Source organism: Oryzias latipes, chromosome 12 (genome assembly GCF_053564925.1).
Source record: "Oryzias latipes strain Hd-rR chromosome 12, Olatipes_Hd-rR_3.1".
NCBI classification, from domain to species: domain Eukaryota; kingdom Metazoa; phylum Chordata; class Actinopteri; order Beloniformes; family Adrianichthyidae; genus Oryzias; species Oryzias latipes.
In genome coordinates, this window is record NC_136248.1 from 29,065,767 (window position 1) to 29,279,385 (window position 213,619).

At 41.9% G+C, this 213,619-nt stretch overlaps 8 protein-coding genes and 4 long non-coding RNA genes across 30 annotated transcripts; 6 read left to right on the top strand and 6 right to left on the bottom strand.

The window, feature by feature from the left end:
- Positions 1-25,968: 25,968 nt before the first annotated feature.
- On the top strand, positions 25,969-28,276 carry LOC110016031 (uncharacterized). Its single transcript, XR_002291293.3, has 3 exons — positions 25,969-26,106; positions 27,949-28,044; positions 28,137-28,276. It is a non-coding gene; the product is annotated as an uncharacterized LOC110016031 (long non-coding RNA).
- A 547-nt stretch (positions 28,277-28,823) lies between these two features.
- Positions 28,824-66,108, bottom strand: c12h2orf42 (chromosome 12 C2orf42 homolog). 9 transcript variants are annotated; one of them, XM_078956022.1, is made up of 10 exons: positions 65,982-66,108; positions 64,603-65,706; positions 63,571-63,687; positions 63,404-63,496; positions 62,973-63,077; positions 61,611-61,718; positions 60,593-60,693; positions 60,318-60,480; positions 60,032-60,249; positions 28,824-29,034 (listed from the first exon to the last, which is right to left on the bottom strand). In XM_078956022.1, exons 2-9 carry the CDS (start codon positions 65,678-65,680, stop codon positions 60,053-60,055), a joined length of 1,962 nt encoding a protein of 653 aa, XP_078812148.1. In that variant the 5' UTR covers positions 65,681-65,706; positions 65,982-66,108; the 3' UTR covers positions 28,824-29,034; positions 60,032-60,052. The 9 variants fall into 9 exon arrangements, with proteins under 9 accessions (XP_078812148.1, XP_078812150.1, XP_078812149.1 ...); XM_078956023.1 differs by lacking the exon at positions 28,824-29,034 and adding an exon at positions 40,395-40,532; XM_023960988.2 differs by lacking the exon at positions 28,824-29,034 and adding an exon at positions 58,714-58,808.
- Positions 66,109-69,215: 3,107 nt separating this feature from the next.
- Positions 69,216-82,524, bottom strand: LOC101155125 (cytotoxic granule associated RNA binding protein TIA1). 5 transcript variants are annotated; one of them, XM_004074506.5, is made up of 12 exons: positions 82,282-82,524; positions 80,610-80,706; positions 80,331-80,429; positions 77,408-77,462; positions 76,818-76,905; positions 76,456-76,531; positions 74,997-75,102; positions 74,423-74,521; positions 74,253-74,337; positions 74,025-74,166; positions 73,782-73,930; positions 69,216-71,046 (listed from the first exon to the last, which is right to left on the bottom strand). In XM_004074506.5, exons 1-12 carry the CDS (start codon positions 82,305-82,307, stop codon positions 70,908-70,910), a joined length of 1,161 nt encoding a protein of 386 aa, XP_004074554.1. In that variant the 5' UTR covers positions 82,308-82,524; the 3' UTR covers positions 69,216-70,907. The 5 variants fall into 5 exon arrangements, with proteins under 5 accessions (XP_004074554.1, XP_011479770.1, XP_078812154.1 ...); XM_011481468.4 differs by having other exon boundaries at positions 73,782-73,927; positions 82,282-82,523; XM_078956028.1 differs by lacking the exon at positions 82,282-82,524 and adding an exon at positions 82,158-82,263 and having other exon boundaries at positions 73,782-73,927.
- Positions 82,525-83,706: 1,182 nt separating this feature from the next.
- LOC101154881 (DTW motif tRNA-uridine aminocarboxypropyltransferase 2) lies at positions 83,707-98,182 on the bottom strand. 5 transcript variants are annotated; one of them, XM_078956019.1, is made up of 7 exons: positions 97,936-98,128; positions 91,752-91,898; positions 91,460-91,550; positions 87,720-87,814; positions 87,113-87,338; positions 86,826-86,954; positions 83,707-84,586 (listed from the first exon to the last, which is right to left on the bottom strand). In XM_078956019.1, the coding sequence occupies exons 1-7, from the start codon at positions 98,064-98,066 to the stop codon at positions 84,407-84,409; spliced, it is 999 nt and encodes a 332-aa protein (XP_078812145.1). In that variant the 5' UTR covers positions 98,067-98,128; the 3' UTR covers positions 83,707-84,406. The 5 variants fall into 5 exon arrangements, with proteins under 5 accessions (XP_078812145.1, XP_078812146.1, XP_020563145.1 ...); XM_078956020.1 differs by having other exon boundaries at positions 87,113-87,311; positions 97,936-98,126; XM_020707486.2 differs by lacking the exon at positions 97,936-98,128 and adding an exon at positions 92,342-93,222 and having other exon boundaries at positions 87,113-87,311.
- Positions 93,056-93,340, bottom strand: LOC144996477 (uncharacterized). Its single transcript, XR_013659421.1, has 2 exons — positions 93,216-93,340; positions 93,056-93,111 (listed from the first exon to the last, which is right to left on the bottom strand). It is a non-coding gene; the product is annotated as an uncharacterized LOC144996477 (long non-coding RNA).
- A 5,929-nt stretch (positions 98,183-104,111) lies between the features above and the next one.
- Positions 104,112-120,730, top strand: homer1 (homer scaffold protein 1). Its single transcript, XM_004074649.5, has 9 exons — positions 104,112-105,220; positions 113,780-113,936; positions 114,721-114,852; positions 114,930-115,022; positions 116,800-116,942; positions 117,180-117,339; positions 117,414-117,524; positions 117,607-117,687; positions 119,581-120,730. The coding sequence occupies exons 1-9, from the start codon at positions 105,216-105,218 to the stop codon at positions 119,767-119,769; spliced, it is 1,071 nt and encodes a 356-aa protein (XP_004074697.1). The 5' UTR covers positions 104,112-105,215; the 3' UTR covers positions 119,770-120,730.
- Positions 120,731-121,795: 1,065 nt separating this feature from the next.
- jmy (junction mediating and regulatory protein, p53 cofactor) lies at positions 121,796-154,495 on the bottom strand. Of its 2 annotated transcripts, none has more exons than XM_078956032.1 (10): positions 152,001-154,495; positions 142,461-142,634; positions 127,602-127,752; positions 127,290-127,459; positions 125,221-125,386; positions 124,950-125,140; positions 124,803-124,871; positions 124,603-124,695; positions 124,030-124,486; positions 121,796-123,961 (listed from the first exon to the last, which is right to left on the bottom strand). In XM_078956032.1, exons 1-10 carry the CDS (start codon positions 152,772-152,774, stop codon positions 123,642-123,644), a joined length of 2,565 nt encoding a protein of 854 aa, XP_078812158.1. In that variant the 5' UTR covers positions 152,775-154,495; the 3' UTR covers positions 121,796-123,641. The 2 variants fall into 2 exon arrangements, with proteins under 2 accessions (XP_078812158.1, XP_011479766.1); XM_011481464.3 differs by having other exon boundaries at positions 124,603-124,698.
- A 1,074-nt stretch (positions 154,496-155,569) lies between these two features.
- bhmt (betaine-homocysteine methyltransferase) lies at positions 155,570-160,868 on the bottom strand. Its single transcript, XM_011481463.4, has 8 exons — positions 160,710-160,868; positions 160,503-160,635; positions 160,308-160,420; positions 160,038-160,229; positions 158,428-158,575; positions 157,461-157,643; positions 156,798-157,026; positions 155,570-156,011 (listed from the first exon to the last, which is right to left on the bottom strand). The coding sequence occupies exons 1-8, from the start codon at positions 160,731-160,733 to the stop codon at positions 155,831-155,833; spliced, it is 1,203 nt and encodes a 400-aa protein (XP_011479765.2). The 5' UTR covers positions 160,734-160,868; the 3' UTR covers positions 155,570-155,830.
- Positions 160,750-163,146, top strand: LOC144996481 (uncharacterized). Its single transcript, XR_013659424.1, has 2 exons — positions 160,750-160,876; positions 163,009-163,146. It is a non-coding gene; the product is annotated as an uncharacterized LOC144996481 (long non-coding RNA).
- Positions 163,147-166,420: 3,274 nt separating this feature from the next.
- Positions 166,421-191,361, top strand: dmgdh (dimethylglycine dehydrogenase). The gene is made up of 16 exons (XM_023960816.2): positions 166,421-166,698; positions 166,815-166,983; positions 168,205-168,303; positions 168,380-168,544; positions 169,198-169,402; positions 175,684-175,932; positions 176,016-176,214; positions 176,320-176,489; positions 176,579-176,732; positions 178,212-178,377; positions 178,459-178,589; positions 186,578-186,792; positions 189,018-189,175; positions 190,423-190,482; positions 190,558-190,692; positions 190,767-191,361. The coding sequence occupies exons 1-16, from the start codon at positions 166,433-166,435 to the stop codon at positions 190,977-190,979; spliced, it is 2,754 nt and encodes a 917-aa protein (XP_023816584.1). The 5' UTR covers positions 166,421-166,432; the 3' UTR covers positions 190,980-191,361.
- On the top strand, positions 179,454-184,084 carry LOC144996480 (uncharacterized). 2 transcript variants are annotated; one of them, XR_013659422.1, is made up of 7 exons: positions 179,454-179,587; positions 180,591-180,673; positions 180,977-181,053; positions 181,400-181,509; positions 183,064-183,091; positions 183,208-183,327; positions 183,944-184,084. It is a non-coding gene; the product is annotated as an uncharacterized LOC144996480 (long non-coding RNA). The 2 variants fall into 2 exon arrangements; XR_013659423.1 differs by having other exon boundaries at positions 183,228-183,327.
- A 502-nt stretch (positions 191,362-191,863) lies between the features above and the next one.
- Positions 191,864-213,373, top strand: arsb (arylsulfatase B). Its single transcript, XM_023961006.2, has 8 exons — positions 191,864-192,331; positions 196,098-196,284; positions 197,450-197,640; positions 198,770-198,977; positions 200,654-200,897; positions 202,548-202,618; positions 211,671-211,802; positions 212,531-213,373. The coding sequence occupies exons 1-8, from the start codon at positions 192,068-192,070 to the stop codon at positions 212,794-212,796; spliced, it is 1,563 nt and encodes a 520-aa protein (XP_023816774.1). The 5' UTR covers positions 191,864-192,067; the 3' UTR covers positions 212,797-213,373.
- Positions 213,374-213,619: the final 246 nt, after the last annotated feature.

Consider the following 213,619-nt stretch of genomic DNA (forward strand, 5'->3'; position numbering starts at 1 on the left):
ATTTTTTTTTTTTTTTTTTTTTTTTTTTTTTTAACTTGTCCTGTCCAACAGCTAGGCAGACAGATGAGAGCTGAGGGCCTCTTGGGTTGGACATATTTTACTTTAACAAGAGGGGTTATTAATCTTCAGACAAACCAAAGGTATGTCTGAATAAACCCCTTTTGTAATTGAGGCCAAACTTTATTAATTTCAAACATGTCTGAAAATCTTTGGTGTTGGACCGGACGGAAAAGGAAAGAGGGGAAGAAGAGAGAGGGACGTTAGAGAGAGGGGGGGTAGGGGGTGATAACAGGAGGGGAAGGGGGATAAGACCATGAAGCAGCATAAAGCAGCAAGTTTACTGGTTGTTAATCATTATGGTAAGGTTCAAATGTAAAAAAAAAAAAAAAAAAAAAAAAAAAAGGGCGGAGCCTGTCCACACACACACTCAAATGTTATAAACACACCTGTTAGTTGCAAAAATGTCCACCTGTCGACATGTACACAAAACAGATAGTGTTCACACGCATACTTATGCCTTAAAACCAACTAGTGTGAAATATTTCAGTCATTCAGTCTGTTGAGCTAACACCTGTGCCCAGGTGAGTGTTTATGTTCTTCTAAAATGGATGGTGGAACGTGAAAAGAAGGAGGGAGAGTGCCCAGCCATCCCCACCCCAAGACCCCCACCGCACCAGCAGCGGCAGCCGGAATCCCCCCAACGCCACACGGGAACCGGCAGGGAACAACCGCCGCCCGGGCGACCAAGCCCGCCACCCAGGCCAGGGCCAGCAGGGCCGCCGCAAGGCCCCCAGAGCCAGAGAGCAGGGAGGCACGGAGGGAAAGAGGGCGCCGCCCCAGCCCAACCAGGAGAGCAGCCCCCCCGCCGCGCCGGGAGAACCCAACGCAGGGCCCCACCGGAGAAGGACGCCCACAGCCCCAGACGAGCACCCCACCACCACCCAGGAGTTCCGGGCATCCCCCCGCCCCAACCCCAGGTACGAGCCAGGACCCCCCAAGGGAGACCCACTCCGCACTCCAGGCAGCCACCCGCCCGGCCCACGGTTGGTCCAGGGAGGAGCGAGGCAGGGGCCCGCCGCCCCCGCCCAGAAGGGGGGAACCCCGGGGAAAAAAGAGGGCCCACAAGGGGTGTTGTAAATATGGCCCGACCAGGCTCGGCCACAGTTGGAAATTTGGCGGGGCCCAGCACTCAGGAGCAAGGACCAGAACCCACCCCCCAGGGACACGAACACCCCCGGCTCAGATGTAATGTGAACCCCCCCACCGCGCGGAGAGAGCACCGCCGGGCCCAGGAAGCCGGCACCCCGGGGACACAGCCGCCGCTGCAAAGGGGCCCGTACCCCCCACCAGGGAAGAGGCAGGGGACAGATGGTCCTAGGTCCCACCTTCCTTGCAAAATGTGTGTGCGTGTATGTGTGTTTGAGAGAGTGTGTGTGTGCATGTGTGTGTGTTTATGTTGGGATGTATATATTGAGGGGGGAGGGGTGTGTGTACTAAGGGGGGTGCGGTTAAAATTGGCGGGTAGGGCACTAAGGGGACGTCTCCTGATTACTCACAGTGACGTCCCCTCACCCTCCCCACCAAGGGGCCCTAAATGTCTAAGGTGCGGTTAAAATTGGCGGGTAGGGTGCTAGGAGGACATCCGCTGCTTGCTGGCAGTGATGTCCAAGCACCCCCCCTACCAAGGGCCCTACATGTCTAAGGTGCAAATAAAACCGAAAGAGGGGGGGCCCACATTTCATTGATAAATTTTACCGTTTTATAAAACGTTGGTGCCAGTTGTTCCCAGAATTCCTTATAAAACTCTGCAGGATAACCGCAAATTTTCAACGCGTTGGCTTTCTCTGCGTCAGTCAGTTGATCGTGTAAATGGTGGTAAACTTATGGAATGTCAAAGATATACCCCTACAAGCAAATATTTAAGACACTAATTTATAGATTTTGGTCATGAATTGTGCTTTTTAATCCTTGTGCTATCTGGTGGGGTCGAGATGACCCCATCCTTACACTGACGTGTTCTCCCTACCATGACAAAGGTGGATAAAGGTGGAAAGATTTCATGTAATCCATGGACACCAGTGAAGATCACAAATCATTAAACAAAAAAGGTTCAGAGCACTGTCTAGTGGGTCTAGATGACCCAACTCCCATCGTTAACGGGCCTAGGATAGCACAAGGGATCCTCATATAAGGCATGGTCCAAAATGCTTTTCAGTCACTTCCACCCATGCACACACACACATTCATTCACTGATGGCGGCCCTGAAGGCTGACTAAAGCCCAGTTTATACTTCACAGCGATCGCCCATCGCGCAGCCTAGTGCCTACTACTGTAGGCTGGTTTTGCTTTCGGCTGTCCGCGATAACTCTCTTCTGATAATCTTATGCCTGCTATTGACCCCCCCCTGAGCTTATGTAGCTTCTGCATTTGGATCCAGCTTTCTGCCTGTTCTTGTGACACTGAAAGTGGTTTTAACCCAGAGTGGTCATTTTTCTACTCAAAGACCAGGTTTGTCTTTGCGTCTCTTAACAGCTTATTCCATAGAAATGTATTTTCCATCGAGATGCCCGTCAGTACCAGGTGAGCTCCTCGTCAACATGACTAATCAAAATGTTTTTGCTTCTTTAAAGCACACCCGTCGTGTTCACTTACAGGAGTCTCGCAAATATAGATCACGTGAAACTAAACTTCTGTGGCTCTTGAGGTGCAATGACCCTCAGGTCCAAACAAGGTTTGCTGTTCTCTTATATTCTTTTTTACTTTAATTCTGGAAAATGACGCTTAATTTTGCAGCTTTTTATACTACATGCACCCAGAAAACAATGTCCTTCACTGTTTTGGGTTGCAGATGCGATTTACTTACAGTTTTCTGTGGTGCGTGACAAAAAAGATACTTACAGCTCAGCTGCAATAACAACAAAAAAAAAATCTTACTGGAAACTGAGCAAATGAGCAGCATCAGCAGGTTTATTTTAGAATCATTAATTCCACGGTAGTTCACAATTTTATGCCAGTTTAATCAAATTTCCTCGGCTTAAAAAGCCAAACCCCAGACTTGATGTCTTGATCCACCATGCAGGAATGAGCTACCAGAAGGAAGCTTGATTCCATGACTAGCATCCACCGCGTTTCGTTCATTATTTCTATAAGGTCAGCCCTTAATAATCACTGAAATAACAAAACACTAGGGCAGCTCCTCCCTGACCCGCTCAGTTTGCGGCTCACTGTCAAGGCTTTGTGTCGGCCAAGAGGTCAGGGCGGGTCGAGAAGGAGCCGGCGCTTTGGAGACTCGCGGGGCGGCGGAGGAGAGCTGGAGGTCTGCGACTGACAGAACCCACACGGCGTGAGTGGATCAGTCAAACCTGCCAGTCGCCGCCGCCACAGAGAGACGGACAGGAAGAGCTGCGACCGCCGGCGAAGTATTACTGGAGTCTGAGCGGAAAATGTAAAACATTCCAGCATGACAGAAATAGTGCTATGAAAACAGTGGAGCAAGAGTCCATTACTTTGGTAAAAACACCAATGAAACTATAAAAATGAGTCCTTCAAAAACTGACCTAAAAACCGAATACAGAGCTTTTAGCAAGAGAACTGAAAACTTTCATTTTTGTAATTCTTCGCTAATAAAAACATTTTTTTAATGATTAGATTTCCCTTTTGTCAGTAAATTAAAACACACTGGATCTTTTTATGCTATAAGTGTCTTTGTCATTTAAATGTTTTAGACTGGTTTTGACCTTCATTACATGACAGTTTGATGCATTTGTTGTGGACCGTGATGGTTCTGACTAATCTCTCATCAAATTCAATCATGAAAAACCTCCAAAATGAGACATAAATTCATCAAATCGGATTTTCTATTGATGCCATTTCATTTATGTCCATGTCAGTCCTAAATATGAACTTTTTTTTTTAAAGCAACATCTGCTTTAGTTCAATTCAAAGTTCTGGTTGGATGAAAAACTCTTTTCATGGTGAAGCAAAAATGGTCTCTGAATGAAAAAGTGTAAAATACAGATATATTTGGGACTGAGCCATAGATTAAATTCAAGACCTTGTGAATTTAAATAAATTTGATTTGAAAATTTTAACATGAACACCCTAGAAACTAATATTATGATGTAGATACATTTATCCTCACGAAAAGCCCAATCATGTATTTTTGGGACTGTATGTCACACCAGGGCGGTCACCTCCAAAAACTGGAGTATAAGGGTGTATTCAGACTGGACACATTTGGTTTGCTTTAAAGTGAACCAGAGTTCGTTTTCTCCCAATAATCTGGAACTAATTTTCAGTCTGAATACACCTAAGTGTACTCTGATCAGGATTTGCTCTTAGAAGCATGAAACAAACATTGTTTCATTTTAAATGTAAAAGATTATAAATGTATGATATCATGTAAACAGACACGTTCACTCATCGACCGCTAGGGGAGCTTGAGCACCTGCCCTTTTTGCCTTGTAATAAAAAGTGCTCTCTGTTTTCTTTTTGTATTAACATCAATTCATTTCTGTTAGAGATATCAGAAACAAATGTGGCTACAAAATCCCCCGGTACTCTATCGCAGTGTTTTTCAACCAGTGTGCCGCGGCACACTAGTGTGCCGTGGGAGATGGTCAAGTGCGCCGTGGAGAAATTGCCCTCATTAACTGATCTAAAAACATTTTCCATCTCCAGGAAATCAGCTCTTTGTTCATCCAAACAGGCCCTGATAAAACACTGAGTAGTTAGGAATATAAACGATCATAAAATTACTTTTTCTTTGTGTTTATTTAATTCTATTAAAGAAATTTTGATAAGAATCACGGTACCACGATTTAGCTGCAGCTATAACTGTGTAAGGAAAAGTCCCGCCCCTTTAACTGTCTCCGCCAATCATTCTTGAAGACTTAATCACATGTCATCAGTCTGACCAATCAGAAGTGGTTAAAGTCTTCACTTCCTTGTTCTTAATTCTGCTGATAAAGTCGCTCAGTTCTAACAAAAATACCAGCTAAAGCTGGTGGTTCATCTCTTAGAAAAAAACAGCCGCAACTCCCTGCTTTTTCTGCCACAATTATCACAAAAATCCACGTGAGATTGCGCGCGGGGGATGGGGGGGTGGGGGGCTGTCGATCAATACAGACCATGAATTTCTGCTTTTTTTTTTTTTTTGGATGCTGGTGTGCCGCGGGATTTTTTTCAGGGTAAAAGTGTGCCGTGGCTCAAAAAAGGTTGAAGAACACTGGTCTATCGAACCCATTTTCTTGTAATACGGGGGTTCTGAGCAGCCGCCTCTGTCTTTGCTGCGCCAATCGGACTCAGAACCGCCAGAGAGAGTTGGGGACGGCCGGGGACGGCCGGGGACGGCCGGGTACGGCGAGAGAAGCTGCTGCCCCATGGAGACCTGAAGAGACGTGACAATGAAGCTACTTGACTGAGTTCTGGTCTAACCAGCCGCCGTCCACTGATTTAACGAGCTCAAATGTGGTTCATATTTCAGAAAAATGCTCTATATTAGTCAAGGGGTCACTTTTTACTTTAGCCAGACGTCTGAGCGGTGCATCAATACAACACAGGGCAGATGGTGCAGGGACAGGAAGCTGGTACTAACTCCAGAATAAAACATAACAGCTTCCTCACTACAGGTCTGACACGAAATGTATCTGTTTAACGTAATCGCCTTCTTTAAATTCTATATCATTCAGTTCACAATCTCTTGTATTAAAATCTTTCCAATCTCAACAAAAGGCTGTGTTTGGAGGATACGAGGCAAAAGAGAGTGTAGCTGTGAATCCCAATCTAGAGCTAGAGTCACATTGGGTGCAGCTGTCAGGAACTGGAGGTGTGGGAGTCAAAATGCAGGAAACAGCGCTTAGAGGCAGAAACATAAACATTTAATAAATGAACAAAAACCATGGAGAAACAAAAAGCAGATGACCAGACAAGAACTGAAAACCAGACCCCTCTACTCACTGAAGACAATGAACAGAAATGAAGACAGCTGTGGATGATTAACATGAACCTGGAGTGACTGACAAAAATAAAAATACTACTGAAAACTGAACTCGCCTGCAGAATCCTCACTGATACACTAGGATCACGTTAAATAGGAATAATTTCAGCATTCTGGGGATAAAAGTATGTGTGTAAACGTTTTTCATATTAATCATGCCTGCAGCACATTGTGCCTCCAGTGTGTTATTGCTTTCTATGTCGTCCATAAAGTGAACAAACTCAGGTTGACAGTAATTTGTTTACATAAAAGAAATGACAATTGTATCACTTTATCTACAGTAGCTGAGTAGTTAACTATTAGTACTTTATTTTAAAATTTCACTTTATAAACGTATTGTTTTCGCTGCCGTTTTCCCACTTTGTGCCCATCTAAAATCCTGTGCACATCTATGCTGCCAAATCAGGTTCGTGGTAAGGCGCTCCTCGAATGAATAAAACCTTTGATTATCATTCTTGTTGTAAAAACAAATACAGAAACTGAATTTAATTAAGTTCAATAAATAGTGTCCCCCCTGTGGCTCACCTTTTTAGAGCTTATTTTTTCAGTAAAATTTGACGTTTGTTGTTTTTACAGTGCGTTTGTTATTTCGTGGGGGTTTGTGCAGAGACGGGAGGCAGATGGTTCCAAAAAACAAGGGATTTTTAATATAACAAAAGCAGGGAAACCAGAAAACCAACTGACGGGCTACACGGAGAAACAGGGTGGAAGACAGCATGGACCAGCACTAGAGGAAGGTAGTGACCAGACATTTATACTCACAGGACCGACGAGACACAAGGGGAGGGATCAGGGGAGAATGGGACAATGGAAGGCAAACTCAAACTAAGACAGGCAGGAAGAAACCTTCAAAATAAGGCAGGAAGTTGAATACAACACAAACAGAACCCAAACCACAACAATATTGTGTTCGGCGTCCTGATTGGTTGTAGACCATTGTAATACTCCTGCATGCTGTGTCTCCATTACAGAATGTTTGACTTTTCTATGAAGGTTTGAACTTTGAGAGTTTAAACAAGAGAGAGAAAAAGTCCATAAAGTATGTATAGTGAGGAGTTTTGAAGATCAACAACAACAATAATTGTTGCAAAAAAATAAAGATGACGACTGCAAGGATTTCATTGCAGGTTATTTTTAAAACAAGACTTTATGTTTGTTTGTAGAAATAGTACACCCATTGTTTTACTATTGACCCTTATAGAAAATAGATTTTAGAGTAAAGTGTTCAAAAGTATCAAAGAGTAAAGTAGTAAAAAACGTTAAAAGTCCCTCAAAAACCTGCAGACTTCCACAGACAGAAAAACAACCAGATGGCCGGAGAGAAAAGGAGTACCCAGCCTGGCCAAAATAAGCTGTAGGAGATGTGTTTTCTGTGCACATGGAGTTTTGTGCACGTGAGACCATGAATGTGTTTCCCTGTGTGTGAGTGTGTGCGCTGCCAAGTGATTTATGGGGCCTGTCTTCCTCTGCCAGCAGTTTGTCTCTTCTAGCATGGAGGATGAATGGCCCACTGTCAGCCCTGCCTCAACCTCCTCTGCTCTCTCTCAAATTACCTTTCTTCTTCTTCGTCCTCCCCTCCTCGTTACGTCCGCGCTATCTTATCTCCCCACATGCTCTTCCTCAGCATGCAGCTTGTCATCCTCACTTCCTTCCACCTCGGCCCGTCCTCTCCCCTGCCCACTTAGCTGATTTGATCCTCCTCCCCGTCGTTGGGCGACCCTGCCTCTCCGCCGCTCCCCCTCATCTGTCAAAGCAAACAGGCGTCCCCGCGGATCCGGGATGTGATTTGACCAAATCCTGACCTCTAATCTGATCTCTGATTTCAGGGACACTTCATTCAGAAAGTGCTGCATCCATTTCAGTGAGTCTGCTCTTTCATATCGCATCTGATGCTTCACAGTCTGCTCCTCCAGTTTGCTTTGAGGAAAGCGACTCAGGAGGGAAGCAGCACATGTGGAGTTCACTGCAAATACATGCACTGAGGGAGGTGTACAATAAGGAATAGCAGTTATGGTATCTTAACAGAAGAAAGCAAAAGAAATTCATTCCAAAGTGTGTTTTTGTTGGGTTTTACATACAAATAGACTGCAGTTTTTCTTGTTTTATACTTTGTTTCTTCTAATTAAAGTTACACTCTCCATGAACTTTTCGTCTTCAGATACAAGAGTATTTTGAAAAATAGGATTAATCAGATTTTATTCTTTTTCTGCCTAACTAGTCCTGTCCAGGAGCTTAACAAACAGATGCAAGCTGAACGCCTCTTGTGTTGGACAGATTTTACTGTTACAATAGAGGGTTATGAACCATTGGACACACAAGGACTATATTTGTATAAACCCCTTTTGCATTTAAGACTTAACTTTATTTATAATAGATTCGCATAGATTCGCAAAGAGAGAAGAAACTTGGAATGGGATTCAAGAGATGGGGAGCAAAATGGGGTACAAAAAAATAGCAGGGAGGTCAAGAAGTTGGAGGATAATTAAATAATTACAAAAATAGGAGATGGTAAAATTACAAAAAGAGGCAACAAGTTGGTTAATTACCCTTCTGAAAATATGTTGTCTCTAGACATATTAGATGTTAGATTAGATAAGTCTTTGTTCAGGAATTCATTGTAGTTTCTGCGATAACTGAAGAAAATCAATTCTGGATATTTACTAATGGTGGGAACTAAAACAGTTTTCCACATAAAAATACATTCAGCTTAAACCAAGGATTCATGTACTAAATTTTCACAATATTTTGGTAACAATTGTGCGAGAAACAAGGAAACACCACTTTTAGAGCCCATCCCACTAACACTGTTCTAAATCTACAAACTTTAAAAAACAACCATTTCTTCCCACGTAGCTTCCCAATGATGCTCCCGGAGTTAGGAGGCGATAGATGGAAATCACTAGGAGTTGTTCAAATTTGTTGCTGGTACTAAAGGGGACTTTTTTCAAGATGGCGGCCTCTTCCTGATGTCAAAGGTCAATAAAAGCTCTGCAGTAGTTTTAGACCTAAGCTGGTGGAAAGTGTGTGAAATTTCATGAAATTCGCTTCAGCAAAAGTCTTTCTTCCCATATTGTAAAAGAAATATGGGAAATATGCCAAGATTCACACTTTACCACAAACGGCCGCCAAGCTGTAGATCCCATGGCCATCGCATATCAATTTTAAAACTTCCTTTGGATAACCCCACATGTGTGTTTGGCTTTGTTAGTGCATTTTGATGTTTTTTGAGCAGCTTAAGAGACTTTACCCTTGTTCATTTTTTTGACGTTTTTTCCCCCCGCTGTGATGTCATCTTTTTTACATATATTTTTCAGGTTATACACTATGTCCAGAATTCATTTTCTCCAGGTACTAGGTGAGTGCAACGTTTAGTGAGTATTTGAGTTTGTGGTGAGGGTGAAGATTTTGCTCATTAGCGCGGCAGAAAGAAAAATGACAAAAACAAAATGGTCCTTGCAGTGCAGAACTGCTGAGGGACAGAAATAACTTTTTTAGGAACTGATGTCAGCGTTGTGCATCATGATTTTAAAGAAAACACAGACTATAGAATTGAATAGGTGTGGCATTTCGCAAAACTTTCAGGTGGGTCAATGCGTACGAGGAGATGCAAGAGTTGGCTGTAGAGGGACCACCATGTCTTCTTTCTTGTCCTTTTCATATAACTTGACTTTAATGATCCCACACAGGTTATGTATGACCCATTGATCAAATGGTCACTCGATTAACAAATGGTTAATCCATGGTGAATTGATTGACCGGTTGCTGGTCAGAATTCATTGACCAACCCAAAGGGAGTAGCTTTTGGATTGGTCTGCGTCACTCCGTGGTTTGTCACAAAAAGCGCCATGTGTGAAAACTACACCAAACCAGGTGAAGGTGTGAATGTATTAGTCTTTTGCAGCTAAATGAGTTAAGGCTACAGAACTATCCTGATATTTAAAAGAAAAAACAGGTACTCTGGTTCTATAGAACCCCTGAAGACCAGTAGAGCATTGCTTTTATTCCAGACTGTGTCCTATGACTATATATGCTTACCAGAAACTGTCCTGGGTCTGCTAGCTTTTTGTTCAGCAAAAACTGGGGTTTTACACATATAACAGTATAAGTTACCCAAATTAAAGATACCCAAACACTGTCCAATACATCAGTTAAACACTAACACCATTAAAGTGGTTTATTCCAGTTTCTCTTAGCAGAGGTATCGTAAAATCTGGCCTTCAATTCTTAGAGGGATTAACTGAAAGAAAGCAGGGAGTTCAGGCGGACAGAAATCCACATTGTGCACTTTAAACAACATGAAGTCCCTGCACATCATCGACCCACTAACAGCTGAAGAATAATGTCTCCTGGTGCCATTAACTGCGCTGTCATAATTTAACATCCCGCTCTACCCTCTCTATCTTTATCACTGCCGATACAGTAGCCATTAATCAGACTTGGGGCAGAAGAGGGGGGGGGGGTGACCAGGCAGACAAATTAAATCAAAAAATGACCTCTCTATCAATCCCACTTTCAACACATTAGAAAGGAAACACTCTTTCTTCCACTCCGCTCTTCCCTTTAGCACTCAGCCGTCCTGTGCTAATGGTAGATATACAGTGACATGGTAATGATCCAGCCACGGCTGCAGAGCACAGGCGGTATTGATCCTCTTCTGATGTATTGCAGGTTACAGCTGATTATTGGGCCATTAATCAGTCTGGGATTACCCTATCAATAAAAGTGCTTACGTTTGTTTGTAAAGTGCTCGACGGGGCGTAGGAGAGGCCAGAGTACGACCCAGCTCCAGAAACAAACACTGCTCAACAACGAGCTGGGTTTAACAGAGAGTGTCATGTTTCCAAACCTACAAACCGACCAAATAGGCTCACATGACACTGAAAAAAACAATACGAGGTAATACATAACTAATAGAATGGATATAAAAGTTTAGTCTTTACAGTTTATGTTAAATGTGATGCCTAACCATTGCTTGTTTTATTTTTACAACACCATCACATCTGAGTTTGCCTCTTATATGAAACATCAAACCAAACAAATCCAAACAAAAGTTTGTAACTTAGCCTGGATCATTAATTTAAAAAGGACAAAATGTACTACATGACAGCATGGCTAAAGTAATTACATATTATTTGAACCAAAATTTGTTAACAGTCCCGTATCATGGTGGTATCGCTTCACCACTTCATAGTTGAAACTTTAGGTTATCCCTTGTGCTATCTTGTAAGGGTCCAGATGACCCCACTCCAAACGTTAACGTGCCTTCAAGGCACGTTAACGTTTGGAGTGGGGTCATCTGGACCCCACAAGACGGTGCGATTAACCTTTTTTCTACAACAATTTTTGATCTTCACTGGTGTCCATGGATTACATGAAATCTTTCCACCTTTATCCACCTTTGTCATTGTAGGGAGAACACGTCAATGTAAGGGTGGGGTCATCTGGACCCCACAAGATAGCACAAGGGTTAAAAAGCACAATTCATGGCCAAAATCTCAAACTATAACTTAGTGTCTTAAAAAAGTTGCTTGTTGCCAGGACCTTTACAATGGCATATAAACATTGGGTCTGAGAATAATAATTAAGATCCGTGAATTACCTTGATATTCTCCCTGGTAATTTCTTTGACAATGTAAATAATATTAAGCAAAGACACACGTGTTTGATAGTGAGCTTTAAAACACACTGTGTCCATTTCTGGAAGTAAACTTATGCCTATCAAAATAAACCAACGGCGAACCATCACCTTGTGGAATTTCCTAAGCTGTTTAGAGTCATACTCAAATGAATGGACCAAAACCTCTGAAAATGTTTGAAAAACACTTACCATAACTGTCCGTCTTGGGAGACTCGGTTTTGCTGCTTCACACTGATTCCAAATGATTTCGTGTTGAGCTCTGCAGAGTTGAGTTGGAGGAAGCGCCTGCAAAACAAATGGAAAAAAAAAGTCACACTTCTTAGACTTTTACACCACGTCTTACCATAACACTGCTGCTTTGCAGCGATAAGATTCAAACAATGTGTGGGATGGGTTAATAAGACAGAAAAGGATCTTAGTGTTTTGAAAATGTGGCAAAAACAAGTAGTTTTGTACTAAATCCCTTTTGTTTTGGGGCATTAAAGTCTAAGACACATAAGAGATAAATACCAGATTTGGCTGTTTTTGTGACACTGCAAACAGGGTGTCTTTATAAGTCGTATGGCCCAGTCTTTGTCCTCAAGATCTATTTGTTGTTGATTCCAGGTCATCGTTGTCTGTAAAATAATCTCAAAAAGTAAATCTGGGGTAGCAGCAGACGGGTGAGTTGGGTAGACTTACAATGACCAAGGGCTCAGCCATAGGCTATAGTGCATCAGTTGGTGGTTTTCCAGTACTAATCATAGAAATGTGTTTTTCTTGGTGATAAATACAACTATTTTGCCCAGATACTTTTAACAATGTTTGAGATGTGCCATCAGGGGTTGCCACAGCAAATCTGCTTTCAATGACCCACAAAATTGGTTTAGTAGAGATTTTATGCCCTTCCTGACATAATCCTGTAATTTATCCGGGCTGGGGACCGGACCAGATCTGGTCCCCCTTGTGGCCACATAGGTAGGCAATAGGGTGAAGGATCTTTCTCAAGGATCCACACTGGATTCAGCTAATTGTGTCCCTTTGGAAACAAACCCTGGTTTCCCATACACCAGTCCTGCACGCAGACAACTGAGCCATCCAGCGGCTCAAGATACTTGTAACAATGTGGTACAGAAATAAAAATGAAGTACAGGTGTCCAAATATGACTATTTATGTCAACCACCATCCACCTCCTGTGTGTGTTTTATGACAAATAAAGCCATCCAAAAGTGACAAGAAGCATGTTGTCAGAGCCACGCATAATTAGCATCCACTAAACTGCCATTTATTACCCTAAATGTCAAAGTCAAACCTGACATCCTGTTGGTTTTTAATAACACCCAGAATATCCAAATCCCAGCTATGCAAGTCTCAAGTTAGTCCCAATTCAGTCTCGTGGGTCGCTCACTCTTTACATTTGTCTCAGACTCCTCCCTCAGAGAAAAACAACCTGACAGCATCTTAAAAACACATCCAGAACGTTCACTTCTTCACAATTTGTGGAGAATTGGTGGAGCATATTTTTAAGGCTCCTATTGTACATGAGCAGTGAGTGTAACCGCCCCCTCACTCTTGTATGCAAAGTTTTCATTCAGAGTAACACAACACTTAACTAAAACCACAATACAAAGTGAAAACAAACAGACCAACAAAAACATAGCAAACACTCAAATAAATAATACAAACCCCCATAATGCACCTCAACCTCAACCGATTCCTTAGGTGTAAGCATGGACATTGCAATATTAAAATAGAAATATATTGGAAGTGACCAACACGGATCTCCCCCACTGCATAAAACAACTAAATGTACTTTTCCAAATGAATTCAGTCCAGCAGAAAAAGCCTTTCGAGTCCTGAAAACCCACCACTGTATGAAAGTAAGAGATTGCAGTTCCTGAATGGTACTTCTTCTGAAAAAGTATTAAGAAAACATTCAATTATTAATTATTTACAATCTGAGATACAAGGGCTGCACGGTGGCGCAGTGGTTAGCGCTCTTGCCTCACAGCAAGAAGGCCCCCGGTTCAAGTCCCCTGGCTGGGGGACCTGGAACAGAACATCAATGGGGGACCTTTCTGTGTGGAGTTTGCATGTTCTCCCCGTGCATGCGTGGGTTCTCTCTGGGATCTCCAGCTTCCCCCCACCATCCAAAAACATGCTTCATGGGTTAATTAGCAACTCTAAACTGTCCCTAGTTGTGAGAGTGAATGGGTGTGTGATTGTGGACATTCTACAGACTGGCGACCTGTCCAGGGCATCCCCTGCCTTCACCCATAAGTGGCCGGGATAGGCTCCGGCAGCCCCGTGACCCCGAAAGGGACAAAACGGTATAGAAAATGAATGAACAATCTGAGACACAAGCCCAGAAGAAATGGAAAAATAGTGGACTGACCCACTGAGTTTCTTTAAGGACAGAGTCCTTATTTTCACCATTTTGTCCAGGTATCTGAGGCCCCTCCCGTTTTTTTGTGTGGGTAATTTGAGACGAACAAGACCGACAGAGCAAAAAGTAATCAATAATAGATTATATAAATATTAAATTATGTAAAAATTAGTTTAAAGTATGGATATTTCTTAAAAATAAAGCTTTATTTTTTAATCCCAGAAAAAAATTGAGTGGGGGTGGTGGTGGGGGGGTGCATATATTTTCTTTTGATATTTTCAAGGGGATTTAAACTTTCACAACTTGCTCAAACTTTAAATCTAAAGAAAAACGCGAGGTGCAGCTGCTCGGGTTTATCAACTCCAAGGTGATCTGGACCTGATGAGTGGGGGGTGGGCGCTTTATTTGTTAATGGGCGGCCTGCCCACTGGTGCCCGGCATGCCTGAAACCATACTGTGTAATTATTATTCTGTTGATGAGCCAACTCAAAATGACTTCAGTAAATTTAACAGTAGGACTCAAGACTTGACTCTATTGACTTGGAACTTTTCTGCTTTGCCTTGGTGCCTGCTTTGACTTGGGACTTGGCTAGAGACTGACATTCTTTGACTTGGGACTTTACTCTGAACTTTTCTGCTTTGACTTGGGACTTTCATGCTTTGATTTAGGACTTGATACAGAACTTGCATGCTTAGACTTGAGACTTGACTCAGGACTTGCCTGGTTTGACTTGGGACTCAACTTGGGACCTGCCTGCTTTGACTTGGGACTTTCCTGCTTTGATTTAGGACTTTACTCAGAACTTGCCTGCTTTGACTTGGGACTCGACTTGGAACTTGCATGCTTTGACTTGAGACTTGACTCGGGACTTGCCTGGTTTGACTTGGGACTTTACTCTGAACTTTTTTGCTTTGACTTGGGACTTTCCTGATTTGATTTAGGACTTGATACAGAACTTGCATGCTTAGACTTGTAACTTGACTTGAAACTTGCCTGCTTTGACTTGGGACTCAACTTGGACCTTGCATGCTTTGACTTGAGATTTGACTCGGGACTTGCCTGGTTTGACTTGGGACTCAACTTGGGACCTGCCTGCTTTGACTTGGGGCTTTCCTGGTTTGATTTAGGACTTTACTCAGAACTTGCCTGCTTTGACTTGGGACTCAACTTGGACCTTGCATGCTTTGACTTGAGATTTGACTCGGGACTTGCCTGGTTTGACTTGGGACTCAACTTGGGACCTGCCTGCTTTGACTTGGGATTTGACTCTGGACTTTAGGACAAAGACCTGAGACTTACTTGGGACTTACAAAACAATGACTTGGTCCCACCTCTGGTTTCAAAAACCCTTTGTTTTCAATGACAAATATAAAAAACACTTCACAACCTTACCCCCCCCCCCTCCTTAAATTAACAGGCAGATAAAAAGATACTGCTGCTGTCGACCCGCCAACAGCTTTACAGTGCACCGTAAAACAGGAGGAGGAGACGGAGGGTTGCTGTTGCTTAAATCCCACCAGAACCTACAGCCTTAGCCTGGGACACACTTTTACAACAGCCAGCAAATTGAGAGTAGTGATTTTCCTATAAAAGCCTTCAAGAACAGGAGAGCCTGGAGCCTGGAGAGTTTAATGAGAAGGTTTGATGGCTGCCCCTGTCAAACAGACCGACTTCCCTGCCAAACACTGCTCCCCCCGTGTTTTATTTGTGAGTGTGTTCGAGTAACTGATTAAACATCCCAGGACCGCTTGGATGTGCTGCCAGTGGTCCCCTTGCTGCCTCCTGGTACCGCCGTTGTAAAACCTGACTTGACAGCGGCCTCGTAAAGCAGACATAATGCTGTCGTAAACATGTCACGACACCTGTCATAAACATTAATGACTGTTTATGAATGAAGATGATGAATCGGAGCGCCTGGGCTGCTCTGGAAGCGGTGTGGCAGCTTTGAGAGTCCACGCTGTGATCTGTTTTTTAGCTCCAAACAGCTCAGCTCTGCAGGGAAACATTCAGAACACCGAGCTCTTTGCCGGTTATTAAACCCTTTAATCCGCGAGGCTCTTAATAAAACACTAAACTCATTTTTCTAGCATGTAAAAACAATTTAGCATCTGGTTCTTTGGGCGAGCTGCAGCTCTGCAGCCCCTCTGCAGCTAATAGAAACGTGTTCTGCAGAATTGCAGGCTTGGCGCTGAACTCAGGAACAGTTAGCTTTAATCCTATTTTCCCTTCAGGTGGGCCAGTGGGCCTGCCTGCAGTTCTTGGAGATAAACATCAGCGTACACTCTGTATGACCCCGCACCCAACTACTGAGGCGCACACACATGCATGCAGGTGCCAGGACAGCAAAGACTGCTTTGTCAAAGTATGAATTATGGATCACGGCGTGACAGGCTGTATTTAAGTGATGTCAGCAGATCCAATAAGGCTATAAGGAACAGATGTATGTGAGCTTCATAAACTTTATGTGCTGCGCTGTCAGACATCCCTAAGGGGACAGTCTAAGACAAATGTGTTGGTAATTTAGAAGTGTGCTTAAACCCCCATTATTCTTTCCTCTGCACGCTCTCCGGAGATCTGCTGCACTCATTTATCATCAGCTGCGCGGCGGCATGCGCCCACAGAAAAGCAGGGAGAAAAATGAGGGGATGTCGCTTTGGAGATTCCATCAGACCGGAAGTTTTCAAGGATCGTTCCGATTCCTCCCGACTTTTGTGCCGCTTTGGAGGTTGTCGCCGTTACAGCAGCTGGTGGTGCAATTGTGGCGATGAGAAGCTACAAAAACTCACTCCAATATAAAATCATGTTTTGATTGTTTTTTTTTTGAAGATGGAGGACATTTTTTTTAAGAAATAACATCAATTCTGCATTTCTGAGTATTTATTTATTCAAAACATGGTTAATCTGGAGCAGATGAAAAACATGCAGTGGTACAAAGCCTGTAGCTATCACACAGGTGTTACAGTGGGCGGGACACAAGCTCCCTTCTGCGCTCCATTCTGATCCATCCACTTGCAGACTAATGGATCCATGTACAGTGAAGCAAAATGTGTTTAATCAGCCACCAATTGTGCAAGTTCTCCCACTGTTGTTGGTGTTTTGGCCCATTCTTCCATGCAGATCTCCTCTACAGCAGTGAGGTTTTGGGGCTGTTGCTGGCCAACATGGACCTTTAACTTCCTCTAAATATTTTCTATGGGTTTGAGATCTGGAGACTGGCTAGGCCACTCCAGTAACGTGAAAGGCTTCTTACAAAGCCACTCCTTCATAACCTGGGTTGTGTGTTTGGGATCGTTGTCATGTCATTGTTGTTGTCATCATCTTCAGTCCCCATGCTGATGGAAGGAGGTTTTCACTCGTTCATTCTTTCCTTTACACAGATCAGTCGTCCTGGTCGCTTAGCTGAAAACAGCCCCAAAGCATGATGTTTCCACCCCCATGCTTTACAGTAGGTATGGTGTACTTAGGATGCAACTCATCATTCTTACCAAAAAGTTCTATTTTGGTTTCATTTGACCATTGGACATTCAACCTATCCTTTTCTGGGTCATCCAAATGCTCTTCAGCAAACTTTAGAGGAAGCTGTAGTGGTGTCCTAAAGTGTTTTTTAAGGAGGAACTGTATTGACTTGGGGCTGCCAATCCCTCCACTGGTAAGGTGATCGGGGAGAAACGCATTTCTTCATGTTGGTGTGCTCTGAAGCACAGAAGTTCACATTTAAATGTAAGTGATGTCTTTTCTGTTTTTGCATGACTTTTTAAATTCATAAAATAGATCTTATGTATTTTCCAAGTGCTGGCAGCTACGCACTGACGTAGATGACCGGCGACCATTGATGACGTCAACAAGTGGTTGTAACGTCCACATTCAAAGACATTGTTTTCTTCCATATCTCTCTTCATTTGGAGGGATAAACATAGGGACAAAGAGAAGTCATAGGGGTGGGGGCCCTAGAAAATGACACAGGTTTTCTTAAAGTTGGCCATAAATGGCATAATCATATTTAAAAGACCACTAGGAATGCTTGAAGTGGGATTTGAAAGGGAAGGAAACATAACGCCAGGAGTTGAAACACACACGTGTGTTTCTTACCACTCATTTTATGATCCTAACTTAATTCTCAAAATTCTCATATCAACTGCGTCTTAAAGAAATCCCAGCAGCACTTGAGGTGACGTAAGGTCATATCAGAGAAGTTGGTGCCCCAAATTTGCGCTACAGAACCTGGATTTTAGTAAGGATTCAAGTGCAGATGACTTATCAGGAGAGCTATTCCAGTTTCAAGCGAACACCTTTAAAAACAGTGAAGAATGTCCTTTTGCTTCATCTGTCTTTTTCTAATTTTACAGCCTCGGCTGTCAGTCCCCCCCCAACTCCCTAACAAACATCCCTTGAGGTATTCAAAGCTCTTGAAACTCTGCACCAAGCAAAATGAAACGTGTTATGGTGTGAAAATGTAGCAGCACATAATCCTAGCGGGTGCATCTATCACGGCACGCAGACACTGAGGATGACACTGTTCATTGCAAGGTTACAGTAAATCATGCTGTGACGGTTTAATCCCGCCGATTGTTTACAGGAAGAGAGGGAATTCAATTTCCTAGCAGGCGCGGGTAAAGGTATGCAAATACCGTCCAGGCGAGGGCACGACGAGAGCCTGCACAGTCGCAGCGGGGAGGCGGAGGGGTTGTTTTCTCTGGGGTCTCGCACCTTTCATGCTGCTCGGAGAGATTACATTTCAGAAAAAACGCCACAGACGAGACGGACAGGATAATCAATCACGTGCGTTTAAAGCACACGCACGCAAACACACACACACGGAGGGACGTGTGCGGCGCTGTAATGTCTGCTGGCTGTGTCTGTTTGCCGGAGTCATAAATCAATGCTGAGCTGTCAGAGCATCCAACATGAGCCGGAGAGCAAAATAGAGCAGCGGTCCCGTCTGCTGCATGATCTGCTACACTCTCCTCAGTTTTGTACGGGGACAAGGCCAAGTGACCGAGCACAGAGGATGCTGATGATCCACTGGCTGTGTTTGTGTGTGTGTGTGTCCTGGCCACTGTGGCAGACAGCAACCTAATTAATGAAACAGCAGAACTGGCTCACAGGTGACCTCATTATTCTCCCCTCCAATCTTGCGGATAACAGGGTGTTGCCTCCGTCACCCACACCTGCCCTCTATCCCAGAGTGTCTGTCTCATGCTTTCACCGCCATGAATCAGCGCCGCAGACCAGCATCACACTGTTTTGATAGCAGCTCTCCTGTTTACCTCAGTAATTATAACACCCAGGCTCACATTGCTCCAGTAAATCTCCCAGAAAAAGTCCGCAACAGGAAAATACAAGTAAACAAGGGCTGGCGGGATGCAGATGCCGAGGAAAGAACATGAAGATTCTTGTTATGATTATTATTATGTCATCTCCCTGTGTTTGGAATTTCCCGATCAGTGCTGCCTCTGCCTTTGTTTATCCATGAACAGAACCAGCATGAAAGGGAACGAAGGGAAGGAATCAGGGGAACGACAAATATGTGGGATGCTGGAAACGTTGAGTCGGTAATGTTTTACCAAACAGGTGTCAAAACACCCCAAAGACAGGAATCCAGATTTAGATCCATGAGGGACTCCAAGTCAGATTTCAAGTCTTTGAAAAGGTTTTGCTTTGAAAATTTTGACAGAAGAAAAGTTTGAAAATGGAGCAAATCATCATATATCTTGTGCTACTTCGTCGTCACTTCTACAAACACGATATTTAGAACTTTTTATCTGTTAAGAAAACTAAATTTACACTAAAGAAACACTAAATACTTAAAAGCTTAATTTATTTCAGTTAGTTAGCGATTTAGTTTTTTTATAGGTGCAACCACTGAGTGAATTAATCACAAAAAGTGTTTCAAAAACTTTTAGGAAAACCAAAACTAGCTGTTTGAGCCCCCCAAGGCCACTCAGACACTGGATAAACGCCATACAAATTCCTGATTCTAAATCCTTCAGTTTAATGAAAAGAAAAAGAAAAATTCTAACTTTTAAGCTAAATATGTGGAAATAAGTCAATAAGAGAACACAAGTCCAATTCGCTAAAGTGGCTGAATAGTGTAGGACTGTCACATGGTTTGTCTTACAGGGGGCGCAATGAGGTTCATCCAGTGTAGGTCCTTGGGCAAGACCCTTCACACTACTGCCCAACTATAGCCACAAAGAAGCCCGGGTCTGGGTCAACCTGCGCCGGTCCCCAACCCGGATAAAACACAGGTTTGTATCAGGAAGTGCATCCGGCGTAGAACTCCCTGCCAAACCCCCTGTGCCATCAGTGAACGCTGATTCACTGTGGCGACCCCTGAAGGGCTTTGCCGAAAGGCGAACAACAAGGCCAATTCAATAGTTAGGTGTTTGAGTGTGAAGTTCATTTTAAGTTCACGTGCACACGCCCCCAACGACACGCGTTCAAGCGACTACTTTCAAAGAGAAGTATGAACGTGTGCGTAAATGTGAGTTTCCTGATCCTGCATTGAACACTCTTGCGTTAACGCGTCGCTTTGCAAGTTTCTACAACAGTCTTCGGACTCCACAAATAAAACACGGAACGTGGGTTGAAAGTTAAACCAGGCTGAACTTTGGTAGTGACGTGTGGATGGGGTCCATTTAAGCTTTTTTTGTAATTGTTCAAGTATTGACGTCATGTCTACTCTGTGCTGTTTGACATTGTTCCCAATGTCTACATGTTTCTTTTGTTTTTACGTGCCTTAGGCAACAGATGTAACTTAGCTATATCTGGCATATTTATGTTCTAGTTATGCTAAAACATTGATTAATGTGCATTGTCCTAATGCAAATTCATTTGATAATTCTAAGGAGAAAGAGGAGGCCAGATATGGACTTTAGCAAAGACAGTGTTGCACAGGACAACAAAGATTTGAAGAAAAATCCCTTTCGAGGAAAATACATGTGCATGACAAAAACGCAAAGTGCTCTGTAAAATTATAATTGTTTCAGGTTGCATTCAATGAGACAAATTGCATACAAATCTAGAGGAGCGAAAGCCGCGGCTTCAAGGCACTGAGGATGTCAAGGGTTTTTTTCTCATTTGAGCGAACTTGCTTTTGAATAGCAAAACAGACCTTTTATATGCAAAACCTCCAAGTGCAGGAGCTGTCTGGGTAAGTACATGTTTGGGCTGTCAGGGCTGAGATGTGCACAGCTGAGAGCTGCTGTAAGGAGATCTGCTGCTGCTGATGGTGGTGATGATAGTGCAGCTTATTGGCCTGTAACTCTGCTGCCTGCTGTAATAGCTGCACTGACAGATACAGACCACCCACTTTCTTCAGGCCACAAGGCATTCATCATACTCCCAAGATTTTTTCCCCTCCCGTCCAGCATGTCAACCCGAGGCAAGAAAAGCATATACAAAACACACAATCTGCACATTTTCCAAGCACGTAATGCTAGAAGTGCGCAGCCTGCCAGAATGACAAGCTATCATGATAGTAACTTTCTGGTTCCAGTTGAAGAGTCGACCACATTGGACGAGGCCAAAAGCGTGGGCTTCCCTCATTTATTCATTTTCTCATGCAGGATTTTTCCTTCCAATTCACACAAACAGCAATTTTACTGGAAGACAAAGAATCTGCAAAAATGTGTCCTTATAAAATAAGAAAAACAGGAAGTGAGGCAATGTTTAAATCAGCTTCCAGGTCAAGTTTTAACCACTGACTGTATATGAGAACTGGACCGAGTGAGTGTGACGTCACCCATACGGCCTCAACAAAGCAAAAAGCAATTCAGTCGCTTTTTTTTTTTTTTGAGTGCCACCATGTTGGATCCAGATGTCGCTGGTAAGCAACAAGTTGGTTTGAGTCAATGTTTCTATGGCAACCACTCTCAACAATCAGGTTTGAGCTTTCTGGAAGTCTACATCCAAAATATGTCAAACTTTAACTTTGGATGTGACGACCAGCAGCAGGCACCGCCTTCTTTTATTAAGGCATCTGATTGGACTTGAACTACAGAAAAAATATATCGTGAAATAGAACATGTGTTTAAAAAAAGAGGTATCAGACCAAGAATTGTTATTCTGACTGAGTAACAGCTGTTTGTTTCTCTATAGAAGCCTGTGGGATTCTGGCTTCTCTGAACCAGTGGGTACTTCCTGTTTGGAACGTAAGAGTCCGGTTTTCATATCCAGTCAAGGGTTTCATCACGCTGCCCACATTCCATATCCGTGACAAGTTTATCATTCCTGCCAACAGACTCCACTGTGCCAGCTGCTGTCAATCAGCCAGTCAATCAAGCAGTCTTTTTTTTTCTTTTATTACTTAAGCTTTGCCAGAACTACTGATACATAACAGCTGACAGCATACCACAAGGTTTATGCTATTTAAGAGCATCGGCTGTTTACTTTCATTAAACTCAACCCAACAGCAAATAGGCAAAGTTTGGCTCAGTTTGACCACAATCGAACATGTGCACAGGATAAAAAAAAATGAATATTATTCAAGCCAAAATAAAGAAAAACAACTATCATGGATAGAAATTTCATCCATGTGGATAGCACCTTACCTAGGACTTTTGTGTTTTTCTTCAAGGATAAAACATCTACAGACTCATCTTTTGCTTAGTTTTTCAAAAAAGAAGAGGCTATTTAAGATTTTAACAAAATGTATGTAAAAAAAAAAAATCTCCAAAAGTGTCCATGTGGCAGACCAACAAAGATCTAAAGAGCCATCATTAACTGCACATACTTCCAACTGAAGGCAAATTGTTAAATCTGTCCAAAGCTGTAAATATTTACAGTGGAGGAAAACCGTGTCTGCACATTTCTAAGGAAAGACATTTGTTTTATTGCTAGGAGTCGATCCTGTTTAGACAGCAGACCTGTGGCTTTTATTTTGAAGAAACAGGAAGGAAATATGAGGCCAACCCAAAAAGTAACCCTTTAAAACACCCCAAACTTTAAAATTGGCAAACTATTATCACTGTGAACTCTGTCCTTTGGAATATGTCTTCTGTCTTTAAATAGCTGCGACTGATGTCAGGACCTTCGGCGTCTCTACTGGTTACACTAATGTCTTCTATATGTAAAATCATCCGGAGGGTTTAACTATGAAGCAAATTTAACCTTAGACTAAAGAGTAATATTTAATTATTTCCCTAATACAATAGAAAAAAGTAGCTCCACTTTACTTCAATGGGACTTAAGGGAAAAGTTGCACATATTACAGTTATTCTGATCATTAGCTCCTCATGAATTTTCTTCTGCACAAGTTCGGTCCTGTTGGTGAGAAGATTAGTGTGATCAGTGTGTCAGAGGGGAACATTGTCAGTAACAGTGTAAGAGAACTGTTAGAAATGTAGAGATCGATTTCCAAAGACTTTGTTGTTTTTTTTACAAGTGGAAACTCTTCAGGATGTTCCAGCACATTTCCCATGAAGCCGTTCAGACTCTTCAACACTTGGTTAAAAAAAACAAAGAGAACATAATTGATTATATGAGCTGTTTACGAACCACAATCAGTTAAAGTCAACATTTTGAAGAGGAATGGGTTAAATTCTTCCACCCTGATGTGAAAAACAGAATCAAACAAAGGATCACTAGTACCTAAAGTGGATCTACAAATCTTTAAATCACTGGGGTATGAGTATGACCTTTGAATTTTATTGTTTTAATGTATAAAAATAGTTTTGTTAACCCTGGTGACAGCAAATAACACTTTGAACTACTGTAACTCTTCAACCATTAACACAATTATTGTTATTCCAATGGATTCTGATGCTGAAAAAAGCTGCCTTTTTCTGTTAGGTTAGTAAAGTTGCATTGTGGGTAAAGCTGCTCTTCTACACGTCAGTATTAGCTGGTTTATGTTAATTGCGTAAACACTTTCTACTATACAGTGTTTCATATGAGTGCAAAGCTGCTCTTCTCAGCGTTAGAATAACGTGAATCGTTGAAGAAATGAGGTCATTCAAAGCACGTCAAGACTGAAGTTCTGGTGTTAAAGGGTTAAAAATGTTTGACGTTTCTTTGCCAAAAGTTGAGTTAGGCAAACGCTAATATCCACAATGATCAGCTGCTGTTTTCTGCTTTTTTTCCTACAAAAAAAACTTAAACTGGGGTAGAGAAGAGAGGACCAATTATCATGCATGTGTTAAGAAATATTTTGCACCTTGTAACCAGCAGCACTGACAATTACTTTATTGTGTTTATGTGTATCACTCTTCTAATGCCCAATTTAGCGGGTTAACCCTTTGACACTGAAGATGTCACAGATGACAGCAAAATAACACTCAACCTTTGAACAACGGTCATCCTTAAAACGCTGCGCAAATAACATAACTAGAACTCATTCTGAGGCTGAGAAAAACGGCTTTGGAAGTATTGGATATCAGTCCAGAGCCACTTTTCTGCAGAATCAGCTGATTTAGTTTGATCGCATAAACACTACTACTGTAGTGTACACCCTAGACTAAGGGTGTCCAAACCATTTGTAACGAAGGCCAAAAGCTCCAATTCAATTCAATTCAGTTTTATTTATATAGCCCAATATTAAAAGCACAGCTGTTTCAGTCCAAAAACATGCTTCAAAGGTTCATTTTATTATTCTAAATTGTTTTTTTGGATGCGACTGTGTGAGTTTATGTGGTCCTGCCACGACAGGTAAATTATCTAGTGCAGGCATATCCAAAGAACGGCCCGTGGGCCAAATGCGGCCCTGCATTCAGATTTCCACCAACCCGAAGGCTACAGTCGTGAAATCAAAAACATGCAGCCCCCCCTCCACTTTCTGTAAACTAACTGTGTGCATAATTTCTTTATTGTGACTGGCTATATTCCATTATTAATCAATGTAAACCTGTAGCTACACTGTTGCACAACACTTCTGTCACACTTTCTAGCTCGTTTTATAAAACGTCAATTGTAAACAATAAAGAAAAGTTGACAGCGAGAGCCGCCACTCCAAACATTTACAGTAATTTTGGTAAAAATGTTTTTAGCTGCAGTTCTCAACTTTGTGAAAAAGTATCCAATTGCAACAAAGGTTTAATTTAACACTTCATTCACATGTAATGTTATTTTTAGGGTTCAAAGTATGCAGGCTGATTGGTTGGCGCTCACAAATGTTCACCTCGCTAAATCTGGCCCTTTTTGGACCCCTTTGGTCTAAGGTGTGCCCCGCTTCACTCATTAGTGGCTGGATTGGCTCCAGCTACCGTCTAACCCCAAGTTAGAGTTTTTGGGATGTCGCATGACTATGAAGTTTTCAGAAAACCCTAGGTGGAGTGCTGCAGCTGAGGCCAAATGCTAACTCCCTATAGTCACGTGTGGCCATATATTTTTATATGACCAGTTTCCATCTCAAAATGGTCCTTCTGGGATGATAAAATGTCAAAAGTTTGAATTTTGGCTGTAATTCAGTTTAAAACAATATGCTGCAGCAACATTTTGGCCTTGCAGCAAAGTGAATGTCAAAGCAACGTGTGATAAGAAGCCTTCTTCCCCTGTGGAATATTTTTATGGTCCATAACTTGGCTGTCTTTATGATATATTATGAGATATTCTGAGCCTTTGGGAGCTGCTGGACTGGCAGTAATTCAATGCACAATCCATACACCGCTCTGATTGTGATGCATTTCCCTCCCCTCCTCTCTGACCAGGTCGCCGGGCTCCTCTGACTCTAGGCACCTCCCTGTAGTCGAGCAGGATGTGACATCACAGACTTGCCCCGAGAACAAAGCGAAGGCCGCTGAATGGGCCAATTCATCTAAAAAGAGATTCCCGTCGTGTCTGCTGCGCGCCGGCTCTCACGTCTTTCATCCTCCATCTTTCTCCGTCATGACAGAGATTAATGACCCTCAGCTGTCGCGTGCTTCCTCCCTGACACTCCCATTCTTCTGCCGCTCCTCTCACAAGAAGAGAAAGAATGGAGCCAAAACTAGATTGATGCCACATGTTCTTAGATGGTGGAAAAGAAAAGTGGAGAAGGCCAGCACTAGTCACCGAGCCAGAAGAAAGGAATCATGGGCGGATTCAAACTGGAGTGTTTGCGAACCCCTCGTCCGTCCAGAGGACCAGAGGTCCTGACTTGTGTTCAGACTGTGTGAAGATCAGCAGGTCAGTTAGTCACCGATGCAGAATGACACACAGCATCAGGAGTCAGGAGAAAGTCACTGACAGAGAAACGCTTATTAAATACCGCTCAAATCAATGCCAACCTATCAGCAGGTTTTTATTAAAGCTTGTGCTATTTTGTGGGGTCCAGATGACCCCACCCTTACATTGACGTGTTCTCCCTAACATGAGAAAGGTGGATAAAGGTGGAGAGGATTTAATGTAATCCATGGAAACCAGTGAGGTTCACAAATCATTGAAGAATAAAGGTTCAGCGCACTGTCTAGTGGGGTCCAGATGACCCCACGTGCCTTGAAGGCACATTACCGTTGGAAGTGGGGTCATCTGGACCCCACAAGATAACCAACATTTTTATTTACTTCAGTTTGATTCAGTTTACTGTCCAAGTCAGAGCTCGTGATCAAAGTAACTGTTAGGTGCCTCAAATAAAAGTGATACATAATGCATAGTTGATAGAACAGGTTAAGATAACCTTTAATATATATTTATTTTTTTAATAATAAACAGTTAAACCTATAAAACCACTTGTATTTCTGACACCCCTGCCTCATTAATAGGATCCTACACAGTAGTATTTCCTATTTTTCACCTGTCCGCTACGACTTATACGACGCTACGACTTATAGCAATCCTGCATGTTTCCTCCAAATGACAAAAATGTACACCATAGGTTTAAATTTGTTTATTGCCTTCTTATGTCTCTCACCGCTTCTTTCTGTACCCAGATGACTAAATAGTGTCCAAAGGCACTATTTAGGAGGGTCGGGCATGAGGAATTAGAGAGGGAAGGGGTTTGGATTTGTTCATCAATGACTGAAGTTATTATTTTATCTGTTTATTCTTGATTACAGGAGCTTAAATGTATAGTTTCTGAGGAATCTGTACCTCTTTGTTGTCTGAATTTTATTGTTTAGTTCAAATGACTTTCTTCCTGGGCGGGGCCGGTCCATTAACTGGAGCCCATAAAAGGGAAAGGACCTCAGTGCGAACGGGGGCTGAAGAGGGAAAGAGCTGATGTGAGCTATGCAGGGTTTCCGGTCCAATAAAGATTTCTGTTCCTAAACTTTATGGACGTCTACCTCCTACGTGACACCAGGCCGCCCTTGTCACACCAAACCAGTTTTATAGAACCTGGTCTGTTTTCAGCCCTGTAGTTCATCCTCATTCCACTAGGGGCAAGAGAAGGGCTTTTCCTGCTCATTTTCTCAACTTTATGGTAAAAATAACTAATTTATTGTTCTTCATTTTATAAAACGGTGATTTGCTTTATTGAAATAATGCAACTTTTCATGATCATTAATTCTTGGTAATATACTTACACCATGTTAAAAATGTGTGGATCAAATTTGGGACATTGGGTTAAAAGGGTGTTTTTTCTTTTCCTGAACACTCATTTCAATATTTTTGTATCTTAAACTAACATTGTTGTGAAGAAAAGCTTAAATCATCATTGATACGATCTACAGTATATCTCACAAAAAAGGATTTTGCAGAATTTTTTTTATTTCATTGGGATTCCAGGAAATTTGAATTATCTGTAATTTTTTGTTGACATTGTGGGCTTTATGGGGTTAAAAGGACTAATAGGTATTACAGGAGAAAACCTATTATTGTTAATTTTTTATGACCATGATATAGGCCAGTGTTTTTCAACCAGTGTGCCGCGGCACACTATGGTCAAGTCTTCCTAAATAAAAAGGATAATGGGCAAAATGTAAATATCTTTGTATTCATTCGTTAGGGTTAATATGCAATATTTTGTCATGGTGCTCCAGGGAATTTACTCTTCTTTTTCCCCCTCCCTTCTCTGCTCTTCCTCTCCAGATTGGACCCAGCTGTTGGCACTCACCTCATCAGCACTCTTGCTTCTTAAGATGGACCTTCTCCAGTATTCATCGCCAGTTCGTTTGCCCCTACATGGTGCAGTTCTTGGTCTCATGTTATCTTGTAACCAGAAATTATCCCTAGATCCTCACTCTCTCATGTACTCCCGTCTACCTCCTTGTCAACAGGATCTATCACTACTAGTGCCGACCACCCATCTACTCCCTGTCTGGTAACGCCTGAGCTTTCAACCTCCTCGCCACAACTTCACACCACGCAGCCGCCACTATCATACTTCAAGACAAGTACCACCGGTCCGCTCCGAACGTGAACTATGCATCGCTACAGAAACGGGGATTGCTTCACTCACCGTCTTGGACCACGTCCAGTTTCCACTTCCTCCTCCACTGGGACTCACGCTGCACCATCATCCCAAGACATCTTCGCAGATTCCTCCACCGGCCACAGAACACTTCCCCGAGTAACAGTTTCCCCACCTGGACAATAAATTAATGACTACATCGAGCCTTGTGTCAGTGATCTTTCCGGGTTCCAGCATCTAGGTCTGTTTTCGTTTATCAAAAATATGACGTATTTAGGCTTTTGAATCACTTTAATACACAAACAAAGAAGCTGATTAGTGTAATTAGCTAGTTGTCCTTTAGTATAATTACTCAATGTGTTATTTTCTGAAATATCACAAACTCATTAGGTGTTAAGTATTAAGTAACTATACTCTGATTATCCTCCTAAGAGAGGCCAAACAGAAACCACATTTACGGGTAACAAGCCAGCTTTGACTTGTGTTTCACCTCCTCAATCACAGCTGATTGACAGCCGTCACTCTTACCTTCAGCGTCTTACACTTCTGCTCTCAAACCAGAGGCATCGGTTGGTCTTCAATGTCACGTCCTGAGTGTCCGTCTCTACTTTCTGCTGATGGGTCTGCCCACACCTGATCCCCAGGTGTCAGAGCCGAGCGGCGCCCTCACTCAGCGTCCTGACAGCTGGCAGACAGCCGAGGGCGGCCGGCTGTCACGGCTGATGCTTCCTTCTCTTTGTCTCCATCATTTCTTCTCCGTTTTCCTGTAAAGAGTGACAGAGCCATCGTGCTCCGTTTGAGCCCATCAAACATCTGATCTAAAGAAGAATTTCTTCAAATGTTTTATTGTAGAAAAAAAATCCCTTCTGAGGAGGATCTGAACTCAGTTGACGGTCCAAAGAACACGTCCATTTCACACCACATGAATGAATACACCTTTGGCCCATTCATAGAAATGTGGCAACAGCTTTATGAACATAGTGTTGTGCTTACACTAAACACAATGCCAGAAACAAATCCATTGATCAACACTCGTCTAAAAGTGTGTCCACTCCCACCACGCATGGGAAAATCTACTGTCAAACGCTTTTAGCCGCATCGCTACACGGAGGACACGGATGATGTCGAGAGATCAGGTTTATTCTTGAAGAGCTCTACGTAGGTGTTTGTAAACACGTCTCCATGTCTGGGTTCATGAGATCATTCACTATTATTTATTATTGTCTTGATACATATAAGAAAAGTATTATAAAGTTCAGGAGGAGAACAAACGCCAACGATCAGTTTCCCCTCCATGTTGGTTTCGGACTCCACCGCTGATAACATCATCAATACGTCACAGGCCAAAGCTGAGTTCGTCATTGTTTGACGTGACATGAATTCTTCGCTAAGGTTCAGCGATTTGAACTCTGGAAACATGGCGGCACGTCAGAATTTTCGCTGCTGCTGCTGCTGGAGAACTGTGCCACGCCCAAGGTTCAAGACGCATCACAGGACCTCTGATTGCGTCTGTACATTGACATAACCCTTAGTAGTCTGAGTTTGCCAATCACATCAGTGTTTACAGTGACATAGGAACAACACTGACCAACCATCAGTATAGTTTTTCGTCAAAATTTAACCTAAGGTTTTAAAAAAAATCAGCTTTTAGTTCTTTGGTTTACAACAAACAAAAGAGTTACAACACATTACTGTTAACTACTTGGAAAATATCCCTAGAACTTTGTATGTAGCTACGTGACGCTTAGACTGGTTTTGGGGGTCTTTTCTTTTTTGTTTTTTACATTGTTTTTACATTTTCTTTGCTTTATTTATGGATATTTACAGTATTATCTTGTCTCTGCATGTTTGATCTTTTTCATAAAATATAAAAACGGATCCTAATTTGTGTGATTTTTTAAGTTAAAAATGACGACATCTACAGCTCAAAGTTTAGTTTTTTAGAGAGTTTCAGGGTCTTTGTAAAAATTATTGTTTAATATAATGAAAATATCAGTAAAAATAAGCTGTTGTTATACTAAAAAGAAAATGATCTAAAAATAAATTACAAGAGCAGTTGGTAAAGTACTTAAAAACACTCAAAAAAAGGCCCAGTACTACTAAAGCTATGCTCTCACTGCCTTCGGCAACGCGTGTAAACGGCCACTTCCAGTAAAAAGTCTATGTAAGCGCATAAAAAATGCATGTTTCTGACTCTTGAGTTGACGTGTAGCTACGCAAGTTTTTGCGATCATTTTTGTGTGACCATTGAACGCACGTTCCAAGTTAAGCAGGTTGAACTTTGACCAATCAGGGATTCGGTGAAGTAGGGATTGGGTTTATCTGGTAAAAGCAGACACAGTGATGAGCATGATGATGTCTGCGTTTGTTTTATAGCTAAAGATTAACCAATAGACACTCTCCTGATATGATGGTGATCCATATCCACCATTGAAAGGACGCTAGCAACGAACAGAAATGTTTCCATTTTGTGCCCAAATTGTGAGATTTGCACCACCTGAACATTTTGCACCAAGCTTCTCCCAATTGTAGGTGGTGGACGTGTGCTAGTAAAGAAAAAGAAGAAGAAGCCCCTCCCTGTTTGTCCACTGTGAAAACCATGGGCTGAACATGCATTTAACGTGTTCTTGAACACGGGTCGCTTAAAGGTTAACACAAAACTGGGCGCCCCTGGCGGATCGTGTTCAATGTGAAGCATAAATTTTAATTCAAATAATGTCTTAAATAACCAGGGACAAATAGGTGAGTGGGCCGTATATCTTTTCCAAAATCAGTCCCCCATGTGTCATAAATGAGACCGAAGAGCGGAGGTTGCCTGCCGTTGAAAGAGCCAACTCCTGAATAAATTACAGAGATTAGGCAGCTGAAACAGACACGAGCTCTGACCTTGAGATTATCTCAGTTCACAAAACTCCCAATCACCAGGAGCTGTTTTCTGAAGAAATGAGTCCCGAGGAGATTAACCTCCACTCACCAGAGCGCGTATTCAAAGACAGCCTCACACTGTCAGCCTTTTATTTTCCCTTTTCAACAACTAAATGCTGAAGTCAGAACTGCCAGAACAGATCAAGATGTCCTCATTTGTTTCCTGCCCCCTCGCTGTTGTCTCCGTGACTCTTTACGTACTCTCAGCTGTTCAAACACAACACTTCCATTTATATGCATTAGCCTGAGAATACATTTACTCAGGTCCAGTGGAGCAGTCCGTCCCTGAAGAGCGTCGCTTTAGCCTGTCAAATTACTGTGTGACTGGCCTGCGCCGTCTGATAACGACAGATAATTGAGCTGCTGGCAGGTTGGCCCGCTTCCTTTAATGTGGAGATCTGAGTCCTCGGTTGGGTCTCTGGGGGTCACGCTGGTTTACTTTGAATGTGTGTCAGCAGGGTTCAGCTCCGTGTAATTTGGGCTTCCTCTGGGCTACTGTTAGCTTAAAGAGCTCTGTTTTCAGAGGATTGTGGAAAGAAAAAGTTTGTCTACAGACAAATTGGTCGTGTTTTTTTCCGCTAAGCAAAAAAGAGCTAACAATCATACAACATTATAGAATCTATCGAAGATAAAAATTGGTGAACATGCAATCGTAATATTGATGCACCATATCATAAATATGCTGTATTTGTTCCGGAACAGATTTGGAAACAATTTTAGCCATGAAAAGTATAAGCATAAGTACTAGCAGACTAGCTACAGGAAGTATACCACCTGACGTTTTGTGAAGTTATATTAAAAAAAAAGGAGTGGAAAATCCCAAAGTAGAAATGAGAGGGGAAAAAAATGGCAAACGTATGGGCTGTATCTTCGTATTTTATAAAAAAAAACTACAGTCACGATCGCATTCACCCACACACACACATTCATTCACACACATTCATTCACACACTGATGGCTGCCAAACACTGGTGCCAACCCTTTAACCACCAGGGACAATTTGGACTTCAGTGTCTTCCCCAAGGACAAATGGACACACATAACCCCTAGATAGTTATGTGCACCTGAAAAATATCAAAACTCTTCATTAAATACCATTAGACATTTGTTAAATACGTGCATTTGCAGAAACACCTGCTGGCAATATCAAAATCTCTGGACCAACCAAACAACTAAATCTTAGGGATCTTTTAGGCAGGTATTATCTTGCAGACTTGATTTATTTCAGAAAAAATGTTAATAAATGTCAAAATATTATTTGTTTTGGTTTTTTTTTCTCTTCAAGGACTGACTTACAGCACGCCATTACTTGGTGGCAAAGATAAAACAAATAATCTGGTTGTTGTGATCGCTCATGTGCCGTTCATGTGCAGGGATTACATTTTCTGGAGCGCCCAGGACGATGGTCCTCGGAGGACCAGAGCACTATTTTTGTGCTGAGAACACAAAACCTGACGGAGAATATCATGATGTCATTCACCAATGCTACAAGTTCTTTCCACATGCAAAACACAAAACAAGGAGACGAGTCGTGTTAGGACAACACCTTCTAAACATGAGTGCGACCTAGCTTGACTTTAGCTGAGGTTGAGTGTCTGCTAATTGAAACAAAACATTGTTTGACAAAATGCACCAAAACTAGCACATGTACTGCAAAATTTACTTCAAAGTAACTAGTATGCCGTTAAAAACCCCCAAAAGAACTTCATCCTGCTGATGTGCACAAGCAGTGACATGACTGACGGTTGACATAAGGAGCAAACACCGCCGTGTCCGTCTTGGCAGTGCACCGGCATGGATGGAGAAATGAGTTTTGAAGTGGAACCAGTGACGGTGATGACTTTACTCTTTGCTGCAGCATCGATACAGTGCAGAACAAATGCTGTGAACCCGGTTTAACGGCCAAGAACCTTCTGGCAGCGACATTCAATTGCAAGTAAATGAAAAGGGGGGGGGGGGATCTGCTGCTGTCCTTATATTTTTTTTTACTATCTGAACATAAACTTTTTTTGCTTTTTACCTAAAAAGAAAAAGTAAATGTTTAAAAAATGATGGCCAAAATAGCAGTGATAAAAAATGTATTATTCAACGATCAAAATTGTAGGTTGTGAACCTATAATATTTTATTCATAAATATTGTTCATCTCTTTTCTTGACATCAAAACAAATCACATAAGTGGACTGAATCAAACTGTTAAGATGATGTTTCGTTGTGTATGTCCCTCCAATTATCCATCTCCAAAACCTCAAGTTGGAGTTGTGGGGTTGCTGGAGCCTATCCCAGCTTCAATTAGACGAAGGGGGGTACACCCTGGACAAGTCACTGGTCTGTTGCTGGGGTGTTAGAAATCTGAGTCCAAAGAAAAGTCTGCAGAGCTGAGACTCAGACTACATAAACAGTAATAGGCACAGGTGTCGAGTTTAAAAGTAAAGGAGCAGTTCGAGTACCTGTTTGATGAGGCAGAAACAGGAGTTGAGACATTCGGTCAAAAACAAAAAATTCTGTTGCAGGGCCTCTGAAAGACTCTCTTTGTTAGCTGGCACTGAGGTTTCCTTCTTCTCAGTGAAAGACAAACCAAAGGCTGAAGTGTTTCATATCCTAAACCCAAGACATACAACACTGCTGAGCCAAAAACATGCAAAATGTCACTTCCAATGTGCTTAAAACCTTAGAAACGAGCCACAAACGTTTGAAACGTCTCAGTGGTGAAAGAAAACTGGACTTTTTTAGTCACAGAAATCAGGAGTAAATCCGGAGGAGAACTAGAGCATGGAGGTGGCTTTGTAAGGCTCCTGGGGTTAAGTCAGTCCCACTGCAACTAGAAAAGCCAACATGTGGAGGACAGGAAAGATTTAATCTGGAGTCAGATGTGCCGTTTCTAAGAAAAAGCTTGAGATTTGGACCAGGACATGTTCCCAAAATGCTACATTACCATAGCAACATGCGGTTCTGATTACCCTTGCCCTTTCTACACTGCAAAAAACTGTACCTTAAGTTAAAAAAAAAGACCTACAACACATATATGTTTCAAGGAAAATAGTATTTATTTATTTTTTGGTCTTACAAGAAAAATTAGCAAGAAAGTTTTTCAACAGCAAAAAAAAAAAAATTCAGTTGAAGAAAACCTGTAACTAGAATTTTTCTTCTCAAAATAAGAATTTTTGGTAGACTTTTTGAGAGGGACCTGGCTGCAGCCAAGATGGCACCCGACATCATCAACCAGAAGGGGAACTTATGCAATTTAGCCTAATCCCAACCCAAAAGTGTTCTGAATTGAAGGTTTTTTTTTAAGGCTTAAAACAGAAATAAACTGAACTGTTGGGGTCACCAGTTAAAAGGAGTCTGGTGGAGGACTTCTGGTCCTGGTCGTTAATGCCCTCAGCTGTTCTTTTTGGATTTCCCTTTTAAAGAACATTTTTCTCCTAGGGGGGTGTTGTTGCAGTGTAAGGTCAAATTCTGTATGAGACAAGTTAATGTGCTGCTATTAATTAGAATATTGTTACATCTAGCTGCCTTATTTGCAAAAAAGAAAATTCAAGACTTTTTCCATCAACTAATGAAGATTAACAGAGTAATACTCACTATTCTTTTAAAGTATTTTAAAGTATCCCAAATCTGCCAGCCAATCAGGACATGATTAGTGAATCTTTTTGCAGCTGGCATCAAATGATTTTTGTTCCAGGCTTTGTTTGTTACAAAAAAATAATAAAAAATGGTGAGGAGTGTCACGTTTGTCCACTATTTCACCCAAAGTTTCATTGGAATGAAACAATTCTGGATATGATCCTCATAGAACTTTTATTAGTATGCGAATATTAAAGGCGCATTTGAAAAAAACTCTAACATCAAAAATGAAATGTTATCATGCAATCAGTAATGTCCTTTGATGCCTACCTTTAACATTTATTTTTTATTTTGTTTCATTTTTTCAGCATTTCATCTTGATTTCTGCAAATTACATATGTTTTCTGAGATGTTTCATTTTTATCTCAACATTTTTGGGGGGATTTGTGTTTTTAACTTGTCGTTTTGATATTTAATGTTTTTGCGTTGAGTGTTTTGTTCTTGTTGCACTTTAGGGCAAATTGTTTGTAATTTGTGCGTGATATATGTATGTGTGGAAAGTACTTGATAAAGGTCATGAGGTGTGATTGTCAGAGTGATGCAGTAAACACGCAAGCGTTGCTGCATTATTTGCGACACCTGCTGTCGCTGTGCATTTTGCCCTAAAGAGTCAGCTCTCCACCAGCGAGGCCAACAAAGGCCAATTCATGATTAGTTTGCTCATAAATCCAGCGTAATTTAATTCATTGCCAAGAGCCTGCGAAAAAGTTTAATGAAGGTATAGAACAAAAGGAATTAGCCATACCGAAGGAAATTAGAGAGGCATTAGGATCTGGGACGCCCGGTCGCGGTGCTTAACGACTCCTCCGGCCTGAGAAAATGCGTTTTCCTAAGCAAGGCTGCTCTCAGCAGAATTATGGCCACTGTTAGCCTCCCCTTATTGCCTGCCCCCATTAAATGGGCTTTACCTGAGGAGGGAAACGATGGAATAACACCATCAATTCTGGCCAGACTAACAAGTTGCTCCCTGGAAATAAAAGGTTCCCATGCAGTAAAATAATTGCCCCGGTGGTTCCAGCGGGATGTTATTTTTCCACGTCTGCCGGGAGAACGCTGTCAGCGGGGATCTGTGGGGAGCGTCAGCTGCTCGGACCACCAATGAGGTCCCGGTTAGGATGTCTCATTAAATACAGGGTGGATCGTGTGCAGAATAAACCAGTTTCTTTAAAGCACAGCAGTGGAAAAAAAAACCAAATCCTGTTTCTTTTTGGAGAAAAGTCCACAGGTGCAGCCGCAAACATTTCAGAGATGCTGCTGCCCGTTGAAGCCTTTTTGACCCAAACTCAGGCCTTCATGTGTCATTTGATGGTCGCATCAATACTTAAGGCTTTCCTATAAACACTGGTATTGGGGTCTTTTCTTCTGTGGCTGGAATGAGACTACAAGGAATCACAATCAAATCCACGTCCAGATAAAGGCAGAGGGTTGTGTCAGGATGGGCATGGAGACAGATGATTGGCTGTGGCGCCCCCTAAAGGGAACAGCAGAAAGTCAAAGAAGAAGGCAACTGTAAACACCACTTTGGTTTTTGCCAAACCACAGACACACAACCCCTCACATTCACACCTAGGAGACAATTGAGTCACCAAATTACCCATCCGACTATTTTCTAAACCCCGGGGTTGCTGGAGCCTATATCCGAGCCGCTGCTGGGTGAAGGTGGGGCACACATTGGACAGGTTGCCAGTCCTTTGCAGGGCCACCAATCAACCTATGAAGCATGTTTTTGGACTGTGGGAGGAAACCGTAGTGTCTGGAGAAAATCCACTCATGCACAAGGAAAACATGCAAACTCCACACCACTACTCCACCAGGAAAAAAATAAACGCAAAGAAAGTATGGCATTTGTGTTTGTGTCACACTCTGCACCTGATCAGGTCCCGCATTTGGATGTCCTCTGCAGATCAAAGTTTGCCAGCTTGAGCTCATCAGCTCAAATCCACAAAGAGACAGTGGATTTGACAGCACCTGAGTGTTTTCGGAGGTCTTTGGCTTTTGATTCCACTTACTCAAACAGTAAATGCCACTTTGAGGTTGGACTTTCACAAACATTTTTTTGATGTTCTAAGAATTCTGGGTAAAGTTGAAATATCATCTTCAAAATCGTCACATCTGGTCCATTCAATAATGACACGAGGTCCTGTCAGGTACCTGAAAAGTGCTCCAGCTCCGTGTTTCAGGTACCTGACAGGACCTCTGCTGCTGCACAGACGAATGAAGGAAGTCCACAAAAAAAAAAAAAAAAACTACACTTGAGATGGAGGAACGGGAGGAGGAAAGAGAAGATGTGGTGGAAGAGGAGCAGAGGGGAGGAGGGGGGGGCAGAGGGGAAGGGCTCGTATTGATCATCCGCCAGGTGTGATGGATAGCGCAATAAGTGGCAGCGGCCAGCGGAGAAGAGGAGAGAGTGATTTCTGCTTTTCAAAGTCCTGATGAATGGGAGTGTCAGAGGGAGGCCGGCGTCCAGAGGCCAGCGCATGATGGACTGCTGTGTCAGGAGGAGAGAAATTGAAGGAGAAAGGAGAGGTGAGGGGAGTAGAGGCAAAACGAGAGCTCTCTCTTTGAGAGAAAAAAAAAAAAAACGGAGGGCAGACTGAGAGGACGGGGGAGAAATAGAGAGATGAGGGGAAGCAACGGGGGATTTTAAGAAGAGGGTCAATAAAGCAGAGAGAGGAAGGAGACGACGGTGAGACGCAGATAGAAAGATGAGAGCGGGAGGTGACAGCGGAGTGAGTTCATCTTTATTAATGGCCAAAGAGCAGAGAGGGAGTTATTAAAAAGGAAAAAGATGAATGAAAGAATGAGTGAGAACGAGGGGAGGGGTGAGGAACTGAGATGTGATATATGCTCCCTCCCAGCTCTCTGAAATCCAATAATAACGCTGAGGAATGGGCCAGCTGGTTCACTGAGGGGAGGAGAAGTGAGGAGGTGTTTTTCCAGAGAGCAGCTCAGGCAGGGGGCAGCAGAGAGGCTTCACAAAGGAACTAAACTCTCTGTATCCCCTTTTATCCATCTATCCTCTAGAACTTATTTTAGTTGACGAGGCATTCAAACGTAACAAGTTTCAGTATTACACGTATAAAACCTCAGAGGGCCGCGCCCAGTGGCCCCTCGAAGGTTTTACAGCGACTGATTCGTTGCATTTAAAGTTGAAAAGCAGATTGTCGTCAACAGCAAAATAGAACACGCTCCTTGATCTAAAGTAACTCTTTCAATGTTTACGCCAAGCATGTTCAAAGTCCGGCCCGCTGGCCAAATCCGGCCCACGTTCAAATTTCTGTCGACCCGCAGGTTCCTGTCATAAAATCAATAATATTCTGCCCCCACAATCTTTCTAAAAACTGTGAACGATTTCTTGATTTTGATTGACCAGAATTGTGTCGTAAACCTGTGGCAACCACCTCTGCCCAATGACCTTCAGAGCCTTAAGGGCCAAATGAGCAAAACAGATTCCTTTGTTTCAGCGAACAACACCACAGTGGTTCGCACTTCTGAATAATATATTTATTTGTGCTTTTTTTCCCTCTTCACCACCATTTAAATGTAAAAGTTAACAGTGAGCATTTACTTTTGCAAAACCTACTTTTCTCAAAAGGTCTATATCACGCTTTTTCTTGCAGAGTAAACTATAAAAAACTGTATTACCTTTAGCACACTAAAGAATCCTTTTTAATGAAATACGAGTTGTTTTCGCAGCTCTTTTCCCTACCCCTAAGCAAGACGACTCGATCTCTGAGGCTCCGTCTTTCGCTCCAGAAGAACTCTGGACAAAGAGCAGCTTAGTCCCACTGTGCAACTCTTTGTCACTTTTCATTATTAACGTAATGTGTTGCATACCCGTGCAAAGCTGCTTTTCTCTGTGCCAGAATCAACCGACAAACGGCCCGGGGGCTGTATGAGGCCCAATAAACTCTTTAATCTGGCCCGCCACACTGGAATAAATTATATTGATAATCCTCGTCAGTGTTTTATTTTCCCTGTAATTCTGGTTTTTACCCATAGATGGCGCACAATAAATAAAATGATATTTGTTTAGGTGCAGATAGTTATACTGCATTCATGAGGTGTTGACAGATTTGTTGTTTTTTTTGTGTGTTTTCCAAGTCGGAAAGTCCAACACCACACGAACGAAGCATTTCTCTAATTTTGCATTTTTCCTTGGGGGTTATTGGCACTAAAACGAGAGCAAAGGACGCAGTTCTGAAATAAAATTTGTCAAAATGTTGTGTTTGAAAGTTAACTTTTAATCAAAATAAAAGCATATTTTTGTACAGGTCCATGTTATTTCTTTCTCTTATGGGTGGATAACCAAAATACTAAACACATTGGCTCCTGGTCCAGCCCTTCTGTCAAATGCTAGAACCCTTTGTGGCCCACGAGTCAAAAAGTTTGCCCACTCCTGGGGTAAACACTCGAAGTGTTACGGTATGTCCAAGAGCATTTATTATTTAGGTGTCGCCGGTGACGTCTCCGGCGTTAAAGGGTTAAACAACTTGAATAGACACAATAATAGGAAGTTGATATTTCTGCAAAAACTCTTTATAAAAAGAGCTTTTATTTTGGAATCTGCCAGTGGCTTCCTGCAGATGAGAAATGAGAATGAACAAATGACAAGTCCCAGACCTTAAATCTCAGGTCTCTGCATGCTAGACTCAAGTCTCTGTCATAACGCGCCCCATCAACAAAAGAGGTCTTACAACGTCGGCTCACTGAAGACCCGAGCAGGACAGAAGACAGATACACTGAAAGATGGAAAAAACACAGCATCCTTTTCCTGAATTAGGTCTGGACCTCATGATGATTGATGGCAGCATATAAACAAATACAAATCAGGGCTGCTGCTGCTGCTAGTTGTTGGGTGTCAAATAAAAATTAAAAACAAGAACTAACATTTTGAAATACTTGACTTCCTACAGGTAGAGCATTTTAACAATTCAGTACTGGACATACTAAAACACGTCGAGTCCAAGCAAAATTGAAACTAAACAGGCCTCTAATGAACCTCCCTCGAGATGAGGAAATAACCAGCTTCGGTGCCAATTCAGTACTGGTGCTGATCCCAGCAAAGCTCACATTAGCTGCGTTTCCATTAACTAGGAAATTGCGATAAGTGGAATTGTCATCATAATGGAAACACGACTATTTTGATAAAACACATTTATCGAAATAACCTTTTTGCACTTTGTGGTGGACCGAGCAGTAGAAGGCAAGGACAGCAAACAATTTAATCAAAAATATTGAAATTTAATTTTCAAAATGTGTAAATGGGCAAAAATGGGCCCTTAAAAGAGGTCAAAGCAACAAAGTTAACTCAAGTTTTTAAATGTAACAGAGGACAACTGAACAGACAAAGCAACATAATTAAACTGACCTCCCTAATTGCAAACACAAGGGAACATATATAGTGGCTGATCAAACCAACTAGACACACAAGGGGGAACTTAAAGAGACTAAGAAAAACTACAGAGAACCAACTAAACTAATGCCCAACATGTGATAAATTAACATACACAATGAATGAAACTAAGGACCATCAAAATGGAAACTAAAGTAAAGAAACACAAAGAGTTCCTTGTCCACTGGGTGATGGGTCAGTCCAATTAGCTGCCTGCTGAATATAAGGCCTCTGCTGACTGGGATGCATTCTTGTGTCAGGCCTGACTTGATTGTTCCAGCAGCAGATGGCAGTAGCAGCAATGGTTCCCTTTAGCACTGGTAACTCAAACAAAACATCAAATTAATAAAGCAAATTATACTAAAGTAAACTGAAACATGTTAATACATTTTATGATCAAACAGGTGTTACTTTTGAAAAAGAAATCTAAAAGTATCTGCAAACAAATAAAGTGAACAGATATATGTAGGCTGTGGTGCAGGAGGTTACTGCCCTGATGGTGTGGCAGCGTAGGCAGCCATCACACACTTGAAGGAGGTGGTTTTGAGGCTTAATGAATGGAGTGAGTCACATGGTGCAGCGGTTGGGTGGTCAACCCATGATCGCAAGATTGCAGGTTCGATTCCCACCTTGCCTGCCCATGTCTCGAAGTGTCCTTTGGCACTGAACCCCCACCTTGCCTCTGGTGGAAGGTTGGCGCCAGTGTTCGGCAGCGGAGCCGCCACTAGTATGTGAATGTGTCTGTGAATTGGTGAATGGAACTGTGACGGTAAAGCTCTTTGGGCCTTCGAGGAAGGTAGAAAAGCGCTATATAAGTATACGCCATTTCCATGACCACAGGTAGTCAGTTTGTGGACAGCGATGGCAGTGTGCTTCTTGGTAGGAACTGGTTGCCTTGGGCACTGCACAGCGGGCGACACAGGAGGTCCCACTGCATCACACAGCTCATGAAAAGCTGAGCCTGTCATGTGGAATTGTTGGATTCACAGCTTCTCTGTAAAACCACCATTTTCCAAGATGGCGTCATCCGTAGCCCCTCCCACATGTAAGGAGCTCGCCACTCCATGGCCAGGCGTCTTCTTTGACAGATGATGATGAGCGCTGGAGCCGTGGCAGAAATTTGAAAGTATCTGCTGTCAATCAAAGTATTGTTCACATCCGTTACCACGTTTTTGAAAGACTTTTTGCGTGAGTTGGTTTGTGTTTATTTGCATAATTACGATTTAATGGAAACTGCGTAATTGCCAAATTGTGTTTGTTTTTTACAATTGTAGAATTGGGATAAAGTTTGGGGCATATGTGTAATGGAAATGGAGCAACTTATGTCTCTTCGTAAGTTTCCATGAGCTTAAGTTACAAAAACGTCCCTCAGCTGGCAGGTTTTTAAATCATTTTATGCTGACATTGTGCTATAGACTTTGTTAACATGGTTTGAAGCTTAAATAAATTCTATATTTGTGATCCATATGCTTAAATGTTTCAAACAAAAACTGTAAGTAAGCTTGAAATACTTTCTTTCCATCTATAAGACAGAGGTTTGTAAATATAGCTATACAAAGAAACAGTGTCATTTCATTAGAGTGGCATTAACTGCCCCCTCCAGCACTTGGTGCCCTACGTACAGCGGTGCTGATAGAAGGGCTTATCATAAATGAATTTAAAGTCGACTGAGCTCCTGAAACATAAACAGCAGGGCAGGATTAACAAGACTTTGTAGATGGATTGTTGAGTAATCAACAAGAAGAATGGCACACATTTACAGGCCTTCATGCACAGTTGATGGCTTTAATGGAGATAAATGCACCAATAAATATCAAAATGGTTCCAGGAAAAGCGATTTCAATCACCTGTCTTTTTTTTAAGCAGCTGTGTGGTGCCACAAACATTTCCTTGGGCGATTCAGACCTCGGAGTATATTAGTCGAGCCTTCTGCTGCATTCTCCCCCAACGCGATATGCGTGTCGGGGTGGCAGTCAGAGGTCCTGCATGGCAATTTGAGGGTGGGGTAGCGCATTTCGGGCATTGTGGCGTATCCAGGGTGCAAAATCTGGCAAAGAAGACGTCTCGCGTCACCCAATCAGGGATTCTGTGACGTTTTAATGACGTAATCGGCAGGTGGAGTTCAAAACCAACATGGAGGAGAAGCCGATTGTTGATGTTTTCTTTTATTCTATAAAAATAATAACAAAAAGTTCCTCTAATTGTTTTCTGATTTATATTCTTTCCCCCCTCTGACTAATGGGTGACAGCAAATCATCAAACTGAGTCCCAGAGAGACAGAAGTACCGTAGTCAATTCACAGTCAATGCTTCCATTAAAGATGAGGCTGAAAACTTTTGGCGGTAGCTCCTCCCACACGCGTCTGGAGTGTCAAGTTTATTTAATACGACTATGTGCGGAGGAAAAATAGGCAAACTTCAATGGAGGTCACCCACACAAAATATCAAGGTCCTGGACCTTGATATTGAGGTCATAGACCACTCAGTGAGCCCGCAGTGTGAAAGTATTTTTGCCAATTTATTCTATGGGCAAGTGACACTTCTACAACACACAAGGGTAAGTAAGGGCAAAGTAGGCAGCCTTACCATGAAAATGAGGAAATTAGAGAATCAGAGCGTATTTCAAAAGGGGCAGCCTACGGACATACAACGTGCAACTCCCCATTTTTTCGCGGGGTCAATGCAGAGCCAGTACATGCACCTTACTTACTACTAGAGTGCGCCATAAGGGCATAAAAACAGCATCAGCCATCATAAATGTTTGCAACTTACATTACCTATACGAATACTTCACAATACATTTACAACAGGCACGGCAATGGTACGTTCCATTTTCACCTGCATCCCTTAAGGTGGCAGTAAGAGCCTCAAGGGAAAAACAAGTCACACCTGTGTTCCCTTTAAGCTGCTCTCCTGTCTACGATCCTCCACGGGTCCAGACAACCCAAAAATTCACAGCACTCGTATGGGTCAACCCCAGTACAGGGTTCATATTTCTAAGGCTACACTACTGCTGCTGCTTCATAAATGGTTCCTGCCGAACTTAAGTGGCAGCAGAGTGTAACTTCCATCCCTGCCCTTTTACAACCAGCTTACCAAAAAAAACATGCTCAGATGGACCGAGCTGGAACCAGATGTTCCTCGAGAATTCATTAGAAAGATCTTTAAGCCTCAGAAAACCTGTTCAACTTCCCTTAAACCCACTCAGTTGTAACACGAGCTGTGTGAGTAGCGGGTTCTCCTTTGTGGCGATGCGTTTGTTCTCTGCATAGAGATCTTTACACAGCTGTAGAGGGTAAACACAACCTCAGAGTCAAAGTCCGTGTGGAGTTCACAAAAGTCTTCTGCTTTACACAATAATCCTCTCCTGTCACTCCACTTATGTTCAAACTGAATCCGGTAAACAAAGGTGTGTCCTGTCCAGGATTATTGGGTAAAGTCTGCTTTAGACAGGAGTAGTCCTGAAATATGGTGGCAAATACTAGGAACTGGATGCCTTAATTGGATCAAATGGGTTTAATTTGAAGGGGCTCTTTGTAGATAATGACCTTTGTTTGTAAAAAGAAAAAAAAAAAGCACAAACGTCTGCTAAAGTTCTCCTGTGGTACGAAGATTGTAGAAGCTGTTTCATTCTAGCATACAGCAGGTTGTAGTGAGGTTCCATATTTTGCTCGGGTTAAGTACAAACTTCATGTAGTTGTTTGGGATAAATTCAGTTTTCCATTACAAAAACTTGACGAGGTTTCCTAACTTCCTCACTGGTACCAGGGGGATATCCCGAGAACACATTTGAGGTTCTTACCACACAGCACACAGTGGAATATGAGTGACGTCAAGTGCATATGTGAGTCTAAGATGTAGCCATACAGTGTGCATATGAGATGTGACCCTTTAGTTTGTTCAAATCCACGGTTATCCTGATTTTGATAAAATATTACAATTCAAAAACGTTGTTGCCAATAATGACCCAACATATCGTTTGGTTTTGGAGACAATTGGGGCTCAGAATTGGACGATCAAACAAGCTACTAGTTTTAGGCAAAACCAATTTTTGATCAAAAAGTTTTAAAAAAAAATCACCAAAGTGCAAATATCTTGGGTATAAAATCCACCAAGAAATATTAAAAGGGCTGGTAATTTGGGCCATTTTTTTCTAAAGTGAATTAGACCAGTTTGATGTTGTAAAAAGCAGCCTGATGGTCATACATTATAAAGTGTAGGGAATTTACCAACTATTGCTCCACTATCCACCAATTACATTATTCAGGTGTGTTCAGTCGACCAGAACCTGCATCACTTGATCGACTTCATCAGCTGTAGGTGGAGCACAGATGGCTGCCAACAGGACTGTGTGGTGGATGCTGGAGATTATTGGTAGGTTCCAGACTAAAGTCTCAAACATTTGTTGACGTTGGCAGAAAAGTTGTAGTTATGCAAATCAACCAAAATTAAAAATTAGTTTGATCTTCCTCTCGTTTGTCATCACACACACAAAGTTGGGTTAAATCTTAACTTTAAACTTCAGTTTTAATGTTCTTTTAACCTCTATGTACAAAAAACACCCAATTTAAGCATTAAAAACCTTCACCATCTTCTAAGCAACATGATTGCCTCAACACCACAAAAAACAACTGACCTGGAAAAGCCACAGAAACCCCAAAATGTTCGTTTCCCCTGGCCTTTTCACTCCTAAAGCCCAAAATAATAATAATCATGAGGGTTTTCTGGTCCAAGCACTGACTGCATACAAGAACTGGACTGAGTGCCCCTCCCCCCTGGCTTTTCAAACAGGAAGTACCCGCTTGCTCCAAGAAGCCAAAGTCCCATAGATTTCCATAAAGAACTAAAGAGTTAGTTGTCAGAATAACCATTCTTGCTCTACTACCTTCTTTTTAACATGTTCTTGATAATCCAAATTTTTTTCATGATATTTTTCCTGTAGTGCAAGTTATTCAAGTAATAAACTGGCCAATCAGAAGCCTCAATAGAAGTCAAAACATTTGACAGATTTCGGACAGCCTGGTTTCAAGTTATAGGGGTTTTGACTTCCAACAAGCTCGTTCTTTTTTTGATGAGAGTGGTTGCCATAGAAACGTCGACTCACACCGACTCAGACCACTGGTGACGTATGGCTGCAACATGTCGTTGTCCATAGCACGGAAAAAATCCTGGGACGTGGAAAGACCAACTTTCTGAGTCTGGTTTGCTCTGCCATCGCATCTTCTAATCGCTCCAGATAATTACAGGTTAAATGGCGCAATATGCACGTAGTTGGACAACGTCAAATTCCAATCGCAGTAGATGGCATCAGCCACATTTAACAGATTTCCCTCCAATGGCCAATCAGGGACCAATCAGACCAGAAAGACTACAAACCACTACGAAGTCTACAGCGGGCCTTAAAGTCAACCAAACCCTATTTTCATGAGTCTCCTGAAGACCAGTCAAGTTAGCAGGGACAAAACTATCTACAATATTTACCTTCAATCCTTTGGAAAGGTTTTACTTTGCTTGCTTTACTTTGGAATTTACTCCTCCTTACATCCTAATAGGTTCCTTGAACCCGCAGATACCATCAACTTAACCTAAACAGTGTCAGAGGTGACTGACAGCAAAACAAGTGAAAGGAGAAGTGTTTCCGGACGCTTAACCGCAAGATTCAAACGGTCAGCTGAACAAGGAAGGAGTGGTGAGCAGGGAAAAAGGGAGAATGAAGGAGGAGGAGGAGGAGCTGGAGCCAGACAAGCTCATTAAGAGGGAGGACAGCAGTGTGACAGATGATGCTTGGAGCTGGCAGCATTGATCTCCCTGCTCAAACAGCGAGTTTCTGGGCAGAGAGATGCATGGAAAAGTGTGTGTGTGAGCAGGACTGAGAAATACTTGGGTACCACGGCTCTAATGGAGAGGCCAGGCCTGGCAGCCCGCTGATAGATGACTTGTCAGTGGGGGTAGAGGAGAAAATTGAAGAGAGGAAGGGAGAATAGCACAGCTAGTGATTAGATAGCTGTATTAATGCTTGACCTCTTCCTAACTAGCACACGTCCTTCACAAAGGAGACGAAGACGAGGATGGACACCGGGGGGAAAAAGGCAGGTAGGGGGGAACCGCAGGAGGCAGAGGACGGATGGATAAAAGAAGAAAGGAAGCGCGGCTTTTGGCAGTAAATCTGCACTGACTTTCTCTTAAAGTTTTCAACATAAATGGGTTTACATCCAATCTAATATCTAAATGATGAGCATTAATGCTCTTTGCTTGAGTGGTAATGCCATGTATTCATCACTATAAAAGCCAAGCAACTTTAAATGGACTCATTATTGTCTCAAAGTAAAGATCCAGAATTTAAAGCAAAATGTATGCATTTAAGAATGAACAATGACAGGACAAAGGAACACTATCTTTCAATTCTAGGCTTTTACTTTCAGGGACAACTTAACCCTTTAGCATCGGAGCTGTAGTCCTAATGCTCTTCGAACAAAAAAAACTCTTTGACCATCTCTGCAATCAAGTCCAACATGTTCTGAAGTGGAGTAAAGCAGCAATCATGCACCCACTACCGTGAAGTGTTGCATATCGTACATATCGTACATTTATCCTACTCAATACAATGTATTTCTAGCATCGGTTTTTATTTTAATTTTTTTTTCCACTATGATTTTACATGAATTTAGGCCAAAAGGCTTTGTATTTTCCATATCAAAGTCATGAATGACCCAGCAATGTTTTTGCACTTCAGGGCAGGAGCTGTCCTTGATAATTGGACATTCTATGTCTTTCAGCTCAAGGGGTTTGGTCATCATCCTCTCCCACACTCTAACTCATGGTGCAGAAAGAAATAAACATAATAGTTTAAATTACTTGTTAAAACAGAGTAAAACAGCTAGACAACAAAACACATAGACAAAAACTCACACTTAAACCAAAATCTGCCCACAGAAAAGGGTATCCCACAATTCCTTGCGCTGCCTTACTTTATGACGTCATGATGCATTGGCAGCTTCACACCAAAGTTACACCAACTTAATTGAATTAAGTTGATTGAAAGTAAAAAAAACGATGTCAGACAACTACAAGTTAAGTATAATGAACTAAAAAAATGATTTTTTTTTCACCAAACTTAATAATTAAGTTAGATCAATGTAAAAAAGTTCATCTTTCCAACTACAGCCCAAATACTCTTTTTATAGAGTGCATAATGTCCTTACCCAGCATTCTTGTCCTTAGTGAACTCTTTACAGACCACGGAAAAATGCTGCATGCAGGCGATGTGGACGTGATGCGTAAGTGCCTGTAAGATTGTCGTACGATATCCACACAACGACACCTCATTGTTTTTTAAATTTCCTTATTTCTTATGGGAAAAATTAAACATCTGTACAAAACCTTCATGTGTTTCGCTACAACCGGTGACCCCCAGCATGACCATAAAAAAAAGGCAATTTTTACTCAACGGGGTCTGAGTGATCTACCATATTAAAATTTGGTGCTGGCCATTTGCATATCATGTACAGGCGTGTCCATTTTTCACCCGCAGACAGTTTATATCCACCAGTAAGGGCAGTCGTGACTAAGGCAAATGCTGCTTTTGGTCTCTTCAAAATCCGTGGAATGACATTGATTTCAAAATTGGTCGAAGAGAGCCTGTGTTATTTCCAGTCCACCAGTGACAGCTCCGGTAATAAAGGGTTAAAGAAAACCGTCCAAGTCCTAAAATGAAGTAAAAACAACCTCAGCTGACATGTCCTTCTGGATAGCTGGCCATAGTGAATTACAAGGCAAAAAAACAGGACGTGTCTGAGTTGTGTTTTTCTCTTGGAAACGATCAGAATCACCTGAATGACCTAACTTATACCAGATAATCCATAAACAATCTATACCTGAGCAATAATACTATAGTTTTAGAAACAGCATACAGAAAGTAACTTTATTCACTCCTTTTGTTTGTTTTCATTCTTCAAAACGATTCCCAAATGGATGTCGGGTTTTTTTCTATAGTCTATTCTTTGCATTTTCATTGACTTAGGGGTTTTATTCTGAACTGGTTGGAGTCATTGATGGACAACAGTTTCTCGTATATTTAACAATTGTGAAATCATGCACAGGTACACTTAGCAGTCTCACCGAAAACCCAGTTCACCGAACCACGCTCTGGCCCAACTCTGCATGACGAATGCATGGTTTGCTTAAGTGTGCTGGAGCATAAACTGTTCTTTATGCTGAAACATACTCGGACATACTCGACGCGGTACAGATTACTGTCCAAAGTCACAGCACTGCTAAAATTGGATTCCCCGCCTTTATTTTTTTTTCTTTCATTTTCTGTCAAAGAAGAAAGGATGATTGTGTAGAATGTATCTACTTTTGTATTCTGCCGACATCCCAAATTCCCCCGCAATATGATCGAGTCAGTCAGAGCTACTAATAAGGAGACAGAGTCAAAGTCAGATGCTCACGAAGTTGATATTTTTGTCATTAATTGTAGTGACTGGCCTTGTAGCCCGGACAAATGGAACATAGAAGAATTTTAGCTGGGTTTAAGCTAGTTCCTGATAGATTCTGCAAACCAACAAGAAATAGTCAATTTTTGACTTTTAAAAACTGTTCCACCACAGAAAACAGCACGTCAGCCTGCAAAAGGGAAATGACTTTGAAAAAAGCAACATAGCGTCTGACATGAGAACCACAACAATAATGTAAGACTTCACGCTACAGACAAAAGCCTTAGTTTAAATGAAAGAAAGCTTCTGCTAGCACCAGTTATTTGAGGATGACGACATTTTGATAAAATGTCAAAAAGAAAAGTGCAAACATTTATTTGGTTCACCCAGAATTTTGTTGTTTCATACATTTTTACCGATGGGATGTAGAACAATGTTTTCTTGCTGCCCAGACTTATCTTCTGTCTCAAACATTCTTATCACCTTTAGTTGTACAGACTCTCCCTTCAGGTCAATCAACCTTTATAGGAAATACTTTTTTAAATAACCTTGGGGGAAAAAAGTGGTAGAAAAATGCATAAGATGAGCAGTTTGTAAACAAAAACCACTGACTTCAGTCACAAAAGAGCTCCAACTGAATGCAACTATTTACAGAGCATCAATAGAATAACTCCAGAAGAGGTAAAGATAAAAGGAAATGGCAAACAAAAAGAAAATGAGGGCTTGTTGCAATGCAGCCAAGCTCGCTCGGACTATCATTACCATACATCAGAACAATAAATGAGGCTTTCAGCAGGCGGTAATAAGAATTTGATAAATCATGAGCCGAGAATTAACTAGATGTCAAAACAATAAGAGCACCCTGATCGATGGAGAGAGGATGATGGCATCAATTAGTCAAAGCAGCAGAGACAGAGAGGGCTGAAGGGAGTCTTCAGGGTCAGGTGAGATCTAAGAGAGGAGTAAGGAGACACAAACTGCAGGAAAAAGGGCTAATGGAAGAAGAAGGGAGAGGTTACAAAGAGCAAAATCAGGATGTCCACAGCTAGGACAAAAACAAATGAGCAAACCAAAAGATATTACTGCACAATATAGAGCAACTTCATATATCTGCAAATGTTAGCTGTGTTTCACGTTCGCTAGATAAAATGCAGTTCAGTTTATTTATAAAATGCAAATTTACAACCAAGGTCATGTCAAGGTGCTATAGAGAAAATGCAAGAAAAATATCAAAACTGTTTCCCATGACAGTTAAAATCCAATTAATTACAGGATATTAAAAAATATTTTCTGTGCAATTTGGTCCAGATTGTTTGATTAGGACTTTCTTTAACTAAAGACCAACCAACAGATTAAAAACATGAAAGGTGTACGAATAAACTACGCAAAGAACACGTAAATCTAGTAGAACCCAAACCATGCGTGATGACTGAGCTGTATATGTGCAATTCATCAGTGATTTGTGCATCGTACACGTGATATACACGTGATATACAAGTTAAACATCGGTGGTAGAGGCGTGAAAAGTCTGTTAGACATACGTGGAATGTTCAATGAAAACCCAAAATTTGTGGATGCATCTCGCTAAAATCACACACAATTGTGTGGGATTTACATAATAATTGCGTATAAACTACGTAAAAATATGCATAATTGTTAACCGACCAAAAATTTTGAACTTTTAAAAACGGAATACAGGTTAGGACCTGTCGACCGAGACCCTTGACGGACATCTGCGCACATCGACGAATGACGAACACAAGAAACACTTATGAGTTACATATATCACGCATGGATCACAAAAGACCAACATTTCATACAAGGACAATGCGCAAAACAGATGTAGTGGCTGTGTGACGTGATCTTTAGAGGAAAAAAGGTGTCTGAATGAGGGAGGTGGCTGGTTAGTTGCCTGACCACGAAGACACAAACAATCTACCTTTGTGTTACAGCTGATCAGTACATGAAAGTACTGCAAAAGCAACAAGTAAGACCTTTTTTGTCTTTGCTCTCTGGCTGTTTTCTGTCTACATTTGGATGTTAGTGCCACCATGGTGCCATTACTCCTTTGAATCACACGATTTCATGAAAGTCTAATTTTCTGAACATTACATTAGAGCAAAGCTGCTGATGGCCACACAATAGCCATGTAAATGAGATGTGAGAGAGGCCCATCAGTCATCGTGCCAGATGCGTTTTCCCATTATTATTTATGGCCATAATTGGCTCGTGTTTCCTCAGGCAATGACTCTGCAATGACAGATCTCATGATGACTGATCAGCCCCGACTGACAGGAAGCAGCAGGAAGTTAGGCAGGAGCAAAAAGTTTGCATGCGAAGTGGTGGGGATCCAAGAATCATTGAATGATAAAGGCCAGAGCAGAGGAGCAGCTTCATCAAGATGAAAGAACATTAGAACCTAATGATCTTGAAGGACTTAACTAGTCTCCACCTTCTGTTCCTGAACCGTGAAGTTGGAATAGTGCAGCAAGGGACCAGAGGAGGCTGGTTTCAGAAAAAAGGAACTATTCATCGTCTCTCATGGTAAACAGTTTTGTTTCTAATTAAAGGTAAACTATTGTACAGCTTGATTTCACAAACGTCTTTGTCTGTCTGTTGCTCCTCTCCTCTAAATCCTTCTCAGTCATACCAACTAGGGCTTGGCGATTTAGAGTTTATAACATCACAATACACTTTTCTTCTTTCCGGGCGATAACAATATGAACCAAATAACTATATGTCAAATTTGAACACTCTACTCATTAGACAAATGTGGAATCATCAGCAGGTTGTTTGGATTTCAATATTTACTTCCTATCATACTTCAAATAACAGATGCACTGAAAGAACATTACGTTTGAAAAGAGAACATAACTAAAACAGAATGCTAAACCTTTTGATCAGCTCCATTTAAAAAAACCTTGATTCTGTTGCAGTCTCGTCCGGCCTTCGCAGATCCGGATGGTTTAGGACGTCCAAAAATGAAATGTGCAGTTTGGGAAACGAAAAGACACACAAGAGTCTGCATGAATTTTCAAACCTTTTGCAAAACGGGAAAGGTGGAAAAGCACGACCTGTTAGGCTTTGTGGCTGTCCGCTCTCTCTGTTCTCAAGGCAAAAAGGCTTTTATTATTGTTCAGTACGGGAAGATGAAAACATACAAAATACATCATTAGACTGATGTGTTTTTGTCTAGTCTGCATTGCAGGTGTCGTGGCTCCATAAACACTCCAGTACAGAAAGAAAACAGAGACCACAAGTCAAAAACAGGCCTACTGCTGACCTCGGCACATATTATCTGTTGCTGAAGGCAGGAATCAAGCATATTTCAATATATATGCCTTGCTTGGGTTTGTTTATCTCACGTGCAGATAAAAGAAATTCACAAACAGGAAAGCAAGTAAACATGACTACGTTTACGCAAACATTTACGGTACTCGCCATGCGGCGACTAACCCTCTGGTGTTCATTTCGGACCGTTCAAAATAAAAGTCTATCGCAATAGACTCATTCTTCTATCGAGAAAAAGTTTTATCACATTGTTTTATCGCCCAGCCCTAATACCAACCATCCTCATGTTCTCCTCTAGATCCATAAACCTCCTCTCTGGTATTCTTCAAGGCCTCTTTCCTGGTTGCTTCTTCGTATACCAACTTCATTGTCTTCCTCTCAACGTCTCCATTTGCTTCCCTACATTTGTGTCTAAAACATCTACAATGAGCCGTTTTCTCTGATTGCATTCATTCCTGATTCTAACCATTCTGGACAATCCCAAAAGGAACCTCAGCGCCATCACCTCTGCTCATTCACACACAGACATTCTTGCTGCAGGTGAAAATTCATTCCTCTCCCTTCCAAAGCAAACCTCCACCTCTCTAGATGTTCCTCCACCTTCTCTCACTATAGGTCACAATGTCATCTGCAAACATCAAGATCAAAAGAGATTCCTGTCTAACCTCATCTGTCAGTCTGTCCATCACCACAACAAAGAAGAAAAAATTCAAAGGTGATCCTTGGTCTCACCTCCACCTTTAACACCTTTCTTTCTCAGCTACAGAACATCTCACCACTGTCTCCCAGGTCTCATACAACATTAGTCTCTGTCACTCCAGACTTCCTGATCTAAACTACCGCTCCTCTCGTTTGAATTAGAAAATCTATAAAGCAACATCCATTCAAAATTAAAGTCCAGAATTTTGTGTTTCTGTTTGAGACATTAGTAATTAATTTTTTACATTTTTATTCATGGAAAAACTTGATTTTCTTTAACAGCTTATGCTAGGTTTTAAAAAAAAACTGGAAGTTATATATATATATATATATATTTTTGGGAGTTATATTTGACTAGAAGACTGGTTTTGGTTTGGTAAAACATGAAAAAAGCACCAACAACCCTTAATAAATCGCCAAAGTAAAATGAAAGCTATTGGAGAGAACAAAAGTCTAATACCAGTAGTACAAGTACTTCTTTACGGACAATAGTTCACTGTTGATCAAGAGATCTAATCATTTTCAGCTCCAATTTCAAAACATGGTCTCTAGAGAATTGCAAAATTGTGCTTCTTTTTTTATAGTGCAGCATGCATCAGTTAGGTAGTTGCAGGGAGCTAAGCTCCAACAGTTGTGTATTTTTGTCCATTTGTCATGCAAATCAGTTGGTTGTGGACACCATCGGCTCGCTCCGTGTCTCCATCCATCATTCTGGTTTAATGCTCTCGGTCCCTGAGCGTCCAGCACGTCAGAAGCAGAGAACCACAGACAGAGCTCATCTGGAGACCAACGGTGGATTTGGTTGGTTGAGTCAACGATTGACAAGACAGAGCTCAGAGGTCACTGAGGAGGTTCTCCTAAAGGATTTTTTTTTTGTGTGTGTGAGTGGAGTTTTATCCAAGCTGAGGAAATGTTGTGTGACAGTTTGTTGTTGGTCCTTGCGGGTGTGTTGACTGGTTCAGTGTGCCTGTTTTCACCTCCTTGTGTTGGCAGGTAGGACACTTGTTGGCAGCTCTGCTTCTCACTTCCTATTGTTGAATGTGTGGGGGTGCAGTTGGGGCAGTGAAGATGATGGATTCACTAAAATACCACCAATTTGTGATTTCCCAAAAGTTACTCCTTTTACACAGATTTGGAGGTCAAGTATGAAGTTACTGCATCCACATGGAAGTTTGAGTCGCATGATAACAGCCCTAAAGTCGGTGCAACAAGCAACCAGAGTGAGAATTGGCCTGTAATGTCCAGAAGTTGGGAGATAATCCAGATGTTCTTATCAAAAATTTCTCCTTCAAGTCTCCCACAGGTCCATTTTTGTCCAGAAGCGGCAGCTGAAGCATGAACCTTGACAAAATCCAGGCCTGCATTTCTTTCCATATTGTTCTGCTTTTATTCTTTACCTCCCCAATGAGTTCTGGTAGTGTTCTTGGATTTATTTACTTTTCGGTTCTCCACTTTGTTTCCAGTCTAAGGATAGTGGCTCACACTGTGGGGTCTCTGGAGTCTCAAAGCTGCAGGAATGTCTTAGTAACCTTTGCACGTCCATGCTGGTGCTGAATTTCTTTATACAATCATTCAACGGCTTCACTTGGTCAGAGAGCTTATGTTAAAACCATTTATTAACAAAAGATCTGGCTCTGCATCACACTGAAAACCTGCCCAGGGTGAACCCCTAGCCTTTGCCAAATAGTACCTTGGATAGGCTCCAGCAACCCCACAAGGGATTCTTTAGGTTTGGAACAAGGTTGGATGGATATAAAAGATCTCAAAAAACCTGTTGGTAATCCAACAACTTGTTTAAAATCACCTTAAACATTTTTATGTGTAGAATTAATAATCTGTAAAATAGGGTGCACAGTGGTGTAGTGGTTAGCACTCTTGCCTCACAGCGAAAGGCCTTTGTTTGAATCCCGGCTGGGTCCTTTGTGAGTGTGGAGTTTGCATGTTCTCTCCGGTTTCCTTCCACAGCCCAAAAACATGCTCTATAAGTTCATTGGTGATTCTAAATGAACCCTAGGGGTGAACGTGTGGTTGCGTGACCCTGGGATGGACTAGCAACCGGTTCAGGGTATACCCCACCATGGATGGAACAAAACGGAATCAGTAGCTTGTTTCTCCAAATTGATTAATGTTTCAAAAAGTACGTGTTTTTTATTTTAATACTGGTAATTTCTGAGTAATTATACCCTTTTCATGGCCTAAATTAATTTGGTCTGTGTGTGTGTTGGTTTAATTTCTGCATTGAACTTTTCTGGCTTGCTCTCTCCCCCTCCTCTCAGGCCAGCTCTGTGGGTTTCAGGGATGGAGGATGTCTCTTTGGCACAGCGCGCTTTCCAATCCTTCCGAGAGAGGATTGATTCGTCCTCCATCACTGTGACTGACAGGCTACATAAACAGATAAATGCGGGGCTCGGAGCTGTCTGGCAGCTGGGCCTCGTGTGCAGGCAGAGGCTGTACTTGAACTCATGTCCTGGGGGCCTGCGCGGGAAGACGAGACTTCGTCCTGGCACCGTTCTTCCACGCCTACATCCCAGATATCGATAAGTGCTATTCTGAGCAGCACGTGGATTGGGTGCCATGCTCTCATGGTATTAACTTGTAATCTTAATTAATTCGGGAACATTTGGACGACATTTTGGAAGACTGTTTTTGTCGTTTGTCAAACGGTTTGTTTGTGAGACGCAAAGTGAGTCGGAAAGCTATGGTGTCATTAAAGGGCATTCGTAACTCTAGAGGACAGGAAACATCAAAACACAAAACTTCCAATCTAATTTTTACATTTTTATTTGACTACAAATGTTTCTTTGTTATTTTCAACTAATATTAGTATTTATAAAACCATTTTTGTGCAATCTAATACATTAATTTGAAAGATTTTCCATTTTTCTGAATGTGGAAGGAACATTTTTACCTCCATTATCTTCTGACTTTGTAAACCTTTCTCTCACAAACCTGTTAACTGATTAGCAAGTATTTTCCAGAAAATAACAAATCCTATATTTCAATGTATTGCCGCTTGAGTTCATTCCAATAAAAAACGTTTAAGTTTGCTCTGTCAAAAAGAATATTATTACTTTCAATTACAAATCAATAAATCTTGTTTTTTTCCCGTCACAATTGTTAAAAAGGATCAACTGAATTAACATGACACTATCTCTTCTTGACTACTTTTTGCAGTTGTTTCCTAAATAAGTCCCCCCCTCCTTAACTATGGATGTCAAACTTTACCATCAACTTATATTTTTCTAAGTCTGTGGACCTGTCGACCGAGACCCTTTTGTCTGGTTCCAACTAAAATAAGGGAGTTTAAAATAATTTATATCTAAAAGTATATCTTTTATGTATCAAAAATGTTAGTCACTTTGCAGAATGTCACTTTTTAGGTTTCCTGAAGCTCCAGTTTGTGAAAAGAGAGCGTTTGCTTCCACCTGCTGGTGAATATAAACATCTATAAATGTTGAAAAAGCAAAATAACAAAAAAAGCTTTTCACCCTGGAGAACACAAAAACTACCGTATTTTCCGGACTATAAGTCGCTCCGGAGTATAAGTCGCACCAGCCCAAAAATGCATTATAAAGTAGAAAAAAACACAGATAAGTCGCACTGGACTATAAGTCGCATTTTGACGGGAAATTCATTTGACAAAATCTGAGACCAAGAACTTGCACATCCTCATATGACACAATCATAGCAGACTGTTTATCTCATAATTTCACAGTAATTCTTTCTCATACTTATTTATTTATTCCTTTCATGAAGCATCATTGGCCAACTAATACTCTGTTTTCATCCTGTATTTGTAGAAACAGTTGTCATTTTTATTGCATTTCAGAATCTATGAAATCATTGGAAAATAGAATATTATGTTGTTAGCCTTCAAGATCTTACTGTAAAAAAAAGTTTGCTGGTTCTCTGAGTCACTTAACATCCTCTTAACACTTAACATACCTCATACATCAAATTGACCCAGGAACATAAGTTCATAAGAACATATGTTCCTCACAAATGAACATAACAGGAGGGTTACCAATGTATTTATTTCAATTTAGTTCTAATATAAGTCGCTGCGGAGTATAAGTCGCACCCCTTGGCAAACTATGAAAAAAGGGCGAATTATAGTCCGGAAAATACGGTACTTTCTTTTGGGCTTTTAAAGTTTGACAATTTTGACAATTTTGTTTCCTGTTCATTTTGTGTAGAAGCAATTACCGGCAGCCAAAAAATAAAAAAGTAGGGGGAAAAATATACAGTAAATATATATATATTCAAAACTAGCCGGCAAATATGATCCTGTGCATGAGCTGCGTTAAAAGCTGGAGACACTCTTTTTTAATGCTAATGAAGAAAAAGGATTTGGTGCATTTGCAGTACAGAAAAAAAAACATTGAACAATAAATGTTAATTGTTGCAAACTTTCAGGTTGTTCAAAAGTCCCATAGATAGAAATAAAACATGTTTGTCCAATCAATTTGACCTGCAAACATTACTAGTTTAAATGTAGAAAATGAGACATAACTTGACATAAATAGGCCCAATTCTTTCTGTTTGTTTATAATTATGAAGAACAATTAGCTGATTAAATGCAGCAGTCGTTGTATTATACACTTTTCATAGTACATGTTAGCTAATAAATCTTTGCAATGCAGAAGAAGAAATGATGGTTGAGCTTTGTGGAACCATGTTGAAAATGAAATCCTGAACTAAACCCTTTCATCAAATGTGTGAAGTGCTGATTTGTTGGTTTTTAGTGACATCTAGTGGTAGACATGGCATTTTCTTCATGTGATCAGTGCAACTGGGATTAGAGTGGCTCAAAGTGCAAATATATTAACAGATTTGAGAGTTTTTCTGGGCATTAAATGAATCATTGATGTTTAAACTGAGTGGGGATGACTTTATGAACAGATCATGTGATTAAACAATATTGTCAGTAGAAGTCAACACACAGACTCACAAACAAAACTCCAAAGTGCTTTCAGATCTTCCTAACGGCTACAAATGAATGAATCAGCCCTCAGGGGGCTGTAACCAGTTGTGTCGCTCCTACAGACAGTCGTGACAATTTCCACAACACAAGCTCCGAAGCCGTGGTTGGAGAAATGAGTCGGTGAGAGTTTGATGCTTCCTACCAAGCATCGTTGCTGATTCCAATATTCTAGCTTGTAGTTTTTAATCGGGTACAGGTTATTGCAACAGGAAAAAGTAAGAATTCAAAGATGTTTTTTGTGCCGATATGACACGCATTGTTTGCAACATAGAATCAATATTAAGTACTTCTTGTGTCAATTGAGATAAACATCTTGGGTTGTAGTCACTGTGTTCCAAACGTCGGTCATAAGGGAGTCTTTAAAATGTCTCCAAATGTTGTTTTTTTAGTTCCTAAAACTTCACTGTAAATAAATAATCCCAATCGACACAAGGGACTCAAACTGTTCTGCATTTAGCGTGAGGCGTTGGAGATCTACGACCCGGAATTGTGACCGATTGGAGCCAAAAATGAGAATTTGTGAAAGGCCAACATTGATACGATTCTGAACTACTGATGGGTTTCAAGTCAAATGCGTTTAAAATGCTAACTAATTCGCTTCAATTCAAATCATATCATTGTCTTCCAACACCAAGTGGGAAATGATTCTGTTAACATTCACCAGGCCTGTAAGCACAGCATGCCAAACATGCGCTGGTGCACTTATCCAACCTTTTCTTGTGTCACGGTGTCCTTCAACAAATATTTTCCTCCCTTTCTATTGAAGAAAATGGACCGGGGCTCCAAGAGGTTGACAACCATATATGCGTATACACTAGATTTACAAATAAAGACCACAATGCATTCCGTAAAATTACACGCAACTGTATTTCTTTCAATAAACCATCAACTGTTTGGTCATGAGAAGACAGAGGATTCATGGTCGATGTAGAACAGATGGCATTTAACCGACGTCATAGCTAACATTGTAGCAGTTAGCTGAAGATGTTGCTAAGATTGTAGCATCTGCTCCTGCTCACCCCGGAATGAGGAGTCCAAGCGTTGCTCCAGTTGCATTGAGAAGAAAAAGGAAGAAGCATGAGAAGAAAGGTGAAAGCCACAGAAGTGTAACGTTTATTGTTAAAGGTGGAGGCGACACAGGAAGCTGGGAACCATCGTACTGAAGGACGTCGACGGCAGACAGAACTGGGTGGAATCAGAGATCCGGGTCAGGAGAAGAGTGGACCGGAATGGAGAAGCAGCTGATCCTCAGAACAGGAGCATCACCAGCGACAAACATCTATTTCTCTTACATTGTAGAAATGGCTTTTATTTCTATTGAACAGACTAAAAGTAAAAAGATCATAAATAAAGTTCAGGAAATTATCGCTAAATTTAAAAAAATGATGATACTGAGGAGGGAAAAAGTGAAATAGGAATAAAATCAGAGGACCTTTTTATTATTGTCTCGATACACATCAGAAAAGTTTGGACGGAGAACAAACCTCAACAATCTGTGTTGGTTTTGGACTCCGCCAACTGAACACTTCATACACGCTCCCAAAGCTGAGCTCTCCATTGGTTATTTGCACAATTATTTGCATCAATTCAAATATTTAAACTCTGGAAAAAAACGTGCCGAGTGGCGGGAAATTGCGACACGTGTCAGGATTTGTTGTGCTCCCCGTTGCGGAACCCGTTGGTGCGATGCCACGCGCCGCATGACCGTCATGGCGCCGCAAGACCGTCATGGCGCCACAGGACCGTCATGGGGCCTGTACATCCAGACTTAAAGTCCCCGGAACGTGATTCACATTCGGAGCGAACGTAGCTTTTTTTTTTTTTTTTTAAAACAGCCCGTCTGATGGAAATTCAAAGCATGAAAGAGGAGAATGAGGCTCTCAATTATTGAATCCATTACTTTTGGGACCAAACTATAAATGTTTGGTTTTTGTTTGACTAAAGAAAACTGTGTTTTTGGTTTTTCTAACATGTTCTGGGGGCATTTTTTTGGTGAGGGAAAACAATTTCTGAGTATTTCTTTGTTCAAATGGTTGGGAAAAGCCTGTAGTATTGCATGTGTTTTATCATTTACTTTTTTTTTTTCGTTTGGCTTCTAAAACTGGAAAATGTTTATATGTGAAGCATTTTGAGCTACATTCGTGGGAAAAGTGCTCCACAAAGAAAGCTTGCTTTGTCTTTTGCATTGAAGTAAGTTAGAACTGCTTCAACCCGGAGAGACACAACCACCCAAAAAAAATGTCTATGCTTCTATCGGTGTCTTTGGGAACATTTCAGTTTAGTCTCACGTCTCGTTTGACCTATAAGTTTATGTTTAGTGTTGATGTCGTAGAATCCAGGAATAAATGCGAGGCCAGAAGGAGAAAAACTCTTCTCGTAAATCTAAAAGGACCTTGTGTCAGGACTACCTGCGGGATCTCAACGGCCTTTTAGCCGTTAGCTTGGCTGCAGTCAGGCCTGCCGCCTCCCTTCTCCGCCGTCGCCTTTCTGTCGCTGTGATCCGGCTGGCCGCTCTGCTGGTGGCCGAACTCGAATTGGATCCTCAGCTCCCCCATCTGGCAGCGTGGCAGGACGTCCGGGATCCACTCGATCACAAACGGACGGGCCTCTTTCTGCTCGGCCGGCCCTGGCGGAGACGACGGCGTGAGCCTGGACGAGTGCTCGGCTCCGACGGGAAGAGGAGGAGACACTCACCCACTCTGAGGAAGGTGCGCAGCTCCACCGGCCGGATGGGCTGAGGCCCGTCTGCTCTGTATGTGTGGGCCGACTCCTGCTTGGGCTGCGTGTAGGGGCATCGAAAAGGCGAGAATGAGCCGTCGGCGTTCTTAACGAAACTCTGAGTGGTCTCCAACGGCAGCTGAAGGACAGGAGGGGGGGGGGGGGGGCGTTCAGTCCTGTCAGTTAGGGAGGCAAACGCTAAATAACAGAGACCCCTCACATGCTATCCTCCAGCACAAATGAGTTTTCACCTCTGGAGTGTCAAAGATGCGCTTGACCTGCAGCAGATTTGTGATGTGCCACGTGTATTTGGAGAAGGAGCCCACAGGAGCACCATCGGTTCTCACAACGGCTGAAATCCACAAACCCACAAGAGAAACAGTCAGAGTTTGGGTTGGTCGTCCCCCCACCCTTTGACGCTCTACTTAAAGAGTAAAAAAGTAAACATCTTAGGATATTTTAAAAAAAGGGAATTCAAGCAGAATCACTAAAGGCTTTTTTTCACTGATGTGAAATCTGAAATGTCTCCGCAAAAGTTCCAGACGGTTCGGTCGGGACGCTCCCAGGTCAGCTGTGGGACACAGTCCCTTCAGCACATCCAAGGTCTTCTCTCAGAAAACCTCTCCATCTGACAGAGATGATGGAGCCAACTCCAAGCTTCCTTATGGGCATAAAGCACCCCTGCAGAGGAAACTCCTCTGCGACCACATTCTGTCAATCAAGACCCAAAGCTCCAGACCGCAGAGGAGAGGAGGGCAAGAAAACATAGATGGACCAGTCAGTTCAGAGCAACTACTCGTGAACAAGGTACTCAAACTCCTCCAATAGGGGCAGGAGCTCTGCTCCCAACCAGAGAGGACAACCTCTCCACACCAAACGCTGAAGGTCCTGGTTTGATGAAACTATCAGGACAACATCATCTGCATAGAACAGAGATGAAACCCTCCAATCCCTAAACTGGACCGGACCAGACCGGACTCCCTCCGGATCCTGAATGCACCTACAAATTCACTTCATGTCGATTATGAACAGAACTGCTTACAAAGGACATCGCTGTTGAAGTCCAACATGTAGTGGAAACGGACGATGTTGTTTTGAGACTAGACTAGATGATCTGTTTGTTTGTTTTTAAAGGTGAAATATGTTTTGAAAGAGAAACGGAGACTTCATTTGAGTTTGCTGCTGTGTTGATCTGCAGTTTGGATCAAGCCACTAATTTCCTCCGTACTTCCTATGAAAGGCAGTGTTTTAGAATAATAACAGCTGAACCTGTTGTGAAGTTTGGCAGCCTCCGTTTCTTGGATCCCAGCGACAGTCGCTGCTGCAGAGCGTTGAAGAACTCCTGAGGGATGTGATAAACCAAAGGCTCCGCTTTTCCTGCGGGAAAAAGAATGGTTTTATTTGAGGTTCAAATACAGAAAACTCAAGAATTAAAGCTACAAGCCAGAAAAAAGCCCCTCACTCCCCCCTTCTGCCCCTGCCAGCCAGGTCAGAGGTGAACACGACAAATAAAAAACCAAAACAAATAACACTTTTTTCTCCAAAATGGAAGCTTTTCTGTTGTTTTTTTCTCCATAGCAACCATTTTATTTTTTGGTCGCCGGGGGGTGATGGACAGGTCTTTGTCACTTTTGGGAAAATTGGCAAAAGTACATTTCTGGATTTCCTTGGCAACGGATGTTTTTTTTTTTTTTAATAGCCACGCTCACATTCCAAATATGGTCATGTCGCATATCAAACTGTTTCGTTAGGCTTGAGCCAACCATTCATTTGTTACATTATTGAGGTTAAAAAAGTCCGAGCAACAGGGGGAACGACAGTTTGCGAGCTCGCCAAAATGACAAAATCTACAAACTTTAAATCCCACACTTTTTCAGCAAGTCACTTCCCAATAATGCTGGAGGAGTTAGGAGAAGGTGACAGATCAAAATCCCTAGGAGTTTTAATTTGTAGAAGGTACGAAGGGGGATTTACTTTTTCTCTTTTTAATTCAAGATGATGGTCTCTTCCTGAGGTCGAAGGTCAACGAAACTTCGGCTGTGGTTGTAGACTTGACCTGGCGGCATGTGTTTGAAATTTTGTGAAGATCGCTCAAACTGTTCTCTTATTCAGGGAAGAAGTAAAAATTGCTAAATTACCCACTTTGCAAACGCCTGCCAAGCCGTAGATCCTGTGGCCATCCCATAATAATCTCAAAACTTCCTTTCAATATCCCTGCCGTGTTTTAGTTTCGTTACTGGCTTTTGAAATATTTATTTTTGAGTCCCATAAGAGATTTTGGCCCCGTTCACTTTGTTGACGGTTTCTCCTGCTGTCATGTCACCTTTTTTGTTGTTTGTACGTGTGTTTGTGTGTTTGTGTGTGTGTATGTGGGGGGGGGGGGGGGTTAAGAATAATTGCGAAAACATTCTTGCATAGATAACTTGATATGTTATTAGTAATGTTTAGGTCGACCAAATGTGAGAAAGAGACGGCAAAGACGTGTCACCTGCCTCTTTGTGCTGCCCTCTTGTGGCCACATGAATAATTAACTAAGTCAATTATTAGAGGGGGCAAAAGAAAAGAACTAAACCCTCCATAAAAAACCCATAACACCAAGAGAAGTACTTTTCTGATACGTCCTGGCTTTACCGTCAAACTGGTAGTGCATGGTCTGGTGGATCCGCTCCGTCACGCCGGCCAGCCACTGCTGGAAGCTCATGGTCAGCGTGCGCTCATCCACAGCCTGAGGGCTCCCTGAGGAAACACGGGTCAGCAGGTCAGGCTTCAGTGGCCTTAGAGGAAGACTTTCACATCTATTCTAATTAAACTTTACTCAGAACTGACCTAAGGAAATCATAAATATGTTACTTTTTATAGAGAAAAAGCAGCTTTTTATGTATTCTGTTGTAAGAATTTTTCAAAATAAAAGTTTCACCCTTTTCTTTCAGATGTGATCATTTTCCCAAATTCTGGATAAAATCCAAATAAAATCAGGAGTCGTTTGTGAGCTAATGATTATTTATCAGAGATCAGGAGAACGTCAGGATTCCTTTAGCAGAATTTAACAGCAATAACGACACCTGCAGCCTTGACGCCGACGGCTTTCCTCCCAGCGGCCTTCCTCGGCCCGGAGGCCGACGCCCCCTCCTTCCACGCTGCAGGTGGAGCTCTGCCTGAAGCAAGGAGGTGCAAACACAAGTTGAGCAGGAGGGAAGGAGGTGCTTGGCGAGGCGCCGCGCACACCCACCGGAGGACGACTTGTCCCCACAGATCCTCATGGCTTTAGGGAGGGGGGGGCGGCTGTCCGGCTGCGGCACAGCTTTCTCGTCCGGGTTTACAGGGATGGAGGATGGAGGAGGAACACCTGAGAGGAGGAGAACAAAGAGGAGACGCACTTTAGCAAAGGAAACGCCAATGCAACAGCAAGTGTTTAGCATTTGCTACTTTCATATTTTAGTATTTTGTTCATAAATGTTTTGATTTATTTATGTGTCTTATTATTCATACAGGATGGTTCAATTATTAAAATCAGTGCTTATTTTTTGACAAAAAATTATAATTGGAGTCACAATTTCTTAAAGACAAAAGTGTTTTAATACATTTTTTAGAATAATTTCATTTTTTTATTTTTCCAATTTGACATTTTCATACTAATACAAATGTAGAAATATTCCTATCACTTGTTTTTAATTTAACATAGTTTAACTTTATGCTTTTGTTAGATTAAAATGTTTATTTTAGCAAATAAAATAATATTGTTTACTTTATTTCTTACTTACACATATAAAAGATTTATAAATAATTAAATCAAAAAGGTGTTTTTTTTAATAAAGTTGAGTTAATTTTTTTATATTTTCTAAAAAAATGCTTTTATTTGTTGTATTTAGTAGTTCGATGAGCTCATTAAAGACCCACTCCCATGAAAATTGTCTATTTAACATCTTTCTGAGACATTTTCCTAATTAAAATTTGGAAAACTAAACTCAAATTTAACATTTCTCAGTATTTATTTATTCAAATTATGAAAAACGGCGTTTGAAAATGACGTAGCAAAGACTTCCTGGGCTTCCTGTTTCAAGCTCTCAGTAATGGGGGAGGGAAGAGGGGGTGGAGTTGCTCCACACAACAAAAGTCCTGCCCACAACTCCTGCTGCTCTGCAGTGACTACGTCCCAGAAAACGACATGGGTTTTTGATTTAGCCTAGAATCAGAACCACCGGAAAACCGATCAAACGGGGATCGGATCGGGACTTTAACACAGCCGGGCGGGTCGCTGTACCACAGGAGGAGGAGCTGAGGAAGGCGGCAAACTGGGAGTCCAGCTTCTCGCTGCTGGCGAGGGCGCACACACAGGCGTAGTAGTGCAGGCACGGCTGTGGGGGGGTGAAGCTGGCGGGGGCCTGACAGCCGGGCCCTCTCCCCGCTCCGTCTGCTCCTGGTCTGCTCCTCCTGGTGCTGACCTGACACGCACAGTGAAAGACGCTCCTGTCGCCTTTGGAGGTCTCCGGCGGGCACGGCGGGCCGACGCTGAAGTGCAGCAGCCCCAGGGGATGATGGGAGTCCGTTTGGCACTTCACCACCAGCGTGCCTTTGGAGACCTGCTGCACCAGGGGCCCTGGGGAGTCGATGGCGAGCCTCCACAGCTCCCCCCGCAGCTCCTCCGACACCTGCAAGCTTTCCAGGACGGAGCTCTTCACGGTGAGCGGCGAGGCTCTGCTCTGGCACTCGATGGCCTGCCGCATGTGGACGCAGAGGCTGTCGGACGACGGCTTGGCCGCCGCCGCCTCGCGCTGGCCCGACCTCTGACCCTGCCTGCAGGAGGGCAGAAAGCAGCGGCCCAGGTTGATGCGGGTGAGCAGCGTGGACCCGTCCCCCGTGGCGATGGCCGTAGCCGTGGGCGCCAGCTCCACAAAGCCCCACTGTGTGGCCACGCCTCCTCTTCCTCTGTGACACACAGAAAACACCTCTGCCGCTCCGCCCGAGGCCCCCCCCAGGACTCCACCTTCCTCCTGACCCTTGCCCCCTTTCTCCTCGGTGTCCGTGATCAGCCTCACCACCTCCACCACACTCTTCCTGCTGCTCTTGGCCGCCGCCGCCGGGGCGCTCCGGAGGGCCACGCCGCAGGCCTTGTTCTTGCAGCTGATCCCCCGGGTGCCATTGAAGACGCCGCACTGGGGGCACCGGCGGATGCCCCGGAGGGTGGCCTTCCCCAGGTTGGAGAGGAAGGGTGGGGTGCTGGAGGCTGATTTCCTGGAGTCCCGCTGCTTCGCTGCCAGACTGACTTTGGTGTTTGTGGATGGAGTCCCAGAGGAGGTGATGCAGGAGCTCTGTGCTCCTCCTTCAGCGTCCATCATCATGTCAGGCGTCCAGACCTGAACCCCACCTGACACAAAGGATGAAAGAGGAGGTCAGAAGGGGGAGAAAGAGAGAGAGAGAAAAGTCAACAGGAAGGAGGTGAAAAACATACACGCACCACTACGACGCGCTTTTTTTCTTTTTTATAATCCAGTAAAAAAAAAAAAAACTTGAATAAAAGCTGCCGTGTCACTGACTCTTAACACATTTTAAATATTTTTTTCATTTGTGTGACGCGACAGTTCAAATTCTACAAACACACACAAAAAAGTGAAATGTAGGAGTAAATTTCAGAACCCACACCTGAAACTTGCGAGAATCCGCCGCCGTTTGGTTGAATTCAGCCTCTCAGACCTCCAAAAAACGCTTCGACCGTCGCCATTCCTCCTTACATCCAGAGAGCCGCAATGCGCCTGTAACGAAACTCCTGATTGGACGGGCGAAGTCACGTGCGGCAGGAACGTTGATGCCCATGACGCGTTGTAGGACGGGGGTTGTAGTTTGCAATTTCCTCTTCTTTTTTTTGTCCGTCAAAACGTTTTTATTCCCTTTTGGACTGTGAAAATGTTCCAAATAACTAATTAAATTACATTTCTAAAATTTAATTATTTTTTTTTTTTTTACTAATGAAAAAAAAAGAATGAACAATTTAACTTTTTTGCAGAAATGTAAGACTTTTTTCATCTAATTTTGATTTTAGTGAGTTTATTCTGACACTTGTAGTCATTTTTTAACTTTTCTTTTATAAGGATCCTACATTTAATTCTTTTATGTTTCAATAATTCACTAAAGGACGCTCTTTGAGGACTTCAGCAGTGTATTCAACACTGTGATCCCCCATAAACTGGTCCACAAACTCTCCAATCTCGGACTCTCATCCGCGTTCTGTTCATGGATTATGGACCTTCTGACCAACAGGCCTCAGAATGTCAGGATGGGGAGCCTGACATCAGACACCATAATCCTGAGCACAGGCAGGGCTGTTTTGCTAAATCCTCTTCACACTCTTCACTCAGGACTGTGCTCCCATCCACTCCTCCAACACCATAGTGAAATTTGCAGGTGACACTACAGTGGTGGGCCTCATGGCTGACAATAACGAGAACTGGAGTACAGGCAGGAGATCCAACACTTGGAGAAGTGGTGTTCAGCCAACGATCTGGTCCTCAATCCCACCAAAACCAAGGAGGTCATTATAGACTTCAGGAGGACCAGGAGAACGACTCAACCCCCACTCTACATCAGAGGTGAGGAGGTGTTTTTTTTTTTACATTGGTTTTTATTATTTTTTGTCTACTGCTCCGTTTTGTTGTAGAAATTTACAATGACAATAAAAATCTTTGAATTTTGAAAACAGTAAAGCAATTTGTCCATAGTAGAGAATTTAAAAATGATTACCAAATTTAAAGTTGTTTCCTTTTAAAACATTCTTATTAAAGTATCATTAAAAAAGAGTCAAATATTTTATGGCATAAAATATAAAAAGTAACTTGGCAAAAAAAGCTAAAATTACATTCAAAATTTTGAATTTTTAGTGTTGATAAAAATACAACATTCAACTTTTTTGCTGATGCCAACTTTTTTTTCACCAAAAATAAGTATTTACTATTTGAATCGGTTATCCTTTGTTAGAAATTTACCACAAAAGCTCTCTTTTTTTCGAGGTAGTGATGATCTTTTAGTGTTAAACTCAAAGTACTGCAAGTTGGGTCTAAAAATTGAAATATGTTCAAGACCCACTCTGATAAAAATGGCATTTTTAACATGTTTTTGTGACTCTTTTATGATTACGGAGGACATTTCTATAGAAAATGAAGCGTGACCCTTGTTCTATCCTAGGCACTTTAACATTGGGAGTTGGGTCAACTAGACCCACTAGACAGTGCACTGGACCTTTTTTCTTCAATGAGTTGTGATTTTCACTGGTGTCCATGGATTACATGAAATCTTTCCACCTTTATCCACCTTTGTCATGGTAGGGAGAACATGTCAATGTGAGGGTGGGGTCATCTGGACCCCACAAAATAGCACTTAACGTGAAATGTTCACAAATGCATTTGGAATGAGCCACATTAAAACCACAAGAATGAAAAATCCACACATTAGAACATGTAAATCTACGTAACCATGAGATCATTGTGCCGTTTATATGAAATTCAATTGTGATTCCTGAGTCAAATACATCATTTTTATGTGATTTGTGCGTCGAATGCGGGATAAAAAAGGTTTTACATCGGTGGTAAATGCACCGAAAAGTGGTGAAAAGTCCATTAGACGTACGTCCAACTGTTGTGGAAAGCCACACGTTTGCGTATGCATTGCCTCTCACAAAAATCCCACACATCCGCTTAAGGTTCAAGTAATAATTGCGTATAAACTACATTTAATAGGCTTATACCATGGTCCGGTTGAATACTCGATTCTGATTGGCTGCTGCGTGTGGATTAAAACCTGATAACCGCACGGTGAAAAAAGAAGTTCCGGTCACCTAGCTTAAATGATTTGTATCACTGCGCCGGCTTCTTTAAAACAACCTTTTGATTCATCATGTGGACAAAAACAAGCGGTAAGAGTTTAACTTTCTTTCAGAACTGATTCTTTAGTCAACCCATCGGGACGATCAGCATATATACATCGCCGAATCTTGACTGCAGCGGTGGTGAGGCGTGACGTGGACTATATGTTACGTGATGCGGCGCCGCATCACGTAACACATAGTCCGCATTTTGTGAGAAAAGCGATCCAAATCGGAAAAAAAAACAAGAATTAAGAACTAAAAACCGTTTAATTTGTTTTGTTTTTTGTAAGTGACCATGGTATAAGCAGGTTAATGGCCTTCGAAGTGTGCGTTATTACTTTTTAAACGCTTCGCGTGGACGGTTCAGGCTTCCACGGCGTGCGTTAAAAAGTAATAACGCACACTTCGATGGCCATTAACCCTTACGTAAACTGCGTAATTCTCAACAGACCGAAAATTCTGGATAGCTCAAAAATCAACGTTTACGTAAAAACTCCAAATCCTCGACGTACACTGAGAATGACGAACACAAGAAACCCGTATGGATTACGTTCATCACGCACGGATAGGTGGAAAGTGCAAAAAATGTACGTAACAGCTTCAACAGAGAACCTTCAGCGTCGCGGTTGGTCCGTGCCAGAAGTCCCGTCACAACCCAGAGGTGAATTGTGTCCTAGAGAACCACAAGTTTTGGGATTTTGGCTAAAAACTGAATCATAATTTAAAAAAACAAAAACATTGCTTTGAAAATTGATCAAAAGATTATCGGAGGGGAGCTTCAAGTACACCGACACTTTTACACAAGTTTATAACAACTACATCATGTGTCCTTGAAATAAATGGTAAAAATGTAGACAGCTAATAAAGCCAGAGCTACCAGGAGTAAAATTTTCAGTTTTCCAAATATACTACAGTATTTTAATAAACCTCATCAGCACCCACCTCTTTGAACCAAGCTGTCAAACAGCAGTGAAGTTGGTGTCTGCTTCTCTTAAAAATGACATGGAGAAAAAATGGGGGCCGTTTCAAACATCAGCGTTTTTTAATAGGACAAAGCAACAAAAAAAAAAAAAAGAAAGAAAACAAACCATGAGAGCGACGCATTGCCAAAGTCTTGGCGGGAAAAAAAAAACATTCATAGGCACTGCCTAACCCCCCCCCGGATGACTTTTGGTTAACTTAAAAACTCCCTCAATAAGGCAATACAATGGATTCTCCGACTATGATCGAGACGTTAGCGGCCACAGTGTGAACGTCTGTGTCTCTAAAAACAGTCCCTACGCACGCCGGGCCAGGCCAGGCGTGGCCTCGCCTTCCCTCCGGCGGGAAAGGACGCTCTACCGCTCACGGACTGGAACTGGGCAGGGATTCTACAGTGTGGAATTCAGCCCCCAACCAGTAACAAGCAGGTTTTCTTCATGAACATGTCTTTATACAGATTTAGTACATTGTGACAGACCGCTTGTGTTATTTACATAAGCCTGGCTCCCGAATAAAATCACAAATAAAGTGGAATGCAAAAAAAAACAACAAAAAAAAAACAAGTTCTTGCATTTCAAATTTTGTGAAGACAGGCTTTAGTATATATGTGCAACATTTGTCTGCCTGTTAGGGTTTGATGACTGGCAGTACTCCCTGCAATCATTTAATTTGAGATATATACTAATTTAAAAAAAAAGAACAAGTTGGCAGCCTCTGTCCCAAACAAACTCGACAAGGTCTGGCATGATTCGATGGTTTCGCAGACTTTTCTTCAGTCCTGAAATGAAACATGAAAAGTCAAAGCTCTTTGTACAATTTCAGCTTTTTAAGTACCCCCCCCCCCCCCCCCCCCTCTCAAAAAACAAACAAAAAATGTTCTCTATCATAAATGTAGCAACAAAAAAAAACTAAACAACAGAGATGGCATAGTCCTTTTGGGTTCAGGAGACGTTGACCAGGACGTTGTCTTGGTGAGTAAAAGCATCAGTTCATGCACACACAGAAGCAAACACACGCTTCAATCCACAGATCTCCTCCGTCTGTTCAGTCCGGTCCCAGAGATGACGGGGACACGCCCACTTCTCCTCCCCCACGCCCTTCCTCAACCCCCCACAGAATGACTCGACAGGACCCTGAGAACTGGTTGGGACTCGTGTCGCTATGGAAACAGAGCAACGGTGAGAGTGACGGCTCCGGCGCAGGGGAGGGGAGGACGACGACTGTCGGTGTGTCGCTGAAACGACGGACTATCGGGCGCTTTCTGCGGCAAAGTTCGCCGCCTCTTCTGTCTGTATGATTGTTAAATATTGGTATAAAATTGTTGCCCTTGCTCTTTGGCTCGGAGGGGCTTGAAAACAAGGGGGGGGGGGGGGGGGGGGGGTGATTTTTTTCCCTCCAAACTTGACTCTCTGCTTGAAAAACCTTGACACGTGTAATTTACATTTTGGCCAGTTTATACTCAAAAATAAAAGAAACTAAAATGGGCCCAGGAATGCAAGGTGGATTAGCAGAAGCTCGCAGAGTGTCAGAGTGTGAATCTTTATCTTTACATCTGTAGTCGGGCAGTGGGTGAGACTCGGGGCTGGTAGAATCAGGGAAATGGCGTACCAGCTTCAATAACAGTAATTTTTGTGACGTGAGAGTCGGAGCACATTTGATGCGCTCCTTCACCGGCAGAGTATCATCCTTGTGGCCTTTGGACGGGGTGGAGGTGGGGCGGGGGGCTGCGATCAGTGGGTGGGGTAGCCGGCGGTGCTCATGCCGGCCTGGTTGGTTAGCACCGTCCCGTTGACGCCCTGCCCGGGCTCCACCATGCCTCCGTTGCTGAGGGCGCCCATTCCCGTCCATCCGGCTCCGGCGTGTAAATGACTGCAGGAAGAAGAACGGACACAAGACGGTTTGAATCCCTTCTGAGCCAATAGCACAGCTGAGGTCCACGGTGTGAGGCAGTTTTGGACAGTGGGGTGGGCGATATATCCGTGCCAGTATCGGTATTGGCCGATATTTCCATAATTTGAGTTTATCGGTCCAATACCCATAATCTTCTGATTGTTTTTAGAAACACTTTATTTTTTAAATGTTTACTTGTTCAAGTTTGGGAAGCTTATTTTTTACAGTCATAGTCAGTATTTGACTGTTATTTCCATAAAATGTCATTTTATGATGATAGGGTGTTCAAAAATGAACAGGTTTGACAGGTGTTGTTCCTAATAGATCAAGGGAAAGCTTATGGTTTACACTTCCGTCCAATATTCAATAAATGGTCTGAATGCTTACAGATATGTTTATGTGAAAGTTTTATAGTGATACTTGTTCCCAGGAGATTCTTTGCAGCATGTTAAAAAGCTCAAGTACAATGTGATCGTCCGGTAAAAGAAAAGTTTAGCATTTCTAAAAGAAAAAAAAGAAGATCTAAACTTTGTTTTGTTATAGATTCTGAAGTATTGGCAAATATCAGCTATTTATCGGCCATAAATGGCGGTTAACATATCGGACGGAAAACACATCAGCCCATCCCTACTGGATAGGGCGCTATGAGTATCCGATATGGATACTCATTACAGCCCTCATTATGGATAAATTTACAACCAAAAAGTTGAGCATGAATATGGGTGTAATTACCGTATTTTCTGTGGTTTAACGTAGTTTTTTTTTCATAGTTGGGCCAGGGATGCGACTTACGTGTGTTTCTTTTTAAACATAGTTAGGCTTATATATCAATTCTTTTCCCACTAACAACCTGTAGCCAGTTAGCGGTTGTTTCCCACTACAGCTGCCAGAGGGCGCTGTAGTCGTGTGTGTCAGTATTTGCTACAGACAGCAACGCGCCGTCTAGAACAGAATCTGACCATTTTCCTCCTGAACCTTTTTTCTTATTTGCATCCAGACTATTATTATCGTTTTGATTTTTTTCCTTTTAAGTGCTTATGCAGGACAGAAGGTCATCGAACTGGGTCACAAACACGGAACTGCTGACAGTCGCTGTTCTGGCACAGCTCCTGCACTACAACGTAAAGGACTGAAGGATCTTGTGTACCCTGACATGTAGACGAGCTCATTGAGCTCTTCAAAATAAATAAACCTGATCTTTAAACATCATCTGCGTATCGTGAATGAAACATACGGTCAAAGCTTCCATGTAGCGTTAGAGTCAGTGTTTGATATTCGCAATATTTGTCAATAAAGTTTATTTAAAAGGGGAAAAAACAGTGGTTGAAGTTTTGCCTAAAGATGTCCTGGATCTATTTCAGGTCAATAACAACCGTGACTTGTGATATAATTTGACTCGTTCAAATGACTTGTTTGAATATTTGTAACTCATTTCTGCAGTTCTGAAATTCCCTTTTTCTAAACCAACCTTTTGTTTTAGCTCAGCTTCAGATTCCCTTTTTGCTGGGTGTGTGAAAAGTGACAAGCTCGAGCAGAAAATAAATAAATAAAACACCACTAGAGCTGCTGACCACCTCTTTTTACTGAGGCGACGGTGTTCAATTCCCTGCCGTCGAAGAAAAAAGATTACGCTACGTTTTTGTTGGGTGCAAACCTGACAGGAAATGCAGACAGGGAACACAAACGCCATCTGCTTCACATAAACAACTGATCTGAGGACGGTGGAGGACTTTCTTCTCAAAAATAGATTGGGAATGACCGATCGGAGCTCCTGGTTTGTTTCTACTGCTGATTCCCTGCAATCAGGTATTTCATTAATGTGAAACTGCAAGAACAGAAAAAAAAAAAACTGAAAAAAGTGAGACCAGCTGGACTGAACATGACTGGTATTTATTTACAGACATGCAGTGTGTCTGAAATGTGAGCGTCTGTCCATCAGTTGTATTTTGGGTGTTTGGTGTCGGTATCAAGAATGTGCCTCAGCGCTGAGGAACGACCTTCTGGAGGATCAAAACACTTCTACCGGTCAACTTTTGATTGATTTTAAAATAAATCCGCCTTTTAATTTAAAGTGTTTTTAGCCAAACAGAAACCGCTGTCATTAGAAATTCACCCCCGAAATGTGGGCGGGACTGTTGGTGCGCAGCAACCCACTCGCCCTTTCCCAGCCCATTGCGGAGCGGAGCGGGGAGCCTGACGCCCAACCAGCACACTTTCAACGTCACAAATGCAAACTTTTTCAAACAGCATTTTTTCCTCTGAATAAAGAAATACTCAGAATTGTCTTTTTATGTTTCCTCCATCATCAGAAAAACGCCACAAGAACATGTTGAAATCACACAAAACATGGTTTTCTCTACATGTGAGAATTACAGTCAATTAGAAATGACAGCGATACCACTTTCACTAAATCTGAAGTTTTTATCGTCTTCGTCCGAATGCGATCCGTTCACCCATTTTCTAATCCCACTTCAGAATCGCAGGGTTGCTGGAGCCTATCCCAGCCTGTGTGAGGGCGGAGTGAACCCTGAGCGAGTGGCTAGTCTGTCGCAGGGCCGCATGCACTTATTCACACAGCGGAACAATGTAGATTGACCAATCAACCTTTACTTTTGCTTGTATTTGTTTAGGCCGCCCGCTTTTCATTGTTCCAGTGTTTTTCTAGTAGACAGCATTTTCTTTTTTTTTCCATTTTGAACCCTCCTTCCACTCACTTGTAGCCCTGCTGATCCCAGGTCTGTCCATAGACGCCGTAGCTCGGCACCTGCCATCCGTTGGGCACGTACTGCCCGATCTGCTGCGTGTTGCCGTACCACTGCCCCCACTGGTTGTAAGGCTGCGCTGCGAAGCCCAGTGTGCTCTGCTGATGTGCACATTTATGAAGATCGCCGTTACTCAGGGCCGCGCTGGCAAACACAGCGGCTTAACGAATCCTGTGGGAGGCCGAGTCCTCATACCTGTGCCATGGGTACCTGCTGTATGGGGCCCTGGACCATGTCTGTGGTTTCTTTGCCCCAGTAACACTTAACCACGTAGCCCTCTATGGACGTGCCGTTGACGGAAACGATGGCGTGAGCCGCTGCCTCGTGAGAGTTGAATCTGTGCAGAAAAATATGAATATGGATTTAAAAAGATAAAAATAAAAGCGAAAACTGCGTGTGAGGAGCATCAGAACGTCAGCTCACCTCACAAACGAGTACCCTTTCTCGGGGAAAACGCGAATTTCCATTATTTGGCCAAAGGGCGAAAAGGTCTGACGCATAATTTGTTCTGGGAAGTAAAGCAAAAACAAAAAGGTTTTATTTGACATTCGGCCGACGCTTTAACGCCAGTTTTATGTCCAACTGGGCTTTACCTGTGAGACCGGTGGTGACCCCCCCGCAGTAGACGGTGCAGTTGCTCGGGCTGGACTGGTTCACCACCTCATCGAAGGACAACTGCTTTGAACTTGAAGCTACAAAAGGAAAGAGATTTGATAAGCTTAATCCTAAATCCACACATGAAAACCCTCAGAATTAGGAGAACTGACATTATTTTTCTTGGAAACCTTTAAAAAACATAAACGGAGGCTTTTTAAAATGTATTTTGACTGTTCGAAATTAAAGATTCTTTAGCTCTATTTTTCCTTCAAACACCACGAACAATGGTTTCATTAACAGTTAATCTAACGCTGCACAGAAGGAACATCTGCACGCGCTCAGTTACCTCCTTAAAAAGACGTGATGATGAAACATTCATTAATCTGAACATTAAGGGCTTTATTTTAACCAGCTTAAAAAAAAAGGGGGCAAACTGAAGCTGTTCTGCAGATTTAAAACAAAATACTGCAAACATTTCCATTTGATCTTGTTTACTAAAGTCTGGAAACAACAGATCTAAAGGGACTGTGTAGATCTGGTTGAAGGTGCAGGTGGGGTTCATAAATGTACATTCGTTTGTGGTTTTCGGGGCAGGCTTCCTGGTGGCCCAGTTGGTCCTGATCTGTCGCCCTCCCAGCCACTGTCCTCCCATCTGCTGGATGGCATTTTCTGCGTCCTGGAAAGGGCAAAAGCAGACGTGGGTTAAAAAACATCTGCGACACGGATCCATCTCGTTGGTTGATTTCCAAAGCCGTGGTTCCCAACCCTCGGGGGCTCTGTAGGACGGTTGGAGCCAGGCCACAAAAAAATAACAACCTACATTTTCTCCCCTTTACTTTGTAATCTGGTTCAGCAGGAAGTTTTATTTTGAAAAACTACTAGATTCTCTCCACCTCATCATTTTTAACGCACGACAAGTCGCTCGGTCACGTGTTGAAAATCCATCCACGGCTTTCTTAAAGCAACTGCTAAATTGGAACTCCCAAACTAGCAAAGTGAACAAAACAACAACTGTATTTGGACAGTAAAAGAAAACACAAGAGTCAGGGGTGTGATGACAACTGCATCACAGCAGTGATGACTCATCACCTTTTTTTTTGTTTTTCTTTTAAAGTTCTGCATATGGTGCGTGATTTGACCTTTCATAAACACATCTTTGATAATAATTTACTTTTTCTGCGAGTCCTGTGTTCAAACCTTAAGGGCTTCTGGGGGAATTTCCATTTTATTCATTTCCGTTACAAGCTGCGCGCGTTCTTGAGTGCGCCACGCGGCCGGAGGATTTTGGTATGGCACGCGCTCCTTCCTCTTACACACGCTGCACGCTGACACACACACGCATACTCCTGCTACAACACCTATATAGTTAGTTCAATAGTTAGATAGGTAGTAGTTAGTTGTTACTGTTATTTGTTAATAAAGAATACTGCGTTGTAATCATGAATTGTATTCATTTGTGACGTGGCCGCCGGGGGATTTTGTGTTCAACGGGACTCCTGCTGCTTCATCACCGCTGTGATCAAAAATCCCAAACCATCACAGCTCTAAGAAGAGCCTTTGATTTCAAAATAAAAGAAAGATGCATTTAACAGACAAAAACCTGGAGTCTTTGCTCCAAATGTGGATTAATTCTGACAGTCGTTCCCACAGCCCATAATATTACAGTCAGCAACCAGCTGTTGGACGTTACGAGTATGCTGCTAATGAAGTTGCTCAAAAGGGGAATTCATGTCTATTAATAAAATGTGATAAATATCTGTTTAATTGGCTTTTTTAAATTTTTACTAATGGTTGTATCCTAAAAGTCAGACGACGTTGACGTCTGATTTCTTTTGTTTCCACTTATGGTTTCAGGTAAACTGATATCACGTTTTAATGATTCCTACATGAAATCTAGAACTTTACCCTCAAAAGCAAAACTGGAGGCAAAAAAACAAACAAACAAAAAAAAACTGTGAAAACTTTGTCTGACATCAAACCTGAAAAAGGTCGGACACCACTGCTTGAACAGTCCTGCAGGCGAACTTACCCATTTGTTAAAGAAGGAGACAAAGCCGTAACCTTTAGATTTACCCGTGGCCATGTCTTTCACCACCCGACAATCCCTGCACAAACATATTATACACAAAAGAAACAACAAATATTCAGAACGATTTATTTAAATCCGGCACGATGCAAAAATATCTGGGCTATAAAAGAAATATCAAAGGGGTGAATTTCTTAATAAATGCTCCAAAAGGTCTGTTTTGATCAACAATACACTCAAGCCTGAAGCCTCATCTGCAAACTTCACAGGCTGCTGCATGTCGCTTCTTCATAACACGACTGCCGGCTTTATTTTGTAAAACAAACAGCTGCTTCATAAATTACAGGAGAAAAAAATAAACTCACGAGATTTTGCCAAACGGAGCAAAAGCCGCTTTTATGTCGTCTGTGGTGATTTCAGGACTGAGGTCTCCGACAAAAACATGAAAGTGACCTAAAACCAGAAAAACAACATCCACGCAGTTCAAACGATCGCCATTCAAACGGTACGGAGGAGTTTGATTGACAATAGTCTACAGCCAATCAGCACACAGAACACAAAGAGCCGTTTAAAAAAATAATACATAAAATCACACACAGACACAGAAAAATCTATCAGGGTGCAAAGGGCCTTAATATATTAACAAAAAATGTAATTTCTTATGACATATCATAATATTAATACTTCTATATATAAGGATAAGTTTGTTTATGGAAGGTCTTTTGGGTTTGTTGGTTAAAACTCCTAACAAACCAAATCTTATGCTTAAAAAAAACAATCAAACAACAACCTTCACTTGTATTAATAATAATGACTTTTTGCATTTTGCCCTGGATCCTATAAACAACTGCACTTCTGAAATACTTCTAATGCTTTCTTGGATTGGCCAAAACCTTCAAAAATGACCCGTTTTCGGCATAAAAGTAATGATCAAATGTCAGGGCTGATCACTCACTGCTCGTGTCTTTCTTTTGGCTCGTTGGCGTTGTGGCCCAATTGACCTTCACCTCCTGAAAGAAACAAAGATGCAGAAAGGAGGAAGAGGAGGTGAGATGGGAAGGACACTTGTAGAAAACAAGAGGCTTTTTTTGTTTTCTGATTTGAGTTTTTCACACACCAGCTTTACTCGAGTCATATTTTGAAAGACTTCTTAATTATTATTTTTTTTAAATGAAGGTCTCTTAAGTCAGACTTGGTTCTAAAACCACTATTTGTCATTTTCTTAAACACCTCTGCATTAATTAACAGTAAAATACAGGGCAGAACAGAAAGGGATATCAAGGCTTCACCTTTATCATCAGGAACATCTCAGTCTAGTAACAATTTGGAGCAAAATTGTAGGAAGTAAGGTCCAAATAACAAGGGACTTACAAACAAGTGATTTATACGAACTTGCTATACTCCTCAAACGGTCCTTCAATACCTGTTGAGGATAAAATATTTTCAACTGAATGTATTTTTCTGGAAGTTGCTCTTATGTGTTTTTTTATGTGGAAATAACTGCAAAAGAACACAGCAGTAAAGATGCAGGGGGACAGAAGAGCATCAGAGTAAGATCAATGTTACATGATGCACGATGACACAGCAGGGCCACGGTCAACTCATTCAGACACAGATGGAAACGCACTCGAGGAAAACTGGCATCAAAGCAAACGACATGGAGGAGCATGGAGTGACAAGATCCCGACGGCATCTCTGCGCACCGTCGCCAAACATCCTGATCTATCCGTTAAATGATTTCCAAACTTAACGACTTCACACTAATAGGTGAATACGGCAAACCAATTCACATTTTTCATAAGTGAAATAGTCGACTTTGTTGTACAGAACAGAAAAATCTCCCGGTGACGTCGTCAAGGAGACGTCTATGCAAAACAGCCGAATTACACTCAGAGACACTGTCCCCATACTATTTTCTAGGTGGTTATCAACCACATATGCAATTATTCTTTAATTATTTTAGCAGAAACTATTTTAATTTGTGTTTTTAAGCATTAAACTGGGGGACGGGGGCGATTTTGTGTTCCTTCTAAACAGTTTGTACTAAAAGCTGCAACGAAAATAGTTTAAAACTAATTTTCCCCCAACATGGGTTTTAGTCGGTTGATTTCTTGAAGTGTATTGGCTTCATTTGGCCACCAGGTGTCACTGTGCTTTTCTGTTCCTGTTAGATTGAAGCCTCAAAGCTTCAAATGTTTTTTTTTAAGCTAAATTAATGGTTTTAAAAAAAAAATCAGTTCTCACGAAACTTTTTCCGCAAAGCGTTAAACAATTCGACTTTCCTTGCGTCACATCTAACTTCCAACATATCGATCTTTAATAGCTTCTTCTATTGTGTCTCCTTTTTATGTTGCTGTGTACAAGTCTGCATCTGAGAACTGGACAGAGAGACTGACAACGTCTGCCCCCAACCAAATTACGTTTAGTCAGTCACATTTCTTTGTGATACGGACGCCGCCATGTTGGAACCAGGCGTCAGTAACAACGTGAAGCAGTGATTTGTCAGTATCAATCTGAGCCACTTATTTTAGGGCAACCACTCTTGTCAATCACGAGTGAGCGTGTCGGAAGTCCACGCCTCTTCCACTTCAAAGTGGGCCACACAAAATTATTGAACGTAAGGCCAGCAGGCTCCACCTACTTTTATTGAGGATTCTGATTGGACTGTTTATAACTTGAACTACGTGGAGGGGTGGGGGGTGTATTAGAGCGGGAATGGTTCTTCTGACCAATTGAATGAGTAACAGCCGTTTATTTCTGTACAGAAGTCTATGGGATGTTGGCTTTTTGCAGCCAGCAGGTATTTCCTGTTTGGAACACCAGGGGGGGAGGAGTCACTCAGTCCAGTTCCCATATACAGTCATTAATACAAGCACACATACATGGCTTTATAATAAGGTTAGCAAAATTCAAATTCTAAAAACACATCCGACATTTTTAACCATCATTTTGTCAATTACACTTGTTTTATACAATTAAAACCACTACGAGAACTACTAATACGAGTAAAAAATAAAAAATAAAAAGCCACCAACATCCGACTTCTTGGATAAAAAACCATGAAAGTACACAAAAGTGACCGTTGACCAACTATCTGGCTACCCTAAAGAGATGCCTCGTGTAGCCGCTTCCACAGACCATTCAGCCCGTTAAGTTAGAAACAGGAAGGGATAAAGTCAACTGAGAAACAGAAACAAAACGGCATCTACGAAAGGATTTCACTCTCAAGTCTCAGAGGAGAAAAAAACAAAAAACACACCAATCAAGAATGTGAGTGATCGTCTTCTGCAAATCCAAGATCTGATGGTTTGAGTTGATTTAATTCAGAAAAGGTTGGAGATTATAGCACAGTAAACACTGTTCGTCTTTAATAAGTTAGTAGCAAGAATGCAGACATGAATGAAATGTTTAAAAAAAAATAGCTATAATGTGAAGGATTTAATTAAAAACACCTCACTTTGTAAAACTGTCTGGATCTGGTGAATTATTTTATATTTAAACTGTTACAAATACATTTAAAGACTTAAGCTACAGCAAGGAAGCTGAACAGACTAACAATATAATTCACCAAGTTGAAATATAACAGCACTTGGTACTTAAAGCCAAATGACCTCAAGCATAAAAAATGATTCAGAAACTAGAATCTGTCAGCATTGAAAAACAAGAATGACTAATTCTAAACTCCTCAGACAGGAGATAAGATAGATCAAGTTCCTCCTTCAGTTATTTACTGAGCACAGAAGACTGATGTGCGCAGGGAGGAAAAAACAAAATCAAGTGGAGGGGGAGTCAGATGAGGTTCCACAAGACACGTCTCTCCAGTTTCTTCATGTCAAAGTCTGCCCTTTGTGACTCACCAAGAGGTCATGATAGCTTACCTTACCCAATATTTTCCGACCGTTCATGGCTGCAATTGTGGCAGTGGCGTGTCTATGTTCATAGAACTCCACAAAGCAGTACGGGTCGTGACCTGCTGTCTGGAGTGGACAGGAAATGCACATATTAAGTGACGAGAACAGCATCAGAAAGCAATAACATTTGAGGCCGAGGTACCGCTGAACACCAGGAAAACACTCGACTCTTGGAAATCTACCAAATGTTTGACCTGGCGAAGGCTGTAAGCAATACATTTAGTAGAGAAAGGTGTAGAAACTCACATCTACAATCATTTTACAGCTTTTGCAGGGTCCGATCTGGCCAAACAACTCCAAGATGAGGGCTTCTGTCACGTCCCGGGACAGGTTCCCAACATACCTGAACAAACAGACAATCTGTAGTTACTATGAAACACTCCTGCAGGTAAATGAATCAAACAAAAGCTGTCGTTTTGCATATATAAAAATGTGCTTGTTGTTGCAGCTTTTATAAAGTCAAAAGACTAATTTTCTTATTTTTAACTTAAGTATGTAATAAATATGGCCGTTACGTTCTAAAAGTAGGGGGAAAAAATATTTTTACTGTATTTTAAGATGAGATTTAAAGTGATTTTTGTTAATATATCCTAATGGCAGCAAAGGTAAATATGTGGTTTATCCTCAGATTTCTTTAACTATGCATCACAACCTTTAAAAAAAAAAAAAAAAACTTGTAGAGAAGTATAAACGACATTAACGCCTTTTTATTCACTGAGGTTTAGCAGGCTGCTGAGATCCTCTCTCTTCCAAATAAAACTACAATAATCTGCAAACTATGTAGGCAAGAAGAAAAAGCTGTGGCCACCAAAACCTCCAGGTTTCAGTTTCTGACATGATTTTAGACTGAACAGAAATGACTAATCCTGTGCATCTGCTGTAATGAGGTAAGCGGTAAACCAGAAAACAAGAGACGCCATGAAGCTGAAATCAAATCAACCCTTTAACCAAACTACAGGTAATTGTTCTTCCTGAGAAACTTAAATGATTTATAATCCAAATATCTGCAGTTACCCTTCTCTTCAACATGTATATTAAACACACAACTTATGTGACTGTCAGATAAAATTGCACCTTTTCCTTAAAAAAGAAATGCTTATTTTGTCCAAAAAGGGTTTACTTCCTTTAGCAGACTGTGAGCTGTTGATTAGGGGTATATAAAATATATAACCTTAAATTTATCTTTAGTACAAATCTATCTGAAGACAGATATTCTGAAGTAATGTGTTTCCAAATGTTATGCAGTTGAGGGACAAACAATATAATGTTACTGTTAGCTTCCATTGCATTTTATTTTAACACAGAAATGTCGTTCGAAAACATACTTTGTTAGAGATATCTTTATAAATTCCCCTATTATTTGAATAATTGTAAAATTTGTTTTCATTAAATGCAGGCAGATTTCTTGAGTTTTTTCCCTTAAGACATGAAACTATACCTACTTGGCTTGAGGAAAGACAAACTACTACACTGAATGTTCTACTAGCTCGCAGCAGGACTTCAAAGCGGTTTTTTTTGTTTCCTGTCACATTTACGACAGTGCAGCGTTCATATATAAATAAAAAAGATCAAAATCGTGTTCTGCATCTACACGAGGTCGTTCAAGACTGTTTTTTTAAAGCGTAGACAGTCAACCGGAATCAACCGAGTCAAGCCAATTTCAGATTTTTCTGGAACCTGCTAGCATGCTAACAAGCTAGCAATTAGCTTCCTATCGATTTCTTTACATCGGAATCGTAAAACCAACACAACGTGACAACTTCTACACAAGGAACTACATTGATAGCGTCTTACGAAAGCCTAGGGAAGGAAGGAACAAACCAAACCCATCGTGCGGTAAAATAACGTCGCGCCGGCGCTGCCGCTAAATGTTACGTGACGAGCACACAAGCTAACGGCAACGCAGTCGCACACTCACAGGGTTTTGGGCTGCTCGTCGTCCATTGTGTCACACTTGCCGGCCAAAAACAAGCTGCGACCCTGAGAGCAAATCCACGGTTGTCGCGGGCAGCAGTCGGTGACGCCGTGGGTCTATTTTCAGCAGAAATATGAGGGATTTTCACACCGCTGGTAGTCTCTGAGTGAACAATGGGGCAGCCGACAAAGATGGCGTAGCGACCGGGGGCCGACTCCAAACGCGCATGCGCAAAGGTTCTGTGAAAGGAAGACTACCAAATAGGAGATAATAAAAACACAACAAACACTCTTTCTGTTAAAAATGACAACTTTTAGCATCAAAAACAGTTTCAGCAAGGCTGCAACAAGAACTGCATGTTTTTTTAGACGTTTAACCAAATTAGTTAAATGTTTTTAAGTGAAAATAGTTCAACTCTTTGTTTACTTTATTGATTATTTCTCCATTTTTGATCAGTTTTCAACAAAACTGACAATAAAAATTGTTAGGTTTTTATTGCATTAAGTTAAAAATATGTTCTATTGAAAGGCCTTTCTCTGTTTTCTGCTTGTTTTCAAGAAACACGTTTTTTATTTATTTTATTAAACAAAAATATGCTTAGCGATTAAAAGTGTGAATATAAAAATGATAAGCACACTTAGTCATTTGTAAGATTTAATTGTTAAAATTATTTTTTAGGCTTCCATGCTATCATGTTTTCAGATAAAAAACTAGATTTTTTCAATGGAAGAACTGTTTAAAAAATAAGCAGCAAGAGGATAGAAAGATACAATTTATATTCTGATTTTTTTTGTTGACATGTAAAGAAGCAATGCAACAATTTTACATAATTAGCTATTTTAAAATTAATTTCCAGTTCAGTTTTATGATGCAACTTAAACCTAAACTCATTCATCAAGGCAATTGCATATTTTAAAATTAGTCAGTTTAAACTTTCAGATAGAAATGTTTGAAATCAAATTCAGTTTCTAAATTTCTTTTTTCACAAAATTCTTTATTTCCGTTTTTTGTAAAACTCCTAGTTTTCTGAAGAACAAAAGAAAAATTATTTTACGACTCATTTCAACTCACCTGCTAGGTTTGAAATTGCACCACTTTGTTTGATTTTCCTCTTGACAAAACATTTAAAAAAATAATGTTAAGCAAACAACACTAACAAAATATATCTTAGTTGGATCATCCAATATTTTTCAGTAAAAATGTGAAACAAAATAATACAAAAAACTAACTTCGTAGCCTTCATTTTCAGTTTCCTACGTTTATCTCCTTAAAAAAATCAGAGGGGAATACAAATTTCTTTGTCCTGTTCAAAAAGGCACAGCTCATCCAAATTTAACATATTTTGCTTTTAAACAAAATTAAAACAATTAACCGATTAATGATTGGTAGCTTCTCGTTTTTCAGAATTTCAAAATAAGACAATGGATGTAAAATGCAGGAATTTTATTTTCTGTTTAGAAATGCCAACGTTTCATTTTTAAGAGTTGTGCAAAAATCCAGTAACCACAGAGAAAAGATAGATCCGGAACAGCGATGTGTTCAAGCAGTTTAAAAAGAAACTGTAAATGTTCATTTTACAAAATAAAACTGTATAACTTGGATGATGAGGATTTTTTTTCCTAAGTTCTGATCACAGAATACAACAAACGGAACCTAAATAAATAAATATAAATAGAAAAAAAAAAGAATTTGACCCGGTTGAAGAAAATGTAAGCAGAATATTGCTTTTAAAAATAAAAAAGTTGACTGTAAAACTAGATTCTCCTAAAATTGAACCTGTTTTGGTTTGGTAGCTTCACACAGATGGAGAACATGAAACCGGAAAAATGGATAAATACAGACACGCCTGCTTCAGAGCAGACTCCGACATGTTTAAAAAGTGTAAAACTTTAAAAAAACAAACACAAAAAGAGTCACAAATCTACCAGCTGTTGTTGGAACAAAATATAAAACAGATGCTTCCTTCATCAGAGTTTTACCTTAAAATCTGTCTAACATTTGATGCAGAAGATGTTTTACACTACATTTCAGAGGCCTGATTTCCTGTAAAGCAGAAACAAATAACATCCTCTTTATTTAAATGACATTAGGAAAGAGAAATCCCTTTTCTGCACAGCGGTACTCCGTCTCATCTGGGACAGATGCTGTGGTCGGCGAGCAGTTTCTCCATTCTCTTGATCTTGCGTTTGTTCTTGGGCATGGGCTTGTCGTACATGCCGGTTTTCAGCAGATGCTCCTTGCTGTGATGGATCTGGGCTCCGTGCTGCAGCTGGAAGGAGCACAGGGCTTTCAGCGGCCTCAGCAGAACCTGCGGGCGACCATAAATATTTCAGAGTTTTTTTTCTTTTTTTCTTTCTCTGAGCCAGAAAATGAACACGCAGCCGCATTAAAGCCGTCACGTTTCCGGCGCCCAAGGGCTCACGGCCATCCCACTAAATCCCCTCTGAGGCAGATCGACTTAGAGGGGCAGCCAGAAAACGTTGGCGTTACAGTTTAGCCGCATCAATTTATACGACCAGCCTTTCATTTCAACTGATTTTACATCAAACACACAACAAATCAGCATCTCTAGAGCCAAGAGGTCCTGTTTCAGTAAATCAGGAATTTCAAGTGTTCATCTAGATCTGCAGCAGACGACTACTAACCTGAGGAAGTTGCAGACTAACTCCGATCACCTTTTGATCCATTTCCAAAGCGTTCCCGGTGGTCTTTGAATGAGGATGATCCCGCTTTTACCCCAAAATCAAAAAACCTCTGTCGTTTTCTAAGACATCGTTTCTGCAGAGCGGCTGGAGTTAGTTCCCTTAGAAAATTCACTTCTGAGCTGAGGGACTGTTGGCGTGGAGTAAGCCCGCCCCCACTTCCCATCATCCGTCTGTTTAAACTCTCCCCTGCTTGCTCACAGCCCCTCTCACCCCCAACCTAACAAAGCTGCTGAGCGATGAAGTTTGGATCCAGATTCCAGCTCAGACGTACGCGGATCTATCGGTGTGCATCAGGATGGAGCTGAGGCCCCGCCCAGAATATTTTCTCTGTCAGATTCAATCTTTTCAAGCTGCATTTCTCCCGTCTGCTTTTAGTTCACAACAGTTAGAGGAAAGAAATACTCAGAAATGCAATTTAAGGCTCAATTTTCTTAATACATGTCCTCCATCAGAAAATTTTCACAAGAGTATGTTTAAAACACTAAAAACCCAATTTTCTTTATCAGAGTGGGACCAACAGCACGCCTTGGGTTTGCCACATTGACATAAATCTTCAATTGTGAGCAGATATTTGTTTTAGAGCTATTATCAAACGAAAGTTTAAACTTTAAGAATTTCAACAAGAGAGAAAAGTGTGAAATGTTCATCTCTGTCTGAGAGAAGTGTAGCAAATGTGTAGGGAGGACTTTTACCTCCTTAAAGGTCCTATATCATGAAAAAAAAGAAAAAAAAAAAAAAAAAAAATCGACTTTTTGAGCTCTTCAGTGTATTATAATAAACCCAAAGTGGTATTTTGATCCGTTCACACATTGTTCCTCTAAAAACCTGCACCTCTGAGCCCCTCCTAACCCACGAAAACGAGCGTGTTCTCATATTCCCTTCCAGGAAGAGTCTGCACTGCCAGCTCCGCCCCCCCAGGCTAACACAAACACTTTCTCCGCTGAGGTAGCGGTGATCGGCTAAACGTTTCCTTATATATGGACATCCATCTTTGCAAAAGTTCGGATAGTTTGATTTCATTGGAGAAACGCTGCCAAGGCCGACTCTGGGATGCGCAGTGTGTAAGCTTCAAAGCAGAAATGCCGCTCAGTCCTTAGAAACCGTTCAAACATTTGTGTTTCCAGTCGTGTCCCGACAAAATAAAGGCTGATGTTATTCCCACATATTTACGTGCAGCCAAGATGCAGATTGCACCGTTTCACGCATGGATTTTATTTTCATGCTAATGTTGTTAGCCCGTGTTAGCATACTGCTAATCCTGGCTTCCGGCTCCGTTTTTCAACAGAAAAAGCACTGACCACACGGATTAAAATTAAAATGATGAGCGAACAGGCGCTTCATAATAACCGTAACATTATTAAAAACAGGTTTAGGAGATCATCTTGTATAATACCGAGCTGATGTATGTAGCCTCTCGGCGGAACTAAGTTTCGCTTCCGGTTTTTAAAAACACTGCTGTAATATAATATAATAATCTGAAAAAGTTTTTCTGGGCCCATCTACAAGTTGGATTCTAATCCGACCAATAATCCTTATAAAGATATTTTGCACATGTAACCGCGTTTTATGGTGTCCACTCGCAGCGTGGCGGGGGCGTGGCATCACGATGGTGTCTCTCCATCGGGATGTCAGTCACCAATCACGATGGTAGATCTATGTAGATCTATAATCCTACTTCAGGATTTTACCCATCACTGGTTAATGTTTAGAACATAACCTTTGCACAACAAACACACTAGTTTAACCAAGAAAGGTCAAGATCCTCATCAAATCGATCTATATTTTTGATTTTAGATACTGGTTGCTAATTCCGTGCAAAGCTGCGATCTGTTGTCTCTTCACCTCTTGGATCTCGTCGTTGCGTTCCAGGACAGACAGGGCGACGGCGGCACATTCCAGCGTGGACAGGCAGATGTTGGAGGGTTGGGTGCGGATCACATATTGACTGGAAAGAGTCCTGTTGAGCTGCACCTGGAAAACCAAACCACAATGAGATCAGAAGGGCTGCAGTTGGACCCGATTTGCACGAAAAGTTTAACCAAATGAAGAAGGAAAATAAAGAAACAGGGAAGTGTTTGAAATTGATCATTGAAAAGGAGACCAAACATTTCTCTTCAAACTGTTCGGACCTGTTTAGGGAGGTGGAACATGCTGTTTTTCAGGAACATGTTCTTGGCTTGGCTCCAGGTGCCGTCTATGATGATCACATTGTGATTTATCGAGCCGACATCTTGACACCGAACCAGCTCCTCCAGGTTCTGGGACTTGGGACCAGGGTAGAGGATGAGCGTTCTGCTGTCTTGACAGACGGCGGCGAGCTCCGGGTGTCTGCGTGCAATTATATAATAGCAAGCCCTAAATATATTTAAGGACATTTGCATATATTTTCATTAGGGCTGCACAATATGAGGAAAACTCGCGATATGCAATATAACTTGCGATACGAGAACAAATGGCAAATAAAAAAATCCTTTCCATTTCACTGCAACAGTTTAATTTAAATAAGAGTCAACAACTAACAATAAGAGCTCCACCCGATTGGTCAACAAGTTCAGGGCTTCATCTGATTGGTCAAATGTGTAAAAGGGATTTATTTGATGCGTTAAATTCGTCAAGCTGCCATAAGATTGTTTTAGCACATTTAAGGTAACCATTTATTGCAATTGTTGCGATATCCGTATTGGGTTTTATTGTGCAGGACTAATTTTTATTGAAAATAAAATGCCACTTACTTACTTTTCCTCGCTGAATCGTCGTCCTACGATGATGTTGCATTTTCCTTGAGGCAAACAGGTGGCAAGAAGAGGAACGGTGCGCAGAACTCTGCTTTCCTGAGGCAAAACACAAACCGTCGCTTTATAGGACATCGTTTCTGCAGAGCGGCAAGAGTCCATTAAGAATTCGCTGCTGGGTTGTGGGCGGGACAGTATTTGTTGCTGAGATCTCTTTGTTTACCTGCTCTCCCGCTAGCTTACAGCCCCCCTCTCACCCCAAACCCCACATTACCGGTGTAGGTACCGTAACCATTCGGCCTGCAAATGCAGCTATGGAGGGACTTTTGTGCCATTATTCCAAGAGCAACACTCACTGTTTAGAGGGCAAAATTTTAAACATTTTGTGTGCTCAAAAAATTATTTTGAACTTGAAATAGAAAAATCCCTTTGAAGCTAAAAAATACAAGCAAGCAAACAAAAAAAACTTGTAATCAAAACCCTTTTTGAATCCAATCTACAAGCTGATTGGAAGAGTTTCTGACCAATCAGCTTCAACCGTCACGTCCATGTCTGATCAAATCAAACTTTATTTATAAAGCACTTTTTCCTATGCTCCTCCAGTGCTTTACATTAAGACAAAACAAAATCAATAATTTAAAAACAAGCACAAAAATTACAAATAGCTGGCTTTTGCGGCACATTTGTAACGGGGTGCCCTCGAATTTGTTCGGTGAAAATTGTTTTGTTTGTATGTATTTTTGAGCCTCAAGTGCATTTTTCTGTTTCAAGTGCAAAATAATTTTTGAGCACACAATATTTGAAGGTTTTAGGAGTATTGTGCTTGGAATAATGGCACATAAATCACTCCATAAGGCTGGGAGCTTTGAAAAAAAAAAACATAAGGTATTTTTTTCAAAGGAATTATTTTCATCTGCTCCTGATTCACACAATTAGATTTTAAAAAATTGCAATTTTAAGCTCAATTTTTTTATATCTGTCCTCCATAATGCAAAAAAGCCACAAATACAAGTTAAAAACGCAATTTTTTTTAATCAAAGCAAGTCTTTTTTTCCCTTCTTATGACTGTTTTTAAAGAATAAACTTTAGTAACAAATATATATATATATATATATATATATATATATATATATATACATATAGAGAGACTTCAGAGGAGCCAAACACCAACTCCTGGTCGACAGAACAGTCGCTCAAGACTGCAAGTCACGACACACCAACCTGTGCACAGCCTGGATTGATTACAAGAAGGCCTATGACTCGATGCCACACACATGGATCACTGAATGCTTGGAGCTGTACAACATCAACAGGACTCTAAGAGCCTTCATAGGAAACTCAATGAAGCTGTGGAAAACCACCCTTGAAGCCAATGGGAAGCCACTTGCACAAGTGTCCATCAAATGTGGGATATACCAAGGTGATGCTCCGTCCCCACTGCTGTTCTGCATAAGTCTGAACCCCCTCAGCCAAATAATCAACAAGACTGGCTATGGATACCGACTCAGAAATGGGGCCAACATCAGTCACCTCCTCTACATGGATGACATCAAGCTATATGCTAAGAGCGAGCGTGACATTAACTCCCTGATCCACACCACCAGGATCTACAGTACTGACATTGGGATGTCATTCAGGCTCGAGATAGTGCAGCCGGATGGTGACAAAGAGAGGCATGTAGTCCATACACGAGGGGTCTCTCTTCCAGAAGGAACAATAGCAGAAATTGAGGACAGTTACAAGTACCTTGGAATTCCCCAGGCAAATGGCAACCTGGAGCAGGCAACAAGGAAAGCTGCAACAGCTAAATACCTCCAACGGGTAAGGCAAGTCCTGAAAAGCCAGCTCAATGGCAAAAATAAGACCCGGGCAATAAACAGCTACGCACTGCCAGTTATCAGATACCCTGCAGGAATAATAAGATGGCCAAAAGAAGAGATACAGACCACGGATGTTAAAACACGAAAGCTCCTCACCATGCATGGAGGGTTCCATCCCAAATCCAGCACCCTGAGACTGTATGCTAGCCGCAAGGAAGGAGGCCGAGGACTAGTGAGCGTAGAAGCCACTATCCAGGATGAAACATCCAAGATCCATGAGTACATCAAGCTCAAGGCCCCAAATGACAGTGTTCTCAGTGAATGTCTCAGGCAATGGAGAGCAGAGGACACAGTGCTGGAGGACAGATCCTCATGGGAGGACAAACCCCTGCATGGGATGTACCACCGGACCATAACTGAAGTGGCTGATATCAAGAAGTCCTACCAATGGCTAGAAAAGGGCTGGCCTACAGGACAGCACTGAAGAACTCATCCTGGCAGCTCAGGAACAAGCCCTGAGCACCAGAGCCATAGAGGCTCAGATCTACCACACCAGACAAGACCCAAGGTGTAGGCTGTGCAAAGAGGCCCCTGAAACAATCCAGCACATAACTGCAGGGTGTAAGATGCTGGCAGGGAAAGCATACATGGAGCGCCACAATCAAGTGGCTGGAATAATATACAGGAACATGTGTGCAGAATATGAACTGGAAACCCCAAGGTCAAAATGGGAAACACCTCCGAAGGTGGTAGAGAATGAGAGGGCAAAGATCCTGTGGGACTTCCAGATCCAGACTGATAGGATGGTAATGGCAAACCAACCAGACATTGTAGTGGTGGATAAAGAACAGAGGAAAGCCGTTGTGGTGGATTTGGCAGTGCCAAGCGATGGGAATATCAGGAAGAAGGAACATGAGAAACTGGAGAAATACCAGGGACTCAGAGAAGAACTGGAGAAAGCCTGGAAAGTGAAGGTGACAGTGGTGCCTGAGGTAATTGGAGCACTCGGGGCAGTAACCCCCAAGCTGGAGGAGTGGCTACAACAGATACCTGGAAAGACCTCAGACCTCTCAGTCCAGAAAAGCGCAGTGCTAGGAACAGCTAAGATACTGCAGTACCCTCAAGCTCCCAGGCCTCTGGTAGAGGACCCGAGCTTGGAGGAGAAACCACTCGCGGAGGGTGAGAGGGGCGATATATATATATATGTGTGCAGACAAACACACTAAACTAATAATAAAGGTGAAGGATTCTGCTAAAGTTTCAAAAGTTACCATGTTTCAACTGTTCTAGCAGCTTTTTTGTTAGTAGTAATTAATAATATTGGCATAAAGAATAGTTTATTTCTGGAAAATGTAAAATACTGTTATTTTCTGAGGATATTTACACTTGTGAATGAAATATTTAGCCATAATTATAAGTAGAGTAACTATACACAATCTTTCTGCATTAAATCTCCCTTATGTAACAAACCCAAAACTCATATGTTCGTGAAATAATTTATAGTCTTCACAGAGACGGGTCGTAATAAAATAAGTCAAATCTTTTCTAAATGTTTGAGTGAAAGTGCAAAATCAAAAAAGATGAGGTACAATTTCTGGCGAGGAATAGCAAAATGAACAGTTTATGTCCAGATCTTTTTTTAGATTTGGTAAAATGTATGAATAATTGTGAAAGAAATGTATTTAATTTTATTGCTGATTAAATATTTTTGGGGCAGGGACCAAACTTTTTACACTGAATTCACACAAGTGAATCAAAGTTAGTCTTGACTAATAAAAGAAAAACATTGTGTCGATTAAAAAAATACATTTTTGTAAAAGAAAAATACTAGAAGATGAAGCCAGAGTCAGACTTTTGACCAAAGTTTTATAGCTAAATAGAAAAAAATTTAAACATATAGCTTTGGAGGCTAACGCTAGCTTACCTCTGCGGGGTGCTGTACCACGTACAGACAGGTGGACACCTCCAGCGGTCGAGAAGGAAGGAAGGGACAGAGACACACCTTCTGAGGGCGACTGCATGGAAGAAAGTTCAAGCAGTGACATCCCGGTTATTTCTCAGCCTAAAGCCTCCATGTTTATTTCAGCTTTTCTTTAACGACACGGGCCTATCGCCTCATAAATGCAGTGAACGGACATCCGGGACTCGGGGTTTCCGTCCACAGCCTCTCTGCTATCCCGACTAACTAGCATTAGCTTCACCGTTATTTAGCTCACCGGCACCGTAAACACGTCGGTCTCCTCTCTTCCACTTCTACCGGGAGAGCAGCCAGGTCCCCGAAAGCGTCGACTAAACCATCGCCTGCGGGATATTTGTCGCCGTTTTCGTCCCCGTTTTCAACAGGAGCAACCGTGGAGGAGAACCTACAGTGAACATTGTCCATTGCTGGGTTAGCATAGGCGTTCAAAGTGCCTCGGTAACCGGGATTAATGTTCAACAAAAGACGTTAAAGTCAACCAAATTATCTTTTTTATTAAACATGATGATTTAATGCAGGGGTTTTACACATCACATACTAAAGAAAATGTATTTTCTTGCGGTGTTTTCTATTTAAATCATTAGATGGAAAATTAAAATTTTAATGTCAGACCCCCTTTAAACGCAGCACGAGTGTCCAAACTACAACCTCGATGCTGTCGGCTAAAATACCTCCACAAAAAAATAAATAATAAATAAAATGAACTGATATAATATAAACCCTTTTCCTGATCCCAAAAAAGCGAGCATACTTAAACGGTATGCCAATCAGGGCACAAGTTGTAGGACTGTTTATTTTTCAAACAGTCGGCTTTCTGCTGCCACCTACCGGTGAATGAACAAACTACAAGGGTTGGTCAGGTTCAACATGCGTGGGTTTTACTCCAGAGGGCGCCGAATTTCAGCAGTGCACCACATAAATCTGTAGAAGTAAAATTGTTATTTTACAAAAAAATATATATTCATACTGCACCTAATAGTTTGTGTGTACCGTTTACACCTTTATCATATGTGATTTGTGCATTTCTATGCGCATGTGTCAGCAAAGGAGGCGGGGCTCCAGATCGCATTTTTTGAATCAGGTGTAGGCATCAACTGCAGTTGCAATTGATTTTTTCACATCTTTGTTCAATTTGAGAAAACAAAATTTTTGTTTGAGTGATAACAAAATTTTACATACACACCACCAGCTTAATTCTACAACCACAACCTTTGACCTCGGTAAGAGGCCGCCATTCTTGAATTAAAAAAATTATTTAAAAATCGCCTTTAGTACCAGCTACAAATTTAAACTCTTAAGGATTTTTATCTATAGCCTACTGACTGCTCGAGCATCATTGGGGAGCTACTTGGGAAAAAATGTTGGTTTTAAATTTGGAGTGTGCGAGCTCACAAAAGTGGCGCTCCTTTATGGCTCACACATTTTTTACAGAAGAATTGTGAAAATTTAATACATGAAATGTTAGGGTAAGCTGAAAAAAGTGATATGACATACGGTATGAAAATATCTGTAATGTGAGCGTGGTTAACAAAAAAACTTCAGTTGTTAAGGAAATTCAAAAATTTACTTTTGCAGATTCTTCAAAAAATGACATAGACCTCTTGTTAAAATAAAATATGTCCAACACAAGAGGCCCTCAGCTCTCATCTGTTTGCCTAGCTGTTGGACAGGACAAGTTATAAAAAAAAAAAATGACATAGACCAATTCGTCACCACCAGGCAACCCAAAAATAAAATGGTTGCTATGGAGATAAAGCCAACAGAAAACTTGCATTTTGAAAAAAAGTGTTGTTTTTGTAATGAATTTGTCACACGCACTTCTGACCAGGCTGGGAGGGGCAAAAGGGGTGATTGAGGGGCCGCTTAGCCTGTGGGGACGAGTAACACCCTTACAACGCCGCTTTAGGCTTTAATCTTGTTAGATTCTTTAGCAGAAAATAGAAATGAAAAACTAAATCTGAGAAATTAATATTTAGCAAAAAGGGGCTCCGTAACAAAGGGAAAGCCACGACTTCTTAAAACTTTTAGAACTGAGTAAGCATTACGAAAAGCTCCACAACAACGGGTGTTGATCTCTTATCTGTGACTGTTTATAAGTGGGTGCTGCACACAGTCTTCTGAGACAAGGTGTCAGGTTAAAGGCCAAGGAGGCTTATTTATAGAAGACGGCACACCCCGCCGTTTTGCACCGTCACTCCTTGTGACCCAGACTTCTACATGCACTATTGCTGGAGGGACCTGGTTTAAAGTGGGTCTTCCGTCAGAGTGACACCAACACTTTTTGAAGACAAACTCATTCATATTTGTGTGTGTGAAGCTGGCAGGAGTTTCCTCAGATCTGTCACAGAAGTTTCTAGATTAAAGGATGATGCACTGCCCCTTGGTTTTGGTCGGAGGAACAGCGGCTGAACCTTCCACTGGCTTCTCTGGATTGACCTCCGTTTCAACGTCTGCCTCCTTCGGGTCATTGTGTCCCGCCGCCACTGTGTCCGCCTCAGTCCTCGTTTCCTCCTCCCCTGTTTTCTCGCCGTTCTCGTCTGCTGTGGTTGTTTCGTCGCCGTCTTGAACGCCGTTACTCGCAGAGATCTCCATTTTCAGCGCGGTCAGGATGGCCTCGGACAGAGCCGCCTCAGAAATTGTTTCCCCGCCGTCGACACCGTCCCTGTCGTCTGTCGTCTCCGCTGGTGATGCCGTCTCCTTCTCCTCCTCCCTCTGCTCCTTTCCTCCAGCTTCCTCTTGGTTCTGCATCGGAATACCGTCGACTGGAGTTAGAGGAGTAAGATCTAGCCTTGCTTTAGATGTCGTCTTCTTCCTGGGAGGGGGATCTGGTTTGCTTATGGCTGCCTCGTGTTTCCATAACTCCTCGTGTTTAAACACATCCTCCTCAGCGGTGGGAGGATCGTCCATACCTCCCCAGTCTGGTTCCTCAGGGGGGAACTCAAAGTTTGATAGGCTGAGTGGATCCAGATGGACTTCTGGGACTTTCTCTTCTGCAATGGAGACACTTTTTTGTACCTTGGGGATTTTCTTTGAGATAACTTCTGTATCGTCTTCTTCCAAAGGTGGAGGAAGACGTTCGGCGTCACATGGGGAAGAATTGGCGCTGGACCTGAAGAAGTCTGTGATCTCCTCTGTTTGCTGCATTTCCGCATGTTCGCTTCTGGGCAGAAAGTCTTCGACATCAAAGCCGTCTCCTGTCAGAACCCGTGGTTCTCCCTCTGCTGGTTTTTCCTTGTCTGAATGTTCCGCCTCCACCACCGGGGTCTCGTCTATGAGAACAAACTTCTCCAAATATCCCCTGGCCTCCCGGTCTGAGTGTCTGCTGTGGAAGGACTTCTCAGACGTCACGCTTTCCGCGTCCTCCTCTTTTTTCCGGCTGCCCAGCGCCTCCTCGTACAGGTCGGTGTAGAGGAAAGCCATGGCTTTGGGCTCCTCAAGCAAAATTGGATCAATAATTTTTGGAGGTCCTTCGGGGAGGAAGATAGGAGTCAGGATGTCCTCTTGGCTTCCAAACAGACTGGAACCACTTGGCTTGGATGGAAGTCTGGATATTGAACCGGCAGCTGCTCTGCCTCCATGCGCTGAATCCAGGCTCTTCATTGGATTGCTGTCGGTGCCGGCGTAGAAAACATCATCCAGAAGCTCGCTGGTGATTTCTCCTAAACTGACAGTGTCCGACTCGTCTCTGTCCATGTTTGCGCAAACAGTGACATCTCCAACGTTTCTTTGAGTTTCAGTATTGTTGGTCTCTCCAGGGGCCCCCGCCTCTGGTACCTCCTGCCCAGGTGAGATCATAGCAGGACCCCCAGGGGCCTGAGCATCAACCAGGAAGAAGGCTTCAAAGTAGTCCAAATTCCCGACAGCTGCTCTTCCTGGAGGCCTGGCGACTGGAGCTCCTGGAGGATCCATCGTACCTTGAAGTCTGACTCTTGGAGATGTGGCTGGTGGAGCTGACTGGACTTCAGGTTCACCTAAGGTCAGCGTTTCGTAGTCTTGGATTTCCTCACTGGCTCTGGGAACAGGAACTTCCTCGAGGTACGACAGGTTGTCCGCCATTTCTCTGCTCTCCTCCTCGTCCACAGTGGCCATCTTCGGTGGGACGACAATGTTCAGGATTTCTGAGCCCTCTGACACGATGCTGAACAACCGCTGCATCTTGTTTTCCAGATGATCAGCCTCCTCCTCTTGTTCTCCTTCTGCGTCCGCTTTCACATTCGGCTGAGAGACTTCCACTAGCTCCGGTCGTCCTGAGATGTTATCTGAGCTCAGCTCCAGGACTTCTGGACGTTTTCCCACCCTGCTCTTCTGACCGGAAGCCCTCTCTTTGGTCTTCCTCTGTCTTGAAATCATCTCCTCGTCCATCTCAAAAATGATCTTCCCAGCTGGGTGTGACCCCGGTGTTGCAGGTCGGACGGGAACCGGAGGGGTGAAGTCTCCAGCTTCAGAGGCCCACGGCGTGGCAGAGCGACTGGGGTTCGTCTCCCACGCGATCCCGCTGTCTTCCCCCTGCATCGTCACCATGGAGAAGGAGGAGTCCATCATCAGGCACTGCATCTTGGGGCGGACGCTGTCGTCATGGACGGCCTCACGTAAACTGAGGACAGAGGGATGGTGGGATCAACACGGCAGGAGCTCCATTCTGGATCTGCATGGATTTCTGTTTTTCAAACACAATTCCCATTTCCTCCACTTTTTATTGTTTTTATTTCTTATTTATTATCTGGTCCAAAGCATCTTCTTCTGTTTTGTTTTTTGGTTCACTATCTAAGGCAGATTTGTTTAAACATTTGGATAAAACTTTTTTTAAATATAATTTTCCATGAATGTCAGGAACCTTTTTGGAAGTTAGGTCGAATAAGATCTTTTCCTTTTAATGTAAACATTTTCTAAATCTTAAATAATTGGGTTTTTTTTTTAGAAAAAAAAAGTCTCATGCATGGTTTTAAGGTACAACTTCATTTAGGGGTTTTATATCTAATTGGACTTTTGTTGTTGTTGTTTGTTCACTTTTGGCAGGCTTTTAACAAATAGCAAAAAATGGAAAAAATAAAAGAGAAAAAATACAATCATTTGATCCCGCGGGTTCTCCAGGGCTAAGTTGGCCCTGAAGCTTCTCACAACAATGCTTTTATTTGAAGAAAACAGTTAAAGTTTAGCCTCTTGAGCTGAAAGGTCATCAAGCTGCAGCTTGTGTAGAATTATTGTTCATTAAGATGACAGAGCTTTAACATTTTAGATGATGTTGCTACTAGATTTTCCATTTCCTCCTTATTTTTTCTTTATTATAGTATCTTCTGCCATTTTTTGCCGCTTAACTATCTGCTATCTGTTTGGTGAATCAAACACATCTTTCCTGATGTGAAGAAGCCCCAAATCATGACACTAACACCATTTATCTGGCATTGGAGATCCCTTATAATTAAAGACTTAATGACCAAGTTAACATTTAGCCCAATTAGTGTCTAGAAAATTGTAATTATCGTCCTTCTCCCCCTGTGATATATCTGTTTTTACTGTGTATTTAAAATAACTCTTTTTGTTTTTTGTGGTACGAGACTCATTTGCATATTTTAAGGGGGCTGTGTTTTTTTAAAATAAATCATTACCCAAAGACTGGCATTTTTTGAGAATTGATAGTTTGAAATCCATTACAGTTAAAGACTAAACCACCCAGTTTGTGTCTCATTAGGCTGCAAAAAATGTCTTAAGAATATAATTGTCTTTTTTTGTCTATTGTTTTTTACCATAGATTTAGCAGAACTCTTTTTTTGTGTGTTGCAGGATTTATTTGCATGGGGGTGGGGGGGGGGATTACTTGTGTTTTAACTATAAAAATATTTACCCCAAAACTGACTTTTTCCTTGAATTTAAGTCTTTCCGCAACAAATTCTTTCCCTTAAAATGCTGCCAGTTTAGTAAATTGAGCCCATTCTAATGCTTACAAGCCCCATATCATGACACTACCACCTTTTCCACATTGTCACCACTCAATGGAAAGTTAAGATTGATCTCAGATTCATGTCTAATCAGACCACATTTCAAAAATGTTACGATTTTGTTCCAGTGAGCAAACTTTAGATCATTTGTTTGAGGTTCTGCGCTGCTCTGATGGCGTTCTTTGTGTATTATTGTTGGAACAGATTAACTTTTAAAGCATCTAGAGAAATACAATTGATAAGGTAATGATCCTTTCATTGATATATTTTTTCAGGAAAAAAAACATATTATAATCAGAGAATCCTTCCAGCTGCCTTAATTCACAGTTTATTTGAATTTTTCTTTTATCATTTTGGAATTGGTAATTTCTGAGATAGTTGTTAACAAGGTCTGACGTAAAAACTCAAATGTTTCTTCAGTCTAACTGTGATCTGTTTCCCAGGCTTCAGGTTACAGCTTCTCATCCAGAAACGATCTGAAAGTACCTCCTCCGTAGGTTTTCCACTTCATCGCCGCCATCAGCGCTCTGCTCTGTGACCTCCTCCTCCTCCGCTGTCAGCATTGTCATCTCGGGGTCGACATCCTGCCGTGAGAAGTCCTCATTCGCAGCATCCATTGTCTGCAATCTCCTGATGAAGTCGCTGGCCCTCTCCTCGCCACTATGTTGATCTCATTCTGAGCGGGCATGCTCAGGTTTTCACGCTCAGCGTAATCTTGAAATAGAAAACCGGGCTTCCTATGTTTCATCTGAAGCATTGGCATGTGAAGAAGTGGATGTGTCATCTGTTTGCTGGGTTGGATCTTTTGCCTTTTCTTCAGAGGAACTACAGGGTTCATGTGGGTTTACACAGACAAGCTAAATCTGTTTTTCTAGACTGGAATAATTCTCAAAATTAGACTAAAAGGTCTCTGCCATGTTTGTCCCCGTGGATCTATTTATACATGTGGGCTGGGGGCCTGTATCCAGTGTCAACTCTGTGTTGAATGTGCCCAGTTTGGTTTTTAGCTGCACGTCATGTCAACATAAATAAAAATGAGGGTGGGGGAAGAAGACTGACAAGTCCTAATTAAAACATATAAATGTGGTCTAATACAGAATTATTGGATAAAATGTTACTGGATAATACTGGATTTAAAGGGCAAATTTCAGCTGAGTGACATAATCTAGGACAAAATTGTTAATATTTATACCATCATCCGGGAGAAATCTCAGTGGCTGCAGGATGTCCATTTTGTAAGGGATAATGCCCGACGAGGTGTGCTTCATCAGAAATTAACGGACGACGCGGAAGCCTGAACCGTGACGTCCGTTAATTTCTGATAAAGCCTTGGGAGGGCATTATCTCGCTTGTATGATGGTTACTTATGAAAGAAATGTGTATTCAATCTAGTGTTCGTACCTTAATCGTGTTATTTCTGTAGGTTTAAATCCCGTGTTCACAAGAAGTGGACTAGTTGATAGGTGGTGTGATGTGTTGTCATGGTATTGACCTTAACTCAAAGCAGAGGGCAGATGGTTTCATAAACCAGGGCCAGAACAGCCAATTTTCTCTGCTTAGACTTATACTATTTTGTATTAATACTGCTATGCTAAAAAGGTAGATTTTCCATTATTGTCATTATTATTAACACTATGGTGTATAAGTACTATAGTGCATGCAACTTACTGTACATGTTTGAAATAAATGTAATAGCAATTAGTTGCTAGTACACTGCTAGAAGTTTGAAGCCGGGGAAAGTATGGTGCACTGGGGTTCTGTCCTCTATTCTCATTAAAAAGCAAATAAAGTGGATTTCCTGCAGCAAAACTATAAAACACAGGATAAAGACAATCCTCGTGGTTGCAGGTTTGACTTCAGTACTTCTTGGGCAGCAGCCGGCTGACAGTCACAGCGGGTCGGTGTTTGTTTGGTCATCTGATCGGTTTTCTTGTCAGTAATCAGGTGAAGGATTCTCATCCAACCTCCCAGAGGAGAAAAAAGAAATCAAACATGATTTTGATTTAGGCGCACGGAGAAGAGAGAACTCACGGACTCCAGCATGATCCTGTTCACAATCTACTTTGTCAACAAAGCAATAAACAAATACAAAAATATTTAGAAAAGCAATATGAGCAAAGATTCTGACAAAAAAAAATCTAGTTTTTTTTTGTCAGAATCTTTGCTCAGAGTGGTTTTAATTGTGATGACATTGGTGTGAAATTCGGAAAATGTGATCATCACAACACAAAAAAAATACTAATAATCAATCGAAACATAACAGAAGCTCAATTCAAATTTGATTTTTATGCTTTTTCTTGTTTTTATGTTCTCATATCTTTTCTTTATTGTTATGAACCAGTTTAGTCAGCCTAGACTGCAAAATAGTGCCATAGAAATAAGCTTAAAAAGACAGAATCCGATCATTTACGATTATATACTTTTTTACAACATAATCTTGTTCGTATCTGTGGTTTTCAGTCAATATGATGTTGTTGCTTAACTTATTTTTTTAATACGCATATGTTTAACATCCCAAACTGACAGTTCTTTCCAGTGTTCAGTCCATTCTTCAATATGTATCTTTGTTTTTCAACTTCTTTTTACATATTTGTGTGTACATATAATTCATAATTAGGTAATTTATAAATATGTAAAACAACAATTTTTTAAAACTTCTTTTTCAATTATTATTGATAATTGTATATTCTATTTTATGTTGGCTGATATCAAGAAGTCCTACCAATGGCTAGAAAGGGCTGGGCTACCGGACAGCACCGAAGCGCTTATCCTGGCAGCTCAGGAACAAGCCCAGGGGCCTCATTTATAAAACTTTGCGTAGGATTTGCGTCAGAAGTGGCGTACGGATGAAACATAGGACGTGCGTACGCACAGAAATATTCGGAGTTATAAAACCGTGCGCACGCACATCCTACGCATCTTTCCCTTAATAAATCACAACCAATTCTAAATGCTGCGCAGCTTTTGCGGCCTCATCACACGCCCATAGTTGCCCATAAATCAGTGGCGGTTCTACCCTGAATTACTCCCCGGGCGAGGCCCTCCTCTAGCGCCCCCCCCCCCCATAGAGTCACTTTGTCCATTTATTGTAACTGAAAATACAGTTAGGAAATATTTAATAAACACAAACAATCTGAAATAAATATTATAAACTACAAATCACACTAATAATACACTAGAATAAATGTAACTGCAGCACTAAGAAGAGAAAACACTAACTAAAACCTAACCTTTGTGGCCTTCCTGATGCAAGCTTGTCAATAACGTCATCATATGAAATCTGCTCCCCCCCTGAATGATTGATATTAACAGCAGGTTAGTGAGTTGCTCCTGAGACATTGGTGATCTCAGGTATGACTTGATCAACTGGAGTTTTGAAAAGTTAACAGCAGCAGCAGCAGCAGCAGCAGCAGCAGCAGCATGCTACCATCACAGCTTATTTAACATTATGAACTAATATACAACAATAAAACACAACAAAAACTTTGTGTTACAGCAGAGCAGACAGACACACGAATCATAACTAATGTTACAAGTTAAGGCAGAGCAAACATTTAAGAATAAATATCTTAAAAATGACGTTATTTGCAATATTTGGGCCTACTTCAGTTTTGGTCATGATAGACCAAACAAGAGATTTTTCCTCTGCAACGTTGTTGTTGTTGTAGGGCAGGTAGCATTCGAATTTAGAAAACGTGCATCTAGCTATGTGATAATACCCTTTTCTTTGTCTCTTTTCTCCTCTTCTTCTCTTTTCTTTCTAAATTGGGCACCAGCTTTGACCTTTTTTCTCCATATTTCAGATGTTTTTGCATTTAGCATAAATGTCCTGACATAGGTATCAAGTCTGTCGACTAAACCAACTGTCATCTAAGTGAAGAATTTTTTTTTGTTTTCCCATTTTTTATTTGAAATAACCAAAAAAGCATGATTTTTTTATACCCGCAGCCCCCCCCCCCTCCCGTTCGTCAAACATTTCCAGCAGGAGCGCGTGCAGCTGCACCCAGGGGCGCTAATTCGCTACATGGCGGCGCAATTTTTATTTTTATTTTTTCATCAAGCACTGAGCCGCGGCCCGCGACCGTTGCCCCCCTGGAAGAAGATCCAGCCAGGTTTGCGCATGCGTTTTGTGCTCCGTGCTCACCTCAGCCTGCACCCTTCACCCCGCGCCCCCTCCCTTCTCCTTCTCACACACATTTGCGTCTACTTCTCAAAGACAGCAGGGAGCGCAGCTGCGGGGCGGGGGCGCCGCCAGGTTTCAGGCTGTTACAAACTCTGTGATATAAGTAAACCAATAGTGATGCATAAAGTATTTTACAAGAGCTGAGCCGCTGGCGCCGCCCCTCCGTCATTTTTCCGCCCCGGGCGATCGCCCGTATGGCCCGTGCCTAAAACCGCTACTGCCATAAATAGTCCGTGAAACGCCCACAAATGAATATTCATTGATTGCAAAACCATGCCATACACGGAGAGAAAATCAAAAAAACGTAACTTCACTCAATGTGAAGTAGAAGTTATCGTTGGCGAGGTGGAAAAGAGGAGAATAATGTTGTTTGGAGGGCACAGTGTGGGCATTACTAATGCCAAAAAGGCACGTGAGTGGCAAACGGCGGCAGACGCCGAAAATGCTGTAGCCTCACAACCTCGGACCGTGGCCGAAATAAAAAAGAAAAGGTCGGACATCAAAGTCAAAGCAAAAAAACGTCTAGCGCTGTATCCCCCCCCCCCCCCCCCCCCCCCACACACACACACACCCGTGGCAGACACGGGTGTACGGGGGGGACACCGGAGCTGACCCCTCCTGATGAGAGACTGGCGGCAATAATTGGGAAATCCCTTTTAAGTGGAGTGGTGACTGAGGCGGAGGGGGACACCGACGCGCCAGATGCACGGGGTGACACACCCCCAAAAGCCCGCAGAGGAAGTCGGAACCGGCTCATAAGCCACTCGTCCTCGTTTGCCAACAAGTCTCCTTGCTGTCTAAAGATGCGTTCACTCCGAATTCTTCCATTTGCCACATCTTCTAAGAGCGCAAGATCAGCCATTGTGCGTCATTTTACGCATTGTGATGGGGCATTTTATTTCCATCCATTTAATTACGTCTTACAAGCTACAGATGTCGGTAATAATCGAGGTGGAAATGGGAAATTGATCAGCGCAAATGTAATTTCTTGTTGCTTTCTGATATGCATGAATACCATAATTCTGTAGCTTATGAAGAAATATTTTACTATGAAAACAACTTTCCCCAGTGGAGAATTAATGCATCTCTCTCTATCTATCCATCTGTCTGTCTGATTGCTCCTCTGCTCCGCCAGACGGACACATTGACGGGAATATCAGTTGTGTAGATTATTTCGTTCTGTTAACTATATTATTTATATTATTTATGAGGATGAATTGCACAACATGCCAATATTGCAGAACATGTTTCACTTTTCTTTTTGCAAATATGTGTTCATTTGAATTTCTGTTGTAATTTTCGTTTGATTTTTTTATTTGTTTCACTGCTGATCGGTCAAACGTGTTCGTGTAGGCTGTTAATTGTAATACTTGCTTTGTGAAGTCTTCATGTTATTTCTGAGAGGCAGTATTGTCATTTTCACTTTCACGTGTTTCTTCCATCTGCCGACGGTGTCGCCGTTTCTCATTTCACCCGTTTTTTGTGCGTACGCCTGGCTGGGTCAGAGCTTGCGTGAAGGACCGCACATTTTCCCGTCAAGTTTGCTTTTTATAAATCTCAACTATTGCGTAGAGAGTGGCGTACGCCTTCTTTTGTGCGTACGCAACCTTTATAAATGAGGCCCCTGAGCACCAGAGCAATAGAGGCTCAGATCTACCACACCAGACAAGACCCAAGGTGTAGATCTACCACACCAGACAAGACCCAAGGTGTAGATCTACCACACCAGACAAGACCCAAGGTGTAGATCTACCACACCAGACAAGACCCAAGGTGTAGATCTACCACACCAGACAAGACCCAAGGTGTAGATCTACCACACCAGACAAGACCCAAGGTGTAGGCTGTGCAAAGAGGCGCCTGAAACAATCCAGCACATAACTGCAGGGTGTAAGATGCTGGCAGGGAAAGCATACATGGAGCGCCACAATCAAGTGGCTGGAATAATATACAGGAACATGTGTGCAGAATATGGACTGGAAACCCCAAGGTCAAAATGGGAAACACCTCCGAAAGTGGTAGAGAATGGGACTTCCAGATCCAGACTGATACGATGGTAATGGCGAACGTACCAGACATTGTAGTGGTGGATAAAGAACCGAGGAAAGCCGTTGTGGTGGATGTGGCAGTGACAAGCGATGGGAACATCAGGAAGAAGGAACATGAGAAACTGGAGAAATACCAGGGACTCAGAGAAGAACTGGAGAAAGCCTGGAAAGTGAAGGTGACAGTGGTGCCTGTGATAATTGGAGCACTCGGGGCAGTAACCCCCAAGCTGGAGGATTGGCTACAACAGATACCTGGAAAGACCTCAGACCTCTCTTTTAATATATATAAACTTGATTATTGGGGGGAAATTTGTTATACGGAATACATATTTTATAAATTGAATATTTTACAAATTGAATAATTTAAAAACATTTAATTTTAAAAAATGTCGAAAGTTTCACTGTTCTGCCTGTGAATGCAGCGTGATGACGTCACGGCCTTGCCGCTCCGGCAGGCGCCTCGTCGGAAGGAGCTTGTGCTCTTGAGTGAGATGAGGGTCTGACAGAGGGCACAGGGGTGGATGCTAAAGAGGATGCGCCGGCCGATGGAGCATCCCCATTTCACTACACTCGAAACCGGGTTTTGGAGGGAGAAAACTTGAGAATTAAAAAAATATATCACGTTTGTTTTTTACTGGCTTTTAAAGCACATCAGCAGAAGCCCGTATTTTCCCGGGCACCGTCGACGGTGAGGCTGAGCTGCTGTAATCTTGGAGGAGGAGGCGGAGGATGGTACGTGATGATAAACCTGGAGTGTACATCAAGTGTTTTATCCACAAGGAGCGGAGATGAGGCGACGTCTGGACAAAAGATGTCCGAGCGGCTTTAAACGCATCATCTGCGGCGGTAAAACTCTCTAAAATCAATCCGTGGATGGACTTTATTTTTTATTTACGGTAAATTGAGAATCGTGTGGCCAAAGCTGGGATTTATGAATCGATTTTTTGTGTTGTTGAAATTCACAAAATCGTGTAAAATTACTCTTTAATAATTTACATATTTTGTCAAATTTGACCAAAGGTTATTTTTGATTAAGCCTTAAGCTAACTTCGAATAGTAGTTACGTTAGCTTCTTTTTTGAATACTTTCTCTGTCAAAACAAACAAAGAACATTCCCCTCGGATTCTCCTCCCGGATTTAAACATCTGGCTCTTAATTGTACTGTAAATCAGTCTCCCTCTGCTGTCAGTTTAGTCCCGAGTTTAGCCCGATAATCCCGCATAACTGATGATGAGTTGGGCTTTATTTGGCTAACGGTTGTTGTAGCATCGAGCGCGCGCGCGCTGCTGTTTTTCTGTCATCACCATGCCTGCACCGACTCGTTTTGTTCCGACCGAGCCGGCCCAAACCAAGCACCCGAGGACATAAGAGCACACCGAGCCATGTCGGACTGAGACAGCGGAGTGGCTCCGCCGGTCGGGACCTCAGAGCAGCTTTATTTAGGGACAGCGGATCAAGCGGCAGCGGCTAGCCTGAGTCCTGCCAGAGCGACGGGATCGTTCTTCGACTCAACTCGGCACCGGAATCTAACAAAAATGGGGTATGTGTAGCCGGCTGGAGTCTCGGTGAAAGCTGGGACTCTCGTTCCCGTCCCCCACACACACACTTCTGTTTGACTTGCGTTTTCTGCGGGGTTGTGGGGCTGAGCGGACCGGCGTCTCTCTACCATCCGTCAGTCCCGCAGCTTAGCTAGCTGCCCCCTGCTAACGGAAGCGCCTCAGTCCTTCCAGGACACGAAAAACTGCGACCAATATCGTCAAAATAAATGATAATGTTCCAGATTTTACTATTGAAAATCCAAAAATGAATTATTTTTTCCAAAAGCTCCTTTTAAATTTAAAGATTTTATGAAAAAAAAATTAGAAATCAGTGTCAGTCATTAGGAGGAGCTCATCTATTTTCTCCTTTGGCAACTATATTTCTTCTATTTTATGCAGTCACACTAAATAGTTCTGTGACTATAGGCTGATAAAGTAAATCAAACAAGCTGAATTTCAAAATAATGAAGTAATAAGGACTGCAGTACCTGGTAAAATAAGCATTGAATAAAGTCAGATTTATGCCAGAACTTTATAGAATCAGACAAAAATTAGGGAATAATTTCATTTAGCACCAGATTGTTTACAGTCTTTAAAACAATGAAAAAAATGTTTACAATGTGCAAAATCAATGGTCAAACAGAAAGAAGAATTGGACATATGTCCCAACAAAGTAGAGACCAATGTGAAAATCTTCTCAAGTTAAAGTATGGCTCCTTTGGTAAAAGGAACTTGTTGGTAATATTTCTACATTTCAATGTAATTATTTATTAATTATGAAGGATAAATAGACGCTTTATTTTACTGATTATAGCCATTTCTACACAATGTTTTGGGATGTTGAGAAGTTGTCTGTCTTGGGAGTTTCATAATATAAAAAAAAGCTTAAAAAGAAACAAAACTGATCAATATCTGTTGCCTTGAAACTTAAGAACAAATATTATGGAAACCATTGACAGAATGCAAGGTCATAGTCACTTATTCCTTTGTTTTCTAGTTTTTTTTTTGTAATAATATGTCTTTTCTTATATCTCAAATGTATCCATAAAGTGTTCCTCTGAGTATTTATTACAAAAAACGGTATTCAATAAGCGGTTTAAACAAAACTTTATTCCTGCGTGATGCATTCTAAACAGAAAGCATCTAAATATCTGCAAATTACAAACACAGAAAATTCTTGTTCACATTTTTGAGGTTTTTATGGAATCTCAAAATATTTATTACATTGTAAATATCCCATACTAAAAAGAATAAAGAAAAATAAATTGCTTTAAGTTTTGAATGGTTTGAGAGTTTGGATTCTTACAAGATTCAGAAAATCCAAACAGTGATGTCTATGTAATTTTATTCAAAGTACTCCATACTGCTGTTAGTTTACAATGTAAGCTTTAGCATTTGTCACTTTTTAGAGGCTTTATTCAGTTTAAAACACTAGTTGTGTTTAAAAAAAAAAAGCTTCCTTCTCATAACCTGGAATCCTTTTTATAGAAATATGTCTATGAAGATTTGAAGACTCTCATTCATCCAGGTTGATTCCATCATCGTGGGTTTAAAGGTTGTCATCTGGACTTGGTTTTTAAAGTTGAAGATGTTTCACCAAAAGGCTTTGTCAATTTTTATAGAAACTTTAAAAAAAATCTGTATTCTCTTGAGTTTTAGAGTCTAAAACAAATAAATAAAAAAATGACCTGACAAGGAAAAGTTGTGGATAAACGATTTAAAATATTCTATAAGTTATTATCAATGTGGCGTTTATAATTATAAACAAAACCCTTTAATGAATTTGGAAGAAAGTATCAGCAAACAATTTTGGATTAACATTTTGAAAGTTAAAAAGTATATTGTCAAAACATATTTCATAATATGTATTTGAATCTAGTGGTCGTAATATTTATTTTACTTCATTTATTCATTAAAAAAGAAAAGGGCAAAAATGCACTCTAGTTGTAATATCAGACGTCATGTGCCGGGCGTCTCTGCGGTCGACATGAGCTGGTGAACATTAGATCCCTCACAGCGTCTGTGTTCAGAGTTTTAAGATTACAGATGCCCACAGATTAGGTGGTAATGAAGTAGGCTACTGTCGCTGGACTGAAAGCAGCCGTCTGTCCAGCTGACGGGCCGCTGTCGAAGCAGTCCTTGTAATTTAGCGCTGCCAGAGATAAGTCTTTTTAAGTGGGCGGGGCTTGGCTGGTGCGCCGCTCGCAGCTGAACCTGCAGATGTATGGAGATTCTCCTGATGAAGACAAGCGTGACCTAGTTCTTATTCCAGATGAGGGAGCATGTGATCAGTTTGTTGTCATATTGTGGTTGAAGAAGGAGGAGGAGGGGCGTGAACTGCCAACCTCATCATCCTCAGTCATTCTTAAGGCCAGTGGTTAGAATTCGGGCGAGCATTAATTCCTGAAGCACAGACGGTGAGCACATCCACCCACACGTGATCGCACCGTCATGATGTTTCCTTTGTGCTACTGGGTCTGATAATCTGGAAAGTTTTTTTGAAAGTTTTTCTCTGGAAAACTGTTAGGTTTTAACTTTTGAAGGATGCTGGAGAAGATTGGGCTAACCTGTCCTGACGCAGCAGAACCTTCCATCTCCTTTAAAGTCCCACTCCGATCATCATCTGATCTATTTTCAAAGCCTTTTAACCGTATATGATGCCATTTTTAGCCCAAAACTTTGCTTGTTTTTTCAGGATGTAGTTTCTGCAGAGCAGCAGCAGTTCATTAGAAATTCACCTCTGAGTTGTGTGCAAGACTGTTAGCGTGGAAGTGGACCTCCGCTCATTCCCCATCATCCCTTTGTTTACATTCAGAATGGGGCGGAGCAGGGTGCCTGTTACCCGCCCAGCGTATTTCCTACGTCACAAATACAATCTTTCTGAAGCAGCATCTTTTTGTCTGCTCCTGATTCACAATGAATTGAATAAAGAAACACTAAAGATTTTGCCATTTTCTGCTTAAATTTCTTAGGATACGTCCTCCATTGACTTTATTTCTCCAAAAATATATTTTTCTTTCTTTCCAGAAAATAAAAGTTTTTATTGGAGCTCAAGTAGGTGTGTGCATGCGATTATTTATAGTTTGTTGACAAACATAAAACTGTGACGGTGTGGGATTTTTAATCACCGTGGTGATGAACCAGCAGGGGGCGCTGTTTCGTGGTTAACAATTAGAGTATTCTTTATTAACAAATAACAGTAACAACTAACGACTACCTATCTGGGGCAGGGGCAGGAGGCTCCGCCTTTGTTTATACAGACATGTTACTTTGCGCTGCACAAAATAGTTCCCAAACAAAACATGTAGTGATATTCATCGCACTCTAACAGTGCATGTTCGTGTTTGGTGTTACAGAACAGTAATAAACTGACACCAACACAAAATCCTTCGGCGGGCGGCCGTGTCGTGCACTCAAGAACGCACGCAGCTTGTAATGGAAATGAATACAACAGAAATGAATAATTAGAATGTAGTAAATTTGTCGTATTTCCTCGCGAGACAGAAACTTCTGTTGTAGAATGAGGATATGTGTGTGCTTCTGAAACCGCACGCATGTGTGTGTGAGTAGAGGGAGTGAAGGAGAACAGTAATAAAAAGTTTCCCCCAGAACCCCTTGAAGTCTGAACACAGGACTAGCAGAAAAAGTAAATTATCAGCAAAGATGAATGTGTTTTATTGTTTATTATAGTTCCAATCACACATCATATGCAGAACTTAAAAAAAAAAAAACGTTTGGTGATGCGGTAATCGTCTCAGCCCTAGACAAACATGGAAAAAATCTGTTTCAGCAGATCCAAAAATTGTGTGTTTGGAATTGTCCAGGAAAATTCCGAATTTAAACTATCTGAAACATGTGAGCCAACATTTTGGGTAACCCTGGGAACTTGCCCCTCATCGTGGGGGCAGCTTTTCATAGCGGTCGCTCCGCTCTGCAGCAGACCGTCGTCCAGATCAGAGGCTTTGCTCTGTCAGACACTGGGATGGGATTGGGCAGCGCGACACTTGGGAAGGAGGAGGAGAGGATGTCGGCGGCTCACGCTCAGGCCTGGGTCACATGAGCTGTTGCCACGGCGACACAGCAGCAGCTAAGTTATTAATGTGGCATTCCTTTGCTTTTGCAACGGGAGTTACTGCCAAAGGATTGTATCCTGGTATGTAGTCCTTAATGTTAGGTAAAACTAAAAAGTTTTATTAAAAAAAAACATTTATCATAACAGGTGTTCATGATAGCATTTTCTAAATAAATGATATGTTTACAAGTTAACTAAGCTGAACCTTTTCCAATGTTCACTCATTTGAAATTTAAAAATCCAACAGAAAGAAGCTTTTCTGAACCGACCTGCAGAGGTTACAGTTGTGGGTCGGAACGGTTTTTCATCGTTTCAGGAAGTTCTCCAACTAATTCTGTTTGAACCCCCCCCCCTCCCCTCACATGACCAAAGTCAAATTAAATGTTAAAGTAAGCATTAGACTAAAAACTGTTGTTAAATGTGTAAAATAATTTGGAAAATTGTAATCAAATGAAAGTGTATTGGCCTATTTTAGTCCTTTAGCTTTAAAGCAGACAGCTTTTAGGTAAATAATAAATAATAAGACCAACTAGTATGTAATTAGAAAATATACATCTGTTTAAGCATTCTTTATCATTAAAACTTGACTGTGAACCTTTTAAGGAAGAATGGAGGTCAATTGCTTCACCTTTTCCTTTGTGTTTTAGGACCCAGAGTAAATGAAGAAAAAAGTACTGTATTTTCCGGACTATAAGTCGCTCCGGAGTATAAGTCGCACCAGCCCAAAAATGCATTATAAAGTAGAAAAAAACACAGATAAGTCGCATTTTGACGGAAAATTTATTTGACAAAATCTGAGACCAAGAACTAATAACTTTCACAACTTCCTATGACACAATCATAGCAGACTGTTTATCTCATAATTTCACAGTAATTCTTTCTCATATTTATTTATTCCTTTCATGAAGCATCATTGGCTAACTAAAACTCTGTTTTCATCCTGTATTTGTAGAAACAGTTGTCATTTTTATTGCATTTCTGAATCTATGAAATTATTGGAAAATAGAATATTATGTTGTTAGCCTTCAAGATCTTACTGTAAAAAAAAGTTTGCTGATTCTCTGAGTGACTTAACATACTCTTAACACTTAACATACCTCATACATCAAATTGACCCAGGAACATCATCTCTGTTCCTCACAAATGAACACAACAGGAGGGTTAACAATGTATTTATTTCAATTTAGTTCTAACATAAGTCGCTGCGGAGTATAAGTCGCACCCCTTGCCAAACTACGAAAAAAAGGGCGACTTATAGTCCGGAAATAAGGTATTTGTTTTAGCTTTAATTAATCTAAAAGCAGGATAGTGTATTTTTTTCTGGAACAGTAGATTGTTTGTTTGTCCGCTGCGTCTGTGTGGATTTTCTGTGAATGCCTCGCCGTCTGTACGCGGGGAACTGCTGAGCCGATAACATCTGCGCTCGGATTCCTGTTAAAGCACTTGTCATTGAGACTTGAATGCAACACTGAGCTTCATTGTGAAGGGGGATTATGGGCCCACTCACTCACTCACGGACGGACGGAGGGAGGGAGGGAGAAGGGGGAGGCACACGGCACGTGGCCAGATTTTCATCCACGCCGCTCCAGCCGACGTTTCTCACCTCCCTGTTCTGCAGCAGCGGAGCAACCCAAAGCTGCAAACAGAGCAGTTACCCAGCATGCTCGCTGGTCTGAGGAGAAGGTTAACCAAGCAGGAAGAGCACAGGAGCAAGAGAAGATACGCAACGTTAGTGAGAATGACAAAGTTTAGCAAAAAACAGCCATGATGTTCTCAGTCTGCAGGTTGATGTCATCAGAACTTCACCTTTAAAACAATCCACCTCAGCAGTTTTAAGAGTTCTTATCAATATTACAGATTTATATGTAAAGAAAACACATTTTAAAAAGTATGTTATTGTGTTTTTTATGGCTTTAGCGCTCGTACTACTTCTTTTAAAATAAAAGTCCCCGTTTTAGTTCTGCTTTAGTCATGGAGGGAATATTCCAGACCTCATTCCTTTCAACGTGTTTTCTGAGAAACGATTGTTTAATGCTGCTTACCATCATTCACAAATAAGTTATTATCATTAGTTATTCTGCATATAGTGATCATTTCTAAAGGTAAACTTTTGCCATTTGGACACATTTCATTATTATGGCTGAAAAAAGAATATTTTTGCTCCTTCAAGAAAAAAAAGTTTGACTTAAATTCTTAACATTTTTTTTTATCACGGATGATATGGATGTATAATACTTATAAATGAAGAAAAAATAAGTTTTGATATTTAGATACATGAACCCGTGTTAAGAATTCTGATAAGACTAAAACAGACTGAGCTCATTGATATTTAAACATACTTCAATATGATCTATAATCTTCAATATGATTCATCTCCAAACTGCTTTTTTTACCATCGTCACATTCCAGAGTGATTTCATTAGTTGATAATTGTTTAGCAGTTTAATTAGAAGCTCTATAGGTTTGTGCCACGTATTTTCCAAGTCAGTACTGAAGCAAAAATAATATAAACACACAAAAAAAAACACATTCTCAGAGGTTTTATAAATTTTAATTCCTATAAACGGTGAACTTATGTCAAAATGAAGGTAAAAATTCAGGATGGAATCAGTTCCACCTTACCTGAAAGGAGCTTTTTGTGTCATAAATTGCATTTAAAGAGGTGTTGAGTACAAAAAACATAAACATGGAGGAAAATTTCCAACCAAAATGAATGTAGAGGTTTGCATCTGTGGATCCAAATCAGCCGGCTCCAACGGTTCCAAGTTCACTCTGAGACTCCTCTGTCTTCAAGCCATGCTGTTAACTAACGCAGGCGTCTTTCCTTAAATAACATCTGCTCTCCTAAATTAAGGAAGAAGAAAGAGATTTCCAGAGATGGGAACAAAGGAATCTCAGAGGAGAGTTGGGAGCACCAGTCAGAAAATATTCCCTGGAAAGCTTTCAGTCAGATCCCTGAACCAAAGCTGGAGGGCAAACACATTTTCATGACAAAAGTTTTGGACCAGAAAAGACAATTAAATGCAAACTAGAGGCAAAACAAGAAGAAAAGTAGATTAAGTGAAACTGCGAGACTCCAGTATTTTAAAGAAAGGTAGCAGAAATGATTTCAGTTCCTTCAAACTGAGCACAGTCCCACACTTTTTACAGGTGATAAGATGGTATCACCACGGTAACAAAAGCATCAGCAGAGCAGACGCCACTCCGTCATGTGCATTTGGATTAACTGATGGATCTGAGTAATTATCTGCCACGTTTGCATGTTTCTTTGCATTTGAGCCACAAGATCTGGTAGTTTGTTGAAGAACATGACGGGCTGACTTTTTGTTCTTCTTCTGGAGATCCGGTACAATCCGTTCTTCATCTGAGCTACAAAGCACCGCAATGCGTGTTTTTACATGATACTGGATGCAACATGGCACAGAGTTTCGGCTCGGTGCCCATACTAAGTAAAATCTAAGTAGTCAATGTCTCATGACGACCGCTTCTGGCTGAGATGTTGTGGTTTTTTTGCGTCTAGAGCTGCTCAAAGAGCTGCACAGTGGGCGGTGCTGCCAACTAGCAGTCGGAGGTTTCATTGAGAAACAAAGAGTCAGACGCTGAAGGACACTCATAAATCATTACATAAATATCATCCTGACAGCATTTTGAATCAATACAAGTATCACCAAATGAACTATTGCAATGTATCCCTGAAACCATTTTTTTCCAACACCCCTAGCAGGTGGAGATGGTTTTAGAGGAGGAGCAGCGATGATGTTGGGAAAAGGATGCTGAGGTTGGAGCTACCAGGACAGAGGAGGTTGCTGGTGTAGAGAGGGGGGTGTGAACGAGGGGGACGCAGAGGAGAGGGTTAGATGGAAGCAGATGATTGGCTGTGGAGACCCTTAAAGGGAGCAGCAGAAAGACAAAGACGTCCCGTAACACAGCATCTGTGTGAATTATGGATGTTTTGGGAAATATTTAACCTTCTTCTGTGAAACGTTGCTCCTTGTTCTTCTTGAAACTGTTTTTGATCAGTAGAAGTGGGACTTAAAGACGAGTCTTAGCTTTGAGGACATGATTATCTTCCTCACATTAAGAGGAAACTGGAAGAACGAATGAAAAACTGACATTTTTTTCTTTAGAGAAAACCCAAATGAAGAAATAACATTTCAGATCTGACTTTAAGCGTCGAGAGAAGGTTTTCTGCGTTGTTGTGGGACGATGTGTTGCCCAGTCGACCATTGGACTCTTTGTCCAATAATAAATAAATAAATACGTTGCTTCTTAATGTTTTAGTAGGAGTTTAAGCAGAAAGAACCTCATTTAGTTTCTTCTGAGTGGTCTGAAAATGTGCGGCGGCTGAAAACCAAGGCCTACTCTCTGATGTAAACAATAATTAGTTTCATATTTGGATTGATCCATTTTTTGGTCAGCCTGCTTCCTGGTTTCCTCCTCCGTTGAAGCCTTTCTAAGACTCTAAGGCTCTTCCCTCCTGTCTGCACAGGGAGCAGCCCATCTTCAGCACCAGGGCCCACGTCTTCCAGATCGATCCAAACACCAAGAAGAACTGGGTTCCCACCAGCAAGCACGCCGTCACCGTCTCCTACTTCTTCGATAGCACCAGGAATGTCTATCGGATCATCAGTCTGGACGGATCCAAGGTTTGTGACATTGGATCCCGAATTTCCAGCTGTTCTTCTCGCTGTTCTGCGGCTCCGCCGGGGAGACGCCATCGCCCTGACAACAGCGTCGGCTCACTAAGACAAAATGCCAGACGGTGAATCACTCGGCTTGTTGTGCCCTCTAAATACCAAAGGGAGGAGACTCCTGTCAGTTTTCAGCAGCAGGGAAAGTGTTGGAGGTTACAACAAAAGCCGAGAAAAACTGTCGACTTTGACCCCAACGCGTGGAAAATCTCTGCTGTCGGGATGCTGAAGCATTTCATACATTAATAACACAAACTCTGCTGCTAAATAGATGAAGCCTCTCCAAAATAAGTGAAATAAATGAACATTCTGCTGTTTCTGACAACTTTGCATTAGGAATTGTAAGAAACAGAAAGGTTAATAACCTAAAAATCACATTTTTTATGACGTTTCTTCCTCCCACTTAAACCTTGTGCTATCTTGTGGGGTCCAGATGACCCCGGGGGTCATCTGACCCCGGGGGTCATCTGGACCCCACAAGATAGCACAAGGGTTAATACTCTCCACCTGTTGCCGTGGAAACTGCACAGAAAGTTAGGGTTTTTTGAGTTTTTACACAAAGTTTGGAAGAAGAAGAAAAATGTTGAAAACCGTCAGTGGTTCAGATCAGTTTACAGACAGGAAGCGATGAAAATTCTCATCACTTCAATGCTGAAGTTTGTTCTTTTTGCGGCCAAAGCAGGAATGGGTCAAAATGGTAGAACAATCCTCCAGAGAACGTGTTCTCCGTCCTCCACAGGCCATCATCAACAGCACCATCACCCCCAACATGACCTTCACAAAGACGTCGCAGAAGTTCGGGCAGTGGGCCGACAGCCGGGCCAACACCGTGTACGGCCTGGGCTTCTCCTGCGAGAGCCACCTGGCGAAGGTGGGAAACCTTTGGGAACCTTTCACCCGGGTTCAGGGGGTCACCTGCTTCAGGGTCTACTGCTCCTCCTCTTTCAGTTTGCGGAAAAGTTCGCCGAGTTTAAGGAAGCGGCGCGGTTAGCCAAGGAGAAGTCTCAGGAGAAGACGGAGCTCACCAGCACTCCCTCTCAGGTAGGGTCATCCGTCTAGCTGTCTGCACACCGGCAGGTAAGGGTGTTGGTGCTGCCGCGGCGCCGCATCATTCTCTCATGTCCGTATATTCAACAGTCGCTCCTGAACTCAGCTGAAAGCCGAAAGAAAGTGTTTCGAACACGGATCCTCTCTGATCCGTTTTAGAACCTCAGAACACGGCTTACGTCCGGCTCCATCCAAACAAAGTCAATTCCGTCAGACGTCCTCATTCAGCAGTGATAGGTCAGTTTCTATGACAACCGTTTTGAACATTGAATGTGGGGGTCAGCAGGTTCCGCCTCCTTTTTAGAAGAGTCATCTGATTGGTCAGTTTATAACTTGAACTACAGAGTAATCCTCAGAGCCAGAACGGTTCTTCTGACCGATAGAATAACTGAGGAACAGCAGTTTATGTCTCTATAGAAGTCTGTGGGATTTTGGCTTCTTGGAGCCACTTCTTGTTCGGAGGAGTTCTCATATACAGTCTGATGAAATCTCAGCTTCGTCTGACCACTCCTCCTCCCCCTCAGAGGTTCCCCTTACAATGTTGGGACAGTCCTGTTCTTTCTTTTAGCCACACAGATGCGTGACTTTTTACTGGAACCTTCTAGTTTTCTACTTTTGTCAGAAAACTAGGTTTTAGTTTTGCTCAAAGTAAACCTTTGTGGGCGTTTTGCCCACGTTTGCTCTCTGTAATTGTTTCTCCTCAGGGTCAGGGTGGTGCTGTTAAACGGAATGTCTTGTCCGTCGACAAATTCTGTAGAAAGAAGGTAACATCTAAAAGAATCGCATTTGTAAAACTAACATTTTGACTCCAAGTCCTCTGTCTGGTGAATGACCAACTCTCCTCGTGTCCTCCTGCTGTTGTCTCCTTCAGTTTCTCTTCGTTGGTTGTTTTTTGTGAAGCTCAGACTCCTTTCCTCCTATTTTAACATTTCCTTCGTCGTTTAGCCCCAAAACAATCCGAAACGTCCCGATGTTGGTAATCATCCTGTCACGATCAAGCCGAACTCCGTCCTGCCGTTTGATGTGAGAAACAGTCAAATCAAAGCTCCCCAATGTCAAATGTTTGGTTGGAAACTCGAAACTGCTGCTTTTCTCTGAAGCCTTTTTGGTTTTTAGATCAGCTTTTTGTTTCTTAATCACGTTTCTCAAACATTCTTGTGGTTCTGATGAAAAATGAAATAATTCTGAGATCAAACCAGACCTGCTTATGCATAAAGCCGCTCTGCTTTTTATATGTGCAAAAAAAAAAGAAAAGACATTTAGACATTTGTCTTTTTTTTGTTCAAACTCAGCCACTGTTTTTCTCAACGTTTTATTTTACATTTTTATGTTTTGGCTGCTGTTAATTGCTGCTACCCAAAATGAAACAAAAAAAAAAAAAAAGCAGCTAAATAAATGAAAAGCTTCAGCTGCTCCTTGCCCAGCTGTCTGCTGCTAAGACTTGTGGGTATTGTAGTGTTTAACTGTAGTGTTTTGCACATAAAAAGCTTTTTTTTTTTTTTTAAATTTAACTTTAACTGCTTTGGTTTTTTAATGTCTTTAAGTTTTAACCCCCGTGTCATGAATTATAGCAATCAGTCAATTATCAATCATCAGTCAAGTCTGAAAGGATCTGCAGGTTCTCTTGATGTACTGAGAATCGCCGTAGTTCTGATCATTTCTATAGTAAAATCCTCCAAAACGACATCTTCTCTGTATAATCTCAGATTATGAGGCTAATCTAAGAGTCATCTGGAAGAAAAAGCCGCCTTTTTTCTGTGTTTTCACTCAGGAGTCGGCACCAGCTGACCTGCAGTCGCCTCTGACCTCTGAGAGCGTCAACGGTACAGCCGACGACAGACTCGCCGCAGACGCCAACCAGCACGCCGACACACGGGCAGAGCCCTCCCAGAATGCACTGCCCTTCTCTCACAGGTGATCCAACAGTTTCTGTCCTCATTTCCACTGCAAACTCATTCTCAGTGTGAATTTGGTCACAGTGATCTGCATGTAAAAGTTACGTTGCCATGGAGACCATTTCCAGAAGAGAATCTGTTTAAGCTGTCAGCTTTTATGTTCAAAAGGATCAGTTTTCATTTTTATTTTGGCTTCATTCCCTTTAGAAATGTCTTTTTTTCCCTCTTGATGACGATGAAAAACTCGCCTCTGCAGTTCATCCAGCATCAACAAACACTGGGAGGCGGAGCTCGCGGCGCTGAAGGGCAACAACGCCAAGCTGACGGCGGCTCTGCTGGAGTCCACGGCCAACGTCAAGCAGTGGAAGCAGCAGCTGGCGGCCTATCAGGAGGAGGCAGAGCGGCTACACAAACGGGTACGGCTCCACCCCTCGCACAATGCGTTTGGAGACTATCGTTCGTTTCGCCAATCGTTTGTTTCGGTCGTCAGGTGACCGAGCTGGAGTGCGTGAGCGTCCAAACCACGGTGATCAAAACCCAGAAGACGGAGCTCAACAGAACGATAGAGGAGCTGGAGGCGGCTTTGAGGGCCAAAGAGGAGGTACGGAGGAGGAGCGGCGAGGTGAACCGCGCTCAGGAGAAAGACCAAACATTCAACCCGTCATCTCATCCTCTCTTCTCAGGAGCTGGAGAGACTGAAAGCAGAGGTGGAGAGTGCCAACGAGTTCAAGTTTCAGAAGGACTCGCTCCTGCAGAAGCTGGAGGTGAGAATGAAGACGACTCAGAACCGGGACGTCCGTCACTGCAGCAGAATTCAGAACCAAGAGTGGAGAGATGTCCAAATCGAGCCTGTTCTGGTGGGGTTTGTGATTCAGAAACAGGAGCTAAGCTAAGGCTAAAGCACATTTACCACAGAGCTATGCCTTCCAGCAGAAACTCTCAAACATTCTTCACTCAGTCTTTTATCAGCAATCAAACCAAATCTGACTGATTTCTGGAAGTGAATGTTGGGCAAACGGGCTCAGGATGTGTCCCCAACCCCCAGGCTGTGGATGAGTACGTGGTGGTACCGGGCCGCTTCAATGTTTCCGTATTATTTAGAATCTGATTCTGAAGGGAGTTTTATTTTGAAAAACTATTATATTCTCTTCAGCCCGCTTGACTCTTTCTTGGCGCATGTCAAGTCGCTCTGTCATGTGACTAAAATCCATCCGCTGCTTTCTTAAAGCAGCTGCAGCGGCCGCTAACAAAATTTACAACAAAAAAAGATGTATTTGGAAAGTTAGTTTTGGCAGAAAACAGGGAAAACAGAAGAAGAGACTTCCACTTCAAAATAAAAGTAAACTGCATTTAACAGACAAAAAACATTTTACTCCAAACATGAATTTGTTCTGACAGTTGTTCCCACAGACCATAATAGCAAAGCAGAATATTCACCAACCGGCTGTTTAATGCTGCAAGGATGCTGCTAATAAAGGTGTTCAAATGGTGGATTCACCTTCACTATTAGATTTAGAAAATACCATTATTAGTGACCACTTATTTTAATTTGTCGCACCTTAAAAGTCAGTCGAGGCTGAAGTTGGCGTCTGATTCTTTTAGCTTCCACTTTGACAAAAAAATAGATCACATTTGAACGCTTCATGCATGAAATCTAGTGAAGAAATAAAGTTTCAATAAGTTTTTTTTAACTGAGGGTGAAGAAAAACTTTATCCTCAAAAGTCAAAATTAAAAGAAAACTAGAGGCTAAATAAAAAAATCGCTCAGGCCTGTCCGTGAAAATACTATTTTATATTTGAAAAAACAGTTCATTATTATTTATTATACCATGGTCCGGGTGAATACTCGATTCTGATTGGCTGCTGGGTGTGCATTAAAACCTGATAACACGGTGAAAAAGAAGTTCCGGTCACCTAGCTTAAATGTTTTGTATCACTGCGCCCGCTTCTTTAAAACAACCTTTTGCTTCATCATCTGGACAAAGAGGAGAAATTTCTCCCCCATCGGATAGATCAGTACATATATACATATATTGCTTTATATTGCTGAGTCTTGACTGCAGCGGTGATGCGGCGCGAAGCCGACTATTTATTACGTGGTGCGGCGGGTAACAAATAGTCCACTTTTTGTGAGAAAAGCGATCCAAATTGGAAAAAAGCAAGAATTAATGAGTAAAAACGGGTTTCATTTCTTTTGTAAGTGACCATGGTATAAGCGGGTTAACGGCCTTCGAAATATGCATTATCACCTCTTAACGCACTTTGCGGAGGCAACCGTCCTCCGTCCACGGCGTGCGTTAAAAAGTGATAATGCATACTTTGTCGGCCATTAATCCTTTCTTAAAATAGTAGCAAAACTCTCTTTTTTTTTTTGAAGGGTGAATTCAGACTTCTTGGCTCCTGTTGGGTTTTTGCTCCTTATGTTTTGAAGCTTTCAGATAGACTACAGTTTATCTTTTTCTAGTGTTTGGCCTTTATTGTTTTTAGATTTTTTTCTTCTTCCGTTTTCAGAAAGATAGAATGACGATTTTAGTCAGACCTTCTGTGCGATTCTGTTCACTCTGATTGGCTGGTTTGAAGTGATGTCATCGGGATCAGCTAATCTACAGAGGTGTTTCTGCAGCCTCTTACCTTTGCCGTCTTGCGGTCTGCACCAGGACACCGAGGCGAGGAACCGGACTCTGGAGGCGCAGCTGAGCGACCTGGAGCAGCGCCTGGAGGGCATCCAGCTGGAGAGGGAGACCTACCGGAAGAACCTGCGCTCCCTGCTGGAGATGCTGGACGGCAAGATCTTCGAGCTGACGGAGCTGCGCGACACGCTGGTCAAGCTGATCGAGGGCAGCTAGGAAGAGTCCGCCCCCTCCCCACGGCACAGCACTTGCACCGTTCTGCACGTCGGTACCGGCATCACGCCACGACTTGAATTTTTTCATTTGTCACGTGTCAGAGTTTACATGCGACCCCACGCATCAGCGGTACACACGGATTGTTTACAAGCAGCCAAGGGGAAGCCTTCCCCCCCTTGCTCCACTCTGGACCCCCATCTCATCGCTCCCTCCATTCAGTTGTCACGGAAACAGCGAACTATTGGGGGGGGGGGGACTGCCACGTCTCCTACATTCAGTATATGAGCAATACGAAAAACATCACTTTAAAACCCTTTTCACCTTCAGGTATAGATGGCTCCGCCCTCGCAGAAACGAAAAGAGGTGGAGCTTAATTCAGCCGCTTTTCTTTCAATACGTTTATTTAAACAAACCTTTTATACTCCAGTTGTGTGTGGACGAATCAGATGTCTGCTTTTCTTCTCGACTTGAATTTCCACGACTGAATTCTTTTTGTTAAAAAAATTTTTTTTTTTTCTTAAATTATCGTCAATCGAGATAACTTTATTTTTACCTCGTTCTTTTTCCGGCTAGGCGGCCGTCAGATGGAAAAACGGGCGATGTCTTTGTTACGAGAAAGCGGCGGTACGAGAATCTTTCTTTTTTTTTTTTTGTCTTTTGCCAAATGGTCTTTTCCTGTACAGATCTCAACTCTTACTGACGTTGCCTTTGGCACAAAGATGCATCAATGCTAGCTAACTAGCGGTACTTTTTTGTGGGAGTAACTGTTGCCAAAAACAAACAAACTGCTACAGCCGGAAGAACACGCCTCAAGGGCTCGGTGGTGGTCGGGACTCACGGGGGGACATTTTCCTGCTGAAAAGGTATGGGTTGAACGTTCTAATGTTGATTCAATCACATGCTTCAAAACACAAAATGTCATTTTGATTTATAGTAAAACAAATCCAATCACCGGAGCAAAGTCTGTTCTGTTTTTGCGTCTCCATCAGGAGGTTCACTCTGCCCAACTTCGTCAAGATGAAGGAGAAATCTGCACAAATTTAAGCCATAATATTAATCATAATATGTTCTAAACTCTTTTAAAAATTCTTAAGACACAAAGGCAAAGTCTTGATGCGTTTATTGACTGTATATGAGAACTGGACTGAGTGACCCCTTCCCTCTGGTGTTCCAAACAGGAAGTACTTGCTGGTTCCCATAAATCCCATAGACTTCTATGGAGAAAGATTCCTTCTGTTGGTCAGAATAAGCGTTCTGCCTCTGATAGCCTTTTTTTCCTTCATGTTTTTTTCTGTAGTTTGTTATCCAAGTTAGAAACTGACCAATCAGAGGCCTCTAATTGCTCACATCCTTTGCTCAAAACGCTTGACAAATTGTGTCTAGCCCGCCTTTAAAAGGTAGGGGTGTGGCCTTCCAACAAGCTCACTCCTGATTGGCGAGAGTGGTTGGCATAGAAACGATGACTCAAACCAATCGATGCTTTCTGCCGATTTCTGGCTCCAACATGACAGCGTCCGTCCGTATCCCCGACTTCATTTGGTTGGAAGTGAATTCTATGGATGACATCACACTAATTGGTGCTCCTTCGTGCCCCCACCAAAAAACGTCACCTGCTGATGGGTGGAGTTGACGCTGCCTCACCCATTGACAGTATGTGAGAGCTGGAGTGAGTGAGTGTGATGTCATCCACAGAAAATGGTTTACTTCCTGCTCTAACTAAATGAGGCCAATTCAGTCGATACACGGACACCACCATGTTGGAACTAAATGATGTCATCAAGCAGGGATTGGTCGGAATTCACACAACCTGCACTACAGAAGAACAAAAGTATCAGATCAAAAATGTTTCTTCTGACCAATAGAATGACTGATTGACAGATGTTTATGTCTCTATAGGTGTCTATGGTATTTTGACTTATTAGAGCCACTTCCTGTTTGGAACACCAGGGGGCGGGGTCACTCAGTCCAGTTCTAAGATACAGTCAGTGGTTTTTAACAGTTGAATGAATGAAGCTCTAGAATCCTCTTTAAAAAAAACTCCAACATTTTGAGCTTTTATTTTGAAAGAAAAACCATTATAAATATAAGATATAGAAAGCAAAGAGGAATGTCATGATAGGAAAACAAAGTTTATATATAAAGTACATTTGTATTTGTACGCTTTAAAAAAAATCTTTAAAATATGAAGTTTTAATAAATACTTCAATACATTTAGGCATGCGGATACATTTTTCATGATTTACATCTCATTACAGTACAATTCCTAAAAATGACTTTTCTTCCATCTTCGTTATTGCACGTACGGCGTGACGAGTCCTGTCCGGGAACCGGTCACATGCATAAGAAGGAACGGCGGCGGGAAAACTGTACGACAATGACGGGAAGGCCAGGAGCCGCAGCTCGCCGCTCAGGTAGCGGGCGGTGCTACGGTTAGCATAGCTGAGCAGAAAAAGGCGTAAACAGCAAAATCACAAAAAATCCTGCAACTAAACCGTAAGCGACTGGTTTGAAATGAGAATCTTCCCAATGAAAGCTAACGGTCATCCTGGAGGAGTCCTTAGAGGAGGTGGAGAGTTAAGGACTGAGGCATAGAGCTCTTTTATTTTACCCGACATTTTTGCTCTTCATATTTGTAAATAAATCAGTTATTTTCTTTTTCGGTCAATTTTAAGAAAGAGAAATGTTTGATTTGAAACTTTTCAGCAACGTTCATGCCTGAAGTTCCTTAATTCCTGTCCCCCCCCCCTCTCATTTGTGTAAAGAAAAAAGTTTACAAAGGTTTTGATTTATGGGATACAATTTGAAGGAAGCTGCTGAAAACCCCCCCAGGAGGAGAAAACCGTTGGTGGTTTTTCCACAGGAAGCAGCTAAACGTGAAAGGAAAAAAAAACACGAATTTTTGCTCTGATTTCTGTCGTATGCGAGGAACTTTCAAAGTTCTGAGTTGATGACTGAAAAATCTCTGCCAGCTGTGATGAAACGTTTCGTTTCCAATAAGAGAAATCTGCGTTTGATGCTCATCTGAGCTGAAATTCTTTCACTCCTGGAATCACATTTACTAAAACAAACGTTAAAATAAAAGAAGACGGAAAGATGTAATGGTTTAAAAAAGAAAGAAAGAAAATTCTCAAAACAACACGCATTTAAAACTAAACTCCAGAACACACAAGGGGGGGCAGCAAACAAGCTCCACAAAATCAACAAAACATCACATTTACTGTGTTTTCAGGCGTAATGGATGGCAGCTGCCAGCAGAGGGCAGTGAAGGTAGAGCGATCCCTTTCTCCCTATAAATATGTGTTCAGAGCCTCTTCAGATTCAATCGGGTCATTTTTTTCTGAAGAAAAACCCGAACGTTCTTTCAGGATTTGTTTCTACACATGGTTCTGTGAAACGTGCACGCTCCGATCATCCCTCTGAGTGACTGACAGCTGGAACCTGGACGGGTTGCTCATAAAATACTGAGGCGGCGTTGGCGCCATCTGCACAGACGAGAGTGAAAAGTCTGCTTCCCAGTGTTCAAACCGAAGACCTCTGCAGCCACTTCGAGTTTTTAGATCGACAGGCACTGTTGAAGGTGTCGCAGCGCTGCAGCGCGTACAGTAAATGGTTGAAGTGGAGACTGAGGCGAGAGAACGCTCACTTTGTAAAAACGTGGCGGCGAGCTACAGTCGGCTCTGACGCAGCAGAGGTTGGAGTCGTCCTCCAACACAGAAAGACCAGTGGTCAAAGAACACGTATTAAAACAAAAAACACACAACAAAAACGAAGCGTCTTCGTTGAAATTGCACCAAGGTGACCCGGGTTTGTCTGTTCTGCTCCTTTTCTCTTCGTTTTGGCTCCGTAAAAGTTTCGGGTCTGACGGCGTCACCTCAGTTTTCCCAGTCGGTGCAGGGGAGGCCCTCGTCCTCCGACTCCGACTCCGGCGACGCCTCCTTGATCCTCCTCAGCGCCTCGTGGATGCTGCGGGTCAGCGCGTCGGCCGAGTGCGGGAAGCTCTTGGGGAGGCGCTGCTGCTGCTGCTGCTCGGGGCGGCTGCGCACCTTCTTCAGCCGGACGCCCTGGCGGATCTGAGCCAGGATGTTGTTGCTGTCATCGTCCGGGTCGGGGCCCAGGACGCGGAGCTCCGCCTTCCTCAGGTGGAAACTGCCGCGCTTGAGCGACGCCAGCACCTCGTCCATCGGCGAGCTCGCTGCGGACAGAGCAGACGTTTAGGCGTACGGCAGACACGGACGTTCTGAGCGCCGAGGCTCTCCTGACCTCGTCTCCACTGCGACGAATCCAGGGAGGCGGTCTTCCTCAGCTTCTTCCTCGCCGTCATCAGCTGGCTGCTGTCAAAGAACCGCGGGCAGAAAGGAGCCAGAGGCAGCGGCGCCACTTCGGACTCGCTCCTCTGCTGACGCACCGGGCTGCAGGACGCCGTCTCCGGGGGAGGAAGCAGAGGAGGAGGGGGAAGCGGCGGAGGAGGGGGCGGGGGCGGAGGGGAATCCAGCCGGACAGCAGATGAAGGAGCTGGAAGAGGAGGCAGCGACAGGAAGGGAGGGGGGACGGCGCAGCTTTGCAGGTCGACGGGCGGCAAAGAGGCGCAGCAGCCCGCCAGAGGAGCAGAGAGTTCTGGGAGGTCCGACATGGAGTCGGTCTGAACGCTGACGGCCTGCATGCTCGGCGCCGCCCGCCTCAGCCGACCGGACCTCAGCGTGACCTGACCTGGATAACGCTGAGGGGGAGGAGACAGGAGAGTCAATGGGTGACCCCCAAACCCTCCACGGGTCAACCCCCCCATACAGGTCCAGAGGGGGGTCCAGCCCTTCCCCGAACCGGCTGAGCTTTCACCTGTTTGAGGCTGCGGAGTCTGTCCAGAGTCTTCCGTCTGTCCTGACTCACTCTGGCGTTTCGCTCGGCTTCATCCTCTTCCTCCTCCTCCTCCTCCTAAAACACAGAAAAGCCTTCAGGCTCCTGCTGATGACGTCGTCGTTTCCTTTATCTTCTGACATCGACATTTTTACGGAGCGTTTTCCTGCGGGACGTCTGACCTGCTGCGCACAGGCGCTGCTTCCTCGCCGCTGCAGCGTCTTCTGCTTGTGTTTGTCGATGCAGATTTCCTAATGAGGAACAGAAGCGGCGTGAACCAGTGCGGCCGTCTGCAGGAAGGCCTCGGGGCCGTCAATGCGGCGGCTCACCTTCTTGTTTTTGAGATAGACCTTCTTGGATGTGATGCGGCCTCTGCGGGCCTCCAGCTGCCGCGCCCTCTGCTGGAGCGCGCTCAGTTCTTCTTCTCTCTGGTGTGACGGCGGCGGGCCGGGGTCCTCCACGCCCTTCATGGCGTCGGGGCTCTCAAAGGCGTCGTAGTACACCACCTCGTCCCGGTACTCTGTGGAAATGTCGGATCAGAAGGGTTTGTTTTTTTTCTTTGAGGCAAGGCTTTCTCTGAGGCACGAAGGCGGAGCTTACCGCTCATCTGCCTGCGCAGACTCTGAAGCTGCGCAGTCAGCAGCAGCTCCTCGCAGCGCAGCACTTCGGCCTGAATGTCGTACAGCTGCAGCTGCAGTTCGTAGTACAGCGCCTCCAGCTGGTCCAGCCGCAGCATGGCGCCGTCCCCGCCCTGCAGACTCTGCATCTGAAAACCGCCAAGAAAAACCTACTAAAGAGTGCAGCCGAGCTTTAAGCGGAGAAAAGAGATTTCCTGGTAAAAACATGTCAACAAACCCTCTCTTTATAATTTCAATTCAGAGTTTTCCTTATCAGAGTTGATCCTAATGATATGTGGGGGGCGGAGCTTCACACCCATTGGTTCTATGGACATAATTGACAGAAGTTATGGTGACATCACTTCCTCTTTCAAACTGCGTCTCCTGTGTCATCCTTCTGGAGTGGAAATGTCATCACCATAACCTCCGTTACCCGATGTCAATCATGTCCCAAGAACCAATGAGTGTAAAGCTCCGCCCCCACATAAAAAAGGATCAACTCTGAAAAAGAAAACTCTGAACTGAAATTATAAATTGAGATGAAAACTGAAAGCAAAGAATCCAAAAGTGAATTTTTTCCTTGTTTTTTAAAGCAAAAATAGAAGTCAAATAGTTTTAATGTTGTGTAACAAAGATCAAACGTATAGAGACAAAAAAAAAGTTTAAATCCACAAACAAAGCAAAGTTGCAGAGACATGAAAAGGCGTCCATAAAGCAAGACGAAGCTCCACGAAACGACAAAAAGTTCTAAGGAATACATCAGAACTCTCATGTTCTAAACCAAGAATCTCCAAACTTTTGTGAAACCTTCCGTTAAATTTGGACACTGATGTGGGGTCGCGTCTGCATGATGTGGGGTCGCGTCTGCATGATGTGGGGTCGCGTCTGCATGATGTGGGGTCGCGTCTGCATGATGTGGGGTCGGGTCTGCATGATGTGGGGTCGCGTCTGCATGATGTGGGGTCGCGTCTGCATGATGTGGGGTCGCGTCTGCTTGATGTGGGGTCGCGTCTGCATGATGTGGGGTCGCGTCTGCATGATGTGGGGTCGCGTCTGCATGATGTGGGGTCGGGTCTGCATGATGTGGGGTCGCGTCTGCATGATGTGGGGTCGCGTCTGCATGATGTGGGGTCGCGTCTGCTTGATGTGGGGTCGCGTCTGCATGATGTGGGGTCGCGTCTGCATGATGTGGGGTCGCGTCTGCATGATGTGGGGTCGCGTCTGCATGATGTGGGGTGGCGTCTGCATGATGTGGGGTCGCGTCTGCATGATGTGGGGTCGCGTCTGCATGATGTGGGGTCGCGTCTGCATGATGTGGGGGGGTCACGTCTGCATGATGTGGGGGGGGTCACGTCTGCATGATGTGGGGGGGTCACGTCTGCATGATGTGGGGTCGCGTCTGCATGATGTGGGGTCGCGTCTGCATGATGTGGGGTCGCGTCTGCATGATGTGGGGTCATGTCTGCATGATGTGGGGTCGCGTCTGCATGATGTGGGGTCGCGTCTGCATGATGTGGGGTCGCGTCTGCATGATGTGGGGTCGCGTCTGCATGATGTGGGGTCGCGTCTGCATGATGTGGGGTCGCGTCTGCATGATGTGGGGTCGCGTCTGCATGATGTGGGGGGTCGCGTCTGCATGATGTGGGGTCGCGTCTGCATGATGTGGGGGGTCGCGTCTGCATGATGTGGGGTCGCGTCTGCATGATGTGGGGGGTCGCGTCTGCATGATGTGGGGGGTCGCGTCTGCATGATGTGGGGGGTCGCGTCTGCATGATGTGGGGTCGCGTCTGCATGATGTGGGGTCGCGTCTGCATGATGTGGGGTCGCGTCTGCATGATGTGGGGTCGCGTCTGCATGATGTGGGGTCACGTCTGCATGATGTGGGGTCGCGTCTGCATGATGTGGGGTCGCGTCTGCGTGATGTGGGGTCGCGTCTGCATGATGTGGGGTCACGTCTGCATGGGTGGACTTCAGTCTGTTGAGGGTTGAGCAGATCCTCCACAGGAAGTCCTGTGAGCGACCACGGCGAGTGTCACCTGCGGGTCTGCTCACCTCCTCCTTCAGGCCGTGTTTTTTCTGCTCCAGGCTGATTTCTTTGGCTCTCATGAGCTGCAGCGTTTCCTTGGAAACGGCGTACTGCAGACGCTCCATGCGCTCCACCGCTGCAGCCCACGCCGACTTCCCAAACTTCCTCTGATCCGCTCGCATTCGCTCGTATAACGCTGCAACACAGAGAGAGACGTTCTCCTTCAGGCCAGACTGGGACGGTGTGGAGCTCCAGAACCGACACCAACAACAACCAAAAGGTCAAAGTGGGAGCGTTTCAGCAGAAGAGCATCAGGACGAGCGCTCGGTGCCGTTTACCTTTCAGAGCTCGGGTGGTGGTCTCAAAGAACTTGACCGTCAGGTCTTGAATGGACAGGACGGCGGCGCCGGCTTTCCTCTGCCACTCTTCGTCCTCCTTCTTCAGGCTCTCCACGCGGCGAGGACCCAGGCGCTCCGTCTCCAGGGAGATCTGAGCGGGAGAAGCGCTGGTTAGAACGCGGAAAGACGAGCCTTTCGGCTTCTGCTGCCAGCGGGCGGCACGTTTGAGGCCCGTGGGAAAAACCGGTATGTGATCCACAAACACAGAGATGAATCACTGTGATGCAGTCTGACCATCAGGGAAATCCTGAGACTCTCGAGTAGAAACATGCACACTTCTGTTTTATGTGCACGTGCACGGGCTCAGCAAAGTGGGATTCTGGATTTGCTTTAATGCAAAATACCTTTTGAAGAAATCTCAAAAAACGAATTTACCGCAAAAACAAAGTGAATTTTATCCAAAAAAATCAACTGGATATCTGCTTATTGTGAAACTAAACGGTTACAAAATAAAAGCATCAAGTCAAAGAAAGCGGCCTCCACTTTCTCAGACCTCCGTGTTGAAAACGGCCAGGAGACAAACAGAGTCACAGGTTTTTTCACTAATATAATCGGTTACAATCATCACATTCATTTGCATCATAGAGAGCTAAAAGTCAGAGCTTTGTCCATTAAAAAAAAGTTTTGAAGACATCAAATAAATAAAAATAATCTATAAACTGTGAAAAAGCAAAAACAATGAAAAGGATCATTCTTTCCTTTTATTTAAAACATTCACTTCTTATTTATTGATACTTGAACATTTCAAAAACATAATTTAAACTAATTTTCACTCTACAAACTGACTTTTGCAGATGTAAAGTTGAAGGGAATTCGGATAAAAACCCCAAATTATGTTTTTGACTTTAGTTTGTCAAAACATCCCTAAAAAAGTGCAAACATTTGACAGCAATCCCGATTGTGTGATAAATAATAATATAGGAAATATGTATAGTATAAACATATTTTTAGTTTTCTCAGACATGAATCAACTTACAGATTTAGTGCAGCCTCACTCTGTGAACGTTACGTTTCAAATAAAGTTTTAAAGGTGAACAAATCGTAACAAAATCTAACTTCCAAATTAATTAGAATTATTAATATAGATGTGTTTGAATGTGTTCGCCTTAAATAATTTGATGTTAATTTGATTTGTTTTTTCTAGGCATATCTAAAGTAAAGTAACAGCATAACATTTAAAAATACTTTTTAATTTGAAGTTTCTAACATGCGTCCCAGCTGTGCCCTGCAGTACCAGGACGCTCCACCAGATGGCAGTGATGTTTGTCAGTCCTGCAGCTAAAACACAAACAGATGAGAAGCAAATAATCTGGACTCAGTTTGTCATTTTTCATCAGGTTTAAAGAAAATGGAGAGTATAGAACCTGAACGCCATGTAAATTACCCCCCCCCCCCCCACACACACACACACCCCCACCCCAAATCCAGCATGAAGAACATAATGTACGCCGTCTGGACTGAAGCCCTGTGCGGCTTTGACCCCTTACACACTGGTGCTTTTCGCTCCAAAACGAACAACGGCCATCACCCACAAAACCCGCAGAGGTCCCGACTGTGATCAGTCGGGGCTCGTGAGCGTGCGCACGTGAGCTGCAAGCACAGGCTGTGGTTAAACTGGAAAGGGGGGGGGGGGGGGGGCAACAAAGTCCGGAGTGACGCTAGATCCACTCAGGAAGAGGAGGAAGGAAAAGTTCCCCGACGAGCAGCAAAGTCTGTCAGCGCTGGTTTTAGAATGACGGCGAGCGGCGTGAACGGACCGGCGCCGCCTCCTCTTTGTCTGCATCTCCTGAATTCTGTCCGACTGGTTTTATGCAAAGCAGAGCTCCACATAAACAGTTCAACCTTCAACAGTTCAAAACAAACTAATGGTTTGAAGCCATTTAGTTCATTTCCCCCAAATCCTCCTCTGCAACACTGGCTGCTCATTTCATTTTTTTTAATGACTACATTTCCCATAATTCAACATGATTATTTAGTCTAAGATCTGAGGCCCTTTAACCACGTTGATCCTGTTTTTTTTTGTTGCTTTGAATGCAACTTTAAAAAACGTCTCTTACGTCTCTTTTATCAGCTTAAATAAGCTTTTATTGATAGTTACTGAAATGAGGAAGAGTGATGCATAAATTCATTACATTTTAGATTCACACAAATCTTATTTATTAGCTTAAAAACAAAAAAATATCATTTGTTTCATCAGTTTCTTGCATTTAATCAAAGTCTTTTATCAGGATAAAGATTTCTTCACCTTTTTACACGATGAAGCTCAAGTCTTCGTCACAACTGCCCCTCCGGGTGGATACGGGCCGTCGGGGGGGGGGGGGGGGTTTCAAAGTGATTCATGAATGCAGATGTTAACTGCGATATGAAAACCTCAATTTTGTCCTAGTGATGCTTCAGGGTTTTCTTTAGCGAGGACAAACAGCAGCATCCCAAAGCGAAGTCTCATCTAACCCTTAATGTCTGAGCTGAGTACGGGCTTCATGCAGACAGCGATAAGAAGAAAAAGGAAGTTTGATTTACTCCACGAGATAACTTGGTCTCCAAACCTTCCAGCGGTTAAGGAAGAAAGAATCCAGTTTAGCAGCAGAAAGCTGCTTTGGAGCCGCTTTCAAGCCAAGACGCCGCCCTGATGCCTATGGGAGCAAAAGCATCTGCCTTTCCCCACATCAGCATTTAGTCTGGATTAAAGTCCTGGACCTGAGCCGCTCCGGGCCAAGTCCACAGACGGAGAACGAGTTCATGACCATTACAGAGCAAACAGTGACACACTGCAGGAGCATGTGGGGGAGTCCAGCCATCACAGACAGTAGAAACTCCACATGGATGCAAAAAAAAAAAGGATGTTACTGAAACTAAAAAGAAGAATAAAGTTGGATTGGATTCCTGCATAACAATGTCATTGCAGCGTGCACAGAGGAGCATAGATACAGAAGAGCGTGCACAGGTAGCTGCACATCATTTTTAATAGAATTTTACATTTTCTAGTCATTGAGTCTGATGCTGCTGAACGTAAACATCAAACCCCAGGAGTTCAGTTTTGGACAAACTGCTCCTTCTCTGCTCCTCCATCGGTTTGATTGTCTAAATAACCTTTTTAGCAAAAAGGTTTCTACATTGAATATTTAGAAAATGTTCTATAGAAATGCTTGTAGGATATTTAAATAACGTTTTCATTTCAAATTAGTGCTAGCTCCTCTATGCGGGTATTGTATGGCCACCCTCTGTTTCATAGACACTTTTCTATGGCAGAGCCAACCCAACATTTTCATGAAATAGTTCATCTGTAGAAATGAAGGAGACCTGCTGAGTCGGCTCTGTCTGACCGCGGATGATGAGGAAACACAGACGCGTCCTAAAGAGGTGCCACAAACTCTGGTGGTCAACAGCTGAGATAACGCAAACGCCGCCCCGGCCTTCAGAACAAGACGCTGAGCAAACCTGGGTAAATTCCTAAACATTTTTAGAATAATAAACTGTTTTTTGGTTCTCTTTATAACAGATCAGAAAAGCCCATCAAACCCAGTCCAGACTGAGAAAACAAAAGTAGCATGAAGAACATCCGTCCTTCAAATGAAAACTACGAGTAATCCATTCCTACACAGACATTTTAGAACTCAAAATGACAGTTACCCAAAGTGTTTCTCGTCTAGATTCAAACGTAAGAAAAGGAGTTTATGTAAACAAACCTGCCAAGTACCGCAAGAGGAGTTTAATTTACCCCTCTTTTTGCAATTCCCTTCTTATTTATGTAACATTCTTGCTGATTTATTTCAGGAAAAAAAGTGTTTTAATGCACCGAACAACACTTAGCAACACAATCCAACAACAGTTGCACAACGGCTGCATCCTTATAACAACTTTTTAAACATTTGTATAATAATTTGCCTGACGGGCGGAGGCAGAAGCAGCAGGGGGTCACCGTGACAGCCGTTGCCGTGGGAACGCGTTGTCCTTGTGCAGCAGAAACCAGATCTTAGTGTGCCACAGCAACAACATATTTAATTCATGGCTGACCTCTGACCCCACAGGCAACATGACCGTGAAACACAGCAGGGATCCCCGTCAGCCGGACGGGCTGTGGATCAGTGAGATGACCTGACTGACGGAGACTTGAACAGAAACTCAAGGATCCAGAGGAATATTTACCGTTACAGGGCCATTCAACATGTCCTTTATGAAACCACTGAACCGAATCGTGGGGAAAGGGAATCGTAGCATCCCTACTACACACCAGTATGTTTAGATTGAAGATGTCAAACACATGTGGTGGTAAATTTAAGAAGTCTTACTGATTATTACACCAGGCTTAGTATGAGTCAACTGAAAGGGTTGTTACTCGCTCATCAACAAATTAGATTTTTTTTCTAAAAATAAAATACAATTAAAAAAAAAGGGGGGGGGGTTCTGTTTACTTCCAGCAAATGAAGTCAATTCAGTCGCCATTTTTCCGCGATATGGAAGCCGCCATGTTGGAGGGAGACATTGTCTGTAAGCACTGATTGGTCTGAGTCAACCGCTCTCACCAATCAGGAGTGAGCTTGTTGGAAGGCCACAACCCTACTACTTGAAAGCGAGCTCATGAGAATCTGTCAATCAAACATTTGAAATGCTGGAGGTTGGGGCTTCTTTTATTGAGGCATCTGATTGGTCAGTTTATAACTTGAGTAACTAAATAAAATGAGGATTATCAAGAACATGTTAAAAAAAGAAGAGGTAGCAGAGCATAAATTGTTATTCTGACCAATAAAATGATTAACAGCTGTTTATTTCTCTATGGAAATCTATAGTTGTGTCCACCTTCCCTCTCTATTCCCTAACTACTAAAAACTATAGAGAGGGACTATCCAGTAGCCTGAATTTTAAAAGCAATTCAAACGGAGAAACTCCAACAAAAATGGGCAGATCTTTAATATTGTAAAGGTATTACAAAAATAAATGCTCTAATCCTCCTGGAGGTTATTTCACTTTCGCCACTAGATGGCGCATTACACTGTGTTCCAGTAGATTGAGCAACAAGTGCTTTAGACCACAAGTAGTAACTTCTAATAAACTGTTTCGTTAAAAGAGTTTGGAAAATTCCTGCCTGTGAGTCTATAAAGCTGTTTATTTAGTCAGAAATGCATGTTTAGGTCGAACAAGCCTTAGCATTATCCATCCTATGAGAAATATTATTATACGTTAGCATTAGCCGTCCTATGAGGAATTCCATTATAAGTTAGCATTAGCCGTCCTATGAGGAATTCCATTATAAGTTAGCATTAGCCGTCCTATGAGGAATTCCATTATAAGTTAGCATTAGCCGTCCCATGAGAAATTCCATTATAAGTTAGCATTAGCCGTCCCATGAGAAATTCCATTATAAGTTGGCATTATCCGTCCTATGGGAAATTTTATTATACGTTAACATTAGCCGTCCTATGAGGAATTCCATTATAAGTTAGCATTAGCCGTCCTATGGGAAATGTTATTATACGTTAACATTAGCCGTCCTATGAGGAATTCCATTATAAGTTAGCATTAGCCGTCCTATGGGAAATTCTATTATACATTAGCCGTCCTATGAGGAATTATTGTTAAAATGACACTGGAAGTTTATTAGAGTATCAATGATGTGCCACGAACCTTCAGATTGTGTTTTGTAAACTATTTGCAGTTTTACTGTTATACACCATAATTGTTTTAAAGGTCACCAGAAAAGTAAAAGGCATAAAAAAACGATCCCTACTGTTATGGGAAATTTTATTATACGTTAACATTAGCCGTCCTATGAGGAATTCCATTATAAATTAGCATTAGCCGTCCTATGGGAAATTCTATTATACGTTAGCATTAGCTGTCCTATGGGAAATTATTGTTAAAATGACACTGGAAGTTTATTAGAGTATCAATGATGTTCCACGAACCTTCAGATTGTGTTTTGTAAACTATTTGCAGTTTTACTGTTATACACCATAATTGTTTTAAAGGTCACCAGAAAAGTAAAAGGCATAAAAAAACGATCCCTACTGTTATGGGAAATTTTATTATACGTTAACATTAGCCGTCCTATGAGGAATTCCATTATAAATTAGCATTAGCCGTCCTATGGGAAATTTTATTATACGTTAACATTAGCCGTCCTATGAGGAATTCCATTATAAATTAGCATTAGCCGTCCTATGGGAAATTCTATTATACGTTAGCATTAGCTGTCCTATGGGAAATTATTGTTAAAATGACACTGGAAGTTTATTAGAGTATCAATGATGTTCCACGAACCTTCAGATTGTGTTTTGTAAACTATTTGCAGTTTTACTGTTATACACCATAATTGTTTTAAAGGTCACCAGAAAAGTAAAAGGCATAAAAAAACGATCCCTACTGTTATGGATCGATTCAGATCGATTAATCGAGTTTATCCACCCAGCCCTACCAAGTAGTGAGTAGAGAAGAAATTTTGACACAACCTTTGGGATTATGGCTTCTTGGTATGGAAGCATTTGTTTAGCATAATTAAAAATAAAAGTCAAAACCAAAAATTCTTTTTCATTTTCAAAATGAAGCTGCATTTTTTGACTCAACATTAAAATGAAAAAGCAATCCACCCAAATGCTTTTTCATTTTTTTCTTCAACGCCGCTTATTCAGTCACTTAATTAAAATGATAACGAAAGTGGTATTTGACATTTCATTTTCAAAAAGTTCTCTGATAAATGTGTAGCAAATTTATTTCGTTTAGAAATGTCTGATTTGACCATTAAAATGGATTAACAGAAATGCTTTTTCATTTTCAAATGACTCAAAATTAAAATGAAAAATCAATACTTCAAAATGCTTTTTCATTTCTACTTAAAAACCGCTTATTGTGTGTCATAATTAAAATGAAAATGCAAAGAGGGGATTGCATTTTCATTTTAACATCCACCCTGCGAACACTGTCGCATATATCAATTCCACTTAGCATTTCCAGAGGGGAGGCGGGGCGATGACGTCAGTGCTATCTCCGTGTGTCCGGATGCTAACAGACACAGACATGCTAGGAGCAGTGTAGCTTTGTGTTAGCGGCTGAGGAGAGGGCTTTGTGATGGTTGTGAACTCCTGATGATTGTACACAGCTTCTCAGGACTACGTAGCAGCATTTCCGCCTTCGTCGAAACTCTTCCAAGACTAGCTTCGTCTTCGGACCGGCAGCCAGATCGCCGATGGCGGAAGTGCTGCTACGCAGATCTGAGAAACTCTAAACCATCCTATGAATGTGTTTCCAGTGGTGTCCAGACAAAATAAAGGCTGATGTAATTCCCACATGTTTACATCCAAGATGCTCATTGCGGCATTGCCCGCACGGAGTTTTAAGTTCCCCCACGGCTAATGTTTTTAGCACCTATTAGCCTAATGCTAACCCTTCTTTACGGTCCTTGCAGCCAATAAAAAAGTACTGACCGCACGGATTAAAAAAATTATGAGGGAGCAGGCCCTTAATAATAATCATAACAGTAATAACAGGACATTTAGAAGATATGTGTTTGTCCAAACGGCAAACGTTAGCATGGCGAAATCTGCCATTGCCACTTCCTGTTTGGAGAACTGGGGGGAGGGGGGGGCAATCTGTACAGTTCTGATATACAGTCAATGTTTGTAATACACAAATTAGAATAGAATAAAATGGAAATAGAAAAAAAAAGGAAAATTGTGCAAGTATCAGGTTTCAAATGGAACCAACACCAAGGTGTGAGGCAAAAATAGAGGTTTGAACAGAACTGTGGGGAAAGAGAATTGCTGCGTCCCTGGTGAACATCTGTAAACATTCAAATCTTTTCTCTTCACGGTTCCCAGATTTGGGTAAAGTGAAGCAACAATGCAGTTCAGGAAGGAAACCCATCCAGATCTGATTTAATGCCACAAGCTTTCATTTCAGTCTGCAAATCACACAGAAGTCGCCTGAAAACCTTCAAGATTCCCTCATTTTCTGTGTTTTGTTTTATTTTAACGACAGATTTCTCCGTCATGAATGCAGAGGTCAGATAATCCCGCTGCTTTACTCACTTCTACAGCAAGGACGAGAGGCGGTTCTGGTCTTCTTCGCCCCGCCCATGAGGGGGATGCAAACTGCATGTAAATAAAAGGAAAAAAAGCGCTGTGTCCTAAATCCAAACTTCCTCTCCTTCCTGACTCATCAGTTTGAGGGGGAACAGCCCCCAGAGCCGCATTGGCAGCTCATTCATTTGCATGCAGCTTTGTTTTCAGCCGTAGGATCGCCCTGAGGGGAGCAGGTGGTAGAGCTGGAAGAGTCAAACGGAGTTTATCCTTAGGAGAGGAAACCACAACACTAGGGAATTATGGGAAACTATGTCTAGGGGAATGGTTTTCTTCGAAGGAAAAGATTGTCAGGATGAAATACATCCTTTCTTAAAACTACTGGGAGCAAAAAAATAATACAAATTTCCAAAAGTACATTTTGGGACCTCATAAATGTTGTTATTGACAATGGGGAAGGGGGCTGTAGCGAGCAGCAGTGAAAACCGCTGTACAGGGAACCACTTAAAGCTGGGGGTTAATCCAGATTTAGTGCATTAACTAGCACTTCTGGCAGCTGGATGTTTACATGAAGCTCTTTGGGGCGGACTAAAAATAAACTTGGGTGTTTGAGTTCACTGTAACATAGCACACAGGCCAAACGCGTGACTCACTCGTGCGTTTTGGAGGTTTTCTGGACCTCTGATGAAACAGAAACGTCAGCGATGCTGTTGGGTCCCGGTCATGCCGCCGTCATAATGGACAGTTCCAAACACAGAGGCACAGATGTTTGTGTTGGTAATGACAGTGCTGCTGGATGAGCGTGCGGCTTGAGGAATGTGGTTTACAGAAGGACAAGAGAAACACCGTTCACCGGGAAAGCTCCAAACGACAAATATCCTGTCTAGTTTTTCCCTTTCATTAAAGCCTTAGTCACAGCTGCCCCTACGGGTGGATACAAGATGTCTGGGGGTAAAGAAAAATGGGCAAACCTTTACATGGCAAACAGGTAACCTGCGAGAAATATCAAGGTCGTAGACGGCTCAGCGAGAGAAAATGTCCATGCACATTTTTTCTGTGGGTCCTGAAGGGGTCGTGTGACGGGTCGAAGTAAACACTCAATCAACACGTGAGGGTAAGTAAGGTGTCGTACAGATTTCTCTTTCTTTCAAACCCCCCCCCAAACCCTACAGACTAAGTGTGCACTCCTTATGTGCAGCCTGACAGATAGAAATGAGAAGATTACACAGAGTGTAGTTTGTGTGGACTTGCGTATTCCGTGCATCATTTCTGTGGGATCAGTGAGGCCACTATGCAAACCTTAATTATAACTAGAATATGGCGTAAGGGCATCGTACAACAGCGTTATCCTTACGTCATCAATGCATTCAACTTCCATTAGCCTTATGAGCACTTAACACTTATCACGCGGACAACAACAATGGTACGTTTTGCGATTGTCCCTTGAGCCTCAAGGGAACTGCAAGACACCCCCCCCCCTCTATGACCCCCCCCCCCCCCCCCCCCCCCCCCCCCCCACGGGCCGGACAACCCAAAAACCTGCAGCACCCGTGGCTGGTTCTGAAGATCTAGAAGCTGCGTTTACATGGGCAAAAGTCATCGGAAAGAATGCCTGATCGGAAGAAAAATGTGTCATGTAAACACGCCGGTCGGAATAGTCTGCCCCGATCAGACTCGTTCAGATCAAAATTTCTTTCCGATCGAGATAGGTTGGTTATGCCGATTGTTGATCCGATTGTTGTTCATGTAAACGGTTCATTCCGATCGTGTGTCACTACCGTCATGCATAGACGGTGTTTTACTACAGAGAAGCTTTGGAGCTCAAACAGGACCGACCGGCTGCTATGCGGAGGCCCAGTGCGAAGCGCCGCTTCGCCCTCGCCCCGCTGGCTCTTCGCCTCTCCCCTGTCTTACACCCCTCACGAGGGGGGTGCGGGAAAGGGGCATTCCGTGACGTCTTGACCCTGCGCGGTCCACGCTCGGGCGCCGGTGGGCCGAGCGAACTGTGTCTCTGAGCAGAGCAGCTGGATTGATAACTTTGTGTTTGAGGGGAGGGAGGTTGCTTTGCTAGGTGTGCGTTTTGTTGTTTTGTTATGTGTGGGAGACTTGGACTGTGATCCGTCCCGCCGCTCTGGGTTAGCGGCTGCCGGACGCAGGAGAACCGTGTGTCAGAGCAGAGCTCGGACTTCCAGCTCATACAGCGGCTTTGGGGCGGTGTGTGAACTTTTCAAAGCAGAATGTCGCTCAGTCCTTAGAAACTGTTCAAACAATCACGTGGATTTGTGTTTCCAGTCGTGTCCCGACAAAATAAAGGCTGATGTTGTTCCCACACATTTACGTGCAGCCAAGCTGCAGATTGCGGCATATTCCGCATGAGTTTATGTTCATCTAAGGCTAATGTTGTTAGCGCGTGTGTTAGCCTCTCCTGGGAGCTCCGTTCTTCTTCCACAAAAAAAGCACGGACCACACGGATTAAAAATAAAACGATGAGCAAACAGGCGCTTTACAATATTCATTATATTAAAAGCACGTTTGGAAGATCGTCTCGTATTACCGAGCTGCTGCATAAATGTATATGAGAGCAAGGTTTGTTAACTGTGGGACTCATTTCCTTTTACGGTATTTTCAACACTACTGCGTATGCCCAAACGATTTATTCGGACCGAAAAGGAGAGCCATGTGAACGTTTGTTCTAATCAGAAAAGGTTTTTCTGATCCCATGTGCACGGTTGAATATTAATCCGACCATTGATCGGATCAAGATATTTTGCCCATGTAACCGCGGACTGTTCCTGTTTTGCAGATCTCTCTGCTGACTCATTATGTCTCTTTATTCTGACAGACTGAAGACACCTGATCCAGGTAAGAAAGTGCAGGGAAAAGCTGCAGAACAGGGTGGTACATCTAAAGAACCAGTTGGGGCAGCCCTGATTGAAACCATATAAGGGTTTCTTGTTTTTTTAAAGATAAAAAAAAAAATTTCTTGTTTGTAAAATCCTGAGACTTCAAGCTTTTTCCGCATCCAACTGAACAAAAAGACGCGTCTGGAACAAAGACCCTCACAGCAGATGAGAAGAAATGTGACATATTCGCTCACATCTGGCAGAGCTTGTAGAAACAAAAAAAAAACTTCATTCACACAGAAGGGAAGGTTGCTGGAGGACTGATTGCTACTGAATCATAGTCAGCCGTGAGCTCATCTGTAAACCAAAGCAGTTAAGGTGCATTCTGGGAGTTTTTGGGGTTTGGGCCAGGAAGGCCTTCTCAGAGTTGTCTCATCAACACATGAGCTTGATCAGCTTCATGTTTCGGTCCATAAGATCAGAAAAACTTCAGAGCTATATATCAAAGAAGCTGAATGGAAAAAAGTTTTTTTTCATTTTAGTGACCAGACTGACCTTCAGGTGACCTTGTTATTTTCAGAGTGACTCATTCCAGATGTTTCTGAATCTATTATGAATCAAACCTAATTACAGGATTTCAGTAAATATGAAGAAACTGATAGTAAAATTTGTTTTTGACATACTACTCGTATAAAAAAAGTGTTCAAACTTATGTTAATGACTAAATGTTTTACACAACAAAAGGGAAAAAAAAAGGTTTGCTTTGGCATTAATAAAGACTGACACTCATGATTACAAAGGACCGTTTAGACACACTGGAGTGTTCTGGTCATCTAAACAGAAATATTTAGTTTTTAATACTAAGGATTAAAAAGATTTCTCCATTTTCTCCACAAAATCTGATAAAAATAGTTCAAAATGAACATTTTTTGGATCCCATAAGGACCAAGAATGTTTTTAAAAACAGCAAGCAGAGCATAATGCTGAAGCTGGCAGCAGCAAAGCGGCACGTCGGCAGAGGCGACAGGCTTATGATGATGATCGATTATTTTTCAGCTATTCTGCTGGGGATTTGCTGCCGTGTCTGGGATCACTGCTGGGATGTTTGACCCATTTTCATTCGAGCTTTAGCCCCCTGACAGATGGCGTCCGGCAAGGGGAGGAGCTTAGGGTTTACCTTCCAGGTAGTCAGGTCCTGAAGCTGCACAGCAAGCCCAAATCCTCAAACTTCCCCTGCCATGTTTGACTGCTCATTTGAACAGAAGAATTGACTGCTCCCTGGAGTCAACAGCATTGTTGTTCTGTTAAAGAAATGTTAAAGTTTAACCCTTAAACAAGTTCTCCCTCTTAGAATTTTCTAAACCTTCTTAATTCTCAATATTTAAGCAATCAGCAACCCTTTGACTTCTGGATTGAAGCCCATTAAAAAACAAAAGTCTTAAAATCAAGTTTGTCCATTCAGTTGCCGTTTTTCACGTTACAGACACCGCCATGTTTGGACCAAGCCAACGTCAGTAAGCAGGGAATGATCAGAATTGGTCTAACTCAATGTTTCCATGGCAACCATTCTCACCAATCAGGACTGAGCTTGTTGGTAGTCTACAGCCGTTCCACTTGAAAGTGCGCTCTGGAAAATCTGTCAAACGTTTGGATCGTTGGACGTGGCCGCCAGCAGGCACCTCCTTACTTTCAATCGAAGCCCCTGATTGCCCAGTTTAGAAGTTAAACACCACAAAATATATATATATATATACATATGTATGATATATTTTTTAAATGAGGATTACCAAGAAGATGTTTAAAAAAGGCATCAGATCAAGAATGGTTCTGCTGACCAATTAAATGACTGAGGAACAGCTGTTTATTTTTCTGTAGATGTCTACGGGATTTTGGCTTCTTGGAGCCAGCTGGTACTTCCTGTTTAAAACGCCAGCGGGGGGGGGGGGGTTGACTCAGTCCAGTTCTCATATACAGTCAGTGGTTTGATCAAGTGCTGTTCCTCCAGTTTTGGACATTCTACAGTTCAGTGATGTCATTTTCTGCCAACATTACAATCTTTCGTCCAGTTGTCTTACAGTGATACCTTTAAATAATCAGCAGGTTGAGCTGAAGCACTGGGTGTAGCGACCGTCAAACCAAATCTATATTGATTCACCATAAGAAAGACCACTCTTATTTCAGGGCACCTATGCTGGGGCTTTATTATTCAACCGCAACATTTTACAAAGGCAATTTGGAACAACCTTCATTTATAATAAACTGCCTGGTTGTACAAACATCCAGCTTTATAGTTTACAAACAATTGTGTAGAGACTGATTACAAAAACAAAAATGCGTCTTTTGTCAGGTATCTTTTCTCACGCAGCAGCAGAAGGCCACAATGACCGCTTTAAGCCTTAAGTTACGTTCACACCGGGCATGTGACGCGCTTTCAGCACATGGTGTTCACATTGGACTGTCGCTACCAGATACTAGCACACGTCAGCCACCTACAGTTGGAAGAGGCTTGTTTCCAAATGTTGAAGCGGTGCAGATCTTGTTCCAGGTTTTTTTCCCTTTCTTTCACAGCTTTATTCTGATAAATGAAAGCCTTGTGTCATGTCATTCCAGCCGGGCACAAACCCCGGCTAAGTTCTCCTCCATGATGCCTCCGTAAGGGAAAAGGGACGTCGTCCAAACGTAACTTACAAATCTAAGTCCCCGATTGATCAAAGTGCAACTGGTTTCACTTTAAACGCACATTCAGTGTCTGTGCATTTTGTACATCGAGCCAGGAAATGGTTGTAAACATGCATGGCGACACGTGGAAGCCTGAAACATGCATTTATGCGTGTTGACGTGGACTTTTCAGTGGAAGTGGTCACTTGAACGCGTGTTGCAGAGGCTGATGTGAGCGAAGCTTCATAGAGAAAGCCAGGAAACGCACACACAGTCAGAGCTACCATTTTTCTGTCCAGGACGTTTCGTAAACCATAAAGTACTGAAGTCCCCGTCTGGCCCTCCCAGAGCAGCACACGCCACACGCGTGTTAAAATACCATAATGACTGAACGGCAGCAGAATGAACGGAAAAGGAGACCAGGATGAAGATATTTTGTTGTTAGGATTAGTAAACATCGCTTTTCAAAGTGGACAGTCTGCCTTTAGGGTTATGCAACAAAAAAACAAACCATGTCTGAACTTTGGCAGAGATAGATGTGCATGTTGTGCATGTCAACGGAAAGTGTTTTTGAGAAAGTGAGTTTTAAACCGGGGGCGGTGCTGGCAGCGCACTCTTCCTGGAAGGGGCTGTTCCTCACTTTGTGACATCACAATGTGAGGACCCACCGGTTTTTGTGTGTTGGGAGGGGCTGGTGCTCAGAGAGCAGGGCTTTGCACTTTGGTAAACTTAAAAGCTCATAAAAGTTGATTTTGCGTGGCATTGGCCCCTTAATCAGGTGCGTCAGACTAACTGCATCTGTAGTGTCCGCTTAAAATGTTAATATTTAGCACAACTCAGACATTTGCTATTCTTCTCAGAACTGCAGTTTGCAAACGATGTACGAAATCAAACCCCCCTGGTGGTCTTGGGAGAAAAGTACACTGAGAGGAGTGCTGAGGCTGCAGAATCACTGAGGGCTTTAGAGGCTGCTGTAATAACACTAAGGCTGCTGGGTAATCTGCTCTTGGCGAGAGGGGAACAAAAAAAATAAAAAAGAGAGCTTCACTGGCAGATCCTTTACTATGCCATCATCAGTACCACACAAGACGGGGAAACTGATGTCAGTACCACAACAGCGGGCTCCAGTAACAACACTCAGGACGCCAAACCAACCAGAACCCAGCAACGTAGCCGCTAAGCTCCCTCCTGCAAAGAGACGGCCACACAGTCCAGTGAGGCCTAAACCGACTTAAATAAAGCGCTTGGACAGATGGCCTTCGTTTCTGTGCGCCTCAGTGTTTCACCTTAATCTGCTGCCGCCGCAAAGTCGCCACCTCCCTGATGTCTCTGAAGGGCTGGAGCAGGTAGTGGTAGAGCTGAGTGGTGGCTTCCAGGAGCTCGCCGAAGGCGGCGTCCTCCTCGGGGTAGACCTGCAGCAGATCCACCATGCTGTCCATGGCCCTGTGCTTGTCCAACACCTGATGGGCAGAGACAAAAATACAATAAAATAGAGAAAACTTAACAACAGACACATTTTTAAGGGAACTCCTCAAGATCATTTCTATGAATGACTGTGGAGCGAGGATTTTCAATTCCAGTCCATCTTTATCTTCATCACAAATAGATTTTCTATTATTGGCGTTTCCATAATCTTTGCATCACTATAAAAATGTACAATCTATGCATTTTTATAACAAAAATTTTCTTAAATGCAAAGATCTGCTTCATTCTTCATTCAGCAGTAAGTTGAACAGCTGAACCCTCTAGAGCAGCATTTCATCAACATGTAGCATCATCATCTTCATCCACTGCTTTCAGGATATGTTTTTGTTAATGAACAATTGCAGAAACTTCCAACTCACTTTTGGTTTTATTCAAATAAATGTCGTCATCAATAAACACGTGAAGTTATGGAAGGAGATTTACACTTTCAAATTTTGACTGTTTATTTGGTTTTAATCCCAAAATGTTCACTTATTGAGTAGATTTGTGTCAAACTTGTGTCTAAAAAAAACTCTTCTTTTTATTTTTAAAGCTTTTCTTTTTGACAGTTCTTACTGTTTTAGGTGAAACATTTCTCCTTGAATCAGAGCAGGATGAAAACATGATCTAAAAAATGGATTTGGGTGGTTTTTATTCATCTGAAAAAGGATGCATGCCACAGTAAAAACATTGAAACAGTAGATATTCTCAGACAAATGGTAACATTTCACGTACGGTCTGATAATGTGGTCCTAATAACTAAATACTTTATTATTATCAGAACAAAAATAGTTATTCCATATGGTATTTTCAAATGGCGTGCCACAAGGCTCTGTTCTTGGATCGCTACAGTTTAAATTATAAATTGAATGGACTGTCTAACATTCATAGTTGCATTTTGTTTGCTGATGATACAAGATTATTGTGCTCTGGTGAAAGGAATAAATATGTGGAACAACTTCAGTAACTATCGGTAAATGTAAAACATCAAATAACACAAATATATATAATCACTAAAAAATATTAAAGTTTTAACTTAAATGTTTAAAGATAAATCGTTTTGCGTTTTTGTTTTAATTATTCATAGAAGAGTTTTATCTTTGGGTTTGGACTAATTTGTGTTGCTTTTAATTAATGAAGGAGGTAGAAGTACATTTCATTTTTGCTACTTTTTATCACAAAATTGTTCCTCCTTGTTTTGCAATTTTTGAGAATTTTTATTTTCCTTTTTCTTTTTAACTAATTAAAAATTTTTTTTTTTTTTTTTAAAAACCTAAGTAAAATAAAAATAAATGAATATATCTTATATTTTATGGCTAAATTTGGGAACTTTTTTATTTTACCAATAGATTTGTACCGCTTTAATTGTTTGTTTTTAACATTATATGAATCTTTCTTATTTGGGTTTCTTTGTTGCACAATCAGAGAAAATGAAAAACGCTGTTGCTGTTTATTAAAGCAGCTGAGATGCTTTAACGTTCACGTCCTCCAGAGGCAAACAACAATCAGGTATCTAAATGTTGTTCTTACATATCATTACCTCCATTAAAAAAACATTAAATGGAAGATAACATTCAAAAGAAAGGTGAAATGTTTTCACATAAGCTGAACCTAAAGTTTCCAAACCTTTTATTTCAGAACAAACTTTCGTCTTTAGCGCTAAAATAATCGAATGAAGTTGGCACTTTAGGAAAACGTCAAAGCAATGAAGCGCCTCACTGTTCGGTCACAGTTAAAGTGGTCGACATGATTTTCTATTTCCTGAAAGCAGAGAGGCAGATCAGCCAAATCCACAAACCTGTGTCCTTTTTTATAAAGCAGGTCCTCCAACTAACAACAGAGAGAGACCGGCTTCAGGATTGATCCTGGAAATATTTTGGAAAGAACAAAAACCGTCTCCAATGGTAGAGTTCATATCCAGAAGGCATTCAAGCGGTGAAAAAAGGGTTTTTTATTACTTCTAAACATGAGAACCCTGGAGACGTGCAGAATCAGAGGGACCTGCCCAACTTTTCTGTGGAAAAGATTCTTCAATTCTGTGATTTAGAATATTTTAAACGTAAAAAGTCTTCGCCTCAACTTTTATTATTTAAATAACAAACGCCCTACTGAATGAAAAATGTACATAAACGATTGCATAAACGGCCTAAAGGAAGAACGATCTGCACATTGAAAACCCAAAGAACAAATGTTTCACAAACTAAACGACTGACATAACCAACATCCTACAGAGCAAACGATTTCCAAAACGATCCGCAAAACAAACAATCTGCTAAACGAAGAACTAATGACATACAGAACGGGCGATTCACACAAGCGGTTTACAAACACACCGTTCAGAACCAACATTCCTCTTAAGAAAATGATAGAATATGGAATAAAACGTGTGCCTGGCAGAACAAACCTGACTCTCGGGTCTTAAACTGAAGTTTTTAATTCTACTCGCTTTACTTCTTTTGATTCATCTCCACCTTTAACCATTTACACTGAAATGAACCACATGAGCGCATAGAAAGTCTAATGTGGTTCATTTCAATGTGAATCCCTAAAAGAAAGTTTGCTCTCATTGCTGGTGTGCATTGCCATCATGATTTTGTTTTTTTATCCTGCTCAGGGGTGGTTTTGGTACCTGCATGATGTTTCCTGTTGGTTTGGTCCAATAAGAACCCAGAATAAAGAAAAACCAGAGCCTGAAATGTTTTGGCGTCTTCTCCGGCACGACCCAAAACTGCCAAACTATTGCTGAGATGTGAGCGTTGGTCCTTCGGTTAAATGTGTGCCGTTCGGGTTCGTCCGGCTTTGTTTTATGGCGGCATCACTGGAAGCGGGAGCGGTAGAAACACCCGGCAACCGTGAAGAGCGCGAGAAGGCCTCCGTTCGCACGGCGCACGTCTGCAGCCAGGTGTTGTACCATAAAAATCATTGAGTGGCGAACAAGGAGAGCAGGATGGGCTCCAACTGTTGCCGATTCACACCACATGTCCGACAATTCACAGACTCTTCCTTGTTCTGAAGGAAAAACGTCCAAACGGCTTTTTGTTCACATAAAAGTACAACTGGGCTCTCGGGAGGCAGCAGCTCTTATTCCCAGAGGACAATAGCCGTCCTTCACGGCGGCCTCGGCTAATATTGAAATGTGCCACCGCCGAGCCATCATCTAAGGGGCTGAAGAAAGTGCTCTTCTCTGCAGAAATCCACAGACATGAAAGGGGGCTGTTATATTTAATCCAGGAGGATTTTCCGAGGCCCTCCACGGTGGGCACTGGGGCGGACACTGCACAATTCAGCCCCAACACTGCTTCCACTGTTTACTTTGGCTCAGAGTCTCCGTGGCAACCGGCGGCCAACCACACACCCCCTTCCCCTGCTGCTCGTCCAGGAAAACCCCTGAACTAAACGAACCGGCTCTAGTTGAGGCAGGACTCAAATCTTCTCAAATGTGCGAGTTTTGAGGAGCCGCTCTTAAAACACGAGCAGACCGGGAGGGTTTAATAAAAGAAAAAGGGCGTAAAAACCGCGTGACCTTAAATTAAAAACAGTTGGGAGTGTTCCAACACTAATTACACTAATTGGCAGTAAGCCACTCATGTCATTCTCCAAACTTCAGATGTAATCCTCTAAAGCAGCTCAGACCTTCAGTTTCTGAACACTAACATGTGAGGCCGTCACTCGCCAACGGTGGGCTTGAGGCTTTGTTTTACCTCGATAAAACGGGACGTTAAATTTAGCCTTTAAGGCCCTCCTTTATTCAAGTAGAGCAATAATTACAAGACATTCCTGCAGGGCGTTCCAGCTGATTATTACAGACTGACTGCTGTCTGCGACAAATCTGCTGTTTTCTTTTGACTCCTGACTGATGCACCGGGCTAAAAGAGCGCAGATTTATTGCCGTTTAATGAGACGGGCTTTAAAAAAGATCTTTTGAAAAATAGATTCCCATTTTAAAACACTGAAAAGAAACTTTCACATCCTCAGAATCAACACAAAAGAACCATATCATGCCAAAGCGTGAGCCGTAAAACCAGCAATAATTGAGTTTGTTTTCATTTTAAAACCTCATAACTTGTTAACAGATCTTTTTTCTTCTTCTTGCATCTCTACTGTGGGTAGATGAGAGTAAAAGTTGAACAAAATTCCAACCACTTTTGATTTGTAATCCAACTAAATCTCTCCTTTGTTCTGGTTACCTATAAATTGGGGTAAGGGTCAAAGGTGGGATCCACCACCTATAGTAAAAAAACAAAAAGAACTGTTTTAATAACCCAGCTTCTGTTTCACATCATCTAATGGTTATCAGCGTATTATCTAAACCTATAACTGTATTAAAGACCCACTTTGAGAAAAAGGTGAATTTCTAATCAACTGCTGCCCCTCTGCAGAAACTATGTCCTAGATTATTAACCTTTGGCAAAAAACGTCATAATAACAATTAAAAGTCCACTGGAAACACTTTGAAAATAGATCAAAAGATGATAGCAGTGGGATTTTAAGACAGGCGCACACATCCACACACTGTCCATCTATTTATCTTCTAAACCCAAAGAATCCCCTTTGGAGTCATGGGGTTGCTGGAGCCTATCCTCAGCTGTGGCGGGAAAAAAGCTCGGTACACCCTGGATGGTTCACCAGTTCAGCCTAGCACCACATCACAGCACTCAACAACACAAACACTGACATTTCCCAACTAAGAGACAATTTAGAGGCACACACACACAGTTTTTGTTAAATGTAACCAGTTGTTACGAATAGAAATGCCATAAACGTGTTAAGGACGTGTCACACAGCCACTATTTACATTTTGTAGATAGTGCACAGATGAAATTAGACATACGTGAAAATATGTGGAAAAAGTGGGAAAAGTTGTGGTCTTTTCCTGAAATTTTCACAGATGTATCACAAATGTTAAAACCACGGAAGTAGTACAAATAAACACAATTATAAATAAACATGAAGTGCAATAAACGTGAATATTTATATGCAATTCATAAGTGATTAGTGCGTCAGGTAAGAAATTTTACGTGTGCGGTATATGCGATATAAAGGTTATACACGCATAAAAAAGTCTGTTAGGAAAAGCCACAATTTTGCATGTGCGTCTCACAAAAATCACGCAAACTTGAGTAAGATTGACATTGTATTTGTTTATAAACTACGTAAAATACACACAAACTGTGCAATTCTGAAACGAACCGAAATTTTGAACAGCTCAAAACTGAAATCACATCAACATCCGTTGGCTAAAAACCCCAGACGGACATCTGGGCGCGTGGAGGGACGACGAACCCGAGAAAAACGTATGAATCGCTTTAATGACCAAAACTTCAAACGTGGAAAATGTGCAAAATAATTTCAGAAGCTGTTTCCAGCTTCAAACCAACCCTAGCCCTTTGCAGTTGCATGCTTATATCTATGAAGGTTTAAAAACAAACTGCATCCACTGCTGCCTGGTTCCAATTGTCTCTGCTGTCCATTAACAGCCAAAAAATAAGAAAACACATGTCCATAACTTCCTAACATGAACAAATAAATGCTTAAAAATGCTTCCCCCCATAGCCTGCTTGGCCTATAACAGCCTGAGCTTTTCCGTCATCACCATCAAAAAGAGGTGTGTGTGTGTGTGTGTGGGGGGGGGGGGGGGGTGTCACTAAAATCTCCCTCAAAATAAAAGATTTGTTTTTTTCTGTTTATTGTTAAACATACAACAGTTTAGCAAGAAATTGAAGCAAAAAAGTCTGTTATTAAAAAAACTTTGTGATGCATAAGGAAAACAGACTATTTGACTATATACTCAACACATTAACAACACAACTAAAACCATAAACATGTCAGAAACACACTTTCACCCAGACTAAAGGTTAAAATAAGCATCCTGTCAAATTCATTCCTCATCTGCCGCGTTGATTCGGTTAAACGTGCCGCTGATTTCAGCTCAGAATAGCAGAGAACCGCGACCTGCAGGCGGTTTGTGTTGTATGCACAAAAGAGCAGCCAAAGCAGATGTCAGCAACGTCTGAAAACAAACGACTCCGCCACCCGCCGCATGGCAGGACGACCCAACGACTGGATCATGGAAAACAAGCGTGAACAACTGCAAACACAGCAACACAAAACGCACACTTTCATTCACAGAAAGGAGCGACACTAAAAAAACTGAACTTATATTTTTCAAAGAAAATCATCGTTGTGAGCCAAAAGAAAAAGAGGTTTGTTGTGTGTTAAAGGTGAGATTAAACCCACAGGGATTTCTGAGGTTCCGGTGTTGCTTTATGTTGTCGCTCACTCACAGCAAAAAATAAATGCAAATTTATTTCCAAATGTGACTTAAAAGTCACATTTAGAAATAAATTTTCATTTATTTTTTTAGTCACTCTGCAAAAATCAGATGAATTCAGGAGTTACTAAAAAATAAAAGCTCTAAATTATTACACGTGTTCTTAACATGTTCCGTGTTAAAATTTGAAACTCATTTCTAAAAATCTGAATGATCTTTGAAGTTCCTCACTTTTACTGTAATAACTAAAAACAATTATCTTCTATCATGTGTTACTATTATCAGGATGCTGGTGTGGTTTGTTTAACAAATGGGTTACACATAAACCCATTTTGACCGCCGTATGGTCAATGATTGACAGATGCATGCTGGGTAGCTAATCTGGCCGCATATTTGGGTTGGTTATCTGTGAGAACGGGGTGTGGGGGGGTGAAGCAGCGTCTCGTGTTGGTGCTGATAAGACCAAAGCAGTGATTGACGATCTGCAGCGGCTCCATAAACCAAACAACAGCTACATGTTGTGAAAATAGTCCGTCTGTTTTAGAGGACTTACTCCAAAAAAAAACAATAAAAAAAGGACCAACATGTTTCAGTTTTATCAGGACTGATTGAACTTCTGAGCAGATCGTTTTGGAGTGAGAAGGTTTCATGTCATCATGGTGGGTACAAATGAGTTCATCGGACTGTAAAACACTCAAACGCAGCATTTAGAAGCAAAAACTGAATCTCCGTTAAGCCGCCGCCTCGTTCGTGCAATCCTGGAAAATGGAGATGAAACACTGATGGTTCTGCTGGATTCATGTTTTCCATATTTAGTCAGCTTTAAAAACAATGGACGGCTCAAACCCCTCCCTTCTCATGTTCCCAAACAGGAAGTACTATTGCTTCCTGATACGGGCGCCGCCATGTCGACAGCGATTGGTCCGAGTCGCTCCAATCACAGTCAACTTTAACATGGCTGGCGCCCGTATCAGGAAGCAATGGTGTGGAAATTTTCTATGGGTGATGTCACACTTTGATTGTTTTTACAGTATATGCTAAAAACGGACATTTTGAAAAAGAAAATTATTTTAAATCTGCTAAAAAAAAAAGGTTAAAAAACAAAATGTTTTTGGCAAAGTAGAGCCTGGAAATGTTCGCCTTTGATCTCAACCTTTACGTTAACCTTTTAACACCAGTGAATATGCGGACGCGGCTAACGTGTAGCGGTGTCAGACTGTGCATCATATAATTCCGGCCAGGCCCAAACCCCCTCCGTCATGATTCTTTTTCGGCTGGTTGACACTTGCGAGACTTTTGAACGCGGAGGCCCAAAATGCACGTTTCCATTGAAAGTGGTTACTTGAAGCATTAGAATTGGGTTGTTGTTCACCGTTGGGTCATGTACCCACAGCAAATCTCCTTTCACCATTTCGCAGAGAGTTTTCCGCTGGATGCCCTCCGTGACACAACCTTGAGGACCGGTACAACCTTGTGGCTACATGATTAGGCGGTAGAGCGAAGGGTCTTGGGCCAACCATAGATTAAGGGCATTGCAGACTTCATCCTTAGGAATCAAACCCTAATTTCTTGTTTTACAGTCAATCAGCTGAGCTATAGTTTGGTGTGCCTTATAAGCGACAGATGATCATTCAGAAAATATGGCACTTTCATGCCTCCTTTCCACTGAGCGGAATGGTACAGTCCAGTCCAGACCAGTCTGGTATTTTGACGATTCCATAATAACATGGACCGTTCAAGCCAGACCGAATCGTACCATTTTGGCGCTCCGGTTGGAATGACCTGCTAGGGCGGCGCTACTATTGAAACCCGCTGATTGGCTGAAGGTCACTATGACAAAAGAAAGCGGCTGTATATCTGTCTTCACCATCTTCACTCAAACATTAAATGCTTCGCTTCTTACGAAAAACTACAATCCAAGCGAGAAAAAAATGAGCCGCTGGATGACCTCCATTGTTGTTGTTGTTGTTGATAGCTTCACCCTGCGTGCGCTGTGACAGTCCAAGTTTGAGTGGAAACGTCTACCGGAATAGCCTGGACTAGGCCCGCCCGATGTATCGCAAATTGATCGCATCGTGATATCAAGCTGTGCAATATCCAAATCGCAAAAGACGAAGAAAGTTGCAATAACTGGTAACCTTAAATGTGCTAAAACATTTGGAGTTAAGTTATGTTGACTCCAATTTAAATAAACTGTTGCAGGGAAATGGAAATTATGTTGGATGTTTTGCTATTTCTTCATGCATCGCAAGTTATATCGTCATCGCAATATTGATCACTAATATCGCAAATTTTCCTCGTATCGTGCAGCCCCAGCCTGGACCATTCTGAACTGGACCGGACCATACCGCACTGCTCTGTGGAAACGAGGCTTTTTTTTCTTCCCGACTTTGGACAACATAACAGGTTTCCGACAATTTAAAGCGCGCAATGTGAAACCAAACCCAACCGAATGATGGTTGAACGAACCCGACACTCCCCACACATCAAAACGGAATCTACCGGACTTTATCCTGGAAAATGATCACCAAGCAGCTCTTTGTTAAACTGTGTTTCACGACCATCGCTGGAATTTCAGGACAGATCGGCATGACGACAGACAAGGTGTGGGTTAGAAAAGTGCGGCTGTGACAGTACAGGTGATTGTTCTGTCATCAATTTTCCTCACAAGGCTGCTTTCGTATCAAGAAGCTCAAACCAAAAGTGCTGGAAGGGTTTTACAGACGTTCCCTGAACTCTGGTTGGGTTTGTTGTCTGTCTCAGCAGTTAGGTAAGCCTGACAGTCATGCCTCCCGAGCTAAATATATGGTTTTCAGCTGAGAAGGAAAACCAACCCAACCGCTTTGTCCGTCCATCATCCTGTGACTCCACCTCCGTTTGTTCTCCTGCTTCAAACCCCAGCCAGCTGGGCAGGGATGGCAAATGACAGATCAGGTTTCTGGCTTTGTGGACGTCCAGCAACAGATGGTGGATCACAGGAGGACAAAAGGAGGAAGCAGAGCGCGGGTGGGTGTACTCATGACCCCTGACAGCAGCAGACTGGCGTTCGGAGGTCTACACGTGAAGGGTGGAGGAAACGGGCAACTCCCACCTCTTGCATGCGCCGTCTGGCCGCATCCACAGCATCCTCGTGGCCCTTCTGCCTCAGCTCCCCCAGGCTCTCGTAGTACTCGTCCGTGTCCTCGTTCTCGGAGAAGAGCACCTGGGAGAGGATCTTCCAGCCGCAGGTGTCCAGGGCGTGACCCAGGTACACCTGCAGCTGGTAGCACAGCGAGTCCGTCTCCACCTGCGGCAGGCCGGGGGCCCCGAACAGCACCGTCCACACGCCGGACTGCCCCTCCGGGAAGGACGGCAGGCACGGCTCCAGCTCAGAGTTGACGGCGCACAGCTGCTGGTGGACGGCCCGCAGGTCCTGGAAGGAGAACAGTCCGGCCCAGCTGAAGTCCTCCCGGCTGATGGTGCCGCCGTCCGCTTGGTCATCCGGAGACACGTCCACGGGGTCCGGGAAATCCACGTCCATCTCCTTAGGAGTCACGATGTCCCAGGACCCGACCGTGTGGCTCTCGAACGTCTTGACGTCCGGCTTCTTCTCTCCGGCTCCTTGACTCGGTCTGGCCGGACTTTTCGGAAGTTTCCCCGCGGTCGGTGCTGCCGCGGCGGGCGCCTCCGCCGTGGGGCTCCGGTCCAGGTCCAGAACGGTGGTCCGTCTCTGGACGGTTCTGTTGTGACAAGTTATGGCGAACTTTCCGTCGACGTCGTTCCACGCCACGATGAAGACGAATTTATGTTTCTCCTTCTCGTCGAACACTTTGGGCCGAACGGACACCCATCCGGACTCCAGATTCTCCTCCATGGCGAATGACATCTCATCCAGCCGCGATAAGCCTAATTATCGAGGAGAAAAAACGGCGGACGCGGGAATTCTAGATGCTATTAGCAAAAAGAAACACACACAGGGAAAAAAACAGCGAGCTAAATTTAGGATTTGAACAAAAGCTTCGTAAACAAACTGCGGCTGAAAACGCAGCTGAGGTCGTTTTTCCTCCGAGCGGCCAAACATGAAGTCCAAGCGGCCACACGAGCAGCAAACGCCGGCGTGACAAACACCGAAAAGCCGGCTAACTTTGGAGAATCCGAGTGTTTGTTGCCATAACGCTTCTCTGGCCGCCCGCGTGCCCGATGCCCGCGTGCACAGCGACTCTTTGTCCGCTCACACAATGCGGCCGTGCGACGCAGCTCTGCTTTAGGTGTCACGTGTGAGTTTGTGTTTACAAGCAGAGGGTGAATACGTCACGTCCGGGGAGGGATTTAAACCACATGGAACGTTCAGAGTCGGCCAGGAAAGTTGTAAATCAGAAAATGAAAATATTTTGCAAATTGAGTTCTTTAATTTAAAGCAAACCTCGAACAAAAAAGGTCAAGTAATTTTATCATGATTAAAAATAGATGATTATACATTGAATAATAGTTTTTTAGATTAAATGCATTTAATTTGTTAATATTTCTATATGGTTATCATTGTGAATATGTTATAAGGGGAAAAACTAAATTAAATTGTATAAGACCAACTGCATGTACAAACTGTACAAAAGTGTCAAAACAAGGGTAAACACTTGAGAATTATTATAAATTTAAAAAGAAAAAAATAAATCCCCCTTTCAGTTTTCTTTTCAAAATCAGACCAAAGAAAATGCATTTTTAGCAAGACTATTAAAAAACAAAACAATTTAGAGTGGAAAAACCAAGGTCTGTCACAAAAAAGGCTAAATTATTCACTTTTAGGGAAAGTGTCTAACTTTAATCCGTCTTTAAGTATAAAAGGTTTATTGAATAACTATTATTTACAAATGTTGTTTCCCTAAAGAAACCTACTAATACATAAATCAGCATTGTAACTCGAAAGGCTTTAAAGTGCTAAAGTAAGTCCCACGTTCTTTCCAGTACGTGAAGGCATCACTTTAGCCTAGAGGAGCTCTTGGACATTTAACAATTAAACAATCCGGCTAAACTCATTTAAACACTGTTAAGGTTTTTCTTTGTGATCTATATAACATTAAAAGGAAACGCGAAAAGTTATGAATATTTTCTTTTCAAATCTCTCTTTCTCACTGGGCGGACGTGCACGAGGAGCATAAACATCAGCACGTGGGCAAATCACTGACGCCAACAAGCACCGACAGTGACCCGATCAGCGACGGCGAGCCAATAGGGCCAAGATCGCTGTCCCTTTAATTAATGCGAACGTGCATTAATTAAAGGGCAGATTTCGCCAGTTTTCCTAGTTTTCGCAAATTTCATTAGAAAATCATTTCAAAAGAAATGAATAAATTTTCAACATTTAAGATACTTATAAAAGATTTTAGTGTTTTTTTTTTGTATCTTGTAATTCCATGCAATTCTAAGTATTTTTGTGTTTGTTTTGTTGTGTTTGTAAAACAGTATGACTGAGTCACAATTGGTTTTGAATTAGTTTCAGGTAATTAACCTCTTGGTCTCTTTATTTTGAACCAATACAGTTTTTTTAAACAAACAGCTGTTAATGTTTTTTAAGTTTGTCATTTTATTTTGGAAAAAATAATTTAATACAAAAACCTACTTGTTTTTCTTTTTTTCAAATATTTAGCCTATGCATTTACTTTAGTTCTTAGGCCTTCATAAAGAACATTTACTGAGGTGCAACAGTTCTTCATTATGTGCTCGACTAAACACATTTTTTGCTGAAAAAACAAAAACTTTGACTTATAAACAAACTGGTTTACAGTTCACCAGCTGCCTTGATTTTTCTTACTTTGAAAGTTAGCGTACCATCAATTTTGTATAAAGAAATTCCTTAAACGAGGTACTAAATAGCTCTAAAATATTAAGGTAAAGACTGCATTGGAGTAATGCATCTCGGTTATTTAAAACTGTTTATTTATGTTAAACTTTTTTAAGGTTTTCTGTGAATTCAATTAGATTTTTAAGTATAGAACATTAATTCAGTCAAAAATAATTAACAAAAACATATTTATGGAAGGTGGTCATGGTTTTACACACATTGCATTTCTGTACAGTTATGGGGTCCACACCACCATCCCTGATGTCTTTATTCTGAGACAAAATGGAAAAAATAAAATTCCTGTTAAAAGGATACAAAATAAGTATTTTATTAACAATTAAGCCACTTATTTAATTACATCTAAACATTTATTTGTTTGTTTAAATGAGCATTTTTATTGCTTATTACATGTGATGTATTTATTTTACCATTATTTGCATGACCTTAGCTTAAGAATGTAAACATGTTGAGTTATGAATAATATAAAAGCTGTCAACAGCTAATAATAAGGCACTTCCTGAATTGTCCACTAGGTGGCAGCAAATCCCAAACAAAGAGGCTGAGCTGTCACTGAACTGTGTTCTGAGACATACCCTCATATTCTTTAACCCTTGTGCTATCCTAGGCACTTTAACATTGGGAGTTGGGTCATCTAGACCCACTAGACAGTGCTCTGAACTTTTTTTCTTCAATGATTTGTGATCTTCACTGGTGTCCATGGATTACATGAAATCTTTCCACCTTTATCCACCTTTGTCATGGTGGGGAGAACACGTCAATGTAAGGGTGGGGTCATCTAAGATAGCACAAGGGGGGAAAAAAAAACTGAAAGACTACAGATATTTACTCAGTAGAGGATTTAATTTTTGCATTATAACATCATTTGATGGTTAGGAATTACTGAAGCAGTGTATCTTAGTATATTTAAAGTACAAATCATGTAAAAATCAGTAAAAATACTACGAAAGTCCTTCAAAGACGGATAAAATCCCACAAGAAGCTTTCAAAACTAGTTGATCCTGCAGGTTCAGGCTCAAGGAAGTCATGCATGCCAATTTTCCCTGCATCACCTTTTGAAGAGATTTGAATTGATTGAGGGGCTCTCATTGGCTCTGGGCGGCTTTGTCAAAGACAGCCTTGAGCTGAGCCTCGCTGGTGGCTTCCTTTGTTTGCATCAGGTCAGCGTGGCCTCTGGAGATACCCCAACAGTCAGGTTTGGACATGGCGGCGCAGAATGGACGTCCAGATGCGGGCTTCAGCGTCTCCCAGTATTCACGGCGAGCCCTTTGCAGATGGGAAACACAAAGGCATGCAGTTTAATGACCATGATGAAAACTGAAATTTTAACATGTTCTTGTGATGTGAGGACATTTATTAAGAAAATCAAGGTTAAATTTGCATTTCTGAGTACTTCTAGATTCAAATTGTTGTGAATTAGAAGCATTCATTTAGAAAAAGATTGTATTTATGATGTAGAAAATCCTCAAGCTCAGAACTGTTAGGGCGGGGTTGTTCCAATGGTCCCGTCCACAACTCAGAGGCGAATTTCTAATGACTTTCTGCTGCTCTGCAGAAACTGTCAGAGAAAACAACACAGGTTTTTTTTTTTAAATTACCATACCATTACCATAGTAACAACACTTTCATCAAAGGGTATTTTCTTTAGTTCCACTCCGATCATCTTTTGGTCTGTTTTCAAACCGTTCCCAGTGGTCTTTTAATGATGATGACGCCGTTGTTTAGTTGAGGAGCAATGCCGCCTCCTCTTCCCTTTTACCTGTTGCTGAGAGCTCAGAGCAGGGAGCTTGTGTATTTTCTACATCACAAATATGACCTTTTTTCAAACAGTGTTCTCATTTGCTCCTGACTCCCAACCGTTTGAATAAGGATATGCTCGAAAAATGCAACATAAAAATAATTCTCTTCAGACATGTCCTCCATCGCTGGAAAAATGCCACAAGAACATGTAAAAAAACAGCAAAAGCCTGTGGTGGTGATGTCATTTCATGCTAATTTGGGGTAGGTGTCACGTTAGAGCGCCGCACACATATGAACCCAAAGCTCGTCTACCTGGCCCTGACCCACGGCTTGGTGTGCATCTCCAGGCCGGCGCCCCAGCTGCCGTGCTTCTCGGAGGCGGGCGGCAGGAACCCGCGCTCGGGCGCCAGCTCCTCGGCCACGGCCCGGATGTGGTACGGCTCGAACCCGCAGCAGCCGCCGATGTAACGGATGCCGGCGTTGTAGGCGCCCCGCGCGTACCTGTGCATGTCCCATCGGGTCAACACTCTGGGCTCCAAAGCTGTAAAAAAAAAAAAACTTTATTGTACGTCTAAGTTTAGCCTCAAACTCCTGATAAAATTATCTGTAAGATAAGATTTGGACTGAATCTTGGCTGAAGCGACCTGACCTCGTGTTGCGTCATCATCTGACCTTCTTTCCAGTCTGTATTTAACTCCTCGTCTTTACTTGGTTTCATATTTCTTCGCTGCTTTTCTTTTTTGCTAATTCATCGTTTCAGAAATTCGTCAGAAAACGTCGTTCTTTGAACAATTTCAGGCGCATTTTGATCTATTTTGATAGTTAGAGTCACAAAGACAGCTCTAAATATTTGCTGATGTACACCTTTATGTGAACATTATGAATCTTTTTGTGTTTTTCAGTGTTTGTACATCAAAGTGGCCTCAGTGTTGCAGGAAAACCCATTTCAGGTTATGTGACGTCGGGAATGCAGACCGAACGGGAACTCCGGCAGGTCGATGAATCCTTGCCGATTGCAGTCGGGGGTGTGCAGGGCCAGCGGCTGGCTCATGTAGTGGGCTTTTAGCCCCGCCCTCTCCACGCCCTCCTTCATCAGCTTCACGGTTTTCACGCAGGTCTCCGGGTCAAAGTGGCAGTTGACCCCCACGATGTCTGCGCCTGCAAGGAGAGCCGCATCCAAAAGTCACTTTCGTGGAGCCGCTCAAACCGGATCCGGGAGTCCTGCTAAACATTAAGCCTGAAATGATGAAACCTGACATTAGCTGGTTGGAGGCTTTTATTGGTTGTGCTGTGGTAAACTGGTCTGGTTCCACCTGGACTTACACCGGTGTCGAGGCCGTGTTACGCAGCCACCACGTACATTCTCCACGAAGAAAATGTCAGTCTTTTCGTGATTCGTGAGTGATAAACGTCATTCATAAACGTTTCTGAATATATAAACTATGTAAAATACATGTTAACGGCGTAATTCTCAACCAAAGATCCCTCCATCCACCCATCCATCTTAAAACCGAATTCACGTAGAGACCCATCAGCAGAAACCTTCGATGGACATTTGCGTACATCGAGGAAAGACGAACGAAGAAACACGTATGAATTAGTTAGATCACGCATGCATCAGCGTGTGTGACACGGCCTTTAAAGAGATCGTGGCTACTTCCGTCTCTTCTTAATAATTAAGGAAAATTCCTGTACAATAACTGTAAAATACTATCTAGGATGGATTCGATTTAAAAAAGTCTTGCAGGAAATTTTGTGAAAGCTCCTAACACTTTTCCTGCCATGGCGGGTTTTCTGTGACAGAGGGATTGTGGGTTATAATTTCAATAAGTGACATTTTTTTTCTAAGATAAAAAATGCGTTCAGTCTGACTTGGATCAGTTGGACGTGTGATGTTTCGTCTTGATTTGGCGTTAGCGGCGTCGTGCGGTGCAGGTCGTACCGGCCTTCACCAGCCTGACGGCGCAGTCTCCGGGGCTGACGCCGTTCAGGTCCCCTTCCGGTCCGATGCACAGAGTCGCAGCCACGGGCTTCCCGCTGGTCTTCAGGATTTGAACCGCCCACTCTGCTTCCTCCACGTGCTCAAAGTACTGTGGCAGAGTGCAAAAAGAAGGGTCTGTTTAAGGTCGTTTTCACAAATTAAATTGAAACGAGTGAAGAACTACAAGCTTTGTGCGTTTATGAGGTTGAATCAACTCTCTGCACGGGGAGATGAAGGTTCCAAAAAAGATCAGGTTCCCTTCCGTTATGTAGCGGTAGTTAAATACAGAATCAAACAGGAGCTGCTTTTCAAGGACTTTACTTTCGCAAAAAATACAGACTTCTTCTAATCTTTTGTTCACTGACAGACTTTTCCTCTTTTCTATGTAAGGGTTAATGGCCGACGAAGTGTGCATTATTACTTTTTAACGCACGCCGTCCGTTGTCCAAATGATGAAGCAAAAAGTTGTTCTCAAGAAGCCGGCGCAGTGATACAAAACATTAAGGCTAGGTGACCGGAACTTCTTTTTTCACCGTGCGGTTAACAGGTTTTAATTCACACCCAGCAGCCAATCAGAATCGAGTATTCACCCGGACCATGGTATAATTTACTTTGTAACAAGAAGGGAATTCACATAAGGTGCATCCAGTGTTTGTTTTTTTTATTTTCTGAATATACCCACTTTAGTTTGTGTGCTAACAAAGCTGCTCATCCACATCAATACTCTCTCATGGAGTCTGATCATTTCTAGATCTATTGTAAAAAAATGTTCCTAGTGGTTTTTAATTAGGATTATGCTGTTTTTAGCCAAAATCTAAAAAAAAAAACCTCTAGTTTTCTAGGACATAGTTTTAGTTTTTCATTCGCAAAAGACAAAAAGAGGAAATTCTTCTTCCTGTTGTCAGGTGACTTATGTTTGTTTGTTTAAGACAGGAGCAGCACATGTATAAAATTATTGCCTTTTAGGTCCCAAAAAGACAAAAAAGTAAGAAGACAAATTAAATGATGAGTGAAAGGATAACAGAAAGAAGACAACAGCAGCATTTGAGCATTTCTGTTGTGTTTTACTCCACTTTAACACTAAGAAGGTTAAGTGCTACATGCTCTATGTAATTTAACACTTTTTTCACTGTTTTTTTTGAAATATTTTGTTTGAACTGTCTTTATTATTTTATCGATACTCATAAAATGTTCTATTCTTGTCTTAGGAGTTTTAAAATATATTTTATGACCCCATAAGGACAGTGGGACTTTATTTTAAAGTCAAACAAAATAATCTGTGAGGCAGTGGATTTTTTGTCTTACAAAAAAGTTTATTTTATTTTATTTAAATTAAAGAAAGAATACTTTTTTTTAACCGTAATTTATTCAAGTTTTCTTATTTCATTTATCTTTGCATAAAATTGTTGAACTATTGTATATTTATGAATATTTAATTTTGTAAAAAATGAGTTAGGAAATAGATATATTGTATTTTTTTGCTAAATAAACTTGCAGAAAAGTTTGAGGAGGAACTTTAACATAATGACGTCATCAAATCTCTTTGCCTGGATTCCCAGGTGAGTTTTTACCTCTGCGATCAGAAAGTCCACGTCCTTCCTGATGAAGACGTCGATCTGCTTCTTGAAGATGGCCTTCACAGCCTGCTCGCTCTCGCAGCTCATGTAGGACGGGGTCTGGGAGACCCCCCCCGCCACCAGAGCGTCCCCCTCGTTGGCCACCTCCCGGGCCAGGTCGCAGGCGGCCTCGTTGATCTGCTGCCCCTAAAGCGGAGACAGGTTGGGGGGGGCGGTCGTGTTGCGGGGCATGCGTGGGGGGCGCGCGCGCGCGCGTTGGCTCACTGTGAAGCGCTGCGTGTTGCCTCGGTTCTCCAGCTTGTCGTCGCTGGCGTAGAAGGTGAAGGTCTGCATGACCGTGGAGCCCGCGCGCAGGAACTCCCTGTGCAGCTGGCGCACTGCAACGACAGGGGATGAAGAGGAAGAGAGGATGAGGAGCGCGCTCCATCCGGTCACCGCGGTGCGGAGGAGCGCGCGTACCCGCCTCTGGGTGCTCGGCGGCGGCCTCGGGGGTCCAGGGTCCCGCCTTCACATAACCCCTCTTCTCCAGAGCGACCACGAAGCCTCCGTCCCCGATGATGACCTCTCCGGCCTCCAGGCGCTCCAGGATGTTCTGCAAACAGGAGAAACGCCGGTGCGTCAAAACTTTCCACAAACCGCTAACAGAGAGGCGCGCGCGCGGCGCACCTTCTTGGTTCCGGATGGTGCCATGGCTCCTGCAGCAGTTCTTTCAGCTCCAAAGTCCGTCTGAAAGGATCCTTGTAGGTGCGGATGCAGCTTTTATAGAGCAGAAGAGGAGCAAGACCGGCCTACCGCTCTGCATTTAAAGCGTCTCCCTCCCTCCCTTCACTTTTGTAAGAAAACAAATTCAACTAAATTTTTTATCAGCGATATCCTTTTATCAACAGACACACTGTCCTTGTGTTTTTCTTCTTTGTTTGCAAATTTTTTTTTCAGTTTTTTAACATCTTAAATATTTTTGTTAAGTGGTATTTTTGGCATTTCTTTATCCATTTGCGGCAATTCATTTAAATCGTTAAATCACCATCTTGTCAAGAACTGTTAAACAGTAGCTAAGAATCGATATTTTTTGCAACACTGCTTTGTAAAGAAGGGTTTCTTTAAAGTAATAAACAATTCTACGTCAGAAATAGAGAGATATGTGAACGATATGTGTAACGTCATTGAAGAATAAGCACAAAATACGTGAGAGATTAATCCAAAACACGTGCAAAGTATCTAAATAATATGCGCAAAGTACATGAAGATTAACTGTAAAAAAACATGAAGAATCAACGCAAAAAATAAACTTGTGCAAAGAGGAGAAAGAAAAAAATCCCTGTTTTTTGCCAGGATGGTGTTCAATAATGAAATATTTTTGAAGTACTGTTTCTTTACCCTACTGGATAAACATATTCATTCCAATTTAGGGAAAATACTTCTGATCAGAGAATAAAAGCTCAGCTGCAGGTTCAGCAGCTGCATCTATTCTCTCTGTTTATCCTGGTCTTTTTCTGCTGCTTAATTCTCATTTTAGTTTTTTCTTCCATATTAACATATTAGAGATCAAAACTCTGCTGTTTTGACAGATTTCTGTCCACGGTGAGATTTTTTTCCATCCAAGCAGCATCTGTGGTGTGACAAACTCTACCAGACACGATGTTCAACACCTCTCTGATGAGAAAAGGAAACTCTGAATTTTATTGTGTCTCTAAATCTCTATTTCCTTATTATAACTGTTTAACTGTATAACTGTTTTTCCTACATTTTAAAAGTGTTTGTTTTTAAAGCTGCTAAGATGGCTTTTTTCTTTAATTTTCTTTAATTAATAGTAACAGTAAAATATAGCTATAGGCATTTTTAAATGTGTTTTATAACTCTAGTGCACATCAGTTGTTTCATTTTTTCCAGAATGATCTGTGGAGCAGCTGCTGAAAACAACCAAAAACAGCGAAGAAGAGCAAAATGTTTTTTGCTAAATGCTATGAAACATTTCCTCATATAGCTAAGAAGACATATTTTTGGTTTTTAATATTTATATTGAAAGAGATAATTTGTTTATGTCAATAATTCACAGGTTTTTTTTTTTGTTCGTTGTTTAAAACCTGACACCACCAAATGTGTTAAGTTGGGATCAAAAATATGCAGATGACTGCCAATTATGTTTGACAAAATTTCCTGTCTGTGTACGCATTTAACGTAACACAATTATTATTAGCGTGTCTAAAGATTTAAAAAGTTGTTTATTTTGAGTGTTTATATTAAATTTAAATCTGAATTTGAAAGACGTCCTCACACCTTGCTGTTCCTCGACTGCCCTCTTGTTGTCCTCTTTGAGTGTTTTAACCAACATTTTTATTCAGTTCTTTTTTTATGAAAAAATCCTCTCACTGTTGTGGAAAAAAATAAAACATTACATTTTTTTAAAGTTATTGTTTTTTAATCTGGGATCATATTTCTTGACAGGGATCAATATCATGTCTAAAAATATGTCCATGAATAAAAAAAATATTTTATGGTGTGCAGTCATATTCTTACGGAGCCCGTGTCCTGACATTAAGATATAAAAATATATCTTGTTCCCACAGATTAATATCTTGTTCCCACAGGTTATTATGTCGTTCGCACGAAATACTATTCCGTTCCCACAAGATACTATTGTACTTTAGCTCGTAGCATAACAACAATAGCAGTACGTCACGTTTCCCAGCATGCTTTGCTGCCAATCATTGGCCAATCACCGTGTCCCTGTGACCAAGGTTTAACAACAAGACCAATGATTGGCAGCAAGGCATGCTGGGAAACGTGACGTACTGCTATTGTTGTTATGCTACGAGCTAAAGGTAAGTGCAAAAAAAAAAAAAAGCTAAAGGTAAGTGCTTTAGGCGTAGCAGCCAGCTTAATATGATATTTTTCAGATTTTCATCGAGACAATAACAGATCGACCATTCTTGCTTATATTTTTACCCCTATTGAATGCTCACAGAGACACGGAAGTAGCGGCAGGAAGCGGCTTTTGCAGCAAGATGACTGAGGGCGGACCAGATCATCATCATCATGTGAATGAACGTGAATACGATGGATGCTTTTGTGCTTTTTGAAATAAATAAATCTGTTCTCTAAACATCCTCCGTGTCTTCAATGCAATGTAATGAGACACACACAGACAGAAATGTGAAGGTATCTGCTGTAAATCTATGACGTAAATTAATAACAGGATATGATCGGCTAGTCAGTTAGCATGTAGCCTAATAGCCTTCGAATGTAAAGCGACTGACTGCTAAAGTTAATAAAAGACAAGTCCTGAATATTATTATTCCTATTCGACCCTAAACTACAATATCAGCTGTCTGTCAACCGACCAGCCAGTTGCCCAAATGCCGGCATACATCAAAGAGCTCTGCGGCGGAGCTAGTAGTAGCCTAGCAAGAGCTATCGTATGACAAAGCAGCCTAGTTATCATAAATCTTTTGATATTTTTCTTATATTCATTGAGACAGTAATAAAGTGATCATTTTTGTTTTTCATGTTCCTTTTTTGAACAAATATGGGTCACAGAGACACGGAAGTTACCGCTGAAAGCGGCTTTTGCCATCGTACAGAGAGCATATCCGCGTGAATGATTTATGACGTGAATAATTATTGCGTTCGAACGGATTAATTATTGCGTTCGAACGACATAATTATTGTGTTTGCACGAGTTAATCATTTCGAGGGAACGGGATAGTATTTGAGGGAACGCAATAGTATCTTGTGGGAACGCAATAGTATTTCGTGCAAATGACATAATAATCTGTGGGAACAAGATATTAATCTGTGGGAACAAGATATATTTTTATATCTTAATGTCAGGACACGGGCTCAGTATATTCTAACTTTAGTGATTATGAAAGAAATTCTTAGTTTTGGAAATGAAAACTTTTTAAATTTTGGCAACATTAAAGTATGTTACCAAAAATGTACAAAAATATGAATGAATATTTGAATATGATTTTGATAGTGCTTTTTTTTACTGCCACACATGGGTAATAATGTAAAAGATTGGCGATTCTAGCTTTTAAATAAAGTTTTATGAAAAAAAGTGCTTCACTCTCACAGCTTGATCTAAACGTTTTAATGATTGTTTTTTTAAGTCTCTTATTTTTTTATTTGAAAAAGTTTTACAGTGTACTTTCTTCAATCTGCTCTGTACGAATAAAACATGGAGGACAGTTTCCTGCCAAACTAAATACATGTGAAATACTGAAATCCCAAAGTCTAAGTATGATATGCAAATCTCTAAAACGACCTATTTTTGGCTTCCACCGCCTAAATGTAAATGAGTAATCTGCTCACTGGAGATTAAAGTCCAAAACACGTAATCTCATGTAAAACTGGTACCGGTTTTACCGTATGATAGGTAACATTTGTATTTTTGTGTTTTGTTTATGTGAAATTTCCCTCACTTACTTCACTTACAAACTCAATCCTTACATAAACCCAACCACGCTGCTGCAGTGATACACTATAGCCATGCTGTGTTCATTTTTTATTCATTCGTTCTTTTATTTATATACTTTGTCGCAATTATTGTGTCTCAGTTGTTTTTTTTTGTTCTTATAACGGCTGTTGTTTTGGTGTGTACTTTACCTATTCCGTTAATTTTATCTAATTTAACTTGAAAACTGTACTGTTAAACCGAAACATTTTTGGTCACTTTACTTTACTTGGTCACTTTACACACAACTTGCTGTACGTCACTTCGCTGTTTTTCGGATGTCTGCCGCTGACAAAAGGAATAAAGTCTTCTATTCTATTCTAAATAGTGCAAAGAAGTGTCTCACCTCTGCAGGGTAAAGATTACATAAAGCGGTTATCAGAACCATCCAGTTCAAACCTGCGGCAGCTGTTCCAGTGGGGTTAAAGGCTAACCTGCTGTTAGAATCAAGGAGAAGTCAGAAGTAAACATTTCTGTTTGGGAAGACCTGGAAAGCCTTTTTGCTTACTTACATTACACAATGTCATTCAGACTCAAACACTTTGTTTTTGCAGAAACCAGAAGTGCTTCTGTTTTGCTCTATAGACACATAAAGTATCATTTTATTTTATAATGTATTTCCAATTTTCATCTGAAGGGTCAGTCCAAAACTAATTAACTGTAAACTAGATTAAATAAGTTTAATGATTCACACGGGAAACAAACGTTAGAAGAAATTGGAAACTCACGTCGTTGTTTCTTTGGCTGCCAAGTCCTGAAAAAAAAAAAATTCTAGCCAATCAGATTAGTGACATCACAAGTACAGAGCAGCAAACGTTTTAGGACAGTATCGGCTAATCAGCTGTTATAACAGTAAACAGTGGTGTAGTAGCTACGACTGAGAAAAATAGTCGTAGAAAAAGTAAGGCGTGTCTGAGAAATAGACTGCAAAGTTTCGAAATTTAAAATCTTTCAGTGTTTCATTTTATTTATTATGCAATCATTAGTCGATGATGTAAAATCACCAAACATGAGTCCATAGAAAACTTTTAATGGGTCACAAAATTCTTTCATCTTTTGTTGTTTTCACTGAGATAGTTTTGGGGGACATTGCTCGCCCCCTGCTGGTTGATAGATGTATTGCAGATTGAAAAGACTCATTAATTCGGGTTCTCTGTAGTTAGATTTTTCTTTGAGTAAAAGATGTGATACGATAAATCTCCTTAAGCCAGATATTCAACTTGGAAAATCAAAACGAAAACAAAAAGTCCTAAAACCAAAACCCATATTTTAGGTTTATTAAAAATTTTTGATGTAAGGAGTCAGATAGAGGCTCACGACAGTCTTTTAAGACCAATTCATTAGGTTTTCCGTTTCTATTTGGGGATCCAGAAAATCTGACTTTAAATAATTAATTGACCCAAAATAAAACCCAAGATTAGGCTAAAAGGGCTTTCTACTTGTAACCAAACTTAGAAAGTATTTCTATAACGTTTAAAAGTTCTGATTTTTTTTATCTTAAAGCAAACACATAAACTTATTTTTGTTGCTAACATTGCGAAAAACATCAACAGAGTCTAAAAAACAAATAAATCTCTGAGCATGTGAATAAAAAATCTAGCAAATGTCAACTTTGGAGAAACAGGCACAACAAAATAAAAGACATCAGGGAGATCTTAAGTTTGAGCGTAATAGTGTAAGCTTAAACAAATCTATAAAAAAGCAGTGTTTTTTGTTTTTTTTACTATATTTCTGATAAAAAATGTTATAAAAATCAAATATATATTAATCAATGTTTATTCATTAGTAAGTGATATTAAATAATCAATATTACCAAATAGACTTATTATTGATGCATTAATAAATAGTTATATTACATGTGATGACATATATTTTTCAATATTTAAAATGAAAATTTTAAAAACTTTAGGGGGGTTGTAGATATGTCACCCACATGGGGATCCTCGGGACCCAAAGGGTTAAGTCTGCCGGGAAAGTTTCGTCTGTGGGCGTGTCCGAGCGCCGGTCACTGCAAATAGTGCGCATGCGGCTGCAGACGGCGGTTCGGGGGCGCAGACGGAGGCGCTGCTTACGGAGCTCCGCCTCAGTCATGTCGCGGCTGCTGAAGCTCGTCGGGTTCCTGGCTGCGGGTCGAGGAGCCGCGCGGCGGATCCCCGTCAGGTCGGTCTGCTGCAGCTCCAGGAGGCGCGCGCAGGACAGGTGAGCCTCTCCAAAAAGTCTGTTTCCCCCCCAAACGTCGCATCAAAGCAGATTAACAAACATTTTGGTGATCCAGATGTTCATGGAGCTATATACCCCCCCCCCCCCCCTTCCAGGGAGGCCTCCTCCTCTTTAGGAAAAAGATGGAAGGACACTGCAGACACTGTCATCATCGGTGGGGGGTGCGTGGGGGTCAGCCTGGCTTACCACCTGGCCAAAAGCGGCCTGAAGGATGTGGTGCTGCTGGAGAAGTCCGAGCTGACGGCTGGATCCACCTGGCACGCCGTAGGTGCAGCTGTTCTCCTCAGGTTTGCTGCTGGTCTGCGGGATCTGCAGCCTCACCGCATGACTTGTGCTTAACACACACACTGTCCAAGAAATGCACGAAATATGCACCTCTAAATAGAAATAGAACCCCAAACTGCTAAAAAAAACAAAGAAAAGGAAAAAAAAAAAAGCTAAAACAGCTGTAAAACCAGAGGAAAAGGTGTTTTTTTTTCAACCAAAGTGTCAAAAAAATTATATCATTAATTGCTCAATTACTTATATTTTAAATCCTAACTGCCTGTAAGATGCAGTGAAATAGATTTTAAATTTTATCTTGAATTTTAACCCTAAAAATCTATACATCTATGAAATATACAATCAAGTTTTCCATAAAAACGTACATATTTACAATATTTGTTTGACTAAAGTATTTTCTGTCAAACTATGAGCAGTTTTCTGTCCCAACACGATCAAAATAAGGATTATGTTTACCTTTAAGGAATAATAAACCGTTTTTAGCCTTTTTTATGCTACACATAACAGTTGCTGGTGTTTACCAGACTCACATTTTTAACTGTAAAGAAGAAGAAGAGTCACAAAACGAAAGATGGCTGCCTATTGGAGGGTAAAACAGGACAGGTGTACTATCTATTACCACTCATGAATGCACTTATGCTAAACCCGACGATATTTATAATATTTTTTATTTTATTTTGAATAAATTAACTAAATAGATACATATTTTTGTTGTTATATAAAATATTGGGCACCTTTCATCATTTTATTTATTTTTTTATGCTGTATTTTTAATTTTTAATTTACCTGCTGGCTCGATACTTTTTAAAAAAGTATTTTTTTGTTGTTGCTTTCTCTTGATTACAGTTCATTTTATGATCATTTATTTATTTCCCTTTTTATTTGTAAGTACTGGTATAACCATTTTTTTTCTGCATATCCTCCAGAATGCCCCTTGTTCAGCGTTTCATGAGTTCCTCATATTTTTTATTGGAAATCTTGTTGGAAAATGTTATTTTTCAAGAGTTTTTGTAATCTTCTGGTGTATGATGGGATTTGAGGGTCCTGGAGAGCACTTTGATCGTGAAAGCATGTGTGAAATGTGCTGAAGAGCGTATAACTATTTTACGTTAAAGTCCAACACCTTTACTATTCTGCTCAAGTCAACCAAAAGAATGTTAGTGCGAATGAAGGCCTTCCCACAATGCTTTTATGCGACTTCAGGCCGGTCTGACGACGTACTACCATCCGGGCATCAACTTGAAGAAAGTCCACTATGACAGCATCAAACTGTACGAGACCCTGGAGGAGGAAACTGGACAGGTGAGGGGCCCATCGAACCTTTCCGTCTCTGTTTGAGAAGTTTTTGCGTAAAAAGTTTTGTTGGTATGGTTCACAGGCCATAGGTTTCCACCAGCCCGGCAGCGTCCGCATCGCCTCGACTGCAGCTCGTGTGGATGAGATGAAGTACCAGATGACTCGCGCACACTGGCATGTGACACCTCAGTACTTCATAACTCCAGAGAAAGTCCAGGAACTTTTCCCTCTGCTGAACATGGACAAGGTTTGTTTGATGTAGCATGATCTCGGTTTGCAGGAATAACAATTAAAGCCTTCCCCTCCCAGTTTGCTTGTTGCCATTTTGGCTTCTCGGCAAATAAACCAGACTAGCATCTCACCTTTATGTCTGCGTTTCGGTCTGGTTTTGACTCACTGCTGCTGTTCTTTTAGGACGTACAGGTATGTTCTATCCTGGTAGACATAAACATGCTTTTCTGATCCTCATATAAAGATAAGACACACTTGTTGTCGTCCCTGTCGTTACCCCGAGATGGTTACTTCTTCCGGATTAAATGGCGTCAACTGCTAGAGTAGAGTAGACCAAGTGGTAAAAATTCATCTTAGGTCTTGCTGCTGAAAAGTTTCTAAGATCTACCTGGATTAAAAAATGATTCCATTTTCCCTTTTGTCCTTGAGGGACGACTTGTTTCAGAGGGAAATTCTTCTGCACGAAAAGTCCATAAAGTTTAGTTTGGAGTTCAGGGAGTTGGAAGGACATTAAGAAATCAATACGATTGCTACTGGCATCAACAAATGTCAATTGGTTGCTATTTTCATATTATCCTATTGACTTATGACTTGAAACTGGTCCTAATCTTTAATTTTGATTGCTGTTGGGTTGGTGAAATTCTCTTCAGCAGTTTGTTCTTTCGTCAGGTGTTGGCCGGGCTGTACACCCCTGGAGACGGTCACATTGACCCTTATTCTCTCACCATGGCTTTGGCAGCAGGAGCTCGCATGTATGGCGCCCAGATTTACAATCCCGCTCCGGTGCGCGCCCTCACTCCGAGATCTGACGGCAAATGGGATGTACAGACTCCTCATGGGACCATTCAGGCAAACCGCATCGTCAATACAGCAGGTTTGTGTTTGGGCTGTCCTGTGCCGCATCTAAAGTCTGAAGAAGGAGTTACAGGAATTCGGAGGTGGACTTTGATGGTCCTGTTGTGAAAGCTCATCCGAACTCTGGCATGGAGCGAACCAGCTGACGTTTGGGAATGAGAGTCTAAGTTCACTTGCTGATAATCTTTGCTGTGATTTGATTCAGTCTGAATGCTGACGATATTTTTAGACCAATCAACAGTCAAGAACTAACGATGTAGTGGCTAGCACCCACTGCGAGATGGTTCTGGTTCAAATCTCGGCGGGGACCTTTTGGTGTAGTGATTGCATGTTCCTCTCATTCATGTGTGGGTTTTCTCCAGGCACTTCAGGTCCCTCCTATAGTCCAAAAACGTACTTTATAGGTTGATTGATGGTTCCAAGTTGCCCCTTTGTGGTGTCTTTGTGATTGTGTGGCACTGTCACAGACTAGCCATGGTGTACCCCGCCTTAATCTAACAGGATAGGCTTCAGCAACCCTGTGATCCTGAAAGGGATTTAGAAAATGGATGGATGGAAACTGGAAAAGAACAGGGGGAAAAACAATACAAATCTGGAGAAGAGTGAAAAGCAAAGTTGCTCTGTTAGTAGATCTAAATTAGTACAGAGGTGCAGACGCCGGTTAATAACTGATAACCAGAAGTTTAGTGGGACTAACCAGTTTCCTTCTTCCTGATTTTTCCTGGCCCCTATAGAGCACTTGTTGGAACTGTGTGATTTTCTCAGGGGGGGGTGGTTTGCTTGAATTAGTGGTTCTCTCCTGAGAGCAAAATCAAAACAAAAGAGATCCTAAATGTCATTAGCGTTCCCCATAGGGGCGTAACGATTGATCAATTGATGAATCAATTTATATTTCTGCGATCCAACCAGAAAAATCTGTCTGAGGCAAGTTGTTTATCAAATCGATCTATACCATAACAAAATCATTTCGAAATGAAATAAATGGATTGTATCAGTATTGGAAAATACCGTTAGGATTGAGGTGTGGTAGGTTTGTTTTACTATAACGTAAAAACGACCAAATGCCTCAGAGCGGACAACACACACGTGTTGACAGCAAAAACTGATACATCCATCTTTCCAGTTCAATGTGTGGAAACACTTTGAATTTAGCAAAGACATGTGACCGTACAGTGTGCTAGAATGTTCTAATAATTTGTGTTATTTGGATGTGGAAAAACAACAGTGGGCTAAACTTTAGGAAACTAAAATGTGAATGGATTTACCATTAATTCTTGTGTACTTGTTTGTTTGTAAACATATTTAATTTACACTTGATTATCTCGCAAGAAATACGAGGAACCTGCACTGTTTAGTATTTATCTCTGAGTCACACTGGTTGAAGCTTTGAATCGTATTGTTGCTTAAATGAGTCGTCATATCCCTAGAATGTACCATTTGAAGGACACTTAATGCAACACTAATTTCTAATGTTTTTTGCAAGTTCTTTTCAGTCTCAACAAGCATTTTAGTACAGTTTTATTAAAACCTGTTAAAAAAAGCATTCTTAAAAAAGGCATGATGTGCAAGTTTTTCTAAACCTAGCTAAATTCCTTTGTACCTACATGATTATCTGCAAACCCGTCACTGCAGAGGACCTTTGTCCCTGCAGCCCCCATGTCTGCACAGTTCACAGACTGAGTGTTTGGCTCAAGCTGGGCCATACCAGTTCTGGGGGGGTTTGCTGCTCCCTTCGCCCCCCCTGCTGCCACTGCTTCTGGCAACAGTTCAAGAATCTCTCCGTCTCATCCAACCCCCCCCCCCCCCCCCCCCCCCCCCCCCGGTTGCCGTTTTTGTTAATAGAACTTAGGTCAAAGATGTTTTTCTTTGGTCTTTTTATGGCAAAATAGAAAAACTAATAACATATAAACTCTAAGTCCATTTTGACTTTAAGCAGAACTTTTGAAACCTGAATACAAGTTTACCAAAAACCCAGAAGAGATGAAACGTTCCTGCAGCCTTTCTCCCTTTATCATGAGTTTCCTCTCATTTTATCGGCTTCAGTCGCTGCTGGTTGTTTTACCCTCTCTGCTTTTAGCCTCCAATCCCAGCAGGCCAGCAGTTCAGGAACACCAACCAATCTTCGAGCAGCAGCAGAGAGACGCCTCCTGACAGACGCTGCTGCCTGCTTTTTTGTTTAGTTGGCAGAACTCTGGAGTTGTGTTGAGGAAATGCATAGTTTGGGGTGTTTGCTCACATTTTTGTCTCCATCAGCTGCTCTGTTGTCATTGCAGATGAAAATGGAAGTTCCAGCTGTTGAAATGAAGGCTTTGCATAGAAGCTTTTTATAGTACTCCAAACTTATTAAAAAACAATTTTTTTCAGTGAATTTTCAAGAGCTAAAGCTTCAGAAAGTCACACAATTTAAGTCCTGAAGAGAAGAAATCACCTTTATAGGAGCCATGTTGAATCTTTACACTTTTTCCTGTAGGTGACGCTATCTTAACTTCCTCTTAATAGTATAAATGCCCTTACGGCTGTCTGTGGGCACAAGTAGGAAAACACAACTCGTAAGGGAGAAGTAGGTGAGACGTAGATGTGGACTTTTCTCCAAATCCTGCGCACTGTGCAAGGAGCCCGTTAGCAGTGTTCATGTAACACATGTGCGGTTATTTCAGACTCCTTGTGTTGTAGCTTTACTGTTAGAAATGAGAGAACTAAACAATCAGAGTGTGGTTTGTGTGGACACCCTACAGGCACTTGTGCGTGCAGCATTTGCTTGCAGTCGGTTAGGAGCCACTCCTCACATCTTGGACACCATACAACCGCATCACCCGTGGTGCGTGTAACTTACATTTTCCCTACGAATACTTCACAATACATTTACCACACGCATGACAAGGGTACGTTCCATTTTCATGACGTCCCTTGAGGTGGCCGCATGAGCCTCTGAGGAACTGTAAGACACACCTGCTCTCTCTTTAAGATGCAGCCGCTTCTTTCTATGACCCTCTATGGAGCTGGACAACTCAAAACTTGCCCAACCCCCTCGTACAGCTGCATGTGACTAAGGTGTATTTCTGCCAGAAGGAGAAAAAGGTTTTTGATTGCTGTTGCAGTAAGAAATAGTGGATTTTGTATCACTGATGTGATAAATAATAAACAATGATCATTTGCTGCTTGAATTGGAGTAGAAAAACAACAGCTGTTGTCCAGTTAGTGTACTGCAAGTATTAAACTTCACTCCTGTCGCCTCTTCTATTTTTAAATAAATTCTGCTGCTTCCCGATCTTTTATATTCATTTTTGCAAATCTTGTCTTTGACGTTTCCACTCTCCAGCTGTATCTGAACGTCACACGTTTTTACCCAGAGCCACCTTCTTCTTATTCAATTTTTCCATTAGGGTTAAAACCCGTTTATCCAGTTTGTAATCATATTTAGTGTCAGTCTGAGCAAAGCTCTGCAAGAGGCGATATTTGATTTATTAGAAGAACAGTACGTCCTCACAGACCTGACACAACTTGTAACTCATTGGAACCACAGTTGGAAACACTTGTTTTGTCGTGGAATCACACTGAAATGACAAATGATGCTGTGAATTTTGGCCTAAATTTATAGCTATGTTTGATCTTACATGCCAGATTGACTTTTACTTTTTTTGTCTCCAATCAGCAAGAGTTCACTTTGAAAGCCTTTCAAACATTTCTTGACATCTCTCCAAGTTTCATTCTAACAATGTTTATTGTGCTTTTATTCTGTTGTACTTTAGACATCTGGGGTTTTAAAACTCACTTTTTCTAAACTGTGGTATTTTTATTTTATTTTATTCTGGAGTCAATTGAAATATAAACAAAAAATGTTTTGTTTATAAGCGTTGATCCCATTTTTCTTCAGCAACATTTTTATTCCAAATTTCTATTCGTTAAATGAAAATGGCGTTTTTCATACGTTCTTGAAGTATTTTTTCCCATAATGTAGGACATCTATAAAAGAATTTAAGATTAAAACTGTATTTCTTTAGCCAAAGCGTCCGCTCCATTCTGATGCTTCCACTTGCAGACAGATAGAACCATGGACGACTTTATTTTTCTCGTTTGAGCTGGAATCTGGCTCTAAACTGTACTGCTGGATAGCTCTGATGTTGCTCGCCGTTTTTTCGCCACACTAATGTCAGCGTGGGCCTGTGAGGTGCAGTAAGCTAGCGGGACACAGTTTAAACAAAGGGTTGATGGGAAATTAGCTCATTGGTTCTTTAGAAATTAACTTCTAATGAACTCTGCCGCTCTGCAGAAGCTATGTTCTTAAAAAAAGATGTTGTTTTTTAATGTTGGCTAACAACTGTATAATAATCATACAGTTCATTAATTATATAATGAGCGGGTTCTGTCTTTGTTTTGTCCTCGTGGATTCACATGAATTAATTAAATTGAGCTTCCTTGCAGTTTTAAACAAGCCTTTCATTTCAGAAGGCTTGATTGTTTAGTGACGTCCTAAAAAGGATCTGATTATGGTTAAGACGAAAAAATGAAGTAAACTGATCCAATTTCATAAATGTTATTAAATATTGTCGGGAACGGAGCAGCTGCTTCTGAGCTGGTTTGGTCGTCTGCGATTAAATGTGCCAGAAAAAGAGGTTTTGGAGGAAACAGATGCAGTCAAACACCACAAAGAAAAGCTGTTAAATGTTCTGTTTAAGAAACAGAACCTGGACTGTAGAAAATGGAACTAGAACCGTCAAAGCCACAGATCCTCTCCAGCTCAAAACCCACAATATTTTTTTTTTTTTTTTGCGGCTTTAATTTTGAAACCACGCTGTGCTGAATCTGAAATGTGGTTGCAGTTTATCTTGAGCTTCTTCTGGTTTGTGTCCTTAATGTTGGATTTCTTGCTTCTCAATGTTTGCGGTGCTTCTTGAACCTTCGTTCTTGCATTGTTGTGTCTGTGGTTTCATGCTGGGATTGCATTCTGGTCAAGTTGGAGCTCATTTCCTAATGTTTTCATGTTGTTGTTCACCTTTCGGCATGTCCACAGTGAATCAGCTCTCACCGCTTCGCACATGTGGTCTGGCAGAGAAATTTACGCTGGATGCCCTACCTGACACAACCCTGCATTTTATCTAGGCTTGGGACCGGGACAGGGGGACCCATACCTGGACCCCCTTGTGGCTACATAGTTAGGCAGAAGCGCTAAGGGTGTTGCCCAATGACCCACACTGGATGTGTTGTCAAACAACATTATTTATTGTGATGATTTAGGGGATTGTATAAACTCCTTTGTTGGTCAGTTACACAACCCATTGAGGACACACGGGAACCAATAATGCAATTTTCTGTGTACGTGGAGTAATAAAATGTCCCAAACCCTTTTTATTTAGAGAAATTGAGTTATTAAATTAGAGCAGGATAAGAGGAGAGTATTAAAACCACTCTGTCTTCAATCTAGACCCTCACGGGATCAGGAGACCTTTTTCACTTTTCTAATGTGAGCTTCTGCGAGGATGGTGAACCTGTTATTAAAATAAAAACAAACTGTTGCATTTGGAATCTTTTTCATTTCAAAGTCCCATTTAAAAGTAGGCCCACCCACCCATCCATCCATCCATCTGAACCCATTGAACCCCTTTCAAGGTCACAGGCTTGCTGAAGTCTATCCCAGCTGTAGGGCAAAGGCAGGGTACACCCTGAACAGGTCTGTACAGTCCAGCCCATTCAGGTGAGCGTTTCCACTCAAAGCTGGACCATCTCTGCACATGGGTGGTATAGACCAATTGCGTAGCTTTGTGTTGTAGTAGAACGACTACAGCAAAAGCAAAGCCATCAACAATGGATAGCAAGGGTTGTTTGAATTTCCAGTGTCGTTCTGAGCTTGCTGTTTGTTGCCAACATCTTTTTCTGAAACACGACTGAAAGACAACAATTGAATGTTTAGAAATGTTGGCTGGTTGGGTATTTACCATAAAATATAAAGCTGCTATCAACATCCGATCAGAAGATTGCAAGTTCGATTCCCAGCTTGCCTGCCCATGTGTCAAAGTGTCCCTGGGCAAGACACTGAACCCCCCCCTTGCCTCTAGTGGAAGGTTGGTGCCAGTGTTCGGCGTAGCCACCATCAGTGTGTGAATGTGTGTGGGTGTGTGGGATTGTGACTGTAAAGCACTTTGGGGCCTTCGAAGTAGCAGTATACAAGTATACGCCACTTACCAAAACACTAGAAATTCCCCAAATTCTCTCAAAATATGTAAAAAACTTATGTCATTTGTTAGCTTCCACATGTGTACAGTTTCTCCTGTTTGGTTGTAAACTACTTACTAATTTTTCCAGGCTTTTGGGCTCGGGAAGTTGGACAAATGATTGGGTTTGATCATCCCACCATCCCTGTGCATCACCAGTATGTTGTGACAGCAACTGTACCAGAGGTGAAGGCTCTGAAAAAGGAGCTTGCTGTCATCAGAGACCTGGAAGGCTCCTACTATCTGCGCCAGGAGAGAGACGGTTTGCTTTTCGGCCCATATGAGAAGATGGAGAAGATGGTGCTACAGGACTCCTGGGTCAGAGATGGGGTGCCTCCAGGTCTGTGTGGCACCAAAAAAGGAATTTGTTGTGTATTTGTTTTTTCAGCTTGATGGTTTTTTGCATTGTTTTTGTGTGTGTAGGCTTTGGAAAAGAGCTGTTTGAGTCAGACTTGGACCGAATAATGGAACACATCGAAATGGCCATGGAAATGGTACCAGTGCTGAAGAAAGCCAACATCATTAATGTTGTTTCTGGGCCGATAACGTACACCCCCGACCTGCTGCCCATGGTTGGACCACACCAGGGGGTCCCCAACTACTGGACTGCTATTGGCTTTGGGTGTGTTGACCAGATATTTTCAAAATGAAAGAGTTATGTGTGGCAAAATGTGTAGATCAAAAATGTCTTAAGTTGATTAGATTAAATTGGATTTCATGCCTTCAGGTATGGAGTCATTCATGCTGGTGGCATCGGTAAATTTCTAAGTGACTGGATCAGGAATGGAGAGCCTCCCTACGACCTGATTGAGTGTGACCCCAACCGCTATGGCAAGTGGACGGATGTTCCCTTCATGTGTGCCAAAGCAAGAGAATCTTACGGCTTCAACAACGTGGGTAAGAACTACACGCAACCCCACTTCCTCCACCACATACTGGACAACATTCTCTAAAACCACTTACCCTGCTGGTGTTGTCCTCTCAAGTTGGTTATCCCAAGGAGGAACGTTTTGCTGGACGCCCAACTTCCAGAAGAAGTGGTGTCTATGACCTCCTGAAGGACAAAGGGTCCATGGGCTTCCATGCCGGCTGGGAGCAACCTCATTGGTTCTACAAACCTGGAGATGACATTGGATACAAGTATGAAGATGTTTTTCAAACCTTAATGTAATTGCATGGAGTACCTCAAATATTCCTCTTCAGCTCTCTTTTAAATGTCATCTTTACAGGTCTTTCTATAGCTTCAGTTTTGGAAGGTGTTGCCAAACAAGAATAATTTTTATCAAAGATTGGTAGACCTTGTTTGGAAGAGGGTGCCTTTTACAGATTTTGTGTGTTTACTAACTTAAAGCTTTTCTCAAATGGGTCAAAGAAATGTGTCTCAAACTCTTCTCAGATTAGTTCAGCGTCAGTATTACATGATGGTGTGTAAAATCTTCATGAATTCTGTATCAATTTTAATTTGTATAATCTGATTTTCAACAAAGAATTAAGGCACCACTTTCTTCTATTTCTACGTCAACAACAGCAGCCTTTAAGCTACATTCCCACTGGTCACGGCGACTCGCGTTCAAGCATCCACTTTCAATAAAAAGTATATCTAAATGCCCGTAAACCCCTCGTTTCAGGCTTCTGCGTTCAAAACCCTTAAACCTTCGTGTCACTACATAAGTGTCTAAGTCCGTTCTCCATCTCTATGAACAAACCAGTCCTTCACTGAACACAATCTAAAAGTCAACAAGGTGAACTGCTTGAACTTCAAACAGCTGAAGTTTGACCAATCAGGGTCTTTGATCATGCAGGAGAAATTCATTCACGAAGCAGACGAAGAAAAAGAAGATGAAAACAAAGGGTTAATCAGAACCAGAATCAGAATCCTTATATTGTCATTGTACATGGTGCATCAGCCTTGGAGTGGTGATTAAAATAGAATAAAATAAAAAATGAAAATACTGTAACTCACAAGTCTAAACAAAAATGTACAACATGTATAGAAACAATTAAATATTAAATGCGTATTAAAAATAGAATGGACTGAGTTGAGTTTTTCATGAGCGCAGCATGGTAGACATTTTGTGTTATTGCACAGAAGTCAGTTATTGCACATGTGTGGCAGTCAGTAATTTAGCATTTGTAAAAAGTCAGAGTGGGGTGTAGTTGGTGGAAGTGTGTGTATTCCGTAGGTTAAGGTTGATCGTGATCAAAGATTTATTTAGACTTGGCAAACTGGATGCCATTAGGATTCATTGCTTTACGAGGAGTGATTGACAATAGTCTGCAGCCAAACAGGACATAAAAAACAATGTAACAAAAAGCAAAAACAGGCATGTTAAATTGCACTAACAAGAATCCAAGAAACAGTGAGACTGCAAATAGTGAACCGTGTTAGAGAGGAGCCACTGCACTACTAACGACTGACTAAAAAGCATAACTGAAGGGGAAGAGCAGCTGCAACGCTTCCACATGGATGTATACAGTTACTGATTTGAGTTTGGATCTGTGACAAACCCTAATGGTAGCTCCACTGGCTCGCTTTTTTGCTGCAGATCAACATGGAAGTCATTATAGTTGGTGTATTAAAAGTGGACACGGATGAAGTTGCTGGTTTTGTGTTCTCAGACCCAGTTTCTGCCGCACCAACTGGTTTGGACCGGTTGGCAGAGAGTGCAAACTGGTGATGGAGAAGGTGGGAGTGATCGATCTCACGCCTTTTGGTAAGTTCATCGTAAAGGGGAAGGACTCGCTCAAGCTGTTAGATCGCCTGTTTGCCAACACCATGCCGAAGGTACTGCCTTTGTTTGAAAGGTAATTGAGTTTATGTGACGGCTGCTGACCACACACCCCGCTGTGGGGGTTGTTTCCTCAGGTCGGCCATACAAACATCAGCCACATGCTGACTCCTTCTGGGAAGGTCTACGCCGAGGTCACCATCACTCAGCTGACTCCCGGGGAGTTCCTGCTCATCACAGGATCGGGCTCGGAGCTTCATGACCTCAGGTGAGACGCTTGCAGTCGGGGAAGCCTTTTCAAGTGTCTTGTCTTTCTAAAGCTGCTGATTCCGGTTCTGAGTTTGCTGGAGCCTACACCAGCTTCTGATGGGTGAAGGTAGGGTTCACTCTTGACAGTTCTCCAAAACCATTGCTGGACAGAACTGCTGCAGTGGCACACAAAGTGGCCCGTCAAAGTAAAAGTTCAGAAAGAATCAGATACAAAATGTGATCGAATTTAAGGCTGTGTCACACAGCTGCTGTGTACATTTTCTGCATTTATGAAATTACGGTCTTTCATGGTACATGCATGATATATGTAATTCATAAGTGTTTCTTGCTTTCATCGTTTGTCGAAGTGCCTAACAGATGTATATGGAGTTAATTCAGTCTCAATAATCAGAAATGCACACAACCGGTTTTACAAATGCACACGCTCCGATTCACAAATGTCATTTTATGCAAACGTGAAAAATAAATTCGGAAATACACACCCTGTGTTTCACAAACACACAGATTGTGTTTCACACATGCACACTAAATGTTTTACAAATGCACAATAAGTGTTTCTCACAAATGTCCACACTGTTTTTCACAAAAACATTTTAGAAATTCACAATAAATGTATCAGAAATGCACAGTAGGTGCTTCACAAACGTGATTTTTAGGTACACATGTGATGTGAACTCACAGATCATTCGAATTGCAGAATGTGCATTCAAAATCCCGTTCTCGTTTGTGAATCTCCCCGTGTGTGTGAGAGATTTTTCTACGGTGAATATTGAGACTCATCTGACGGAGCGGGTCGACTAATCTCACCAATGGCTAGTGAATCTGTCAATCAAACTTATCGGCAAAGCAGGCGGGTTCGCTTTTAGCCAATCGAATGGTCCCTTACACTCCTCACTTTCAAAGTGACGAGGGGGGGAGCTGTTCAGCACAGCAGTTGGGAGGACGCGGGCGGCAAACATGGCGGAGAGGTCTTCTGAACGGGATCAGTCTCAGCCCGTAAGTAATGCATTTATATGATCATTCCCTCGTCGTACGTCCTGTAATGTTATTGAATACTAAGTTGAAGCGTTCTCCTTTGCCAAGTGACATGTGTGAATGCTTTATGAACACTGCAGCCGAGTCGTTTGCAGAGTACCCCCACCGCAAATTAGCTCAGCTTTGTTTTGCTTAGCCTGTGCAAGTTGTGTCTGCCTGTGAGTGTGAGTGAAGTTCAAGCCGGTGTCGGTTCAAGCTAGCGTCTATAGCCAATGATCTGTAGGTTCTTAACATGATTCAGATGGAACTAAGGGAAAAGCATGCCGGATTTACAGCAGCAAAGAAAGTTTAATAAAAAGTATTGATTTGGAGACGGCGATTTGTTTAAACACTGATGCTATGCTATGCTAACTAGCTAGTTGTTCCATGTGCTGCCTTTATGTAAACGCGATCCGGGTTAAAGTTAGACACAGCATTTTCACAACCCAGACTTTAAGACGGGGTCGACTGTGCAAAGAAGTTAATTCATGTGACAATCATGAAAACGGCATTTTTTAAATATAACAGACATGAATCCACTGTTGAATGAAAGAAGCCTCATTAAGTTTCTAACGTTAGAACCCGTATTCATTGTGATGACCAGCCCTGTGAGATTGTGTCAGAGTGACAGCCACTAAAATCCCCGTATCTCTTTACTTCCAATGACGTAATGACAAGAATCCCAAACATTATGTTTTTAGGCTGTTTTGTAGTCAATAAGTAGTCACAGAAAGGGCGGATGGGAGAAATCAGCTGTCAACAGTGATTAGAGTAGAAGTTACTGTAAGTATTACTCACAGGCTTCCTGTGATCAGTGTCTAGTCTCTGATTTTTTTTTAAAGCTGTTCTTTACTACAAGCTCAAGTAATCATAGCAAGAGTGTTTTAAAAAAATTCCCCTTTCATATATTTGAAAATTATGTAATTTAAGATCAGACAGCTAAATGATCTAATCCATGTTTGTTGTGTTTTTATTTATTCTCTAGGAATTACTGAAGCATGACAGCGTGACAATCTTTTGTTCCTCATACCATCAGGCAATACAACTCTCTGGCAGGGCATCTTACAAGTAATTTCTTTTAATTTTACCCACTGATTTTCCAATTATTTACCTTTTTTTATCAATCTTTTTATTTTGTGATATTTCTATTTGTAATGCATGTGTGTTTATGTGTTTTTTTAAGATGGCCATTTAAAAAAAATTTCCTCAGGGATTATTAAATACCCTTCTATTCTATTCTATTTCATATTTTATCATCCTATTGTATTACTGTTTTACCTGTCAATTGGGAATTTAGCATTTTTGCCGCCGTAAACATCTGTCAGTTGAAAGTATTTGTACTTGTATTCCATGTATCCTGTACCTGAGAAGATAGCAGACAACAACTGTGCAGACACCCACTTGGCCTTCTTCAGTGACGCTGTGAACGTTTATGGCTTTCCTCTGAGGTATTCATGTTATTCATAAAGAAATCTTTTATTCACATATCAGGCAGTATAAGTACTTGGTTATTTGTACAAAAATAAAATTACTTTTTTTAGACTCCTCTCCATAAACAAAGGCAACTCTAAAACTTTCCCCTCATGAATAACATTTACCCCCCCCCTTAACAGTCTCTCTCACCTCATTTTTTTCCCCAGTGATACATGTAACCCACTCCTGCAATTTTTTTAACCTAGAAATTCTACTTATTGGCATCATACATAAGAACATTACATTTTAAACTGATGTGTACCGTATTGCCGATGCATTTGTAATTATGTGTTTGAGACATGATTTTCATGTTATTGTCAGGGTGAGAGGAGATCAGAGGAGAAAATGTGGGCATAGCTGAGTTGATGCTCACAGTACGTACAACTGACACAAACGGCTTCATTGTGGGAAAAGTGTACACACAATCAACGGTGAGTTGAACCTAGTTTTAAAAAGCTTTAATATATACACAGGGCTCCAGACTGCGTCCATTTGGTCGCATGTTGCGACCAAAATTTGAGTGTGCGACTGAATTTTACACCCAGTCGCACATGTGCTACCAGTAAATTTGCCTCCTCCACCCTCCGTATTTTTTATACATTAAACATGAAAGGAGCACGTCAATGATCGATGAAATGAGAGATGAAATCATCAATGAGACGCGAGCGCACACGCACGCAGGCAGACACACACACTCGCGCGAATACTCATGAGACTGGAGCACACGCGAGCACACACTCGCGTTTCATTGAGTGATGCCTGAGGCGGCCAATGCGTGTGAGAAGAATAGGGAAAGTCACTGCAAGTGGCTAAAATATGTGGAGGGGCGTGGCCTAGAGATAATCGAGCGCGCGTAAACATCCGTGGGAAGGAAACGGAGACAAATATCATCACAACCTGATATGTGCGTATGAGCTATGAGCAAGCGAACTATTGATTCATTCTTCCGACCTGCAGCTAGTGTACCAGTGCTAGAGTGTACAGCAGGGGTCTCAAACTCGCATGAAATCGAAGCTGCAGCGAGACTGAAAGAGACCAGGAATTAGGAGTTGTCCTTAACATTCAATTTAGTTTTAATTTGCCTCTCCCCCTAAGTATGATCTGTGATATTACATCTTTTATAATTATTTTAATGTTTTGTAATGGATGTAGCCTTTTTTTAATCAGTTGATATTTTAAATTATTTTAATTGATCAGTGAACTACAAAAAACCCATCAGGACGCATGTCCCATAATGCATTGTTTTTTAGTCTGTAGGGCAGCTTTTAGTCAATTCAATACTAAATTTCCAGCTGCGTTCGCTCAGGTTGGGGTCTTGCTCTCACCCCTTTCTCGTGATATTTTTGTTTTGATTGACAGGTGATGTTGGAGCAAAAACAAAAATATACGTCACACACCAGGTGATCTGTGCAGTGTTGCGTCCATCTGGGTGATCTCAAACACGCTTATTGTGCATCTTGGCTGAACCTATTTGGTGTCACCAACATGAATTTCCATCCTCTAATATTTACATACATTTAAGTATTGTTTGAAACTGTGAAATTACGAAAGGTTACTACGGTAATCACTTGTTACTAAAAACTTTTTTTTATTTTATTATTATTTTAAGTATGGTATTTTTTTTACTATTTTTACTTAGTTGTACTGTCGTGACAGCGATGGTGCTGTCAGTTTACCTTCATGTTGCATCTTCAAAAGTGCAGAATAAAATATGACACTGAATTAGAAACAGCACATTGTAATTTCTGCATCTATTGTTAAAGTATTTATTTGTAATACAGTGGAAATTAGTAGATTTGGTTAGAATGTTGATTTACGGTATGCGCCCCTAAATTTTCTGGTTGTGCCCCTAAAACTTTCAGTTGGGGGCCACTGTGCTCCTAGTGAAAAAAGTTAAGTCTGGAGCCCTGATACATAAAAGTGAATGATGTATTAAAAATAAATCTGACAATATAATATTTCTTTTTGCTTTTTTCCAAATACAGGATTGAGCCCCTCTGGTGTGATGTCTTCGTGAGTGTTACTGGTTTATATTACAACATCCTGCACTCTCCTGAGGACCAAGACTTGCTCAATATCAGTCACATCACGTATTCTGCTGCCATTACATTTTTCTACCACACATTCAGGCCAGTTTGGATGTCTTTAGTGACGTGTGGGACAGCCATCCAATCAGGACGGAGCAAAGCATGACACCAAATCAGCTGTGGCAGTTGGGCTTGACCCAGAACCCTGTTTCTGATCCCCGGGTAAATGCTTTATTTAATCTCACTGTACTGGACAACTGATTTGTGTGCAGTTTGACTAAAGTGGAAAGTATCAAGAAGAGTATCATGAAATCATAATGACTACAGTGAATTTTCATCGAAAATGAATGAAAAGGATTATTGTTGTGTGGTGCAAACAATTTCCCTAAATTGTTTGTTTGTAGGAATAATAGCACATCTGCAAGTTCAAAATGCATCACAATTTCAATTTCAATTTTATTTGTATAGCCCAAAATCACAACAACAGTCGTCTCGATGGGCTTCGAAGTAAAACATGAAATCAAAAGGATCACGAATACAAAGAGTTCAATAGAAAAATACTAAAATGAACTAACAAACTGACTAAGCTATACTGGCATCCCTGCCCTTAGACCCCCCTTCGCATGGCTCATAATGCATGGCATTATGAGCCATCAGATGTACTAATGTCACTACTTTGTTAAGGTTCACTTATTTGCAAATTATAAACAGTTATGGAGATATGAGGTCTGCCTGCAAGCAACAATATAAGTTATTATTAGTCGGTCACTGTTCCTACATAATCTAAAACACAAAAAAAACAGTGCTGTTCATAAACAGTATCTTTTTTTTTTGTCAGGGTATGCTGGTTCCAGAGATTGAACGGGAGGAGAGTGGATCCATGACTGAACCTCATCCTGGGATCAATGTCCTGGTATGGGACAGTCCCCTTTTGGGTCCACAAATGTTGGAACTGCAAGACAACATCAATCCATTGTGGAATTCAGACCGTTTGGGAGTGGACCTACATCTTTACTGTCCAGTGTGTTTAGAACTTAATTTAGGCGACATAATTACATACAGAAGAAGAGAGACTGAGCGGGGCAAGACAGAGTTCAAATCAATACTGCTGTATTGTTCAAGGGACTTCATTGTATGTAAGGAAGTTATGAAAATTAGTTCCACTTTAAATAAAATTCAAATCAGTAGAGATCCCACATTTGCTTAAATTTTGATGTTTTAATCTGTCCATGTTTTCACTGAATTTTACTCTGCAATAAAGGGTGAATGTTTGCACTTTGTTGTTCTATGACCATCTTTTGTTGTGTAGTATTTAACCAGCTATAAAACCCAGAGAGATGAGGATCTTTTTTGCGAGGGTGACCTGGCCAAGAGGTGTATATGTATATGGTTACAATATAAAATCAATGACATTTGAGTTATTAAAAAAATAAAATTAAGGTCAAGCAAAGTGACTTCGGGCTGAGCAGGGGAGGTGTATTGGGTATCTGGGATTGACAGTGAGATGAACTTGAGGTAATGTAGTCCCACTGCATGGTACGGAGCAAAGTGATGCCAGTTTCTCCACAAAACCTGTGGAAGTTGAAGATTTTTCTCCTCCACCTTCATATGATCAAAACCGTGTCTGAGTGTTGAAATGACCGAGCATGAAAGCTAAGAGAATAACGTACAAACAATCCCGAGTGAAACATTCATTTCAAATCTCATGACCAGTACAGAGTTCGATGGATTCAATGTCAACTGCATTCAACCACTGTTGCCTTGCTCCCAGGTCCACTGAAAAGTTGCACAAGCCAGTCATTTTTGACAACCGAAGGCAATAAACCGACAAGCCATGCTAAGGCTAACACGCTAACGACCGACTGGTACAGAATCAAATATGGGCGGGGCTTTTGCCACCCGCAGAAAGCGTAAAGTGTAAGGGGCCATACGATTGGCTAAAAGCGAACCCGCCTGCTTTCCCGATGAGTTTGATTGACAGATTCACTAGCCAATGGTGACATTAGTTGACCCGCTCCGTCAGATGAGTCTCAATATTCACCGTAGAAAAATCTCTCACACACACGGGGAGATTCACAAACGAGAACGGGATTTTGAATGCACATTCTGCAATTCGAATGATCTGTGAGTTCACATCACATGTGTACCTAAAAATCATGTTTGTGAAGCACCTACTGTGTATTTCTGATACATTTATTGTGAATTTCTAAAATGTTTTTTGTGAAACACAGTGTGCACATTTGTGAGAAACACTTATTGTGCATTTGTAAAACATTTAGTGTGCATTTGTGAAACACAATCTGTGTGTTTGTGAAACACAGGGTGTGTATTTCCGAATTTATTTTTCACGTTTGCATAAAATGACATTTGTGAATCGGAGCGTGTGCATTTGTAAAACCGGTTGTGTGCATTTCTGATTATTGAGACTGAATTAACTCCATAGATGTACCACTGATGTACAACTGCACCCACATTTAAATTACGTAATTGACGCAGAAATCACTGATCATTTTCATTTAAACAGCGCAATAATCACGCACAGTTCATGCTTTACGTTGATATACGTGTTCTTTGCGTGGTTTATTCGTACTTCTGTGCTTTTAACATGGTTCATTCACGATACATTCGTGAAGATTTCACGTGAAGACCACAACTTCTCTCACTTTTTCTACACATATTTTTGTCTGACCAATTTTCATCCGTGCAAAATGTACGGAGTGGCTGCGTGACACGGCCTTAAACTGAGAGCAACTCACACACAAATTTCGAATGAACTCCTGCTGCTCTGCAGAAACTATGTCCTAGAAAAAGTCTGTTTTTATTATTTTGGATGAAAATGGCATAATCGGGAACACTTCACAAATAGATCAAGGGACAATCAGAGTGGGACTTTTAAGCATTTATTAAAATGTAGACATCCAAAAAAAGTTGCAGACTGTTGTCCTTTAGTTTTAAATGCGGACTCATCCAACCTGCCATAAAATCTTTTTAAAAAATGAAATGTTTTCACTTTTCGGACTCATTTAATAAAATACCAATTTATAAACAACATTACAGCTTTACGGATTGGTAAAAGTTAAGTTACTTTGTCATGTTTATAGTAACTGTCTACGTGCTATATTTTTTTTTGTGCCTTGGGGTGAAAGTGTTGACACTGGAGGGAAAGTCTACCAAGCAGGTCAGAGCTGAGAGGGTCGTGCTGCATAAATGAGGCGGAGCTCTACTGTGGAAACTTGAAACCGGACTGCAGCTGTTGACACAACACCCCTCCATTTGCTCCAATTGAAAGGCACCATTTTCTTCCCAGGGATTCTTTTATTAAAAAAAAGCCTGATAGAGACCAGATGCAGCTCTTCCATTCGGTGGCGACCTCTAGCTGTCACAAGCTGATGCTGTGCACGAAAAGCCTAAATCCAGAGGCGGTGATAAAAACAGAGTTTTGACCTTTCTGTTCTGTGGGTTGAAACTTTAGGTGGATTGAAGCAGAAGCAGAACGTGGATACGACGTGGAGATCAGTAACGTCACAGACCAGATCGGCGTGTTGGGCATCGCAGGACCAAACTCCAGGAGCGTTTTACAAAAGCTGACGGACGAGGATTTAAGCGACTCCGCGTTTAAATTCCTGCAATGCAAGACCGTCCAGCTGGCTGGTGTTCCTGTGCGAGCCATCAGGATCTCCTACACCGGTACTGCCATCATTTCGAGTTCCTCTAGAACAGGGGTCGGGAACCTAAGGCTCGCGAGCCATATATGGCTCTTTTGATGGTCACATGTGGCTCGCAGACAAATCTTTAATTCAAATTTTTTTTCTTCATTAGACCAGTCCTTCTCGTGCGCGATGCGATGGCAGAGGCGCGCAGTAGTAGCGGTGCTTAGAGAGACAAATCTGCGCCAGCACTAGTATAAGTTTAAAATTGTCTATTAATTCACAGAGTTTGTACCACCCGGAAACCTGTGAATTGCCGTGCCTAAAACTGCGCGCTCCCGTCTCTGAGAAAGAGCGCGCAGTTGCGGGGACGGGATGTGTGAGGGAGAAAGCAGAGGGTGGGGCTGAGGTGTTGTGGGGACAGGCAGCAGGTGAATCGCGCAGGGATTGTAAATAGGTAAAACCCACTGCCTGTCACTCACTGCAGCGTGTGAGTGTGTGTTTGGCTCCAGGTCCGCATGTGAGCAGTCTGTCTCACATCTACAAAACATTCATACCAACCTAAGATCACGTTTAAAGTCTCAACGCCTGCATGAAGCAGAAACTCACCACGTAAACCAGACTAGACCATCAGCAAAACTACCACGAGAAATACTCATCATTTATTAGAAACAGCATAACAATGTTATTAAAAAGAATCCACAGACTTATTGTACTTTAAAAAGGTTGAAATTACATCAAATGCACACATTCACTTGTATTTTAGTTTTAAACATATTGTCGCGGACTGAGTTGGGTGGCTGTTGGGCCGCGTTAAAAGTTCTGGAGTTCATTGACCGCATCAAGCAGAGAGCTGATTGGCTCTCAGTTCTGTCGCTCAGCCTGTTGTTAGGTAGTTTGGACCAATGGGGTTCAGCTATGGGCCGAATAAGGGAAAGGGGAGGGCTGCAGCGGGAGCAGGGGAATATAAAGTTGGGAGAAGCGCTCTCGTCTCGGCGGGAGAGAATCAGGAGTTGCTGAATTAATTGTTCGGCGTTTGTCGCGGTCTGCAGTAACCCGAATAAAGAACCTTAAAAGAGGTTAAGTCTCCGTGCCTCAGTGTGGGAAAGGGACACTACATTATTGTATGGCTCTTTCGAAATTACATTTCAAAATATGTGGCGTTTATGGCTCTCTTGGCCAAAAAGGTTCCCGACCCCTGCTCTAGAACGTTTTAGTTGGTTGTTGTTAAAAGGCAAAGCTGGATCTTTCAGTCAAGTATGACATAAGCAGACGTATGGATCCAGATGACAGATAATGTTCACACTAACATTACTGAACATCTTTTGTATTTTAGATAAATGTAGAAAAAAAGACCATTTCTATGGAAATTCAGAAGTCCCCAAAGCATCTGTTTTATCTTAAATATTTTAAAATGTTGATTAATAAGCACAATAAAAACGGCTCACTGAAAAAAGGTAGTGGATAGAAATTTTAATGGACTTTAAGTTTTAAGTTAGAAAATATACCAAAAATTTATAAAATTCAAAGAAAAATCCTTTTATTAACAATTTTCCATATTTAGTGAACAAGTTTAATGATATAAAACAACTTTTTAGTTAATTAAAAGTTTTTGGAAATTGAAAAATATTCAACTACATCAAAAATGATGGATTTATCAACATCAAAATGTTAATATAATATAAAATGAGACAAAAAAGTAGTTGTAAAGCTTTTAGAGAGGAATTTTTGGATATTATTTTCCATTTTATTTACCTTTACAAGCATGTATAGTAAATCCATTATGTAGTATAGTAAACTATAGTAAAAACTATAGTTTTAAGTGGTTTTCTTTTTTTAAAGTTAATTAAACAAATTTGTTTTTTGTTTCTTCATTTTGGGAAGTAGCAATTAACAGCAGCCAAAAAATTAAAAATTAAAACATAGAAATAAAAAATTTAAATTAAGAAAATACAAGATAAAAATAAAAACAAACAGCAAATTAAAAATGAGTAAATAAATGAATAAATAATCTAAGCCTTGGGTTCTCCAGAGTTAAAAAGTTTCTGTAAATAATTTAAAGCTTTAAGGAAACAAGAAAAAATAATATTCCATACTTATTATAAAAAGTTGGCAAAAACAAAATTTTGCGGTTTAGAATGTTATCACTGACAAATATCTAAGACGTATTTTCATTCATTCTAATTTTGAACGAGGTGGGCTTCCATACGTTCCCATCTGTAGTCCGTGTTGCTATGAAGTGCATGTCGTTGGTTTGGTCTTCAGGTGAGCTTGGCTGGGAGTTGTACATGGAGCAGGAGAACATGGTGGCAGTGTATCGGGCCATGATGGAGGCCGGAAAGGATCAGGGCATTGACAACTTTGGCACCTACGCCATGGCCTCACTCCGACTGGAGAAGGGCTTCAGAGGCTGGGGGGCCGAGGTACACATGCACGCAAATATTTACCATCTACATTCACAAGATATATGAAAGAGACACAAATGGATTTGTTTTTGTTTTTTGTGAACATTTCCGATTAGTGATATTCACCTGAATATATGAAAAACGAAAAAATGACTTAGTTTATATCGAAGTTTATATCCATCTAAATTACGTTGAGTGGCCACTTTGGTGGACACACCTGTCCAAAAGCTTGTTAATGCAAATTTCTAATCAGCCAATCACATGGCAGCAACTTCATGCATGTAGGCGTGTTACATGGTCAAAATGATCTGCTGCAGTTCAAACCGAGCATCAGAAAGGAGAAGAAAGGGGACTTACTTGAACAGTTGTTGGTGCCAGACGGGCTGGTCTGAGGATTTCAGAAACTGCTGATCTACTGGGATTTTCACCCACAACCATCTCTAGCGTTTATCTCTAGATCTATGAGCAGAAATGCCTTGTTGTCACCAGAGGTCAGAGGAGAATGACCAGACTGGTTCCAGCTGATAGAAAGAGCCACTGGTTCCAATGGAGGTCTGCAGAAGAGCATCTCTGAACACAGAGCACGTCCAGCCTTGAGGCAGATGGACTCCAGCAGCAGAAGACACACCGGGTACCACTGCTGTCTGCTGAGAACAGGAAACTGAGGCTACAATTCACACAGACTCACCAAAACTGGAAAATAGAAGATTGGAAAACCATTGTCAGGTCAGATGAGTCTCCATTTCTGCTGCCACATGCAGATGGTATAGGGTCAGAACAACATGAAAGCATGGGTTTTTTCATTGCAACTTTTGGCCCTTTAGCACCAATTGAGCATCGTTTCAACACCACAGCCTACCTGCATTTTGTTGCTGACCATGTCCTTCCCTTTATGACCACAGTGTACCATCATCTGATGGGTACTTCCAGCAGGATCATAAAGCTGGAATCATCTCAGATTGGTTTCTTGAACATGACAATGAGGTCACTGGACTCAAATGGACTCCACAGTCACCAAATCTCAACCCAATAGATCACCTTTTTGATGTGGTGGATTAGCATAATGGATTTGCAGCCGAAAAATCTGCAGCAACTGTGTGACGCAGTCTTGTCAATATGGACCAAACTCTCTGCTGAATGTTTGAATCTATGCCACCAAGGGTTAAGGCAGTTCTGAAGGCAAAAGGGCGTCCAACCTGGTACTAGCAAGGTATAAATTGGCTGGTGAGTGTAGACTTAAGAGTTTAAGTGTCTGATCTTTGCAGATGAACTGTGACACCAATCCTCTGGAGGCCGGTCTGGATTACTTCATCAAGCTGAACAAGGTAAGTGGGATTCCATCTACTAAACTCTTCCTCTGGACCCGAGCAGACAGCCTGAAGCCGTTTATGTTTGAGCAGCCCGCCGACTTCATCGGCAAAAAAGCGCTTAAAGAAATCAAAGCCAAGGGGCTAAAGAGGAAGCTGTCCTATCTGGCCGTCCAAACAGATGAGATAGACCCTGAAGGCAACGAGACTATCTGGCACAACGGCAAGGTCAGCAGGTCACGGCCGCTTGTTTGGCATACCTTGTTGGTCGCTCATCACGAACGGCTCGGTCTTTTCCTCAGGTGGTCGGTAACACAACGTCAGGAGCGTACAGCTACAGCAGCCAGCAGAGCCTGGCCTTCGGCTACCTGCCCGTGGAGCTGAACTCTGTGGGTCAGACGGTGGAGGTGGAGCTGCTGGGGAAAAAATACCCGGCTACGGTCATCCAGGAGCCGCTGGTCCTCACCGAGCCCACGAGGACTCGACTGCAGAAAAAAGCAAATACAAAAGCATAAAAAGTGAATCCTTCTGTGAGTCTGGACTGGAAACATGACCATGCTCTACACATCCTTTACAGTGAGCAGTTAGGGGGCCAGTTTTGTTTTTCTTTCTTTCTTTTGTGACCTCAGAAGAAGAAAGTCGTATGGTGGAAATGCCATTAAAGAGTTTTTATTGTGTTTCACAGGCAACTTGTGTTTTGCCTGTTCCAAAGTCTTACAATGTTAAAGGAAAAAGTACTTTTCATAATTTAATAAATGGATTTTAAATGTTTACAGGTCAATTTTGCTCCTGTCTCACTTGAAAAGTAATCTTAAAATCAAATAGTGCTGTTGTACAAGTTTGTTATACAAAGACGTTTGTTTTTCCATAATAAACGCTGTTTTGTGTTTATTTCAACTTTGTTTATTGGTTATTACATATTTTTTAATTCAAGTGTAAAGAATATTGTCAAATAAAAAAAATATTTTATAAGATTCTACAGAAAAACAAATTACAAAAAACATTTATTTTGTGTTTTTAATGATTTTGAAGATTAAAGGTATTTTTTACTTTTTTTTATATTAACTTGCTTTATAGTGCTCATAGCAGACACTATACAACAGTCAACCTGTGCAAAAGTCAAATTTACAAGGCAGAAATATATTTTCAAAAAAGTAAATATATTTGCATACAACAGAACTACTTAATAATTAAATTCATCTGTTGGAAATAAACATGTATTTCACTTTAATTACTATTAACAATAAGCACGTTTTATTTGCAATACAAAAAAAATGAATGTTGTTTTACCTCAAAGTTATTTTAATTCAAATAATTTTTGTGAACATATTTTTCTTCTTTCCTCATTCGAGCTTCCATACAACCGTTCTTCACATCCAAGCCTCTGATTGGCTGTCACGCTGGAGGAGGGGTTTTTAACCTGCTAAACAAGGAAGTGCCTTTTTTCAGTCACAAGATGCTTTCCTTTAAAAGTGGCATTTCCTTCTAGTGACACAGACTTGGTTCCGACTGGACATCAACACTCTGCTTCTGTTTCAGCTCGTTTTCTGTCTAAATAACTTCCTCGTTTCACTTTTCTGGACCGGAGCGCGCGCGCTTGAAGATGGGAGTCGGAGGTAAAAGTCGCGCGGTCAACTGGATGATGATCGTGGTCATGATCCTCCCGGTAACGTTAGCGGCTCCGAGGCCGCACATCGTCTTCATCATGGCGGATGACTTCGGCTGGAACGATGTGGGCTACCACAACTCCGAGATCAAGACCCCGAACCTGGACCTGCTGTCCGCCAAAGGCGTCCGCCTGCAGAACTACTACGTGCAGCCGCTGTGCAGCCCGTCCAGGAACCAGCTTATGACGGGCAGGTACCAGGTGAGGCATCAAGTTTATGGATATTAGGTTTTGTTTTAAAATAATTTGAGATACCAGGTGAGACCCGCTAGTTCTGCTCCTAAGAAAACGTTACTTTTTTTAAAAAAAAAATTACAATATTATATTTAGCGTGCATCATGTATAGAGATCCAATGCAATTCATATTTGTTGGAAAATTTATATAGGTCCGTAACAATGTTATAACTTCATTTTCCCAAAGGAGCCAGCACAATTACAATCTTCTCATTTTAAGAAGTCATTGGAACCCAGGATCGTCTGTACCCACTGTTGTGGAATGTGGATGTGTATGTGCTAGAGCCGCGCGCCTGTGTGTAAGAGAGTGGAGAGCGCGTGGAGCGCTGGAAGGAGGGGGGGCAGCGGAAGTGTGTTGGGTTCGCGCATTCATGTTGTGTGTTAAGGAGGAAGGAGAACGATAATAAAAGGTTTCCCCCAGAATAAATGCTATTGACTCTTTATTAACCCGTTCTGGAGAATCTGAGGGTCCAAACGAGGAAATGAACCCCGAAGGAGGATCCGTTGAAGGTCTCCCCCGCGCTTCTGACAAAAAAAGTAATCACCATAAAGGTTCAACACCACGCTCGCCCATTTAGCTGGAAATCTTTTCAAAAACCGCCCGGTTGCGATAAAAGCCCTTGAGTTTGGCCTGAATGGAGCGGTCACCCCAAATATGAATCCAATCGGTGACCTCGCTTCCCTTCCACTGACTGGTCTCAGCAGCATCATCCGCCATGGTTGATGTTTATGTTCTCGTTCCCGCTTACTTCAACGCAGCATGATGACGTTTGTAGCGTATCGATGACGTACGGGTCGAATACACGTGGCCTGGCCGTTCAGACGGAGGTCGCATTTGAAAAGATCGGATCTGTGTCGTTCAGACTGTCATGAAAAGATCAGATACATAGGGGCAAAAAAATCAGAATTGGGTCGTTTCAGCCTGCAGTGTGAACGTAGTCTAAAATGTTACTTTGACTCTATAACATGTAAGAAGCTTCACACATAACCCGTTCAGTTTAATTCAGAGGAAAATGATGGACATCACACTGCTCTCATTAAATATGATTTACTTTTTTTGTAAATGTGCAAATGTATTTTCATGAAACTACAACCTTATTGTTGTAAGAAAAAAAAAGACATTTTAGATAAATAAATAAAAAGTCTTGTGAAAACCACTTAATTTTCGCAACATTTTCTACTTCTTTCTCATAATTGAATCGGTTAGTTAAAAAGGGGCCCAAGTCCACAATTTTTCAAAGTAGAGATTTTGTATGTTCCCTTGGCCTTCAAGGGAAAAGCTATCTGATTATGTGCACAAAAGTTGGGCCTTTCTTGCATGGGTTTAGCTTTATCCCATAGATGGCAGCACTAGTTATCCAATATGGCAGCGCCCCTATTTAATTCAAGAAGGGCCCAAGTCCAGAGATTTTAGTTTGCTAGTCCTCTGAAATTACAAAAGTGAGGTGCTTCATATCAGAGCATTTGTAAGCTATGAACTGGTGCTAAATCTGGGTATAGTATTAATCATTTGGTGTAGCATCCCTTAATGCTATGCAATTAAAATCATTTCCTGGAAAAACAAACCTCTAGGACTTGGGCCCCTTTTGAACTAACCAAATTCAATTCTAAGACTTTGTCACACTTTTTTTTTTTAATTGACTTTCATCATTTTGGAGTCAGTTTGTGACAAACCTCCAGTCCCGTATGCGTTAAATACAGACATTTGTCTTTTGTTTTATTAAAACAGTATAGCTTATGTAAAATACTTTTACATTTACCAGCTTGTTTGATGGTTTCCCATTGCAGTGTTTGGTTTGCCTTCATTTCAGTTGGATTTCTTTTGCTGTTCTGCACATTAGCAGCTCAGACAGGAACATTGCAGCAGACAGACGACAGCTTTTTGCCTCAACAGGGTGTTGTGCAAACGATGAGCAGTTTTGTTAACACGGCTACCTACTCATCCTTCTGCAGCAGAGCCAGTTCTCATCGTCTGTATACAAAAATATAACTTTTTCATTTGTAAATCTGTCCTCCGACACTTTAGGAAGATTTTCACCAATGGACCAAATGTCCAGAAGATTTTTTTTTTAAACTTCTTTCATGTCACGCAGCCACTACGCACATTTTCCATGGATAAAAATTGGTCACACGTGAAAATAAGTGGCAAAAGTAAATAGTGTATACTTTTATATAGCGCTTTTTCTACCCACAAGGCCCAAAGCGCTTTACAGTCACGCACTGGTGGCGGCTCCGCTGCCGAACACTGGGGCCAACCTCCCTCCAGAGGTAAGGTGGGGTTCAGTGTCTCACCCAAGGACACATCGACATGGGTGTGCAAGGCGGGAATCGAATCTGCAATCTTACGATCATGGGTCGACCGCCCTACCGCTGCACTACGGCCGCCCCTAAGAAAGGCTGTGGTCTTTACGTGAAATTTTCACAAATGCATAATGAATAAACCACGCTAAGAACACGTACATCAATGTAAAACATGAACCGTGTGTGATTATTGTGCAGTTTGTATGCAATTCATTAGTGATTCATACTCCGTACGCGTGATATTAAAGTTACACATCTGATGTCTGTTAGATATGCGTGGAACAGTCGTAGATAACCTCAAATGTGTGTATGCATGTTGCAAAGTTCACCCACAATTGAGTAGGAGTTACGTAGTAATTGTGTGAAATCTACAACATATTTCTCAACCGACCAGGAATTTTGAACGGCTCAAAACTGAACAAGAAGGGGCTGCATTTCCAGAAGATGAAGCAGGGTTGAATGCTATATTGCTGGATAAAAAATAAAACTTAAAGGGTAATTATTAGCAAAAAGAAAGAAAGAACGAACTGATCAAAGTTGCCAGCGCCGGGTATCAAACCAGCGAGCTTCTGCACCAAGGGTTCCCCATGTATTTCAATGAAGGCAAAAATCCTGGAATATCTTGAAACATTCAAGGATTTGAAGAACCAAAAGTCATTTCTGGAAAAAGCTGAAAGAGCTGAACATTTGAATAGTTGAATGGTTAAAATAGCTGAAAAAGTGAAGGAGTTAAGCGGCAAAAAATACCAGAAGATACTATAATAAAGAAAGAGAAACAGAAAAAACTACAGGTTGAACGCTTTATAGTATTCAACCCATTAACGTAAAGACATCAGCGCACATCGAGGAAGGACATTAGGTAAATCACGCATGTATCACAAAAGATAGAAATGCCATCCTTGGAGAATGTACGTGACGACGGTGTGACACGGACTTCACAAACATTTATTGTTCTGAACAGCATCACAAAAAGACAAATAAAGGAAGTTCATCCTGTGGATTTTTCACCTCTGTATCCCTTAAACTTTAAGTCAAATTCATCAGATAAGACATGATTTTGAAGTAAACTACATCCCTTGCTGCCAACAGTTCCAGGAGTGGATCCTCCTGAAATGTGACCGTGCCATGGAAAAACAACTCGCAGTGAGCATGCTCAGTTGATCACAGCACTGCAGGAAGTCGTGTCCAGAGAGGCCAGAAAGTACTTTACAATTCCTTAAGAGTTATTGTTGCTAAACGTTGCTTTAAAAGCAACAAGTTATTCTCCTCGTAGTATTTATATCAGTCGTTTTATCAGAAACATGTCGCCAAAATCCACAAAACGGACCGCCTGATGGTCACTAAAGTCATAAAAAAAACGTTGCTTCCTGTTGAGTTTTCTGCGGTGCGATTGCCTGACATTCTCTTTGCTTTCGTGTTCCTGCGCCGGCAGATCCACACGGGCATGCAGCACCAGATCATCTGGCCGTGTCAGCCCTACTGCGTCCCTCTGGACGAGAAGCTGCTGCCCCAGCTCCTGAAGGAGGCGGGCTACGCCACCCACATGGTGGGCAAGTGGCACCTGGGCATGTACAAGAAGGACTGCCTGCCCACCCACCGAGGATTCGACTCCTACTTCGGTTTGTTTGGAGCCATTTCTTCTCTACTCTTGGCGACGACATACTGCAGCCTACAGGAGCTCTAAAAGTGTCCATTCAAATAAAATGGATGCAAAATTGAATTCAACTTAACGGATCTCACACAGGAGAAATTCACCTCAGCTTAAGGGGAAAAAGAAGGATAAAAACAACCAATCTCCAACCAACTAAACACGTAAATAAATAAACAAACAAATAATTCTTAGGGGACCAAAATAAGACACTATAAATAAGGTCATCCTAAAGGTCAAATATAATTAGAAAAAGAGCAGCCTATTCCAGTTTTTTATATAGATAAATACTATTTTATATCCATTTTCAGAGCCATTTTATACAGTTTCAGTGATTAAAAAAAACCCATTTTGAATTGGATTTTTACGAGCCAGTTCTAGAGAATTAAATTAATTGATTGATTCATTTTATTTCGAGCAATTTCTTTTAAAAAAAAATCTAAATTTATTAGGAAACAGAGAAAAGAAAAGAAAATTATGCTATTTTCATGACTTCATAACTACTTGTAATCATAAATGGAGATATTTTCATTTCCATATAAAGTATATGACACATTGAATCCATTTTAGATCAAGTTTCTCAACTTGAGTTTGATTTGTTGTTTGAAAGGAAGTGAGAAAATGTGAACATGAACAATTCAGTCCTCATTATAATTTACTTCCCTTTTTTTTCAATAGAATTAAGTAAATTTGATCAAAAAAAGAACTCTTTTTCATAAGACTGATCTGACTAATTCTGCAAAAGTTTAAAAGTATTTACTGCTTAAAAGTGTTCAATAGTTTAAGTAAACACTTGATTTTCTAATAAAGTCAAATTAATCGATTTGTGGGGACTTCAGTAACTAAATGTTAAAACACTGCATGTTTATTTTTTATTTTTTACATGCTTTGTTTTTAAAAATAATCTCAATTTAGGAGTTTTATTTTGAAGAGATGCAAATAAATTATAAATAAAAGAAGAAAAATCTGTTTATCATGATTAAAATAGTTTTACAGAATTAAGGTGGCGCCAAAAATGTGCTTAAACTACAACAAAATCCATTATTATTATTATTGTTATAAAAAAATGTTTTTCTTTCAGATTCGATGATTACATCAGCGCAAAAACGTGTCATCTTTGATTCCCCGTAACCCAGGTTACTATTTGGGCAGCGAGGATTACTACACGCACACCCGCTGTTACCCCATCACCGCCCTCAACCTGACCCGCTGCGCGTTGGACCTGAGAGACGGCGAGGAGGTCGCCACGGCGTACAAAGGAGCTTATTCCACCGAGCTGTTCAGCCAGCGAGCCGTCAGCGTCATCGCCAAACACAACGCCAGCCAGGTGACTCCCTGACGCCTTAAACCGCCGCCGAGCCAAAGGAGTCGACGCAAAGAGCTTCGGCTTTTCTGCTGCTGTGCAGAAAATAAAGTATTTATATCCTATTTGTTTATGAAACTATGCAAATAAATGAAGTACTGGTGGATGGATAGATGGATGGATGGATGGATGGATGGATGGATGGATGGATGGATGGATGGATGGATCGACATACTTTAATAATCCTGAGGGTTATTGTTTAGTCTGCCAAAAACTACACACAAGTTAAAAATAGAATAAAATAAATATTTTTTTAATTAATAAAAGAAGTCAATAAAATTTAAAAATACAGAAATCTATCAAGTAAAAATAAATAAGTTACTCAAATGTATGAATATATCTACATATATATCTACAGATAAAGGCTTTAAAATGCGTCTCCACTCTCTGATTAACGTCTAATGAACAATCTAAAGTTATTTACTGAATCTTAATGACTTCAATTTTCATAATTCAAGTAAAATGCAATATGGATGTAATCAGTCCAACTTCATTTGTCATTATTTCTGTAAAGAATCTCTTCATAAACTCCGTACTTGTCATTTTTTCACAATAATTGTCCATAATTAATTTTTTTATGTTTTAAAATATTCATCAAATATCTCAAAAACTCAATTCTATCAGCTCTTAATACTGCAAAACAAATAAAAATCAAACATTTTTTCCTAATGCAATCTATTTACTGTTGCTTTACCATAATTACTTCCCATTATTGACGCATAAAAACAGGTTTCTCCATTCTATGCTTGTACTTTTATGATCGCAGTTCCTGAGTTTAATGTAATTACAAATAATTTTTGTGTGTTTTTTTTAAATTATACTCTTTCATTTTTGTCTTAGACGTCTGGATCATGTGGCGTTACATCTAATCTTTTAACGTTTTGTTTTTTAACCATAATGGCAGAAAGTAGCTTCCGTACATTAAGCTCTTATGTTCTATTTTTCTTAAAGAAATTATGATTGAACTAGATGTCGTTTGGAGATAAAACTGAAGCAAAAACTGTTATTTAAGATTATTTTATGGCTTTTTTGTGCAGCTGTTTTCTGTCAGCATCTCATGTTTTCTTTCCTTTGTTCTGCTCTTCATCGTCAGCCGCTGTTCCTCTACGTGGCGATGCAGGCGGTCCATGAGCCTTTGCAGGTGCCGGAGCGCTACGTGACCCCCTACAGTTTCATCAAAGATGTCAGCCGCAGGAAGTACGCCGGCATGGTGTCGGCCATGGACGAGGCGGTGGGCAACATCAGCCTGGCTCTGCGGCAGGCCGGACTCTGGGACAACACGGTCCTCGTGTTCTCCACCGGTACGTTGCTGTTCCAATCATCCCGATGAATCGTGGGAACACAAATCAACTGCTGTTTAGGACAGAAACAAACCACGTTTTTCTCCTGGATCCATCAGACTGTCATTTCTGTTCATTTTTTTAAGTAGTTTTAAAGACCCACTCCCGTGAGAATTGTGTTTTTTGTGGTTTTAATATGTTTTTGTTGCATTTTTTACATGATGGACATTTGTTAAGAAAATTAGCTTAAATTTGAATTTCTGAGTATTTTTTTTCCATTCAAATCATGAATCAGGAGCAGACGGAAAGATGCAGTTTGAAAATGCACTGCTCCACTCTATTCTGATGCTTCCACTTGTTTTTGTGTGAGCTTCCGATTGGCTCTTAACTGTGCAGCTGGACAGCTCCGATATCGCTCGGCGTTTTATTAGCTACGCTAATGTTAGCTTGGGCTTGTGAGGCGCTGGTCGCTAGCATGAGATAGAGTAAACAAAGGGATGCTGGGAAATTAGCTAGGCTAACATCCGCGCCAACAGTCCCGCCCAAAGTCAAAAAGCAAATTTCTAATGAGTTCCTGCAGCTCTGCAGAAAATATGTTTTAAAAATGACGATTTTAGGGTTTTTAGCAAAAAACAGCAGAACCGTAATTAAAAGCCCACTGGGAAGCTTTGAAAATAGATCAAAAGATGACCTGAGTGGAACTTCAAATAAAGAACTCCTAGTTTGTATTACTGCAGTTTTCCTCTAGAGGGCAGTGTTTTTCTGCCTTTGAAGGCTCTGCTCTAACAACAGTTAAAGTCATGTTTTTGATTAAAGAAAGACGTTTGGCTTCAAACACGCCATCTAAACATGCGCCTCTTTGCTTTCCCACATGTGAAACGAGTAAAAACTCTAAAACGGGTTATTTTTAGAGGTGTTTAAAGGGGTCATTAGAAGGAACAATGCTGTGAGTGTTCTGACGTCTGTGGATGGAGAGACCAGGTGCTCTCTTTCATTGTTCCTCAACCAGAATCCCCTGAATGATTTGCCAACTCGCACATATTCCGAGGATTCTGGTATAATCTGGAAAACCCGATGGAGGACATAAACAAATAATCTCAAATGTGAACAGAATTAGTTGTAAACTGTGCGGGAAATTCAGCGGGGGAAGTTAGAAGTGGCCAAAGCATCTTGCAAAGCCATTAGGGGTAAATGAAACAGACTACTTCCTGGATATGTGATGGGAATAATTAGCCTGCCTGGATGGGATTGGTCAATGTTAAACAATAACAGCAGCTATGGAATTGATCAGCCTGTGGTTATTAACTGTTCTGAATTTTTACATTTTTAAAAAAAAGATTCGACCTCTGGTGGGATTGTTTGCTTTAAAACTTCCGAAAAATTGTAGTCATGTAAGGTTTAATAAGATAAAAATGTGAAAACAGAGACTTTATTTTAAACTTGTGACTGCATGTAAGGATCGTCCAAAGTCTGGCTCATCCTGCCTGATTTGAGAATTACAGAAATTTTTATACAAATCTGTCCAAATCACAAATCATTGTAAGATTTATCTGTTAATACAGTAAAAATGCTCGTATAATAAAATAAATGTGCATAGAATAAATAGCTAGCTTGTACGGTATTACCACACCTCGTTAACGTCTGCGTGTTGTCTTTACTGACTCTGATGCTCTGGTTTTTTGGGGTCTGTTGTACAGATAACGGAGGTCAGACGAGAGCAGGTGGCAGCAACTGGCCTCTGAGGGGCAGGAAGTGGGCGCTGTGGGAAGGGGGCATCCGCGGGGTCGGATTCGTCAGCAGTCCATTGTTGGAAAACCCCGGAACCGTTAACAACGAACTCATGCACATCTCCGACTGGCTGCCCACGCTTGTCAGATTGGCGGGAGGCAGCACTAGCGGGACCAAGCCTCTGGACGGGTTTAACATGTGGAACACCATCAGGTGAGAGGATTGGGGGCTGCTCGCTGCTCGTCACAGATTTGTTTGTTTTGGGTTGATCTACATTGAGTTTTCAGCTTTTTCCATCTTTGATACATTTGTAGTCACCCAATCTACTGTACTACCATAAACCTAAACTACCATAACTTTTCAACCATTTACGCAACTAACGTAAATCCAACGGATTGTCAGAATGAGCAGCTGGATGGCCTTGTTGGTTGGGAGTAGGACTGGCACCCAAGAAATCAGGCGTTGTTTCCCAGGGGACTCAATAAGCTTCATCGAGTGTGGGTCTTTGGGCAAGATCTTTCATGCTACGGCCTAATTGTGTAGCTACAAGGGGGCCCAGGTCTGGGTCTCCCTGTGCCGGTCTCCAGTCCAGGTAAAATACAGGGTTGTGTCAGGAAGAGCATCCGCCATAAAACTCTGCCAAAACCACTCTTTGACGTGCCGTAACTCTTGGTCCATTAAGCTAGCCGCTTTTCTCGGATGTCGGAATCGGCTAAATTCACGATGATTTCAGAAACACTACTGTAAAGTGCTGCATATGGCTTTGGCTGCTTTTCCCCATGCTTTAGTATCTGCTGGAACTACGTTAATTACGTAAATGGTAGTCAAAGAATTTCAACTTCGGTATTAAAGGGTTTCACCCCCAGTAAAGTTGTCACGGAATAAATAATTAAAGAGACAAATCATTTTCTAGAATGAGACTAAGTCTCATTTACCCTTTGGATTATATGGAGGCCAACTTGCTTTTGCAGTAAGTCCCCTAGTGGTTACTTTGTGCACTCTTCCGGCTGTTCCTTTTGTTTTTAAATCAGCTTCAAACAGGAAGTTAAAGTGTTGTCCCCGTTATGGTCTTTCTTTTTATTGCAGACTGCGTGGCCTGTCTTCCTGACTCCGGCATCCTTTTTCTTTTGGGAGCCATGTCTTGTTCAATAGGACCTTTGTTACCGTGGCGATGAGAGGAAGAGAAAAGGAAATTCCATCAGTCGTTCTTCTACAAATCTGCTCTCCTTTCATCCTTTTCTTTCCCGCTCTATTAGATCAGCTAACTCGGTTTCAATCTTTTTCTGTAGACGCACATATTTAGGTCAAGTAATTCTTTTAAAAATACTAAACTGAGTTACGGACTCAGCTGAACTTTCGTGACTTGGAAACTTCCATCTTTGTCTGAGCTGTCAGAGAGTTCCACTGCGAGAGAAAACGTAGTGCGGACGCAGAGAATGAGGACAAATTGAGGCCTGCAGCAGAAAATCAAGGCTTAACCTGGACCACTAATGACCACTCACTTCTCCATGTGATCCGATTGGCCGACAATCACGTCAGCTGACCGCCGGGCGCTGCCGTTTGAGCTCCGCAACAATGCCTGGCCTGCAGCGGGGTTCGCAGTTTCCGTTTGTTTACAGAAAACAGTCGAACAGAGGAAAACGCCAACGCGGGCGGCGCTGCGCAGAGCCAGAGTTATTTTAGTTGTGTTATCTGAGCGTTTGGTCAGTGCGTTTTCTTTGTGGTCACAGGCTGGCAAACAGCAGCCAGCTGCTTCACATTTACAGACCCCAGAGGCTTTTGCAGCGCATGAGTCAGGCCCGGCGGTTTGTGTGCTGCCTGTGTTTCCATGTGTTTAACAGGAACGCTGCCTTTATCTCCCAGCAAAGGCTTCGCCTCACCCAGACTGGAGCTGCTGCACAACATCGACACTCTCTATGAGGACACGTCTCCATGTAAGTTCACCCCCCCTCCAAAGACCAATTACTGCCACCTATTGTCTCAGTTCGGAAGGTAATTGTGAAGTGTGAAAGTCTGACGGCTGGTTTCCATCACCGCACTTCATAACAGTCATTTCTATAAAACCAGCCTGTTAGGTTGAGAGTCGCAAATAAACTTTTGCTTTTCTGACGTCGCAGAGACCATGAGAGAAAAACATTTGTTTTAGGAAGCAAACCATGGAGATGAAACAGTAAAATCAGCTCAATCTAATAAAGAAATGTTTGTTCGTTTCATATGTAACCCTCTCCAGGCTTTGTTTATGCTACGGTCACAAATACAACTGCAGCTGCCAGATTTTTGGAAAACTGTTGACGTGGTCAAAGTAGACAGCGGCTGTCAGTCTGTAATGGCGGGGATGACGCCATTTCCGAATCAGGTGACAGCGTGGCTGCCACAGGGCGGTGGCAGCCGGATCGTCACCCGGCACCAGCTCTGATTGGACAATGTGAAAATGTCTCCGGACAGCGGAGAGCCACCGACCACCAGCCACCTGGTAGCCCGAGGTTGTACAAGAAGCGGGCCATTCTGCACTACTGGTCAATCGCAACTCAGATTTTGAGCACACGTCATTATCTTGTCAATTGTCGACAGCATGAGTCCCAATAAACCCAGCAAGGGCAAAGCCCCAGTGCCCAAGAAAAAGAAGGTCCATGGGGTCAAACCACAGCCGGAGTCTTAATACAAACGCAGGACCTATGGTGGCTGGGATCACCAGATCGACATCTGGTCATCGCTGTGCCGCTGGCCCATGTCAAGATCCCTCGTCGAGCCCCCGTGCTGCAATTTCAAAAAAAACGGAAGGTGGCTGTGGGACAGCAGCATGGAGGCAAACGGGTGGTACTGTAAAATCGCCAGATCATCCAATCAGACACTTTTGTGGACATGGAGACCCTCCTATCAGTCGGTTACTGCACTGCTGCCTTCTTGCCACCTGCCTGTCACTGGACTGCCACCGCACGACCTCCAGGCGGCCACTGACCGATGTCAAAAAACATAAAACTAAAAACCAAACAAATAGGTTCATACATCCAACACTGACAACATGTTAAAAGTGAAGGTAGAAGTTAACATTCCTTAGATCATTCATGTTTAAAACCCCCTTGGATCCCTTTCAGAGTCACAGGGCTGCTGGAGCCTATCGCAGCTACCGTTGGGTTGGTGAAGGCGTGGTACATCTTGAACAAGTGGGCAGTCTGTTGCAGGGCCCCGCACACATGCACACCTGAGGGCAATATAAAGACACCAATTATCCCACTCATGCACAAGGAGAACAAACCCCTGCACCAGTTTGCAACCATGACTAAGATTAAAGTTGTCAACAGAGTTGCTTGTTGCCATTATCTGTCCTGCAGCTAGGTGTGTGAAATTTTTTCTCCGCATTTGACCCATCCCCTGTGGGAGCGGTGAGCTGCAGACACAGCTGGGCTCGGGAACCATTTGGTGGTTTAGATCTCCCAACCATTGGGTCGCATTGGGTATGAATCGGCCTGAATTTGAACTCACGACCTTCCAGTCTCAGAGCCGACACAACCACAAGGCCAATGAGCTGGTCATAGGAAGGAAACTCAAAGACGAGCAGCGACAGTTTGAAAGGCGATACCTGCTCTCGTTTTGTAGAAGTAAAATACTTGTTTTCATATACCCCAAGTATCAGGGCGAATGGGAATAAAAGGTCAGGAATATACTGTATCTTGGAGTTTACCTACTGTATAGGGTTTGTAAAACAGAGGCTCAACTAGGAAAGTTTTGGGTGATGTGAGTGTTGGCCACAGAAAAGCTGGATGGGGTCAACAAATGTGCTCCAGTACAGCTTAGTACAGATTGTCTGGTGGGAGTACACTCTAAATTTCTACAGAAAGCGTTTGGAAAAAGTCCCTTGATGGGTCTAAAAATCAACTTCATGTTGTGACAAAAGTGGCTAAGCTTCTAAAAAGAAACCATAAGACTTTAAGTGGAGGCTCCCAAGCAAGATTTGAAATGTATCTGCCGACGACAGCGATGGCCTATAGAAGCCGGAGGTGACAGATACCTCATGTTATGAGAGTCTTCACCTCCTCCTCCTCCTCCTCCTCTGTGCTCATGCTGTGTGTGATATGTTATTCTTCTTTCCTGCCGTTGTAAATCTGCTGTTCCCTCTCCTCCCAGCGTGCTCACAGGAATCAAAGCCTTATTGTTTGAAGCTGAACTCAAACACCAGACTCAAGGCGAAGTGAGCCTAAGAATAGAACCTTACAAAACATTTGACCAAACCTGCATTATGTTGTTGATCTATTGTTTGAGTTTGAAGTTAGCTAAAGGCTTTTGTTTGGACTTTTATGTACAGGTTTTATTAATGGGATGTGTAAAACTCCTCATTAATCCGCCTCTGATTTCCTTCAGTCTTCGTTGAAATCCATAGGCTGGGTGTGTGTGCACCATTAACCTCTGATTGTAGGGAGGTTTCCTGGAAACGGGTCTCATGACTGAACACACATCGGAAACCCAGCTGAGCTGACTCTTTCTCAAACCACTTATTAATTTGTGGACCAAACCACGTCTATCTCAAGGGAGTTCCAGCAACTATTTCTGACTTTTGAGGGGAATGCTTCACCTTTGCTGTACACTTTAATTTTTGAAATTCCTCACAGATGTACCACAATGGCCCAGTGGGTCACCCAGAGCAGATGTGGACCTTTTGATCCACCAAAAAAAAAAGGAATCAGTTTCAGATTTCTCCACCAGAAGTACAGTAGTTTTCCATCTCAGTACCACATGTGGTATAATTTGACAGTCCAAAGTAAAACTCAGATGTTTTCTCTGGTGTCTCTCTTTCAGGATTGTCAAAAAAAACTTTATTTGACCGGCATGAAAATCCAGGTTTAAAAGCACCTGTGAAGCATTACATGGCTTTAATTTTGGCTCCACACATGAGGAGGACTGGTTGCTGGTTAGAAACCAGCGAGGGAGGGGTTGTGTTTAGTCAGTGCTGTTGCTGCACTTCACAGTTGGTCGGAGGGATTTGAGAAAGTAGCGTCTGCATGGAGGACTTCCTTCTGACAATGAGGAAGAATAAGCAGTAGATCTTTATGATTGTGTGTAGATGGGTTTAGATCATTTATGATTGTGTGTAGATAGTTTTAGATCATTTATGATTGTGTGTAGATGGTTTTAGATCATTTATGATTGTGTGTAGATAGTTTTAGATCATTTATGATTGTGTGTAGATGGTTAGATCATTTATGATCGTGTGAAGTTTGTTTTAGATCATTTATGATCTTGTGAATAGATGGTTTTAGATCATTTATGATCGTGTGTAGATGGTTTTACATCATTTATGATCTTGTGAATAGATGGTTTTAGATCATTTATGATCGTGTGTAGATTGTTTTAGATCATTTATGATCTTGTTTAGATAGTTTTAGATCATTTATGATTGTGTGTAGATAGTTTTAGATTATGATCATGTATAGATGGTTTTAGATCATTTTATTATCTTGTGTATAGATGGTTTTAGATTATTTATGATTTTGTGTAGATGGCTTGAGATCATTTTAGATTGTGTTAGATTTGTGTTTTTTTTCTGTTTTTGTTTATTTCAATGTTTAAGTTCATAAAATAAATGACATAAAAGGAAGAAAAAACACCTTTGTTTTCTATGAAGCGCATCCCCCCCAAGATGCATGAATGCAGCAGCTACAAAACATTTGGATATTTTATTAAGTTGGCAAAAATAAAGCACCAACTTTAAATTTACAGCAAAAATAGATTCCCAATTATTTAAAAAAAAAAGTTATATCTTGCATTGGCAGATCGAGAAGTTTTTTCTTGTTTAAAAGCTGAAATGTCTTCTTTCTCTTTCGGCTTTTCCCATCAGGGGTCGCCACAGCGAATCATCCTTTTCCACTTCACTCTATCATGAACATCTTCTACCCTAACATTAGCCAACTTCATGTCCTCTGTTAAGACATCCATGTATCTCCTCTTTGGCCGTCCTCTTGCCCTCCTGCCAGGCAGCTCCATCTCCAACATCCTTCTACCAATATATCCACTATCCCTCCTCTGAACATGTCCAAACCATCTCAGTCTGGCTTCTCTGACTTTGTCCCTAACACAGGCAACATGAGCCGTCCCTCTGATGTACTCGTTCCTTATCCTGTCTAACCTGGTCACTCCTAAGGAGAACCTCAGCATCTTCATCTCCGCTACCTCCATCTCAGCCTCTTGTCTCTGTCTCACTGCTACCGTCTCTAACCCATAGAGCAGAGCTGGTCTCACCACTGTCTTGTACACCTTTCCTTTGAGTCTTGCTGGCACTCTTCTGTCACACAACACTCCTGACACTTTCCTCCACCCGCTCCAACCTGCCTGCACTCGCCTCTTCACCTCTTTTCCACACTCCCCATCACACTGAACTGTTGACCCCAAGTACTTAAACTCCTGCACCTTCTTCACCTCAGCCCCCTGTAACCTAACGCTTCTACCTTGATCCCTCTCGTTCAGACACATGTATTCTGTCTTACTACGACTGACCTTCATGCCTCTTCTTTCCAGAGCAAACCTCCACCTCTCTAGCTGTTCCTCCACCTGCTCTTTACTCTCACTGCAAATTACAATGTCATCCGCAAACATCATTGTCCAGGGAGATTCCTGTCTTACCTCGTCTGTCAGCCTGTCCATCAGCATAGCAAACAAAAAAGGACTCAAAGCTGATCCTTGGTGTAGTCCCACCTCCACCTTGAACTCCTCTGTCTGACCTACAGCACATCTCACCACCGTCATACTTCTCTCATACATGTCCTGAACTACTCTGACATACTTCTCTGCCACTCCAGACGACCTCATACAGTACCACAGCTCCTCCCTCGGCACCCTGTCATACGCCTTCTCTAAATCTACGAACACACAATGCAGCTCCTTCTGACCTTCTCTGTACTTTTCCATCAACATTCTCAAAGCAAAAATGGCATCAGTGGTGCTCTTACGGGGCATGAAACCATACTGCTGCTCACAGATCTCCACCTTCTTCCTAAGCCTGGCTTCCATTACTCTTTCCCACAGCTTCATTGTGTGGCTCATCAACTTTATTCCTCTATAGTTGCTGCAGTTCTGCGTGTCACCCTTGTTCTTAAAGATCGGGACCAGAACGCTTCTCCTCCATTCCTCAGGCATCTTCTCACTCTCTAGAATCCTATTGAACAACCTCGTTAGAAATTCCTCTCCTGTCTCTCCTAAGCACTTCCATACCTCCACAGGTACGTCATCAGGACCAACGGCCTTTCCGCTCTTCATCCTTTTCAGAGCCTTCCTAACCTCATCCTTTCCAATCTCTGCTACTTCCTGCTCCACAACAACCACATCTTCCTCCCTTCTTTCCCTGTCATTTTCCTCGTTCATCAGCTCCTCAAAATACTCCTTCCATCTTTTCTGTACACTCTCCTGGGTTGTTAGCACCTTTCCATCTCTGTCCTTAATCACCCTTATCTGTTGCACGTCCTTCCCATCTCTGTCTCTCTGTCTGGCTAGCCTGTACAAGTCCTTTTCTCCTTCCTTTGTGTCTAACCTGTCATATAGCTCATCGTAAGCCTTCTGTTTGGCCTTTGCCACCTCTCTCTTCACTCTACGCTGCGCTTCCTTGTACTCCTGTCTACCTTCTTCAGTCCTTTCTACATCCCACTTCCTTTTAGCCAACCTCTTCCTCTGGACGCATTCCTGTACTTCCTCATTCCACCACCAAGTCTCTTTACCGTCTTTCCTCTTTCCAGATGACACACCTAGCACCTTCCTACCTGTTTCCCTGATAATCTCTGCTGTAGTTTCCCAGTCCTCTGGAAGCTCATCCTGACCACCCAGGACCTGCCTCAACTTCTGCCTAAATTCCTCACAAGTTTCTTCATTCTGTAGCTTCCACCACTTGGTCTTCTTTTCTGTTTTCCCTCTCTTCTTCTTCCTGACCTCCAGAGTCATCTTACACACCACCATGCGGTGCTGTCTGGCTACACTCTCTCCTACCACCACTTTGCAGTCATTAACCTCTCTCAAATGACCTCGTCTGCATAGGATGTAGTCCACCTGAGTACTCCTACCTCCACTTCTGTATGTCACTCTATGTTCCTCTCTCTTCTGGAAGTAAGTGTTGACTACAGCCATTTCCATCCTCTTCGCAAAGTCCACCACCATCTGTCCCTCCAGATTCCTTTCCTTCACACCAAACCTGCCCATCACCTCCTCATCACCTCTGTTGCCCTCACCAACATGCCCATTAAAGTCTGCTCCAATAACAACTCTCTCTCCTCTGGGGATACCCTCTATGACCTCATCCAACTCACTCCAGAATCTCTCCTTCACTTCTAACTCACAGCCAACCTGTGGCGCATACCCACTGACTACATTCACCATCACCCCTTCAATTTCTAACTTTAGGCTCATCATCCTGTCTGAGACTCTTTTCACCTCTAGAACACTGTTTACAAACTTCCCCTTCAGAATCACTCCTACCCCGTTTCTCTTCCTATCAACACCATGATAGAACAGTTTGTATCCTCCTCCAATACTACGTGCCTTGCTGCCCTTCCACCTTGTCTCCTGCACACACAGTACATCTACCTTCCTTCTCTCCATCATGTCTGCCAGCTCTCTGCCTTTCCCTGTCATTGTGCCAACGTTAAGAGTCCCTATTCTCAAACCTATGTTCCTGCCTTTTCCCTTCTCTCTCTGGCCACGGGCCCTTCTGCCTCCCCTCTTTCTTCGACCAACAGTAGTCAAATTTCCACCGACACCCTGTAGGTTAACAGCATCGGTGGCGGTCGTTGTTAACCCGGGCCTCGACCGATCCGGTATGTCTAAAGTGTTGTGGATGATTCGCATGGTTACTTTGGCAATTTTTACGCCGGATGCCCTTCCTGACGCAACCCTCTCTATTTATCCGGGCTTGGGACCGGCACAGAGGCAACTGGCTTGCAACCCCTGTGGCTAGATTTAAAAAAAAAAAACAAACATTTCAGCTTAAAAGCTGAAATGTGCTGTATTTAAAATGTAATTCTATAAATTATATATATACATTTGAATTAAAATAAACTGTATTTACAGAAATTAGACACATCCTCCTGTTACTTATTTCACTTTTCTAGTGAAAAATGTAAAACCTCCTGTTTTTAAGGCAAAAACCCACTAAAAACGCTCCGTTAAGGCGTTAAGGCTTCACAACTCTGAAAAAGTCGAGTCTCCCATTTAGAGTTTTTGGAATGAGACTTTTCACAGCTTTACTGATCTCGGCGTTTACGTTTACGGCTGCTCATTACCATCTGAATCCCTCGCATGATTTATTGAATGGGTAAAGGACAACACTGGTGCTTTACAAGCGTCTGCCGTCGCGTTTTATGTTTGAATCTTTATGGTTGGCCGCAGAAGTGACAGGCAGCTTCTCTTCCTGCGTTCCAGGCTGGAATTTTTCTTTCTTTCCTCGCTAAGCCTTTTTCTTTGAGACCTCACTCTCCACATTTTTTCCCCGTAGTTTCCCTTCATGCTTCTTTAATTCATTGAAAGAGTTTGTTTTTAAACACGCTTTGCTCCAGCTTTTCTTTGCAGGGGTTTTCCTGAATTAATGGATCACTGAGGGGTCCCTGAACCTCTCGTTTGCCTTCGTTCAACCCCAACACCCCCTCTCTGTTGGCCGCTCATCTCTTTCTAGTAGTTTCTCTTTGCTGCTCCTTCCAGAGCCATTTGGTGGATGTTCTTGTGAGGGATCCAGATGCCTTGAGGCGCTCTCTCTCCTCTGCTGAAAGAGGGAACGACTGACATGTGCGCACAATGTGTATTTCTTGCGGTTTGAAGCAGGAGGGGGTGAAAAGCTGCCAAAATCCTAGAGGAATAAAAGAGTTTTTTGTGTTAAAAACGTCCGTTGGTGGGTTAAAAATGTTGATTTGCAGCAGGCAGCAACAGTAAGCTTCCTTTAATGTCATTAAACCGAGAGTCGAAGCTTTTATCTTGTGGTTAAAAGAGATCGGAAATGTTTCAACTCTCCAGTCGTGTTGCTGCGGTGGAAGCGGCTCAGATGGGAACGCAGGCTTTGCCGAGCGCGAGCTCGACTCTGTGGGGAAGAATGCGAGGAAGTGCTCGCTTTTGACAGCGCTCCGAGGCCGAAGTCGCTCACAAATCTGCTTAATCAAGACCATACTTCCAGGGTCAAGCGGGGCACGAACCCGAGAAGGCTCTTAAGGCCAGAGCCTCTTGTTTTTGGGGGAGCCAGACATGTGCGCTCACCTCTGGGAGACATCAGAAACAGCAGATGCCAGGAGGCTGCAGAACATTCTGGAGACCAGCAGAGCAACCATTTATTATTTAGTTTAGCTGTAAAAACTGTTATTTAACTCATTTGTAGATTTTTTAACTGAACTGCTTTAATGATAGAGAGACGTCACATGACACAACCTGTTTTTTCATCAAAATGGTGTTTTTGGTGTTCTTATAGCATTTTGTAGCTTTTTTCTGATGATGAAGGATATATTGAAAGAGAATTAAGCTTAAATTTGTATTTTGTAATTCAAATCATTGTGAATCTGCAACAAATGAAAAAAATCCCCTTTGAAAAGGGCGTATTTGTGACGTAGAAAATACGCTGGGCCGGGCCAATGTCTCCCTGCTCCGCTCCATTCCGATGCATCCACTTGCAGACGATTAGATCCACAAACGTCTTTGTTTTCCTCGTCTGAGCTGGAATCTGGATCAGAACTGTACGGCTGGATACCTCCAGTATTGCTCCATTTTTTGTTGCATCGCTGATGTTTGGTTGGGGGTGTGAGGGGCTGTAAGCTAGCGGGAGAGAGTATAAACAGATGGACACTGATGGTGAGGTTTGCAATAAAACACGGCGTCATATTAGTCTCCCGTATTAGTTACGACAACATCCACAAAGGATGTTTTGTGTCCACAGGTGGCCAAATATCATTCCGATCGGCAGTTTGTGTAGTTTTCTTTTTTTTTTTTAAGTGGAAAATCTGCACAATCAGCTTTGTCCTCTTCTCCCTGCAGGTCCTGGCAGGCAGCAACAGTTAACTTTGGCTCAGGGTTTTAGAGGCGAAACGTGGGCCAGATCCAGCTTCAATGTGTCCATTCACGCCGCCATCCGATACCTGAATTGGAAGCTGCTAACGGGATACCCAGGTCAGTATCCTGTCCTGGTTCCTAAAACATGTTTAGTCTGAAGCAGACAACAAAAGTGTGCCCACTTACAGGAAAGGTGCTCAGAATGTCAATAACAGAATTTTGCTTCCAAGTACCAAGACATTTTCAAAAACTTTCCAAGACTTTCCTTTAGATGCTGGTTGGGTTTTCTCTCCTTTTCAGTCTCGTTTTTGGGAGGTCTGATTTTCACCGTTGGTTTGGAAAGCTTGCTCTTTTTTAGGGGTGAAAGCTCACCTGAAATCTGGGATCTGACATGTGCACCGCTTGGTTCGGTTCATTTTAGGGTAAACAAAAAGTCCAGAAGTCAAGGAAGTAAACGACAAAAGCAGGGGTACGGTGAGGATTGAAATGAACTGCTCAGAGCGGGAAACTGAAAAAGCTGTTTGACGTTCAACACAATGTTCAAACAGATTAAAGTGGTGTCAAGAGAAGAGTCGAGCATTTTACTATTGTTAGCATTGTACCGCTACATCTTTCCAGCCATTCTTTTGTAAATTTGCTTTACACCTATTGTCCTTATTTAGCTTGAATTTAACTGTTTAGCATTTGTTTTTTGTATTTTTTTATAAGTATTTTTTTAAAAGTTTTAAGGATGAGAATTAAAGTCACAAGTATGCACAAGCGCTGGATGCTACTTCAGCTCCAGCTACAACAACAAAAAAGAGATCTTAAGGATTTTATTTTTTTTGCCATTTGTCTTAAACCAGGCTGTCCAACGTGGTTCCCCCGACCAGAACATAACACCTCTGAGTCCAGTTCCACCAGCGTGGATCCCCTGAAGCCTGTGATGCTGTTCGACATCCAAAAAGATCCAGAGGAGAGAAATGAGGTGTCGGCTCAGTTCCCCGCCGTTGTCGACTATCTCCTCACCAGACTTCAGTCTCATCTGAAAAATTCTTTGCCCATAAACTTTCCCGACGATGACCCCCGGTGTGACCCGGGTCCCTCTGGAGCCTGGGGTCCGTGGGCTTAGGTGAAAAGGATGGTGGAGACGTATTTGTACCTTTTTCATGTATTGCACTATTTGCAGGGAATGTCCTTTTGAAATTGTGTTGGATCATTGAAAAAAAAAAAAAAAAAAAAAAAAAAAAAAAAAAAAAAAACTGTTTACTTTTGCCAAATGCCAAACTGTCGTGATTACGGTCTGTATTATTTTTTTTTGTTTTGAGTGATTTATTCTTTTGTTTTGCCGCACATGTTGTCATGTCTTCTCTTTCGGGTCTTTGCACCTCCTTAATCTGCTGTTCAGAAGCTGCAGACATGGGAATGTTCCACAAACAACACAGAAGTAACAGGACATATTCATCCTGTGTGATTCCAGAATGTAGATTTGTTTATAATGGAAAACATTTATGAAATGCTTTATTTTTTAAACTTTACATACTGTTAAAATACAAATGTGGTTATGTATCAGAATTAGCAGTTTGAGTTTTTTATTCTCAGCAGTTTTTTTTAAGTATATTAACTTATAGAACAAAAAATGTATGAGAAGGGCGATTAAATGTAAGTCAGTGGATTTTTAAAGGCAACAAATAAATCAGAGAAATGTCTTTACAAGGCTTCTTAATTAGCATTTACAAATCAAAAGCATATTTATATTAAAACATTGGGAAATCAGATGCTGAAACATCTGTTTTTAAACCCCAGATTTATTTTTGGTATATTTAGTGTAAAATTAGCCAGTTTAACATGTTTCTTCAGATTATCAAAGGCATTTTATCAACAAAAAATAGATGGACAATTGTTAGCATTGGCACGCTGACTTTTGGTCCATTTGTTGAGATGTCTTCATTCTT

Bases quoted from the DNA above. Each gene is read 5' to 3' on its own strand.
- LOC101154881 (XM_011481465.4), bottom strand. From the start codon at position 98,066: ATGGATGCTGCGAATGAGGACTTCTCACGGCAGGATGTCGACCCCGAG. The intron at 96,108-97,935 runs GTACTTTCAGAT...CTCTGTCCTCAG, and splicing joins GTGGAAAACCTACGGAGGAG to TTTACGTGAGGCCGTCCATG.
- dmgdh (XM_023960816.2), top strand. From the start codon at position 166,433: ATGGGGATCCTCGGGACCCAAAGGGTTAAGTCTGCCGGGAAAGTTTCG. The intron at 166,699-166,814 runs GTGAGCCTCTCC...CCCCCCTTCCAG, and splicing joins AGGAGGCGCGCGCAGGACAG to GGAGGCCTCCTCCTCTTTAG. The intron at 189,176-190,422 runs GTACACATGCAC...TGATCTTTGCAG, and splicing joins TCAGAGGCTGGGGGGCCGAG to ATGAACTGTGACACCAATCC.
- arsb (XM_023961006.2), top strand. From the start codon at position 192,068: ATGGGAGTCGGAGGTAAAAGTCGCGCGGTCAACTGGATGATGATCGTG. The intron at 197,641-198,769 runs GTGACTCCCTGA...CTTCATCGTCAG, and splicing joins CCAAACACAACGCCAGCCAG to CCGCTGTTCCTCTACGTGGC. The intron at 211,803-212,530 runs GTCAGTATCCTG...GTCTTAAACCAG, and splicing joins GCTGCTAACGGGATACCCAG to GCTGTCCAACGTGGTTCCCC.
- bhmt (XM_011481463.4), bottom strand. From the start codon at position 160,733: ATGGCACCATCCGGAACCAAGAAG. The intron at 160,636-160,709 runs GTGCGCCGCGCG...TCCTGTTTGCAG, and splicing joins CACCATCCGGAACCAAGAAG to AACATCCTGGAGCGCCTGGA. The intron at 160,230-160,307 runs GTGAGCCAACGC...TCTCCGCTTTAG, and splicing joins GCAACACGCAGCGCTTCACA to GGGCAGCAGATCAACGAGGC.
- LOC101155125 (XM_004074506.5), bottom strand. From the start codon at position 82,307: ATGGACGACGAGCAGCCCAAAACCCT. The intron at 75,103-76,455 runs GTAAGTTCGCCT...TGCCCTTTCCAG, and splicing joins TCTCCTTCTTTAACAAATGG to GACGCAGAAAATGCCATCCA. The intron at 74,338-74,422 runs GTAAAGCCCAGT...TTTACTTCCCAG, and splicing joins GGTCACCACCGGTCTCACAG to AACAAATTATGCGTCAGACC.
- homer1 (XM_004074649.5), top strand. The intron at 117,525-117,606 runs GTACGGAGGAGG...CTCTCTTCTCAG, and splicing joins CTTTGAGGGCCAAAGAGGAG to GAGCTGGAGAGACTGAAAGC. The intron at 117,688-119,580 runs GTGAGAATGAAG...GGTCTGCACCAG, and splicing joins CGCTCCTGCAGAAGCTGGAG to GACACCGAGGCGAGGAACCG.
- c12h2orf42 (XM_078956022.1), bottom strand. From the start codon at position 65,680: ATGATGATGGACGCTGAAGGAGGAGCACAGAGCTCCTGCATCACCTCC. The intron at 63,688-64,602 runs GTACAGCGACCC...TCCTCCTCTCAG, and splicing joins CCTCAGCTCCTCCTCCTGTG to GTGTTCCTCCTCCATCCTCC. The intron at 60,694-61,610 runs GTTCAGCTGTTA...TGTGGATTTCAG, and splicing joins GCTGCCAAACTTCACAACAG to CCGTTGTGAGAACCGATGGT.
- jmy (XM_011481464.3), bottom strand. From the start codon at position 152,774: ATGTCATTCGCCATGGAGGAGAATCTGGAGTCCGGATGGGTGTCCGTT. The intron at 142,635-152,000 runs GTGGGAGTTGCC...TCTGCCCATCAG, and splicing joins CCAGACGGCGCATGCAAGAG to GTGTTGGACAAGCACAGGGC. The intron at 124,487-124,602 runs GTGAAAGCTCAG...CCTCCCCCTCAG, and splicing joins GACTCCGCAGCCTCAAACAG to CGTTATCCAGGTCAGGTCAC.